This window comes from Mesocricetus auratus, unplaced genomic scaffold (genome assembly GCF_017639785.1).
Source record: "Mesocricetus auratus isolate SY011 unplaced genomic scaffold, BCM_Maur_2.0 Super-Scaffold_100010, whole genome shotgun sequence".
In the NCBI taxonomy this organism is placed as follows: Eukaryota; Metazoa; Chordata; class Mammalia; order Rodentia; family Cricetidae; genus Mesocricetus; species Mesocricetus auratus.
The window spans coordinates 3,451,915-3,723,207 of NW_024429194.1; the positions used below are offsets into that span (position 1 = coordinate 3,451,915).

Genomic DNA, 271,293 nt, shown 5'->3' on the forward strand with positions numbered 1-271,293 from the left:
TTCAGTTCAGTGATTAGTTGTGTGTTTGCCTCTGCTTCCATCAGTCACAGGATGAAGGCTCCCGGATGGTTATAGACATCAAGTTCATTATCAGGAATGGGCATTCGAGGTGGTCCCTACACTATTGCTTAGCTTGCCAATTGATGTTATACCTTTAGATCACTCGAGGTCACTCTGGTGCCTGATCTGTCTTCGATCCTATGATTCCCTCTTCCCCCTATTCTACCCCCACCCCCTCAACTTCCTGTTCCCCCATGACCAACTCCCTTCCTCTTTACCCCCTCTATTCTTCCCAGGTCCCACTCCCCCCCCACCCCTTGCCGTGTCCCCCATCCATTCAGAGGATCTTGTCTCCATCCTCTTCTCTTGGGTACTATGCATATATGCATATCTTTTAGGTTCTTTCCTGTTTCCCAGACTCTCTATCTGTGGAAGTGCAGACTGGCACTATCCTGATCCATATCTAAAATCCATATATGAGTGAGTACATACCATGTTTGTCTTTTTGCGACTGGGTTACCTCACTCAGGATGGTTTCTTCCAGTGCTATCCATTTCCCTGCGAATTTCAAGATTCCATTGCTTTTTTCTGCTGAGTAATACTCCATTGTGTAAATGTACCACATTTTCTCTATCCACTCTTCAGTTGAGGGGCATCTAGGTTGCTTCCAGGTTCTGGCTATTACAAATAATGCTGCTATGAACATAGTGGAGCAGATGCCCTTGTTGTATGAACTTGCCTCATTTGGATATATGCCTAAGAGTGGAATTGCTGGGTCTAGTGGTAGATTAATTCCCATTTTCCTGAGGAATCTCCATACTGATTTCCAAAGAGGCTGTATGAGTCGGCACTCCCACCAGCAGTGGAGGAGTGTTCCTCTCTCTCCACATCCTCTCCAGCATAAATTGTCTTCGGTGTTTTTGATTCTAGCCATTCTGACAGGAGTAAGATGGTATCTCAGAGTTGTTTTGATTTGCATTTCCCTGATGGCTAAGGATGTTGAGCACTTTCTTAAGTGTCTCTTGGCCATTTTAGCCTCCTCTACTGAGAATTCTCTATTTAGCTCTGTACCCCACCTTTCAAGTGGATCCTTTGGTGTTTTGGAGACTTGTTTCTTGAGTTCTTTGTAAATTTTGGAGATTAGCCCTCTGTCAGATGTAGGGTTAGTGAATATCTTTTCCCATTCTGTGGCCTGCCTTTTTGTCTTTTTGACTGTGTCCTTTGCCTTACAGAAGCTTTTTAGTTTCAGAAGGTCCCATTTGTTAATTGTCGATCTCAGTGCCTGTGCCACTGGTGTTATGTTTAGGAAGTGGTCTCCTGTACCAACTCGTTGAAGAGTATCTCCCACTTTCTCTTCTAAAAGTTTCAGTGTGGCTGGATGTATGTTGAGATCTTTGATCCATTTGGACTTAAGTTTTGTACAAGGCGATAAACATGGATCTATCTGCAGTCTTCTGCATACCAGTACCCAGTTATGCCAGCACCATTTGTTGAAGATGCTTTCTTTTTCCACTGTACAGTTTTAGCTTCTTTGTCAAAAATCAGGTGTTCATAGGTGTGTGGGTTAAAATTAGGGCTTTCGATTCTGTTCCATTGGTCTACCTGCCTATTTTTGTGCCAATACCAAGCTGTTTTCAGGACTATAGCTCTATAATAGAGCTTGAAGTCAGGTATGGTGATGCCTCCTGAAGTTCCTTTATTATATAGGGATGTTTTGGCTATCCTGGGCCTTTTGTTTTTCCATATAAAGTTGATTAATGTTCTTTCCAGGTCCTTGAAGAATTGTGATGGAATTTTGATAGGGATTGCATTGAATCTATAGACTGCTTCTGGCAAGATTGCCATTTTTATTATGTTGATCCTACCAATCCAAGAGCATGGGAGATCTTTCCATTTTCTGGTATCTTCTTTGATTTCTTTCTTCAAAGACACAAAGTTCTTGATATACAGGTCTTTCACTTCCTTGGTTAACATTATCCCCAGATATTTGATGCTGTTTTTGGCTATTGTAAAAGGTAATGTTTCTCTCATTTCTTTCTCAGTCACTTCATCATCTGTATATAATAGGGCCACTGATTTTTTTGAGTTTACCTTGTATCCTGCCACATTGCTGAAGGTGTTTATCAGCTCTAGGAGTAACCTTGCGGAGTTTTTTGGGTCAATTATGTAAACTATCATATCATCTGCAAATAGTGAAAGTTTGACTTCTTCTTTTCCTATTTGTATCCCCTTTATCTCCTTTTGTTGTCTTATTGCTGTAGCTAGAACTTCAAGTACAATATTGAAGAGATATGGAGAGAGTGGACAGCCTTGTCTTGTTCCTGATTTTAGAGGAATTGCTTTGAGTTTCTCTCCATTTAGTTTGATGTTAGCTGTTGGTTTACTGTATATTGCTTTTATTATATTCAGGTACGTTCCTGTTATCCCTGATCTCTCTAGAACCTTTATCATGAAGGGGTGCTGGATTTTGTCAAAGGCTTTTTCAGCATCTAGTGAGATGATCATGTGGTTTTTCTTTCTCAGATTGTTAATATGGTGGATTACATTGATAGATTTTCTAATGTTGAACCATCCCTGCATTCCTGGAATGAAGCCTACTTGATCATGGTGGATGATTTTTCTGATGTGTTCTTGAATCCGGTTTGCAAGTATTTTATTGAGTATTTTTGCATCAATGTTCATGAGGGAAATTGGTCTATAGTTCTCTTTCTTAGTTGTGTCTTTGTGTGGCTTGGGTATCAAGGTAATTGTAGCCTCGTAGAAAGAGTTTGGCAGTGAGCCTCCTGCTTCTATTGTGTGGAATACTTTGACGAGTATTGGAATGAGCTCTTCTTTGAATTTCTGGTAGAATTCTGCACTGAAGCCATCTGGGCCTGGGCTTTTTTTGTTTGGGAGACTTTTGATGACTGCTTCTATTTCATTAGGGGTTATAGGTCTGTTTAGATTATTTATCTGTTCTTGATTTAGTTTTGGCAAGTGATATCTATCCAGGAAATTGTCCATTTCCTTTAAATTTTCCAATTTTGTGGAGTACAGATTTTCAAAGTATGCCCTGATGATTCTCTTGATTTCCTCAGAGTCCGTTGTTATGTCCCCTTTTTCATCCCTGATTTTGTTAATTAGCATGTTCTCTCTCTCTGTCTTTTGGTTAGTTTGGACAGAGGTTTGTCTATTTTGTTGATTTTCTCAAAGAACCAACTCTTTGTTTCATTGATTCTTCTCAGTGTTTTCCTGGTTTCTACTTGATTGATTTCAGCCCTCAATTTGATTATTTCCTGGCGTCTGCTCCTCCTGGGTGAGTTTGCTTCTTTTTGTTCTAGAACATTCAGCTGTGCTATTAATTCTCTAGTATGACTGTTCTCCAGTTTTTTCATGTGGGTACTTAGTGCTATAAACTTTCCTCTCAGCACTGCTTTCAAAGTGTCCCATAAGTTTGTGTATGTTGTGTCTTCATTCTCATTGAAATCGAGGAAGTCTTTAATTTCTTTTTTTATTTGTTCCTTTACCCAGGGATGGTGCAATTGTGCATTGTTCAATCTCCATGAGTTTGTAGGGTTTCTGAGATTTGTGTTATTGTTGAATTCTAATGTTAATGCATGGTGGTCTGATAAGATGCAGGGGGTTATTCCAATTTTTTTGTATCTGTGGAGATTTGCTATGTTTCCTATTATGTGGTCAATTTTAGAGAAGGTTCCATGTGGTGCCGAGAAGAAGGCATATCCCTTTGTATTTGGGTGGAGTGTTCAATAGATGTCTGTTAAACCCAGTTGGGTCATAACTTCTATTAATTCTTTTGTTTCTTTGTTAAGTTTCTGTCTGGAGGTCCTGTCTAGCGGTGAGAGCGGAGTGTTGAAGTCTCCTACTATTAGTGTGTGAGATTTTATGTGCATTTTGAGGTTTAGTAATGTTTCTTTCACGAATGTAGGTGCCTTTGTATTTGGGGCGTAGATGTTTAAAATCGAGACTTCGTCTTGATGTATTTTTCCTTTGATGACTATGAAGTGCCCTTCTTCATCTCTTTTGATTGATTTTAATTTGAAGTCTAATTTGTTAGATATTAGGATTGCTACGCCCGCTTGTTTCTTGGGGCCGTTTGATTGGAAGATCTTTTCCCAGCCCTTTACTCTGAGATAACGTCTGTCTTTGGTGTTGAGATGTGTTTCTTGTATGCAGCAGAAGGAAGGCTTCTGTCTTTGTATCCATTCTGCTAGTCTGTGTCTTTTTATAGGCAAGTTGAGGCCGTTGATATTGAGGGATATTAATGGTGCACACCAATGGCTTATCAAAAAGTATATTAAAAAATGCAACAGTTCAGTTTTACTTTGCAAGTAAATGTCTATTAAAAGGCAGGGTCATCTCTACAGCAAACCAAGGCAGGCCCTTCTTAATACGGGTTGCTGTAGTGAGAAAGCCTAGCGTTGAAGGCATACGTAACCCTGGTGAGTTAGGAATATGAGTTAGACATAATTTTGGATTTAAATTATAGACTCTATTTTGTTATTCAAAGGCATAGCTAATTTTGACATTTACTTACTTTAGCTATAGAAATGCTAGGAAGAAGTTGATATATAACAAAGACAATGGATTCCAACAATCATTAGAAATGAGCCAAAGGGTACATGACCTCAGGGGCCCCTCAGTACACGGCATAGGAGGTCTGAACCTTGAAAGGCATATAGTTGAGAAAGGATAAGCGAGTTCTTCGGGAAATCGAAACGACTTGTGATGCCCTCAGCAGCCATGATGTCCTCACCTCTCTCCCTGTAGCAGGGCTATCTCAGCATCATTTCTGTTCATCCCAGTACAAGGGGGCGGGGCATCAGGGATCTCCACATAGCAGGGACCCGGGATGAACCAGGCATGGGAGGCAGAAGTATTATTTTTTTTAGGACTTATTTTTATTTTATGTGTTTGTGTTTTGCCTGAGCATATGCAAGTGTACCATGTGTGTGCAGTATCCGTGGGGGCCAAAAGAAGGTGTTGTACCCTGTGGAATTGGGGTTACAGACAATTGTTAGCTGTCACGTGGGTGCTGGGAACTGAACCCAGGCCATTGAAAGAGCAGCTGGTGCTCTTAGCCCTTGAGTCACTGTGGAAGCAGGAGCGTTTTACCTGAAGGGTTTTTTTGGTTGGGTCTAGCCGTCCACTCAGTGAGTCTAGAGAAAACACAGAGAGTTCTTAAGAGCTGTTAACACAACAGCTAGGGTTTCTGTAGATCACTGCCATTGTAAAACCATGTTACCATGCTACACGTTACACTGCTCTTATCTTTGCAACCTTCCCCTGCATATTCAAAGGGAACTGTGCCTTCTGGTTTTCTTGTTGCCCTGGACTTGAATAGGAGAACAAATTGAGAAGCACACTTCTCTGTGAGGCAAACCACTCACAGAAATAGAATTGTTCTAGTTTCTGAAAGTGTTTCTGGGGTCATTTTCACAGTATTGTAGTGACACTGACCTCTTCAAGAACAAGTCTTTCACACCAGTAAGCCTGATTTCTGCGTTAGTGAAATTGGGCTTTAAAACTACTGGATTAGGGAATGCTTGGCAGTGGCTAATGAGTCAACAGATCAAAAATTCAAATTTGCAGATGCTGCTATCTAATTAGAAGTTGGCATGATAGTGGGAAGCCGAAGCCTCTTTTGGGCTGCACCATGGAAAACTGTGCTGTAAGTCTCATCCCGAGGGACACTGAATCACCAGATTCAGTGCTAGAGTTTCTTCCTGGTTCACAGCTCTGAAGAAGCAAAGAAGAGCTCCACACCATGAACACAACCATGGGTGAGTGGGAGACTTGTAAGTACCTCCTTCTCCAAAGAGTTTGGAAGTTCAGAATTCCCCCAATGAAGCCTCTAGATAAGACTCCAAGACCCAGCAGACACCCTGACTACGGTGACATAAAATCAAACAAAAACAAAACACACGTACACACACACACATACACACACACACACACACACACACACACACACACTTCAACACATATGGCTGGACGTCTTGTGTTTCATTTAAATCTCCAGGCTTTCGCCCGATACACTAGACCTGTTCGTGGCACAAGGTGTCAATAAAAGCAGGCATTTCTTTGGACCTTAGCTCCCCGCCCCCCATCGCATGAGGAACATGCTACCATCATGTGAGGAACGAGCTCTTATGGAAGAGGCCACACAGGCTTTGCAACACCCGGCGTCTCATTTATTCAGCCGTGGAGCTGATACCTGAAAGAGCAGTGTTGTCTACTTTTAATTCTTTTCCATATAACGTTTGTTTTCATGGACTCCCTGAGGACTTCCCATCAGCTGCCCCAATCCCACTCATCTCCTTCCATGACCGCCCCTGGCCTTGTGGTCACACTGGAGCATGGCCAAACTCCCAGTGGCCTGCCCTTTCAGTAGAACTGAGTCCTCCCCCACCCCTGCCAGAAGCCATCAGCCCTGTAGAGCTACGCCTCAGCGTCTTTGTCACATGCTCTGAGTTCTCTTCGATGGCTTCCTGCCTAGGCTGTTCCCTTTTTTTCTTTTTTCTTTTGAGAGGGGAGGGGTGGGGATAGGGGTTGTGACAGACATCCTCCTTGTCCCTCTTCCTCAACTGTCCATCTGCTGTCATCAATATCACAGCTGGAGTATCTTCCTTAAGAGTGAGCAGTGGTTCTTAGCCACACTCTTGAGTCCCTTTTCTCGTAAAACTGAAACTGAGAGCCTGACATGCCCTTGTGAAGCCATTGCAGGTAACTGGAATATTTATATAAATGTGTTTTGATGCCATCCCCCAACCCCTCCGAGGTGTGTATCCCATGTGCTGAATGTGTGAATCTCTAACCCTCACTAGAAAGGACTGCTCTATATTTGAGTTAGATGAGGACCTCGGTGTACTCTGGGCTAAGTCACCAAAAAACCCAGAATCACTCCACGTGGGGAAAAAAAAATGAAGGCTTTCAATGCATTTGCCATTTTTATTTCGTGATGCGATAACATCATTCACGGCGGGCTGTGATGCAGCTGACAGCGTAATGGAGAATATCTCTTTCTGGAGGCTATTTATAACTAAACGCTAGATAGTTTAATTACAGTGGAAATTATGTACAGTTTAAGGCTTGGCTCTGAACTAGATTGTAAATACGGACCAGATTTGTAAATAAAACACCTTCTTTGTTCAAGTAAAAGAAGAAAAAAATCAATGAAAAAAAATCACAAGGAAAGAAAAACAACAAAGCAAAAGTCATCCGACAGGTCTTCCTGGAGTGAATTTTCATAATATTGTAAACTAACAAAAATACAGGTTTTCCTCCTCAAACAATGATCATTTACACAGTGAAGGTTTGCTTAGGTAATTCCGGGAATCATTCTGGACTGAACGCAGACCAGAGTGAACGGCTAGGTAGGAATTACTTCAAAGTGCCAGAAATCAGTTCTACCTTGTAACAAATTTGAGACACAAAGCGAGATTGTTAAGTATTTCTAGAGGGTCAGAGAGTCATTACTGCTTTATGGGTGAGAATAATAAAACCAGATTAGACAAGGACAAGATTCAAGTCATTTACTGAACAAAGTTGGTTATTGGCACATCTAATCTGGGGTAAATCTGACACACCGGGCCTAGACGGGTTGATAGCATTGCAGGGTAATTAACATTTATTTGTAAACGGAGAATTTGTCACCTATGGAACTTCGGTTTTGTTGAGGCTTTAATAATAAACTATGAAAGGCATGAGTTGTTGATGTGTTACATGAGATCACGGCTTATGCTGTTGGTTATGAACGTGCAGGTAGAGTTGAAGACAGATATTTTGGTGAAAATTAAAAGTGCGGCTCTTTTGTGATTTTTTGTTTTGTTTTGTTTTATCATCGCTTCATGCAGTATCAGTTCAGTGGTGCTGATTTGGATTGCTTTATTATGGGAGGATCTCTCTGCCAGTGTCTTTCATTAGCGGTCAAGGTCAGTTCTTCTGGAATTTTCCACGGACAGATGCAAGTCAGTTGGGTTAGAAGAGGGAATGCCGTATAGGCTCCGGTTTTCCTAACGGTTTACGTGACAGGGTTCCTGTGCAAGCTGAGTTACTCCTGTGGGAAGAAAGGATCCGTTAGTTCCTCATTTGGAAAACATCCCAGTAGGGACAGAAAGTACTGTGGGTGTTAAAAGGCTCATCCCAGCAGAAAGCTGTTAATGTTTGCAGCATACAATTATGTCGCCCAAGTGGCCGCAGCCCTCTCTCTATCTCTGTCTCTCCCTCCTGTCTCTCTATCTCTCTGTCTCTCTCTCCCCCTCTCTCTTTCTTTCCCCTCTCTCTCTCCCTTTCCTCTCTCTCTCTCTCTCTCTCTCTCTCTCTCTCTCTCTCTCTCTCTCTCTCTCTCTACTCTATTCTTGTTTTCATCATTCAAGAATCCCACTAAGTTGAATCTGAGTGAGCTCAGCATTCACTTTTTCTTATTTTAAAAAGAGGTGTTCCTCGTGAACATAAATGCTCCAGAAACAGAGCTGGACAACCTCTTTTCAATGTCCTTTATTTTTCTAGAAGTACACACGGAAGCAGCTACAACCACACTCGGCATTCACGACCACCTAGGGACATGCATGGGGCCACCCGAGTTCTCGCATGGCAGGTCGGTATGCACAACAAGGGTGTGCACACAGCGTCTGCTCAGGGTGCTGGCCACACGGATTGGCAAGGCATGCACTTTTCAGGAGGAAAACGGGGGTGCGGGGTGGGGGGGAGGCACAAATCTGCACTCACAGAACACAGGAAATAGAAGACATCAAAAAAGACAGTTAGTGCCCAGCCAGCCTGAAGCGTACGCAAAACACTGTCTTGGAAGAGCGCATTTCCAAGGGATGATGCTGTCGTCAAAAGCACGGAGGAGGACAGCTTAATTTCTCTATGGGTGGGAGCACAAACCCAGCCTCTCGGAAGAACTTGCTTTGTTTTTTTGTTTTTTTTGGTTTTTGTTTTTTTATTAGGCCACTCAGCAACTGAGACCAAATTTGACACTTCAAATCTGGGTTACGAGAAGGAGGCAAAGCCCCGGTTGAAAATGGACAGCAGAGAGACCAGGCAAGCAGGGACCCTGCCTTCTTCCCTTTCTCTCTAACTGGCGTGGGTGTGCAAACACAGCTCCTACGATGGGGATTTCCACAGCACAGACACTCCGGCACCCACAACCCCCCGAAGATGCCAGTGCGAGGATGGAGGAGAGGCTGGGGGAGGTGGGGGTGGAGGGGGGAGTTGAGGCCCAGGGTGGGAGGGAAGTGCCCCATGCCGCATGCCAGCGGAGGCAAGCCTAGAGAATCAGCGCCACCTCTTACCTCTGGTCAATCCTCTCCATCTTCTGGGGTGATTTCTGTCTCTTTATGGACCACTACTTTGGTCACTGACATGTCGGGGTGCTGCTCTTTGGCCTCTTTAATTGCCTGAGCCAGCGCCTATCCCCAGGAAATCACAGAAGGGCAAAACACAAAAAACAAAACAAAAAAAAGGAGGTGGGACATGGCATGAGCAGCAGCAAGGTGTAGTAGACTTACGCGCTAAATCTATACCCACAGTTAACGGTGAGGTAAGGCGACTACAGACGGGGCTCAAAATCATATATACCGGGGAAAGTTAAAACTCAGAAACCATTTTAGAGTTACATCCTCATCTAGAAAGATCAGCGCCGGGAACCTAAGGGCCGAGGTGTTCACATTTGCTTCTCTGTTTATCGTCTCTTGCACACACACACACACACACTCTACCTGGTCATGGTCGATGTCAGCATCCCCTGTGATGACTATTCGCTTCTCGATTCTCGTCTCTGAAATACCTCCTTTCACAGTCTGAAGGAGACAGGACAGCATCATTGAGTGACTCACCGGGGGTAACGGCAGAGAGTGGCGGCAGTGTGAGGTCCCCCTGTCATCCCTTCCCCCAGAACTAAACGAGCACAGTCTGCCACAGGCATTCAGCCTGTTTGCTTCCAAAAGCAGAGTTCTTTTGGGCTTAGCAGACCCCAGTTCCTATGAGAGCTACTCTGTGCCCACCCCAGGGTGAGCATCAGGGATACCAGAATGAATCCTCAATGAGAAACCAACATAGGGTGACACGTTCACGTTAGATAATGGACATTTCGAAGCTCACTTTCCAGTACAACTAGCTTGACACCTGGTAGGCAAAGTAATGAATTCCTTGTGCACCCCCAGCCTGTCAGAGGTTTTTGATGATCAGTGCCCTTCTCCAGCCGTCAAGAGTAAAGCTTGTGGGTGTTTGTTCCACTTACTTTGGTGATGTGTGTCGTGGTGGTGGTACTCGTGGTTTCGGATGTGATTGTCTGTGCGCTCATTAGCACACCAGGCTCCAGGTCCGCCCCAGGGTCAACCTAAGCAGGGACAGGAACACACACAGCACACGGGTGTGGTTGCATTTACTCTCCATAGGGCTGTTCCTCTCTTTAATGCAGTGCATTGACTGAGTAGAGACAGCCCTCCCCATATGAAGACCCAATCAACCACAGATGGGAACTACCTGCAGCCAGACTGAACGTGTCCAGAGGTTTGCTAAACATTGGAGTACAGCAAACACCACCAGCGTAGCATTTATATCATGCAAGGTAGTGTAAGTCATCTAGAGATTATTTAAACTATACCCAAGCATGTCCACATGGTATAAAGGAAATGCTATACTATTCTAACCAAGGGATTAGAGCATCCACAGATGTGGGTGTCCATGGGAAACCTGGAACCCATTTCCTCGGAAGGAAGGGGCAATTGCTTCCCGTACCCACAACCCAATTCAGGTAGAACATGGGAGCTCTAGGAGTAAACTCCACACAAAGCAGCAAGCAAGGAGGGTTAACAACCGAGAGGTTACAAATGTGAGGCCTTTTTCTTAATCCGAAACTGCACACCCAGGTTTCTGAGACTTTCCTACGTCAAGGTTGTCTAAGGCCTTGGATAAGTCGCTGTGACTCCACAATCAGTAACAAGACCACAGGACCGCACTGTCCTTGATGGCTTGGATGCTGGATCCTCACAACCTCTTGGACTGGTAACCTGGGCAGTTACCCTTGAATGCAAGAAGCCCTAGAGTGGCCAGGTCTCCGGTCTTACCTGTGAGGACTCGTAAGTGATGGTTTTTGTTTCTGTGTGAACTACGGGAACTTCCTTGGTAGAGATCTCTAGCTTCACCCCTCCTGGAGAAACACTGCCCACACTCATGGTCTCCATCTTCACAGATGACTGTGTCAGTGGGAAGCAAGGGGGGAGGGGTTACCGGGGGCGTACACACAGCGTGAGTTTCTCTCCCTTCCTGGTGTCCTTGCTAGTTTTGTCCGTGACAAAAGTTTCCGTATTGAACGAGACAGGGATCATGACATACAGTGAACTCATGTCAGTCTCCCCAAAGCACACCGTGTTGCTGACGTAGCATGTTCGAGGGGAAGGAAACATTTTAAAGGGGTATTTAAAAACAATCTGTTCCTTCTTCTCAATCTCATATGCAAATACTGACAGAGATGATCGTATACACAAGCTATTAGTAACCAAATCATCTGTTGCCACCCACCAACCTGTGGAGAATCTCAGTAAAAGGTGATAAAGATTAAAGTTCTGGGAGTTGGAGGAATGCTTTCTGGTCCTTCTGGGAAAGTAAATGGATCAGAATTAAATGTCAAGTTTTCTTTTAAAAACATTTTATCACTATCGTTGTTGCTGTTGTGTGTGTGTAGGTCAGAGGACAACTTTCAGAACTTGGCTTCCACTGAGGGTCCCAGGGATTGAACTCAGGTCACCAGGCTTGTGTGGCAAACACCGTTGGCCACCGGGCCATCTTTGTGGCCCTCAGATTTTCTAATATCTATCCACTGGCTCCCTGTGCTTTCCGTCAGTTATAGTTTCAATGACAGAAGCCACTTCCTGGAACTATACGTCGTCAGCGCTTACTATCTTTTACGTTCCTATGTGACCCACCCCCAAAGCTGGAGACGGGCCTGGAGACTCTTCACTGCTGTGCAGCGTGAAAGAGCAGAGGGGGAAACCAAAGGCCTGTGCGCGAGGAGGTGTAAGTTAGATGTAGCACCACCACCACTCTCCTCTGACTCTCAGGGGATCGCCTCTGAGAGAAACGGTAACTGCCGTTTACCTCAAAATGAGATTTTTGTTCCAAAGCCTCAGAAGGGTGGGTGGCTGCCACCTGCTGCTCCTCCTCCGTGGCTGGCTGTTCCTGCTCGGGGACAGGTGTGTCGGCCTCCTCTCCCCTCTCCTCCTTAGCTGCTTCTGTCACACAAGAGCCCTCCTTCCCTTTCGCACGGTGAGGATCTGCGGGCGTGGCCCCCGCTGCTGTGTCTGAGTCGTCCCCCGCTGTCTGGGAAGCATCTCCACTGCCTTGAACATTCATCATGCGCCTCTCCTCCACCAACACGGTTTCCTGTATCACCTTCTCAGTGCTGAGGGGCTGGGAGGGCGGGGTCGATTCCGCAGCCTCAGTTTCGACGGACTCCGTCTTTGTCTCCAGTTTCTGTGTGGGAAGAGTACAGCGTCTGAGTGACCTTCCATGAACCAAAGCAGCAAAAAAACCCCAAGGCGGTGGTGACTCACGACAATGCCCAAAGCCGGCATCAAGAGCTCATATGCACGGGAGGCTGATGGCAATAAAAATAAGCTTTCCTTGCTGCCACCACACACACACATACACACACACACACACACACACACACACACACACACACACACACACACACACACACACACACACACCGGGACCCGCACAGCTTTCTCAGAGCAATGGCAAAAGAAACAGGACGAAATAAAAGTACACGCAGAGAGAAAGAGAGGGCTTTGGTGCACATTCTCACTAACACACAGAGAGACAGGGAGGTCAGAAGCTTTGGTGCACATTCCCACTAGCCTGGAACGTGCCCTTAAGACCCCGGCGAAGGAGATGAAATGTTTCCTAAGACCAGATGCTATTAAAACCTAACGCCGTTGTTTCCTGAGTGAAGGAAGCACGTTCTCGAAGTGGAATGGAGGGCCCACAACGGACAGACGGACAGACAGACACATGCAGGGGCAATGAATGACAGTCATGGGAGGCGGGGAGGGGGACCCCACGACGGACATCCTTTGAGGTGCAGGGAGGAGGGCAATGCCACTTGGATGCAAAACACAGGCACATGCCCGGGGCACAAGCTCACAAGCAAAGCAAACGGGCACAGTCACAAAACGGCAAGGACGGGAGGGAATGGCCACCTGCACCCAGCTCTGGGTAGTAGTAGTAGTAGATGAAACCCCTCCTATGAACTCTGTGGGTTTCCGTGCAGACTCTAACAGACTGAGGATCTCCGAGCCATCCATGAGCTTCTCCCCAGAAGACTGTTTGGTCTGAGTGAACAAAGAAACGAGAAACGAGAGTCAAGTACGAGAGAGAGAGAGAGAGAGAGAGAGAGAGAGAGAGGGAGGGAGGGAGGGAGGGAGGGAGGGAGGGAGGGAGGGAGGGAGGGAGGGAGGGAGGGAGGGAGGGAGGGAGAGAGAGAGAGAGAGAGAGAGAGGAGGAGGAGGAGAGAGAGAGAGAGAGAGAGAGAGAGAGAGAGAGAGAGAGAGAGAGAGAGAGAGAGAGAGAGAGAGATTGGCAACTCGCTAGACAAAACCCGGAGGCGGAGGGGAAAGGAAGGAGGAGTCCACGCACAGAGCTTGGAAACAGAAAGGAATGGGGCATAACATAGCAAACCAGGCGGCCCCGAGCCCTCATGTGCTGAAGCAGAGTTACCAACGTTCAGGGTGGCGTCGGTTTAAGCAGGTCATTTCCCACCCCACCCCTCCAAATGCAAGCCACAGCCGCTTTGTCACGGATCTTGGGAACGGGCAGCTAGAAATAAAAGGGGGGGGAAGTGTTTTAGTGCTGCTGACTTTGGGCTGCAATACTGATTTCATCATGGGAAGAAGACGACGGAAAAAAAAAAGAAGCTGGGTTCGCTGCTCTCAACATAAAGTCAAGCGGCAAGAGAATCGGGAAAGGTTCAGGGTTAGCAGGGCGTTGTTGTTAAAAAAAAAACTGTCATGCTGGAATCTTAAGCTGTGACCGAATGAGCACCACTGGTTACCACCACTCGGGATGCGGATGACTCGGTGACGTAGTGGGCAGTAGCCACGGTCAAGGCCGGCTCCTGGGAGTACCGCCACTCCGACAGGCTCTTCCTGCGTGGGCCAAAGGGTCCCACCTTCAGCACCTCGCATTCGGGCACCTGCTGCGGTTTGCTGACCCGGGGGTGGGCAGGCGCACCCTCTCCCGGCTTTGGAGCCTTCTGGGTGTCATCTTCCTCCGGGCTCTGCCGGCGAGATTCGGCCTCCTTGATGGGCGCCAGGGATTCTGACAATCTCCGCTTCGGGGTGTGGACCTCGGGTCCTCTTCTGGATGCGTCATCAGCCAGCGATTCCAGGACCTCGTACTCCACCAGCAGGGGGCTGACCTTCTCTGCAGGGCCTCTCTCTGCCTTCTGCAGGCCTTCCAGCGGGGAGGGCTGTGCCGCCGCCTTCTCCCCCTCTTTCCCTTTCCCGGTCATGGTGACAATTCTGCCAGACACCGTGTCATAGGATTTCCCCAGCGTGTACATCCTCTGCGCGTTCTCATCCCCGAGGTGCATTTCTCTGGCCAAGTCATCGAAGCCACGCATGTCAATCATGCCAGGTTTTAGCAAGTCGGCTGGGATCTCACCAGTTTTACTGCTCACAGTTACCACCTTGTAAGTCACAATCTTTTTCGAATCACCATCAACTACCTCAGTGGGCATTTTGTCTACAATAACCCAATCCTCTGTGCCCTATATCCAAAATATAAAAGCTAAATTAGAAAAGCCGATGGTATCTTGTTTGTAAAATAAGAAGCCTTTACAAAAAAAAATTCAGGGCATAAACTGCATGGGGTAGGGCTGAAGCAAAGGGTGACTTCTATCATCTAAGAATTATGGCTGGAGTCTCCCCTCTCACCTAAAATCTGATTTCAACCCAGAAAACTTTCTGTGTGTGGGGTGGTGGTGGTGGCATTGCAATCTCATGCTTCTTTAACTAGGAACACACCTTGGCGATGAATTTTATGGGGAACCTACTTGACCGCTTGTGATCGGCAGCTTGGCTGCATTCTTATCTCAAGGCTGGGTGTTATCACTGAACTACGAAGGTTCACACGTGCAGGCACAAAAGACAGTTTTCCTTGTTTGCTGTTACACACTGCTTCACATTACTGGTATTTTCACAAGGAAGTTTGAAGGCGTTCTCCGAGTCTCTGTAAATGCCATTTTCCACGTGTGCACACTTATTTCCTTATCTAGGGAAGCCAATTCATGACTATGCATGGTATCAATGCACACTGAGTGCACCTGTATTCATGGTACTGTGATGGAGTTTCCCCTGATGAGACACTACTGATTTGGATCCCTTTAAAATAAGACTTGGAGGTCTGCGGAGTGTTGTGCTCCGCTGTTAACCAGAACTGCAGTTTGATCTCTCAGGCTTTTCTTTAGCATTAGCTCCAACAAGGCAGAAGAAAAGTAAGAAACCCTGGCCTACGGGAGAGTTAACGGATGTCCTGGGCTACCAGGTTACAGAAGGAAGGGAGACCAAACCAGGGTAGGTGGGCATTCGGTTTCACATCTTAAACTAGGGTGTTGTTTTCCACTTACAGTATCGTGAGAACTCGAATCTAGATCTACGCTTGTGCTAAGCAAAATAACCGCAGGTTGATCTACATGCTGGCATTGCACTAAAAGATACGAATTGAAAAAGAAAAATAACCTCTAGGGTCGACGGGACAGTTTTCTGGAAAATTACTTGATGAGAAGTAGTCACAGAATCAGCAGAGACGCCTTCTCGTATTTTCTTAACCACACTTGGCTAGCAAGAAAACCAAAGTAAGTTCAGAGCATTCAGAAATCAAAGTCGTTAAAGATAGTAGAGGTCTTATAGATGGAAACTGACAGTGGGGAGTTTCGGGAGATTTAGGCCCAAAGCTTCAATGGTAATTTTTATCACGTAGAAGCCACAGGCATTATGTTCTTAACCACTAGCATACTGAGAAGAGAAAAAAAAATCCCCCTTTCCCAAATCTAAGCAAATTAACACACCCACCCTAGCTTTAAACAAGAAAAACTGAAGAGGTAAATCCAGACTCTCCCTTGACGCTGAAGCGTGAAGAATGACCCCACATTTGCTTTTTTACCTGAGACTCAAGGAATGGTGAGCTTCCTTGCTGAAAAAATACAACTCTCTCAGAAATCTCTCTCTCTTCTTTGGTCTGTTTGAACAAAGGGGGTTGGAGAAGAGGGGGCAGACATTTTTTTTTCCCAGAAAGATGAGTTAGGAAGCCAGCACTGTATCATATATGTATTCACAGCCATTCACAGTTTGCCTGGAGGAATTACTCACTTGAAAGGTGATCTAGAGCCATTTCAAGTTTTAACAGTCATCTCTAAATGGGCAACGTTATCTCCTGAAATAGATGCTCACACAACTCAAGACATTTTACGTTTCCACAAATGCAAAGCACACAAGAGTGATAAGAGGGGCTTCTTGGCATTTCACTGGGCGTCTCTCATGGCCCTAATGGCGTAAGTACTAAAAGAAAATGTGAATAAAACAGCTTTAAAAGTAAACGGAAGAAACGCCCACTTCTGTTTCTTACAGGCATCCCACCGTATCCTCTTTGGTAGTGAAGGGAGTCTACACGTGGTTGGAGCATTAGCCATCCGTCCTGGTTAGCTTTAACGGTCAACGTGATACAGCTGGAGTCATTTGAGAAGGGAAAAGTTCGGTGGGTGAATTCCCCAGACCAGACTGGCTCCTCTGCAGCTCTGTATGGGGGAGGGGGCTGCCTTGATTGTTAATTGTGTGCGCGGTGCCACTCCCTAGGCAGATGGTGCTGGGGGGCTGTAAGAAAGTTGGCTAAGCATAAGCCTGCCAGTGAGTCAGCGGGCAACACTGTCTGTGGAGCCTACTTCAAGCTCCTGTTTGCCTTCCTGCCCTGACTTCCTTCAAGGATGGACTGGGAACTGGAACTTTAAGCCAAATGAACCCTTTGCTTCTCTGAGATGCTTTTGGTCAGAGTGTTTTGTTTTTGTTTTTTAACTACAGTACAGAAAGCAAACTGAGATGCCATTCACTTGAATAAACCTGGCCATTTCTGAATAGATACCTTTGTTGGCCTAGAAGCAAAAGTCAAATTTTATTTGAACTTTTTTGTTTGTTTGTTTGTTTGTTTTTGTTTTGTTTTACGAGACAGGGTTTCTCTGTATTGTTTTGGAGGCTATCGGTCCAGCCTGGCCTCGAACTCACAGAGATCCGCCTGCCTCTGCCTCCCGAGTGCTGGGATTAAAGGCGTGCGCCACCACCGCCCGGCTTATTTGAACTTTTATAATATGGCGAATAGTATTTTACAGTTAATGTCAGATGATCTGAGTGGAAAGGATAGGTCAAAACCATACTTTTCTTTAATGTACAGAACCGAGAAACGTTGATTTCATTCTCTGACGTAGGAACCAGCGCTTGAGTTTTAAAGGGTCCCTCTGTCACTTCCTTTAGTGTTAAATGGACTTCATTCAAAAGGCAATCCCGCTGCTACCACGCCTGTCTCTGCAGAGTGTACAAGCCCACACAGTAGGGATAGGAAGAATAGTTCTGAAATTAATCTAAAAGTGACGGAGCCAAATCCAACGTTTGTGGGAGAATAGAATTCTTTAAGCAAATCGTATTATTGCAAACATGACACTTCTATGACAACTCCTTAAGAGTTTAGGCCACGTTCAGAATCATGCGTCAGTAACAGAAGTAGTAACCTAGTGGGATAGGCTTAGAATTAAATTCTATACATGGTTTACCTCCCAACCTAACCAGTGCCTCCACTAAGGAAGCGACTATCCATCCACTAGTCATTTAGTAAGAATTGCATTGAGTTGGTTGTAGGGGAACATCTGGAATGCCTTTTGTGGAACCTACTGTAAAACACGACAATACTATTCCCAGATGATTTTCTCTAACGAGAGGTAAGTAACCCACTTTTGTAGGAGAGAAATGATTCCTATCCTGGAGAAGGACATTGCAAAAGGTAAAATTTACAACAACAACAAAAAACCCAAACAATTATTAAATTTAGGTTGAAAATAAACACTTTCAGTAACAACCACAGAAGCGAGGAACAAGGAAGAGAAGTTCAAAATTATAGGTGCTCTTCCAGCGCAATGGTGTTAGACCTCTAATTATAATCATCGAGATAAACGCTATCCCAAAGATAAAAGCCAGGGGAAAAGCCAGGCACTGAAACAGTGGTTTTCAGGATGTCTCCTGGCTTAAAAAACTCTAATTTTTGAAACAGGTGCCTGCTGCTGGAACTATCAACAGGTCACATTTTGAACTGTGTGCCAACAACAGAAACATCTAACATAGATGGATAGGTATAAAAATTAAACCTTATTCATCATCCACCTTTCAATCCAACCTTGCTTCTACTAAGGGAGTGATAAGCTACTGATAAATTGAAGCCTCTATACTGTGCCTCTATTATCAGTTAAGAATACAGTCAAGTGTATATGCCAGCCATTCTAGTTAGCCATTAAACATTACTTTGCAATATATTTGAGATGCGAAGTCCTATTCAGGGTTACAAAATTCATAGCACTCATTCTCTCTTGGATTATTTAAGGTCTTCTAACAATAATTGGTAGAGAATAGGTAGATTAAATGCAAATATAAAAAGCTATAAACAATGGGAATAAACTGTGGCTAGTGTCTATCTCAAAGCTACTCTTATTAGGTACATACTATACCTATTAGGCTCACTATATTATACAGTGAATATACCTGTGAATTTACTGCTCACATGCAACACAGGACAACATTGTTACCACACAGGCATTAATATTGCTTTTTGGCTGGGATTTGGACAATTTTGGTATCCAAGTAACCACTAGAGAACACGACTCTAAATGTGCCATATGCAAGGCCATTTTCGGAACCATTTGTGCTCAGTGTCACAGAGAACATGTGTCTTTCACGTGAACTGATCTGTTTGTCAATGTTAACAAAGACTTGACTTTATCCACTGATTTGAGGATGCCTGTGTTTGCTATTTATTCAAACATTGGAAACCTGAAATCACTGGCAAACAAAGTCTGACTTTATATGTAGTGAATACATCAAGTTCTCAGAATATAATCATTATTAATTCACTGCACATTTTTTAACTTTAGTATTTTCTAATTGTTCATTAATGGTAGTAGCATTTTACAGAAGTAACAATTAGTATTCAATCACTATAGGTAAAAAGATGATAAAGTTAAAAATCTGAAGTCATTAGATTTTTTCAAGATATCATTTTCTCACTGAAATTCATCTAAAAAAGATCCCAGAAACCAACTAAGTTGGGGTCATATAACTGAGGAATCTGAGTATCTTTCTAATTTGGGCACAAAATAGTATTATTTTATTTGTGATAGAAATAAAAAATGAGTTAAATATTTCTATGTAGACACAACTGGGATTCTTTTTACACTGGACAATTAAAGTGGTCATATCAAATAACAGAGTGATACCAAGCAACTGAAAAATGTCTCCCATTCAAAATAAAACCGATTGCTTATGAGTCAGTAAACCAATATGCTTTGTACATTCCTAGCTGGAGGCAAAAGAGATCGTCTGCTCCTCATAAAGCCAGAAAGAAGAGCCAGGGTCTAAATATAGAGACGGGGTTGACTTAGACAATGAGAATGTTTTCTTCACTCCTATGGCTATCTATAGGGCTCCCAGCTGGACTATAAACTTGGATGTCACTGACAACTGTCTCGCTCTAAAGAACACATGGGAATGTAGAGGTCACGCTGCCTATCCCAGCTGTCTAGTGAAGCACAGGGCTTGGACCACGTGGAAACAGTTCTCATCTTCCAGGACTCGAGTTACCTAGCTTTCCTGGGACTCCCCTGCTGCCCAGCATTCACCATTCTCCAGTTCGTTCTACCCAGACAAGGGCCTCCTGAGATTTCCTGTGTATATGACAGTGCGGATGGATTCATGGAGCTCCCGCAGAGACATGTGGGCAGCCAGCTCTGCACTTCCCCAGTCTGTGGACCTATGTGGCATTGCCCTTTAACTACAGGGGAGGGTTTCTGTCTGGCTACGCTGGAAGGGGCCTTTCTTGGCTGTCTCCATTGTTTGCACTGATGCAGAGAAGGCACGGCCGTCCAGGGAACCTTCAGGCCAGGCAAAGTACCACCTCCTCCAATCACTGATTCAACACCGTTCTCTAAGATTCAGGAGTAAAATGTCTTATCAGTCTTATGGCCTTGACATTTAAGTTCTTCACGCTTATGAACACGTCTTATTGCCCAAATTCTCTTTCAGAAAGGCTATCATGTACCATTTCCTTCAGTTCAATCAGTATGGAAGCAGGTGCTGGGGCTCTCTCTCTCTCTCTTTTTCTTTTTAAACTTTGTTTTGCGTCTTCATAACTTAAGCCAGTATCTGACATCTTTAAAGCCACAAAAACTTTGTTTCCAAAAGAGACGATAGAAGTAGAATAGCCGGGTGGTGGTGGCGCACGCCTTTAATCCCACCACGCGGGAGGCAGAGGCAGGCGGATCTCTGTGAGTTTAAGATTGAAGCCTGTCTACAAGAGCGATTTCCAGGACAGCCTCCAAAGCCACACAGAGAAACCCTGCCTCAGGGGGGAAAAGAAAGAGGTAAACTAATCCAGATTTGAAAATTACAATAAAATTTATGACATCATAACAGATTAGTGACATTAAAAATGTGTGTGTGTGTGTACATGCACATGTGTGTTTATGTGTGAGTGAGGGCATACATGTGCTACACAGTGTGTACATGGAGGTCAGAGGACAACCTGGGGTTTTAGTTCTTGTTTTCTACCATGTACGAGGCAGGGTTTCTTGTCATGCGCTGCGGCCTGTGCCAACTCAGATGATTCCCTTGCCTCTGCCTCTTACGGCAGCCGAGCCACAGCACCACATCTGGCTGCTGGGGAGTCATTAAACTCTTCTCCTTGTGATCCCACAGCAAATGCTTTCTTCGCTGAGCCCTTTCCTTAGTCTACCGGGGCCATTCTTAGCAACGCGAAGGCTGTAATGACTCAATCGCACTGAATGTTGAATTTTGCCTCCTGGTACTTAAGCAGTTTGAGCGGAGCTGGTGTTTAAAGGTGCAGGGAGGGAGGCTTGGGTAACAACAATACTTTTTATTCATTCCGCCTGAAAAAGAACGTTTTCCGAAGTAACTCAGACGGGGTATCCAAATCTTCCCTTTCCAGCTGGGATTGGGTGGCCCCAAATGTAGTGATGATGAGCCGCAGGCAGGCACTTTTGGTAAACAGCCTTCCACGGATGGTGAACAATGGGTGCAATTTGACTCTTATTTTCTCTGCAAGGACTTCGGTATTGTAAGTATGTGCTACCGTCTAAAGGCTTTGTCTCGCACAACAGTTGGAGTTTTGATGTTCTCTTCTCTCATGGCTTCTTGGGCAAATATCTCACAATAAGAAGGCTCTTGATAAGGAAGCTAATCAATACGGCGCCTGAAAGATGCAGTTTCCCAAGGAGAGAGAGAGCAGGGTGCTCTCTGGCAGGTGATCAAACGGCCACGGCACTCACAGAATGGGAGCTCCAGAGTGACAGAGCTCAGCCCTCACTGCCGCCCAAAGTCTTAGACGCAAACGCCTTACTTTAAAAGGGATGCCTGTCACCTGCTTTTCCCCATTTAAAAACAAACAAGCAACACTTAACTTAGGATTAGTTAAAAATAACCAGGCATAATAAGTTTTTTAAAAAATCCCTTAAATGAAACAAAAACCCAGTATTATATGCCCCAATATTTATCTGTCCCTGAAATGTCATTAACTTCTGACCCCCCCCCGCCGCCATTTAAACAGTGGACGATCTTATCAGGCCTCATTTTCCAATCACTAATGAAGTTTTTAAAGGGCGTTTCTCAATGCAGGAGAAGAAAGTGTGTTTACAGGCAGCACCGACCCACTATGAGATCATCAGCATCTCCCAGGTATAAACCTGACATTAAAGGTAAGACTCGGGTCAAGGTGCGCTGGAGTCTCCCTGTTCCTGCCTGGCCGTGGTCGTTCTTAGCGCCATCTGATGCTAAGACCCCGTCCTCCATCCACCTGCTCCATTGGATCTTGGGAGCAATGAACAACCTCATCCCAGGCCTGACCATGCCCCCACTTCCCAGTGCCAGACCCTGTGCGGGGAAGGGACATGCCCACCGAGCAAACACTGACCTCCTCAGGCACAAGGGGCTCAATCATGGGCGCATCCTCCTGCCTGACAGCCAGTCGCACGGGGGACGTGGAAAGTCTCTTTTCCCACTCGTTTGTTAAGGCGGTTTCCGTAGAGGTTTCCAAGAAGGTTCTTTTCAGCTCGCTGATGTTGGTCTGGTGTTTCATCAGTTCGTCCTGAGTTTTATCTAGCTCCTACGGGGCAGGGGGAGAAGATTCCGACAGTCAGTCTTTCACAGTGATTTCCTATACCCGGCCACCCCTCTTTTTATTTAAAAAATATATATCAAACACATTAGTAGTCAAAAGGAAACAGAATTCGCATCAGGGTTCAAGACACTACCACAAACACTCTAGTGAAAAATGTCGGATTTCCAGGAGAAGGGAAAGAAAAAATGATTTAGTTTTGCACAGCATACAAATTAAAAAAAAAATAAAGTCAAAGGCAGATTCTAAGGAGTGACATTTACATGTGACCAGAGGACCCAAACCACCACACACACAGGAAGAGGGGGCTCTGTGTCTGGGAGAGAACAAGGACTCAGATTTACGTCGAGGAGTCATCCCCACCCCCGTCACTAACGGTTGAGCACACAGTTCATGCATGATGGCTCAAGCCCACGGGGTTACGCCACGGGAGGGTGAACGACACAAGCAAGCATACCGTGGTGCATACCAATACCAACCTCTAACATAAGGTTACTATGTCTGACATACACATTTTCACCCTTTATGCGCTTAACCAGACTATTCTGAAAAAAGTGGAGAAGAGAGGGACAGGTAAGGACACAGTAGTCGTCAGGGGATGAGACGCCACTCCACACGCCGTCGGCTCGGTAACCGGGGAGGGAACATGCGGGGGGGGGGGGGCGGGAGGGGGGGTCGACGCCGGTGGTCTGAACATGGCAACGCAGACAATGACGTGTCACACACTGGCCTCTGCGGGGGGGATATCTCTAACTCTCCTACCTGTGCCTTGAGCTCTGCGTCTTCCTCCTGGTCCGACTGGCAGCGTCAGGAAAGAGTGGGAGAGGAAGACTTACCAAGCAATTTACTCTACGGCGGGAGACCTGTGGTCTATGCACGCTTGCTGGGTGTGAGCACTGCTGCACACTCACTGGCCGTGAGGGTTAACGGCCCTCGCACACTCAGACGCGGTGCTTTGTTAGACACAAAGTATGGCTCTCTCTCTCTCTCTCTCTCTCTCACACACACACACACACACAAAAGATGGTCTCTGTCTCTCTCTCTCTCTCTCTCTCTGCCTCTCTCTCTCTGTCTCTGTCTCTGTCTCTGTCTCTCTCTCTCTCTCCCACACACACACACACACACACACACAAAAGACGGGACATCATCATGAGAACAAAGTGGCCACAGAGTCTTATGCTCAGCGGTTCTCTGGCATTCCGAGAGGCGGATAAATGCGTGAGCTCTGAGAAGGGGCAGCAGGGACTGGGAAGCTGTCCTTACAGAACGTTAGCGAAGGTTTGGGAGTCTTGAATCTGGGGACTCAGTTCACAGTTCTCCCAGAATGGCTATCATTATGGGAAAATGACAGCCCCTCAATAGGCAAGACCTCACAGTGACCATATCTCGGCCCTCGCAACTTCCAGTTTGTAGACCACAAAACTGCAGCTCGAAGAGCTTCATATGTAGCCTCCTGCATTTAAAACCCGAGTGGCGCCTCGAATGCCTTGCGCTCACACACTTTGTCTTTGATTATCGTTATTTATTTTTATTTTTGTGTATGACTGCTCTGCCTGCATGTTGGGTCTGTGTCCTACTTGTGTGCCTGGCTGCCACCTGCAGAGGCCAGGAGGGGGCTTGGATCCTCTGGAACTATAATCTCAGGCGTCACGAGCTGCCCCGGGAGGGGGAGAGCAGCCACTGAGTCCTCTCTCCAGGCCCCACTCGGTTGGTGAGAGGAGGGCGCCCACTTCAGCCTACACAGTCCTGGGATTACAGGTATGAACCATCACACCCAGCCGAACTTTTGCACTTAGAACAAGTTGTAGAGGGAAGACTGAGATACAGGATAAGTTACCACCGTCGACAACACTACTGTTATCTCTTTTTACAATTAAACAAGGCAACTTTTTGAATTAAAAAGATTCCCATCAAGGATATCTCACAGACCATTCATTGTCCTTCCTTTTCCAGCTTTATAACGGCCCAGCCTTATTCTTGGCCTAACATCAAGCACCAGTAAGGGCAAGTGGGCCACGGCCCATGGGCCAGCATGGTAAAGAGTTTCTCTCTGAGGGGAGCCTGGGCTTCCCGGTCCTTGTGAGACCCAGAGTCAAACTAGAGGTGAGAATGAGGTCATGCTCAAGAAAGGCATCAAGCTAAGCAAAGCATCTGGTCTACCTGGAGCCCAGCATCTTATGTCTGTTGTGGTTTGGTTTTGTTGAGACAGTCTTGCTCTATTGCCTAGGCAAGTCACACACACACACACACTCACACACACTCATATGTATACATATATACATATACATACACACTCATATATGTACATATATACATATACATACACACACTCATGTATGTACGTACATATACATATGCACACTCATATATATACATACACACACACTCATATATACATATACATATACACTCATATATGTACATATATACATATGTATACATACACACTCATATATACACACATACATATACATACACATACTCATGTATATACATATACATACACACACTCATATATATACACATACACACATACGCACACACTCATATATATACATATACATACATACTCATATATGAATACACACACATATACGCATATACATATGCATATATATATATAATGTCTCAGTTTTCAATTGTTGGGACTACAGGTATGGACAGACATGTCTTAGCTGGTCTCAGATTTCCTATCAGTGTATGGGGACCAAGGGGACCAAGGTGCTTTCTCTGCAAATCCCCATGGTGCAGTAAAACTAGTGACATGAAGGGAAGGGGTGTGTTCACGCCAAGCCAGCATTGGCGACAGGCCGACTTTTACATCTGTGCCGGGCTGTGACTACTTACAGCCGCGTGCCATCTACTGAATGTACCGGCCTGTGGCTACTTATAACTATCTCTTACAATTCAAGGCAAAGGAAGCGATTAGCCCCTCCACTTAGCTACGGCTACCGAAGAAGAGAACTTGGGAAATGGTGCCACGCGCTATTGTCTTCTACTGCCAGATGTCACGGTGTGTACGCTGCAGCATTCCCAAAGGGAAGCACTCTTACAAGGTCCCGCCAGAAAATAACGTGTCTCCATCCTCACCTCAGTGGCACTGGTTTCCCCATCAGCTGCGGTGTCTGTCCGTTCGCTGTCAGTCTGCAGGGCCACGGGGGCGATCGGATCCGGGGAGGGAGCAGGGATAGAAAACAAAACCCGGTCTGGTCAAACAAGGCGCCCACTGGCCGGAACCATTCGCGTTCTTTCTCTGGGGTCTGCGGCCCCCTGCCTTCCCACGGGAGTATGGGTCTGAGCGAAGCAAAGAGGCGGCAGAGCTTGGGGGTCTTCGGCAGAGCCCCTCCCAGGTCAAGACCCGAGGCGCACACGCGGTGGGCTGCCCTGACCTGTCTGCGTTTACAGTTTAGGACCTCAGTTTGTGTCACCCCACCTCCCCTCTTCCACCGATGACCCTAAAGGCTCTCCCAAAAACACTTAACAGAAACCAAACGGAGGTTCGCTTATACGTATTTTATTCCAGCAATGCCACATTTGGAAAGGAAGGGAGTGGGTTTAGATGCATGCTAAATATCTACTGTTAACAGTCGCTGGACTTTCAGCCCCTCATTTATACCGGTGGGGGCATTTCCGCCCACTATGACCACCAGGCTTGTCTGCATTACCAGTTAATGATTCACAGGCATCTCTTTTATACAGGAGAAGAAGAAGAAGAAGAAAAAGAAAGCACCGTGATTTCCAAATAGCATTGCTAATGGGTAACAGCTCTGTTGTTCACTTTGCCCCACTCTCCAACATAAAAGAGGTATAGTCAGGGATGCATTTAGACATCTCATTGCAAAAGTAGCATTCAAATGGTGCGGATGACAGGAATAATAATAATAATAACTGAAAAAAAAACGGAGAGAGAAAGAGACATCTACTGAGAGACGGATCAAACAAAGCACAGCATTCGACAGAACTAGGATTTCTTTTCCGGGGTGGGGTAGGTGAGTGGGTGGGGATGAGAAGAGCCCATTTCAGGGTTCGCGTTTAATGCCTACATGTTTTAAAGTGTTTAGAGGGGTTTACTGCCTAAGACAAAAACTACGTGTTGATGATGGGCCACCGATACAAACTGGCTTTTCATCCATAAATGTCAATCAGTTACGGGCACATTTCCCTCAGCCAAAGCCTTGCGAGTAATACTTTGAAAGCAAGCGTCTGAACTTGCTGCAGAGTTGTTGGCTCTACGTGCCACAATGAGGATCGTGGGATGCTCACAATGGCGGCCAGGACTGGTGCTCCTCTCTCTCTTGATCTATCCCTGGCCAGGACTAAACCAAACTGTTTCTATATATTCCTTAAAAAAAAGCAGTTGTATTGCACACTTGGCAGGCGTGCCTGAGAATGGAGGGGAAATAAATTCAATAGATTTCTTTCCACGACCTGATCGCCTCAGTTTAAAAAGTGGGGCAAGGGCATCTAACTAATTCTCTTAGGAGTAAGGCATGGCTGTCATAATCTCAGGGCCTCAACAACTGACATCCAGGGGAAGGATGATTTGGATTGGTACAAAAGACAGAATACATTTAATATGCTTTAGGACTTCAAGAAAATAAGAAGGTTTGGTATCCTTCTTTTTAATGATTTATTTAACTTCATTTTACGTGCATTGGTGTGAAAGTGTCAGATCCCCTGGAAGTGGAATTATAGATGGTTGTGAGCAGTCGTGTGTGTGCTGGGAATTGAACTCGGGTCCTCTGGAAAGGGCAGTCAGGGCTCTTAACCACTGAGCCATCTCTCCAGCCTCCATGTTTGATATCTTAGTTGGTTGTGTCAAACACATCTAACGTGGTTGGGGAAATTCTCTTCCTACTTTAAGAAGTCTCTTTACAATTCTAAAGTTGACTTCATGAGCTTTCTGACATCTTGGCATTAGAGCTCAGCTGCAGGTAAGATTAAACTCGCTCAAATCACTGCTTTTCAAACCAGTACTACGTTGCACGCATTTCGTAGTTAAACCCATTTTCTTCTGGAAAATGGAGATAACAGCTGTGTCTACATGGAATTCTGTATGGAATTCTGCCACACAGAACTACAAGCCGCCAACGATAGCTGAAATGTGACACACTGTTAGCTATTACTCTGATGTTCCTAGGTGTCCATTGATGGTCGTATCTAAACTCCCTCAGAACCTGGGTGCGGGGCACCTGCCTGCAATGAGGCATGAGGACTCAAAAAAGGATCCAACTGGTCAATGTGACCAGATACTGTGTAAAAACTCATCTGTTGATTCCTTGCAATTCCTGATTTACAGCCTAATCTATCAACAAAAAAAATAGTAATTGAATAAAGCAGTTTTGCTGGCAGCTGTTGTTTATACTGTATATTACCAGTAATCTGTAATATGCACCTGGACTACAAAAACTACACAGAACCACAAAAAGGACAGCATGTCCCGAGTTATTGTATAACACTATCTTTACACAATGTGAAGACAAATCAGTTGGTGGATTCACTTTTCTTACACTTTTGAATAAATTACCCAGGAATTCATATGCAATTGCATCCTGTGTTATGGTAGGCTGAATTCATCTTAGTGTTTCGTCGAAGGTGATGTGATAGTCTGCCTCTTGTCTGGTCGTTCTGAAAGCTCATAGGAGAAACACAGCCAGGCCAACTGCTTTATCGCTTGAAGTGATTAAGTGTCTGTGTGTGCTGGGTTTCGATTTTTGAGAGAGGCAGTAACTGGTTCTCTACAACACAAGGTGAAAGCCAAACAGGTCACCGTCATCGGTGATTCTGCAAAATGAAAGTGGGCAGAGATGAACTGCATTTTAACAACTCGCCCCGTCGACCAGCCTGAGGCCTACAGAATGCGATGGCCCAAATATGAGTTCTTTAGCCTAAGCTGCAGTGGAGCGTGTGGCTTTTAACACCTGGGGTTAAGAGTCAGCACCGAACAGAGATGGCAAAATCCGCAGCCTGGCCGCAGGAGCGCTGCTATAATGGGCTAGAGGAGGCTGGAGGAGAGGGGTGACTGCAGCGGTCAGCGCTGACTGGGTGTCCGAGTCTGTGATGCTTAGGGCAGTGAGACAGGGGAAGCTTAACACGGGGTGGGGTGGGGGCTGCTGTGATTTGCTTTGCTGATGTAATGCAGACATGACCAAGTGTAATGCTAGTTCCCATGCACCGACTCCAACGAGATGGAAACCCTGGATTAGGCACAAGATCTGTGTGGTTGGCGCCGGAGGCACCGCAAAAAAACGGCAATTCAGAATTTAGAGAAGCATAAAGCAGGAGTCCCTGTTTTTGTTTTTGTTTTGTTTTTGTTTTTTCCCGGTGTGTGGGAATGGGGATTCATGTGAGCATTGGGACTTACTCCTCCGCTAATAGCAGAAGTTTCTTTAGGAAGCTACCAATGGCCCCAACTGCAGCAGGCTCTACTCCTAACTCCCTCCGATGATGTCGTCACTCTGAGAAACTTGTGTTAAAAGCCTGAGATTTAAAGTGGGTCCCTCCCCCCAAAGTCTGCTGTGGCAGAGACACTGCTGTCTCTTTATGCACACATGCCAAGAACTCCAAAGGGCTCTTAGGCAGGTACTGAATTGAAAAACCCTAGACTCCTCCGTAAGGCACTTTTGAGGTCATTCATGCTCCCCATACCCACCCCCATTGCTGCTCAGAAACAGGCATAACACCACTAATTATAGGTCCCAGCACTTGTCAGCAGCCTCACACACTAACAGGGGCAGGTCAAATTTATGACTTTCTACCTGAGCCGGAAGTGAATAGACTTTTCTTGTCTGGTCTTTTTTTTTAAGTGTTGCCTTGACTGTGTTTTTTTCTAAGGCAAGGAGTCCTGGGCTTGTCTCCTGTCACATAAAGTGCTTGCTTTGCAGGAAGAGGCAAGTTTGGGACTCCCAGGGAGAGGTGCCAGAGGGTGAGGACATGCTGTCCAGGAGCCACGGGGGGGGAGTGTCAGCTTCTATTCTTTTCCCTGGGCTCTGGCTGAAGTCCTTAAAAAGGGAAGCTACTGTGCTGTTCCCATGGCCGTGGAGCCGCCAGGAAGGAGAGCAATTAAGAAGGAAAAGCTGCTAGTTAACACCAACTCACCTAGTTAGTGGCTGGCTGGCATGAGGGAGATGGGCAGGCTGAACACTCAGGTTTCTCTCCCTCTATAAGGATACCTGTTCTAAGCGCCAGAGACACCTGGCTGTACCACACTACAAAATGTGGACAGGCATTTGGGTCTGATACTGCTGTCTGATACAAACACAAGTATGGCTAGCATAAGAGGGGGCGGCGAACCCTCAAATAGATGTTGTCCTGACCTTTTCTGGACACCACAGCACTACATATGTAGTTCATGGGACTCTTTCTGGTCCTTCTTCTGGCTATACCAATGAGTGACGTCATGCGGGTACTACAAGCTGTGGTAGGCACTCCTTCTGTCGACAATGAGGAGTTATATCTAACAGGGCCCTGGAAGCATTTTGGGTCCTTGGCGTGTTTGTGTGTGTGTGTGTGTGTAGAAACAGGGGCGATCTGGGAAAGCTACTCGAACACGATGCTATTCAACCTTTAGCACGACCACTAGGTCACTCCATCGGTGCTAGCATCTTATTTTTACGTCACAAGCTATCTACTTGTATTTACATGAGATTTAATCCGCTAGAACGGCAACTGAACAGAATCCATGACAAAGGCATGGCCTTTCCATGGTGGACGAGACATCTGAGACTGAGTTCTGGCAGAAGGCCTGGTTATCCCATGCCAGAATTCAGTGGCCAGCAGAATGACTGGGGTCTGCTATAGGCTGCCACGCCCACAGTGTTGTGCCTAACCCTGGGGCCTGGCTTGGACTCCCCCAACACAAAAAACCCTCCACATAGTGGCGGCACAGACAGTAAACGAGGCCCTGAAAGCAGGAACCTCCATGGCGGCAGCCAGCTGTAACACCGGCTCGGACTGAAGCACAGAACACGCAGCAGGGGAAAGTGTGCTCTACGCTGAGGTACACACCTCTTCCTCTGAACTGTCACTCGGGTCATTGTCTAGGGAGGCGCTCAAGGAGGCCGCCTTGGGCTCCAGGTAGCAGAGGCACAGAGCCAGAGGGAAGGAGAGAGTGAGGGCGTATGGCACGGAGAAGGAGGCAGACAGCAGGAAGAAGAAGAGGAAGAGGAAGCAGGGCAGCAGGGAGGGTGAGCGGATGGGCAGGAACCGCTGCCAGCTCTGGGGTAGGAGGTTGGTTTCAGACAGGTTGGGGAAGGAGAGGTACCCGTCCTCATCCAGGAGCGAGGGGAATGACTCGGGGAGCTGCAAGGAGAAGGAAAACAGCGTGGCTCCTTTGCCAGTCTGCTGCCTGCAACTGAAGGCCACGTCCTGGTCCCCTAGGCAAGCCTTCCCCTGGCCATCCGACTCCGACTCCGAGGCTGGTTCAGCTTTAGGCGGCACAGAACCCATAAAGGGGCTTTCATTCTCCTTGCACCTCCTGCGGAGCTCTGTGGGGGGTGCAGGGTCAAGAGGGGCCGGTGGGGGTGGCAAGGGGCGGGAGGCAGCAGCGCCATGCCTGGGTGACTGACGATGCGTGAAGGAGACAGAGAAAAGACGGGAAGCAGCAAACATGGATGCGAAAGGACAAAAAGAAAAGTGCGATTAGTCAACCTTCTCACGGGCATCAGCATTAAAAAAAACCTTAAAAACGAGAGTCTTAAAAGCCATCACCGCTGCTCGGCGGCGGGCGGCCACACCCAGGAGGACTAGGGCTCTCCCGGCAGGCCATCACACACAGGCCAAGGTGACAAAAGTCAGAGCAGAGGTCACTCATAAACCCCGCCCAAGGGCGCACAACTCTAAGGAATGGAAACCAAGACTTTCAACAGCATCTGTCCGTCCTCCTGATCTCCAGGTAACAGACCAGCCCCCACGGCTCGGCGGGGCTCAAAATAAAACGGAATGCGATTCTAAGTCTGGTTGGGTTAAAAATAATTTGCAGCCACCTTCCTTTCCTCGGTTAGCCAATTAGACCCCAAACAAACGGACGGTTTTCCCAACGGGGAAGTTTCTGCCCCCACTCCTGTCTGATACGTGTGATAAGTTACAGATGACATTGGGGGCCAGCAGCAGTGAGCATGGTAGAGAATGGAGGCTCCTCCGAGTCATCCAGTTTGGTTTGTTTATCTAGGTGGCTAAACAGGACTTGGGCTCTCACCAGTGAGTGACTTAAGTAAGTGAACCAGAAACAAAAAAATTCTTGGAACATGGTTTCTGTGTGTTCGTTTTCTGCTACATATGGTCTGCATTTAACGGAAAGATGCAATTTCTCAGCCTAGCCTACCGATTTCTCTAGATATATGCTTACTACTGAGGTCTGAATCCTTCACACAACTGACAGCATGCACACGTGCATTCCCGCCAAAGTGCTCCTATGAGCTCCTGCTTTTATGAGGTTGGAGAATGGATGCCGCTTTCTGGGACCCCGGCGGTTTCCGTGGCCAAAGCCACTAAGCAGGCTGGGGCAAAGCACAGGGGCTCCTATACCACAGCGACTTCAAGGCCATGGCACGTGGAGCTTGACACAGCCTTCTTCAGCTGCTCCCCTTGCCGTGTGTGTGTGTGTGTGTGTGTGTCTGTGAGTATCAGTGTGAGTGTGTATGTGAGCAAGTGTATGTGAGTGTAAGTGTATGTGTGAGTGTGTATGTGAGTGTGTGTCAGTGAGTGTGTGTATGAGTGTGTGTATATGTGAGTATATGTGAGTGTGTGTGAGTGTGTGCCTGTGTGTGTGTCTGTGTGTGTCAGTGTGCATGCCTGTGTGTGTGGTATGAGTGTGTGTATGTTAGTGTGTGTGTATGTGAGTGTGTGCATGTGTGTGTGTTACCTAGCAGCTTGAGAGCATGAAAATTACTCACACTGCTTGGTGGAGGTTATCCAATCCTGACTTAGAGAGAAGTGATAAATATAGCAACAAAGTGGAAGAAAATGCACAAATAAAATCACATCTGAGGTATGGGGAAATGGATGGAGACAATGCCCAGACACAAGTTTATCGGGATATGTCAGCCTTTGGAATGATTCTCGGATACTCATACTCGACATTAAACACTGCATCCTAAACAGCGATCTGTATAAACCTCACTCAGCTAAAGAACAATGCAGATGTTACAAGCGGCTCTTCCATGAAGGCTGCTCTCCCTCCCTGAAGGCCGCTCTCCCTCCCTAGGCAGTGAGACACTGCCCTGGTTATTAGTTACGACAACACGTCCCTCCCCAGGCAGCCTGGAAAACAGTCAAACAGTCTCTTAGACGTTATTCCCAGCAGTGGATGTTCATTTTGGTTCAAAAATAAGCAGCCTCTATGTAGCCTTTGAAGATGGAAAAGAATAAGATTATGGTTCCATCTCCTGTGCCGTGTATTAGAGTGCTTTTGGAAAGTCAGCTTCTAAGTGGGGAAACGAAGACAGCCAGCGCCTGTCAGCACTCAGCTACAGCCTCCCAGAGAGCTCTGCTGAAATGCCATCTTCCCGGGGACTGAGATTACTAAGGTAGCTTTCTATGTCCTTCTGTTTCCCCAGGACAGCTGCTTCTTCCTACCTGTCAAGGTCACAGGATGGCCTCTCAGAAACAAAACAAAAGGAGAAGAAAACCAGGACCTACTTTGGGAGCAAACATAAAAATCCTTTCTTTTTGCCTGTCATTCAAGTGTAGTTTCACAGTCATGAGAATCATGTGAGGGCACTGATAATCTCAGGAAAATCGGAAACAACCAGGGGTAAGAACCATCCATGTTTGCATTCCAGGCGGATTATCCCTCTCCCCCACGCCCCAGTTATAAGGTCTGACACGGGCTTAAGTGATGAGGAGAATGCAAATGCCAAATTTAGAACACAGCACATTTGGACAGCAGAAGTGATCCAAAGGCCTGGCCATCGTTTCTGACTCTGTGCCGATTGTTTTGTGAAAGGAAGAGCAGAATGGTAGGCTGGGCGATTTGAAGAATTTTCATCTTCGACAGAAAGTGTTTATTTGTTCAGTTTAGGTGTTGGACATTAAACTGAGTGTCCACACACCCTAGGCAAGTCCCTTATCACTAAGTCACATTCTCAGAAAGGTCGGCATTGCTCATCCGTTGAACTAGCTACCTGCTTAGGAGCCCCATACACTGTTTTTGTTTATTTCTTTCTTTCCCAAGAACATTTCTATGCAACCAAGCACCAGGGAATCAAACCCTTGCATTTCTGGATAACCCGGAGGGTGTAAGACGGTTCATTTCCCACCTACCCCCCTGTCCCCCCCCCCCCCCCGCCTCATGGGCCCTGTACAATTACAGGAAGTTGCTGTAATATCAGATCACTGGAAATCAATCTGAAAGTTAAAAACTAACACTTGATGATGCGGGAAGTCCTGTGATTATGTCAATAAAGCACTGCTGGCCAATAGGAATCTAGATAGGTGGGACTAGGAGTCCAGGAGGACTCTGGGAAGGAGAAACACAGAGAGTCGGAGATGTAACGCCATGGGGTAGGAAGCCCGGAAACTTCTCTGGTAAGAGACATACTTAGATTAACTATTATGGGGTAATTACTTAAGTCAGAGCTAGCCAGTAAGAAACAAGCAAGGCCAACAGCTTCATAATTAATATAGCCTCCTGTGTGTTTATTTGGGACTGATGCGGCTCTAGAACCAGGCTGGCGGGAAGGCTTCTCTCAAGGAAAAGGCTTCCCTTTACAATTTGAGGAATCTAATTCTGGGGAAGTGACATCACAAAGCGCAGCGAATGAAAAGTGCTCTTATGTCAAAACCGCTTTTCTCTCTCATTGCAGCAGGTCACTTCCTGCAGATTATAGTCAGAAGACTAAGAGACTAGACACAAACACACAGGTTACCGACACTCAGCGTACATGTCATCAGAGAAAAAAAAATGGAGACGTGTTTCCTTAGTAGCTAAGAGAAACGTACCATACTGGGTAGGGGACTGGGGCCAGAAACGGACAATAGCTTTGGTGACAATTGTATAATGCGAGTCCAATTAGGAAAAAAAAAATTACCGCGCCATCGAAAGTATTTTTTTTAAGAGATCCATCCAGAACAGCTGTTGAAAGTCTTGTAAAACACATTCCTTGTTAAAAATTTCCCCAAAAAGGTTAAGGAAACAACTTTAAGAGAATATAATAATTAATAATAATAATAATAATAATAATAATAATAATAATAATAATAATGTAGACCCCGACATGAGCATGACCAGTGTAGGGGTCGGGACACCCCCTCCACCCCTGGTCTACCTTCTCAGAACCACTGAGCCATTTAGTCAGGGCAAGGACAGTTCTAGGAGGCAGCCGGGAGCTGTACCTTTCCCTCATGCCGGAGGGCTGCGACAGGGGTGGCTTCCTCAGCCTTCTTCCTCCTGTCCTCTTCCTCAACGGGCTCCTCTTCGGCCTTCTTCTCTGGAGTCACACTGGTGATCAAGTTGGTCTGAGAGATGCCCTTGGTCGTGGCGTACTGGCCTGTGCCAACCTCTGCAGCAGACATAGAGTCCTTCATGTATATTTCATGGCTTTCATTCACTGACGCTAAAAGCAGACACAGCCGGGGGAGGAAATAAAATCCCGAACAGTCGAGTCAGAAGACAGAACAGCAATGCCACACTGTACCTTTTCTTTCTAGGAGGAAAGCACCAGTATAAAAACATCAGGCTGGTTTTGCGTAAGGCACAAGAGAGCTTCGGGGACTTTTGTCCAAGCAATGTCTCTCTGTCCGGACCAGCGCTTTACAAATGATTCACATGTCCATGTCTTAAACCCTAGGATAATGCTTAGCATTCGCGTATCTCTGGTGAGAGTGGGGAGGGGCTAAAGGAAGGGAGGATGGTTTTATCCCCAAGATCATTGGCTGGATGCTCGCACCAGATTCATATTAAGCTCAAGAATTCCCAGCAGTACTTGCAGCAGGTCCTCTGACCACGTGACTGTGTACGTACCCATGCAAGTGGCGTCTACTTAAGGAGCAATGGAATTACTTCCACTGTTTCCCAGTGTTGAAAGGTTCGTCCCTCTTACGGCACAAAACCTCAAAGCATAGTTACAAAGTATTTAACAGTTTTGGCAGAGACTATAAATTTTGGAAGGACATTCCTCTCCACTGATGTAAGGAAATGTTTTAGTTGCCACTGCATTTGAAACAGACTGCCACGAGGGATATGTACACACATTCACTCTCATCACTACTATTTGGGGAAAACAAGACAAATCGCTGCTAGCAAGCAAAACCCACGCAGAGGCAGACCATGCGAGCGCAGGGAAGTGAGGCTCAGCCCTGCATCCCAGCTCGACCCACCCAGAGGCAGACCATGCGAGCGCAGGGAAGTGAGGCTCAGCCTGCATCCCAGCTCGACCCACGCAGAGGCAGACCATGTGAGCGCAGGGAAGTGAGGCTCAGCCCTGCATCCCAGCTCGACCCACGCAGAGGCAGACCATGTGAGCGCAGGGAAGTGAGGCTCAGCCTGCATCCCAGCTCGACCCACGCAGAGGCAGACCATGTGAGCGCAGGGAAGTGAGGCTCAGCCTGCATCCCAGCTCGACCCACACAGAGGCAGACCACATTAGCTTAGGGATGTGAGGCTCAGCCTGCATCCCAGCTGTTGCCTTAGTGAAAGATGCTTCATCCAGATCAATTTTAAACTTTGCTAGTCACTCTTTTAGGGCTTAGGTATCATGAAAGCACGCTGGAATTTGTAAACATGTCTTTTCAAATACCCCACAGTTGACTGTAGACTAAGATATGACCTGAGTTACTATTTTAGGTACTTTAAAACACCAACAAAAAGAAAACAAAACAAAAAGGATTCCAAATGAAATCTTTCACTAAGATATTCTCTGCCTCTTTGTGGTGATAAAAAGCTCATGAGATACTTTTTTTTTTTTTTTGGCAGCCTGTTATACTGCTATATGCAGGCTGCCGTCTTGTCAAAAAAGCAGTGTAGTGTTCCAACATGCAGACACGGCAGCCAGCTCCGCGTCAGAAAAACGTACTGGAATGGCAGGGCAACAGAGAGCGAGACAACACATACTAACATCGTTTTTGGGAAGAAAGGAAGAGACAGCATGGTATTAGTGCATTGATTTCACAATTGTCTTCTGTTTCCTCAACAGCCATTTCCACACAAAGACCACGAGGAAAACAACACTGACAACGACTGTATCCCCCCTGCTCCATCCCCCCCCCACGGGTGCACGCCATTGAACAAAGTAGGGGGTATTCAGCGGAAAGAAAGGCATGAGATTCTATGGAGCCCTCTTCAAATATCGACTTGGAGGACACACAAATTGTTAGCAGAGAGTTTCTAAGGAGCAGAAAGAAAAGGCTTTGGCGTTAACAGGGAGATCCTCACGTCTTAAACCAACTGCAAATGGCCTTGGGTCTAGGGATGCAGAAAGACGCGGAACGGCGGCATTCTCTCTCGGCACCTACCGTGGGTCGTCCCGGCATTTCTCCGCACATTTAATCTGCAGATTCCTTGGTCCCTTACAGAGCGTGGCACACTTTTCAAATACAATCTGTGCGCATCTGCCTGTAGTGTTCAAGCTACCTCTACTGTAAATAATATGTAGCTAGCTATCATACTGTACTGTTCAGAGAATGATAAAACAGTCTTTGTGCATTCAGTATGAATGTGATTTTTTTTTGTGGTTATCTATCTGTCAGTTCTCTGTACGCCTGTCTACCATCATCTGTCTGCTGGGGACAAAGCTGAACCTGGAGTCCTGGGCCAACTCCACCCACCCTGGAGTCACTCGTATTTTCAACCCACATTCCCAGCCTGCATTTGGTTGACTGTAGAGTCAGAGCCTTCAAATACGAAGGCTGTTTGCCATCCATGCGGCCAGCCTACAAAGCCTCTAAGGATTACCCGGAATAATTACAGTGACAATTACATCAGCACCGAGAACGCTTTCCCATACATCATCTCTTTACTCTTCATAACAATCCTGTTGAAGGTGGTCTTACGTCTATTTTTTTTTAAACATGACTAAAACGGAGGGCCACGGAGCTTGGGCTATGAATGTGTTTTCCTATGTATTTAGTATGAGTGTTGCCTCCATACCAGCAATATATACGGTATGGCATCCGCAGTACGAGCATGGCCGCTTCTTAACTGGGGGATGTGGGGGGTGGGCTGAGGGGAGCTGAGACCCAGCGAGGGTCAGCAGAAAGTTACAGATGGGTGAAGAGGGCCCTAGGCAATCTAACTTTTCTCTTTCCATCTAGGCTTACCTATTAAAATTGTGTACACCTTTCAGAAACGTCTAACTCTTTACTCATCCAGGACCAGTCTTCCATGGATCAGTCAAGCCATGGCCATGTGCTGAGCTAGGTACCACAGCCCTGCCCAGAACCAGGTCTTGAGTGTCACCATTGCTGGTACACTCTGGAGGACAAAGCATAACTTCTGCTGTAGGGGATAACATTGCACACCACAGACAAAGCCACTCTTACTGACATCTTGGCACTATGCCCTTCCCTTCAGGAGTTGCTGGGGTCATCTCTGGCAGCCTGTGTTCGACTAGACAGTAGACAGGGCCATTCACCACTGAGATACTCTCTCCCACTTTTCACAAGCTGACTGATAACTTTCATTCTCTCTAATTTTTAGAGACGTCTTTAACTTATAGTTCTTTTCCAGTTAGTCCTCGAGGACCTACCTGTTAAAGATAAGATCCTCATTCCCCAAGTTCTGACGTACTCCAACACGAGCTCACAATAAAACAGACTGGACACAGATAGTGTTCTTTGGAGATGAGAGTGTTCAAAACCTGCCATTCAGCTGCTCAGACCCACATGACACCATTTCTCAGAGTACACGTGGATAACCCTGTTCACATAAAGCTCACGGTCGTTTCACATGCCCTGCTGCAGAGCTACGGAGAGCCAGTTAGCAATGCCTACCTCCATCCAAGCTGCGAGACATGGTGTAACGTTTGCTGGATGAGCGTTCGAAGTAAGGCGCCGGGCGGTCTATCAATGCGCTAGCTCTTCTCGTTTGCGCCTGAGTCCTCCCGCTGTAACGGAACTTGGAGCCCAAGGTCAGGAATTTCTTTGGAGGTGCTTCTGGCAGCAATAGTCTAAAGGCATTAAATTAAACAGCAGAAAAAATTAATTCACACGCAGGCAGTCCTTAAAGCTGCTTGTTTTGCTTTCTTCTGTTCAACAAATGTGTGATGAAATGAATCTGAATTTATAGGAAACATGATCAACACAATATACATTAGCTAGGGATGTTACACAGAGACTGAAGCAAAATAGGGTCTAGGCAGAAGAGAGAGGAATGTTCAGAGGGTATAGGAATGCTTGCCTAGCATGCCAAGGCCTTGGGTTCTATCCCCAGCACTACAAAAAAAAAAAACAACAAAGAAAGAAAGAAAAGGAAAAAAGAAATATTAAGTTGGGTACACACCTGTAGGCCTAGCATTTAGGAGACAGAGATAGAAGGGTCAGAAGTTCAAGGTCATGTTGTTAGATGTTGGCTGATGACTAGGGTTCCTTATTGGCTAGCTCTGTCTTAATTATAAACCCATTTCTACCAAGCCAAGTATTTTCATGTGGTCTTATCTTGCCAGAGAAGGGTCTGGATCTGCTACTTCTTTGTGGTGTACATGGCGACTGTTTTCTGGTGGTCTCTCTCTGTCTACCTTTCCCAGAATTCTCCTTGTCCTAGTCCCACCTATCTTCCTGCCTCATTGGCTCATCAACCAATAAGAGACTGATAAGAGAAACATATACACAGAAGGACACCCTCCCCTCAAGGTCATTTTCAACTACACAGTGAGTTGAGTTCAAGGTCAACCTGGGCTATGGGAGACCTTGTTTCCAACACCACACACATACACACACAAACACACACACACCACGGAACAGGATACTTTAAAAACTATGAAATAAATAAAATGATGAAAACACACAGTAATAAAGAAAAGGTCAAGAGTGGATAATGCAAGACAAATTAAGGAAAATTACTGAGATTTGGTCCTTCAGGATTCCTATCCAAGGAGCTCAGCGTGAGCTGGGTATGCCAGCATAGGCCTATGATCCCAGCTCTCAGGAGGTGGAGGGATGGGGATTAGGGGCCTCAGGACAGCTTGCACCACACAGTGAGGCTGTGTCTCAAAAAAAAAAAAGAGAGATGAAGAGGGGTACCACAGAATCATGAGAACCCGAGTTCAGGTCCCCAGAGCCCACTCAAGCCTGGGCGGGGTGGATCCTGTGACACAAATGTGCCTGCAGGGAGATGAGGGGAGTTCAGCCTGCTGTGGACGGCAGTGAGCAACAGGGCTCATCTTGAGCACAGTGGGCGTGAGGATGGACACCCAACTTTGTCCTCTGACCTCTGTGCGTGTGCCCGTGCCCCTCCTCCCCAACAGAGGAAGGAGAGAGGGACAAAGAGGAGAAACAGTGACCCTGTGATTACAGGAGTAGAAAGGGCCCACGATGTTTTCCTCCGTAACTGTTTACTCCCCCTAGCACCAGTGGCCCCCCAACAGTTCAAAATTTTGCTAGGTAGGAGCCTAAGTATCCTCCCCGTACCTGAAAAACGTATGGTGCTCCACACACACTTTCCAGAGGCGCTTGGCAGCGCGGTGGTTTGGCAATTTGAACCCGATGGTGCTTTCAAACTGTTCAAACTAAAGAATTAAGAACACAGGAAAAGAGCAGAGTTCAGTTTGGTGTCTTGCAAATGAAAGCCCTGCAAATAGTTTACAGACTTACGGTCTGCCATAATTCCTTTGGCTACCTACCGAGTCGACTGTCGGCATGCGGAATTCATACTGGGAATGCACTCATTTCAAAAACCATCTTTTATCTACCACCTTTAAAAAAATGCCTGACCAGTGTGGGTAGCTGTCAACAATCCGTGCGATCACCCACCTCACCAACCGTGAGACACGGGGATTGCCTCGAGATCAATTCGTCCCGATCTCATTTTAAGTTATGTCTCTGTGTTTTGTCGGTGGCATAAGGACCTGACTTCAAATCCTCAGAAATTAAACCAAAAGTAAGAAGCAGTCTATTGCGGATATAGAAATAGCATTTTTTTCTAGCACCTACCTGAAAATACATATCCTTTCTGCACACCTGATGCTTTGCTCTGAACTGCTGAGTTCCCCTGTGTTTTTTATAAGTGCCGACTGCCAACACCTCTCTGTATTATTCACATCACAGACTGGCAGGGCATATTTTCACATTTCCCAACTAGCTGGGAATCTTCAGATGGTGCTCAGCGAGTCACTTAAGCCTTCAAGGTGAAATATCTGTCCTCCCTGTGTGTCATATTTTAGTGTTATTTTCCCGGATGCACAGCCGCTTCCAGTGTCTGCAGGCGTCAAACATCCGGCCAGCAGAGGGCAGACTCACACATACAGGCTTAATCCCCAAGCGCAGGCCTACAGGGCTGTTGATTTCAACAGCAAAGGTAACTCCTGCGGCTAAGCACCAAGGTGAGCTATAAGCAGGCGTGGGGGATATGATTCCCACTGACCTCTTCCTTCCTGCTTGCTGAGGTGACTGGGGGAACCGGGAAATGCGTTAAAGGTTGCCTTGCCCAGTTTAATTTGCTTTGGCCCTTCCCACAGCGGTAGTTGGAAAAGTTGTGGTTTTCTGAAGGTCCGGGTAAGCACTGTGACTGCTGACTAAATACCATCCTTTAGTCCTGCACCTAACATCTAAGAGCAGGACGCCCCTGCCCAGGCCAGGGGCTGACGAGTCAGCCCGATCTCCGTTTAAGATGCTGGGAGGGATTTCTCTCCTCTTGTTTTCAAAATTTTTTATCATCATGCAGTTAAGTGTACATATTTCTGGAGTATACACTGTGTAATTTCAATGTGATGACTGGACCAGGGGTGTTTGGCACATTTGGCACCTCACGCGCGTGCACGTGAATCAATGCTGAGAATACTGCAAACCATCCCTACTACTACTACTACGTGTTCTGAAATGTCAGATTCATTGCCGGCTCTATTTACTGACGGAGCTCAGAGCACTGGAAGACCTTGCTCCTCCAAGCGCAGCCTCATCTGGTGGCCATCTCCATCCAACCCAGTTCCCTCCTTCCGCCCGTGGAAAGCCTCACTCCACTCTCCACCTCTAGCTGCTCATTCGTGGGAGCAGACCCGTTTTCCGCTGCCCCTAGCACAGGATGAGCGGCCCCTGGTCCGCCGAAGTCTCCCCCGCTCCGGCTAGTATCTGCAGAACTTGCATGCCGCCGGCAGTTTTTTTAACCTTTAAATATGAGTACTGGGGATACAAGTTCCTTTGCACCTGCTTCTGCCAGGACCAAAGCCTTACTCGCCGCTCTCTTTCAGATTTATAGACAAGGAACCACCCTTTTGCAGCCTCTGATAGCTCACTGCTTCCCAACCCTTACTTGTTCATAACGCATTTTCCTTGGCCCACTCTCTGCATGCCCCCTGTGTAGCCCACAGAGTTGCTAGCAGATCACCCCCCCCCAGGGACTGACGTCACATGGCACGTAGTCCCTAACGTCCACGGCTGTCTGTCTGCTTCTCCCTGTGATGCTCTTCCTGCTTCCCCTCTCCTTAACTTATCAGGGCTTCCTTTTGAACCCTTCCTTATTCTTTGGGAAATTTATGCCGTGCCAAAGACCTTCAATAGGCTGTACACAGCTGGTGATGACCTACTGTCTACTGTGCAAGAGCTAATCCTTAAAGTCTGTCTTGACCCCAGCAAGCCTACCAAGTGACTGAGCCATTCTGACACTTAAAAAAAAAGAAGACCTTTATTTCATGATGTCTGACTTTGGTTTTCCTTTCTGATTCTTAAAATTTAATGCAAAAAAGAAAACGGTAAACTTAATAATTTCAACCAAGAGAAACTGATGAGTAGGGAGTAGATCTGTGTTAAAAGAATTTCAATCCTAGTTATTTTCTGAAAAATTGACCCAAACTTTCCCTCGGGAACCTAAGCCTCTGACTCTCGGGGAAGTAAAAGGAAACTTCTACAGTCACCCCCCTTCCCTACTCTGCCCTGGAGCTTGCCAGTCCCTCCTAGAGCCTTCCTGCAAGCCTGTGCCTTCCATTCTCTTCCTACAGCCTCCCGAGCCATTTGGGTCCTCTCACATGGTCACACTGTGTAGTTGGATTTCATTATGAAACCTGCGAATGCAAAGTGCTTCCTCCTGCGTGTTATGTCCTTATTTAAACCTTCCACGGATCATGGCTGGCTGTCAGTACATGTCACCAGCTCTGCCCTCCAACTTCCCCCAAAACTGCCCATGCCACATCTGCAGGGCACTGTCTCGTGTGCAACACACTCCACATCTGCAGGGCACCATCTAGTGTGTAACACACTCCACATCTACAGGCACCATCTAGTGTGTAACACAGTATTACAGCTTCCAGCACTCACTGTTTCTCTGCTCAATGGGAAGTAAGTGGGAAATGCCTTAAGAGAAAGACAGGTAGTATTTACCTACTTCTAATGTTCAACATACTGTCTGACAAGAAGCATGATCACTCAAGTTTTCACTGCATTCCAATGAATGTATGCATTATGTGATTATCACATAATCTTTTTTTTTGTTTGTTTTTTCGAGACAGGCTTTCTCTGTGGCTTTGGAGGCTGTCCTGGAACTCGCTTGGTAGTCCAGGCTGGTCTCGAACTCAGAGAGATCCGCCTGCCTCTGCCTCCCGAGTGCTGGGATTAATCACATAATCTTTTAAGAACTATATTTAAAACACTACAATTTCACATATAATCATGTGACTTACTTATTATGTGACTATAATTATGACTTCACATTTACATTAAATATGATTCTTGTCCTAAATTTTAATTTTTAAACATTTTAAAGGTTTATTTCATATGAATGAGTGTTTTCGCCTGCATGTATGTAAGCACACTGTTTTCATGGCTGGTGCCTGAGGAAACTTCTGGAAGAGGGCTTCAGATTCCCCGGAACTGGAGTCCCAGATGTTTATGAGCCACCATTAGGTGCTGGTAATCGAATCCAGGTCCTCTACACAAGCAACAAGTGTGCTTAACCACAGAGCCATTTCTCCAGCCTTATATTTTAAGTTATAAAAATGACTTTCCACTCAGAAATCAGTGAAGAGGTAAAAAATCGTAAGAGAGATGATCCTTGCATTATACCAGAAAGTGTTCGGAGATGTAAGTGAGCAGGGATCTCTGAGGTTTGACAGCCTTTAATATACTAACCACTCCTATTAAAAATTTTAGGTATTTATTAGTTTTCTCCTAAGTGTGCGTTGAGGAGCAGGCATTTATGGCTTACTATGTACAAATCATCAAGGAAGATATAAATTCATTGTGTGTGCTGTTGCTTAAAGAGTATTAGCGATTCTTATTTTTAGTTGGTCTAATTAAAAAAAAGCTACCTAATTCACATTGAGAACTCCGCTCCAGTGTTTCTTGTACCTTCAGGCATAGTATCCTGAAGCTATTGACTTGGGGGAGCAGCCAGATTTATAGGAGGACACATGGGGAGTCAGACTGTAACAGGACACAGAGAAACAGAACTCCTCGCCACAGCCTGAAGTATACAAACATTAGTTAGGAATCTTGATTCTACATTAAAATATGATTTTAAAAGTTCTTTCAGTTAATGTATGCAGTCTGAATAACCTAAAAAGAAGGGAACATTTTGTTACTATTTACTGGAGAAAGCTATGACAAATTCTCAGAGGCATTTAGACATAATTCTCCCTGTACCACAAAGCTTGGAACTCACAAACACATAGCTTATATTTCTGCTTGCATTTGGAGCCTTTCTTCCCGAAGCCTGTGAAAATATGGGTGTACTTACCTCTCCTGGCCGGATTTTAATGTAAAAGTTGTTCCGTTTATATGAAATTTTCAGGACCTTGGGCCAAGCAAATCTGTTTATTCGAAGCCGGTCACGGTATATCAATAGACCACTTGCACAGACTCCTAACATAATTTCTACTCCTTCTGAATCCTGAAAGAAATAATGCAGCGGTATCTCACTTATTTCCATTTTCTGCACATACAAGATTTAGGTTTCCATGACAGAAGTTATAATCGACTAATTTAAATATGAAAAATACTGCTGCAATTTTTAAAACACCACTACAACATAATAGCATTTTAATGATGGTATTATTCATTGTGGAGGGCTGGTGAAGTTAAATCAATTCACCCGAGTATATGAGACTTACAGCACTCATACTGCACGCGTGCGCGCGCGCGCGCACACACACACACACACACACACACACACACACAGAGTCTTCACTATAAAACACTGAGGTGTGGAGTTGCCCAGTACCCTGACTTAAGAGGTGTCATTGTGAGGTCTGTCCCCTTTGAATGTTTTTATCCACCAAAATCTGTAATATGGACCTCTGTGGTGACTCTGAAGGGTAAAAGACCGGATGGCATCAGAGTGTATGTGAGGTGCACCGAAGGCTTCACAAGCAGGTCCCGCCCAGGAAGTGACACTCAGGACTCTGTCTGGTAGTTGGCATGGGCCTCCCAGCTTGGAGTCGCCAGAGAAGTAGAGAAGGAGTGATTGAAACACACCGCACAGGGGAACCTCCGCTCTTCTACGTGGTGGGAGGTCTCTATGTCCCTCACCATGAGCAAGAGGGCTGGATGCTCCCAGAGTGAAAATCCTTTCACTTGAAAACGTTAAAGTTCTTTTTTTTTTTTTTTGGTTTTTACGAGACAGGGTTTCTCTGTATTGTTTCGGAGGCTATCGGTCCAGCCCGGCCTGGAACTCACAGAGATCCGCCTGCCTCTGCCTCCCGAGTGCTGGGATTAAAGGCGTGTGCCACCACCGCCCGGCGAAAACGTTAAAGTTCTAAAAAGTGCAATAGTTTAAAGTCAGATAACTTTGCTTGGAAACAACACCCTGCTGGATATCAACTTATTCCATAAAGTGAGATGACTTGAAATCAGGGTTTCACATTATAACAAAACAAGGGGGGGGGGAATGCCCCTTATTGGAGGGGCTTTAATTTGAAGATGCAACTTCAGAACTTGTAACCTGACATCCCCAAAGTCACTGGTATCGAACCCCGAAAACCAGCCAGTCTGCCCCTGTGGCCAGCATAAGCAGACAGGCCAGCCGGAGGAGGCAATGCGTCAACAGCTGCTCTGTGAGTCATTCTCTTTGCCTATAAATGATTTTACGCCTTTGTCCAAAGAGGAAAGGGATATTAAAACCATTTCCATTATTACCTATGTATGCTCACATAAAGGAAACTGTGTCCTTCACACACAAAGAAGGAAGGGAAGGCCCACCCTTCCTCCTGTGCACCTACTGCGTGTGACTCCCTAAGACATCTTCATCGCCTTCCCTTCTGGCAGCCCGTGGTGCTGAGACCAAGCCTCCCCTCCTCTCCCTTCCCTGGACACCTAGCTGTGCCACACTCTGCTTTGCCCCCATTACTGGCCAGCACAGCTCATTAACTATGACAACAAAGGGTATTTCTGTATAGAGATTTCTGCCATAGCCACAGATTGGGATACTCCCAAGGACTCTGGACATTGAAGTTTCCATTGTTCTTCTTGGGGCATTTCTCTGTGGTGGCATTCACACGCCTGCTGTGCTGGCACTGGAGGCAGACCTGGGGTGTGTCAGTCTGTCCTGATGAGGGCAAAAAGTTCTGTTACCCCTTGAAATCACATTCATTCATTCATTCATGCCTTCTTGCAGCATTGAGGATTTAACCGGGGGCTTTGCTCTCCCGGTGAACTACAGACAGCTGAGATCTTTATGTAGCTCTGGTGGCCTCCAACTCTCAACCTTCCTGCCTTTGCCACCGGAGAGCTCAGGCGACAGGTCTATGTCCCCACACCTAGCCCTTCTCTCTGTTCAGAGTCACTGTTAAACTATTACTGTCCTTCAGTATTTCCATCCATAGGACATCTGATGGGAACACACATGTGTGTAAACACACGCACACGCATGCTTCACAATCTTACATCAAATAAACAGCTTTGGCAAAACCTAGTTAGGATGGATATTGACAAAGAAGTACATATAGATTTCCTAAAAGAGAACACATTATTCAGGATAGGCTCCCCAAGTACAAGACCATCATCACATATGGTTGTTTACTCTTTAGGATGCGCTCTTGAGTCCAAGATGGCAATCCAGAATGTTTAAGGGGGTCTTGAGCTCAAAGACACTTGTGCCATCCACACGAGAGACGCGCATCTCACTGATGGCCAGAAATTAGCACTAATTTAATTCAGTCAATTTCCTTCTTGAAACGATGGAGCGCGGCTTTATGAGAAAAATGAAGTCTACAACTGAATCATTTGTTATACTTAATATTCAGATAAAATCCTATAACAGGATGCATTCTGCTTCCGTAATTCATTATTCCTAATTGGCATAATTTCAGCTCATATTATTAAATAAAAAGCAGCCATCTATTTAAGTTCAGTGGGTACCGCGATGCTAAGTGGTGTGATTTTTTTTCCTGGCAGCAATGATACATCCTGAGTGGCACTTCCCCAAGGATGCGCTAATCTTTATGTCTAGGTAGAAAATGAATCACAGTGCATGACGCGTGACGTAAGGCAAAAGTCACGCCGCATTCACTCAGATTATCTTTTCATGTTCATTTCCTCACCTTTTAGACAAATGGAGAAAATATAAAAGGGATTTAAAGTAAAATCTCACTGTATGTCCTTAGTTTTATTTTGAGGTCATTTTCCAAATGTATATCTGGCATAATGAAGAAAAAAATGAGTGAAAAAGGAACCCACTGCTGTGATCACACACACACACACACACACACACACACACACACACACACACACACACCAAGGATCCTGGCATTTACTCTACTGGCGTACCCCTGGCAGGAGCCGCAGCCATGGCCATAGACATCTTAAAAGTACACGTGACTTAGTAAGTGCTTGTCCTTGGTGATGTTCATGGTGAGCCAAAGGTATCACCAATCAAACCACATAGATATCGCCCATGAAATCTAGAGGTCTACATTTTCCTGTCTAAGCTCACTGTAGGTCTGCCTTGCTCCCCAAAAGTCAACTCAAGAGTTCCCCTACTTATCAACAGGACTTAGAGAACACAGACTTCCTTCTCTTCACCACGGTGGCTGGGATGTGCGCTCGAAGTTGGCCAGCTGGGATTTCTTTATCTCTAGGCCTCAGAACTCACTTTAAGAGTCTGGCTTCCTTGGAAGCCTGCAATCACACCATCTTTTGAGCTCCAGACTGGGAAACTGGGGACATCTATCAGAAGTCAGATCTGTATTCTTATACAGGACTGATATTATCTTGTCAGTGTCAGCCAGAAGAAACAACTCACGATCTTTAAGGACCGACCTTTTGAACAAGGCTAAAGTACAAGATTCCATCTCTAGAGTCCCAACAGAGTTCACATATTTTGTTGATAAATACTTTAAGTGCTTCTCTGTATTTTAACAGTATGTTTGCTCACAGCTGTCTAAATAGTAGACTTGTAGTGAAGGACTCATCCTCTCAATGTTGTGTAGGAAATTCTAGGAAAAGCATGACATAGAGTGAAAGCTAGCCCATCCTCTACCACAATCAAAACCCTCCTGTGGCTTAATCCCAACTCCTTCCTTCCCAAGACGCACTTCAAACCCTGCATCACTCCAGCCAGTAAGGCAATCCCTGCCCTGAATGGCTACTCTTAGCTGCTGTACTTTTAAAGGCATCATATTTCAAAGCACTGATTATATATGTCAGAGAGACTGAATCTTAGAGATAGAGTTCTTTATATGTGACGTAAACTCCCTAAATGCTTAGTAGGGCTTTAAAACAGGGGCACAAACAGTAATTGACACATCACAGATATAACACAGCGTTGGACAATTGGCCAAGTTCAAACAGACAGACAGACAGAGAAGAGCAGGACTGTCCAGACAAAGAGGGAAAGAGCAAGGTATTTGGGGTACAAAGGGTACATACACATCAGCACAGGGAAGGCAGGGTAAACTAGGGCTAGGTCAGGATTAAGTTTACAGTGGAATCAACAGGCAGCAGAGACCCCATGCCTGGCTGTCTTCCACTGGGCGTAGCCAACGGCAGTAATGTAAGTCTGAGCCATGAAGGTAGGTACCTACCTCCCTACAAAGATGAGCACTACTTGTTTTAACGTGGAACGGGGTTCCGGCCACGACAGTTTGAAACACAGAAGTATTCATTCCCACTAAATGAAGCCCAAATTCCAGCTTGTGGCAATAACAGAATCAAGCCGACTAGGGTGTGAAAGTGCATACCTTGGCATGATGTAAATCTACCCCATACATGGAGAGTTTTTTGGCATTTTCCAAGAAGTGCATCTCTGCTTCCGCTGGCGTCATTCCTCTGATTAGAAGAAAGTAAGCGTTAAACTTCTCCAATCAATTAGAGTTGAAAACGGAAAAACAATTAGCCACCTTTGCTCCCCTATGGCAGTCAGCTGCTTTCCTTTACCTGGTTGGGCTGCAAAGTCTCCCCCTTCACTCCCTCCTATCGTGTAAGGAACCCATCATTGGGAAACCAGCAGACACAGGCTTGAGCACTCCCCACATCTAAACTTTCAAAGCTGAAACTTTCCAAAAACCTGCATCTTCTAAAGCACTGATACAACACACAAGGAATTCTAAAAATACTGTATAACGCCACCTGAAGGTCATGAAACTTCCGTGTTTACGAAACATGAATGAAGTTTCCTATTCAGACTCTTGTTTCATCCCAAAGACATGCTGCTGCTACATTACACAACTGCCCAATAGTCTGAAAACACAGGGCATCTGAAGCATGTCTGCTCCCAAGCATGGTGGGTAAGAGATTCCTAGCATATACATTGGGGAAAATAGTCACGAGGCAGCTTTGTAGGAACATTCACAAATGGATGCCTGTGGAGGTTCTGAGAGGGAGTTTACCCACACCATCATTTTAACCGTGTGTGGCCTCTGTCCAACTCCCTCCCCCACCCCCCAGTCTCCCTGCTATCAGAGGTCCCATGATGCTCTCACTGCAAAGAATGCACAGAGGTGGGGGGGGCTCTCTCTGAACCAACCTGTGGCTCTTGTGCAGTTCGACCACTTTATCCTCCAGCTCTTTTGTGTGGTTGGGTGCGAAGCGGAACTCGCTGATGTAGTCACTGCCACACTCATCGGGGTCGTAGTCGCCGAGCTCTGACTGCACAGTGTAGGAGCCCAGCAGGGCAAGGGTCACAAAGGAACAGGGAAGCCTCCCAGACACAATGTCATCGCGTAGCTGCAAGCAGAGGTAGTACCTTCCAGGGGCCGGAGGGACAAGGAGAGAGAGAGAGAGCTGGCGTTAGGACACACCAAAAGGAGTCGGGAGGGGCGGTACAGGGTGAGCACGTTCTAAAAACATGGTATTCATGTGCGAGACATGTGCGAGATCTCCCCCCCCCAAAGAATCAGGAATAAACAAAAACGGAAATCACTTAGTATTCATAAACAGTTTCTCCCAGGCCAGTAAAATCTTTAAAGACAACACTGCATACCCTTATAATCATAAACAGTTTCTCCCAGGCCAGTAAAATCTTTAAAGATACCGCTGCATGCTGCATACCCTTATAATGATTTCAACTATAATCAGTCTAGTTAAGGAGACACTGCCAGGCTGCAGGTAGTATTCAGGGAGCTGAGAAGAAGGACACATCAAGCGCAGAGGGAAAGGCATTTAAAGATGCACTTTCCTAGTATTGCACACTCTCGGAAACCAGCCGGGGTGAACTTGTAACATAAAAGGACGTTCTTATACAAAAACCACCAGACCCATGCAGCCTTCAGGGCGGGCCCATTCCAAAAATCTAGGTGCCAGGTCTTTTCATGTGACCAAGCCGTCCTCAGACAACCCAGTGGCTATGTTTTAGGAATTCTGTTCTCAGTGGCTGCATTTCTGTGAACAAACCATGTCTACTCTTTTTAGTGTGACAACTTCCTGGAAGTTAGCTGACACAAATTCCATAAAAATCTCCCACCTTGAAATCTGGGATTCTTGTCATTATAGGTGAAGAGTTTTAAATGGGGGTAGGGGAGATATAAAAGCATTTTCCACATAGTTCTGCGATGTCCTAAAGAAACTACATCAGTAGCCGATCTGTCTTCTGTCTGAGATTCACAGATGAAGGAAAAATAAAATAAAAATTAAATAAAGATTCACGGATAAACACGGAGGGTAAGTGCTGACACCCACGAGCTTTGACGCGCGTAGTCACCTACTCTACTTGTGAGAGAGAGGTCTGCAGGCCTCCAGGAAGCAAGTTCAGCTACCAGTAGTCTGTGTAATTCAGATACTAGGCTTCCTACACATTCCACAGGTTCTACAGACACTACACAGTAGAAAGGAACTGTGCATGCAGTTATAAGTCTAAGAACATTTAGGGTGTGTAAATCACAAAATTAGTCATAACTAATAATTTAATTCTGGACAAAAGTATCTTTAAATAGATGAAATAGAAATTTTCTCCGATTTCCTGCAAATATCAAAGAAGTCCCCTGGAACAAATTGTCAACACCTTCTGGAAGATTTTGGTAAACGTATTTTTCTATGCAGCAAGTGGAAGTCATTTCTTTTCTTTGAGAATCCTTCTAAAAGGGTGTGAGGTTTACTAAGAAAACCACGCACTCACCAGACACACAGAAAACCATGCACATACAAGACTAAGTCACTTTGGTCATAAGCTCACTACCAAACACGGCAAGGGTTGGGGCTTCCAAAGCGCAAGGTGGAAACATCTACAAAGGCGTATGAGTGGAGAAGGATGGTCCTGCGTGTGTTTGTGTTGTCCCAGCTTCTACCCCTGAATCCAAATTTGGAAATGCTAGCCCCACTCAGTTTGATGTGTTGGGAGGCAGTGTCATTGAGCGATGATCTGATCAAGATTGTAGAGCATGCATAAATGCAGTCAGTGGTTTTCAAAAGGCTACAGGGGAACTCTCTGGGGAGAGGACACGGTAATAAGCAGGCAGTCTGTATGTAACCTCTCACATCAGCACCCTTGACTTGACCTTTCAATCTCCAGAAAGCATCAAGCGAGTTTCTATCTGTAAACCAGTCTTGGGTAATCTGGGACAGGAGCAAGAAGAGATTAAGTTACATCACGTACTCTTGTAAAGGGGGACCCCTCTTCATACTCTAAGCTCAACCACTGCACTGGGACAATTGTGCCTCAGATCTTTTTCTTAATACCCTCTTTCCCAGAAAATAAATCCATCATTTCCCGAAATTTTATGGACACATGAGAGAAAGCTAAGCCTTAGATTTATTCATGCTTTCCCCTCTCTCCATCAATCTCTCTCTCTCTCTCTCTCTCTGACTGCTCAACAGCTACGAAGTATCAGGCTGGTTACGTACAGAGCACGCATATGAAGATATCTGCAATTTAAGTTTTGCATCAGGACCACTCAGTGTTGCTCTATCATTTATGGCTGAATCCCATCCAGTTTGGCTGTGGTGGGTGGGGTGGGTGGCTGTATCTCAACTCTGAATGTTTTCCCCGGGAGGGTCGGAGAGACGGTGACTGTAAGGGACCAGACGTGTGCAAGCTCTTCCCAGAGCACTCAAGAGATTATGTGAGTCTCCCAATGTGCCCGCTGTTCCCAGAGCCATCTTTCAAATACCTGGTGATGTCTTCTGATAGCTGGGCGGGGTCTGGTGGGTAAAATTTCACATTAAATGAAAAATGCCAAGCACCACCTGTGGGGTAGGACACACATCAGAACACATCCTTAGGAAACTACAATCAACGAAACGATTAATCAGTTCTTAACTCAATTTCCAACTGCCTCAACTCCATGCGTTAACACCAGACAAGTTTTGATCAATGTTAACTGAACTGTATAGATAATTTCAAGCCTTATCCCCAGTCAGGTCATTTACTGGCACTTTTCAAAAAGCAAGGGAATTCACCGTTTTGTCCCCCCTTTTCTCATGATCAAGAGACAGGGGTAAACCTGTATCAGATAACTGGAATTGGCTAGATTTACTGCTTATGGATTTCTTGATAGTTCTCATGCCAACAGCACAGACAGAACTGCCATCCTCTAGGTCCTTTCTGCTCTGTTATTGCAGGTCAAATCCTGTTACGATAAATGTCAAGGGACCAGTGCACTTCTGTTTATTTTACGGGAAAGGTTCTGTCATGGTGAATATGGCTTTCAGTAAATGGGCTGATCTGCAGACTGCTGATTCCTTTCTTGCTCAGAGACAGTCTCAATATAGTGGATGTCTGAATGCATCGAAGGAACGCCGCCCAACCCTCACCCACAACTCACTCGGGTCTTTCTTTATATCTTATCATGCTTTGCCTCTGGCATCTTCAACGTTCTCTTCAGCAGCAACAGAGTCAGGCGGACGGACGCTGGCTTCCCCATTCTCTGCACCGTCTGTACACGCCTAACCTTAAAGCATTACCCAGTGTTGTGGTTCGGACTTAAAATGGTCCCTAAGAGCTCACACTGAAGGCTTGGTCGTCACCAAAGCTGTGCTCACGCCGGACCTCTGATGTGACTGGATACTGACTGACATGAATGGACTAATCCAGCTACAGATTCATAGCTCCATGGGCGTTAGAGGAGGGACATTGTGACAAAGGCGCGTACCCCCTCAGTTCCGGCAACTTCCCAGTGTCGCTCTCTCCCTGCTGCAATTGCACAGGCCTCAGAACTGTGGGCCAGAGCAAACCATTGCTCCTTTATGGTGGCTCTCTCGTGCATCTTTCTAGTGTTAGATGCTATCCCGCCACACTGAGCCCCACATCTCAGGAACCGAGAGACTGACTATCAACATAAACTTGAACCAGAAGCACGCTCGTTTTCTTCTTTTCTGTACTTTTCTTCCTCTTCTTTTTTAAAGAAGTAATCTTCGTTTCTCTTACTTGCCTTGTTCATTTCTCTCGGCAGGGATTTTATCAACTCCTGGGCATTCCTTCTCTGCGACACGGCGTCACTTCCTCCAGTCAACAGCTACACTAAAGGTTCCTTTAGTGTCGCCTCCAGGAGCGTCAGGAAAGGGAAGTTTACCTTCCATTGCGCCGCAGGCTTGCTCTCTCATCCGTGTTGTCTGTGACCCCCTGAACGGCTCCTGCTTGCCCAGCCCCCTCCCCGTCCTCCTCCTTTGCCTCCTCTGCCTGTGAGATGACCTTTGGGGACTCCGTGGGCTCCACAAGCCACTCCCAAACACACTGGGCCAAGGGGATCGCTACCCACATTTCCTGGCTCCCTCTCTTGCACACGGGGCAACGCTTGGCTTTGTCAGTTTCTACATTTCTGTCAGCGATGCCACAGAACCACTTACATCTTCTGGGGAAGTCTCCGAACTACCGCCCACCTCACCCTTAAGATTCTATGGTCTCTCGCCAGCTATTATTTGGGGTACTTAATACCATTTTCAAGCCATTCAAGACAGGAAGGCACCACGGTCTTTAAGAATTATGAGCCATAAATATCCACCATTTCAAATACATTTCTAGTGATCTTTTTTTCCTACTGGTCCGGAAAATGCCTTTTTTTTTTTTTTTTGTCACTTTACAGAGTCTTCTTTTTTTTAATGTTCCTATTGATTCTGGTTCCATTCTTATTAAAAACAGACCTCTTTGGTGTCTGCCTATTATAGCGAGCTTGTTAACGGGAGCTGACTTTACAGCAAGCCAATGGGGGAGGTTTCACTGTTATTTCATAACTTCCATCTACTTCGAGGAAGCCTGGATTCCAATGGCAAGTCCCGCGGTGCAATTAAGACCATTTTTGTAATCATCCCCGAGTGACAGCTCAAAGCTGGGAGCTAACCAATAGGAAGCATAAGCAAAGCGTCTCAGCCCAGAAAACCTCATCCCACACGCCAGTTCGCAAGTGACCGCGAGCGTAAATGTGCTGGAAGCGTTTCGAGAAATGCCAGTTTCCGAGCTTTATCCCAGAGATTTCCATTCCTGAGACCTGGAGTATCGTCCTGACCCTCTGGTTTTTAGTAAGCACCCTTGTGGTCCCAGGATGGGAGGTGTGAGTGTGTGTGTGTGTGTGTGTGTGTGTGTGTGTGTGTGTGAGTGTGTGTGTGTGTGTGAGTGTGTGTGTGTGTGTGTGAGTGTGTGTGTGTGTGAGTGTGTGTGAGTGTGTGTGTGTGTGTGTGTGTGAGTGTGTGTGTGTGCACATGCATGTATGTGCACCATCACCATGATGGCCGCCGTTACAAAGGGTCACATTCTTTCCTGGAATCGCTACCAAGTCTTGCTGGGCGTTTTTAAACAGGTGGGAATGTCAAGGAGACAATAATACAATCTACACACCCGTTAAGGCCCCAATCAAAAAGCCAGTGAAAATGTGACATTTTAATGAGAAAGAGAAATTTAGAGAGGGGGAGAGGGGACAGGAAGGGGGTGGGAAGCATCACATAGTCTGGGAAGAGGGGCCTATGCATAAGAGCCTACAGCCCTGCCTCAGCTCGGAGGACGTCCTGGTGGGAAAAAGGAGGTGACACGGCTCCAACACACTGAGGTAAATATCCCTGTACACCCTGCTGCATTTCAAGTTATAAACGTGTGGCATATAAATGGAAAACCGTCCGATGAAAAGTTTCTCAATGCATGACAGACCTTAAAATTCTACAGCGTTCTGACACCATAAATGACTATATGTCACACTCTTCTTATGTGCCTTAAATTACCTTATCGTAAATACGCTATCCACATATGTGGCGGACTGTGAGGTTTTTGTGACCTGGCGTGGCTCTATAAAACACATGAACAGGAGCTCATTCCTAAGAACACAATCTCCAGTGTCGGAATTTACGTAAGTTTGTGACCTGTGTTGATTAGCTTGACACCCATTCTCTGAAAGGGCTTGTTCCACCATTGTGGAGGGCACTAGCCAGTAAAGACTACTTTAAAAAAGTATTAAACTTAGGAAATCTTCACTGATATGAATAAATGAAAAGCAATGTCTCATTTTAATTGCATCCAACCACTACATTTAGCAACCTGCTTAATGTTATTAGCTATTTATACTCCCGGTTTTACGATATGCTCATGGAATCATCTTGTCACTTAGGAAGCAGACACTTCTCTGTTGTCCGTCAAGTTCCATCTCTTTGACCTCCTGCCTCAGCCTCCTCAAGGCTGGGATTTACAAACACTTGCCACCAAGCCTAGCAGAAATCCCCTGTCTTCGAGGGGCTCCCAGCAACCACAGGCAACTGATTTGTCGCCCACTTTCAAAGCCATCAAACGGTTGGTTTTAGTGTGGCTTCTGCACACTGGCAGCAGTTCTAACGTGAGTCATTAAGTTTGGAACTTGACACGATTAAGTGGTAAGTGTAGCAAAACCTGACGAAACTGCATTTCACGTCTGTGTACAGGCAACGGCCAGGTCACCCGTCAGAGGCATTTTAGTTTCTGAGTCGTGATGGCAAAACCAGGTCCTGCTGAAGCAAGAGCAATGTGCTAGGTCGTGCTCCAGCTTACAATCCCTCTTTGAACCATCTCTTCTTCATGTGGGAGTCACCTGAGTGTGGGCCGACAGTTTACCCCGCACCCTGCCGTGAACACAGTCACCCGGACGCATGAAAGAATGCGAAGGAACTTACTTCGAACCTGTTTTTTAATTTCCTTAGCAGGGTCCAGCCAGTTCTGAAAGAGAAACAACAGTATGAACTTAAATCGGAGACGAGTATAAACCTAGTCTGATGATTACATACAGACAGGCCCTACGTGCGGCCAAGAGGGAATCGACATGGGAAGGCTCTTCCCAACCACCAGATGGTTGGGTCAAGCCTTGGGAGGGCACAAACACTAAATAAGGAGACACATGCGTTGACAACTAGTGCCCGATAAACTTTTTTCTCCTGGGAAAAGTCAGGTGTTTGATAATGAAGTCTGACGTTGCAGGAATCACTTCAGTAGGAGTAATTCTTGACTTGTGTGCAACAGAAATAAGTGACCCCGCATGAACTGCACTTTCATGACTGCCTTTTTAGCATCTGAAAATGGAAACAACTCCCCTCTTTGTTTTCTTGCTTAGTTGTGGGACAAAGGCCTTGAGCAGCCATAGTCAGGTGCAAACATCTAGTGATATTGACTCAAACACTGACATCCACTAACATACCAGACAGCAAACATTACCCTCACAGCCCAATTGTTCATGTCACAGCTGTAATTTCTCCACAGAAATTTGGGGGTATGAATACGTTTTCCACATAAGAATCTAAATATTTGCTTCTCACGGGATCAAGAAATAGGTTTAACTATATTGTGAGAAAAAGCCCCATTATCAAATGTTTTCTTAGCTCTAAATCTCAAGGACGAAAACTGAAACTGGTCTACTCTCTCAAAAAATATTCAAGGACACAAGGAAGTTGCCAAGGATTTTCTTCATGAAGAGAAAGGCTAATCACATTTGGGGACCCAAAGGTGTTTGAGCACGGGGCAGGGGTATCCATAGAGAATGCCATGTTTCTGGCTGGGTTTCAAGTCACTTCTCTACAGTCATAGACAATCCAGTCATAGTGGTTCATATTTCTCTGACCTCTCACCTTCTGATTCTCGGTGTCTCGATACGTGAGACCAAAATAATCCTTTTCCAGCAGGTTCAGATGCTCGCACACTTTGTCAAACAGCACTTGTCCTCGGGAGCGCTTCTGTGCAAAACAGGACAGGAAAGCAAGTCAACACACCCAGAAAACCTCTCCCAGGAGACTGAAAAGGAGCAGGGGAAAGCGTAGAGTGCTGACACTGGTCAGGAAGTGACGGACACAGTAGGGCATGTCTGTAACCCCCAGTTCAGGGCCAGTTCAGGTGCAAACAAGTAATGACATTGACTTAAACATTGATACCCACTAACATACAGGACAGCAAATGTTATCCTCACAGCCTAATTTTTATGTCATAGCTGTAATTTTGTCACAGGATTTGGGGGGTATGAATAAGTTTCCTACATGGGAATCTAAGTGTTTGGCTCTCATGGGCTCAAGAAGTTAGTTTAACTGTGTTACAAGATGTCATGATTTCTCCACCACAGTGACCTGTACCCTCAAACTGTAAGTCGAAATGAGCCTCTACTACCTTTTGCTGGAGAAAGACTGTGACCCTACTGCCAGATACTCTGTGAAATATAAACAGTCTGAGGATGGAAGTCAGCACACAGAACTCGCAATGCCACGTTCAGAATGCCCAGACTCAGCTCTCTGAATCAAACCCTAAGACTCCGAGCCTGGGAAAGACTCGGTAGCCACCAGCCCAGGTCTTAGCACTTCAAACTCTTATCACCGTCCTTACACAGGTTATTCTCCTCTAAGTTATAGCCATTAGTTTATTTTTGCAATTTTTGTCATGACTTTTGGTCTCGTACGACAGTATTCAAAAATCCTCTCGACTTCTTTGAGAAGAAATGAGCATGAATGTAACAAGACAAAGATAAGGAAACATTCAATAAGTTGTAAGATTACAGTTAGGCCATACAAACATACGGTGCACATAGACGCGGTACGTTTGAATCCTCAAGCCATCACCCGGAGAAAGGGGCCACAAAGTTAACCAACTGGGGAAAATATGCAGCAGCTGAATCCATTGGGATAACTTTGCATCAATTTTCATCAAATGCTACCAATGCCTTTAAACATAGCCTTGGAGTCTGCAGCATATTAACTACCAACAATTAAGCCAAATTACTTTCCTGTTCTACAGCATTGATACTCTACATGCAATATGTTAAGCATATTCGTCTTTGAGATTCAATGTATTAACAACGAGATAAAAGAAAATTGTTAAATTATATCCACGACAAAACGATAACCATGCAAAGACCTGTGAACCGTGCATGTGACTATGTGTTTGTAATTATCCTGAAAGGTAAACTGCTTGGTCCTTCCAAAGCATGAATGTTTGAGGAAAAGGATGAACTATGTTGGGGGAGTAAAGTGGAAATCACGGCAAGCTACATAAGCAATGGGGTGCTCCGGGGAGTATAAAAACAAACGATGTGTTACCAAATTGCAAGAAGCGGCTCAGAAAACTTGCGAGAGGAAATGCTGCCAGCTGGTTTAGACCTTTTATTTATAAACTACAGTGTTTCTGACTCATGATTGGCACACTGTGAAGTGATGGGGAAGTCATCCCCTATGATTATGTCAATAAAGCACTGTTGGCCAATAGGGAAGCAAGGTAGGTGGGACTAGGAGTCCAGGAGGACTCTGGGAAGGAGAAACAGAAAGAGTCACAATGTAGCCTGCCAGAGAAGTAAGATGTCCGGACCCCTTTCTCCCGTAAGAGAAATACTTACATGGGTTAAATACTTAAGTCAGAGATAGCCAGTAAGAAACAAGCAAGGCCAACAGCTTCATAATTAATACAGCGTCTTGTGTGTTATTTGGTGACTACAACGTAGCAGAGCCCAGGCGACTGGTGGGGAAAAACCAAAGCGGCTGACAAGGAAAAGGCTTCACTCAACAGTGAAGTTTGCACATTAACCGGTTCTTCCGATGCCTATGTCCCGCTCAGAGTACAGAACAGAGTCGCAGAGAAACAGGACTAGAAGACCAGCGTTATGCTAATTACTCCTGGCGCACTTCAGGATCAGAAAAAAACACCTGGGCTGGATCTTCCACAGGTCCCTTGCAGGTACACGAACCTGAGCGTTTTCTTTGGTAAAATGGGTATGGCATTGCCTACTTCTTTGGAATGGCTGATATAAATGAAGAATTCAAACTCGGGCGAGCAGTAGCACACATGACACATTCCATGAAATGTAGCCATTGTTACAGGGCAGTGCCTAACCATAACATGTAGAACCTGTTACGATGCATGCTTTCTTTTACAGGTGGTGCCAATATGCAGTATTATTAACATGCCTTGCTCTTTCTTTAGTTAACAGTTACTTGTTTACTATCTAATTACTATCCAATATACATTGTTTTATGTACACACAACACCCATAAACTTACATTCACAGTGACTGCCCAAATACTTCTTTGGTGAGCAATCAGCAAATCAAAATAAATACAAAAACTTATGTTCAAGGTTTAGGATGATTCTGCCTTCTATAATGCCTGACCCAACAGAAGGTGATGGTGAGCTTCGGGCTGTACCTTCCCTCCTGCAGCTGATGGCTCACTACTGGATTTAAAACATTTCCCTTGACTCACAGGGCTCTGGCACCTCCATACTCTGATGATAAAGGAGCTGCTAATGGTGAGTGTGGGAGACCTGACTTCAAACTCACTTTCCAGGCCAGGACGGGATCTTCTCTGTTTCTCTTCCTGACCTGGAGAAGCGTTCATCTTTCTAACTCAGATTTTTTTTCCTAGCAGATTATTCAACTCGTAGTTAACTGTTTCTCCTTATTGACATCCGGATGGACTTATGCATTGGCTACTTTCCATTGCCATGATAAAATACCACCATCAAAAACAACTCAAGGAAGAGTTAGTTTTGGTTTTATATCCCCAGGGGTTTAGGGGCTGGAGAGGCATAGTGGCAGGGGCAGGAAACCGAGAGATCACACCTCATCCATACACAGGAAACAGAGAGACAACTAGAGGTGAGGCTATATGTTCTCAAAGCTGCCCCCCATGATACACTTCCTCCATCAAGGCTTCACACCCTAAAATTTCCATAGCATCCTCTACAGGACCAGTAGTTGGGACCAAGTGTTCAAATACTCAAGACTACGTTGGGTGTTTCTTATTTGAACCCCAACTTGTAAACAGATGACTAAGGCGTATGAGGTGAGGAGTTTTAGAGAAGTCATGGCATGTTATAGTTCTCAAAGACATGCTTTTCATGAAGTGACTAACTATAGGGGTTTTGTCATGAGACTGGGGTGTGTGCTGCTTAACGTCAAGTCCGTGGAACTTGGAGTCACATTGGAGACACATCTGTGAGAGCATTTGCAGAGAAGTTTACAAGAGAGAGGGCCCACCATGATATTGGGTGGCACCATTCCATGTCCTAGGGTCCTGTGATGTTGGGTGACACCATTCCATGTCCTAGGGTCCTGTGATGTTGGGTGACACCATTCCACGTCCTAGGGTCCTGGATTGAATACAACATGGAAGAGAGCCGAGCACTGCCATCCCTTCCTGCTTGCTGGCTGCAGACTCAGTGTGACCTGTCGGCTTATGATCTTGCCACCGTGTCTCCCTCAGCTCAAAGTGAGTCAAAATACATCCTCCCTTTCCACACCAACCTTGTCTCATTTGAGTTTTCACAGCAGCGAGAAAACAAATGATCACGGAGGACAAGCAGTTATTTTGAGTCAGAAGAGTAAAATTAAAGACAAAACAAAACTGTATTATAGATTAATGGGTGAGTTACCTAACCAGGTAAAACAAAGTTTTAATGCTCATTAATGAGCTCATTTAATCTCATTAACGAGTTAAGTCATCGTTGACTCACTCAAGGCTTTCCTTGTCCATCTACGGCATTTCCTATGACTTTTGTCATCTGGGGAAGGAGATGTTACATTCTTAGAGAACCACCCAGTGTTCATGCCTCCCCCACCCCCGCACCGGGCAAAAATTTAAATAGAAAATTTAAACGATTTCCAGATGAAATGCGCATGGTAAGTTAAAACAGGTTCCTAACTTAGGAATTCCCAAACACGATGATCCTAATGCAACTTTAGTTTTCATGAAGAAACACTATTTCTTTTTTCTTCAAATTAAATGTATGCCCGATCCAGTTCCTTCAGAGAGTCTTTCGTCAATAGTCACTGCTACATTACAAGAGAAAAAAACGATTTACCTCTGCATTTACACTTAAAATCTTACAATATCCCTTCCTGGCAAGTTTCCTTTAAAAATGTTCTCAAGGAATGATGGATGAAATGTCTGGATGCTGCAATATGGTGGTACAACAAATGAGAATCCTCAAATGCTGGCCAAAGCCCACAGCACACTGACGTTTAAAGCTATCCTTGCAGTGTGTGTAGGAAAGTTATGGGCATTCTACACATCTCCCGAGTGCTTCTAGGCAAGGAGACATTTTCCTTCCCATAGCTAAAATGCAGACTGATGTTGCCCAGGTGCTGGAGATGAAACCTGGCGCCCCCCCCAGGTTCTGAGAACAAGGGACCGGAATGAGTGAGGCTCTTTCTCAAGAAGGGTAAACCTGAGATTAGAGAAGTGTGTCAGGTCAAACGTCGTCTTTTGCTTTAGGAGCTCGGCTGCGGTTACGCAACGGGAGTGGCTCAACCCAGGCAGAAATGAGGAGAGCAGTTTCTGTCTGTGAGCAACGGGGCGAGGCGAAGCATTAGGTGTGCCTGCCCTCAGAGAGTGTGTTTATATTCCTGCACACAATCACACTGAAAGTGCACCGCCGCCGCCGCCACCACCGCCACCATGGCCACCACCACCAAGCAAATACAGATAGAAGCCAAACAACCACACCTATAGCGGCTTAGGAACAAGCCGCTTGTTAATAATATAAAGTATCTAGAGCAACAACAATGCGGATGACGTCCAGGGAAATTAACGCTTTTGTTCCCTTTCATCTACCACGAAACCAGAAGACGCCTCCGCCTCACAGGCCCACTCGCTCTTCCCTCATGGTCTTCCTTACACAGACACCGGTTTTCATCTGGATGGTCCCCTCCCTGGTGACGGCAGTGCTCACTCTGTACATTTGTACTTCTACCGCCTGAGGATGAGAAACAGCTCACACTCTTCCTACCGCCCCGGAGACGCCTGCCACTGGCTGAATTCTGAAGGGAGAATTCCTGCCCACATCGTCTTCGATTACTCTTATGGCAAAATGCCACCTTTAAAAAAAAATGTCTCCTTCCGCGCTTCCTTTCCTAATCGCATTTTCCTCACCCGGCGCATCTGTACTTCCTTGTTTCCAAGGGTCATTTGGAACTTCATTTCTGAGGGACTGTATTACTGCTTCCCTTGGGCCCGGGCACTCATGGAGAACTCAATAAGCTCCCCCCACGCCCGGGCTTCAGACTCGTCAGACCAGCATCCCTGTTCATCCTCCTCCTCGAGCTTCCTTCTCTATACCAGGCTCTTGACAGAAGGGCACCCTAACAGTGTCTGCTGCGAGAGCGCGTTTGTTTTTCATACACAGAAAATAACAAGAGGCTGCAGTCAGAGCAGGAACAAACCATGGTGGTATGTGGACAATGGAATCCAAGAGATCCCTAAAAGGAGCTGGAGCCAGAAACCCCGGGGATGTGTCACCAGCTGCCCCGGATGCATTCACCTCACTTTATGCTTTCAGTCTCAAGTGTGCACTCAAGGCCACGTTCAATCAGCACGGCAGAAAGTCCATTACCCCCATCGCTCCTGCCACAAGCCATTCCCACAGGACCAGGACATAATGGTGTTTTCTGGCCTACGCACCAGGCACATGTGGGATACGGGCTGCATATTCACAGAGGGCTGACACGAGAGGCAGAGATTGAATTTGGAGAGGACACACAGGTCCACCTCTAGCCCCTTTCTTTAATTTTATGGACAATCGGCTCCACCCCACCCCCCCAAAAAACCCACAACAGTTCTTTCAAACATGAAGCAATCAATTAACCAATAACTATCTCACCATTTTCTTGCTCGGTGAAGTTAGCTATGACTACCTAGGGTGTCCTGTTAAAATAGAAACACGGAATTATCTCCTGGGTCCTGGTAAGTTCTTAGGAAAATAGTTAATATTTGGCTTATTCCCGTGTCTAAACCAACCACAAGTTAGAATTCACCCAACGTTACTTAAGTACCTTTAAGATAGGTATCTAAAGCTTATTTTTACATTTTACCGTAGCATATTAGACAGTCCCAGTCTAGACTCTGGTGCAGTTACCTAGCTATGTGCTCATGAAGCTACCAGATCTCTCTGGGTTTCCGCTCTCTCCATCGTATAATGGAGATGTGATTGGTACTCAGCGTGTGTGAAATAAGGAAACACACACAAAAGCATACTGCCTAAGTCATGGGAAGCAGAAGGCAGCAACTATTGGTAACCATTGCTAGGCTCCTTAAAAAAGGAAATCAACACAGTTCCTAATCCTGAAAGCAATAAAACTAAAGTGTTATTAGATATCTACTTCTTATGTAACAAATTCACACACACACACAAGAAAAAAACCCCAACATTATTCTACTTTTATGACTCACACAGTCATACCTGCTGTAGAGGTAGAACGATTAAATTCTTTGCCAAAAAAGTCAGCATTGCCATTGGGCGACACAAGTACACATTCAGTCTTTCACCAACATGCACAGAATGGTTCTGAATATGCATTGGGTTGACTGGCACATTTTTTTACCTCTTAGGCCAGAACATACGATGGGCATATATCATCACGGATGCAGCCTACTGCTCTGTCAAAACAGGAACGAAAGATGCGAATGCATTACCACCCCCACCCTGTATTTCTGACGAGGCTCAAGGCACAGACACTTCCAGCACATACATCATCCAAGCCCCCTCTTGCCATCAAGGCTCTGGGCCTACTTTCTTTCTTCCTAAGGCTGCCTTTTTCTTCCGTCCATAATTGGCTTCTGCCCTCATTTGTTGCAGCAACTGGAGCCCGTGTTTGAAATCAGACTTTTGTGTTTATAGAGTTGAGCGCTGGGGCAGATAATGGCTTTTGAGTGGGGGCAATGCTTCTTCTTGGCCAGCGAGAACGCTCGGCTTGGTTCCTCACAAAGACTTGCCCAGCGCGCACGTGAGGCGCAGGCAGCAGACTGCCAGACAATGTTTCCTGTTATTAATCTGCTACGGGTTCAGGCCGCCATGCCAATGTGTGCAGGATGAATGATGAAGAGGCAGCCGGAGAAAGAGGAACTTCCGAGAGAGACAGAACTTAGACCTGAATCACGTCTGAGGCCTCTATTTGCTCATTCTGCACAACAGGCGTGGAGGGCTTTGCTATAAGGGATAGCTTTCTGATGACCCAAACCAACCGACAAACGGACAAAAACCCACACTTACACCCAGGTGATAATTCCCAACTCATTGATTTACTTGGCCAACTAAAGAGCCACAGGGAACGGAGACTCAGAGAATGAAACATGATGTCTAAGAGTTCTAAGGAGTCTACATTTGCGACATTGCCGCCTTCTAACTCCATAAGGCACGGAGGATCAAAGAGATATGGCAATGGCATTGGCAATTGCTTTAGAATGAAATATTAAGTCAACTTGTTTCGTTTATTTCTACAGAATCTTTTGGCCTAGTAATGGGGCAAAGGCTGTGGATAAAACAGGAGGAAAAGAATATCTGGGTCACTACAGAAACTACCCCAAACAAGTACCATTACAGCACTTACCAGGTGAGTGCAAAATGTGACGTGTAAGACGAGTAATAAATACACATGAATGTGATAAACTGGACAGAGGGGCACAAATCCAAGAGCTGTGACTCAGAGCTCTCTGCGTCCCATCTGAACACAAGTTTAAAGTGAGAGACGTCTTCATTATGAGAGTGCTATTATTATTAGACTCTATTCACCTCAACATACCCCCTTGCACAGGAACTCTAGTGTTTTGAGCAATGCTGTTTGCGGGTTTTGAAATTTTCACATAAAACTACTATGTAATTAGCGTGTCTCTTCTGCATCTAACTACAGAGACATCAGAAAGGGAACAGGCGGGTGTCCACTCGGGGCACCACTAGTAAGCACACATCTGGTCTACCATGGGGGTCTCACAACAAGGTCAAAATAAGTCACATAATTAATGGGCTTAAGCTTAATAATTACACATGCAAAATGATCTTATCTGAATCTCTCAGTATACTGTTTGCTTTGGGGTTGGCTTGAGCAGTAAAGAAAAAAAATATTATTTCAGCTTCAGTGTCCTGTGAGTGTGTTAGGGGTTCGATTTGATGGAATTACTGAAATCATACCCTGTAAATTGCAGTTCGGATGTCTTGGGCCTCCTTGGGTCTTTCTACGATAGCTTCAATTGAGACTCCCAAGGTGAACTTAAGTTCAGGCTCAGGTACTTGTATGGCCCATGTCCTTGCATAGGGGGGGATGATGAGCTCTGTCAATGGGCTCTTGTCAAGTCCCCACCTCTCAGGGGAATATGTCAAAAATCATCTGGTAGTTAAACAACACCGTTCCGACACAACGCCCAGATACTGTAACTATCTGAATCCTTCTCACCGGCTTCAAGTAGTAGGAACGCACCCTGATGTCACTGTATGTCTACTATAAGGTCATGACATTTTTACAAAGATCGCCTCTGAATTGTGTCACAGTCCTTCAGGAGGACAGCTAGGAAAGCATCACTCCAAGAGCCCGGAACATGCTTTCTGATGGTTTATCAACTACAACTTGGGGCAGCAGCAGGAGGCAGGATTCATATTGGTCTCCCATCCCTGCCAAAGTAACTGGTTTTATCCATAATAAAATTCCTATGATCAATAAATCGTGTGTTTGCAAATGTGTGTGTGAGAGACAGAGAGAGACAGAGAGAGAGAGAGAGATCCTCAAATACCCCCAAGAAGCCGTATCTTGTATATTTCTTGCATATTTATTTCTCTTATAGAAAAGCACACAGGACGCTTATGACTAGGAGGCTGACTGATTCCACTCTCGGAATGGAAAGGGAATGTGTGGCTGTCATCTCAAACTGACAGGTTGTTACCAAATTCTTTTCAGCTCTAACTGGGGGAAATATCAATCAGTATTGATAGCTATTGAATCCACTCCCAGGGTAATGCCTGGAGGGCTGCAGCAAACATTTCCAATAACTAGTCATGCATACATGTGCTTCCTCCCAACAGCTGAGATGCTCTGTGCTTTGGACACTGAGTGACAGCTTTCTTGCCTGAGCATGCCAGAGAGAGGGAATTCTGTGAGCTGACCTCACTTGCAGCTTCATATTCATTTTCCATTGATTTTGTTTTCTACCTGTTTATAATCTTCTCATTATATTTTGTGCACTTATGTGAAATGAAACATTGAAAATTCTGAGGATAAGGAAGGGAACAGACCAGGCCCCGGTTAAACTGTGCCTTTGAACCCAATCACACCTCCGGCTGTGAGGGTGGGTTCGCTTGGCTCATTTTCTCCCATCATGACAAACTCTTACTACAGAGGAGAAGCTCCAGAGGCCGCGATGTTCTGGGTAAGATTTTTATCTAAAGGGATAACCAGAGAGGTTTTGGGATTTGCATTCTTGGGGCACTTATCTTAAACCACTCACATGCTTTCCAAGCTCAGGCTAATGGCATTTCCCTGAAGAATCTGGTGCCTCTTTGGTGACGGTATTTGCCGTCACCATGGCATTCCATAAGAAACAACAAGTCTCGGCATGCCTTTGAGTTTTCCAAACATCATGACAAGAACAGTCTCTCATGTTGTCGTACATCTGCCTGCCATCACTCGTTCCTGAGGAACAGTGGGATAGCAGTGGGCTTTCTTACCAGTAAATGGATTTTCTTTTGCCCTTACCAAAGAATTTCAAATGTACACACCAGTGAGACGCAGCTGTCTGTCTACATTGAAAAGACACGCCCTCAACAAAGGCATCACGCTTATTGGGAAGAATTCACCCCACCAAATGGAGCAGGTCACAAATTAATACCTATCATGGTCACTGAGGCTTAGATTTGTCGTTTATAGAGTTCTCTCTGTCCTGGGCTACTAAAGATCACAGGCAACACCAACGAAATAGGTCAGTTTCATAAGAGAAACAACACAAGGGCCATAAATTCAATGTACCTCAAAGCACTCCGCCTACCTATTAATATTTGTCTCACAAGGAACATCATTAAGTTACAGGAGGCTAACTTTATTGGCAGAAATGCTCTGTGTTTCAATAAAGGGTTACCACAACAGGAAGTCTGTGACTTCTTGTAGAAAAACAGGTAGGAAGCATAGGATGTGAAGGCTGGCCAACCCAACGAGCTGAATGGAGACAGAAGACAGTCCTGTGCCTCTCTTCTGTGTGTGTGTGTGGGGGAGGGGGATGAGACTAGATGCCTGCATGGGGACCAGAGGGGAAAGGATCTCAAAGGAGAGGCAAGGGGAAGGAGGAGGCATAAACATGGAGATTTTCTTATTTCTAATGAAGGAAAAAAAAACTTCTAGAAGAAGTATCTAAATCATGCCACTTCCCTTTCAGAACAATGATGAAACAGTAAAAATAAAAAAACATAACACCGTCAAGCACAAGTAGAGCGGCCAACGATCATTTATGTTGTTCAGCGAAACATCTGGACCAGCCATGGCTCTGAGCCACGGAATGCCACAGCTGGAGATGGTGATAAGCAAGAGACAACACAAATCCAAATTGAAGAAGAATAAGAGAGACTTGGAAACGGGTTCAAGGGAGGCCAGGAGCAACCCCAAAGCATGGCGACACTCCTCTATTCTTCTACAGACGGCAAAGCATCCCACTTCCTGGACCCCACAGAGTGGTCTTCAGTGGGGTTTTTGAAGATGAAGCAGACATGCTTATACTCAACACTGCATGAATATTGCTTGAAGGAACCTAATAAAACCAGGGTCACCACGGTAACCTTCCTAAGGAACAGCACACCCAGTCGTGTGCCAGACCATGGCTAAAAGGAGAAATGGGCTCGGTGTAGAGAGGGATCCTCCAGAAGAGTTGATTTGAACAATCGGACGAGTAGGGAGGTATGGGCACGGGAAAGGATGTTTCCACTTCCTTATTTGAAGGCCAGCATTCCCCAGGCCTAGCCACTGATGCCCCTTTTTGTCTCTTCACTCATTCGTATTTGAATTAATATAGAATATAATGGGCCCCAAAGCTTTCCAGTCTGGCCTCTTCCCAAATACCAAAGAAAACACCCAGGTGGAGTTCGTCGCTCCTTCTTAGTTGAGACGACTCACATTCAGTAGGTTTGATGCGAGTTCACTCATTCTCTTACCCCATAAGCTTCCTTCCTGTATCCCATGCCTGCAAGTTCAGATTTGGAAGTTGGAGTGGTTTTTATATGCATCTCCCAAAAAGTTCACATGATGGACACCTACATCGTAAACCCATGCATTAAGGGTCTGTGGATGGGGAGCCCCTTTGGCAGATAGCTGGGGTCAGACGAGACCAAACGTGAGTCCTTCCTGAAAGGAGGAAGAGTGGCAGGAGCCGGATCTAGTTCTGCCTTGCCGTCTGTCTGATGGCCTCGGCCACGGTAAGCGCAGCGAGAAGGCCTGTGACAGATGGTGGCTTCGCTCTCTGGTGTCTCAGCCACCAGAACCGTTAGTTAAACAAGATTCCATCTTTTAGTCCCGTGATCGCAGTACCAGCACACAGACTGGAACAGGACTTACTGTGTCCCGCCGCCGCTGTCTTATTCCTACCCCAACTGCACAAATCCAATCGATCCAGTTCGCTGACTTCCAAGACCGTTCTTTGAAATTTACTTCCCCCTCTATACTGTACGTTCCATCGCTTGCCAAGTTCACTGCACTAGAACTAACCAGCACCTGCACTTCTAGTCTCTTTTCCTTCTGATTACTATTTCATAAAAGTAACCCCAAAAAGACACAGAAAGATCCACAGACTGCATCATGTAAAACCCCTCAAAAGCACGTTCCCTACTGTGCTTGGGCAGAATTCTGCATGCCCACGTCCTCTCTGGTGTACATGCCCTCATAATCCTTGAGACTGATAGTAAAATGAATCCCAGTGTGATTAAGTGTGATCTAAGCTACCTGGCTTATGCTTTACGCACTGAAAAACAAAAATACAGGTGGCCCAGCATGGAAGCCTTGTAGCATACCTATTGGACCTTTCCTTATGGCCCGCTGGTCTTCCTAGCAGGCTCTTCTCATCCTCATCGATCCAAACTCACACCACCTTATCTGCCCAAGGGACGAAAGCTCTAAGCAGTGCTAAGTAAATATTATGTGTCCCAGATGAATTCCACAAACATGAGGGAGGAAAGGGGAGGGGGAAGTGTTGTAGTTATAATCTCAAAATAAAACCCAATATAGGACAAGAAAACGCTACTTGCCTCGATGCTGCCTCCAACACCACTGCAGGGCCTGCCGGCACTTTTTGATAAAGAATTCCTACCTGCCAAGAGTGACTGGAGACCCATTAGTCATGTTCAGCAACTTGAGCCACTTCCGAGGAGTCTTCACTCCCATGGAAGTGTGTATAGCCATCGAAGGCCTGTCAGCCCTTCAGCAACACCTAACCTAAGAGACACAGAAGAATCCGGGTGTGTCCTCAGAGCCACACCCTCCAAGTTCTCAGACAGCAAAGGATCTGTCCCAACATGAGGCAGAAGGAGCCCGGCCGTTTCCACCTCTGTTATTCCCAGAGGCTTCTATTGTACTTTCTAGTTATTTCATGAAAACCCAGCTTAGCCCACAACTCCTCATGTGACGAGGACAGAAAGAGAGTCTTAGCCTATACTTGGCATTGACGGGCAGGTGGAGGATGTCCTGCAATTTCAAAGACACTTGAAATCCCTGAATAGCGAGAAAGCCTCTCTCAGCGCAGGCAAGACAGCACATAACACGGAAATGGGAAGAAAGACTACCCCGGGCCACCTTCAGGGGTACTGAGGAAGGAAAAGCAAGGTGACCCCCTTCACGGCCCCCCTTTAACTGACTGCCCTGTGTCGTCTGAGGAGTTCGTCAGTGAAGCTGAAGGACTACGGTCCCTCGCTTGCTATAAAAGTGAATCAGCAGCCGGGCGGTGGTGGCGCACACCTCTAATCCCAGCACTCGGGAGGCAGAGGCAGGCGGATCTCTGTGAGTTCGAGGCCAGGCTGGACCGACAGCCTCCAAAACAATACAGAGAAACCCTGTCTCGTAAAAACCAAAATAAATAAATAAATGAATAAATAAATAAAATGGATCAGCACAGAGAGAGTGGGCACAGCCAGCTGGGATGGAGTTTGGCAATGGCCCCCGAACCTATTCAGACTCTTCCAGCACCTCCTGGCTTCCTACGCTGGGTCCCCTGGAGCCAAATGGTGAGGGGGGCACGACGACTTCCTGCGCTTGCATGAAACTGTCGGGGCGTTCCCAAAGTGTCCAACGAATGACTGGCTGACTTGGGGAAACACTGGTATCTGCCAACACCCTGTTACAGAAATCCTGGAAACGGAGAGTCACCCAGAATCTCCTCCCTCAAAGGTAAAACGCACCACTGTCCTGTGTCTGATACATTCTAGCGACGGAAGCCATTTTTCTTAGACAGTATGAGGGCAAGGACCACAGTTCTATTTTTAAAAGCCCCACCACATGTAAAGAGTACTTTATATTCATATTTAATATCAACCAACGTCCCGAAGGACACGCTTTAAACGCTGTGTGTGATGACGACCTTACAGAGCTGGGGACGACCTTATAGAGCTGGGGAGGTTGGGGGGGGGCACTGCAGACCTGAAGGCTCCGGGCAGCTGAAGGTCACCCATTCTCTCTGTTTCTTACCCCGACCCTGACTCTGCGTTTTACAGACGGAAGAACCGAGGGTTTTGAGGGATAAGAAGCGTACAAGCAGCAATGCCATACACCACCACAGTGGCTAATGACAGGCAGCCTTCTGAAGGTCTTGAGCTCAGGACCGCGTTCGTCAGTAGAGTGGGCTGGGGGAAAAACACTTATCCTGATCTTATCCATCATTCTCTGAAAAAAAAATCCAGCCCTCTAATCGTTAGGGTGTTTATTGTTAGTATGAGCTTCAAAGATGCGTATTAGCGAAGGCTGATTTATACCCATTTACTGCTAGTGAGAGAAAAGTTAAGAGTTTCACATCCTGTCTGAGTGAGCTCTTAGATGCCTCCCGGGACTGTGCATCAAAACAGTCACAATGGGTAAGTTCCTCTGAATCAGCCTTTTAAGAAAACCCGAGTTCGTGAAGTCCGTCTCACAATTTCAGATGGTTCTGTTTGTCCTGGAAGACCAGCTGTTGTCAGCAGGTCTGACCCAGAAACCTCAGAGAATGACGAGACCAAGACGGTCTGGCAAAGAAAACCCCTTGTTAGGGACAGGGGAGGCAGCTAAGTCAGTCAAGTGTTCCTTTTTGCAAGTGTGAGGAGTATCTGCGATCCACTTAGGAAACCAGGCCTGGCGTTGAACCCAGCAGCAAGGAAATGAGACACAGGTGGATTCCCGGAAGCTCACGGGTCATGGGGCCTGGTGTGTGTGGAGAACTGCCAGGCTAACCACCGAGAGGACCCTGTCCCAAGCATCAGGACTGGCACCTGAAGTGCCCCGTGACTTTCCTGTATGCAGCCTTGCAAACACCCTTCCCCCAACACCAACCCACCCACACCTTCCAAGTCAACCCATAAAACAACAACAAAAATCCTCAGCAGGCATGACTGGCTACCTGTTTCGTATGCGCCCGTTCCTCAGATCCAAAGGGAGGCTGTCTTTACAGTAAATACACCCTAAGCCTGAAACAGGAGCCCAGACCAGACGGCTGCTGTGGCTTATGAATCCAGTAAATACTAGGAGAGAACATGCATTACTGACATTAACAAATGGAGAGGGGTAAATCTATTAAGTTTCACTGTATTAGCATGACGCAGGGCCTTTTCCTCTACTCCCTTTTTTTTTCCATCTCCCATTGAATTATTTAATTGAGAGCAAACAACGATGGACCGAGATGTTACCATGGCAGATTTTTTTTTCCTTTGTCTCTGCCGCAAACGTTAACAAGATCACAGGAACAGCACAGCCACAAGGTACTCATAAATACACTTCGATGTCCCCCTGGAATTGGAAAACGTTTCCAGACCAATAGCCCCATAGTCCTTTTGTGATAAAAGCCAAGAGAAAAGTGTCACCTCTCTTGATCTGCCACTCAGATGCTGGACTCGAATAGCGGTGAGTGAGTCAGATTCAGGAACTAATTACACTAATTACTGCCAATGTGCTCTCCTCGCTGAGGCAGAATTGGCCAGAGTTGAACACACCAGGAGCGTGTAAATATTCTTTGTAAACATTTTACTAACCCTACAACAGATCCTTCAGTAGTATACCTACCTGGGTCTTCCCTGGGTTTGCATCTGTATTTTAGTAGATATGAACACAACACACACACACACACACACACACACACACACACACTGGACCTGGACCAAATAAAAATAAAAATTTAAAGTGAGCTATGGATTACCCGTGACTCTCCCAGAACCAAAGTACAGTTGTAGAGATCAGGGATGCCATATATATATATATATGAGATGTGCGATTTGGGGACAAGGTTAAAATACTTCTTCTCTGCTGAAGGCTGGAATAATGAAGCAGTGTGAGGCTGAAGAGGCCACTGTCACTCACTCCTGGGTGGTTTTCCATCAGTGTAAAGATTTATCCTCATCTTGTAGCTAATGCCAGTAGGCCCACTTCCTACATCTCCTGAAGCGCCAAGCGCAGGCCCATGAAAAGCAAGTCATTGATTTAAACGTTCAGAGGGAGATGAGTTACAGTTTTCAAAATCCGCAACCTGCCTTTCACGGGGAAATGCCGTAATTATGAAACGAACTGGCAACTGATTGGGGGAATCTGAAAAGAAAGTCACCCTGTGGTGAAACGTCTCTCTCAGGGAAGGGGTGGCTGAGGACACCTGGCTTAAAGACAAAGGCTGAGTGGAGCCCGTGCACCAGCCGGAGGGATTTACCCAATCTACCTCCCCACCGTCTTCCTCTTCCCGGTCAAAACAAAAGGCACCGTTTCCAGGCTTTGCCCATCATATCCCCAGAGCTCACAGAGTGGTCCACGCTGGAACCGGGTGGTCACTTTCAGAAAGGGACGTAAGAAATACGGAGACACCATTCTGTGATGTGCACCCTTGAATGGTCTCTACTTGGAAATCTGAGGTCCCGTGGCCCGAGGGGAGTCTAAGGGAACCCGGTCAGCTTCTGGTTTACTAAGAGGCCACACAGCCCACCACATCTTCCAGCCACAAGAAGGGGGCAGAGGGGAGACACAATAGAAAGCAGGGAGGATTTTCAGCAGCCTGTCTTCCTTCTCTCAAGCTATATTTATGATGCAAAGAAGGAAAAAGAAAAATTAGGAAAATTGATCTGTCTTGAAGTCAAGTGCTTGCAGAATTCAAGGACAACGAGTGACCAAAAGTTGGTTTCTTCACTTGACGTGTTATACGTGTGTCCATAGAGATGCTAAGTGTGCACGGTGCATGGTTGCAGAATTCAAAGACAAACGAGTGACCAAAAGTTGGTTTCTTCGTTTGGCGTGTTATACGTGTGTCCATAGAGACGCAAGTGTGCATGGGCGCGTGCTTGCAGGTGGGGGTCAGAAGTGGATGCCAAGGGCCTCCCTCAGTCGCTCACTTTGTTGAGGCTGCCTGGCCAGAGAGTCCTCAGGAACCCTGCCTCCTTCACACAGAGATCCAGGCGCCCGCTCGCGTGTCCACCCTTTCACATGTGTTCTGGGTAGTTGAGCTCACGCCCTCATGCTTGCGCGGCAACCCTCACCTCAGCCCCCAGATCTGTTTCTTCTTGAGAGACCAGTGGTGGTAAAGCCACGTAGAAAACTCTCCCTTTTCTTTCAAGTACTACTTCACAAATCTAAGCCGAGGGAAGCCTCTATCTTTTGGTTGGTTCCATTTCCCGGTGCAGGCTTTGCATTTGGGGGGGGTGAGGGAGTATAGAATCTTTGGATGTCAAGGGAGTGGACATGTGAGGTCGTGGTCTCCTCTCTACTTTCCAGACCATGCTTTCTCAGGTGCAATATCCACTTTTTCTGAGCCGGCTTTCCCCGGCAGAAGGCCAAGGCAAGGCCAAGGGGGTGTGCGTGCCCAGTGCTTCTTGTGGATAAGATGGTTCGCCTCTACGGTGAAGACAAACTCAATTTTGAGCCTGAAACACTGACCCAGCTGTTTCGCAGTGCCTGGAATGCAACAGACCCATGGGAAATCCTTCACACTGACGCCCTTGTAAAGTCAGCATAGCCCCTTAGCGCTTCCTGCACCCAATGCGGTGGCACATGGGCTGGATGCATTGCAGACACTATTAGAAAAATGCACAGTCAGACAAGTAGGAAAACTGCAACACTCGAGTCTTTAGAAGATGCCAGCACTCACTTGGCACGAATGCATCACTCTGTCCTGCAACAGACAGCAATTTCGAGGAGGTGCTCAGAAGAGTCTCTGAAGAAGACTGTGAAGCTGCTAGCGCAGACCAGACCTGCTGCTAGGAAGGAGCCTAGAGCATCGTGGAGGGCAGCAGCTGTCCTTGTCCTGGGGCCATGGAGCAGAGGCTCTGGTCATCATACAGGGCCTAGCTGCAGCTCACCATGTTGGGAAGACCTTCCTAAACAAAGCAGTGAGTGATGACGTGGACTCAAGCGGGGAAGGGTCTGGGGACTCGTCTTGAAGCCATGGAACAGGGACAGTAGCGAGCGGCTTCACATGGGAGCAACGGGGAATTGTGAGCAGGAAGACAGGATGAGGCTCTGGCAAGGGGAAGCAGGTGTGTTCTCTGCTACAGCCTCCCTTGAGAAGTGCTGCGGGGAATCGCGTAGAGCTGGCCTTACATCTGAAAGCTGCAGCCAAGAGTGAGCAGCCCTCTTGTGCGCACACACGGGGCCCAAGGTTACCATGTGCGGTCAAGTCATCATCTCTTGGGGACTGTGGTGGTTTGTGTCACCACTGACAGTTTCTTTCAGGACGCATGTGAGTCCTCTCAGCCACAAAGGTGGGGAAGACACCGAGGGAAGCAAATCCTAAGCAAGCAGGATAGATACGTAATACAGAAGGAACACCTGAGCGTTGGGATCGCCGGTAAAGAATGAAGTCATGCATGTGACTCCTGGGGGGCATCACAAAAGGCAACAAGCCAGACACAGTGGTGTGGCAAGCACGGAGGGATCAAGGTTTTTGGGGGTGGGGCCAGGAAAAGCAAACCCAGTGGCTGAGTGACACAATGTTAGAGAGTGAACACTGGAAAAACGAAGGCTGATGACACGGGTCAGCCAGAGCAAAGCTGTTGTAAAAGCCGAGGACAGGAGTTAGACAGCCTCCTCCCCCAGAACCGATGCAAAAGTTCTGGGTGCAGTTATGGGCATCCACAGAACTGCGGATGTACAGACAGGAAGACCCCTGGGGCGTGCAGAGCAGACAGGCTACTCAACGTGTCAATCTCCACATTCCATGAGAGGCCCTGCCTCAAAAACTAAGGTACAGAATAACTAAAGAAGACATCTGACCCCAACTTCTGCCCTGCACACATACACACATGTACACACACACATACACATATGTACACACATACTTACATGTACAAACACATACACACATGTACACACACATACACCCATACTCACCACATGTACACACATACTCATCACGTGTACACACACACTCATCACATGTACACACACATACACACATGTACACACACATACAAATGTACACACACATACTCACATGTACACACACATACTCACATGTACACACACATACTCATCACATGTACACATACTCACGTGAACATACACAGACGTGTACACATAGAGACAGGTGCATACACCCATGCATTCACGCACACACACTCATGTACACAGACACACATGCACACATACTCATGCAAGCAAACCCACATATACAAACACGTACATACACACATTAACATGATCTTATAGCTGGGGTAAATACAGGAGGAATTCTTCAGTGAACTGTCCTTAGCAGTGTGTAACGCGTTACCCATCACCGAATGACTTAAGCACTCAAGCTCTCAAAATCTACTTGGCTTTTCCAAACATAACCTATACTAGACGATGTCAACCAGAAGACTCTATTGTTCCTACTCCTCGGCCTCGATGCTCGCCTTTCCAACATTAATTTCCTTCAGAGGACTTAATAGGCCATGGCGACACTCACGACGGACTATTAAAGCTTATTACTTTTTGAAAATGAATACCAGGAGAAGAGGCTTAACTATTTCAGGAGGAAAGTCTGTCGTCTCCACCACATTTTAATGAGGACAAATGTCAATACCTTGGAAAGATCTCACGGCATCTCCGCCAGGTAAAAGACATTGCACGTTAACCATCCTCATGCACAATGTTCCTACGGTTACACAAAGGGCCATCCCATGAGGGAAGAAAGGTTAACTAATGTCATCCCATTCTCCAGGGTCTGGAAGGTGCTGGGTGGGGGCATGAGGTTAGACCATGAGACAGATGTTAGACATAACATGCCATCATCAAGAGGGGCACGTCACGGGAGAAGTAAAAATCTGCAGTCCCACAGATTGAGAATCTCTGATTTATACGTTTTCTTGAGCGAACAATATTTGTTCAGGCTGTGGAAATGTCATATATCATATTTTATATTTGCCTGTTTCTGGTAATTCAAGAAAGGAAGTAAGTGTTGGATCAAGCTCCTTCATTAGGGCAATTCTGTCATTCTCTCTAGAGCTTTGAAATGGTTCAGTCCCCCCCGGCCCCGAACTCATGGAAGTAAACAGAAAAGGTTCAGAAAGTGTTTTTTCCCCCAGAACTCATGGAAGTAAGTAGAAAAGGTTCAGATTTAGAATCATTCCTTCTAACCACATCTCAGAGGTAAAGAACATGGAATAGGAGTGAGATTCAGGCAGACAATCAAATAACCACCAACGCAGACCATTGGGAAAGTCCCTTCCTGACCATAGTTAGAAGAGGAGAGAAGCACACTTGGGACACAGCTTGACAATCTCCATGGCCCCTGCATGGCTACAGACGAGCATCTCCAGGTGGCTGCACGGGACAGTGTTGTTGCCACTCAAACGTAGACCTGTCAGGAAGGGATCTGCAGAGGCCTGAGTCTGGACAAGGCCTAACTAAACAGGGGCTAAGGCTTTCATGATGTTACCGAATCTTGCAAAAGCTACATTTGATTCATCTCAGTCTGGATTCAATTCTTTCTCTAGTGTGACTGGCCCAAAGATATGAATCTACCATGGATATGCCTGGGTTGCATTCTCAGGAACCGAGACTGACAGGATATTTAGGGGCTAAGTAAACTGGGAATTCACAAGGGGAGAGGAAGCCAGCAGGACCCTTTTAAACGATCCTTGCAACAGAAACCCGACAATACTGCCTTTCTCACGATGCTTCCGAGATGCCCCATCTGCTGTCCTAGAGCTCGCTACGCCCCAGGAGAGCTGTAAGCGTACCACAACCCATTTGTACACTACAGCCTCCTGTTAAATGTCAGAAGCCTGGACACACTGTGTCAGTCCACTTGCTGGGACCTCAGAGGAATGTAAACCAAACTACACTACCCAATGCTTCAAATATTGCACACTGATCAGCTGAGAGACAAAGATGTCTGCCCCACATACAAGTGTCCGGATGGAAACTGACAGGGCGATCATCATGTCCCGTGCCGCATGGGGAGGGAGAATTCTGTTTCCCTCAACCAATGGTAGCAAACTGGCAATGAGAAGTCATTTGTGTTCTCTGGTCGGTCATCGTGAGTATGAGATAAATCGTGTGTAACGATTCTGTTGGCATATATGGAAATCTGGAGGCATGGGAACATTCCCGAAGCATATATCAAGCTAGGCTGCCTGTATGACCTTTTCCTTTTTTTACAGATTGCAAGCACCCAAGAACGAAGTCTGAAAAATGACAGAAGCACAGGCCTCTCAAAGAGAGAACCACTGCATGCTACAGTGATGTGAGTCCGCCATTAAAGGGAAGTTTGCAAGAATACACACCGTGAGCATTGAAGCATAGGGCACGCTCTCAACACGGGTGTACAGTCACGGTGTTGCAGTGTGAGCATTGAAGCATGGAGCATGATCTCAACATGAGTATACAGTCACGGTGTTGCAGTGTGAGCATTGAAGCATAGAACATGATCTCAACACGGGTGTACAGCCACGGTGTTGCAGTGTGAGCATTGAAACATAGGGCACGCTCTCAACACGGGTGTACAGTCACGGTGTTGCAGTGTGAGCATTCAAGCATGGGGCATGATCTCAACACGGGCGTACAGTCACGGTGTTGCAGTGTGAGCATTCAAGCATGGGGCATGATCTCAACACGGGTGTACAGTCACAGTGTTGCAGTGTGAGCATTAAAACACGGGGCACTGTCTGAGTATGAGTGTACAGCCACGGTGTTACAATACGAGCATTGAAGCACGGGGCATGCTCTCACTCAACATGAGTGTTCCGTCACGATGTCAGAGACATGCTTTTTAATACTTCACTTTTCTGGATCTCTGGGTCTCTTCCCACTGCAGTACGGCTGATCAGGGGAAAATACAGCTATGATTTCCAAAGTAAAGAGGTCCACGCTAATCAACGGTCTGTGTGTGTGTGTATGTACATGCACGCGCATGCATGTGTGCACACATGTGCCTGTGCCGACCTTTGTGACAAATGATAACAAACTGGAAGCCATTTATTCACCAGTTGTCACCAGTCTGAGACAGAGAAGTCACCTTTCCTAGGTGGCTGAAAAGGCTCGTGACTAAGTTGTGACACAGCTGAGCCGTGTGCACGTCACTGAAATGATGACGGCAATCAAGTTAGCTATGGGAAGAACTTTGCTAAGTGCGCAAAGGACTTTCTGCCTGAGTCTGCCTTCTGCATTGTTCTAAAGTCCCCTGCAGCTGCCCATCTTGGGGCAACTTGTAGGGAAGCCACACGGCTTCTTCCACCAGAAGGAAGAGAGCTGTCTGAGGGAAACACGGCCTCTCTTAATCCATCTAGCTTCTTCCCTAGATCCTTTCAGTTTTAAGGCAGGGCATGAACTACCTACCCCAATGTTAACCTCTAAAACATTCTCTGTGTTCACTGAAGACGGACTCACTGTATCCCTGACCTCGACAGCAACCTCCCTAAGTCCTTGAGAACGACTCCTGGTCCCTCTGAAGGCTCATACTCAATGTATGCAAACGTAAGCAAATTCCCCAGTCCTTCTCCTGAGAAGGGTTTCAGATCACACTCTAAATTTTTCTGGGAGATGAGCTCATGTCAGAATTAATTTCCCCTAGCGCCATTATAAGACAGCTCCCATAATTCCCATTTCCTTAGGACAGGATACACTTCGAAAGTATTTTAAATCGCTTCATTTTTTAAATACATTTTTCTTTCCTTTCTTTGCGTGCGTTCCGTGCAGGAAACAGGAGCCCACACGCCCCGGGTACGAGTGTGAAGGACAGAGAACAACTGGGAGTTAGTTATTTTACCACAAGGGTTCAGGGCACTGAACTCAGATCGCTGGGCTTGGTGGCAGATGCCCACCCCCGCTAACCTATCCTCACCGGCCCTCGATAACACACCTTTAAGGCAAATATGTTCACTCAAATTCAAATGCCCAGTAAACTTCCTTAATCTCTTCTGTCTCTACGACGAAATACCCGAGACTGGGTAGTTTGCCAAGAACAGAAGTTTACTGGCTCACTGTTCTAGGCGCCTGGCGAGACTCTTCCTGCAGCGCTGTAACATGGCGGAGGATATTGCACTGCGAGACAGAGCTCTGTGCGCTGCTGGAGGTCTTGTTCACGTCTCCCTCACAGAAATATCAATGCCATGTAGGCCTTGTCCGCTATGACCTCATCTAACCCTGTCTATCTCCCCCAGAGTCCTTGCTCCGCATGCTGTTAACGGACAGGTTTCCAACAGGCAAACTTTAGAAAAACACATTCAAACCACAGGAAAAAAAATCAACACTTAAAGCTTGAGGAAGCTGCTTCAAATCACGTTCCTGCCAGATGGCAGGCTCACACACAAGCAGGATGGCCCTGGAGACACCATTAAGTCCAGGTCTACTCGACAGTTCAACGTCACCTGCACGGTCTTCCACAGAAGTGACCTGAGACTCCACAAGCAGGCCTGACAGCTCCGCACCCCTTTCAGTTCCTCCGCGTTTGTAATCACTTACACCCAAACACGGCTGTACCCAAATGATGACCAGGACTGGTGCCCCGCCAACGCATACTATTTCTTTTATAGAGCCAAAGGTTTATCTCCTTCTGGGCTGTCAACACACCAGCTCTGCCTCTCAAGAGCACGAGATTCCGGCCCGTGCAACTGTAGTCGGTAAGACCCTTCCCGACGTAAGAAGCCGTACTTCAGTGACATGATCCGGTTCTCTAAGGAGATTCAGTTCCGGGGAAACCAGAACCTTCTGTACCCCTACCCACTCTGTTTCCTGGGATGTCCATGGCACCGTCCAGCTACGCCTTCCCTCCACCCCACAGTTCAGGTCAAACACAGGAGGGAATGTCAAGCAGCAGCACCTCTCGGGGACCCAGAGAGGCACCATATGGATTTACCATCTTTTTTTTTTTCTTTTGGCCCAATCAAGCAGCAATGAATGACTCTCGAGAGCTTCACCACATCCTCTATCTTTCCCAGTAAGAGGTGGGTAGTGAACACACCCTTTCTTACCACTTGTTAGGACACTGGCAGCTACTTTGCTGGTGAACATTTTAGATCAAAAAAGCATGCTTAGTGGATGTTGCATGAAGAACAACAGATCCGAACAAACACTCCACAAAGACTCAGCTACAAATGCATCAAGAGCCTCAACGTGAGGTCATACACACTGAATCCGGTAGAGGACCAAGCGGGGACAGCTTTGGACTCACTGGCACATTAAAAAAAAAAGAAAAAACTTCCTGAAATGACACCCATAGCACAGGCATGAAGAACAACAATTAATAAGTGGGACCTCACGAAACTGAAAAGCTGTCTGGCAAAGGACACCACCATTCGAACAAAGCGACAGCCTACAGAGTGGGAGAAGATCTTCACCAATGATATACTGGTGACACAAATTTTACATCTGCAAGAGGGTTAGTATCTACACTATATAAAGAACTAAAAAAATTAAACATCAAGAAACCACATAACTCATAGGAATCCCCAAATACCAAAGGCTATTATTACCAACACCATCGGTTACTTCCCACAACTTGACAACGAGTCCCCAGTGCTGAAGATAACATTCATACATCTCACCGAACATGGAGAGGTGAAGCTGGTGCCCAACTAGAGGCATCAATCCTACTGATGATTGTTCACGGTACTAGAAGGTACTCCGAATGCTACTGAGGAAGAAAGGTAACCATCAACCCGGCTACGGGTCTTAACACAGAACTGCATACTGGTGAAACGTTACAGGGGTAACCGACCGCTTCCAACTTGGGTTTAAGGCCCATTCTATGAGATGAAACCCATGCCTGACACTGCCAAAGCGGCTCAGACCTGAGACCGGAGAGGTCTTGTGGAAAACTGAAGACTATTAATCCGTTAAAGGGACTGATAATGAAAAACCGCTGTACCAACAGATTGGTGTCTTGCTGAGCTGTCATCAGAGCTGACGGGAACCAATACTGAGGCCTGCAATTGGACAATGTGCAGGAGCACTGGATCCCAGACGGGAAGTCACCTCCGCGGAGCTCAGGAGAGGAGGTGAGAAATTCTGAGAGCACCAGGGGAGATGAGTGACTCCAACAGAACAGTGACTTCCAGACACACACGGCAGAAGGGATGCACATACGAACTCACAGAGGCTGTGGTAGCAGGGGCGGGCTCAGGCTCAACGCGGTGCCAGCACTGAGAAGGGGGAGCAGATACAGGGCCCACCCTTAGTCAGACAGTTATCTGCACCTGATACTTGCTGCCAAAGGAAAAAGATCAGTTTTCTCCAATGGAGTATCACTGGGTATAGAAAAAGACAATTCAGGGTAGGCCTCATGCCCAGAAAGAGCTGGTCAACAAAAAACAAATTCAATGGTGTTTTTGTTTTGTTTTGTTTTTTTTGGTTTTGTTTTTTGTTGTTTTGTAGTCTTTCTGTCTGCTTTGTTTGAGCTGGGCTTTTCTTTTTTTGAGTTTTCATTTTTATTTTTGTGGGTTTTCGTATTTTGTTTTGTATGTGCATGTGTGTGAGAGACAGAGAGACAGAGAGACAGAGAGACAGAGAGAGAGAGAGAGAGAGAGAGAGAGAGAGAGAGAGAGAGAGAGAGAGAGAGAGCGCATGAAATTAGGTAGGTAAGGAGGTGGATCTGAAAGGAACCGATGGAAGGGAAAACCTGATCGAAATAAAATATGATTGTGAGAATTTTTTCAATGATAAGGTTTAAAAAATGTATGCTTGTAAATCTTTCCAATTTATAATGTCATAAATGGAAGGTCAACATTGAAATGTCACTCAACATGATCACAGTGATACTTAATGTAACAATAGATTATCAAGTTAACTATCACATAAGGATCCTATACTCAAAAATCACAGGGATTATCTCTAAAGAACCCAAGTCATTGGGTATAAATTTAATGGGCAGAATGATACACGTTATCTGTCATCCCCAAGGCATTATGTCCAAACATGACATTTTATCCATGTATCATCTTCCCTAGAAAATAGCAATGACCAGGGGATGATAAAGCAACCCATTCATCCCATTATATAAATGCAATTAGAGCTATGGACGCTTCTCTTTGCACAGCAAATTTTCTCATAAAGTAGATCCTCACAGGAAAAATGTAGTTAAAAGAGCTAGTGGGACATGCCTAAGCTAAGGCTGATCATTCATAATTAATAATAAGTCTCTGTGTCTTTATTTGGGAGCTGGTTGGCGGCCCAAAGAAAATTCCAACTCCACTATCACACAAAATATAACTAGAATGACAAATAGGTTCTAAGAAAGGGATGGGAGCTGGAGAGATGGCTCAGTGGCTAACAGATCTTCCAGAGGCTCTGAGTTAGTTTCCAGCACTCATTCCTACAGCCCGTAAGTGCTCACAAACCCCAGTTCCACGGATTCTGATGACACCCTCTTCTGGTCTCTTCAGGTACTGCACTCATGTCCATATACTATCACATAGATAAACACATGTATATATGACTTTAAAAATAAAAGTATTTTTAAAGAGAATGGGGCGGATGAATGCAGAATGGGAGGACACACGGACACAACAAGGAGAAGTATAATATTTTACATGGAGACTCAGAGTCTACTACGTGTAATTTTTGTCTTCTTTTTTTTTTAAATCATTACTCAGAAAGGAAAGGACGTGATCATCTTGAGCTTTTAAGTTATCCAATTATTACTACGTATAGAATTTTACACAGGGTGTCCGGGCCATACATTATGCCAATAGAAAAGGTAAAATTGAAGTATCGCTCACAACCTGAGCATTAAAGCAAAGAGCCTTTTTAAGCCTTCAACGCCTTTGTCTCTGACATGGAAAATGCTAAGAGAGTCCATCTGCATTTGTTTTTATATATATTGTCACCATTTTGTGACACTGAGAACTTGTAGTAATCTAATCTCCCGTTAGAGAGGTAACCAACTGTGCTTTGAGTGAGGATGACTTGAGTTTCCCCGAATCCCGGGAAAGTCAGCTTGCACATTCCGCGGGCCCGCTCCCCGCTTTCAAGCACACACTTACGTCCACATCGCAGCCGTAGTCCGATCCATCCAGAAGCGTCACTTTGCACTGCATGCTTTTGGGTCTTTTCACGATCTTCAGTGGGGACCGTGAGAGTTTGCTGCTGGACGATTTCTGAGAGAGCTTATCGTCTTCAAGCTGCTGATACTCAAGTTGTTTCGCAGCCGCGATGGCGAAGTCCCGGTCCTTGTCGCTGACCTGTGAACAGCAACAATGAGCGCCTTTCATATCGGACAGGATATTGAGTTGCTCAGACACTGCACAGCTCCAGAGAGACAGACCGCGGTACCGTTTCCTAGAGGATGTGAGCCGTCTCGACTGCCATGCGAGGAGCAGACACACCGATTTGAAGATCCCTGAAGCCTGGTTACACCTAAATAACCCCATCACTCTTAAATGTACCACGAGGGGCTTTTCTCGGCTGACCCAGGACTTCATAGAGAAGAAAATTAGCCAATTCCATTAAGATCTCACGAGGCAAATAAGGAAAAGCCATTCCTGACTTCTCAGAGGCGTTGGAGAGCGGAGGTCTATAAACCACCACGGTTTTCATGGTTCACTAGATAACTTCTGCACTCCCTGACCCGTTAGACCCATACGTACACTTGCAAGATTCAAATGTTAAGGCTTAGAGAGCTGGGAGTGTTAATCTCGACGGTAACTTTACAAGAGGGAAGACACTTGATTCTGCTCTGCGTCAGTGCACGGAAGTCAGCAGAGCTGAAGTTCATCATAGTGTAATCCCCCCGGGGTCTGCTCCCTTCCTGGTAACGAGCTGGCGTGAGGACGCGTCAAATGTGCGTGAAGCTTTCATCTGCCTGATCTCTACAGTCTGTCTGTTCTGGGCCAGTCTCACAACTGCAGAGAAACCTCCTACGGAACATGAGACCCTCCCCTCACCCAGTCAGCCACCACCCCCCCCTGGCATCCCTGAACACCAGATGTTTCTCACCCACCCCTCTTCTTTTTATCTGCTCACCGAGATGGGTGGCGTGCTGTCGTGATGCGTGGCTGGACGGCACCCATGGCAACACCAGCAGTGCACAGAAAAAGAAAGACACCAATGCTCAGGGCTGACCCTTGAAATTCACACAGGATTTCTCACACAGAGGGACCACCAGCCGGGTGCTAAAAGGGCTTGGGATCTAGAGCAAAGCCGGCATTGGTGGTTTGTCATTTCAACTTTCACTAGTTCCTACCACTTTTTATTTTTAGAAGCAGAGTCATTTTTAGTGTACCTGTTTTAAGGCCTTTGATGCAGGTTTCTGCTTCCCCTGCATTTTCCTACCTTGGTGTTCATATATAAGATTGAGAATGTAGTCCCTTCTCCCACCAAAAGTATCCATGAATTGTAAGCAGTTCTTCGCAATGTGTATATATATCCAAACAAACCCAAAACCTAAAGTAGTGAATGGCTGTACTTCAACGTATGCATTCTAAATACTGATTCAGGAGGAATCCAAGTTGGTGGCTTAGGTTAAAATAACTAAGTTAAAAAATGATGGAATGGCCAACTTGAAAAGCCTAGGGAATTGAAAAAGTAAACTTCAGCAAGTTAATAAACTTGGTCCTACTATTTTGACTGTATTAAAACATCAAAATGGTCAATGCAAGAAATCTATGTCACTAATCTGGCCTTGACATAGTTTAGGGAGAAGTAAAATAATCCTGGAATTATGACCCACAATACATCTTATTAGATACTTTATAATTTGTATGACTCCAACATATTTAAACTGTTGTCTCATTACTAGAAAACTCAACTGAAGCTACTTTTAAATTTTGCTGTGAATCACCGTTTTCTATATACTACTCGAGATGAGACTGTTTGCCCGCCACTAAAAGTATCTGTATGAAAACAAACTTTCTGGCTTAGTTAAATGTCAGCTGCAAATGGTGTTTGCTTGCTTCTCTTGTGTAGATGTTAGGCAACCATCACTCAAGGATAGATCTTTCCGGAACCCATGAAATCGGTATCCACCACGCCTGGAAAAGCAGACCAAGTGTCTCAAATGAACTGCCAATTAGAGTCATGTGATGCATGGCTGTCAATCATTTTAGCAAGTCTGATGTCTTTCTTGCACAAAGAAAGTCTGTCTGAGCGTCAGAGAATGGAGCTTGCCACTAGCTAACCATAGAGGTCTGGAGGTCTGTACAGACAAACAGGAAGTGATGCAGCTGGGCAGAAACAGGATATAAGCAGGGAGAAACAGGAAACTGCTCTCTTCTCTATGGAGATGATTAGGAGGTGAGGTGTGTTGTGGCTGCTCCTTTTCTCTGACCTCTCAGCATTTCCCTCTATATCTGACTCTGGCTTTTTTTTTTTATTATCTAGACCAATTAAGAGCTCCATTTACACAAATCCTCCACTTAAGTCAATCTTCTTCATTGCTCTGATGTGTAGGTACTAAAAACTTCAGTTATAAATAAAGGTCCACAGGACCAAGGAGGCTAGGAAACTTCCCGAAGGGTCACAGAATTTAGCAAATTCAAATCCAGACACATTTTAATCACCATTCTATGACCAAATGCACTTAATTGTGTCTCTAACATCGCTTCCAGGTATGAAGCAAACATCTTTGACGAAAGACCTTCAGAATGATTCATTGTTAACATTTTGTAAAGGCGGGAAGGGTCTCCCGAAGCGGGCCAATGGTGTCATGAGACAGGATTTACTCAGGAGTCTGCCCTGTGCATCCAGGCACATTTCCCTCTGCAGATTCAGTATCGTATCCATTGTTGGCGTCACAAACATTTGACTACAGGCATGGCCCGTGTAGCACCACAGAGACCACATATATGAATGATATGGTCCCTTGAGACGTGAGAGCTGAATCAGTTAGAAGGGCTTTGGGGAAAGTTGTGCAGGGGAGCTAGGGGGCAGAAGCGGATGGTTCATTGTATATGTGTATGGAATTCTCAAGAACGAAGAGAAACTGATGTAAACATATAATTCCTATTGCTTCGCGATATAGTTGCCATTGCAAAAATCCCCCCCCAAAAAAACCAAAAAACAAAACCACTACGCAGCTCATGTGTCCGTGGTGGTCTGTATTAGCAGATACATGAAAGTACAGCTGAGACACTTACGTACAGTACGTAGTAACTAATTACAATAAATGGACATGTTACTGGATTAAGGATTTACTATAACACACTTTTAAACAACATTGCAGTGTGGTGTTCCCACTTACAGAAAAATGTTTACTGCAGAACACAGTCAGTTGCTATGACAGCTGCAGTACACACCACAGGTTTGCCAAAGTGTCTTGACTGCATGGTTTCCTTCAGCTTTTAAAGACGTTATTTTATTTTATGTGTATGAGTGCTTTGCCTGCATGTACGTATGTGCAGCCCACGTATGTGCCTGGTGCCTGCAGAGGTCAGCAAAGGGATTACCATCCCCGGAATTTAAGTTCTGGAGGGTGTGAGCAATGGTACGCATTCTGGGAACTGAACCCAGATCTCCTGCAAGAGCAGCCAGTGTTCGGAATTGCTGGGCCGTCTGTCCAGCCCCATTCACGCTATCTAGGAAAAAAAAATGGGAACGTGCAAATGCCACGTGACCACAGTAACACACCCCGCCTCATAGACAAGGGTTCAATGTCATAGTAACGTGTCGTGATGGAGTCTTTCACCCAAGCTAGCTTCATACCCATTCATTCAACATCTGCTAACATTTCTGGCTACGCAAAACCCTTCGGAACACTTAAGAGGTCAGTCATTCCTCGGTAGGCTTAGCACTCTAAAACACTAGGGTTTGAAGTTCCCAGACTATACTGATTCATCCCTGGCCATTCTTTTGATTTTTACCTACCTATTTGAACTTACTGATTTTTATTTACGTGATAAGAACGCTCAGTACGCAACCCCACTACTGCGCTCCATCTCACAGAGGGCAGAGGTAATCGCTCCCGATATCCCCTCACACTCACAAGGAACACCACCACAAACCTACGGATGTATACGTGGGGGGGGCTCCCCAAATCAATAGTCACTGGAGGTTGATGGCAATGCTTGGGTCAGAATAATGGCTGGGGAGAAACAGCCAGAGCCCTAGCGGGGCTCCCAGCTTGTGGTCTGCCCTCCAGGCAAACTCAGATCTAGGCAGTAGTTCAGCCCAGTGCAACAGCTTTAATCAAAGTCAGGAGGTACCAGCCAAGGATGAGGAATGCCCCTGACTCAAAGCCTTCAGCAGCAACACCACCGGCCTCCTTGAGTGTGAGAGGGCAGAAGCGGGTGACCTTCAGAGTGGCACTTAGGCCTGGGAGGACCCTCCCCTGGGTGACCCTCCCCAGAGACTCCCCAGGCTCACCTCCCTCTTCACCGGGGTGCTGTGTGCAGCAGCCTCAGGGAACTGCTCTAGGGCTGGAGGCTCCTCACCGCTTCCGCTTCCGCTTCCACCGGCAGGCTCTGTTCCTGGCTGTGCCCCTGGTTGTCCCTGAGGCCCTGCTGCCTCCTGGGGCTCAGCCTCCTGGTCTTGCTTGGATTCTGAGTCTGATCCCGATTCGGTCGTCATGGTTGATTGTTCTGAAAGCAGAGAGAGGGGCAAGGGGTCCTGTCAGCAGCTGTGATTATCTTCCGGGAGAACTAGCGCGGAAGGGAGGGGGAGGGAGAGAGGCACTGTGTAGAGACACGGCAAAGAGTGTGTGGTGCTCACAGAGGCTCCAAGCAGATCCGTAACACAGTAAAAAGAGGCACCTCAGCCAAGGAAACAGTCTTCATAACACTGGGCTCTAGGCAAGTCTGTAGGGTATATTCTTAATCAGTGATGGCCCATTGTGGGTGGGGCCATCCCTGGGCTTGGTGGTCCTGGGTTCTGTAAGAGAGCAGGCTAAGCAAGCCATGGGGAACAAGCCAGTGGGCAGCTCCCCTCCGTGGCCTCTGCATCGGCTCCTGCCTCCGGGTTCCTGCCCTGCTTGAGTTCCTGTCCTGACTTCCTTCAGTGATGAACGGTCATGTGGAAGTGTGAGACAAGCGGACCCTTTCTTTCCCCCACAAGTTGCTTTTGGTCATAGTGTTTCATAACAATTAAAACCCTAAGTGGGACACACACAAACTAGAAATCAGTCGACAGGGTCTCTTCATAATAAATGGCGGCCACAAGTGAAATTTCGAAATCATCACACTAATTAGGGTAGCAGATGAGGGGTGAGCGCTTGCTGAATATGTGTATCCTAACACCTGTGAAGGATGAGCTGCAAGACCAGATATTCCGCAGGCTTCTCAACTCTGCACCAAGGACTCTCCCACGCCCCGCATCTATGGGGCTCTTGTAGCAACAGCAAACGTCTTTCTTATTGGTTTTCACCCAATGCTGCTGCTATTTCCTCTCGAATTAAAATATACAAATTGCAGGGAGCCTCACACCATCAGCATATGCCCTGTGGCTGGAGGGTAGCAAGTATCCTCCTCTATCCCCCCCAATGTCTTTCCTGGCTCCCTTCTGCCCGTGAACACTAAGAGTTGTCTCTGTCTCACATCTCACACAAGAAATTCAAAGACCTTCCTGAGCAACAGGCTGCCACATCCTAAAAACACACCTAGGGACACAAAGCTACCACCTTCCAACAGCGTGCTAAACCAGACTAGCACTTTGTGCCTCGGTTTCCACATGGGCCAAACGAGAAAGGCTGAACACGCCCAAACCCAAATACTAGACTTCCTCAGTCACGTTTGCCTCTTGCCCGCAGAAATGCCCCGTGTCTTAAAAACAAAGCCCATTCTTTCCGTGTGTAGTAAGAGAGATGCTACTTGACTTTTTAAGTAATCTGCATAGGAATGGCAAATGTCCTACAGATAATATTATCTTTTACCATCCCCTTTCACAATTCTAATGACCTGATTTTTAAGAAAAACCAAGAAACATTCAGAGCCAAGGGCCTTAAGTAAAGGACACATGCATTGGTATGATATGGGGGTTACGCCACTGTGACCAGTGGACTCCACAGCGCACCTGTGGTTCTGTAATCAAGCCATTTCAAGTAAAGGGACGTGGCAAACGCCAGTCAGTACCTTGCCCACATTCTTCATGTAGGGTTCATCCTCTCAGTCACCGGCTATCTCTTCTGTTGGATAAAAGACACATCAACTTGGCATGTGCTGAGCCTCCCTCAGCCATGTAAATATCAAACCCAGAGCAAGACTGCGAGCTACTCCACCATTGCACATTAGCCTTTTAAACACATCCTGAAAGCAAATATTGCCTTTCCTTGGCCTGCTTACTCTGGAATCTGGTATGCGTGCAAAGGAATTGTGTGCGTGTGTGTTGGGAGCGCGGCAGGGGGGGGGAGGGCTGCTAGCACCGTGGAATTCAGATTCCATGATGACTTTCAGGAAGGCTGAAAGATAGTTCCAGCAGTCAATTCATCTGAAGACCAAATACAAGACAGCCAATGTGGTTTAGCAGCAATTACAACGCAGTACCCCCCAACACGCCCTTCCTTCTAGCCTCAAGGACTGCAAGATCTAAGGCAGTGGTTCTCAACCTTTCTAATATCTCCTCGTGTTGTGATGACCCCCGACCATAAAATTATTCCGTTGATACTTCATAGCTGTAATTTTGCTGTTAGGAACCGTAATGTAAATATCTTGTATGTGACCCCTGTTGGGGGGTTGGAGGGAGTCAGGACCCACAGGTTGAGAATCACCGATCTAAGAAACACCCATTCCTTTCTGTCTTCATTTAGTTCAGCTATCATTCCTCCTAGCTTGAAGATGTGAACAGGCATGATGATAGGATCCAGTCTGGACAATAAGGCGACTAGAAAATAATACACATCAGGCACCGTTACTGGGCCAACGACCTACGGCTGGATAGGTCACAGGGCTGTAATGGAGAACCTCACACTACCATCCTGTTAAATGGACACAGCAATAAACAGACCCCCCCCCGGTAACTCATCTTTATGCCCACAGAAAAGCGCGTCTGCAAAGCTTCACTCCGTGAAGCTTCTTGTTGCAGTGGACAGTGACTAACGCAGAGACCCACGGCTGGTCAAGGGGCAGCAAGTGAGAGAGAGTTCAGAACACTCAGCCCTAACGGGGACATCTCTATCACACCTCCTCCACCCAAGGCTCGGCAGTCATTGAGGAAGAGGAGGCGGGAAGACCCCCAGGAGTCAGAAGCAGATACAACAGCAGATTGTTCTCTAGACACGGGGGCAGCCACACCTATGAGCTCACAGCGGTTACAACAGCACACATGGAACCTGTGCAAACTTGAGCCAGACGGCCACAACCCACTCGTGGAGTCAGGAGGTGGACGAGGAGGCCAACACCAAGTCCCACCCATGAGTCAGGAGCTACTGGTAACTGACAGCCACTGCAGGAGGGAAATCGGGTCTTCTTTGAGGGTGCAGTCCCCGGTGGGTTGACCGTGCTCTAGGGGATGGCCCACACCTAAGTATATGGATAGCACAAGCCGGATTCAGTCATTTAGTAATTTAAATCTTGTTTTTTTTTTTTTTTTAAGGAGGATGCGATGGGGAGGGGAGGAGCGAGCAAATCTGGGAGGAGCTGGGGTGAAAAAAAAAACGATTTGACTACATTGCGTTGCGTCTTCCAAGAGTTAATGAAAAAAGTATTTTTAAAAAAACATTATTTGGTGTGTAGGTCATCTTTCAAGAGGCAAGCCTCTTGCCCTAGGCGTCCACTTTGGCTGGAAGATGACAACTAATTGCATGGTTTTCTTAGATGCGTAAGGAAGTCAGAGCTGCCCACCTGCGTCTGGCTACGCCATGAGGCAGGGATCCGGGTGTCTCCCTTAGCATGCACAGCTGCAGCCAGTGTGCTACACAAAAGGCAGAGCTGCACGGGGCCCTTCAGGTGCTAGCAAGTTTCTCTCTCACATGCCCTCTCGTCCCCTCTGAGCCACCGCCCCGTTTTAGCTGGCGATTCTACCACGGCTTTGGTGTGGCTCTTGCAGCCTACATAACTGACCATCGGCCCACGCTTGTCTGCTCAGCGGATGTCCTTGTCCGCATGCCCTTGGGTCTTGGGGTTCAGGGCACACACCGTTCACTCTGCACTCGTTCCTCTCTATTCCATTATTCCAATGGGGGACTCTATTCTGGACCTTCCTCTCTCTCCAAGTTTTCTCCACAGCCAACGGCATGCTTCCCAGGGCTGTAAATACTTCCTGTGCCCCCTCATGTCCCCCCCCCATCCCCAGCTCAGGTCTCTCTTCTGTGCTCAGAGCTGGGACCAAACCATCCACCTGCCAACATCCCCCAAAGCCTTTGTTGCTCTCTACCTAAGCTGTTTCTCCATATCCTCTCCGTCCCTTGCCTCAGAAATGGCAATGCTGTTTTCTTCCAAGTCGCAATTCCAGAAACCTGGCATTCCCCTTACCTTGTTTATCTAATAAAAATGAATGATTCCATTCCCCAAATCCACTTGGAACTGGCTCCCTGCCACCACCTGAACCCCATCCTTTCTCTACGGAGCCCCCCTTGCCCCCCAATTCTCTTCCCAGTTCCTTCGCTGCTCACCTCTGTCTAAACTTCATAAAACATACATCCAATCTATGACGCACTGGTGGGAAGCCATTAACAGCTTCCCAATGCACACAAGTAAAATCTAAATTCCTAATTACTGTGTCCTTAAAAGCTATGGCTAGGACCCAACTCCCTGCCTGGTGGCCACCGTCTGTTCCCTCCAACTCAAAATGAGCTCTCTTTCACAGTCTCTAAACCATATCAGTCTTCTTCTGCCTCAAGGTTTTGGAGACGTGGAAGACGTATTTTTCCTTGCTCTTAAATAGTCAATTTCCCATTCTTCAAGTGTTGGCAGAAAAGCCCTGCTTGGTCACACAGCTGTTTTATCTGTGTCTTTCCTGTTACCCAATACTGTAGTCATTCTCTGCTCCCGTGAGATTCTATCTATATATCTCAGAGTGATATTCATGTGTATTTATGCTCTGATAGCCTCAACAGCAAAAAATAGCCAGGAATGTGATGCTAAAATAATTATTTAAAAAAGCTAACTTCTTTTATTCTTAGGTATACATACTTAAGGGCGTAAAAAAGACTCTTCCTCATATTTCTTAACCTTTGGGGGCAAGTCTCTCACGTAATTAGAGATTCTTGTTTTATGGTTAACTAGACAGAACTCAGTTAAGTTTCTGAACTGAAGACCCTGTAAAATAGAGCTTTACACAAATACTACAAATTACATAAATACGTCCGGGAAACGGGAAAAGAGAAACATTTGGTTTTCCTGCTACCCGGTCAGAAACATGAGGCTGTAGTTGGCACTAACGCAGCCCACCAGAACATTATTGGTCTCTTCACTAGAATGCTTTTGCCAAGCAGAATGAAAACCTTTCCAAAAAATCAAACGGAGAGGCTTAGCTACTTCACCGAATCTCTATAAACAACAAACAAAACACCAGTCACTGATCCGTAAGATTAGAAAAACATAAACGACTATGAGAAAGGGGGTATCTTAAACAAAGCTCTGTTTTTTTCCTGTATCAGGTCAGTTCTTACATATAAATCATGTTCATGTTGCCACAATAATTTGGGATATCGTAAAGGCCTGTTTGTTATGTTTTATGAATATATTCAGGATTCTTTGTTGTGTTGTTATGAGTAGCTTAGCAAATGATAGCTATAACTTAATAAACAGATGTCAAATTGTTAGGGAGGACAGGCAAGATGGCTCAACAGGTAAGGGCACTTGCAAGTTCAACCTCCAAAATCTACACGGCAGAAGCAAAGTCCTTGAAATTGTCCTCTGACCTCTACATGTGTACTGTAGCATGCACACACACACATGCTCACATACACATGTACACAGCACACACACACACACACACACACACACACACTAAATGCACTAGAAAACTTAAAACAGCTAAACCATACACAGATAAAAGAGGTAGTGCACGCCTTTAATCCCAGCACTTGGAAGGCGGAGTCAGGGGGAACTCTGAGTTCAAGGCCAGCCTGGTCTACAGAGTGAGATCCCAGACAGCCAGGGCTATGACAGAAACCCTGTGTCAAAAATCAAGAAGTCTAGAATCTCATATCTCGTCTCAAGCTATAAACGTTTCTGTTTCTTTTTTTTTTTTTTAATAATCTTACGGGATAGCCATCAGCAAGTAAGTGTATTACAAGTGCCAGGTATGATGTTGCACGGATAACTTATGTGTTTTACTTTTCTGAGTTGCGCAGATGAGAAAAGAGTCTCTTCCCTGGTGAATGAAATGAGGCAGGTGCAGAGACAGAGGCCCAGGTCTTCCCACTTTCACGGTCTTCGTGTGATTCAGCTTTTCTCTTTACTTGTTTCTTCAACACAGGAGCAACTTAAAAAGGGAACCTGTACCACGGATCTCTCACATCAGTATAGTGTAAGCCTGCAGTGAGAAACGGAGACCGAAGCCACAGCGCTATAAAGCGCTCGCTGTGCAAGGAAGCGCAATAGCATCCCCGCATCCACGCACACAGTCAGTGGCAGCGGGGTGTGGATTATCCCAGTGCTGGGTGAGCAGAGACCGGCAGCTCCCCAGTGCTCACTGGCCAGCCGACCTAGCTGGTTCAGTGAGAGACCCTGTCTCAGAAACAAGGTGGAAAGTGACAGAGGAAGTTGACCTCTGATCCTTAAACACATGCACTGCAGCCGCATGTGCATATAGGTGTGTGTGTGTGTGTGTGCACATGCATGTGCATGCCCACAATGTACAAATGCAGAAACTCTTAACTACTCATCCAAACGAGGTTCGCTCTAAACGTGGCATCATCTCCAGACTGACTCAAGACGAAATGTAAGGGAAAATTTAAGGAAATATCCCAGTGATGGGGAAGTCCTGTGTATATGTCAATAAAGCACTGTTGGCCAATAGGGAAGCAAGATGGGTGGGACTAGGAGTCTAGGAGGACTCTGGGAAGGAGAAACACAGAGAGTCATCATGTAGCTGCCATAGGGGTAAGAAGTCCAGACCCTTTTCTCCAGTAAGAGAAATACTTAGATTAACAATTATGGAGTAAATACTTAAGTCAGAGCTAGCCAGTAAGAAACAAGCAAGGCCAACAGCTTCATAATTAATACAGTGTCTTGTGTATTATTTGGGGACTGCAATTGTGGCAGGGCCCAGGTGGATGGCGGGGCAGGTTGCTCCCAACATCCCAGGGCTGATGTCAATGTTGTCATCCTAGTTATGCTCCTAGTTCTTGCTTTCTCTTTAATTCTAAGACCCATCTCCAGGGCACAGAGCCAGTGTGTTGGCTAGTTTTTATGTCGGCTAGAGTCATTTGGGAAGAGGGTACCTCAGATGAGAAAAGGCCCCCATCAGCTTAGCCTGTGGGGAGGCCTGCATTTTCTGGGCCAATGATTGATGTAGGAGGGACAGGCTCTCCACGGGTGGCACCACTTGGACTGGTCGTCCAGAGTTGTATAAGTAAATAGGCCTAGGAAGCCTATTACAAGTCGGTAAACTGCATTCATGGCCTCTGCATCAGCTCCTGCCTCCAGGTTCCTGCCCTACCTGAGTCCTTGCCCTCCTTTGGTGATGAACAGTGATTTAGAAATGTAAGCATTAATGAATCCTTTTCCCATTGAAGTTACTTTCTGGAAGCAACAGAAACCCTAAGACAAGCCAGTCACACGCAAACAGAAGAAAAGCATAAAATGGGTAGAGTCCAACAGCCACCTACCTATAAGCCATTTAAATAAAAAAAAAACAACCTAGCATCGTTTTTAACCTGTGAATATCCCATACCCAACACCTTGTCTGTCATATACTACATGAATCACAGAACACCACATCTCAAAATAAGAAATGTGTATGCCACCATCAAATCTTTCTCGGGCATGTTACTGCTTCCAGGCCAACACAGGTAATGGAGTGAATGAAAAATCACTGCTGTAACTTGATGGCCTTTTATAAAATAGAACTGTCAAGGCCACGAGAGACAGCAAAGTAACAAACCTTTAAAAATGCAATGCTCTTAAGGCTGGACTCTGATGAGAATCAATATCCAATTTCACCTACATAAAAGGACATAAGTTCATATTACACACACACACACACACACACATACACACACACACACACACACACACTGAGCCCATCCTGCTGGTGGCCTGGATCAGTAAATTCGATTCCCTACCTAGATGCCAACAATATAACCAAGAAACAAACAATGTTTTGAGTAGCAACCGGAACCAATCAACTAAAGAGAGCTCTTCTTTGTTATTTCAGCAAGTTCGTGATACTACTCCTTCACCACTGTGCATAGGTATCAAAACCTGTCTTTAAATCTGAAACGTTTACTGTCGGCCTGGGTCCTCTTTCTGTCCCTCAGGCCTTGCTTTCTTGGCAGTAACTTACAGGACCTTCCCCTTACAGTAGACCTTCGTCAACACCCTCATCAGCATCAGGGCTGCGACAATGGAGACCTCTTCACCCCCCTCCTGAAAACTACAGGACCGCAGGAGGACCCTCTCATGTTTCCACTGGAAGCGAAACTTCTCATTTGCCTTTTAAAGAACTCTTCAGTGTCAGACAAATGGACCACCGGCACAGCCGAAAACAAGACGCAAACCTGAAACACGTTACAGGCACCCAAACAATCTACTCTCTATCCCACACTCCGCCCTTCTAGGCAACGCCTACCTCTGCCTCCCAGGATGGCCCTACTATGATTTTTTTCTAAGGCCCCAATTCTCTGTGTTTTCTTAGAGCCACACCTTGTGCTGTGGACACATCCTTCTCTTTGCTCAGTCTTTACACACTCCCCATTATCCTAGAAAACTCCCAAGGTTCCCAGGGCCTTTCGGGAGAAAACAAATCCTGGGGGGGGGCACCTAATCTTAGTGTCCTGTGTGTGACACTGCGGTCTTTCTTTTTCTGGTTGCTCTGTTCCCAGTTTGCTCTCCCCCCATTCTCGTTTCCAAGCCATGCAGAAATCCGTCTCACACTTAAAGCTTATCCGCTGGGATTTCAAATACAAAGACAATTTCAAAATATATGTTCCTCCACATGTGTCTTCTCTCTGGATTTCATCTAAAAAGCTGCCACCCTTCCTGCTCCACCTAGACATCTCAGGGGAATCCGAGACCAGCCATTTCTGCATCCGGAACTTTGCAGATGTGACTCTGCCAACATTCAATCCCCCAGTCTGTTCCGTTTCAGCCTCCCCCACTTCAGCAGACAGCCCCCACTGGTCCAGCGGTTCACCTCACCCAGCACTTTAATCCAGGCCACACATTGCCTATTGGGTTTTTTAACGAAACAGTGGGAGGCAGACAGGAAGGAGCCAAAGGCATGGAGTACCCATCAGGTAAAAGCAGACGGACTGTGAGATCACATGCAGGAAGGTCGCATGGTCCGTGGATGGGACATGGGGCGAGTGGGGGTGGGTGGGTGACGGTTAAGCAGGGAGGAGGGAGGTCATCAAGGTCAGTTGTGGACGGTTTGCTCTTCTCATCCCAAGACTTCATCTGTTACACCTAGAACACTGTGGCACCCATGGGGATCCCTAGGCTCAAAGGAGCCAGCTGGACTCTGTCACCATTCGGTTCAAAAGCAGACAAAAGAACAATGGGCTAGTTACTTCTCAAAACACCCAACATCCAGTAGGGCTGCTCATCAACTATCCTAAAAAATGTTAACAGCATTGAGTTGAAATGCTGCTTATTGCTAACAGCAGGGACAGCCCAGACACACATACAGATAAACACACACACACACACACACACACATGCATACATATAGACACACATTTATGACCATACTAAGTTTTAATCATGTAAGCCAGCATCTCAACTCAAATAACGCTGACCGATGTATACAGATGATTCGAGAAGCAGAAAGTCGGAATTTCTATGAAGAAGCTCGAGTCAAACACCAACGGAGGGATGATCTTACTACCATATTACATCTGCAATTCCGAGTTGTGTGCTGGACAGTTAACAAGACCAAGTAAGTAAATAAACAGATACAGCAGCCCTCTACTTCAAGAGCACTGAATCCTGGGAGGTAGAGGTGGGCGCATTGCTTAGAAGGCACAGCAATCCCTGTGTGAGGCTAGAACTCAGCCCAGGGAGGGGGCTACCAGCAGAACTGTGGAAGCAGGAACTATGCCCATGAGAAACAATACGCTCTTGATAGGAACACACTCACTCTCAGTCCCTAATTAAGATACTGATTTTAAACTTCAGATGTCACTAAAGTCAAAGTCTACTTCAGGAAGATTAAAGGGAAACCGGAGATAAAAATACCAAGGAAGCACCACGACGGGAGGTCGAGGCGGTAGAGGAGGAGAGAGCAAAGTGCTCAAGGGACTTGGGTTCCTGACCCACCTGCGCCATGAGCTCTGTGATCTCAACAGAGTTTGGCTTTACTGTCTCTCCTAGAGCTCCAAAATTCTGGGTTCAATAAGAAACACTGTGGCGGTAACAGCGTGGTGCTGAAGGAGGGTTTGTTATCTAAAGGAGGTCAGGAGACACCAACTGACCCTTCTGATTAGGTTCAAAGCACACTGCTCGCCCGGGATAGGTAATCATTAACATCCTAGCTGTTAAGAAAGCCAGCCTCATTCTCCCACCCTGGTGGGTTGAAGCTTCATTAACCACTGGAGCCCACTGAGGTTTTATTCAGTCCGCTGAAACAACACACTACTCAGACAATGGGAGAAAGTCAGAAAACACACTTGCACCTAGTAGATTTGAAAACTGACTCGTCTTCTGTATGCTGTTAGTTTTTCAAGTTAAAGAGTTTTTTTTTTAAGATGGATGGGTGAGCATAAAAATTCCCAAATATGATTTAGAATACACCTCTCCAGTATACATCTGCATATTTAAAATATACTGATGTGATAATTTATGTAAGCATAATGGGCATCTTATCTATCTAGTCTTTTTAATTACTAAATCCAACTGATGCCCGACACTAAAGTATAACATTCCCTGTCTCTAAAATACTATCATTTTCCCCTGCTTGCTTCTGCAAGTTCCCCAAATATATTTCAATGAAAAGAGACAGTTGGCTTTGCTTCTTGTGAAAGGGGGATGGGAGCCATGGGGAACTTGAACAGACCTCAGCAACCCTACTGATAGAAGACATAGGCTGTTGGGGGGAGGTGGAGGTGTAGAACTCATGGGATCACGGCCAGTCAAATGTCTCTCTAGGAACTTCGCATCTGTGAATTCCACCAAAAAGCACAAAGGTCTCCAGGCAGAGAGACTTCAGGACCTGGGTGCTCAGGGAAAGGAAGGTGAACATCCTAGAACGTGGCTTTGCTACATCAAAGGAGACTACACATGGCCCCACGGACCAGTATACCTGCTTTGGGCTGGCGGTGGATCAGTTTAAGTCTGCAGGGTGCTTCTGGATGTCGTCTGAGAATTCACAAGAAGACGGCACCGGTTTCTAATGTTCGCACCTAACCTGGCAGGGCCCTAGACTCCACGGAATGAAGAACATGGGTCTGCCCAACACCGCCACTGGGAACCTGGATGGATGCTCTGTAACGTCTCTATGAGGTCCACACAAGGATCCTTCTGGTGCTGTTAATGGCTTTAAATTTTAAAGCTGTGTACCATGCCAATGCTGCCTTGCTCTGAACTAAGAGCAAACTTCCCACATCCGGCACAGGGCACAGCTTACCTACAGTTCATTTATGCTTCTCATTTTTTAACAAAGTGTTCAGTATACAAGAGAAATAATTAAGGTGTTTCTGGCATTAGAGACTGCCAAAAAAGAAAAAAAAGAAGAAAAGAAAAAGTCTGTATTTTTAATAGTTAGCACAAATACTTGGGTTCTGTTTCCCCATAGCTATGCGTATAGTGACGCATTAGCATTCCTCAGCACTGAAAGTGAGTTCAGAATTGACAGTGACTTCATTTCCCTTACCCAAAGGCAACCCGTCAACAGCATTCTGGAGATTTTATGAGGAATACATTAAATCAAAACAGAGATTTCAGAACGTGATGAGAGATACAACGGCAAAGTCTCCAGTCTTTGTGGTGAATTAAATCCTCCGAAAGAATGGGTGAATAAGCGAAGGATAGCAGCCGTCCCATTTTCTGTCGACTGTAGATCACTCTGAAAGAGCAAAGCTATCACTATGCCCTCAATGTACACAGTATCATTTAAACACCGAGATTCGCTTCTCAACTAGTGTTTAAACAAGAATTGCCCACTCAACAAAAGATGGCCTCCTGGTTCCCAAAAAGGAAGTCTAAGGGACACTGGATCTTTAGGGAGTTGGCTCTTGGTATGGTTTCTTAAAAGTCGTTTGTGATGTTATATTGCTACTTAACAGTGGGCCGTGCCCGTGAAAAGAAAGGAGAGTTGGTCATGGGAGAGATACACACTCTTCCAAGCTTATTGTAACACCTGTGTAATGACATGTCCTTTAATACATCTAGGTCTTGTGTGCGATTCACACACGTCCACACGAGAGTGTTTAAATGTCACTGTATGATGAGAATAGTTGACAGTCAGTGTGGGGAAACTCAGCCTCAATGGGTCTTGATAGCTGGCCTAGAGCATGCGCAGGAGATATCTCGTAATAGCCTAGACTGATAGTAAGAGCATGCGTAGTAGGTGAGAGCATGCACAGTAGGTAAGAGCATGCGCAGTAGGTAAGAGCATACGCAGTAGGTATTTCCTGACAGCCTGGGTCAGCAAGAGGGTCTTGACAACAGCCCACGAGAGATGACGTGGACCTATGGACAGCGACCCACCCATATCGCCTCAGCAGAGTGGATTTCCTCCCCTGGGGCAGGGTTGGGGAGTCTTATGAGGCTTATTCTTCCTGGAATAAAACTGAGCTTGTTGTTTCCAACTTGTTCCCGATGCCTGTGTCATTGGTGTCTCGCTACTTTCCCCCACCCCTAAGGGATGCCCGTCGGGATCCTGCATCAAGTCAAAGCTAAATTTCTGCCTTCGATGTTGTGGAAATTACTCTGTGTAAGATGCGCTATATTTGGTTATGTTGCATTTGTTTAATTATGCAAAGCTGTGCTGCTATTTCCGCCTTGCCTGCGTCAGGTACCTGATTGGTCTAATAAAAAGCCGGATGTCCAATAGCTAGCCAGGAAAAGGATAGGTGGGGTCTCGCAGGCAGAGAGAGAATAAGTAGAAGGAGAAGAGAAAGAAAAGGGGAGACAGAAGCCAGGCAGCTGACAGCCAGCTCATAAAGACAGCAGGAAAGAAAGACATGCAGAAAGAAAAGATTTAAAAAAATCCCTGAGGCAAAACGTAGATAAAGAGAAACGGGTTAAGTTAAAAGAGCAAGCGAGCGACCAGCATGAGATAAGGCTAAGCGTTCATAAACTAAGACGCCTCCGTGTCATGATTTGGGAGCTGGTTGGAGACCTAAAAGAGAAAACAGCACAGTTTCCTTTCTCCTGTTCAAGTTGTACACACTGGGAAATTATGAAGTCTCTACCTGACCCATTTTTATTGGAGAACTGGACAATGGATCTATCTTATTGGATTATGTGGTCATCTAGCCAAAAGGCTGCCTGACCCCCTTCTATTTAACATAACCCAAACATTACTAAATCCAACTTGTAGTAAAATTCCATTTTATCTTATTTTCCCTACCAGTCACTTAAGTATAGCCATAAAGCTCCACCTTCTCCCTTCATAAAGAGAGGTCTCTAACTGGGGGTGACCCCTCAGGATTCTGACATAGGATGCCCTTTGAAGAACATAAGAACATAGTTGCTTCTAAAGGAAATAGAAAGGACGACACCTACTTCTAGACCCTCAACAGCCTTGGACTTCATTTTGGTGGGCCTGAGCTTCTACACTGGCAAGGCTAAATTTTACTCCAGTCACAAACTTGAGGATTAACAGGCCATAGGTCAGAGCCAGGTCTGTCCAGCTATCTATGTCCAACGCCCCCATCAAAATTCCCAGGCGTTCCCTTTAAGACGCAAGAAATGGAGACAGCGCATTTCCCTATGCTCTTGGCCAACTCTATTTGGGAAGAGCTTACCAGCACAGTGGTAAGTTTGGCACCTCAACTCGGGAACATGTTTTACTATTACCCAACATCTGACTCTGCGTCTGTGAGAAATATGGTGTGGAGGAATAAATTACAACAGATACAGTAACATCATCGCCGCCACCGCTGCCGCCACGACCACAGAGAGCACTTCCGCTCCCATGAGGCTGACACTGCTAAAGGCTAGATTTAAAGACAGGAACAGAGTTACGACTAAGAAGCCTAGCTGGTGTGCACCTTAGTGAGGGAGCCAATGTAGCCCCTTCTGTCTAAGGACCACTGGTGATTGGATGGCGCCTTACCCCATGGTGCTGAAGACAAACAGAGCAAAGATGGCGGCCTCCAATAACCTGGGCTTCTAGTTCCCTGTCCCTCCAGTTTTCAAGCCAAATAGACCCGAACGATATGAATGCATAAATGAGCAGTTCTCTGCTTCCATTATCTCACTTACACCACCTCTGCACATCCTGAGGCTTTCATCTTTGAAGTTAGCTCTTTACCAGTCAGGAACTTCGTGTACACCCCCCCCCAAAATGCTCCTCCGTAAGGACACGTGGGGATAATTAGAAACAAAAGACAGAAAGCAAATGAATCAAAGTGCCTGTCGGGAACTCAGAGAGACCAGTTGTCCACAAATGCCGTTTCATCTCCAGGCAGTAAATGCCGATGACCTGTGTGTGTAGCATGCACGATGTTAGGTCAAACCAACCAAGAACTATGAAAAAGCTACTTGTATAACGAGGAACTAAACGTACATGAAAATCCCAGACATCTGTTACTGTTTTTATTCAATTCTCAGGAAAACCATACAGCATGGTGGTGATGAACGTATTCAAATGGATGCAGCGCTTCCATTAACTTAAAGTGACCTGTCTTGGAAAGTCAAGATCCGGGTCAGGCTGACCCCAGCTCTTTGGCTGCCCTGTGGTCTGCCGAGCTGAGCCTAACGAATACAGATTACCGTTGCTCAGCCCCTTCTTCCCGCAGTCTGCTCCAATGGATCGGTCACCCCTTCAGCCTTAGCATCTCCAGGCCACTTACCGCATCCCAAAGCCAAACGAACAGGGTTTGGTCTTCCGGCCCTTCTACAGGATGGCGCCTGTGATGCCTAACAGTTAATAATTCACAATTACGTCTACCATAGTTCCTGTATAGAGAGAGGAAATGGGACATTCCTCTTGACACGTCAGACGGTTCTACACCCGGAAGGTCAAACAGACAACTGAGTCTTTCAATCTTCAAGATAAAGCTGGGGCTGCCTATTTAATTATTCTGTTTTTACTGTGTGCATCACCTCATCTTCCTGCTAGCTAGAATGGATGGAGACTATGTGGGGTGGTCTCCCAAAGATCCCCTTGGCACACAAATGAGTTGCTGGCGAATGGCACCTCATTGAGTTCTCTTTGAGGTTCCGATGAGAGGTCCCTTCCTTCGGGACTGTGTTTCATCCCTATGCCACTCATGAGGCTCCCAATTCGCACCTGAAACAGGTGGTCAGGAAGGCTCTAGGAAAGGGGTTCTCTCTCCCTGATGTGGAGGGAACTCAGCAGGCAATCCAGAGGTTTGTGATTGAGGCTACATGCCGCTATTCTGATTATAAGGGCTGGCTTCTCTCACACAATATACTGAAGGAATGATCGAACAGCTACAAGGAGTGATGTTTTCTTCACATTATTTTTCTCCAGCGGGCAACAAAGCCAATAAATAGCTCTTTCAATTTCCAAGTCCAAATCTCTCCAGATCAGTGAAGACTCAAAAGTCTTACATTTGAAGAGACAAGCGAAAGGCTGACACACAGCTCACCTCAAGAATTCTTATAGGCTGTTTTCAAAGTTTTTGTTTACTGTCTTATCACAGCAGAAACGTGTTCCCCTTTGTGTGTGGATAGTCATTTAGTTGCCACATTTTTTTCCACAGGGAAATCAGTTTAAATCCTTCGGATTGCCTGTTTGAAATGTTGACATAAAAAGAGAATTCGTCTAGGCAAAGACTTTATACGCAGCAATGGGACACTGCCTGTGTCCCTCCCATCCCGGCATGCTGAGCGGTCTGCACACAGTAGGGAAGGAGGGCTGATCCCTCCCATCCCACCATCCTGAGCAGTCTGCACACAGTGGGACCTAGTGCACTGCCTTGTCCCAGCCTGCTCTCCTGGGGGGTGTCTACACACAGTAGGGAGGGAATGTTTGCTTTCGGCAGTGTCCAGTGCAGAAGAGGACAAACTTTACAGGGCGGACGCTGATGTTCAGGGATGAACTGGGGTAAGAGAGGATACTGCTGGCTCTGGGGACCATGATGGGGGTGGGGTCACCAGTCATCTGCCAAAACAGCAGACGAGTGACCATCCCACGGTGCTGAGTCATTCTTCAGATTTCCTGTAGAACTCTACTTTTGACCTTGGAAGAAAACAAGAATGGAAAGCCACATCTTACACACACGTCATGCTCTACAAGGGCCGATTGGAGCCCGCACTGTAAGAGGCCCAACACCTGAGTATGCACTGTCTTGAGCTTCCTCTATTCTCTGTACCAGCTTCTTGGTGCCCACCCATGACTGACTGACTTCCTATCACCGGAATCCTTTGGAGTGAATGAGGTTGACAGACCACCGGCTTCCACCAGCTCCAAACTGAGAATGCCACAAGGCAGATAGAGAGCCAGAGGCTTCCCTGCTCATAACCAACGTCTCCGCAAGTGTCCTGATTTATGACTTTGTCTTTTACTAATTAAAAACTTCACGAAACTGTTGAAATACCTGGAATTCGGGTTAAACTAAATCATTGTTCATGGGTCATGACCACTCATATGTGGCTCCAGAATAGACTATTTCTTATCCCTTTCAAGGGAAGGGCTGTGTTTTTGACACTATCAAAAACAAATTAGCGAAAATTATATCTAGTGAAAATTATATCTATCACTTTGTGTGCATACATGTATACATACGCATGTGTGATGTGATATATGTGTGTATGTGTATGAGAGACAGATAGAAAGACAGGCAGACTCTGACCCTGTGCTTACCCAGTGTGTGTGTGTGTGTGTGTGTGTGTGTGTGTGTGTGTGTGTGTGTGTGTGTGTGTGTATGAGACAGACAGGCAGGCAGGCAGGCAGACAGACTCTGACTAATTCTGTGCTTACCCAGTGTGTGTGTGTGTATGTGTGTGTGTATGAGACAGACAGACAGACAGACAGACAGACAGGCAGGCAGGCAGGCAGGCAGGCAGGCAGGCAGACTCTGACTGACTCTGTGCTTACCCAGTGTGTGTGTGTGTATATGTGTGTGTGTATGAGACAGACAGACAGACAGGCAAGCAGGCAGACTCTGACTGACTCTGTGCTTACCCAGTGTGTGTGTGTGTGTGTGTGTGTGTGTGTGTGTGTGTGTGTGTGACAGACAGACAGACAGACAGGCAGACAGACTCTGACTGACTCTGTGCTTACCATCAGGACGTCCTTCCTCCACTGCCTCTTCACCTCATTTCTTAGACAAGGCCTCTCACTGAACCTGTAGCTCCCCATTTCAGCTAGGCTTCCCCGGCCAGTGAGCCTCTGAGACCCACCCATCGCTGTCCCCAAACTCTGTGGTATGAGTAGACGCTGCCATGCCCAGCTTTCACACAGAGGCACGTCCCCAGCCCCTCTACCACATCTTTAACAGACCTCCAGCTAATAATGTGTTTTTCTCCCAAGCAACTTCATATGGAAATTATTAGCATTTCTTTAGGTAACCCTGAAATAAATCCTGTTTATCATCCTTTGTTAGCTTACAAACTTGGCAGTGCCGTGCAGCAAACATGACGAAGCAGAGCTTTAAGGCTATGTATGATGCTCTGGCCATCTCCTCAGAGGCATCTCGAGCTCTATTAGAACTGTGTTATTCAGGCCTCTGTATGAAGAATTCTATTACACCCCTGTTACCATCTCAAACTAGATCCTCCATGCCCCCAGGGTCTTAAAACAAAGAATATATAAACCAACAAAACATGCAAAGCCCCTAAAACCTTATGTCCTCTGTTACAAACTGGCACGCCCCGCAAACACAACAATCTCACCTCTGTTACGGTGGCACGCCACACCTTGGGCATCACCACCACAGCCTTCCACGCCTCTACTTTCAACTGCCTCTTCCTCAAACTGGACTTCCTTGGTTGGCTGTGTACTCAATACAGCTCCCTCAGTTCTGAACCCAGCGCCCCTCCGTGTTTAAAGTTCGGTGTCCACAATGGCACGATTGAAGGGCCTTCCTGTGGCGGAGACTGTGGAAGTAAGTTAGACGTTGGGCGCACGCCACCGAGGAGTCACTGGAACCTAGTCTTTGCCCTCTCTCTATCTCTCCTGAGGACCCTGGGGCAAGCAGCTGCCCATGACGTGACATGCTTTGCCTCCAGTGGCCTACAAGCAACTCATCTAAGTGATCCCAGACCGAAAGCTAAGCCACGAACCAAAGCGAGCCTTTTCTCGGGCATGAAGGGAAGCCGCCAGAGCTACATTTCACTGAGAGTGAAGCTGAGAGGTGAAGAGATGTTGGGTCTCTGTGGACGAGGGTCCATTCAGTCCTTGACCAGAACCCCCTCTCTGGTACCAGCGTCGCGGAATGAGATCGGAGCCACGTCTTACTGACATTTCCCCACTGGGATAGATCCTTCCAGGTCTTTCTAAAATGGGTCTGAATGACAGCACAAGGGCTGCCAGGTCTGGGCCATAGGAACCGCCATGACTGACCTTCCCACAGTCTAACTTCTAAGGTTGGGGACCAAAAGGAGGAAACTTTAAGGGGGAGGTTTGCATAACGGGGCTGAATGAGACCAGACCCACAGTAAGCCCTGATAAGTCAAGAGGAGCACTCCCCTCTCCAGAGACAACTCAGGAGGAGCACTCCACTCTCCAGAGACAACTCAGGAGGAGCACTCCCCTCTCCAGAGACAACTCAGGAGGAGCACTCCCCTCTCCAGAGACAACTCAGGAGGAGCACTCCACTCTCCAGAGACAACTCAGGAGGAGCACTCCCCTCTCCAGAGACAACTCAGGAGGAGCACTCCCCTCTCCAGAGACAACTCAGGAGGAGCACTCCACTCTCCAGAGACAACTCAGGAGGAGCACTCCACTCTCCAGAGACAACTCAGGAGGAGCACTCCCCTCTCCAGAGACAACTCAGGAGGAGCACTCCCCTCTCCAGAGACAACTCAGGAGGAGCACTCCACTCTCCAGAGACAACTCAGGAGGAGCACTCCACTCTCCAGAGACAACTCAGGAGGAGCACTCCACTCTCCAGAGACAACTCAGGAGGAGCACTCCCCTCTCCAGAGACAACTCAAGAGGAGCACTTCACTCTCCAGAGACAACTCAGGAGGAGCACTCCCCTCTCCAGAGACAACTCAGGAGGAGCACTTCACTCTCCAGAGACAACTCAGGAGGAGCACTTCACTCTCCAGAGACAACTCAGGAGGAGCACTCCACTCTCCAGAGACAACTCAGGAGGAGCACTTCACTCTCCAGAGACAACTCAGGAGGAGCACTTCACTCTCCAGAGACAACTCAGGAGGAGCACTCCACTCTCCAGAGACAACTCAAGAGGAGCACTTCACTCTCCAGAGACAACTCAGGAGGAGCACTCCACTCTCCAGAGACAACTCAGGAGGAGCACTCCCCTCTCCAGAGACAACTCAGGAGGAGCACTCCCCTCTCCAGAGACAACTCAGGAGGAGCACTCCCCTCTCCAGAGACAACTCAAGAGGAGCACTTCACTCTCCAGAGACAACTCAGGAGGAGCACTTCACTCTCCAGAGACAACTCAGGAGGAGCACTTCACTCTCCAGAGACAACTCAGAAGGAGCACTCCACTCTCCAGAGACAACTCAGGAGGAGCACTCCCCTCTCCAGAGACAACTCAGGAGGAGCACTCCCCTCTCCAGAGACAACTCGGGAAGAGCACCTTTCTCTCTCCAGAGACAACTCGGGAAGAGCACTTCACTCCCCAATGTAAAGGGGAAAGGCAAACATGTCCTTATGATTCCTAAGATCATTTTAAAGACTGACCCCCCTCCTGTGTAGATTAGTGTTTGTCTGGGGACTATAGGGAGCATGTTGACAAAGAGACAGAAGCCTAGAGCAACCACAGAAGCACACCAGGACTGACCTAGATGGCATCTGACTTCAGGCGATTTGGGGTGTGCCCTGTCTTTTACAAGGATAAACAGTAAAAACCAAAGACAAACACTAAAACACCAAAGACAACCCTTAGCAATCTGCAGATTTCTTAGCATTCACTGTCAAAGACAACCCTTAGCAGATTTCGTGTCATTCACCTTTTCCTTACACAGCGGCCACACTTAACAGGCTATGTTCAAAGCTTCACTCTGTCCCTTGCCAGCTATGTGACTTGAAATGACACTATCTCTCTGAACATCGATTTCTATCCGTTGTAAAATATAGACAAAATATATCTTAAATGGATAAGTAAGTGCGTGCGTGCTGAATGGTATCTGATGTCCGCATTGTGTGCAGGAAGCCCCAGTGAATGGCTGCCACTGTTTTAGACCAGTAGAATATCTCTTGCGAGCATCTCCTGGCTAGAATTTATGCCGGTACCAATGAGGGGAAAAAATGGACATCCTGTTAAACTCAAATAATGAGTGGAACCAGGTTCTTTAAGACTAATGGAACACTACCCGCTCCTTCAGAGTTCTTTAGGCTGCAAAGGACCAATGTGCCCACGTGATCATAATTAATAGGAACCAGATTATGAGACAGGTTGAACTCTCAGCGTCCATCAGTTTTGAGCACTTGCTATTGTCAATGCCCTGCTTATAAGGCACCCCTGAAAGTCTGGGCTTGGGAGACAATTATCTTACCCAGGGAGCATCTCAGAAGGGAGATGAGGGCAAGCCAAGGCTGGATGGGGACAAGGATGCACTGATTAGCCAGGGAGGCAATGGAAGGAAATCTTCTAAGAATCAAGGCCACAACTACAAAAATCCCAACTACCAGGGCCCATTTCTTATGTATACAGCAAATATGTTGTCTTCTTCATTTAGCTTCCCAGAGACATCAGCAAACAACAAAAATCTCTGTGCTACTTCCCAAGCTGAGCCCTCTCCCTGGTGATGGGAAGAAATGCAATAATTTGCTACAGCTCCGCTTTATATTAATGTAGTCCCAATAGCTGCGGAAGTCATTTGGTCCACAGAAGTGTCCGTTCCTGATAGGGAATGCCCTGTATGTTGTGAAATGTTTCTCTTACTGGTTGATGAGTAAACGCTGATTGGCCATTACCCAGGCAGGGCTACCAGACTAAGAGAATTCTGGGAGGAAGAACACAGAGAGAAGTTGCCAGAGACACGCCATCTAGCTACGGGAAAGATGGGACGCCAGGTATTCTCCAATAAGATTAGGTGATGTAGAAATACATAGATTAGTAGTTATGGGCTAATAATTAAGACAGAGCTAGCCAGTAAGAAGCCTACGACATCAGCCAAACAGTTTACAATTAATATAAGTCTCTATGTTTATTTGGGGCTAAATGGCTGTGGGCGGGAGCAGGTGGGAAAGAAACTCCATCTACAGTGTTCCAAAGCATTGCTTTCTCCTTTCTGGACACATTCTGTGTTACTGTGTATCTGCCTTTACATAAGGCACACCTAGTAAGAATCAGAGCTGTCGACCCACACACAAAGATGGTCACAGCTAAGCAGGGAGTAAACACTAAATAAACCTGGATTAACTATGAGAACAAAGACGATTCTGAAGAATTGCAGGCTGAAACCATCTGCCTCTCGGGGAAGGTTATAAGGTCAACCTGGGTGTCAGGGTTCAACTTCAGGGTCTCATTAACAAGATGCCTGGAAATTAAGAAATTAAAACCATGATTGTGGGTTGGGGTGGAGCCCAGTAGTAGAACATGTGTTTATCAGGGACAAGGTTCCCGAGTTCCAGCCCCAGTACCACACACACACACAGAGGTACATACACATACACAGATACACACACACAGACACACACACACACATACAAACATACAGACATACACACACACACACATAGACACACACAAACACACACAGACACACACACATACACACATACACAGACACAGACATACAGACACACACACATACACAGACATACACACAGACACACACACAGACACACACACACATACAGGCATACACAGACACAGACATACAGACACACACATACACAGACACACAGACACATACACAGGCATGTGCGCACACGCACACATGCACACGTAATCAGACTCTGGTATACTGTTAATAAAACACCTCTCAAATAATCTCAGATGGCTTTGCATTTGCCTGAATGAACACATACTTCATGATTTCCTTGCAAGTTTCTGAAAGTTGAGTTGGGCTAGAGCCTGGGAAAAGAACTCGGGCTCTCACCTGACCTCAACCAGGCCCTCATGACCTTCAAGGTGAGAATTCCCGGCCATGCAGTGGAGGGTTCCATACTCACTGCAATCCCTCACACGCCCCCCCCCCCGTCTGTGTCTCACAGGTGGGGCAGTCTGAGGGGTTGCCTCTGTGGAACACGAGGGTCTAATGAACAGAAGCAAACGTGGTGGGGAGAGAGATGATGGGGTTTTTTAAATGGAACTGAAGGCATTAATCTTCCTATTTCATGGTTTAGTGCTCTGCCGCCACGCTAATTTCAAAGGAATCCTAAGAGATCAGAAAGTAAGTCGCCCGGCCATGACCCGCATGTGTTTATACCCGCACTACTGCTCCCGCAAAGCATCTCAGAGCACTTCATGTTGGTGTCTGCTGGAAAGAGCTGGCTACCATTCGCCGTTGTTGTTTTGATGAGTGAAGTTGTATTCTAATCATCTCACCCTTCATACATGCTCACACCGTTAACCCATCCTTTGGTAATACGCACAGCAGATCATCACCACGCACCATACTAAACCCGCAGCCAACCCACCGCCGATGAAACGTACCATGAGCAAAAAGTGCATCTGTGCAGGGTCTAGGCAGGTTTTCGGTGTCATTATTCACCATACAACAGTCTATGCATTTGCACTCTATCGGGTATTATAGGCAATCTATAGGTGATTCTACAGAAATCTCCACAATCTACGAATTTACACTCTATCAGGAATTGCAGGAAACCTACAGATGATTTAATGCAATCTCCACAACAATCTACACATTTTCACTCTAGCGGGTATTATAAGCCATCTATAGGTGATTTAATAGAATATGGGGGAATGTGCACAGGTTAAAAATAAGCAGCAACATTTCATGTAAGGGAGTCACGCATTGGCGGACTGTGGTGTTCTCTCCATGGACCCTGAGGGATCTGTGCATATTTCATTTTCAATTCGCCTTGTTTTTTTATTTTTTAATCACTGAATATTTTATACACTGCGATTATTTAAATGCATGCAAACAAGTAAACTCCAACCCACACTGACCACAAGTTGCCTGTACTACTAGAACACACAGAAAGTTTCTAATAGGAACTACGAAGCATTGCAATATAACACAACACAACTCAACAGATGTTTCTAATAGGGAAACCAGAGGAAGCTGTTATTGCAGCCTCACTTTTAAAGTAATGGTTAAGAGCTGACAAAGAAAAATCTCCTTTTTTTCTCATTCTAGCCAAGGCATTAATATTAACACATGGCAAATATTAACACACAGCAAATATGTGCTACTTCTTTTTAAGATCAGTTCTGAGGATCCAGGGAATATGTGTCCCTAAAGGACTTCTGGTCTACCAACAGGTCTGTGCCCAGGGGAGGACATACCTGGAAGACTCTACTTAGTAATGGGAGCTCTCTGCTTGAGTAGAGGCTCCACAGGGCCCCCTTACTTCTTCAAGGGGCCTCGTAAAACGCCATCCCTTCATCAAACCAAGCCTAATCACTGAGGAGACCCTGATCAGTGTGGAGGAGCACTACCTACACACTCGGAGCCCCACCTACACACTCGGAGCCCCAGCTCTGCTGTACAATCGCTACCTCAGCGCCCAGGCAGACCCTGTCTCCTCCTCAGCAGGGAGCAAGCAGGCTTTACCTTCCAGTTTCAGTGCCCAGACTAGTTTGTATTTTCCCACAAATGTGTAGCGAAAAAGCTAATCTAGGAGTTATTTTAAAGAATACTCCATTAACCTCAAATTGTACTTGATTAAATTATTAAATTGTGTCAACCTTTTTTTTTAACCTTTAATGCTAGATCCACTAGGCTACTCGTTTACAATAAACAATAATTTAAAATTCGCAGTTGGCCTCAATGTGCTGAAAATATTACGGTGGGGTGTGGTGGCGAGGGGAGTGTTCGGAGTGACTTTGTGCCATGTTCCTTTTTAAAGCAGAAAATCCTTTGGCTATGCAGCAAGCCAACATTCTAGAAGGACTAGGATGCTGATCACCTAATGAAAGCATGCGATGAGAGAGAATTCTTGGAACCAAAGGCCTCCACTCTCCGTTAATGTGAGGCACACAAGAGATTTCAGTCCAGAAGCCCCCTGTCCTCAGGGAACCTTTCCATGAGTTTGATCCAAATATTAGCACCTTCCTTCAGAAAAGGGGTAAAAACGCAAGTAAATCCACTTGTTTTCTCTCCAGTATCTTCTTTAAAACTCTAACAACAAAAATAGAAGTAGACAGAGAGAGTTTAAAAGAATTTTTTCTCACTCTTTCCTTTGCTAGCATCTTTCTGGTTTATGAATACCCAATTCCCTGTGATTTACAAAAAGAAAAACCCAGATTCTATCTTCTGTAAAGAAAATAAACATGGCTTGGATTAGATTTATTTAGTTTTTCCTCAATGAATCTAACAATATGGAAATGAGTTCTGGTGAGTCAGCCATGGTGGTGCTCATATTTGGGAGGAGAAGAGAGGAGGGTCGGGAGTTCAAAGCTATTCTCATAGTGGGTTCAAAAAGTCAGCCCTGACTACACGGGACCCTGTTTTAAACAAGTTTACTTAGTCAAATATCAACTGAATTCCCCTTTCACAGCCAAACTAAAGTCTCTAGGGTCTGTTTCACTTTCTTCATTTACATCCTGAAGTATCAATATCAGTAACTTTTATATGACCCCTAGCACTCAGCGCAAGTTCACATCTTTGTGTAACACTAGAAATGAATGATACAGATGGACCACAAAACCCACAAAGAACACCTTGTTTGACTGACACTTCGTGGAAGCTTAACTACACCTATGTAGTTTCAAAACAATGCCCAACTAAAGTGCCATTTGACAATAGCTGTTACTAAGACAAGGAAGCTTGGTAGCACTGGGATTTTTCTATGCATGGTCAGACTCAGCAATGCAAGAAAATAAACACTAGGTGTTCCTGCCGGGTAGATTTTCCTTCACTTAAGAGAACAGGGTGGTAAGTAAGTCTGGGACGATGACAAGAAAAAAAGTCAGGGCTTACATCCCCACTCTCAAAGACCATTGTAACAAGGGCCACTGGCAACCACCCAGTCTAGGGCTGAGAAATGCAAAGGGATGGGTATAGGACCCAGAGAGAGACCATTCTAGCTCAACCAGAAAGATAGGTCTTCTTAAGATAAATTGGCATCCGAGAAGCAAATAAGGGGTGGATGCTCTTGCTAGGCAGACACTTGCGGGGGGGTCAGTGACACAGGAAGAGGCAAAAGAGTTCCTCAGGAACCCAGGCACAGAAAGACTCAGCTGTGTGCGCTAACGTAAGTGCAGCCTTGGGGCGGCACCACCCAATTGGGATTTAAGACACAGCACGCTGGTAAACGGAGGAGAACAGTTTTAGGGATCAGACCAGGGGAACAGGAATGGAAGGGAGACTCGTGAGGAATAGGTTCCAATGTCTCAGAAGAAGAGCGCTCAGGGCCTGAATGATTGCGAGTGTGTGAAAACAGAGTAGCTTTGAGGGGCAAGGAGAACGGGGTGGCCGTCATCACCACCAGTGTTTAAAGTGGTGGACTCTACAGGCACAGGTGAAAGATGAACCCTCTAATTCCCCATTTCCACATACGTTTTCCTGCCTTGGTCCCACCCAAATGAAAAGGCTTTTAAAACCCACTGTCCAGAAAGACCCCCATGGACTGTTACGGAATAAGATACAGCATCCATCGGGGAGCCTGGCTATCCAGTGGGCGGCGCACTCTACCCTTCTGTTAGGAAACTGGTGACAGCCACGGTGCAGTCTTTCATGCAGGGTCCCATTCACTGGTCATCCTGCTCCCTATCCCACCCCCATATTATAATGACCAAAGGCCGCTTAAAAGCACCGACGCCTACTCAGCTCAAGTGAAAACTGAATCTTTTTTTTTCTTAAGCACAGTTAGAGAGATGTGGTGGTCACCACGGCGGAGAGCTGCCTGTGCTACGCAGCCCAACGGAGGAAGATCATGCATTTGAGGAACAGAAGATAGAGCCGGTTGTGTTTGTGCTGCGTCTGAAGTTCCTGGGGAAGAAGAGAGTGTGGGATGGTCCGGCGGGCAAGAAGGCAGCAGGCAGGAAAATGAATGGCTTTTCCCTCTTGTCTACATGGCTCCTCTGCGAGGCTAGGGGACAATTACTGTGCTCCCAGGCAGGGCCGGGCCTATGTCTGAACGCTGTAGACAGAGTGCTAGCAATCAGCTGCATCTGCAATTACCTGTGTGACTTAGGGCCGGCAACAGTTCCCCGAGACCTTCGGTTGATCCACCGGGATGTCAGTCATGTTCACAGAATCAGACAAGCTTTCGAGCATGTAGAGACAATGCACGGTCTTTAAAAATAGGTAGCATGTATTATTCAGGCACCAAGTATGTTATTTACTGTTTACGTCTCACGTTGCTAAGCCCAAAACACACAAAATAGATACGATAAAATAGGATGCAGCAAAACTAAAGTTTTATTTTCCCCCATTTTAAAAAACTAATTGTTTGAAATGTCACGTATTTTGATCACGTCTACCCCTAAGTCTTCCCATATCCCCCACCCTCCCAACCTTGTGCTCATTTTTAAAAGAAACAACTCCAATCTGTGTTGCCTATATGCTCCTGGGTGGGACATCTAACGGGTATGGGCTCATCTACTGGGAGCCATACCTTTCAAAGGAGACCCCTGCCAAACCCAACTACTGTTCATTACTCCTCATTTGGCAGGCAGAGACACACAGACCCCTCCCCACCTCGCTAAGGTTGCATTTTCCAGCTTTAAGTTCATATCCATTAAAAAGAGAAGTAAGCACTTCCTCAATGTCAGCAAGGAGGCACAGGCGTAATTATAAGGTTGCAAAAGAGGGAGAAAATGAGCATTTCTCCCAGCGTGTCGTGTGTATTAAATTACAACCCTTAGCGGCAACAGAGATGACATCAACCCTTACACGCGGTGGTTATTTCAGTGTGGCACACTTCTTCCAATTTCCAGCCCCATCGTAACTGGAACAGAATGCCCAAACATCTGGCGATACTCGTTCACAGTGCAAAGTCCACCGTCCCTTGACGCTACGCTAATACAAATGTGACACTGATAACAGATGATGGAGAGTGTTCTTGTGCTGCCTCTGAGCAATTTTAAACTCCAGCCAAACTCAAAGTCGCATTACACAAATGGTAGGTGCACAGGCTCCCCATCAGGACTGTTCTTGACACTCTCTTCTTCTATTTATACACAATTACTGCATTTATATCCAAAGCCACGGTTCTCCTTTTAAAAACAGAAGCCTGAAAACCTGGTCTTACTTACATGGCACACCACAATTATTGAAAGGCCTAATCCCTAATGAAAACCGAAACAATATAGTTCCAAGTGAATTTCTTATGAAAGACACTAGGACTCAAGGATGTATTCCCACATAGGAATCACTATCACTATGTTGGTAGTCTTTGTGTTTGAGTTTTTATTTAAAAAAATACTCTCAGATCATATGTCAGGGGGTGGGATTTCGTTCATGCTAGAATCTGTGAGTGCAGGCGGGGAACAGCTGCACCCACACTATTCTGATAATTCCAAATAACATGTGTGCGGTATTTATTTCCTCTGCTACCTTTAAGTTAGCATGGACTGGGTAAGCCGATGTTTTCACTGCACAATTCAGAACTACAAAAGATAAGCATGCGTTCCCCTGACCCCAGACCTCTGGGAGCCAACACTTTGAGTAATTGGCCATCAATCTATTATTACCGGCCCTAAGTAGAGTGATTTTGCAAGTATCTGAGGCCAGCAAATGCTGGACAGGACATGTTATTTTTATTCTACATGGACTTTGGCTCCCTGGTGCCCAAGGCAAACAGCTGTCAGTTACCTCGGGCCTTTTGCTAACACTCTGTGTAATTCCTGAGGGGCTTCCCACACTATAATTAGACTGCCCAGCTGCTGCCACAGACACTGCGGGGTGGCATGGAGAGGTCTCTGCTTTACAGCATTCCCTATAAAAATCCTCTATTGCGAGAATCACACTTCCCGGGATTCAGCTTGGATGGAAAATGTGAATCCTTCAGCTTTCTTGCCATGGACGGGTCTCCTGAGCAAGAGGGAGGTCCGCTTTGACATGACCTCTGTGTCAGCCACACGGGGGAAGGAATCGAGACTGAGCACATAAAAAAGGGAAGTGAGATGCAACACCAGAAACCTCCTAATATGAATGCGCAGGCAGCCTCAGGACTGGACAGGTTACAACAGAGCTCTCTTGGTTCATTTACGCAATTGTCCTTCCCAGACATCATCACCAGAAGGAACTGGAAGGACGCAGCAAGAAGGGACAGGGGCAGGCCAAAATCTCTCCCTATTTCCATGTCCTTTGGGCTCACAGTACCAGAAAGGCTTAGGATGATTTAAAGATAACTGCACGCCAAAAAGAAAAAGCAACAGGGAGAGGCAAGGTTGAACACAGAGCTAAGTCTTTCACATAAAATGAGATGGAAATATTTTTAAAACACAGCTTAGCCACGCACTGCTGTGGCCATTCAGACTGAGTAGTGTCCTAGGAAACAAATGCTCGTGGCAGATGTACCCTAGTCCTCCCGTACCACAGAGGAGGACCCACAGACCCCGCGCAACCACAGAGAAGCAGCCTCCTCCTCTGCCTCAGAAGGTTACAGCTGCCCTGACGACGAACCCTGCTACAGACTAGACAGGGATCAGTGGTGTTGGGGGTCAAGGGCCAACACCAACAAAACAAAACAAAAACCCCTGCCAGCATTATCTCGCGAACGAGATGCCTTATGGGCCAGTAACCAATACACAGTTATTTGGACAGTAAGACACTGTTACATCATCCCAAGTTCTCTGTGCTTCCGATGTGTGTGATCTGAGGGTCACGCTGAAACACGCTCTCCTTGTGTAGCAACATCTGTGTTCCTCCAGGCAGGTGACACCTGCTCACGCTGGACGCTCACTGAGCTGTTAGGTCCTTAAGCTCCAAAGAACAAGGCAGCTAAAAACCACGGTTCCATTTACTTAATGGGAAACGCCAAACCTTGACAAAGAGGAGAGGGTATTTGTGTTAACCTTCTGTGACTATGTCGAATGCCCAAGAAGATCATTCATGGAGAGAGAAAAGGTTAGTTTTGGCTTTGTTTTTGTTTTGGGGGGGTCCCCATCTATATTGAGGTATCTTTGGAGAGCCAAGCACGTTGCAGCAAAAATGAATGGTGCACAGACTCCTCCAGGAAACTGAAAGTGAGAAGGGGCTGGGGGAGCCACTGTCTTTGGGGTTACACCCACACCCCAAAAGACATAAAGAACTCAGATGAGACTGGGACTTCTACAGCAGGGGTTCTCAACCTCCCTGATGCTGTGACCTGTCAGTACAGCTCCTCATGACGCCCCCCAACCATAAAGCTATTTTCGTTGCTGCTTCACATCTGTAATTTTGCTGCTGGTGTGAATTGTAATGTAAACGTCAGACACGAGGCCCTGTGGGAGCCGTGACCCACAGGTTGAGAACCAATGTCAATGCTCTACTGCACGGGGATGGGTACCAGGCCAGCAGACCTCTGGAAGACACTCAAGAGCATGTCGGTCACAGGAAGGATGCCCTCGGGTTCTTGCTCTCACTCTCTGCTCGCCAGTTAGAGGATTTCTCAGACGGGGCACCACGTGATGAAGGAAAGGACGCCATACAAGAGCCAGGTGCTGCCATTATCATTGATCCTCTGTGAATTCTTCTCCTAAACTGACGTCTATTCTTTCTGACACCCCAAAGAGCTGTAAAAACATCTGCACTGGAAAGCCGGAAAATATTTCCCAGTTGCCTTTCAACCGAGACCGTTTCAGTGCGGGCAATGCCCAGCATTCCTTTCCCCACAGCAATGACTAGACTCGATGGTTCCAAATACTGGCTGGTAGGAACTGAGAGACCCAAGTTCGTTTAGGGATTAGCCAAAGCAACACAATAACATGGAAAAATTGTTTTGGACTTAGCAAAATAGATGCTGTTTACCCTGCTACACATTTCTATTAGCAGAGATAACTGACAATTGCTAGTTACACACAAAATACGCTTGTAGAGACAAATGAAAACCAAAGCATGGGAAGTCACCAGTTAATTATTCCAAAATGAGCTTTATAAGACGGTTGCCAAGAGCCCAAGGTCCATTTTTAATAGAAAGAGTAAAAATCAGTCTAGGGAAATGCTTCACGCCCCTCAGTGCACTCTTGAAATCTCAGGTAATACAGAACAATATTGTATCCAATTATTTACATATACAGGAAATGTTGTTTCTATTTTCCTGTATACATACACACACACGTGCACATACACATACATGTATAGACATGCAAATACACACATGTATGCATACACATACATATATGCACACATATGTACACATTCACTTGCACATATACACACAGACATGCACACACACATACATGCATACGCACATGTGCACTCACACATATATACAGGCACATACACATACATCCATGTACACACACACACACACATATAGGGGGCTGAGACCCTCGATGCCTTTCCTATATTATTAGGCAGCTATGCCTGTCGGATCTTATGAGTTTGTAAGAAAAATCCCAACAGAACAATTTAAAACATGAAATGACTGAGTTTGGCTAACAGTGTCACAGAATTCAGCCCATGGCCCTACGCTCGCTGGCTCAGATCCATGGTGTAAGGCAGAACGAGCATCACCGTAGTGGGATCATGTGACCGAGCACCGTGACAGTGGGATCATGTGGCAAGACCACCCACCTCATGCTAGGCAGAAGCAGAGAGACAGGAAAGTACCAGGGACCAGGCACAACCTTGAAAGGCCTACCCTCTGTATTTACCCACTCTAGAAATAGTGCTCCCAGCCAGCGACCAAGCACGGATTTAACAAATGAGCTGGCTGGGGGCACCGCATATTACAACCATATCAGAGTTATCAAGGCTGTGGCTTTGGCAGCTGGAGGGGTGACAACAATACTAGCAGGGATTTCTCTTTCTGTACAATAGGTCTCAGCAGCTTTAGCATCTGAATTATTTTACTCTCTAAGTACAAACGGCTCATCATGTCACTGCAGTGACATTCTATGACTTCACTTTCGTATATGTGAAGTATTAGTGTTAGGACCTGTGTACTCTGGGGTTACGCTTGAGTAAAATAGAATTACTTGAATACAAAAGCTGTGATATCACAAGCACGTCGGCCTGATGACCGAAATGCCTCCTAAGCGACTGACGGAAGGGAAGTAAGTGTACACGTCATGAACTCAGTGGGCAAAGGGTGACTGGCGTCTCAAGTGGGACAGAGCCAGACGATGGAACTTTTCATTTCAGAACTCAGAACAGTACACAATTCGGAACTTAAGAGTTCTTTGCTTCTGGAAACGCCCGTCTAACATTTTTGGGGTCACCGTTGCCTGTGGGTGACAAACTCCAGATACATAAGCACTATCATATGATGCTGGTAGAAAGTAGAGTTTGGGGGCCCTGGACAATGTTTTCTTTTTTACAAGTTGACCTTCAAAGGCTTCCCAGTGAAGTCATAAGCCAGAACACATGCGAAGGGTGTTTAGCAGAATCCCGCAGACCTGTGTGGATCTCATCCTGCAGCTCTGTGGGAGTCAGCTGCAGGAGAGGACAGCTCGGTGCCGCGCTAAAGGTGGAGCGATGCCGTTTTGTCTGATCTACCCATTTCTGCCACCACGTGTTTCTGGTCACCCCTGAAACACGGGAGGCACTCTATATGGGTGAGGAAGGACCCCAACTGAAGCTACAGAAGTCTGATTAAAGGAAGAGGTTAGGCTTCCACAGTGAGAAAAAACCGGAAGCGGCTACAAGGAAATAAAAGGGAAGAAGGGGAGGGAGGCTGGGGGTCACCGTCGACAATGCGTATTCCTGGAAGGGGCCCCACTTACGCACTTAAAACCAGCCGCGGTGATTGGATGGAAATGCCCCCTTCTTGCCCTACTGGAGTCTCAGTTTCAAGTCATAGAAGAGGCAGCGTCAAGTTTCGAAGTTCTTCCTAGAAACGCCTTAGCCACAGCTGAGCACGCATGTGTATGCAACACACAAAATAATTTTGAAGCCGATGAAAAGAGGAGGAGGTAGAGGAGGAGCAAGAGGAGAGGAGAGAGGAAGACAGGTTAGCAGAGTGGGAAGAGAAGGAACGGGAGGAGGAGGAGTGGGAGGAGGGGGAGCGGGGAGGAGCAGGAGGAAGAGGAAGAGTGGGAGGAGGGGAAGGAGGCAGTCCCAGCACTCAGAGCTCCTTGCCATGTCCTTCCGCCGGTTATCATTTCCTTCCCCATTGGTCAGTTCCCTCCTTGAGGACCTGGGTGCTGGGTTTCTGGTTTCCCTTGGACCCCAGCTCTGTGATGGGCTCCCCATCTCCTCCATGCACCTCTTCATCACTCCCTTCTCTACAGAGTACCCTACTGGCCTGCTAGAGGTTTCTGAAAAGATAAAATTAAGGGAGGGGATCCCGGTGGTCAGAGCTTCCAACAACTCCCCATGATTCTCAGGAAGGCCATGGTCTTCTGTTGGCAACAGGGCCCTCCCATGTGTGGTCTGTCTGTCTTCCTTCTTTCCTTCCTTCCTTCCTTCCTTCCTTCCTTTCCTCTCTCTCTCTTTCCTTTCTTTCTTTCTTCCTTCCCTCTCTCTCTTCCTCTCTCTTTCTTTCTTTCTTTCTTTCTTTCTTTCTTTCTTTCTTTCTTTCTTTCTTTCTTTCTTTCTTTCTTTCTTTCTTTCTTGTCTGCTATGCCACCTTTCCTCAGAGCCTCACCTGGAATACTCCGGACATGCATGGGCTCGCTATAGTATTCCTCAACTGTTCTATCCAGAATCCCAACAACGATTCCTAGTCTTTCCTCTGCTTTACCCACTCCATACTTACCAGACCTCACCTGCTACGCTGACTTTCTGCTGATTTTCTGTGCCCCATATCTGTTGTATCAGCCACAACACACTGGGGATTCTTTTCCTTGTAATCCCCTTTGTCCTTTGGCTGTTCATTTCCTAAACCAACGCCCGGAACTCAGGAAGGATAGGGCGAACATTTATAATCGGGACATCCCAAATCCAAAATGTTCCGAAATCTAAAGCTTTGTGCACCCTGGCTCATGCTACAAGAGGAAAAACTGTACAGCACATCTCACATGACGGCCTACACCAAACACACTAAGTACACCATGTATAATTACCTCCAGGTTCTGTGCAATAGAGACACGCACAGCATAAGCGAATCCAATTTCACATCTAAATAGCCCCAATTGCCAAGATATCTCATTATATATAAATGTTCCAGGTGTCTACAATGCAAAAATGCTTCTGGTCCCAAGTATTGCAAATAAGGGCCTTCCTATCTGTATTTGTTAAACGAGCAGATAAGCAAAGAACACGTATTGAATGCCACTTCCTATCAATCTTTCTATCAAATGGCTGAAACAGCCTCCTCATAGTTACCACAGGACGAGCTGTCCCTCTGCCTCCAAGATGCATTTGTGTCTCTCCTGCTGGGCATCTGGGGTTCCCCACCCCACCCCACTGCTCCGGGACACGTACTGCATGGGCCACCCTTTCACCTGAACAGATATTTGCAAAGAAGGGATACTGAAATGCAAACTGCGGGCTTCCTCTTCCGACAGACATGTCTTAAAGTCTAGTAAGAATACGCAAGAACTCATTTAAACGTGGGTAAACGCGTCTTTCGGGCAGTGTGCAGGCAATCTGCTTGCTGGGGCAAGATGCATCTCAGATTGTGTCAAGCGGCACCCCACAGTGGATTATTATGTTAAATTATAGGTTTGATAAGAGAGAAAAATTACAGGGGCAAGGAGAGAGACAAACAATGCAAGAAACAGCAGCAAACTCTCAACGGTTTTTTTGTTTTTTTGTTTGTTTGTTTGTTTGTTTTGGTGAAAGCACGGATCACGTTTCTAGGAAAAACAATAAAACAAAACCGACCCCATTTGTTTTCTGACAGAGCCTTTGGCCCTCTTCACGGGAACCTGGCAGAAAGGCCCAAATTCAGTGAGAATCCCGACACTCAGATCTGGCCTTCAGGCAAGAGGACATCTGCCAGAATCCACCTGTCCCCTACATCGGTGCTATCATTCGAGCTGGCCTACTTTGAATCTACTGCCCAGCACAGTCACACACGGCCTATTTTTTTCTCTTACAGAAAACTCCGCAAGGAAGTGTCACTTGGCTTATCTGCTACCCGGAAGCAGCAAAATCCACAAGAGCCAGAGCCAACTGTGTTTGTAGAACAGAAGTTGGTTCCCTGGAAGCTTTCCGCACTCCTCTTTCAGGAGGTGAAGGCACAGACTCCACCCCCACACTACTGAGGCGCCCCGCCCCCGGCTCTGCAGAGCCACGTGCAGCCAGGGAGGACAGGGGCTTGTGTCCTACTTTCAAGGCAATCTCCAGCTCTCCCGGCCCCTCCCTGCGTCTGAAGTAGCTGCGGCTGAGTAATCTTCCCCCACTGGTCGTCCTTATTCTACAGATTGCACCGTTCCATTTTCAAGGCAATCACACGAAGGCGAATTGGCACGGTAAGCACCCCACTCCCGCTGGTTCGCGCCACAGGGACCTAAAAGGTCCATGCGGGTTCGCAGGGGCAAAGGATTCTCAGCCCCGCAACCGTCTTGCCTTCCCGGAGCTCCATTGCTGGGCTCACTACCGTCTACACGTTCAAAGAGATGTCACACGAGGAGGAGTCAGCCCCCAGAAGAAATGCACCCCCACTCAGGGAGAGCATAATCAAGGCCAAACAAACTAGGCCACTGGATTTCCTGCTGAGTTCGGTGAGTTGGACACGTTGTTGTCTGAGGATTCATCCGCCAGAGCAATCATGCTGCCTGACTTATTTAATGGAGGGAGGAGCCAGAAACGAGGCTGCAGACGAAATGCTTGCTGGTGAACTACACTGCTCTCTCTAGTAGTACAAAAAAAAAAAAAAAAAAAAAAAAAAAACCACCACCAACAACAACAAAAAAACCGGTTTTTGTTGTTAATCTCCTTAATAATCAAACAGCAAAATTTCAAGCCAACATTTCACTAATAGCTACACAGGTCAACACTTTGAAGAGAAACAACACTCTTACTTTGCTTTGCATGAAAATGCCCCCCTCCCTCCCTGTAGAGCACATAGGTTTGAACACTTGGTCCCCAATTGGTGGAACCGTATGGGAAGGATTAGCAGGTGTGGTCTTGTTGGAGGAGGTGTGTCATTGGGGGGGAGGCTCATTCTTTCTCTGCTTCATATTGTGAATTAAGATGTGGTCTGCCATTTAAAAGAGAATTCATGACCCATTTGAGCTTCCTCTGACTCCTCACTGTCCTTGGCTTGACTGACACTTGACCTTTGAGTCACGGACAAGGCAGTCAACAGCCCTGATCAGCCACGTTCAAGAATAGTCCTGCTACCCTCAGGATCGATTTTGTAATGAAGAGAGAGAGAGCAAACCAAGGGGATTAAAAGGCGCCCTGGCTTCTCTGGGTCTCTGTGACTGCAACGCCGAGTAGGAAAGGCCTTCATGAGAGGAAACAGCAAGTCTTCACGGGCAGCACTCTGGGTTGAGCCGCCCATCCGACGGCAAACGCCACCTCTGACCGAGCACTTACTAGGGACGAAGCATTCACGCACAGGCCTCTCTAGGGATTGCCGCATGGTGACGGCAAGTCTGATCATTTTGATTTTGTATATACAAAGAAACACAACGTGAGGCTTTTAAAATTAAGCATTTTGCATAGAGTGACTGTTACAGCATTCAGGCCTCTGCACTGGCCTGCCCTTGGGGTTCTGACGGGATGCACCTTCAGCTGCAGCCGCTGAGAGCACCACCTGTGCACATTCACTGTGTTCCCTTTTTAAAGGGCCCTGCCCGCCTCCCCTCCCCCTCTGCTTCTCTGCCTGTATCTCCATCCCTCCTTCTCTCTAGACCCTCTTTCTCTCCCCACTCTCTTTTTGCCTTTCTCTTATCTCCAGCCGCTCCTGTCCCCAGAGGCCAGTCCCCCCTTCCCTCTCCCCATTCCCATTCACTTCCCTCCAATTAAAAAAAACCTCCACCCAAGCTCTGTCCAATGGCATCTTTTTCTCATGCTTCCATTTTAAATTACAACACAGTTACACTGTGATGGAACCAGGATGCGTTCATGGGTTTATTACTCGTTAGATAACACTACCAAACATGTATTTTCAAAAGGCTAGCATGGCACTTCTAGTAATCTAGGGACTGTTTTTGTTTGTTTGTTTTTGTTTTTTCTTGGGGGGGGGAACAGGAAAAAAATCCACTCGGCTAAGGAGCCTAGGGGGCTGTCAGACCAGAAGCAATACAGGAGCTCCACTACACTAATGTGACCAAATAAGACATTTTACAATTCTAGCCAGGAAAAGCCCCAGGCAAGAAAAACACCAAATTGAAATCCAACTCCTAAATGGGAGCCTGCAGAAATAACAGGGGCGGATGGTAAACCAAATACAACTGAAAAATTTTTTCCACAGAGTATTTTACTGAAAATTGAGTGGAAAAGGGATTGTGAAGTTTAATTTACTACCGAATGTATATATTTTCTTGACTACGGGTCCTTTCAAGCATCTTGTCCTTAATGTTAAGGCATTCAGTTTCCATTCTGAAAGTGTGATGAGGCCTGCAAAAAGGGAGGAAGGGAGGAAGGAAGGGAGGGAGGGAGGGAGGGAGGGAGGGAGGAAGGAAGGAAGGAAGGGAGGGAGGGAGGGAGGGAGGGAGGGAGAGAGGAAGGAGGGAGGGAGGGAGGGAGGAAAGAGGAAGGAAGGAAGGAGGGAGGGAGTTAGGGAGAGAGGAAGGAAGGAAGGGAGGGAGGGAGAGAGGAAGGAAGGAAGGGAGGGAGGAAGGAGGGAGTGAAGACCAGTGCCTGAGAGTGGGCAATAGCTCATAGGTATGACAGCTCAGAAGCAAGTCCGGCTCTCAGAAAAACTTAAGCTCTGGTGATGAGATAACAACTACAGCTCCTAAGACACATGGTCTCCTGTGGATTCCACTTTGGGTCCCAGGTACCAGTGAGAGCAACCTGAACTGAACGTAGTATGTGGCGACCTTAAGGGTCTCAGTGCGTGACTCATATTAGCGTGTGCCTTTTCTGGGTATGGATAAAAAGGGAAAGTACTAACCACAGTGCAGCACTTGGCGGCTGCCACTAATATTAGCGACTAACTACAGCATCTGCAACGAAAAGTTCTGACCACACTGAGTCCCATACACACAAGAGCTTTGTGAGGCCCGATAATGTCTTCCAGTCTCAAAAGCTCAGTGTGAGGTCCCCAGCTTAGAGCCTCAAACACTCGGGGCAAACGTTTTATCACTGAGTTATATATACCCCAGCCACGATTTTGATCAAGCAAGCCTATCTACTCAGACAGGTATCTCATCTTTGGGATCATTGCACTACTTTATCAACCACACAAAATTCACCCCAACCGCAGACATATTAAGAGCGTTGTACTGACTGGTTTTATGCCAACTTGACACAGGCTAGAGTCATCAGAGAGGAGCCTTAATTGAGAAAATCCCCTCCATGAGATGCAGCCGTGATGTACTGTCTTAGTAAGTGACCTAAGAGGTTGGACCCAGCCCATGGTGGGTGGGGCCATCCCTGGGCTGGTGGTCCTGGGCTCTATAAGAAAGCAGGCTAGAAAACCCATAAGGAGCAAGCCAGTAAGAAGCTTCCCTCCTTGGCCCCTGCGACAGCTCCTGCCTCCCCTGGGTTCCTGCTCCTCCCGCAACCTGTGTTTCCGTCATGGTGTTTCACTGCAGCAACAAAAATCCTAACTACAACAAGCATATACTTTCAATTTTTATTTAATCCTTCTCAACATTAGGCGACATAACTGTTACCGTTCCTATTTAATACATAACAAAATCAAACCTTTATTCTCCTTCATTAAACTTGAGTTTCACACAATTTCCCAGGGCAGTAAGAGTTCCAAGTGGTAGACCAGTAAATAGACCATCCATAATGAAACCCAGGCATTCTCCGTCCAAGATGAATTCTCTTTGCTCAATATTATGCTCTGTCTTAAACATCAGTACTGTTAATTTATTGTGTGCTGTCTTCCCGGAGTAAATGCTTACCCAATAGCAGCCAGTAAGTTATAGAGTCGTTGAGTCAAGGGTTGCAAAGACAGCATCGCTCAAATGAGTTCCAGATCCAGTCCCTATTAGAGGCCACTGAAGTCTCTTCGATAATGGCTGCCTAGACCCAACTCCAGTCACAACAAAGGAGAGTCAATGAATGGCTCCTAGAGTTTCCTTTTTCATGAACTCCCCCAGGCTATCCTGTTGTATTGGAAACCCACTGTGTCTTACTCTTTGTGAACCTGTCTTGTCATTTGGAGTCCCATACTAGACAAAACTCTTGTGTTCTACTGGAGAGTCAATCCTCTGGATTCCGGGATTTTTACACAGATGGTCACAAAATCCTATATTCTTTTTGAAAAATCACCTATGGACCAAAATTCGTAATATTTGGCCCATCAACAAAGCAGGAAAACAACACAAATTCCGGAAAACGGCAGAGTGCGTGCAATGCCTATTCTCACTGCACACCCATGTAGATATCTACTCAGCAGAGTTCATTTCACCCTTCAGGCAACCCCATCGCCATTTCAGAGCTGGGCAGCCTCATCACAGAGGTGCGATAAACTTCAGAGGCAACCAACCCCACCCGGGGACCCGGCAGATGTTTCTATTTGTGCCTTCTCTAACTCACCACGCTTTCTTCATTCAACAAGACAACTGTCCCCCATGGGTTACTGCTATTTACATCTCAAGAGTTCCAAATGTCTTAAGCTAAACAAACAGGACCATGCCATTTTCCAAGCCCTACACTCAGCCCAAATACAAAGTTACGGTCCTCGAAACGCTATGGTAAAAGTCAATGGTTAGCAGCCGCCGCCGGCACCTCCGCTGGAGGGATGGGAGAACCCTTAGGAAGCAGGAGCCCACTGAAAGGAAGTTATTTGGGGGGACGGCGGGCGCTCGTGATATTGGAAAAGGGTATGAGCTCTTTTCCATTTTCCAGCCTCCATGGGGTGAACAGCCTGCCTTCGCCACACATCCCTGCCACACTCTACTGCCTCGCCACAGGCCCAAAGCGCCATGCCCAGGAAACTCCGGGCTGGCATCTGAAGTCGTGAGTCGTCGTCGGGATAAACCTTCTCTCCCTATAGGCTGGTCAATTCAGGTATTCTGTAACAGTAACGCATAGGTGACGGACAAAAGTACTGGGGTGGGGGGAGTAATTCTCTGTAATTGTCCCAAACCCTGCATCTCTGCGATGCAAGTAACTCCGGGGCACCAGCACATCAAAGCAGAGGACTCTTAAGCATGGGAGTTTAGCAGAAACCTACAGCCCTGTTCCTACCAGCACCACTTCCTTAGCTAGGAGCACACGGGTCTGTGTAAACCGAAGACCTTGGACCCATGAGTGACAGTGCAGGAACCCATCTCTCTGCAGGGCTTGTGTGAGTTCTGTGCACTGGGGCTGGCATCCGTTATCAGCAAAGTGTTGAGGACAAAGGAGGGAACCCAGACAGCAACAACATAAAGCCACAGGGAAGCTTAAATCTTTTGTCTCTGAGGCCCAGGGCCCCCCTACACACACACACACACACACACACACACACACACCCTAAAGCACCCCAGATGTGATAGTTCCAGGGCAAGCTTTTAGGTCTGCTGGTCCTTGGGCATGCCCAGGGGGCAGGACAGTGAGCTCCTAGGAACTCAAGTTAGACAGAGCAGGATGAGATCAGCCCTCTAGGAAGAGAAGACCTTGAAGCCGAAGGAAGAAATTAGGAAATGTATAGTGGAAGTCTGGTTGTTCCCATTTGTTAAAACTCAATGTTCATACCCAGCAAAGAGGCATATACCAATGTCCTTAGAGGCTCTTGCTGTGCTCACTGTCTTATTGTGGGGGAAAGTCGGCAAATGATGGAAAGTGTAGGCAGGAAGATGCAGAGAGGGCAGGGCTGGAAGATGCGGCTTCAAATAGCCATCAGCATCGGGGTAATGGTGCTTCACCAGCACTGTGCAGGACCAAGGGAAAATTCTCATCACTAACGACAGCAACGTGTGCCAAACTTTGTACACACGAGAAGTCTTCCCCAGATGCACTGCTGCATAAAGAAGAGAAGGGTTGTGTAGTGCAATTTAAGGTGAAAGTACCATTACGGCTACTCTTCAAGCACCTATGATACACCATGTGTCATGTGCAGTGTTTGCATGTGTTGTCTGTCACATTTAACCCTCGCATCTTGGAGAGTAAGCGTCGTGGACATTTCATAAGTGAGTAAAGAGACTAGGAAGGGATGGGAACTGAACAATATTGTGTAGTTATGAAACAGGAAGATGGGGAGCTCACGCCAGGCATGTCTGGCTGCAACACATGCTGTGATGGATTCAGGAAGACTCATAGATTTGGGGGAGATGCTCCTTCAGGACATATGTCCAGATAATGACGAGATCGCTTTTGTTTCCAGTACTGTCAGAGCCCATCTCAAAGGCAGTGCCCGTTATTTTTAATATATGAAATGAAGACGTTTCAGTTGGAAGGATAAACAAAAAAGTAGAACTGTCTCATCCTCTGTGTATAGCTCATTTCCATCTCTAATGAGGCAATATTTAATCTCCAACTACAAAGGCCCACTCTATACATGGAGCTAACTGCCAGAATGTCAATCACTGAGGAGAAAAATTGTTACTCTCAATTTCTGAAAATTAAAATGAAAGAAAGAAATGGATAGGTTCAATAAGAAAAACCATCTGTTTCTAGCTCCCAAGTTTTCCAGTTCATCCTATGTGTACCGCCCGATAACATCTTCCTCCCTACACAACGTCTTCAACAGCCCCAATGTATGCAGCAAACACAGCGCCTGCACAATCAAGCCATACTCCCGGTCCTTAGAGCCACCTCTCCTGACCACTTTCTGGTATGAAGGGCACATTTTTACTAATCTCAAGCTTCTGGCCTCTGATCATAATCAAAGTCAGACTGACTACCAGGGTTAAAACACAAAAGTCCCCAAAACAGGAAGCGAAGGGCACTCGGCACGTTCTCCAGGCAAGACAGTGCATGCGAGAAGCACAGTCACCTGGCACACACACACACACACACACACACACACACACACACACACACACGTCAGCACTCAGCACTATAAGGTAACAGAAAACACACAGGCTGGGGCTGCGGCTGCTCTTCCAGGGAACCCGAGTTGGATCCCCAGCACCCACGTGGACGCTCACAACCATCCACCTGTGACTCCATTTCCAGAGGCTGCCACACCCGCTTCTGGCCTCCCTGACACCAGGCTCACATATGGTCCACAGAACATGCCTGCAGGCAAAACCCCCATACACTTAAAAATAAACAAACAAACGAAATGAAGGACTCTCTTTTTTTTTTTTTTTTAATGTAGGCTATGGTTCCGATCTGGAATGTCCCTGATTGATGAAACATTGGTCCCCAGGCCACGGCGGCATGATCAGAACCACGAGGAAGTAAGGCCTAACTTGAGGGAGGTGGGTTGCAGACGGGCCCTTTCGGAGATGGTGTTGGGGTCCTTCCTCCTCCTCTCTACCTCTGGCCGTGAGGTGAGCAAGCTACGCCATCAGCCCCCTGCCACGTGAGCGGCCTCTCCACAGGCCCAGTGGCCAAAAGCCAGGGAGTGAATCCTCTAAAACTGGGGGTCAAAATAAGTACCTCCTCTTTTTAAGCTGGTTGTCTCAGCCCCTGGTTACAGTAGAGAGGACGCTATCATAGTTCACCAAAGTGGCAAAACATCTTTATGGAAGTTATGACCTCACCAATCATGGCATAACGCTAAGTTGCATAGCACTCAACCATTTAAGCCATGGCGCATGGGCGCGCGCGCACACACACACACACACACACACACACACACACAAGGCATAATTTTAATTTCCCACGGGTTCAAAGAACTTTGGGACTTATTTGATAAAGAAAGCATAAGCAAAACCAAATCGCCTAGGAGCTCATAAAATCGCCACATATACAGGTTCCACATCTCATGTCTGCACGGTCATCACCTCTTACGCTTTCCGACATGGCACACCATCCGTGTGTCCCCAGAAGCACTGCATGCATTGTCCAACGCATTCTCCAGAATCTCCATAAAAGCACCTGGTATCCATTCTCCAGTTTTTTTTTTTTTAAATACACAGTCCTAGTCTACGACTGAGAGAGTCAGCGTTACCTCTGCCACACCACAGACATCGTGAAATACAACCCAAAGTCCAAGACTTTAAATGTGGGGAAAATGGCCTTAGACATGATGGATTTGGGGGCTTGAATTAGAGAAACACACTGCTTGAGAAGACAAACGATGCATACATGTATACAAATAACGTATGTATATCATACATATATAGAGAGAGACACATTATTTACATATATGTAGTATAGATGAAGAGTTTTTTTCTTTTCGTGCCACAGGCAGGAATCAAGAGCATCTCCCAGCGCTGAATCACTTAGGCTTTGCCGGTTTCCATGTTTCAGCTCTTCTGAGTGAGCGTCCGCCCCCCCCCCAGCGGTACTCCCTGGCGCCAACTAGAGTTGGCGGGAGAGGAGGCAGGGTGCTCAAGGCCCTCCCCGCAAAGACACCATTCTCCCTTTTCCCCTCAATACCTTGCAGCATGCTCTTCTGTGCATGATACAGCAAACCCGCAGGGAAGGAACCTCCGCCGTTGGAGCTATGGATCGCGAGAGCAAGGTGGGCACCAAGAGGGTGGATGGTTCTATCAAAAACAGCTGCACAAAGGACCTGGTACTTCACAGAAGCAGTGGCAACGAGGCCCTTCTTCAGAAGTAACACGTCAAAAATGGCCTTATTTCTTATTCAGCTCCATACTTACTAAATGCTTTGGCGGGGGGGGGTTAGTGCTTTTGGTTCAGGGATTAAAAACCCCAGGATGAGTCAACCATCGCCCATGGCATGTGCTCAACCCAGTGTGATTGCAGGAAAAGCAACCAGCACAGGGAAAAATGCTAGCAATGCATTTGTTTTCTAGGCATAACACAAGGCTGCCTCAGGGTGTGTGTGTGTGTGTGTGTGTGTGCGTGCGCGTGCGCGCATTTATGTGTGTGCACGTGTTCATGAGATGCACGCATGTGTGGCTTGTAAGAAGGTCTATACGAACATTGTATCAAAATGTCAGCAATCTAAAAATTAAGTTGTCAGCCTTTCTTCCATACTGCAAATTACAAAAGAATTAGGGGTTTGGAGCTAATAGAAGCTTCCAGCCCTACAGTGTGCAATTTAACCAATCAAGGCAAGGTTCTAAAACCATGGCACCAAAGACATTTCACCAGCGACCTGCATCCCCAGGGCCTAATTTAGAGTTCCTCTACCTCCACTGCTCTGAAGAGTGTCCTGGAATAGCTCTACCATTGAGTAAGAACCGCCCCGACTTCCTACAGCCTGAACAGATCAAGGTGAAAACATGGGGGTCATCTTCACAAAGACCTGTACAAAAGGCATCCGCAGCCCATTTGCGGCTCTCCCTTCCCCTTCTGAGATCACACTAAGTCCATAATCAAATAATAACCATCAGACTCAGAGGCTCTGAACCTGCATGTCTGTCTTATAACTCATCAGGCACTAACCTGGATGAAAAGGATCCTACAGGGATTAAAATATCAGATTATAAGATAATATTAGCAAGTAGAGCAAAGCTATAATGGAAACTAGTCACCCCCGAATCGTGACAAATACCACCTATGACTGAAATATCTAGTTTTTCTATTTTTCCCCCTAGTTGCCAACAGCAAGCGCATCCTGTAAAAAATACGTAACATCCTCTACTCAGAAAGTAAGAGACACTATACGCGTTTAAATACAACCCCAATAGTCTAACACAAAGATTTAAGTTGAACGTCACTAATATAAACAGGATGGACGATTGACTTTAATAAATTAAAACACTGATTAGCCGGTTCTTTCATTTTTAAATGACCCCCTCTTATATGTAAAAAATATCACAGTATTTTTCTTATGTCACCGCAATAGTCAATGGTTTTGAGACACGCTTTTTTCCCCTACATCCCTACAGTACCTTGTTGTGCAGTTCAGTGGGAGAGTCTCATTCATTCACCAGGCAAAGCTAAGGGCAGCAAGAAGCTTCGGGTGGCTCTGCCTGCCCCACCCTTTTCCCTCTGAGCCATAGTGATGTCACAGCCTCTGCCAGAGCCATGACTTCAGTGCCCCAGCCCCTGCTTCTGAGGACATAAGGCTGCTTTTAAAGCCAGGACAAAATACAGGACAGCAGAGCCTTCCGAGGGCCCTCTCTGAGAGTCTGATGCTTTCCCCACAAATCAGCAGCCCCTGGGGAATTGTACCTCTAAGGGTCTCTCTGTGGGGAGCGGAGCTGTTAAAAGATAAACTTGATTCCTGGGTTCCAGTGGGGAGGCCTGCACTCCACAATGGGGCCCGATGCTCAAAAAGGAAAAAGACTACAAGGATAAAATCAAAGATTACCATGGCGTTCTACTTAAGAAACTTCTGTATAACTGAAGTCTCCCCCAAAAGGAAACATTGCCCGGGCTACTCTTGGAGTCCATTTTCCACCGGAGCATAAAGCAGTAACTTAAAAAGGGGAACGCCCATCCCACAAGAAAACGCTACAGTGTTAACCCCTCCAAACTGGCTGGACCTAATCCAGTCCAAAAAAAATAAATAATAAGCCCTCATCTTGCATTGTTTCTGCACAAATCAATGTTGGCCTTTGTCCAAACACCCAACAAGAACTGACAGATGCTCTTTCTAACCTACCTACGTACCAGAAAATGCTTAAACATTAAATGGAAACATGTCATTGGGACACTGACCTTTGACCCTAGCTCCACAATCCTTGGCCTAAAGGGGCTTTTTGCAAACTGCAGTGGCTACTTCTCTGCTTTCTGATAAGCCACTTAGAACACGCATGCTCTGTTTTGCAGGAACTTGCCACGTGCAAGACCAGTTCATGCAGAGGCTTGTGCTTCTAATTACCTAGACCTAGCTTTTCTAAACCACCGGGAAAACCGTACTGTAAATAACTCGGTACTCAGCACTCTGGCTTATTTTGCAAGTGTTTTGGAAATTAAGGAAAAACAAAAAAAAAGAAAGGCATGCTTCTTCAATTTTGAATTTATTTCCTCTCACAATGACTTTGTTACTGCAATTAAAGTTTTAAAAGCTGATGCCTCAATGGGCATGCAATTAAAAGACTACAGGTGCTGAGTCAAGATACGGATCACCAAATCTCCTCCTAGTCCTCAGGGTGCTCTCAAGCCGGATGCCCCACTTTGATGTAAGGTACTGCATTCATGGCCTCCAGATACAGGGATTTTTGCTTCATGGAGGTTTTAAAACGCAGTGTAAGATGCAAAAAGAAATTTCTCTTCGGCACCGGATATGATGACTCCTTTACTTGGGTGGTTATGTTACCAAGAGTAACCCAGAACATCTGACCACCCCACAGACCCCCAAATGCCCCCCCCAAAAAACCACAGCCAAGGACGTCTGCAAAAGCAATTCCACAAAAGTAATGTAAAAAAAAAAAAAAAGCTGAACCATCCGCTTAAACACGTAATGGAAGCATTGCGTTATTAGCAGGACCGCCTGGCCCTCTCAGGACAGCCCAGCCTCCATGCTTAATTAATACCACATGTTCCCTTTATCATTTGATTTGTTCTGCAGGACTCTTCTCAACTTGAACCCTGGTCTGCAAAGACAGAAGGGCAAATCGCCCCCCCAAAAAAAGAAAACAAGTAGAAAACTTCACATCAGTAAATCTAAAAAGATTAAGGGGCAAGAAGGCTCCCACCCCAAGGACCACACTCACAATCTGCGAGGTAGCCACACCCACCGCATTGCAGAAGCCCAGAACTTGGCGCCGGGTGCAGGGGGGGAGGGGGCAGGGGAAGAAGTAGGGTGCGTTTAGAGGAGACCCCGAGAAAGCATGCCTCTCTGGTGCAGGAGTCAAGCGAGGCGCACCAGCCTAGCAGGGACCCCACTCTAGCGGGGCCCCCAGCCTCCCCGCCCCCACGCCTCCCTCTCCCTGGACCGCAGCCCCAGGTGAGCCGCGCCCTCCCGGGTGCACGGGTCTGCAGGCCGAGGCGCGTTCCCGCCCCGCACAGGGAGCCGTCCCAGGGGCGCGCGGCCCGCAGGTGCCCAGGCCCAGAGCCACCTGGCTGGCCGGCTGCCGGCCTGGGGACGCTGCCCACTCGGGGAAGGAGGCAAGTTACGTAAAAGCGGCCGGCCGGGCTGCAGAGCCGGGATGCTCCGAGCCGCGCCGCGCCCGCAGCCCGCACGAACGCAGCCGCAGCCGCAGCCGTGGGGCGCACGGCCCCTCCCGCGCACAGTCCCCGGCCTGGCGCCGCAGTGTCGCCCCGAGCCCTGCGCGCTCAGAACATGGCGCCCCGACCCTGAAATCGGCGCTGATGGCCGGAGAGGGGCGCGGGGCCCAGTCGCCCCCAGGGTCCAAGGCTCGGAGGGAGGCCCCCAGGCCGGAGGGCCCGAGCGCGGTGGGCGCAGCGCACTGGGGCTCCGAGCCCCGCGCGCCTCGGAAACGAGACCCCCCTCGGAGCCCCTCGGCCACCAAGGGCAGAAAAGTTACCTGTGGGCGGCGGGGAGGCTGGGCGCGCCGCGGTGTGAGGACCCGGCTGGCACTGGCGTCCTGCTTGGCGGTGCGCAGGAGACTCCGCGCGGGAGGAAGCCGCAGCTCTGGGCTCCCCCGCCCCCCTTTGCAGGAGACACGGAGGCTCCGCGGAGCTGCGGCGGGGCCCACGCCCAGACACCGAGCGACGAGGGCCAACCTCGTCCCGACTTCCCTCCCGCGCGCGGGGGAGGGGACCACCGCAGTTCTCCAGGACACCTAGCTTGAGCAGTCCTCTAGATCCTGGCTCTGGGAACTGCGACCCAGACAGCTGCCAACAGCAGTAGCCCTTGGATTTGCACTTGGATTATTGCTGGGCCTCTCTGGGTCCCCTCTTCTCCCTACACAGACACCCGCAGCGAGAGTGGATGGAGGGCTTGGGGTTTTGTTTTGTTTTTGTTGTTTCTTTTTTTCTCTTTGACCTTCCGGTGAGTTCTCTTTTGGCTTAGGGACTGCAGTAGGTGTTTTTGTGTCTTTTTTTATTCCGTTTGAAATTGGAAGTGTCTTACCCAGTTTCGGTACTCCAGAAATTTAAGTTCATAGAGAAGACCCGAGTGGATGATAACCAGGTTTTGTGCCCCGTCAGCGGCCCCCTCCTCCCTGGCATCTATAAAGCTTAGACTGAAATGGAGAGAGGCAGAGATGCACATTTGGATTTGGAGGTGAAAGAAATCGCTCTGTTCTTTCACGCTCCACGCTCCAGCCACACTGCCATATTTCTCCAAGACTTTTAAGGCCTTGCTCAAATCACCTAGTCACTGGCCTGAAGCTAAGACTCATTAAGGGAGGAAAAGAGATTCGCAAACTATTGAATTTACTAATGGGTGGGACTGACACAAGGCAAGATAAATGTCTCTGGCTCAGATGAGTGATGTGCTCTGTCAGCAGGCCTGAGGAGGTGGGGAGACTTGCCCTGGGGTGGTGTCTAGAGTGGGGGCAACTTCAGTAGGAAAGGGAGGTGGCATGGGGTACCTTGACTGGAGAGGAGGGGACCTTGTTGCCTCATATGGGAGAGGAGGTTGGAAAATTTGCCAGTACATCTGCTGCGGAGCTTAGGGGACTGTGTTTGGTAGAAGATGTTCAGCTCCGGGAATTAAACATTTGAGGAGGATAGTCTGACATGAGCCATACATGCTTGGGAAGAGAAAAAGAAAAAAAAAACATGATGGTTCCTCATGGACCACAGAGTAGATGTGCAGATTCCAGGCTGCAGAGGGGAGGAGCCCGGGGCTCTCATCCAGAGGTAATAAGGGCTCAGAGCCCCTTACGGATAACACACGAAGGTTCAAATATAGACTGTGTTTGGAGGCCGCCTGTATTAGTTTTGAGACAGGCATACATGTCCTATGTGCACACCCGAGGCTAAGTTGCATAGATCCGTGAATGGAAACGGGGTGTTGTTGGGGCATCCAAGGCCCCTTGTTTGACAGTGGACATGCACAAATTGCTTTATTTACAACACACACAAGCTCAGCACCCATCATTGGAGGCACAGATGGCTCCGTGCTTTCATTCATTTTGTTGCAGGGTTTTTGTGATTTAGAGAAACAGAAATGAGCGCAAACTGTTCGTGGTGACTCATGAATCCGAACCCCAGTGGATGAAGTTGTCGGTGGTGTGTGAATGACTCCTTTCTAGGAGAGAAGTGGAAAAACACTGAGCATTCTACTCGAAACGCTCGGGACCCCTGCCCGGCTGTCCTAACAACCCACAAGTCCCAGGATTGGAGCACGAGCTGGGGAGGCAGCTAATTTGGTAGAGTCCTTGGCTATCATCCAGGGAGCCCCAGGACTGATCCCTAAGCATTGCAAGAACAGGGTGTGGCAGCCCACGCTGGCAGTCTCAGCACTCCAGCTGGGGGTACAGCAGGAGGATCAGAAACTCAAAGTCTTCCTGGGCTACAACAGGGAATCTTAAGCCAGTTTTGCTTACATGAGACACAGCCTCACCCTTCCCAACCCTCAGACACACACACACACACACAAAATTGGAGTACAAGCTAAATCCTTGCCTGGTGGAATAGTGGATCTGGGAAGCAATCGCTCTAATTCCCCTTGGGCACAGCCAAGACTATCAGCAGTTTCCTTTGCTTGTCTAACAGACACGGAAAGAGAGGCAGGTGCCACACAGCCAACTCTCAAGCAGCACATTGCTCCCTGGGTAGTCCCCTTGCATGTGCTTAACTGAAGCCTTTCCACCCGGCCTTGTCGCTATCTTGTAGGGGCCCCTGGTAGTCACCTCTGCCTCCCCACAGTGCCTCGCGGGGGACATTGCAAGTCAGAACTTAAGTTTTTGCTAAGTGAATAATAGATGTTGAATAATGGACTACGATGCCTCTTTACATGTAGGGGTCTGTCTGTCTCCTTATGCGGAAAACAACAGGATATTTTCAAAATCCCTTCTGCTTCCATGACTTTAGGATTCTATAACATCCAGAAGACGTCACGGACTTAGGAGACAGCTCAGTGCCTGCCTTGTAAGCAATGGGGACCTGAGTTTGGTCACTCAGAACCCCGTAAAAGAGCCCACCGTGGCACCGCGTGCTTGTAATGTCCGCATTTTGAGGGTGGACGTGGGTGGATCCTTGGGCTTGCTAGATAGACAGCCTAGAGTAATGTGGAGTCCTGGGCCTATGAAAGAAAGACCCTACCTCAAAGAATCAAGGTAGACCACAGCACCTAAGGAGGAACACCCAAAGTTGACCTCTGACCTCCACAAGCTCGTACACACACACACACACACACCGTATCCCAATACCTACTGAGTAAAAGTAGTATGTAGAAAGCCTGTCTAAGTCTCACTGGGAGATAAAATATCCAGCTCTTGCACATAGAAAGGAGAGGGGGGAAACCGTACAAAATAAGGTTGAGTTGCGTGATGATAACAATCACAGCTGGGTTTGCTTGCCGGATTGCGTACATTCGGCTTCTTCAGGCTCCCCTTTCACTACTACAAATAAAGGGATGTGGGCCCCAGAGAAGCCCTCTTACTGTGCCAACGCAAAGGTCGCGAAGATTTTCCAGCAGGTTACAGAAAAGTAGTTTTGTGGTCTATTTCTAACCAAGACGCACAACACAACCGCCACGCTAAAAATCCTTTCACACTGCCCCAAAGTTAGTGGCCGTTCCACACAAGAACTTGAGTTTGTACAGACGGCATGGGACGTTACGCAAATGCAAAAAAAATCCACAAAATGTGGGGAAACATTCCAACTTCCCAGCTTAGGCCTTAGGATACCCGTTCTGCTCTCCTTCTACACATTCAAGATGTCAAGATGACTCTATGGCACTAATGCTATTCCTACGCCTCCTGTAATAGCTTTACTGCACATACCATGAATCGCCGAAGGCCAACAGCCATGCAGATTTCTGTCCACGGTATGACAAGGGGAAAGCAGCTTATGCTAGACCCAGTGTGAACAGGCAGGATCCCCATGAAGCTCTTCCCACACACAAGCACCACATAAGGCAGAACCGTTGGTACCCACGGCCCCCCACCACCTGAAGAACAGTAATTGCTCCACCAACTCGATAGCCAAGACAGGTAAACAGGATTTCCAGGTTGCCTTGACAACAACATTTGCCAGCCTCACGAACAAGATACCATTAAAAAAAATATGCGAGCCTGACTAGTGGCCAGGTCTGAAGATGTTTCAGACTTGAAGACTGAAGGAACACTGAAGTTGCACCAAGCCTTGGATGTGCTACTCCGTTAGGCATTTGCCTCGTTTGTTCTCATGTGTTCAGTCTAAGCTGCGGGGCTAGCAAAGTGTGAACAGCCTTCTCGGTAAACCAGCTGAGGCCTGTTTTATGCTCAGAGGAATGCCAGGCACCTGAATTGCATATCAAATCCTTGAAATGAGGACGCGTCTTTAGCTACAGCGTTACCGAAGACCGTAAATAAGAAACACCAGGGTGGGGGATGCCTAATCCAAAAGCAGCGAGCGTCTCCTTCTGAAATAAGAATTCACTTTAGAGTGTCTAGGTTCTCAGAACAGTGTTACGCTCATAGCTCGTTAAGGCTTCCAGCTGCTGTCTCTATCCATCACTTTAGGGGCTGAGTAGGTGCACAGCACGGGCGTAAGATGCGATTTGAGAACTACCGGTAACCACAAAGGCAAACCGAAGCGTGCAGAAAGCGTGAGTGTTTGCAAAGGAACGGGCTTTGACATGTTAGCACATCATTAAGGGAATCACTGGTGTTCAGTGGGGTCCCTTTATTTGTCCCCTCTCCCTCCCTCCCGAGACGCTCTTACAAACGCCAAGAGTCGGGCAGGTACACGTGATGTCCCGCTTTATTAAGGCATACCCTTCCAAACCTTTATTTCTGCTGGATTTTAGAACCAGGTCTCAGTACCTTTCAACAGAATGATTTCTAGCAATGCAATTGTAAGAGTCGTTCTAACACTCAGCTCTGCGTAGAGTTGAAACACTCCATAATTTTAATCTTCTGGTCGATAAAAAATGGGAACCCGTTATAAATGTTTTCTATTTGGGAGTTTTGTGTACAACATGGAAACGGAATTGTAAACTGTAAAAACAACGGGAGTCGGAAATGTGAAGTTTTCATTCGGTTTCCAAATTAGACTAAACATAGGTGAAAATGTTTGTTCTTGGGGGAATTCTCTATTCAAGGTAAACATATGAAGAATGGAAGTGGTTAACATGTAACATTACTAAATTCATCACCCCAACAGATGACTTCCATTAAGCTGTTCTGAGATGCTTAACATTGTTATTACTTTCTTCCCTCCCTGCAAAGACACAACAAATGCCAGCCAGTCTCTCCATCTCTCTCTCTCTCTCTCTCTCTCTCTCTCTCTCTCTCTCTCTCTCTCTCTCTCTCTCTCTCTCTCTCTCTCTCTCTCTCTCTCTCTCTCTCTCTCTCTCTCTCTCCCCCCCCCCCCAAGGTTGTCAGTGGTCCTAAGCAACAATCATATTTCTTTCCAGCGGCTTTCAAGAGTTGACCGAGAGGCATTCCGAAGCTGGCTCGCTGACTTGCCAGTCATGTCTAGGGTTACAATGCCCTCTTTAGGCAAGCCGGCGATGGTGGCTCAAAGTGGACGTGGTCGGCTTTGTTTTCTAAGTGTTTCCTGTTGTCCGGTCCTTGCCTTTTCAACCCTTTGTGCTTCACAACTGTTCTTGTCTAGTGTGGTCCCACCCTGAAAATATGATGTCGTCACAGCCCACAGCTTCTAGAGCCCTCTACGAATCAGTGCAGGGTGTCTGTGTCACTTGAGATCTGTCCGTGTGATAGGTCAAAGGCATCGGAAGCAGCTGTATCAGTTGCCTCGGCTCTGATCACGATGTGGACTAGGGATGCGCCCCTATAGTCAGGGACGACTCGTTTGCACGTGGTGGAGATTGGAAAGAACACTGGAGTTTCCCAAACTAGGCTGTGTGTGCAAGCTGCTTTTTAAGCTGTTTCTGAGACAGAATCAAACATATTTACATCATTTATGTCAGATTCACCTCAAGTGCTCATTAATAATGCTTGGTTTGCTTTTTTTTTTCTGGGTGGAGGCCCAGACTAAGAAAATCAGGAGACATGGGGTAACAATTTCCCAAGTGTGATTATAACCCACTTAATCTTGACAGCCATTGATCTAGGTGACCAGTTGATGTCCATCGTCCATGGGTGACATGTTTCACAGAAACATAAAAGAGCACAAAGTGTAAGAAGAAGCTTCGCACACACACACTCATACAGAAGCACAAACATGCATGTGCACACACACAAGCATACACACACACACCACACTCACACACAAACAAGCACACACACACAAGTACACACACTCACACAGAAGCACAAACATGCATGTGCACACACATAAGCATACACACACACACCACACTCACACACAAACAAGAACACACACACAAGTACACACACTCACACAGAAGCACAAACATGCATGTGCACACACACAAGCATACACACACACACCACACTCACACACAAACAAGCACACACACACAAGTACACACACTCACACAGAAGCACAAACATGCATGTGCACACACACAAGCACACACACACACCACACTCACACACACACACACACACACACACACACACACACACACGCTGAACTGGAACAGTCTCATTAAGATCCGGGGGTGAACTAGTCCCACAGTAAACACCACACCAGTCAGTTCACGTTTTTGCAGAAGACATATTGCTTGGTTCTTGTCCTTGAATGCATCAGCCTGCAACAGCAGTTCATTAGCCGTAAGTACAGCAATAAATAACAAGGGAAAGATTGCTCTGTTCCCAGTTCCAGCAATGATTGCATTAGAAGGCCATTTATTGAAGATTGCAGTAATGGTGCATCCCTGACCTTAATTTCCAAGCACACAGAATATCTTTACAAAATTGCCAAGGTGTGCCACACTGAGATGGGAAACAGAGGGAGCGTTTCTGGCAGTTTGGGTGGAGTCTGGACGTCTGACTGGTTTAAACCCAAAGGGTAGATTTACCCAAATTAATATATTTTTGGATTCATGTACCTGAGGAGGCAATTTCTCACACTAACTAGTGACCAAATTAAGAAGAGTGACCAGATGTTATAATTTTCTACAAACAGTGTAACACACACAGAATTCTCAGGGAACATTACTGATGATTTTACACCAATACACTGTAAATTTTTCTTTATGAATCTTGTATTTATACATCAATGTAGAACACTATTTTGTCTTCATGAAAGGACCCATGAGCTTTAGGAATTGAGGAGGTCTAAGTTTATATCTTTACGGATTAAGACAACATGGCAGATATCTGGGGGGGACAGCAATGTTTTTCCCTGTTCACTTAGCATCAAGAATTAGCATTCATATGTGGATTTTTAGATATGGATCAGGGGAGTGTCAGCCTACAATCCCAGTGCCTGTGAGTCTGGGAAACAAGGAGGTTCCCAAGAGAGATGCATGATATCCCAGAGCAGTGGAATGAGGCAAGATCTCCTGAGCAGATTGGGAACATGGGGGGAGGGGAGAGGGAACCAGGAAAAAGAGAGGGGGAGAAGAGCAGGGGAGAAGAAGGCATGGGGGAGCAGGAAGGTTGAGTTGAGGTAAGAACAGAGGAGAGCAGTATGAGAGATACCATAATAGATCGAGGCATTATAGGTTTGAGGAGACAGCTAGCACTAGTGAGATTTCCAGAGATCTACAAGGATAACACCAACTGGAAAACTAAGCAATAGTGGAGAGGCTACATTAATAGCCCCTCCTTGATGGTAAAGTTGATGACTACCCCATATGCCATCCTAGAACCTTCATGCAGTGACTGATGGAAGCAGAGACAGATACCCACAGCTAAACACTGAACTGAACTCCTGGAACAGAGATGTAGGAGTGATGAGCAAAGGGGTCAAGACCGTGCTGGTGAAACCCACAGAGACAGCTGACTGGACAAGGGGGAGCTCTTGAACCCCAGACTGATGGCTGAGAGGCCAACAGGGGACTGATCCAGACTCCGTGAATGTAGTGTCAGTGAGGAGGCCTCAGAAATCACTGGGGCCTTGGGTAGCAGATCAGTGTTTACCATGGCGTACGAATGAACTTTGGGAGCCCATTCCACAGGGAGGGCTGCTCTCTCAGCCTGGACACATGGGGAAGGGCCTAGGCCCTGCCCTGGATGAAATGACAGACTCTGGAGATCCCCCCAAGGAGGGCTTCACCCTCCCTGGGGAATGATGTGGGGATTGGGCTGGGGGACAGGGGGAGGGGCTGGTGGAGGGACATGGGAGGAGGGATGGAAGAGGGAGCTGGGATTGACATGTGAGGCATTCATGTTTCTAATTTAAATAAAAACATATATTGAGGAAAAAAAAGAATTAGCATTCAGCTCATCGAATAAGAGTCAGTATTGTTATGTAACCCAGGCTGTTTTGAGGGCCCTGTGCCCCGTGGCTATGGAATTCAAGGGGACACCAGACAATCAATACCTGTTGATGCTCCAAGGGACTCTGTCTAAGGGATATTCGGGCAAGGTCCCTGCATACAGTGCTATCCAATTCGGAGATGAAATTGCTCTTCATGAGTCTGTCATCCAGGAGTGTGGCTTGCCTGGATCCATACAGCATTTGTGGTGATAACTTGGATTCTGAGTCCGTAAAGATACGTGCACACATTGTTTAGTGAAAACCCTGCAAACTTTGCCTATTCTAGATTGTGATACATTTGCCACTACGGCTGTAAGGCTTTCCTCCGTGAGGTTAACGAGAGCCCCCAACTCCTCTCCCCTGAAAAGACTTCTCACATCCTCCAAAACTGGTCTGCACTGGTCTGCTGGCCCTACAAGACCCGTTTATCTCTAAGCCAGGCTCTCCCCAGTTAATGAGGGTGACTGGGTGTGATGCTGCTTTTGAAGCCAAGGCATAGACACTCAGAATGGAAAACCAGGAGGACTTTTTATACTGAGTTCTTCTGAGGCATCACAACATCAGTTCCTAAATTTGTGTGATTGTTAAATCCAACAAGCATACACATGCCATGTTACATTCTCATGACTGCCATTATGGCAGATGGGTGGAATGCTAGAAAATGTTTAGGACCCATGGGCTTCTGATTTAGATTTTTCTCGATATCATCCCTTGAGCCTTTCCTTATACTGTCTGTCTAATAAATATAGAGTGTGTTTCTAAATGGTAGCTCCACAGTAGGGCCATACGGGTCTCCTACAGCAGCTGAAGCTAATTACTGCGGGGAGAGGAGGAGTGTGTGCGGCTTAATGGAAATATCCCCCCCCCCATGTCTTGCACACCTGAAATATTTCACGAAAGCTTCAGTTAGGAGAAATTTAATGCAACACGGAATAGCGATGACCAATCTCAAGCGTCATTTAGACTGACCACAGAAACACACAGCTCTGTCTATGACTCTAAGACTGTCTCCAAAAAGGCTTAACAGAAAAGAGAAGACCGCTATGCTGAATGTGGGTGCCACCTTCGTCTGAGCCGGGGTCCCAGACTCAAGAGAAGGGACAGAGCTTATCAGAGCATTCGTCTCTATGGTTCATAGGGTACATCCATTTGTGTCATGCTCCGGTCACCACGCCATGCCTTCCCTGCCACGGTGAATTGTATCTTCAACGAACCAAAGTGAGCCCTTCCTCCCTGAAGTAGATATTGTTACGTATTTTGTCTTTCCAATAATAAAGAGAGCTGATGGGAGACTTATTTTTTTTTGATAGGGTGGCCTTTATCCTTTATGAAACAAGTCAGGTTTTTGTTTGCTTGTTTGTTTGGTTGATTGGTTGATTTGGGCTTTTCAAGACAGGGTTTCTCTGTGTATCGTCCTGGCTGTCCTGGAACTCACTCTGTAGACCAGGTTGGCCTTGAACTCACAGAGATCCGCCTGCCTCTGCCCCCTGAGTGCTGGGATAAAAGGCGCGTGCACAAGTCAGTTTTTAATTCACTCTGAGGTCTCTTGATGGTGCCTACTTTCAAATTTGCTGGCATTCACACTTGGGAAAAAACCTATACTGTTTCTGGTTGTCCATTTCATAATAATGTGTCAATAAAATGCTGGCCTTTACCACAGGTATAAAGAACCCATAGCATATGAAATGTCATGGCTAGAATTTCACAACACTTCCAACACCCCAAGGAAGATTGCGCCATTTATGGTTTTACTTCAAGTTCCTGTGGGGGCAGACGACACTGAGATTATCTTGGGAGGCAAGTGCTAGGGAGTTGGAGCATAGACATTGTGTCAAAGCGGACAAAAGTATTTGTGAGCTGGGAGATTGCAGGGCATTGAATAAATCTCCCCGATTCTTATGAACCATCTTCAGAGTGTTTCCCAAGTGGCATTTAGGCAATATTACGTAACGGTATTCAGTTCGTTCATCTCTGACGGTATTCTGGGACTCCAAGTGCAAGGTATTGTGAGCCCCGTGAAACAAAACAAAACACAAAAAAATAGATCATGTCACTCATTTGTTCCAAGTTCTTCAAAATGTCCAGAACATGCATTGTGTGCCTTTGAGCCATTATATGCTACTCTGGACCAAACTGAGCAACCATGCTCCCCTGTCTCACCCTGGCAACTTCTGCCTCCTTTCAGTTCCTGACAAGTCAGGGCTGTGATTTATGAGCTGTTCTCTCTGATAGTCCAGTGCCCTCACCTACTTCTGGTTTTCCAACAAAACAATGCGCAACAAGACACTGAGTTTGCATCAAAAGAGTCACAAAGGTCTGTGTGGCAAAGGCATTGTGTTCAGCCTGATAGAGACTTTAAGAAGAAGTAAGGCCTAATGGACACCTTCAGGTCACTGGGGTATTGTCTTCAAATGGATGTTAAGCCTTTCTCTTCTGCTCATGCCAGGCTTGCTGCAGGCCCCTTTACCGGAGGAGTAAGAGCAACAGAGTAACCGCGACCCGCCTTATACCTCATTACCTCACTGGCTTCCATATCACTCTTCATTCCCTGCCCCATTCATCATCTATTTATTATTATTATTATTATTATCATTATTATTTTAGAAGCATGCTTATTTACGTATCCATCCCCCATTCCCTCGCCCTCCCACCCTCCCATGCTACCCGCCGACCCCCACAATCCATTCCATCATCTGTTTCTTTATTCACCTATTATTTCTTATTTGTCATGTTTACTTTCTCAGGTGTGAGACTCACAAAGCTGAAGCCCTCCGATATCCAGGTGGCCCTGACACCTAAACAAATGAGGGAATGTCTGTGGCTTGACTTGTGTCCCTCAAAGGCGTATGTGTTAAAGGCTTAGTCACCAGCTTGGAAGTGGTGGAAGCTTTGATGTGGGCCTGGTGGAGAGAAGGTAGGTCACTAGGGACTTGTCTTTGAAGGCTATGTTGAGGCCCTGGCCATTTCTTTTTCTCTTGTTGCTTCCTGACCATGGTGAGTGAGCAGCTTGCTCTACTACCCCTCTCTCTCCACAACACACACACACACACAGACACAGACAAAGACACACGCATACAGACACAGGCGCTCACAAACATGCGCACATACACACAGATATACTCAGACACACACTGCACACACACACACACACAGACACGCACACATACAGACACACACACACACACAGGCACACACACACACACACTGATGTTTATTTTTTCCTCACACGTCTGAAACACTAAAGCTAGCTGACCACAAACCAGAACCTCTGAAACCTGGGGCCCAAACAAACTTTTCTTCCTTTGTTGGCTTCAGGAGTTCTGTAACAGTGAAGAGAGGCTCACTAACACATAGGTATTCAGCACATTGGTTGACTGGATGGATGGATGGATGGATGGATGGATGGATGGATGGATGGATGGATGGATGGATGAATGGGACACAGGGTTATAAAATATGGGAGTCTCTGAGGGAGTTGATGATAGGACTGGGAAATTACATAACTGAGGAGGTGTGATGCCTAGGATTGAGATGAGACACAAGAAGATTTGAAAGGAAAACGTTAAATAACAATGGGAAAGACTGATACACAATTCACATGTGTGCAGAGCGTAAGGGAGCACACGGAAAACATCTGGTTAGCTGTGAGGGATGCATATGATACACACTGGAGTCAGAGCTCATGCCGAACCCAATGTATGCTATTTGTGTTTTCCTGTAGATATAACTATGGCAAAAATGTAATTGCCACATGAGACATAGCACGAGATGAATAGTAATAAAACTAAAGTGTAAGAATACACTTAGTAGAAGTGTGAGTGCGGTCTGCTCACCTCTTTCTCTCAAGCTGACTTATTGTCCTCTACTCATCCTCCACACATTAACTAGGGGTCACCTAAACCCTACCAGTGAAGCTGAGCATAAAAGGGGACTGCTATACTCAGCTTCCAGCCAAGGGCCCCATCCTTATCCCAAAGCCAACTCAGGTGTTTCCAGCAGGACCCTTCACTGTGCAGGCAGAGATGAAAAGATGTGACGTCATGAATGTGTAGCCACCCTTTTCCTCCTCAAGTTGATCTTGGCCATGGTGTTTTATCACAGTGGCAGTAACCCCAACTAAGACAAGTATCTTCCTTTATTCTCCTCAATCCCCTTAGCATATCCAGCACCACATTTTATCCAGAATACCCCGGGTCTATCCATACCCTGGCCTAGCCCTCTGGTCTCCCATGCAGTTTCCCCTCACATGAGTGAGTTCTCTGGTCACAGAGGTGCTGCTCTCACCCAGGCCTCCAGCCCCCACATCCGCCCTCCCTGGTGCAAGGGCGACATCTTCCAATGCTGAATGCTCCCTTCCTTACTCCAGTCAGCAGAGCTGCCTATCCACTCCACTTCTTCAATGTCATGGGGTCACATCCCCTCATGGAGTAGTGCCAGTCGGGTCCCTCTGGTTTTTCCAAGGCCGCTATTGCAGTTGTTAATTTGGGGACTCCTTGATGGGTCACTGTCTCCCGTCATCAACCGCAAGCCCTCCTTAGGGACTTGGGCCACTTGTGTTCATGTCTCCAACCTGCACGCTTCCTGGTGCACGTAAGATGCTCGGAGGATGCTGTTGATGTACACTGATGGGTCCTCATCATTGGAAACAGCGCAGTACCTACAGTTGAGCACCGGTCTGCAGAGATGCTGGCCAGGGTCTGCAGGATACCCAGTGAAAGGCAATCCCTCAACAGGGGGCCCTGTCGGTTTTGTTCACATAAGTAAGGCCCACGTCAGACACTCGAAGACATAAATATTTGCCCTTATCATATTTGCCCTTATCAAATATTTGCAAACACGGTCAGGGCGCCTGCTCTAGGGCCTGGACAGGACAGGGCAGAACTGCTGAAGGTGCTGTGTCTTCAGGAGCCTGAACTCTGCCACCTTCCCTAGCTGTGTAGCCGGATCGGGGCAGTGTTGAAATTCTGCTTCCAACGGGCAGAATAACAGCCATTCTCCCGGGCCTCTGAAGTATGGTGCTGGTCCACACTTCGCATTTGCTCCCCGATACAAGTGATTGATCACGACTGGAAAGCCCAAGGCTCAAAATCCAGAGATGTTGGTACCATGGTCCTCAGCAGACTGAAGAAGCCTGAGATAGACAAATTTTTCCCCATCTGTCTATGGACCTTGAGACCGTTCTGAGCAGGAAGCTTGGAGCTCACAGACACATCTTGCTCTTCTCCTTGCCCATTTCTCCTGTCTGTAGCTGGGCTGCATGGCCTGGGCTTCCTTTACCTGCGTTCATGTTGTCTACCCCACGGACTAGACACAGTTCAAGACAGTGGAGCGGGTTAACTAAAATAACTCACACAGCAAACCTCAGGCTGTAAATGCCACACAACGCTGTACACATTAACGAGCCTTGGCCCACCTCCCTCTGTCTCAGTGCAGTAGGTCTCCCCTTCTTGTTTTAAAGCTTCCATGGACACGGACTACAGGACATTGAGCGGGAAGTTTTTGCGGAAGCCTGTATTTGGCAGCGTGAAGAGGGTGGCCTCTCGGCCTCCCTGAGGTTAATGCTGCACTGATAACTCCACTCTCCGGGGGAAATGCTGAGAAGACACAGCCAGGACTCAGGGCGGCTTGTCTGCTGTGACTACTGACTTGGTTATTTTTAGGTTGCTTGAGAAAAAGAGGCAAAATGCAGGGAAATGCGTCTGCCTGGGGACGCAGGGACCAACATGAAACCAGCTTGAGAGACAGACGGCGGTGTGTGCCTTTTCTGACCCCCTTCTCCAGCCTCGCAGCCGTGTTTTACTTCATGGTTTCATTTTATGACAAGATCTTGTGTAGCTTAGGCTAGCCTAGAATGTGCTTTGTGTTCCAGGCTGGCCCCAAACTTGTAATTCTCCTGCCTCAGTTTACCAAGTACTGGGTGCACTCCAGTAACTGACTGCCAAAAGAATGTTTAAGGTATTCATTTGCGAATTTTTCTAGAAGCCACTCATTGCAAATACACCGAATATGCAATCCATATTGAAGATGGATTCATTTTTTTGTTTTTAGAGAGAGAGAGAACCAGCATGGTTTAGCACCAGGATAAAGATATAGGATGTTAGGCATGGTCGGAGATCTTTGGCATCCATCAAAAGAGAAACCTGAAGCAGTAACAACCAACAAAACAAACCAAGACAAAAACAAAACAACCACACCTGAGTTTTAACTATAAGAAAACAACTAAATTCCTCAGAGGGTTTAATGATCTACTTCCAGAGGAAACTCAAAAGTAGTTTCAGAAGAGGTATTGAGCAGCAGGACCATCTCCCCGTGAAAATTACCACTCTTCTGCCGTAAGCACCTGGTAGGTAACAGGCTTAAGCATATAGCAGGTGACGGGCGCTCCATGAGCACTTCACAGCCTCTCTATCGTGGAAAAGTCGGACAGCCCCCTAACCTTCACCCTTACCTCACAAACAGCAAGTTAACTGAATGCTCTGAGGTGGCAAGGAGAGAAATGGGTTGACGGGCTGGCCCCTCTGAAAATGTGAGAGGAAAGAATCCTCTCCTTCCTGAAGGTGGCTCTGCTAGCTAATTGGTCACAGAAATAAAAGAAAGTGACCAACATCACCGTGTCTGCGTTTCCCACTCCTACACTCACCGGTCATGATGGAAAAACACTCAGAAAAGCAAAAGTCTCGGTACTGAACGTGTCCAGATGTTCCCCTTGTGTCATCACTCCTAAACTGTGCAGCAAGGCAGCTGCTTACACAGGAATGACATTGAACTGGCATTATAAGCACTCTAGAGATGGCTGACAATATAAGGGGGGGGAGGATGTGTGAAAATTGTGTGCCATTCAATAGATGAAGCTTCGGCCCCTGTCGCTGTGAGGCCTGTGGAGTGGCCTCAGAGCTGTCCTCCATGGTGTGCGTATTTGATTTTTCCAGCTTCTTAGTAGTTACACAACACTCAGCTGCACAGTCTGGATATTAAGGGCTGAGACTCATAGCAAGATTGACAATTAATAATAGTGTGTAGTAGCCGGGCTTTGGTGGCGCACGCCTTTAATCCCAGCACTCAGGAGGCAGAGGCAGGCGGATCTCTGTGAGTTCGAGGCCAGCCTGGTCTACAGAGTGAGTTCCAGGACAGCCTCCAAGACAATACAGAGAAACCCTGTCTCAAAAAAACCAAAAAAAAAAAAAAAAAAAAAAAAACAGTGTGTAGTGAGGCCTCAGTTTATGCTTGGCTCAGGGAGTTGCTGGCTGTGATGAAGCTTACCGACGCCTTAAAACCTGACCAGTGTCCTCTTTATTGGGATTGCCTGGGAATCAAGTTCATAGAGTTTATCGGGCTGGGCCTAACCTCTACCGGTAGACACACTGTGGCGGTTCGAATGAGAAGGAACCCCATAGGCTCATATAGTTGAATGCTATGTCCCTAGCTGGTGAAACAGTTGGGCAGGAATTAGGAGGTGTGGCCTTGCTGGAGGTGGTCTGTCACTGGGGGTAGGCGGGCCTTCTGGTTGTAAAAGCCCATGCCAGGCCCAGTCCCCCTTTCTCCCTCCAGGATGTGAGCTCTCAGTTACAGCCCCAGCACCAAGCCTGCCTGCCTGCTGCCATGTCCCTTACCATAATAATCATGGACTCACTCTCTGAAACTGCAAGCAAAACCCCCAATTAAATGTCTCCTTTTACAAATTGCATTGGTCCTGGTGTCTTTTCACAGCAATAGAAAAGTAACAAAGTCACAAATATAAGCTAGATATTACTATTAAAATATATATAGATACATTAGCTTTTGTTCACAGCCATTATCTGTAGGAGGTCATAAGAGGGCATTGGTAATTCACAAGGGAATGAGGTCTTTGACATTGGTAGGGTAATTTAATTTAATTGGACTACATTAAGTATGAGGGTTTTTGTTTGTTTGCTTAAGATTAATAGTGCTGTCTTTGCCAATACTGCTGTGTCTGAGATTAATGGAAAGATCCTAGGACCGTTCCTGCAAACCCTGCAAAAGGAATCATCTGGCCTGTGCTCTTCAGAACGTGAAGAAGCACCGCCACTGTCCCATGGAAGACTTTGTCATCTTCAAAACACATGGCCACAGTTTTATAACATTCTGCAACAAGGTTGCAGGCCAAGAAACTAGAGGAAACATTTTCTTGTATCATTAAACTTGATCTTATGGGAAGCCCTACCTACAAATGGGTGGAGAAAGCAAGAACACTCACGTTATACAAAGAGAGAAGTGTGGACTCCAGAGTGCCTTGTGTAAGTACAGGTGCTACTAGAGAGACCTTGTGTTGGGGCTCTTAGGACACAGATAATTCAGTAGCTGCTAGGCAGAAGAGCGAAGGCAGAACTCCCACCTTCAGAAAGGAGGGCACTTGCCGTGATTGAGGTCATGAGGTCTGCTCACATTTCAAGCACGTCAAGGATTTAAAAGGCTTTTTTTTTTCCATCTGGGATGCCAACCACTAAAATAGCCTTTTTAAGGGACAATGACCCCTGAGTTACAGATGACCATGTGTGAACGAACTTGTGGACGTGAAAGTTTGTAAAGACACAGCCATTTGGTGTAAGGAAACATTCCTTTCAGCTGCCATCAGTCACACAGGATTTTCTTTCTACTTCCCGAAAGACACCTATGAAGGTTTGACAAACATTTTTGAAGGTTTAATTGCCGTCTCGGATTCTTTGTACAGGATCCAATAAAATATTTTTTTCAGGTTTTGTCATGCTTCGTTTCTTTTCATCTCTCTCTCTCTCTCTCTCTCTCTCTCTCTCTCTCTCTCTCTCGACTGGGCATTGCTGTGTAGCCCTTGCTAACCTGGTACTCAGTAGGTGGCCTCAAATTCATGGTAATCCTTCTGCCTAACCCCAACTCTCTGCCAGATGCTAACATTATAAACACGTACAGTTAACCAAAGAAAATACTGTTTATATCTTACATAAGCAGTAATAAGACTACGGAAAATGACCGTTTGTCTGTCTATCTATCTATCCATCCATTCATCTCCTATCTAACAAGCCATGATTTCTCTGCCTTTCTGCATCTGTATTATGATCCCAGTTAATATAGTTAATATTTTGAGTTATGTACTCTACAGAAATAGTATGTTCCTATAATATCATGTGACTTTTGTCTTCATCCTGTTTTGAACCCTAGCTCAAATAAGGATGCCATGAAGATACGGAAACACATGAATCTCCAATGGTCTTGTCCAAAATGTCCTTTCCTAATGCAATCTCAATTTCCATGAGTTCTACTTGAATTCTTTTTGCTGGACTGGAATTTTCTGTAGCTTTGAGTGACAAAAGTTCTGAGAGCAATTTAAGGTGTTTCTATAGAAAGATGATTTAAAAAGGGGAATAGCACAAGAGGCGTTTAAAGTGACACCTAATATTAGATGGGTTTCCGAGATTGATGGCATGCATAGCAATACCCTGAAGAGTGATGGGCGGAGAACACCCATCACAGACTCCTCTACACAGCTCTAGACTCGCTTGCTCAGGAAGGAAGAGCTCGGGCCCGACTTTCAAGTTCATTTCAAAGGAGAACCTCCCTCCCAAGACACAGATGCTGCCTAAACAGTCTTGGCAGCGCTATCAACTTTATAGCTGCTTTAGTTTTACGAACTAATTCACTTTGAAGGAAGAGACAACTGACTATTGAGCTCATTTCAAAGCCTCAGGTGGAGAACAGAGTTCATCTAAGGAGGGCATTATGCTCACAGAACCCAAAAGTTGTGAAGGACTCAGCAGGCGCCGACTACACCCTTCTGTACCATCCCCAAAATCTGCATTTGTTCAGGTACATTGATCAGAAAGGAGAACACCCGCACCGTTATCGAAAGGAAATTAACTGGCAGGCATCGAGACTTGATTGGAATATGCTACACTCCATGTTTCACAAGGTGACTCTGCCAAGACTGTATGTTGGGGCGGGGCAGGGATGGGAACAAAGAGCTTACTGTTTTCTGTGGTCACGTGACAAATCGGTCACCAGAGATTTAAGCTGCTAAAAGGGCAATAACAGGCCATGTGAGCTATCCTATGAGAACTCTTTTGAGACAGGGCTTGGCTATGTATATCCTGGGGTGGCAATCCTCCTGCCCCAGCCTCCCAAATCCCAGCCAGTATTAAAGGCATTCACCATTGTGCCTGACTTCCTGATAAGAAATATTAATGTCTGGGTGTGACATGAAGTTTCAATGAAAATTTCAAACTTTTCTTTATTTGCTGAGCATCACTTAGTGCCAAATGGGAAAAAAAAATTAAAAAACTTTTAAAAAGACAAAACGAGGGCTTAAAGAGAGGACACTGGAGTTAACCTGAAGGGTTCCTAACGGTGGAGGTCAGACCATCTGGACAAAAATGTGATATGAAGATAAAATAGGATCAAAACTCAGACAACAGAGGAATGGAATATTCATGAGTTGGTTCTGCTATAAGTAAATGACTGAATAAATAAAAGAAGGAGAAGGAGCACACGCCTTTAATCCCAGAACTTGCTAAGCAGAGGTAGGTTGATCTCTGTGAGTTCAAGGCCAGCCTGGTCTATAGAGCGAGTGCCAAGACAGGCTTCAAGGCTACACAGAGAAACCCTGTCTCAAAAAACAAAACAAAAGGTTCAAGTAAAGGTAAGGTGGATGGTGTGAATTTTGTAACAACTCTTGATGCTGCTTTTGTTATTCCTTTTACATTATTTCAAAATAAAATAGAATGACATGCCTGGCACATCATTAGATCCCAGTCAGGGTTAAACAGGGCAGTGGCAGTCATACAGAAATGTGGACCCCCTGAATATGATTAGATGCTGACATAGACCTTCTCTTCTGAAGCCCCCGAGGTAACCCATCAGTGATGATTTCACCGAGCTGTCTTTCCAGCTGGATTTATCCAGACACCATTGAGCGCCTGCTGTGTGATGGAATATTGTATTAAAGTAACTAGAGCGCAGGGTAAGTGAGACTCTGCATCTAAGGCTGTATCCTGTTGCTATAGCAAAATACCGGTGACTGGATGATTTAGAAGGGCTTAGAAGTCTAAAAGCATAGTGAAAACAGCTCATGCCAGAAAAAAATAAAGTGTACAGAGACAGAAAGAACAAAACAGAGTGCTCCTTGCTTTACAACACACTTTCTGTGGCCGTTAATGTAGTCCTGAAAGAGCAAGAACTTGCCTCCAGAAGACAGGCATTAATGCCCCCTAACATCCTAATGACCTCATGAACCCATCCCTTCTCAGTAACACTACACTGAAAATCAAATTTCAAAATGAGTTTGTTGGGGGAAAGGCATGGCTGACAGGCCTCTCTGTGCTGTAGACAAGCCCAGCTAAGATGAATCTTGCTGGAGGAGAGAAACTTGGACAGCAAAGAGGGAAGGGAGGACAGCACGAGGGGATTCTGGGCGGAAGAAAGTCTCCAGGGTCCCCGAACTATGCAGTAATGTGGAGAAACCTGTAAGAGGGAGGGTGGGAAGTGTTTGAACTGGATCCCACAAAGGCCCAGGTGATTGACAAGGGTGTGTGCAGGGTTGGACTTGGGATTGCTCCCGTAGGTTATGAGCTGCCTATGAAGCAGCCCCAGTATATTTATATGGGAAGCGTCGTCTGAGTGTGCTTAGGAGAAATAACAAGATGAGTGGTTTAGGGCACTTGTTGCTATTATTTACACCACAAGTAATACCGATGTTAATATTCAAAAGCGTTTGTGACTGTGTCCTCGTTACCCAGCTGTTTATTATACAGACACTACGTGTAGGGACAGGAGGAAGCAAGGTAGAATCAGGAGCAAGCCAGGGGGAAAACATTGCAGGATGCGATGTGCCACTTATTTTCTTCCTTTTGCTGATCAGTAATTTAAAATTTTAATTGACACGTATAGCTGCATTTACTTATCAGACTCAACACACACACACACACACACACACACACACACACACACACACACACACACACTAGACAATGGATTGACCAGAATAATAACCCTTTCTATCTCTTTGAGCATTTGTTTGTCATTTCTTTGTATTGAAAAAAAATCTACAAATCGCGTCCTCATTGAGAAACATACAAGCCGTTGTAACCTGTAGTCACACTGTGTGCCGCAGGCAGAGCATTAAAACGTGTGCCCCCTCAATGCTTCTAATTGTATTCCCGGACTCACGGTCTGGCTCTCCCTAGCTCCTTCCCTTGGATGTCAGGTCTCGTGCACAGCTTTGCTTGTGTTAACCTGTGACTCACAGATGGGGTCTGTGCTGGGTCTACTGGGTTTCTAGTCAGGGTGTTGGTTAACTTTCTCAATGAAAGAGGAGGAGGAGGAGGAGGAGGAGGAGGAGGAGGAGGAGGAGGAGGAGGAGGAGGAGATTAAGAAATGTCTTTGGAAGGAGAGTGGGAAGAGCACCAGGTAAGCTAATACGAACCTATGGGGTCCGTATCAAGTCTAAGTTACCCATGTGATGCTTATTCATACTTGGAATAATCAATGGAATATTCTCCTGCTGCTCAGAGGACACTGGGATCCGGTGTAAGTTAAGCCTAGGAGCATGGATAATGTCGCCGAGAGGTAGTATGGAAAACTATCTCGGCCGAAGGCGGATTCCTCGGGACCGGCACTAGTTCAGGACTGGTCAGGGAGAAAGGGATTAAGAAACAGCCTCGTCATTCTGAAATGAGCCGAAGGGGCATTCACAGGACTTAGGATGTAAAAGTCACCTCTGAGAAATTTCAACTGAGTGGGACGGTGAGTAACTCAATGGGTTGAGGGGTGAATGTGAGTTAAACAAACTGAGGCCCCAGAACTGGTGGAGAAGGTCTGTAATCCTAGCTGTTCAGAAGGCTGAGGCAAGGACTGCAAGTCCAAGGCTATCCTGGGCTGCAGCGTGAGTCCAAATAGGCCAGCTTGGGTAGCTTGCTGAGTCCCTGTCTCTAAATTAAGCCTCGACGCCTGCCCTTGGTGACATATTTCCTCTTGCAAGGCTACAACTCCCAAACCTGCACAAACAGGGCCACCAACAAAGGATCAAGTTTCCAGATGACCAAGAACATAGAGGACATCTCGTTCAAGCACCCACAGGAGAGTGTGGGGAAAAGGGAACTCACTTGTGAATTATAAAGAATAGTCAACTTTTCAGCTTACTCCCCAAAGAAATCAAACTGTTCACTTCATGTCCCCGGACTCTTCTTCCTTCCTGTCTCCAAAGGTGGCTCCCTGCAGCCACAGCCTCCATGAGGGGCCTGTTTATCACGGGGGCTGACCAATGGGGAAGTGCTGACCAGTGGGGGTGGTACATGGACATCAGAACTCTACCCAAGAGGGCAACCACATCCATAATCAGGAACTTCTCTCCCAGAACAAGCAGCCACGAGAGTACCACGTGCCACCTACAATTGGAGTCTGTTCACCTGGAAGCACACAGATCGTTCAGAGAAACACACCCAAGCTTGTCTAGGCTTCTGTTCAGTCTTATCTCGCTTTGCTCTGCTTGGTTTTATTGGCAGGGCTGGGAACTGAACCCAGGACCTGGTCCGTGTTAAGCAAGTGCTTGACTCAGTTAAGAATCCAATTTTCCCCTCTGGAGAAGTGATTCTGGGGGACTTCCTCTCTGACTCCCTAGTCACAGCCGTGTTTTCACACTGGACAGTACAGAGGCAAGCCAGCCTCTGCCCCATCTACACAGTGCGCTGTCCGAGGAAGCAAAATCCAGTGGACTGAAGGGGGACAATCTCCAACACCTGTGCCAGCTTTGAGAAAATGCATTCCTTCAATTATCTGGGTTACTTTCATCCCTAATTAACAACTCCTCCACACTTCGGCTAATTGACTACACGCTTCTCTCTACAAAACTGAAGTAGGTAACAGAGTGATTCAGAGACTTAGAGGGTAGATGGGGAGTGCAGTTCTTCAATCACAGCTGTCCTCACACCCCAACTGTTTTATTTGTGCTTATTGTCAACTAGGAAAGATAGGGAGAGGGAGGGAAGGAAGGAGGGAAACTTTCTAAACCCTATTTTATTTTACTAGTATGCCGGCAGGCCACAAGCCCACGAAATAACGGGTAAAAACACTATGCTTGCAATGGGAGATGTTGTTCTATATATTCTATATATACTTCTTTTATTGGTTGATGAATAAAACACTGATTGGCCAGGCAGGAAGATAGGTGGGGCTAGGAGATGAGGAGAGTTCTGGGAAATAGTGTAGACAGAGAGTGGTCCTGATGTGAGCCCGGGGAGAGAGGACACACGAGGCGTTCTCCGCCAAGCCAAGACCAAGTAGAAGTACATAGATTAGTAGTTATGGGTTAATAGCTAAGACAGAGCTAGCCAGTAAGAAGCCCAAGTCACTGGCCAACAGTATTGTAACTAATGTTGTCTCTGAGTGTTCATTTGGGGCTCAAGGGCCGTGGGTCCTGCCGGGCCAGAACACTCATGCTTACATGCTTGTATTGATACTGTTTACCACTTTGTTCTTTGTATGTAATACGTTTCAGTTTGTAACATATTTTGCATAGTCATATCTAAAGTATACATCACTAGTGATTATAATTACCAAGTAATTCTGAAATTATTATTGAAACTTAGTTGTATTTATTCACATACAATGACAACTAAAGTTTCAACATACACGCTCACTTTATTCCCATAAGATAAATCTCAAGATGGTTCCCAGCCTAAAAATATTAAGCTAAGGTAACGTTTTTGTAGAGCAAATAGAATGCAAATGAAAGTCTGTGGATGGAAAGACATACGCAGAGCGTCTTTTCTGAAATATCCACCTGTGCCCGTAAAGAATACGATGGTAGATGACATATTGCCACAACATTAAAGAGGCCCATGAAAAGTAAGGTGTGCATTCTGTTTTCAAAAATTTACATATACATGATATCTGAAATTGCATGCCGTGTGACTATTTAAAGATTAAAAAGAATTAGATTTGAATTTTTAAATGTGTGACGAGTATATAGTTTCCCCAAAGTGGTGGTGCTAAGTAGCCCACAAGAGCAAAAGGGAAGAGGAGGGGAGGGCAACCCCTCCATCACCACCCAAATTTGTCCCTTCTCACTCACACTGTCCCTTCTCACTCACTCCTGCCAGCTGCCCAGGATGGTTTTAAAAAGGGGCAGGGGGCGGGGAGGGACAGGTAGGAGAAACAAACAAAGGCTTTGTTGATGCATCAGAAGATGTTTTGGAACACTAAATGCAAAGCCTGGCTGTGGCTTTCCCAGAGGGATACCCATGTTTGCCAGGGGCTCCCACAGGGCACAGGCGAGTCCCGATGAGACACAAAAACATCTGTGAGCTATGCTGATTGTTTGCCAACAGAAGGAGAGACTAACTAACAGAGTTGCAGGGCGCTCCCCAGGGCATCTCCCTAGCCGTGTATATTCAAAACATTCATGACGGGGAATGTTCTTTTGTTCTCTTATTGGTTGATGAATAAAACACTGTTTGGCCAGTAGAGGCAGGAAGATTGGCAGGGCTAGGAGACGAAGAGAATGCTGGGAAAAAGGAAGGAAGAGAGAGGCCAAGAGGAAGATGCCATGTAGAGACCTGCAAGATAGGATACACCAAGTGTTCTCCAGTAAGATGAGGCCATGTAGAAATAGATTAGTAGGTATGAGCTAATAATTAAGACAGAGCTAGCTAGTAAGAAGCCCTAGCCATCGGCCAACAGTTTTATAATTAATACAGTGCCCTTGTGTTTATGTGGGACCAGGTGGGACAGAAACCTCCATCTTCACAATCAGGTTCTCTAATGGAAGGAGCACATTCAATGTTTTGCTTTTAGACTTCATAGGTTTGGACCTCTGATTTTCCAAATTAAGAAGTTGGGATGTATAAATTGTGCTGGCCACGTGGCACCAGAATCTTTTCAAAGCCTTGGCATGAGGCTGACATGCTTCAGGACTCTTGTAAGAAACTGAGGTGGAAGCCAGGTGTGGTAGCTCACAGATCTGTCTGCCATTTGGAAGGCTGAGACAGGAATGCTATGAGTCTGGGGCCACCCGAGGCTACAGAGCAAAGCCCAGTCTCAAGCAGAATTAAACACAAATGAAATAAACAGCAGCAACAACAACCAAAGAAACTCAGATTGGACACCTGGGAAAGAAAACCCAGAATATATAGTAATTAAAAAAACCCTGTAGAAGTAGATTGGAGATGGAGTTAGGTGGGGAAGAGTGCTTGCCTAGTATGCAGGAAGCCCTGGGTTCAGTGCCCAGAGTTGTATGACCTGGTAGAATCATGATGATGTGGGATGTCCTTCTGCATGTATGTTTCTCTTATTGGTTGATGGATAAAACACTGTTTGGCCAGTAGAGGCAGGGAAAATAAGTGGGACTAGGAGACAAGGAGAATTCTGGGAAATGCAGGCAGACAGAGCCAGCCAGAAGGAGATACCATGTAGCAGAGGAAGGAGTAACAGGTCTGGACGCTTCTCTGACAAAATAAGACCACGTGGAAATACTTTGGTTAATGGAAATGGGTTAGTAATTAAGAGAGAGTTAGGCAGTAAGAATCCCCAGCCATAGGCCAACAGTTTTATAATTGGTATAACATCCTTGTGTTTCTTTGGGCCCAAGAAGGGCGGCAGGACCTGGTGGGACAGGAAACTCCAGCAACACCAGGAAGATTAAAAACTCAGCTACATAGTATAACTAGGGCCAGGCTAGAATAGATGAGACGTCCAAACAAAACTAAACAACACACGGCAGAGTCAGAGAATCCTGTGAAGCATGATTTGGTACGGTTTATGGAGCCTCCTGGGGGCAGATGTGCTAAGTCCAAGTTTATAAAAATACATCTCGAATACAGTCTGTAGTTGTGACCATGCAGAATTCCTTCCAAACAGGACAACACAGCATTCTGGAAGGATTTGCACACCTGGAAAACACACAGTCAGGTCCTTCTGATATGAGGGCAATCTACAGAGACCAATGGAAAGAAACAGTGACTGCTGCCTCTGGTAAACAGGGTGTTTTCCGTCAGCTGTTTGCAGCCTAAGGCTGATGAGCTTACTTTTGGCAAGTGTCAGCACACACCATATAGAGCTAATCAAATTCTCCATACCAGTCGCTCACCTTTTAATTTGGAATTACTCTCACTGCTGTGCGCATGACAAAAACAGTAATTATGAGTTCTGCAGGGTTCACAAACAATTAGATTAAAGTGTTGCTGAGGCATAATATATAAAGTGTGCCCCCCTAATTGGAGGCATCCCTTGTGAATGCGTAGCCACGTGGACAGGCAGAGGGACTAGAGGGAAGAAAAGAGGGATAGATACAGCCTTGGCATCCTTGGTGGTAAGTGGCCTTACAACAAACTTCAACACCTTATGGAAATTCCAGATGCAGGAATGTCTCTTCTATAGAGGTGAAAGCACCTATCTGCATTTCCTAAGACTGGGCAGCTTCCTGTGGTTAGAATTCAGTATCTGTAAGTGGGGAGGAGGGTGCACGGGTGACATCTCTAATTTCGATTCATGACAGATTTCTCCAACAATGCTCGTCACAAGTACGACTAAATTGTATTTGCATAGAAGACGTCAACTTACTGTGCATTGTGACTAATTTTTAAGTTAGCACACAAAATAATTAGTTCCATTATGGGTTTTCCATACCTGGATAATACGAACTCTCTGGAGCTAGGGTAAGGAAGGGAGCCCAGAAGTGGGCAGAAGGCATGGGGGAGGTCAAGCAGGAAGAGAAAGAAATATATACACAGTTCATGAAAGTCACCTCTGCAAACTCTTGGGTTTCGTCATCTGTCTGGCAAAGCTCGTAACCAATTGCTGTTTTCACTGTTAACCATAAATAATGCAAGGTTTCCAAAGCACACAACTGTGAATCTTGAAGTGGAACATAACTTTATTAGTTATAATTGTTCTTTAAAAAAAGTGTCTTACAAGACAGCTCAGGGTAACCTCTGATTCACTATGTAGCTCAGGCTAACCCAAAACATCTAGTCCTCCTGCCTCAGTCTCCTGAGTAGTGGGATTACAGGCATGTACCACCACTTCTGTCTAGTTATGATAGTGTGTGTGTGTATGTGTGTGTGTGCACATTGGGTATGTAAGTGGGTGTACAATCTACCACATATGTGCACAGGCTAGTAGAATGTTGGGGTCTGTATAATATTTTGGAAATATATTCCACCCTGCCATGAGTTCTGAGAGCTCAGAATTTCTATTGTCTTTTAGACACTGGCTGGTAGCCATTGAATGGCCTAGCCTCGGTGGGGAATGGTTCCTATTTTAAATAACAATAGACTTGGGCCAGGGCGAGTCTACACCCACCCTGAGAGCTAGTGGGACACATCACCATTTCCATGCCCTTTGAATCCAATAGCAACACTTGTAAAAATGTACCAAGAAACCGAAAGCTTTGCCTTCATCTAGCTTTTCCCACAACTAAGAGGGTATGCTCTACACACAGGCGTTATAACAGCTCTCCATTGTTCAGTGGCATTTCTCATTTCCTAGAATATGGCATCTGGAATAAGATAATCATCATTTTTTTTTCTAGACAGTGAAGACATTTCTTCTCAGTGCTTCGGAGACTTCTAAATTGTATAGTCTTATAATAAATAGATTAGGTACATGAAGAAAAAAAATGCTTTTAAATTCTTAAAATCCGGCCTGCCAGTTCTTATGTTTGGAACTTCTGTTATATAGGTTTTATTTCTCTCCCGTTGCCTGGCAACAAGATGTGGCCAGTGATGTCAGAGGTTAAGGAGCAAACCAATGGCATGGAAAGTAACTCTATCAGCATTTCCCATCAAACTTCGTAATCTTGAAAATAAAATTGGTTTCATTGTATTAAATGCCTGTATTTTTTTTCTTATCCAATGCCAAGTATTTAGAGACACTTTTTTTCCTTTCTGGATAAGACATGGGGAATTATAATTATGCACATTGCTTTGTAACAGGCTCCTCTATTACACCAGACTACTTTGAAGGTTAAAGGGAACAGCCGGTGGCATTATGAAGCCTTGGAAATAAGGGACGTAGTTGTGGACATTTTTGGAAATATTCTAAGCATTAGAAACAATCATTGGCTCACCATTGCCCTCACCCGGGAGCATCATGTTAAATTCCATTTTTGATGTGTGCGTGTCTGCTTATTAGCAAAGGTAACATAAAATAATCTAGAGCCTTCCGTCTCTATTTCAAGATGGGAAAAGCAGTGATCACAATTTGAATATCATCCCCAGTTCATGTCTCTTAATCTCTTCTATAACAAACTCCCAAGGATTCATTGCTCATTTTGGTATGATGCATTGTACTGGTTATTTTCCAGTTTGGATAACACACTGAATTTTAGAGACGATTTGTTCTAAAGATATTCCATAAGCCATGGCCCAAATGTTTAGCTTTTCCAAACTAACTTCAATAAAAATAAGACACCTTGAGTTAGAATTACATTTCTTACTGGTTTGGAAGAGATCTCTGACGGTTGGTCCTCCATCTTTAGGTGGAGCCATGATGGCTGCCAGCCACTTCAAGGATGTGTCCCCAAATTTTATCATTGAAAAGTAGCTGTGCCCTTCCTCCTTCCTCAAATGCTCTGGAAATACTGACCCTCAATTCCCAGCTGTTTAGTCCTAAACTAAGACCACATGTGGAGTAATTCTTACCAATGATAAATAATTCCTAGTCACAAGAAAGGATCTTCATGGATAGGAATCACTCAAAGAGCCCCATCTATCCCTCTCAAACTTCATCATCTTCCTCTTATACAGACCAGTGTCCTTGGGGTCGCTGGTCCTTTCTGAAATGCTAGTCAGTCAGACTCCTGAAGAGATAAGCAGACACCGTGATGCCAGCTGTCTACTTACTGTTGCTGTAAGTTACTGCATCAGAGGATGTCTCCGGTGCCCAGGGTGCCTTGAAAGTTAGAGTTCACCTAAGCCTCGTAACATCAGGTGGCATGTGAAAAGTGAAAAGTAATAGAAGTTCTCTAAGGAGAAACAAAAGTAGTTGGGACAGTAGTTCTCTAAGAAGTTGGGAGATATATCAGGGAAGGACAGGGAAATCACATTCAGTGACAGCAAGCAATGTTTGTGACTACAGGGTCACCTCCAAGGAAAGGCACAAAAATGCATGCCTAGAACTTCTTGCATTAAATAGCAGGGTGACATTTAAGATCCTGACACATGAATGACATGACACCCGAGAATGTCATGTGTGTCATCCATATGTATGATGGAGCTGTATTGAAAACATTGCAAAACTACTACTGGATTACCACGCTGGGAAGAAAGGTTCATCCCCCCCATCCTCATAACTTCTAGTTTGAAAAGATTTTTAAATGATTCCACAAAAAGGTCTGCATTCATTTAAAAGGTATCAGAAATACTTCATAGTTATATATAAAGGAAAGTGGAATGTACTACAAATGTAGGAATACTTAAATGTTATACTCTGTGAGACTTTATCAGTGTATAGCTTTGCTTTTGAAAGTCATAGTCAGCAGAGAGAGAAGGACAGAGAAGTGCACACATACACACACACACACACACACACACACACACAGAGAGAGAGAGAGAGAGAGAGAGAGAGAGAGAGAGAGAGAGAGAGAGAGAGAGAGAGAAAACAACCAAGTAGTTGGGTCCCTATGTGTCCAAGTCCGTTGTCCTATGCACCTCGGGGTGAAGCATGCCAAGCAATGCCACTTCTAAGACATTAAGAACCCTTGTGAAGCAGATGGGAAGATTAACGGTCTCACTACAAGAAGTTCCTGAATTGCCTGGGTTTCTGCTGCTCCTCTATAAAACTGTTTACCAGTCACTGCTGACCTCAGGCACTGTTGGAATTCACTATTCCAAGGACTAAACGAAGACCAACGCCTCCTAAGACATCCAGGCACGCAGGGACGAGGCTCTCCATCCTGAAATAGCTGAGCTGGGTTTAAAGGCAGCCCTGCCCTTTGATGCTTACAGAATTAGGATCCGTGCATCAATGAAACTGGATTGCCAGTTGTTTCTGCAACTGCATACAAAGTAAACTTAAATTCCGCTGCTGCTAGCCTTGTGTTTAACTCTTGGCAGAGAACAAGATGAGTCACAACTTGTGAGCTGCAAAAGCAAAGCCCAAATAGACAACACTCTTGTCTTTGGAGACAGTTCAAACGTCCCTCTTAAGAACTCCTAAACTGTAAGTTGCTGTCACAACTCAGAGCTGTCTCCAGACTGTTTGGACATGTTTCCCCCAGAGCAGAGAATTCCTAGCCAAATGGGTCAGACAGGGAACAAAAGAGGACAAAAAAACAAAGCAAAGCAAAAAACAAAGAAACATACAACAACAAAGAATGCGAAATGACAATGTGCCTAAGTTCCATGCCCTTCATCCCCAGATTTCCCTACTAAATTCTGACAAGCACAAGGATGGTCACCAGAGCAAAGCCATAACGAACAAACATCCTAAGACTGTTACGCATTAGGAATAATTTCCATTTCCCTTGTAGAATCCATGTGTTAATTCGCTTAATTGTTTATCACCTTCAGACTCCAGTTACAATCACAATCCCTAACCGGCCATCACTTCATGCAGGTACGCATTCATCTTAGCAACAGAAGGGAAAACACTTACCTCCGAAGCCTAGGAGAGACTTTGAGCACAGGTAGAGACAGATGAAGGAAGGCATGCTGTACTGCAGTGCAGCAATGTCAGCGGTGGCATCCACACACAGCTCCCACTCCTCCGAGAATACTCTTGGTGAAGCACAGAAAACTCTGGGCAGTAAAAGCGATGTTCTTTACTGTGCTTTCTAAATTCTTCCCTTGAATGCAGCCCTCAAAAAGCAAGCCAGGAGCCAGAAACAGTAACTGCATAGCATTTTGGGATGTCCTTGGGATTCTGCTTCTATTACTTTCCCGGGTTCCCAGAGTAGCGGATCTGCATGACTGTGCAGTGTTCTCCAAAATGCTGTGGAAGGAGACTCTAGGAGGGAGAGAGAAAACCTGAAGCATCTGGGTCTCCCCGTGACCCTGACTTCTAGGCATCAAGACGGAATCTGCTGTTTGGCATTAGTTTTTCAGTTTTCTTCGGTCTACTTTCAAAATCCTTCTATTTCTCAATTGTCATACTAATACACACATCAAAAGATCTATAGGCAGGCTGTTAAGCTAACAGAATAATATTACATCCATGCTTGCCCTTTATTTTTATCTTTGACTTCCAATTTGTTTCCTCCTATATTCACCAAGTAGGTCTGAGTATACGTAGCTGGGTTTGTTCCAAAGTGTAATACTAGTAGAAATACACCACTCACACCAAACATCCGAGTCTCTCCACTAAGCAGATTGTGCAAAATCCTAATACAATCAACCCGCTGAGGGGTGACTCCTGTGGGAGGGGGCAGAGCCCTCTCAATAAGGAAGAAGAAACATTTCAGTGATCTAGAATCTAGAATGCTCTGTAGAAGGATGCAAAATATTATCATTCTATTTTTAACTGAGTCAGAAAATATCTCAGAACACCCAAGCGATATGGTCCATGGTTCAAAAAAAAAAAAAAAAAAAAAAAAAAGAAAACAAAAACCAGTAAGAAAAACTCAACTCAGCTACAAAACAGTAAAAAGCAGGAACAGACATTTCATGACAGTGGAATGACATGCCCACATGTGTGACAAGAGGTGATCAGTATCATCCATCGTTAGAGGAATGTAAGTTCAAACGTCAACAAGGGGACAATTGCATCAAATGATAGAAATTAAAACTCCACTTTACATACATCAACTAACAAACACTAAAGAACTGTCACAGTTCCAAGCCTTGGGAAAAGACCTAGCATTGACCTAATTAAGGCAGCAAAATGAAGCTGAACATTGAGATACTCTGTTGCCCAGCAATTCTACTTGACCCAAGACAATGTCTCAGATCTGTGCCTCAGGAACCACAGTTACAACAGCGCTAAAACAGCTCCCTCCTCATAGTACCGTCCTCAATCAAAACACCCGCCAAAAGTCGAGGCTGTAAGAAAAAAATGTCTGTCTCATGGACATATTAAACATATAAGAGCAAACACATTTACTGCACATACTACAATACAGGTAAAATTTCACACCAGAAAGTATCCAAGGGTTAAAACCAACAGGATGCCTGTCTTAAAAGTTTAAAACAGTGAAACTTAAAATTCCATTTTCAGAATAGCTATGGATGTCACTACAATGTCAAAACAAACTATAGGTTAGACAAATAGGTTGGACTAAGGATTCTGACACGTGGAAACAGAGAATGGGATGAGAGATTGACCAAATGTAAGGAGAAGGTTATTGTCAAAATTCTAGGTTTTGTTTTGGGAAGTGTTTTCAGTGCCTGCTACATTATTTAAATTGTCTAATCAGCAATGAAATAAAGCATAAAGATGAGACTGTTGCATTGGCCAAAGATCATTGGGACTTCAACGTTGTATATCTGAGGCCCTAAAAACAACCTAAGAAGCATTAGAAAAAAAATAAATCAGTAAAAAAAACTGGCAGACATCATACAATGATGCTGCTGTTGTCAGTTCCAGTCTGCAGACCCCAAGCCCCAGGCTGCCTACAGGGCAGGGCCAGACTCCCTTTCTCAACACAACACCAAAGAGCATCACACACTATTCCATCTGCCTGACAGTGAGGCACAGTTAGAACTGTTGACAAGTCTAAACAGATACTGCTGGGCATTAGAGAGACCAGGCTAGACAGGAATCCTTATGGCACAGTTAGAACTGTTGACAAGTCGAAACAGATACTTCTGGGCATTAGAGATACCAGGCTAGACCGGAATCCTTGAACCAACTCACACCAACAGCACTCAAGAGGACATTGCAGGCACTTGGTCTCAGCTTCTTCTGCATGTGAGGGCTAGATAATGTTGATAAAATGATGACATAGTGACTAACACTTTTAGTTGCTCATACACCAAAGACGTACCACGAGTGTTGAGTGTGACCTTCACTAGAAGGACCCACAGGGCACGAGTCATTCTTATTTCAATCGAAAGATGAGGTGACTGAAGTGAAGGAGGTTAAGAAATTTCCCCACAATCACACAGCTACAATGAAAGGTGGGAGAGTTTTCACCCCGTCTTTCCTCTTGCTCCATTGCTCACAATCTTAACATCTCACATGTATAGATATGCAACCCACACGTGGGTAGACACGTGTATAGGCGTGCACAAGCACTCACATGTACAGACACACAAATGTGCACATATTGGCACTATTACACGCAGGTTCTGATTTGTACAGACATGCACATATGAGTATAGACTCCTGAGTGTAGATGCATGTATGTGCTGGTACATATCCGCACATATTTGCAAGGACCCATGAAGTAGTTATTTTACCACTGAGTAACTGAGATGGCCAACTTAAATGAGGAAAGTTTTGTTTGTTTATGTGTGGGTGTCTATCCACACACACATGTATGTAGACACTTTGCATACCACTCATATACACAGGTGTAGGTACGTTCATAAGCGCACACACAAACACACGTATGGAAACGTTCTGATGATGGAAACGGGAGAGCAGATTGGACGTTAGGAGGGCTTGCTGCACAAACATGTATAGAAACGTTCTGATGATGGAAACGGGAGAGCAGATTGGATGTTAGGAGGACTTGCTGCACAAACACACGCATGGAAATGTTCTGATGATAGAAACGGGAGAGCAGATTGGACGTTAGGAGGGCTTGTTGCACAAACGCACGTATGGAAACGTTCTGATGATGGAAACGGGAGAGCAGATTGGATGTTAAGAGGACTTGCTGCTCTTTCAGATGCAGTTTGGATCCCCACTGTAGGTGGCTCTCATAGCTACCTGCAACTCTGTTTCTAGGGGATCTGACATCCTCTCCTGGTCTCCATGGGCACCCACACACATACATGCGTACAAATACAGGCATAGGCACATAAAGAATAAAACAAATCATAAGAGACACACACACACACACACACACGTTCATGGGCAAGCATGGTCTATATAATTCTGTAAGTATTCATACATGTGTATGTACAGATGCATACACATGTAACTGTACAACTAGACATATGTCAATGTACATAGATGCACGTAGTCTGCACAAATATATAGGGAGATGTGTTCATATACATGGAGGTGTAGGTCACACACACAAACATACACACTCACACACACACACACAAACACACTCTTTTTCTGTTTTTTTTCCCAGTGTTACTCAAGAGATTCAGTAACTGCTGTTTAAGACTGTCTACCCTATCTTCCTCTACCACATTTTCCAGAGTTAGACTTGTGAAAAGCAAAACCAGTGTGGTTCCATGGAAAATTCATCCCCGCAACTTCCATCTGAGGGCTCCTGTTCAATACTACTGTCTGTCTGTAGGCACAGGTGTTAGCATGGCTTGTCCTTTCAGGCCAGGGGCCACAGGAGCCTCAGGTCATAACCCAATGCCAATTCTCAGGTGAATGAATGCTAAATCCATAAGAGGCTATACAAGATAAACTTCGAAGAAACTAAACAGCCAGCATTTGCAACAATGTGTTTATATTTTGGGGAAAAGGTATATGAAATGCTATTAGTACCTTTTATTTATAAGAATTTGTTTAGCCTGGCGGTGGTGGCACACACCTTTAATCCCAGCACTCGGGAGGCAGAGGCAGGCGGATCTCTGTGAGTTCGAGGCTGGGCTGGTCCGACAGACTCCAAAACAATACAGAGAAACCCTGTCTCGTAAAACCAAAAAAAAAAAAAAAAAGAATTTGTTTATATTCCTATATGGTGGACAAAGAGTGGATTAAAATTAAAATGAATAGTGTCAATTTTCATAATAAAAATAATTACTTATTATAGTAGTATGATATTATTATTATTATTACTTACATACAAAACTATTTTACATTTGGCTTCTGTTACCTCTCTCTCTCTCTCTCTCTCTCTCTCTCTCTCTCTCTCTCTCTCTCTCTCTCTCTTTTGTTTTATGAGACAGGGTTTCTCTGTATTGTTTTAGAGGCTGACGGTCCAGCCCGGCCTGAACTCACAGAGATCTGCCTGCCTCTGCCTCCCGAGTGCTGGGATTAAAGGCGTGCACCACCACGGCCTAGCCACCTCTCTTTTTTAAAGCTTAATTCTGGTGGCTTTACCCTCATGGTATCTAAGTCCTAAGTTTCCAATGGACTTAAAAACAGTGTTACAATTTTTATCTTAAATGTCCCTCAGAAGTTCATAGGTTGAAAGACAGCCCTGCTGATGGTTTTGTTGGGACATGGTGGGCCCTTTGGTAGGTAGAGCCAGTTTGGTCACTGGAGGTGTAGCCGCGGGGGTAATGGGTCCCAGGCTGTCCCGCATCTCTTTGCTTTCCTGCGTGAGGTGGGATGTTTCCTCCACCGTGGTGCCCTTCTCCAGGGCCCCAGAGGTCAATCAATCATGCACCGAAGCCTCTAAAACCAGCAGCCAGACAGCCTTTCCAACTTAGCTGACAGTCTCCTATCCTCTGTCCCATTGATGGAAAGTCAAGGAGGAAAAGGGACAGAAGAGAAAAAGAGGGCGCAAACACGATTCCCTCTCAACAGTCACGCTGACGTAACTAGGAGATGGGTAAGAGTCAGACATGGAATGTAGAAAAATGCCAGCGACCGAAAGGAGCCTCCTCAAATGTGGAATACACACACACACATGTACACAAAGAGCACACACACACAACACACATAGCACACACACAACACACATACAACACACACACAGAACATACATACATACACCACACATACATATACACACAGCACACACACACAACATACATATACACCAGCACGCATATACACACACAGCACATACATATACACCACACATACACACATAGCACACACAGAAAGAGAGCACATACACACAGCACACACACAACACAACACATACACAGAACATATATATACACACCACACATACATATACACACAGCACACATGCATATACACATAGCACACATACACATACAACACACACACAAAAACATACATATGCACACCATACATACACACACATATACACACACAACATACATATGCACACCACACATACACACACACAGAGCACACATAGCACATCTATACACACACAGTACACACACAACACACATATACACACACAACATACATATGCACACCACACATACACACACACAGAGCACACATAGCACATCTATACACACACAGTACACACACAACACACATATACACACACAACATACATATGCACATCACACATACACACACACACAGCACACATAGCACACACATAACACACATATATACACACAACATACATATGCACACCACACATACACACAGCACACATGCATATACACATAGCACACATACACACACAACACACACACAAAAACATACATATGCACACCATACATACACACAGCACACACAACATACATATTTACACCACACATGCACACATGGCACATCTACACACACACAGCACACACACAACACACATATACACACACAACATACATATGCACACCACACATACACACACACACAGCACACATATACACACACAGCACACATAGCACATCTACACACACACAGCACACACTTACAGGAAACGTCAGCAGCTGCTGGACTAGCGGCAAGGCTGGGAGTTCCACACATGTCTTCACCTCACATGGAGGACGGGGAAAGATCCTGGTGGACTACTCAAAGCTTGGCAGCTGCCTCAAGGCTGGTTAGAAAGCTGTGATTTAAATATACATTGCCACAGAGAACCCAACTACTACATCTGGAGTCTACAATTTAATTTCTCTCAGCATTGAACAGATGCTTGCTTTTATAATGCTAAACAGTACATGTTTAAAGATATTTTAAAACCAGTGTTTCCCAAATACTGTAGATGAAACTTGGCTTTTTTTTTTTTTGCACAACACAAATGGTTTTAGCACAGGATGGCACTCCTACGAAAGTCCAGTGTAACCAGCTATCAGACCCCTACTTCTGAGTGGGAGAAGTTGAGGGCGGAGTGTGGAGTCTGTGAGACTTGTCTGTCTGAGCTGCACACAGAACCCGAGTAATGACGCTCGCCTTAAATGTCTACATTCCCCTAGAAGTTTAGTGCCTCATAGGATTTAGAAGTACACATCATAAAATGTCACTGTAAGGGAAGACTCTCTCCCAGAGAGCTACCATGGCACTCAGCAGCAGCCAGTACAAAGCAGGGGTCTCCACAGGGGCAAGAAAGGGTGGTGGGGAGGAGCTTCTTATCCACGCATAGCTGCCACTGCAGACGATGGTGGCGGGATCCTCAGAGCAGCAAGGAGGCTGGCGGGTGCCCTGAGGGAATGCAAAGATCCAGGCGGCGACACAGCCCCCCTCGGACTGTGTAGGGAAAGTTGCCGGATACAGACTGGAAAAACCGGAAGAGATTCTAAAAACCCTCAAGCCACAAACAGAGGGGTGACCCAGGCAAATAAGCATTGTACACTGTTTTTAGCATACTAGCCTAACTCCCAGGGAAGGTGGCTTCGACCTATGGGCCACAGAATCAGTGTCGAACACTGTGTGACAGTCCCAACCAGTGTGTGTTAGCTCCCCCCTCCCAAGACCCCCACAATCGAAAACGCTGCGGAGATCCTCACTGCTGAAACGCTGTATGATTTCTCCATCAATTTAATCACAGCTTTTTTTTGTTTGTTTGTTTTTTGGTTAGGGGTTAGGGTGGGAAACCTTCTCACTGTGGGAAAACAAAAAGCCTGAAGATGCTGAGAGGCTGAGTGTGGCTAAGCCGTGATTTTGCACACGGTCTACCTAATGGGGGGGATTCCTCCCACCCACCCACCGACACAATCCCAGACTTCTGCCCCCACACTGCCATTCTCTGGGGTCACGGGTAAATCGTGAGGCAGCCACGCGGTTCTAAACCAATGGGCTTTGCTCCATCTCTGCTTTTCAGATCATGATGTGGGCACAAGTAGAGAGGATTACCTCCACAAAAAAAATGTGGCAGAAGCAATTCTTCGTTTTGTCATTTTTTTTTCACCCTTCCCATTCCCCAGATATGTCAGCATGTGTGCAATCAGGATATGAAACCAACACAGAGTCTACTGCCTTGGTGATCCCACCAAAGCCGTCACTAGTCATAAAACAGAACAGAAACATACGTCATGCTACCCTTTGCCAGACAAGAAATACCTTTGAAACTTGTAGGCTGAGCATTTTAAGAGACTTAGCTCCAAAGAACAATTATCACTACATAGCATGTTTCTAATCTTCATGCACAGACTCTTTACCTATAATTCCAATGGACACGAAGGCACAGGAGAAACTGGCCAATAACCAAACCGGATTTCCTATATATACGTCAGAAGGATCTGTTAGGCAGACCCGAGATTCTTTAAATAGATAGGCCATATTGGGTCAGAGTTTTAAAAATGGAGTAATCGAATCCCCACGGCAGTCACCAGGCTGTGATGCATTTCACTGCTTTGTTAGCAAACGATCTAATTTTTAAATTAACTTTCATTTGAATGCTTCATAAAGTTAGTCTCCAACTCTTCTTTTTCTTCATTCACAAAGAGGAACGGGGCAGGTCTTCCAGTGTTGTAAGGGTTAGAACGTATTAACAAAGCTCACTTCAGGATTCTTTCTAGAACACAATGAGGCACTAGGAAAAGGCTAAAGGAACAGACCAGAGACCCCTGGCAGACGTTAGGTATTCTAAGTGTTCTGTCAGCTGGTGTTTGATACAAAGAGAAAGATTTTACCAGAGCAATTAGTAAACATCTGAAAACAGCTTAGAACCGTCCATGGTGAGACATCCCAACGTATCAAATTATTCCGTCTGACTCGAAGTGAAAATCTGCAGTAAATTAAAACCAAAGGCAAAGTGCTTCAAAGAGGAGACTGACTTGAATAAGAACGAACTCTGTGCTAAGTGCCCAGCGAGACGATGACTCAGAAAATTGGATTGCAGGACTGTGCCGCACTCACTGTTATCAGTCAATGGCTGCCTTGTTTCCAGGAGCCAGCAATGCCCCTCCAAAATTAATAGAAAGATCTTTTATATCCCTCCAATGATTGTCTGATGCTGCTCAAAAGAGAGAATTCAGAAACTGAAATCCAAAACAAAAAGGGAAATAAGCCTAGATGCTTTGGACATGTTTTTACCTTTTGTTTTTTATTTTGGAGCGTCTGATTGGCTGGACTGGAGTCTGTGGTTGTGACGAGGGCATTGAGGTCTAGCTGTTGCAGAAACTTTCACCAATGTGTGAAGTTTGCACACGTCAGTGAGACTTATCTATCTTTGACACAAGGTGTGCAAAGGCAGATCTGTTTAAAAAGGAAACCGAGTCTCTTGCACTTTATTCTAAATGAACTCACTTCTTAGACCCCCACAAAGGGAATCTCGAAACTATGTCATGTGACTTACTCTCCCTTGGGGCCATCTTCCGCCGCACTGCCCTGTTGTGGGGAAGTTGGACACTCCTGCTTGCAATGACTTTGGCTAAAAGTAGGAGACACCATCAGAAATGAAAAGCATAGACGTGAAGCCCGTGACATCCCCCCCAATAAGACAGATTGGCATATTGGTTATTTCAAGCTGAAATCACTGATGACCCTTGGCTTCAGGAAGCATCATCTGGGCTGTCTTATGCACAGCAAATTGTAAAGATTCCCCCCTCGACAACGATGACCTTTAATCTACCCATGGCTGAAAAAATAGCCCTGATCATCAAAACTTGGCTATAAAGGGCTGCAACAATCCTGGACACGCCAACGGTGAGATAGATACCCTGTAAATTTCACAACCTCCAACATCCCTCCTATTTGTCTCCGTTAGGGTTTGGACAAGGCGTTGAACACCTGGTCCCCAACTGGTAGCTCCGTTTTGAGAGATTGTAGAGATTGTAGGACGTGGGGTCTCACTGGAAGAAGCCGTTCTCTCAGGGGTGGTGGGTCTTGATGTTCCTGTTGAATCGCGTCCTCTCTCTGCTTCTTGTTCCAGGGCACGAATATGAAGAGGTAGGAAGTGCCAGGCACACACACCCTAGCTGCCATGCAGTCATGACACTGTTGCCTTCTCTGCCATGATGGACTGTGTCTGTGTAAACTGAGAGCCAATATAACCGTTTCCCCCTTAAATTGCTTTCTCCAGGTATTTCATCATAGCAATGAGAAATGTAATTAATGTAGCTCTCAGTGGCATCCTGGAAACTTACTACCCTAGCCTAGAGATCCATCTGTTGTGTCGTTTCTTCACAAATATTTATTGTGTTTTGCCCAGAAAACATAAACGCATCATGGTTTATTGCTCTGAGGAAGACCTATGTGTGTGCATGAGAAATATAAAAATTTTATGCGTTTCTTTCTTTCCCTTTGTTAGTCAACATTAGATTGTGGATGTGGCCCAGAAGTCCAAATAAGAATTAAGGGAGGGAGCTGGACCTGGTGGCACACACCTGTAGTCCCGGTGCTCGGAAGGCTGCGACAGGGGGGTCACGGCGACTTTGAGCTCAGCCTGGGTTATAGATGAGAGTTCCAGGCCACCTTCACAGGGATGGTGAGTCACTGCCTCGAACAAACACCCGAGGACCTCACTTCGCCCTACAACCGTTAAAGGGCTTCCTCCGTTCTCTGGTGCACAGTTTCTGTCGGGTCCACACCCCTCTAAAAAGACAGCTGTGGTAAGATGGCCACTTTCTTGCCTCCTCAGCTCTCCATAGGCCCTGCTCACACTGTATTTCACGTGCTTCCTTATTCAGGCCTTTGGGGGGGTGGTAACAGCTTCTCCTAGTGTTTGCCTCCCCTGGCGCTTGAACTGCCCCCACTGATGTCATTATTATTATTTTTACACCCTTCTACGTGGCTCCCTTACATTCTCAGCCGCTCAGAGATGAGTGAGTTACTGCCCCTCCTATCACTAGCTTGCAGTGGGCCCAGAAATCCAAGCAACTGAAAGAAAACGTTGGTCCTTACACAAACCGGTGAGAGCAAAGTTACAGATATTTGGCACCATCCGATTGCATGTAAATTTTTATGTGTGCATGTTTATGCGTTCGTGTGTGTGTGTGTGTGTATACCTGTGTGTGCACCCACATGGAGGTCAGAGGTGGACACTCTCCCACCAGTACTTTTTTGAGACTGGGTCTCTCGCTGACCCCAACACCTTCCAATTCAGCTGGTCTGGCTGGCCAATGAGTCCCAGTGTCCCGTCTCTGCCCCCCCCCCCCCCGGGGATTACAAGTGTTTACAACCATATCCCACTTTTTCACACGGGTTCTGGGGATCCAACGGCTATTCATGGATGTCTAAGCAAGCACTCCATCAACAGAGCCATCTCCATGTCCCCTTACGTATGTTTTTTAAAGGGATTTGTTTTTCAAGGCTGCACTGGGCGGGGAGATGCAGGCTCAGTCTCCATGTTTTGAGCGAGTAGTCTAGAAGAGTTTAAAGAACTAATGAATTTTATTATGTTGCGATCGTGTGTGTGTGTGTGTGTGTGTGTGTGTGTGTGTGTGTGTGTGGTGTTATTTGAAGTAAATGGGATTTCATGTATGGTAATTTAAGCTCTTCCTAAAGATAATTGTTTGGCAGCTTGGTTATTCAGCCTGCTCCATGAAGCCTGACAGCAGGGGCACATTTACAGGCAGGTGTTGGAAACACAGACTCCCGTCTTTGAATCCTTGGTGTGGCAGGTAATTAGAGCTATCAGGTTTCAATCTGTTCGGGAAAACTCACAGCTCATTAGCTGTGTATGTGTGGAGCTAGGTAGTCAGGCTTCACTCTGTTAAAGTACCCTGAGAAATCGGAGTAAAGTTATGTGTCTTGGTTTACAGCATTTACAAAAACCCCTAAGACACATGCGAATGTGCATCCTTAACGTGGGAAATAGAAGTCATCAAGGTAAGATGGGACAGGGTGGGGGTCAGTCAAGTGATTGTGGGATTGTGAGTCCTGAAATAAGGGAGGGGGGAGATAATCCATGGGAAAGCGTGTGCCGGTGTGGACCGGAAGCAGCCAAAAACCCTCTCCTCCTTCCTGCTTCTGTCCCTACAGCAGCATTCATACGAATTTCCAAATAGCATAAAAAGAACTAGCAAACGTTACTTTCTTAAAAAAAAGACTTACTTATTTTCATGTGTACATGCATGTGTCTGCATAAGCTCACATGCACCGTGCACACATGACAGTGACTGCAGAGGACAGAAGGCATCGGAGCTCCAGGTACTGGAGATGGCTCTGAGTTACCGTGTAGGTGCTGGAAACTTAAGGCGGGTCCCCCGTGAGAACGGCAAGTGCTCTTAACTACTGGGCCCGCTTCTCCTGCCCAAATTCTAGGGGGAGCTGACTGCTTCTTAATGTGACCTATTTCAATCCTTTAATGAAGTGGCATCATTCTGTATGATGGGAAAATGAAGAGTTGAGGTGAGACTACAGACAGACTTGGCTGTCACAATGCTTCCCTCATTACAGGATGTAAACCTGTTAGAAGTAAGGACTTAAGTCCCTCAGGCAACACCCAAACTCCGTTTAACAGGAGTGCAGCTTGGTTCACACAAAAGTACACTAACGGGGCATGGTGATGGAAAGCCCCATTCAGTAGCACAGACAAGGACGACACCAGAGAATGAAGCAGGTATCAGGTGCCGTTGCACAACCACGGAGCTTGGAAACACAAATTTTAATAACAATTCCCGTGTTGGCAGGAGTTTCAAGAATTAATCTAAACTCCTGTAAGTGAGCACAGTAAACTTGGAGAACAACCATATGGTAGGTTATAAGGATATTAAGGTCAATCACGTTCCAAGACCTAAAAATCCCCAATATTAGAATCAGTGTACTCAAGATGAAAAGAGGTTTAGTGAACAAAAACATCTCTTTAAATGCTTTAAATAATGCAAAAAATCCCATTTTCCAAACTACAAATGAGGAAACTAAGAGCAGCGTTTTAAATAATGCCTTCAATATTTAAGCATGAAATGCACACACTATGTAGATACCGTAAAACTGCAAGTGTACATCCACGCTCACGTATGTGCACATACTGAGTCACAAAGCAGGGACACAATAGTGGATCCATTTCTCTACTCAGTAAATGCCCATTCAGTGCCCTCTACTCCTGTCTCTGAGGTTTAAGTTCTGATCTCACAAGCATGCTTTCAATGAGAGAAATAAGATACAACAAAGTCACACATACTGCCCTAGGTGAGAGAGCATTAATTGTGAGCAAACTCCAAGAATCTGTGTCTCCAAGAACTAAGGATCCCCTCTCCAATATGGAAGCAATAGGTTCCTGTTTCTCTATGTTTGGTACACTGAAAAAAAAAGATACCTAAGTAAAATATTGAGGCCTACAAGTCAGAATTCCTTTTAATTTCAAAAGAGAAAGAAAGTAATAGGCATTACAATTTGTCCCAAGATGTATTTCTAGGAACCTGAGTATTTACAAATTCTTAGTTTAATTAAAAAAAATAGTTAACTGTAGTACAGATGGAAAAATGGTTGTTATTTGGGAAGTGGATGTTTTAAGTCTATGCTACATTGTACAGAGCAGTATATAGGCACACTGCATTCCCATAAATATGCAAGCAATTATTAGGCAGATGTCACTAGAGATTTATAACAGATGAGATCATAAAACACTGTAACAGCCAAACAAAAAAATTCTCTTCTTTTCATTGAGGAGAATTCAAAGTCAATTCTATCGAGTTGGCTAATCACACAGCATGCTCTTAGAAATGCTAACGGTTTACAGGAAACCACGAAAGTGTTCAGCAAACCCGTGGCAGCCTTCTTTCTACCCCTGTCAACATCTCCTGCCAAAATGTGTTAGTGAAATTACTTGAGCCTCTTCAATAAGATGGAGAGGGTTGACAATTATAAAGTCACTTCCTGACTCAAGGTGGTCATGACTGGTGAGTCCAAAATGTACCACCAGAGCAGATCACTTTATCATGTGACTGTGGCACTTGCAAAGGTATGGGCGCCTCCGTCAGGTACATTTAATTACATTAACATGATCAGGTCTGTGACATTTCTCCCACTCAAACTCATGCGAAGGAAATGTACAAATGCATGAGCGGCCTTGCTATAATGTGCTTGCACTCAGACAGACAGACAGACAGACAGACAGACAGATCACCCCCGTGCTTCTGCGGTCGTTCTCTATATTCTACCATTTGCCAATACTGTGTTCTATGATTTTTTAAAAAAAATGAAGCATATCACTTTTCAGAATTCTGTCCGGGGCCGGAGGGGCTATTGCTGTGCTTAATGAGGACTCCTGCCAGGAGAGCGACTTCCTGATGACTCAAGGACATTAATCAAATTCTCGGCTGGTAACACTGTAATCTACCCAAAACCAGAGGTTCTTTGATTATTTCAGCTATTGTTTTTTTTTCTAGAACTTTCTTTGTCCATTGGTATTCAAAGGAGTAAAGGGAGCTTTGTGCTCTTTAGAAATTAATTTCAAGTAAAAGAGTCAGCTTTTAAGTTATAGTTGATATAAGCAACACTCCGTTTGCTTTCTACTGGAAAGAAAGGAAGAAGGAGAAAACGGAGAAAGAGGCAAGAAGACGCAAACCACTCCATCCTTGCCCATCTGCCTCTGGTGACGTCCATTCTCTTCCCAGGCACCTTCCTCTTGGGCTTTCAAATCTTGGGCAACAGTGGATCGGTACAGTACGGGTACTCCTAGGGCCCAAGTTTGCATAACGGAGGAAAAAACCTACCATAGACATGCGCTCGAAGTTCTGAGTTATCCCTGGCTCTTTAGAGTGAAGAATGACCTGAAATTAGGAGGAAGAGCCCTTTATTCCATCACTTAAAACCCAAGTCCAATGCTGGAAATATAGCTCAGCTCCAGAGTCAGGTGAGTGACTAGCACATGTCAAGCTCTGAGTTCCACGTGTTGCACTAAATGTATGTAAGACACCCTAACCCAGGTTACTGTACACCTGTGAGAATAGTTTTAATACCAAGCTCTGGGGAGGACACAGAACGCCAGAGCACTGGAGAGTGCGAACTAGGAGAACTACTTTGGAAGCTTGGCAGGTCCTTATGAGGTTCGTACCATATGATGGAGCCGCCCTACATCCCTAGACCTTGACCCTAGAGATGTAGATACTTACCTTTACACACACACACACACACACACACACACACACACACACACACACACACATCTCTGAACATTCATGATCATGGCAAGAACTCATAATTGCCCAAAGCTGGAAATAGCCTTTACCAACGGGGTGGGTAAACACACTGTGGTATGTGCATTTAATAAAACAGTGATTGAGACTTGTAACAGTTTGCACGGGAAAATCCGCACGAAGCCAGCCTCATAAAGTCACACGTAGCATCATGCAAATGACTCTGCTCCTGCAATTCTGTATAAAATATAAAGCCATAGCAATGGACAACAGATCAGTAGCCTCCTTGGGCTGGAGCTAGTGGCTGTGTGTAATTACAGAGGCACCGTGTGGGGAGGTGTGGCTAGTGAGGGGGGTGTTTCATGTCCTCGGTGCTACTCTATTGTGCCAAAAATCTGTACCAAAGATGAAACATTCTGATTGATAATTTGTAAAAGACAAAAATAGAGAAAAATATTTACAAAGAGAGATGAAATGAGTGTGAGATTCATGAGCTCTCCAGTGTGGAGGCACCTCATCCCTGCATCCTCTGTCTTTCACATTCTCTCTGCTTCTTTCAATTAAAAAAAATATTAACGGGCCCACACGCTCGTAATGTCTCTCTTTTCCCCCCAAGTTTATAAAGTCCGTTTGGGCTCTTAAAAACTGCCATAAGCTGGGTGACTGGGAAATGATGGGAGTTTATTTCCCAGGGTCTCTCAGGCTCTGAGGATTCCGAGCTGAAGGTGTCTGTTAGACTTGGTGCCTGGTGAGGACCCGTTTATGGCTCATGGTTGTGGCGTTACGTGTGTATCTCACATGGTGGCGGGAGAAGTGAGTAACGTCCCTTCATTGTCCATCGTGGGGACCTCGCATTGTCCCATCTCTCCTAAGGTCCCCTGCCCGGCTCCATTGCCGAGGGGGCTGGGACTCCAGCACAGGAATGTGGAGGATTCTCAGGGTAGACGTAGCCCTCAGACTACAGCAAAGATGAGAAATAGCACTACACAGACACAGTCAATGGGACTGGGGGGGCATGTCATTTTTCTTCTGTAAAAAAATTTAATTCAGCTGTCTCTCTACTCTGACCCCCAAGTAAAGGGTAAAATAAGAAATGTCAGGAGGAAGGGAAAAATGAAATAAACACTCAAATTATTTTAATCCATCTTTTTTCCCCCAGAAAGGAAGAACGCCGCATAAAGACGTATGATGTAATCCTTTGTAACTATCCTGCATTCCAGAAAAATGAGACGGCCAAACCATTGCCAAGACATCATTGTCTGAGGAACATCTTCAATTTGTCCACTCTGAAAGAATATTAAGCTAAGTAAGGGTTTTATTTATGCAAAAATATTTTAAATAATGGAAAATGTCCTCAGTTGTCTTACCTTTAAAACCAGAAAAGCAATGAGCTAATGGACAATAATTCAGCTGAAAGGTTATGCTACAAATAAAAATCTTATTAGAAAAATCATCCAATTTAGTTTTTGTTTTCTTTCAAACAAAACAACACCGTCCATTAGGGTACCCCATCTTCCTTGCTGCCAAACCTAAAAGTCACATTTTATTTGACAATTAGATTTTGTTACAACAGTTAGTATGGAAACTAAGTACAGTGTATTTCAGGACCAAAAGCAGTATGGTGCCGAATCTGCAAAGTATGCACACTCTAGTGCAGAGTTGCAAAAGAAAAGGATTGGGGAATAAGTGCAATTATAACGCCGGGAAATAAAGAGGATGGACAATCACCGAGTCCTTAGATGAAGCAGTGAACTGCTGAGTATATGTGGCAATGGCAGGAACGGTCCTCAGGCAGCCAGGGGTCCAGGTGAGCTGCCCGAGACCCTAGCAGCATCCCTCCTGAGCTACACAGTACATGCAGGGGTGTGGTAAGAGAGGAGGGGAGGAGCCATTTACCACCAGCCCCACGTAGACAGCCAACTGGGAGCCTGCCTTTCCACGGCAGAGATGGAAAGGGTAAAGCCGGGCGGTGAGAACTCAAGTCAGAGAGACAAGTGGAACCGCTTATATCCAGTAGGTCCTCAGGCCACAGAGGGTGGTCAAACACAGCTTTGCATCACTGCAGGGGACTCTGGGTACCCGCAGAGACTTCTGGGAACGCGCCGTGCTATCTCTGGCTTTGTCTACTGCCTGCTTCCAAATCGATTGCCATTAAAAAAAAAAAAACACTCTGTGCCTCTTGGCCATGTCCTTTTGGCGTCACTCCACCGGTTTACGTCACTGTGCAAACGCGGCACCGTGTGAGTACCAAACAGGCTAATGTTTGATACCTTACATGGCTGCACTTGGGAATCATTCTTTAGAAGAACACTCACTAAGTCCCAGTCTCCGGGGACAGAGACTTAATCAGATAAGGACTTTAGTCACCACCTGAAGTGAGAGGATCAGAGCAGGTGACAAACCGGGTGCCTTTTCTTTGGCCGTTGGACTGTTTTGCTGACTGACTTATTTTTTATTTTTATTTTTTAAATTTAAATTTGAATTAGAAACAAGGTTGCTTCACATGTCAATCCCAGGTCCTTCTCCCTTTCCCTCCCCTCCATCCCCTCCCTCCCAATACTCCCCCCCAATACTCCCTCCTTTTCCCAGGGAGGGTGACTGACTTCTTAATTGCATGTAGGGCCCAAAGCTAGGATAAGGAACTCTAATTCTGTGTGACTCGGTATGAGCAGGAAGATGGGAAAAGCTCTTTTCTCTCTTAGAGCCTTGCACTGAAATAAAATGCACAAAAAGGTATATAACATGGGGCTTTATTTATTTATTTTTATAAAGTCTTATTTTTCAGCTATACCAGCCTACATTTGATAGCCGATTCTACATCTTTTAGCTTCAGGATAGACAACAGCAATATTCTGCTTCACGGAGGTGCGCCTACTTTTTATTTTCAGCTGGGCTTTCACCAAGCTGTCCAGCCTGGCTTATAACACGATCTGAATCCCACATGGGCCTTGAGCCTGCATTATTGCTGCCTGGGCCTCCCAGGCTGCTGAGTCACAGGCCCCGGGCCGCCAGGCCCAGCTCACCAGACTGAATAGAGGGCAGCCGTAAGAACCAGCTCTTTAAATGGCTTGCTGTCTTCATACAGAGCTTAAGCAGGCTCTCCCAGCATTGAAGCCCTGATGTAGTCTAACAGTGAAAACTAACTAAGGCCAAGCAATTAATCAAATCAGAAAAACACATTCCTGCTGCCCTTATTTCTTCCAGAATTGAATAATCAAGAAACAAGTCGGGGTGATGAGAGGTCATCAAGACAAAACTATCATATTATAATTGGAAAGGTCTAGGAATTAACGAGAAAATTATCTTCCTTGTAAGGATTAATTAAAATCTTGTTAGAAGATTGTAAGGTGGTGCCTTATGAGCACCTATTAAGTGTGTGGAATTAAGGAATTCATGTCAGGCACCTCTCTTGCCCCTAAGCTCTCAGGAATGACTCCTGTGTTGCCTTCTTCAATGCTGAAACTGAGCTACAGTTCCCAACAATGGGCAATATCCCCTGGGCACACAGCAATGGCTTCCTCTGTAAAGGGGGCAGCCTAACTGTCGAAGACCAAACACCTTCAGCTGGGAGCAACTCTCAGTTCCCAAGAGACCCCCTGAGCTAAAGTAGGGACTTGGAGAACGCACATTAACAACGTTATACAGGCTGAACTGTATCCCTTTTAAAGACGTACATGTAGCCTAAAGGGGGCCATGGGTTCTCACTGGAAACTCCATTGATTTCCAACAATAAACTCCCCTCAGAAGGCCAAGCCAGCTCCTAAATAGGTTTCCACCTTCCTATGTCTCTGGCCATCTTCTTAAGCATGCAGAGGGTTCTCCCCCTCCTGTCCACCTTGAGAGACACCAGAAGGTCCATTCACGGGCTTTATCTGTTAAGAATCCCCTCCCCTTAGAAGGAGGAAGAAGGATGTCTGTTGTTCATCCTATATCTCTCCTGTCCACTTTCACAACCATGACATGAAAGTTTACAAAGAATAGCAAGAGAACCCTCCCTAGGGTCCCACACTCTGCCTTCCCCATCAGTAAGAGCTCGGCACATGTTCTATAAACAAAGAGAAACTGGAGGGGGTTTTGTAGGGTTGGGTTCTGTTTCCTAGTTCCTGGACATGTGTTTGCTTTCCTTAACCTTGTATCGAAACATTTTCTAAGTCAGGGCTACCTAACCATGACCTTGAGGGACACGACCTCTGGATGGCCAAAGGGAAGGCTGTAAAACCTCCAGAAATTACATACACCCAGCCCTCCCTATCCACAATTCCACATCTAAGGGTTCAACCAACTGTGGATTTAACATATCCAGAGAATCTTGGGTCTGTTATTGAACATGCATAGACATATTCTCTCTTTTCTACTCCCTAAACAATACAGCATTGCAAACTCTTACATGCTACGTGACATTTTTGTGACTCAGTATGAAAAGGTAGATGGGAAACTATGTTCTTGTTAGGTCTTGCACTGAAATAAAATACACAAACAGAAATAACATATATATATATATATATATATATATATATATATATATATATATATATGATCCCTTCTCTGTAGTCTGCACTTCAGTAGGAACTCATAAGAACCGGAACTTTTCACCCTCACACAGAGCTAAAGTCGCATGTAGATGTTTTTAAACATATGAGATGAGGTGACTGGGATATGAGCAAACACCATTTTATCTGAAGGATCTGAGCACCGGCAGATGTGGGGAATCTAAGAGTTTCCTGGAACGTATTGGCCATGGATATTGAGGAAATATATTTTTTTCCACTGGTAAACTTTTTTTTGTTTTTTGTTTGTTTGTTTGTTTTACCAGACAGGGTTTCTCTGTATTGTTTTGGAGGCTGTCGGTCCAGCCTGGCCTCGAACTCACACAGATCCGCCTGCCTCTGCCTCCCGAGTGCTGGGATTAAAGGCGTGTGCCACCACCGCCTGGCTCCACTGGTAAACTTTTATACTTTCTAATTTGTGATTCTCTCACTCTGGGAAAATTTTACAGTTCTTTTTAAGCCTTAAAGATACTATAATCCTAAAGCAATTTATAATTCATAGCTCTAATTGTATTTTTGATGGTTATTTTCTCTCTTTCTGTCTCTCTTCCTTTCTTCTTAATACAGGGTCTCACTGTGTAGCTCTGGCTGTCTTATGTAGACCAGGCTGGCATTGAACTCACAGAGATCCACCTGCCCCTGCCTCCCAAGTGCTGGGATAAAAGGTGTCCATCACTCTGGCCAGCAGACAGTAATTTAATTTTTTATGAATATATTTTTAATGACATTACTTTTCCCATCCCTTTCCTGACTCCAGCCTCTCCCGTGTACTCCTGCTCTGAAGTAAGTAGCATCTTTTCCTCTGACGATTATTATACACATGTATGTGTGCGCATGCGCACAAATACATACATACAACCTGCCGAGTCTGCTTCTAACTCTGTCTCTGTACAAACAACACTTCAGGAGATGAGTCAGCAGTGGCGTGAGACGCCTAAGACAATCCCCTTCATCTCGGCATTCCAAGAGCTCATCTCTCTGTTCTGATCGTCCCAGTCCTTCCAAGTAGTTCATCAACGGGGGGCTACGTGTGCAACTATATGAGTCTACGGGTGGGCGGGGGAGGGGATTCTCATCGTAACACAGACGCCCCTTAAGGCCAGAATAACGCATGTGTCCACTTAGACTCTTAGGCTGGGAAAGTTGCACAGCAGAAAGCACCCAGCCCAGTAGGTCACAGGCTGCAGCACGCACAGAGTGACCTGTAAGCATTGAGTTTATAGAACATGCACCGAGCATTGAGTACCACTGCCACCTCTGCAAACCGATATCCCAGTGGGCGTGGGAAGGGCCCCGTGAATGCATTTCTAACGAGCTCTAGGTGATGTGTGCTCTGTGGAGGACCTTTTTTGGGAGATGTGGATCTAATCTTGTCCTGTACATTACCAACCAGCCAGTGGAGACCTTCAAGAGTGGGATGGGACCTACTCAAAACAGCACAGCCAAGTATCAGACCAGGGGGTGGGTCTCGTGATATCCTCACTAGCGTGGCTCTCTAAAGCAGGCCAGTTCTGGATCTTGAAATGACAGATGATAGCATCAGACATTAAAATGTGCCTCAAACAGAGAGATTTGAACTCGTTGACAATACCAACTTCGCACTGCTCCTCTGGGAGTGTGTACAGAAAGGAGCCCTTTAGCCCATTAAAGGGCCCGTGGGAAGCCAGCCTCTCTCTCTTTCTGTCTCCCTCTCTCTCCTCCTGCCTGCTTCCCACCTAAAGATGAATTATTTGTGTTAATTTGATTGCCATGGCTAAAGTGTCCTTTCAAAATAAAAGCATCTTGCCCTCCTTCTGATGATGCAGTAAGGAACCATTTCCATAGGTCACTTGCATGCAGATTCAGTAATTAAGTATTTTTTCCCCAAAAGCCTTTTGAATGCGCTTTTAAAATGACCTTTAAGGAACACACCTTGATATCTCTTTTCCAAGACCTGGACACTACTAAACAAGATCATTAGAATGCTCCACAGGATTTGGCTTAGACCAAATCCTTTCCCATCCATGCCAACATCCCCAGGCCGGGTTGCCAGGGGCCCAGCTTCAGTCCGCTCTTTGTTCCTTACCGTCCTGTGATGCCATCAGGTTCGCAGGGTCCCCGTCTGCTTGTTTTGCACCCCGGTGCTTCACTGACCTTTACCCTGGACCTGACTCACGACCTCAGCGCTTTCTGACTCAGACCCTCACACTCTTGTCCCGTGCTAGGACTCAGACTCAGTCCCTCCCTCAGGTGTGGTCCCGTGGGCATTCCTTGAAGATCACCTGTCGGGCCCCCAAGGCTCCCGCCTACAGAGGGGACACTGGAGACACCGTGTTCCTCCGCGTATGCTGTGTCAAGCCATTGCCAAGGGTTTGTAGCCTTTCCCGGTCTTTGTTTCCACTCTTTGTTACAGTTTGTTGCAATAATTAGCAACTAAAGTCGGTTTTCTACATGTATCCAGAGTTTGGGGAAGTCATGCAAACCCTACAGGTCAACCTCACTCTGGAGGAAGGACAGGGGACTGACGGAAGAATCCACAGAACCCAGGAGAGGTGGCCCTGATCCCGTCACAAGCATCACTCTCTTCCTAACCTTTTCCTCTAGCTGAGTGGGACCACACTCTGTGGCTCTGGATGCTGGGCACCCAAGGCAGAGAAGCCGCATGCCCTCGTCAGTACCACACTTTCGCTGAGGGTCACTTCTGTGCTTGGTCCCCCACAACGATGCCATGGGAGTTCAGGAGCTCTTGGGCATCGCGGCTAGCACTAAGGAGCTGAACTTGGAACCAGGGCCTCATCTTGAGCGGATCAGCGGTTCTCAGGGTGAAGGCCCGGAATCCCTTGGATCAAAGTCCCTCCCTGAAGCTACTGAGTCAAAAAACACTTATCTAGGGAAACAAGTTAAGGTCCCTTTCTATTTTCTGACTGCATTCCAACACGAAGCTTTATTAGCTTAATATTAACAAACTAATATACTGTAGGACTTTGTAGCAGGAGTTCTTGCTCCACAGGCGTGAAGACCTGAGTTCAGATCCTGGGACCCCTGGATCTGTGCCTGGAATCCCAGAGCTGTGGGGGCTGGGAGGGGCAGAAAGGAGAGGAGGACTGTGGCTTGCGGCCAACAAGTTAACTCCAGGCTCAGGACGAGACACTGTCTCAAAGGAATAAAGTGGGAAGTGATGGAGCAGGAGCAGGACGCTGGTGTCTTCCTCCAGCCTCCGTGTGAAGTCACAGGTCCATGTGCCGGCATGCGTGCATCACACACACACACACACACACACACACACACACACACACACACACACACACACACCATAATAAATCAAACGCCCAAACACACGAGAGCATAATTGTCATACAGTTGTCTTCTGTTAAGATAGGTGAAAAACATGACAAAGCCGTTATGAGCACATACTGCAGAGGACCCAAGTTCACTTTCCAGCATGCAAAGCAGGTGGCTTCACAACCACCTGTAACCCCAGCTCCAGGGGACCAGACATCCTCCTCTGGCCTCTTTGTGCACCCAAGGTGGTTCACGTGTACACACTGTAGTTGAAAGCACTCGAGAGCCATCTACAAAGAGCATTTAAACCAGCAATGAGTCACGTGTCCGGCAGTCGTCCCACGATACCAGGCCACCCAGGGACCTTGGCACGGAAACCATCTCCGTATCTGTTCTCCAGAGATCACTCAGAAGCAGAAACCATCTAGTGCCAGATTTCTCAGAAGGTATCTCCTCGTTAACTGCTAGTATTTACACTGTCTCCTGGGAACTCACTGCCTGTCTATGTTACTTTTCCCCTGCTGGGAAGAGACGCCACGACCAAGGAAGCTTACAGATGAAAGCATTTGAGGGGCTCGAGTCTGTATCCCTCATGGTGGGGAAGGTGACAGCAGGCAGGACTCACGGACCTGGAGCAATCACTGAGATCCACAAGCCTTCGACAGAGGGGGATTAGGGAAGGAGGGTGGGAGGAAGGGAGAAGAAGTGAGTGAGTGAGTGAGTGAGGGAGGGAGAGAGAGAGAGACAGAGAGAGAACATTAACTGGGAATTGAGGAACTTTTGAAGCCTCACCCTCCCCTCCAGTGATACCCTCTCTCTAAGAAGACCAGGCCTCCTAATCCTTCTCAAACAGTCCCACCAACTAAAGACCACGGATCCAGATACACGAATCTTTAGGAGTCATCTTTTGTTCTGACCTCTCACTGAACAAGCCACACAAGCACTGGAAACTCCCCTCTGTGAGAGGAAAATAGAAAGGAATAGAATCTATTTTCAAAATTGAAGAAGTTACCATGTCAACTGCAGGATAATTCCATTTCATTACTAAGTGAGCAAATCTGAATCATAAAGCTGGATGTAACATAGAAGCTTTCCAAATATAATTTGGTGATGTTATTAAATTTTTAATTAAACTGTCCATCAAAGCTCAATCCCCAGTTTACAACAACAACAAAACAAATCAGATGGTAACGATAAGTCAACTGTTGAGCCATTTCAGAACTGTTTAATAAAAGACACTTCTCCTGTTTTATCACCAGAAAAAAAACATCTAAATCCATTCACCACAGGCAAAGGCAACAATTATAACCTAAAAGCAAATTTAGACAAATAAATGGCAAAATTACCACCTTTTAAAAAGTAAATGAAATAAAAATTCGCAGAGAAACTGGAGAATGATTAAGAACTTTCCTGAGGGCCAGTGAGATGGCTGGGTGGCTGAGGGACTTGCCACCAAACTTGGGACCACACAATGGAGGGAACTGACTCCATGACCCCCCCACGTTCACACAAAATAAGTATATGCAGCAAGGCTTTTAAAAAATAACTCCTCTATAACCACAATGTACTGAATTCCCAGAGCCATAAAAGCACTTCACAAAATAGCAATGTCTTTTTTTTTCTTTTCTTTTTTTTTCGAGACAGGGTTTCTCTGTGGCTTTGGAGGCTGTCCTGGAACTCGCTCTTGTAGACCAGGCTGGTCTTGAACTCACAGAGACGCTCCTGCCTCTGCCTCCCTCGTGCTGGGACTAAAGGTGTGTGCCACCACCACCCAATGTCTTTTGTTTTACAATTTTTTTATATCACATTTAAATTTTTCCCTTTTAAAATTAATATTTATCTAAATTAAAAACAATCTTATTTTACTGGCTAATCCCAGTTCCCTTTCCCTCCCGTCTTCCCGTTGCTCCTATCAAACACCCATCCCACTCCCAAGGGAGGGCGAGGCCTTCCATAGGGGAATCACCAAAGTCTGTCATATCATTTGCAGCAGGGTCTAGGCCCTCCACCGTGTGTCTAGGCTGAGACAGTATCCCTCAATGTGGAGTGGGCTCCCAAAGTCCATTCCCGAACTAGGAATAAATACTGATCCACTCACAGACGCCCCATAGACTTCCCTGGCTTCCTCACTGACACCCACATTCAGGGGGGTCTGGATCAGTCCCATGCTGGCCTCTCAGCCATCAGTCTGGGGTCCATGAGCTCCCCCTTGTTCAGGTCAGCTGTTTCTGTGGGTTTCACCGGCCTGGTCTTGACCCCTTTGCTCATCACTCCTCCCTCTCTACAACTGGATTCCAGGAGTTCAGCTCAGTGTTTAGCTAGGGGTGTCTGCCTCTGCTTCCATCAGCTACTGGATGAAGGCTCTAGGATGGCATTTAAGGTAGTCATCAATGAAGGAGCACTTTCATCTAATTTTTGCCCCTTTGAAAATTCACAATGTTTTCTTAACCTGAAGTCGACACTAGATGGCGCTCGTAGCACAAGATTTGGATCAATTAAAAACAAAAGAAAACAAAAAGCAAAATATCCTTAAACTCTACAGTTCTGCTATAATCAGACAAACAAACTTTCCAGTCCCTGAGAGGATTAGAATGAATATTCCTACCACATTTACTACAGAGAGTCACTCTAGGTCCCCATGCAAAGATTGTGTGATTTGGGGAGCAGGCACTGACCAGGTTAAAGCTTTAGTGGATGTCCCCCGACCTCCCGCCCAAAAAAAGCAGCTTAACAAGGTTAACTCTCTCCCACATATAAAACGACTTGAGTTCAGAAAATTTACGACACTTGGGTTGGAGGAGCTACGTGACTGGAAAAAATAAACAAAAACAAACAACAACACTTTCGGAACCTCACTCAAATCTCTCTCTCTTCATGATGTGGAAATCAGGGATCCATTACTCAGACCTTTATAGGTCGTATGAGGAAGGAGAGGCTGCTGAAGTCACATCATACAGGGCCCGCATCAAAAAACTCGGCTCTAACCACACTCGGGTGCCTTCGGTGGGCTCCGGCTAGAGAACCCTAACAATCAGAGGACCACCACCTCTTCAGGACAGACGGGCGCAGGCCATCGCCCTGCAAGGCTTCCACGCCGGCCCCCTGAGAGTTCTCAGACTGTCTTTCCACCCCACCAAGCTGCTGGGATTGCAAAGCCGGGGAGAGCAGTCAATCTTGCTCAGTTCCCAGAGCTTCTGCTGACACCCGCTGGACCTGACTGTTGACCAGGGCAATAAAACATTGCGGGGTCATTCCCCTGTCTGTAGATTTCTTCTGAATCCTGGGCCATGCAAGACGTTCTGCTGACAGCTGAACTGTGTGGCATGCTAACCTTTGAACAGGCGTGAGTCATTGACCTCGCATGACTTCTTCCCTGAAGTCCAAGGAGCAGGTGGGAGCCTGGGCAGATAAGCAAGAAGGAAGGCAGCGAGAGCTATCCCAGAAATCCCGTTCTCTGCCTGACCAGAGATTTATTCCTGCTACAGACAGTCAACCACCATGCTTGTCTCACAGTTTGCAGATCTACAACCTGAGCTATTTTTCCCTTTGTAAACTGTCGCTGAATCCGAGAATCCAAGCCTTAACTCTGCTTCCATAAATGATTTATAAAAGCACGCGCACAGGAATAAGCAAGAGTGGCGCTTTGGAGTATCTCATCGTCTTTGATAACAGAGATAACAAACCCCTGTTCATGTGCAGAGGCCAGAGGGGGACATCCAGTTCCTGGTCTCTCCTTCCCTACCTCCTCCTCTTGAAATAGGGCTGTTCCCTGACCTTGGAATTTGCTGTCTTCTTCACCTAGGTTAGCAAGCCTCGACTATCTTCCTGCTGCCCCAACCCCTCACCTCAGGGCTTGAGGTAGAGGCAAGCATAGCCACACAGGCTTTGAAAGTTGAGTCCTGTGAGTCTGGAGGTGGGACCACACACCTTTAACCCCAGCACCCTGGAGGAGCAGGGGCAGGTGAATCACTGAGTTGGAGGCCAGCCTGGTCCACAGAGTGAGTTCAGGACAGCCAGGGCTACATAGAGAAACCCTGTCTGGAAGAAAAAACCAACAAAAAAAAAAAAAAAAAGAAGAAGAAGAAAAGAAAGAAAAAGGAAAAAAGGTCCTATGAATCCCATGAACATGAACTCATGGTTTCACATTTCTTCAGCCAGTGCTCTTTCCCGCTGACCTGTGTTCCCAGCCACAAAGGTGATTTAAAATAAGCAAATAAATAAATAATAAGTAGCAAGACATCTCCTATGAGGGGCCTGCAGCTTTGAGCTGTCAAGAGACTTACTGGCTAAAATAAAGAGGAAATGAATTAGGTAAATTATTTAAAGTAGTCATTTTCAGCAGCTCCAACACCTAGGGGGGCTTTCACGTAAAACTGGCCATTTGTAAGATGGGTGTACCCTCACACCAGTTCTCAAATTGACGGCAAGGCAATTTGACCTGCGATGCGATGGGACTTTCCCATTAGGTCTTTAAATGGAGTGTGAGGGCGCTAACAGCACGTATAGGAAACCCATTCTTCCACAGTTTCCCCTTAAGGCAGACCCCTTGCATGCCTCCTGCCAGTACCCAAGCTGATGTCAATATGGGAATAACAGGCCCTTACAGGGAAAGCTATAGGTGGTCCTGGTACCATACAAAAAGGGTGAAGCTAATTCATCACTGATGCAAACATTGACAGTCTTTTGCCCTCTGTCTTTATCCCTTGGACAAAGGCTTTGGAGACGGATGGTCAAGTGACGAGCCGTTTTTAAATGTAGGGATGTAGGACTGATAGGAAAATGGCTGATAAGGAAAGCTACACACACAGGCTCAACCGGGTTTTAAAGTCCTGTGGCTAATCAGCCCACTCTCTCTCTGGAGGGAGGAAGAACTTGGTGAATCAATTGTTTCTCATTTTGCTGATGCTCACTATTGGTCCCGAGTGCAATTACTTTCTAATGTTTAACTACTTCCTTATCGTTCAGCACGGCCTTACAGGCATAATTTAGAACTTTGCTTTGTAATCCAGGATGCTGGGGATTTCCCCCCCCTTTCTACTAAACCTCTGAGAGAGACACGTAATCTCTTGTCCATTAGCGCTGTTGTTAACTGAGCAATAATTAAAGAGGACCCAGGCAGAGAAAACAAAGGACCAATACACCCACCGAAGAAATCACAGGCGGATGGGGAGCCTTGGGTAAATGAGCAAAGGCAGTGTCTTTCAGAACAACACGGTAGAAAGGACTGGAAGCCCTTCCATTCTGGGCAGCTCTGAGTCACAGAAGGCCAGGGACACGGGGTGAGTGGGAACAGCGGACACAGGGACACGGGGGCACGGGGACACCTCGGGGACACAGGAGTCAGTGCAAGAAGGCTAGACTTGCGTGGAGAGTCTGAAGACCCCAGCCTGGGACTGAATGGTGTTTTCAGGCCTGGGAATCATTTGCAGGAATCAAAGCCCCAGGGAATAGTCATTTCACAGGAGTGCACAGTCCAGAGATGACACTGATGACGCCTTAGTCCACATCCGCCCTGTGCCTCTCCTCATACCACACAGATGTGAGCAGTCTCGAAAGCTCCCCATGGCAGATAAGAGTGTTTCAGGGGGGGGGGGGGGGAAAGTAAAAATTAACATTTCCTGGAGAAGCCAAGTTCCGAACGCTGGAGGCTCAGTGCTTAGCTCAAGGAACATCCCACTCCCAAGGTGTCCAAGCACACATACAAACACGTACATACAACACACAGCCACTCATGCACACGTATCCACATACATGCGTGCACATATGCAGACCACGCCATGTGACCGCCACTCCCGTCTTCACTCTGCGGGCGCCAGTGCGTTGTTCTTTGGTTTGCCCTGAGTACACTAATATTAAGGTTACCCTTTCATGTTCCTTACACCGGGGTCATGTATTCAAGAATGCCCTTGCTAACCCATTGTTTAGAACCCCAAAACTCCCTGGTATTTGATTTTTTTTTAAATTGAATTTATAAACTTAAAGTAATCAATAAACACTTATAGGATGAGTGAAAGGTTTATTTATTTACTTATTTATTTAATTTTGGGGGGTAGTGGTGTGTGTGTATGTGTATGTGTGTATATGTGTATGTATGTGTGTGCATGTGTGTGCGCTTGTGTCTGTATGTGTGTGTCTGTATGTGTGTATGAATGTGTCTGTGTGTCTGTGTTGCTGGTATTGAACCCAAGGCCTTTCATGCTAGGCAAATGTTCTATCAATGAGCTACATCTCCAGCTCAGAAGTTTTAATATTAGGAGACTTAAAAGGTACTAATTACTGCCTTTAGAGTTAGGATGTTTAATTAAGCCTTTTTTCCCTTGTGTGTGTGCAGGTGCATTTCTGCATGCATACATTTGTGCATGTGAATATGTATGGCATATATGCATGCTTGTCTGTGTGTGTGCATGCGAAAATGTGTGCGTCTGCGTGTGTTGCTAAAGGCAGGAAGCAAGGGCTTGCACATGCAGAGTGTGTCCTCTGCCACCGAGCTATTGTCCCAGCACTTCATGAAACCCCAAGGGGACTCTGAGAACCGCACCTTCTTACTCTAAGAAAACTCCGTTTTACTAAAATCCTCTTCTATTAAAATCGAAATTGTCTAACTGTTTCATTCCTTCTTATTCCTCCATGCCCCAAATCCATGAGCATTTTCCCTCTCTAGCTAATGTCACGGAAGATTACGTGTAAGTGTAAGGACCCTGATATCCTTCCCAGGTCCCCTTATCGGAAAGGACTCCTAATTCTTCAGTTGCTGGAAGAGCTACCAGCAAGTGGCCCTCAGCTATCAAGCTCCCTTCAGAAATGTTCCCTACTGAAGACAGACAGCTCTAGGTCATACCCTCTCCAGGGGCAGGCAACCTCTGACATCACCACTTAATACGGGTATAGAAACACCGAGGGCTTCCTTCATTAGAAGTAACCGAGATGCAACCCCTTCAGACTGACCGAGGTTGGAACCAAAATGTAGCCTGGCTCTCCCTCGCTCACACCCGCTTTGCTCTCCGATGTTTCCAGATACACTGGATAACAAGCACCGTAGTCCTCAGTGTCCACGTCGAGGCCTACTTCTCATGAAACACCTGTGACAGCCTGCCAGATGGCAGTGACACAGAAGTCACTGCAGAGGCAGCCGCAGTTCTGAATTTCAGAAACCAGCATGGGGTGAGCAAGGCAAATTACTCCATCCCACACCAGATGCAAAGATGGGTGAGAAAGACCCGGTCCAGGTGCGGCAAGCGTCTAGGGCGGGCGTTGGATCTGGGAAGAGCTGCGGAAGGGACATCAACGTTCTCAAAGATGTAAATTTGAAAAAGAAAAAAAGTCTGACGGAGTCTTAACCCAGGAGGGGTGGAGAAAGGAGGCTTACCAGACAGGCCCCTGGCAGGAGCTGGCTCTAACAAAAGGCAGAAGCTGTTAGGTAAAGAGAAGCAGAAGAAGGGAGACAGAGAACATCAGAGATCCGTGACACTCCCTAGGATGGTCAAGGCCAGACAGATGAGCGGGCATGTAGGAGAGACAGGACAGAAAGGGACAGGGACCCAACGACAGATGAACCGGGTAGGCAGAATGGGATTGCAGAAGAAGGAGAGGGGGGGCATCCAAAAGAGCCTGAAACTTCTCCCACTCCGGGATACAGGATCAGTGACTTTTCCACAGAGAATACTTTCTGCTTTCCGAGCCTCCACCCGAATTATTTGGGGAAAACCAAAGCAGCGCTGACATTTGGACACAGTGACAGCTTCTATCCCTTCTCAGGGCAGATAATTTCTCCTGTCCCCAAAAGTCTTGTTTTATTCTGCAGAAAAGAACCCTGCGCACTTTTATCCCAGACGTCATCGGTCGAGTGGTTAACATGGACCAGCAAACAAGTGAGTACGACAGATAAACACATTATTGCTACTGGAATAAGGGGAATGTACAGATCTCGGTCTTTTCACCGTGATGCTTACCCTCCCCATTTGCCTGTTGCACTGGTGCCTGTGCACTTGCTTGGAGATGACCATTATCGTCATCTGAGGTGGGAACGTTCATGCATCCCTGTGCGTGACTTCAATGTTTGAGCTTCCTTCACCTAGTCTAGCCTTTCTGCCTACAGATTGCCCACAGATAAAACGGCACAGATAGTAGACATAAAATTATGACACACAAGCATTAAAGGAACTCTTACTGACCTGAATTACTGACTATGTACCATGAACTTAGGCAACAGGGCGGATATCGATTCTGATGACGGGACACAATCGCGGGTGCCTTGATAATCCTGGTATCATGCATTTTCTCTCCTCTCCTCTTCTCCCCTCCCCTCCCCTCTCCTCTCCTTCCCTCCCCTTCCCCTCTCCCTCCCCTTCCTCTCTCTCGCTCCTCTCTTCTTCTTCTTCTTCTTCTTCTTCTTCTTCTTCTTCTTCTTCTTCTTCTTCTTCTTCTTCTTCTTCTTCTTCTTCTCTCGCTCCCTCTCCCCCCCTCTCTCTCTGTCTCCCCTTTTCTCCTTTCTGTGTCTCTCTCTTCCTCCCCCACCACACAGTAATACAAGACTAAAAGTCAATGTTAACAATGTTGCTTTAGTAGTGGCTTCCATTCTAACTTAAAAGAAAATTCTTTATTGGGCTTGTGAGACGGTTGGCAAACTGCTTTCCACTGAGTCACCAGGACCTTGTTGAATCCCCAGAGCCCATTAAAAAAAAGCCAGGCAGAGAGCCGGAGAGATGGCTCAGCAGTTAAGTGCACAGCCTTCTCTTCTAGAGGACCCCAGATAAAGTCCCAGCTCCCACCTGATGGCCTACAGCCAGTTGTTAACTCCAATTTAGGGATAAGATGGCCTCTTCTGGTCTCTGAGGGTGCTAGGCATGCATGTGATATATAGACATACATTCAGAGAAAACAGCCATATACATAAAACAGAAATTAAGATGATGATGGTGATAGAGCCTGACAGTTATAAGGCACACGAGGACGTTGGCTGGATCTCCAGAATCCATGTAAAAGGCCAGCCAGGATGGTGCTGGGAAGGTAGGGACAAGAGGGTCCCTGGGATTTGATGACCAGCCAACTTAGCCTACTTGGTGAGCAGCAGGGACTGTGAGAGACCCCGTCTCAAAAGAATGATGTAGATATTATCTGAAGAATAATACCCCCTGTTGACCCCTGGATTCCACATGCAGATGCATGCATGTAGGCATGAGTGCACATGTGGGCACACACACACACACATGCACACACTCATGCACACACTCATGCACGCACATGCATGCACACACACAATGAGGACACACACATTCACACACACTTCTTTTTTAAAATTTAGCATTCAGTTTATTAGTGACACTTGCTGTGAGACACCCACACAGGTCCTATGCTTTCCTTGGTTGCTGTGGTACTATGCTAGAAAAATCTAAAATGCAAAAGCAGTGAATAGCCATGGGGCTGCTTTAAATGGGAGAGGATTATGGTCTGGATGCGACTCTATGGAGTCAGACGGGAGATGTACTGAAGGTGAAGTCAAGACTGTAGGGAGCGATCAACCCAGAAGAGACGGCAACTATCACAAACCCAGAGCAGGGGTGCACTGGCAGGGCCGGTGCTCGGGCCAAGCCCTCCCTGGCCGGACTCAGCACAGTCCTGCATTCATTGATGGAGATTCTTGGAAGGAACATGAGGAGCAATCGACCAAGATAACATTCCACTTATCATGTCTCTCTGATTTTGAGAGGGGCCTTATTATCCTGCCTAATAAAGCAGAAAATTAGCCATTAGAGAAGGGCTCATGATTAGATTTAGAAGCCTTAACACTCAATAACAAGAGTCAAAAATTCAAATGGAATCTGTAGGGGCAAGATTTTATTAGAACCCAGAAAAAGATTAGATCCTGCTTGCTTTTTTTTTGCTCCTCACCTATGTGTGGTTGCACCAAAATACGGATATACTGTCAGACACAAAGATGTTTGTTCATCTGGAGACAGAAGCGACTGTAGGGCATGTCACCTCCTAACAGGCTTTATATTGTCTCCTGTTATCCATGCTCTACCACGAAGGCATGGACACTTTTGACTCTTGGAAAACTTTTAGCTAAATGCTAGATACAAGTCAGGATGAAATGTGCATGGGATTAGTGTCCCATAGGATGCACCTGGAGTCTCCTTTTTGTCAGTGCAAAGGGGTCAAGACTATACGAGGCTGGTTAACGCCAGGCATGTAGGGCTAAACACTACTTAACACTGAAATCCAACAGCCCCGGTGGTTACAGCCAAGCTCTTCAATTTGCTTCTCCACAGCCTTCTGCAAGCTGATCTCTGTAACTCGACTGTGTTCCCCAGTAGATCAGGGTAACGACAGCTCCAGTAACCAGGTTGAATGAACTTAAGACTCACGATGTCAAGTCTACAGCCTGGGTCTTAGGAACCAGTGGGAAGGTAACCGTGAATGTGCTCCTGTCCCTCTGACAAGTCCATCTGCTGTTTCTTAAAGAGCAGGCAGGGCCCCTTACTGCCCAAGGGGTGCACACCCTTCTCTGCATGGTGGAGGAATGGGCAAGAAACCCAGACAACCTCAAAATCCAAAGATACCCCATAGAAGTACAGAAAGGCTGGGCAATGAAGAATAACGCACTCGGTGATAGAGCCGGGGGGGGGGGGGGATAACACGGAAAGAGCATGGCCGGTCCTTTGCAGTCTTAGCATCTGAGATCTCTGAGGGCTTCCTGCCCCATCACATTTGGAAACCATTATCTTCAGAAAGCACTCAAGGTTCCAGCTAGATGTCCCACAGACACGGCTCTTCATTGGTTCAAAGGAAGTAGGATCTGGTTACTGATTATTACTGGAAGGGAAGAGACCTCTGCCCAGCTGGTTATCATTGCCTATGAGGAAAGGGGAGACCAAAAGGCCCCATAGGGAGATACAGGGTGAACCTCAAAAATTTCTGGATGCTGGGGGGAATGATCATCACGTAACCTAACAGATTTGGTGATCATTGAGTCAAATCAGCTCCTCACGGCTCAGCAGATGAAACCTAATGACATATACTCCTAAGGATATGTGTTTCATGAGCAACTGTATCATCTAAGATAAGGATTCTCCAATTACTTATGTCAGGGTAGAAAGCCTTACAAATGCCAGATCGCACGCTAACCTTCAGCTAATTTTAGACATTGCAAACACAACAGATTGCCACTACAAATGCCTTTGCTCCCAGCAAGTATCACCCTGCACCTCATCTGGCTCAGGCTGTGACGTGGCAGTTGGAAGTGCATTGAGAGGGAGGCTGGGAGGAGGGAAGGTCTCATGATCAGCACAATGAACTTTCTGTGGCATTCAGTCCCAAACAGATTGATTTTGCAATTAGCTGTTCTGTATCTTTTAATTAAAGTGGAGAAGATACTGGACTAGTCTCTCCTCCAGTATCATCCCAACCAAAGGCTTCCATTATCCTTGGGAAATGTGTTTAAAATATATATGTTTATACCTATATGCATAGATATCCACATACACACATTATATATATACATGTGTTTCCCATTTTCCTCCCTGGCCCTACACATAGGACACCAGTTAGGTTTGCACTTCATTCCTGCTCAGGTTTGGAAGGGACAAAGTCACACTGACATTCAACACTCTTTTGCTCCTGTGGAGTTTGGATTCCATCTCCTACATCTCCTGTGGGATAATTGAGACTGAGCGATACAGTCATGTATATATCATGTTTAATCTAAACACACCAGCAAGGTGCCATTCCCAAAATGGCACAATCCATCACAAACAGAAATCATTTGAATTCATATCTGCCATAAATTACAAATACACTTTAAAGATCTGAGGCATATGACTTAGGGTCATGACTCAGTAAAAACCTTAGAAAATAACAGAACTGAACTTGGAAGACAATGGGACTTCTCAAAATGCTCTGTTGTGAGATCCTATGAAGGAGAGCATAAACCCAGAGGGAACCAAGGGAGAAAAAAAAAACCACCAAAAACATTTGGGTATTATCTTTGGTCAATGAGAATGATTGATTTCTGTTTACTTGGGACTCTCTCTCTCTCTCTCTCTCTCTCTCTCTCTCTCTCTCTCTCTCTCTCTCTCTCTCTCTCTCTCTCTCTCTCTCTCTCTCCCCCTCAGGAGGTTTAATTCTGACCCCAAGCACATGACCTCCATACACACAGATAGCAGATGCTAAAGAAAATTTTACCACCGAGGAATTTCACTTAATTATTCTTCCACAAAGAATGAAATCGAGTGCTTAAATATTAACCTCAGGACTCACCGCATTATCCGCGTCCCCGCAACCAGCGATAACATTTATTTTCCAGATGATGGGCCGTCCATGTTCCACGTTCCCGGAGTCAGGGAGACCGGAAGATGAGCAAGAAGGAAAAGAGAGCAGGATTAGAGATGGCTCGAGAACTGTTGCTAACCCACTACCCCAGGAAGTGTGACAAACTGCCTTTCTAGGGTCCCTTCCCACCTGGACACCTCTCGTTGAGAAGAAAGTGTCGGTGGAAACAGGGTAGATAATTCAGGAGAGATCCAAAGGGAACATCCGTTACTTTTTAATTTAACAGGTGCAAATAGAATGACCACAAGGCGTGTTTGAATGTGCAGTAGATGTTTCCAGAAAGATAATAGGGAAGAATTATGTGAACATATAGGGACATAAAAGTAATTAAAGCAAGCCTGGACCAGAAATGGGGTGGCGGGGTTGCTGCAAAGCAGACTTAGACCACATCCACGCCCTAACTGGAAACCTAGTGAAATTTATCTAAAAGGATTTTAATTGCACATCTCAAACAATATAAATTATATGTCAGTTTATATGTGCTACAGGCCAGGCCATGGTGTAGATTTAAACCTTTCAAAGACAAGAGCAAGGGGATAAAACATCATTATTATCTTCTGGATCCTGGTAAGTATACTTACTAATATCTGTTAGTAAAAAGGAAAAAAAGAAATTTGACATGTCATTAAGTCTGGACACAAAATGCATAGAATTTAGCTGGCTTTAATCTGATAAACTGTACGATCACTGCTCTAGCAGGACAGGGAGTCACAGCCCATGAAATCACATGGACATTTTCAAGAGGGCAGAAAGCCCTAGAGCAAGCCTTTTGTGCCAATCAGTTTTTATCCACAGGTTTCAAGGTGAAAGATCGCTTGCCAAGGTCATGTTGGAGGAATTGTTTTTTGGGGGAGCGCTTTGGCCTTAGAGAGGTGACTACAAACCATCTTCTTAAACAGGTGCTGCCAGTTATAAGGAAAAGGAAGTTTTTTTACGCCAACTGTTTGTGTCAGGGCCTGTGCATAGTGGTTTTTTTGATGGCACACGCTACTGAGGACAATTTCTATCGAGGCCAATCAGGCTGAACATGACCAGCCCAAGAGCCCCGATTTGGCTTTGGGGACTCAGGCCTCTCTCCCCTCCAAGGGTCCTAAGAGTAGAAATCTCATGTCACCCATGAGGTTAAGGCCATTTGAAATTACCAGTTTCTGGGACAAAGCCCCGGGTGAATCTATCTGAGGTCACGCCTGCAACCTCTCCCACCTGTGCCCTAGGAGGTCCAGGCACCAAAGTGGAGAATAAATGGGCTGTCCTCAGCACACCTTGTCCCCAACTGGCTGTGACGGCAGTTCTGGGTTTAACACCAATGTGGTTTGCACACCTCCAACAGGCAAAGGAAGTCTGGGAGGGACAGGAGTCAATAGCAGCCGTAGCAGACTCTCTCCTCCTCAGCCTAGGTGGACTCTGCCACACAGCCCAGGGGCTTGCAGAGCACGGTCAAACGTGGGAAGCAACGCGAGTGTCTGTCAGAGGGTGAATGGGCGAACAAAATACCACACTCACTTTATAAAGGAAGTGGATCATGAAACCATAAATATACTTCATTACGTAAAATAAACCAGACCCCAAAGGCTAACACGATATCCTCAGTTAACGTAAGCCCTCTCCAGTAGTCAGACTTGGAGTGTCAGAATTTAAAATAGTGATTACTAGGCACTGGGAGAGGAGGGGGTTTGAGTAAGAGTATAGGGATTTAGTCTTGCAAGATGAGGAGTCTAGGGTGTGTGTTGAGCAAGCCACACGAATGTACATGACATTCCTGAACTGCACCTTAAAGACGACTGAGGGTAAATCTTGGGTCACATGTATTTTCCCAAAAATAGAAAAAAGAAAAGGAAAAGGAAACTCCTGTTACAATGATTTCGGAATTGCGTGGCCACCCCACAGAGGCTCAGTCTTCACTGTAAAGTGTTAAAAGACGTGATTTGTAATAGAACCCAAAGCAGCCTAGTTTTAATTAAAAAAAAAAAAAACCTCCGCTTTTACAACCAGCAGATGGTAGGGTGAGAGGAGCTACATAGTATGCACTGGAAGAAATCATGACAAAAATGTCTGCAAAGTCCACAGTCGGACCTGCTGTCAGCCCTCAGCCCAGAGCTCTCTCAGAACACAGGGAAGCTGCTGTCTTTGCTGCGGTGGCCCTGGGGGCATCTGAGCCCTCTCCAAATGCTGACTGCCTTGCAGATTATTGCCAGTCCACAGGAGGGCTTCTACACATCTTTTGTGTAGTATTAAAGATCAGTCAGTATCCTGGCTTGTGGGTTTTTTTTAAATCCACTTTTTTTTTATCCACTTTTATTGTTTAGGGAATGAACAGTGGACTTTTTTTCCTTCTTCTTATAGAGCTCAAACTTTACTGTATGGACCCAAGAAGTCACACAAAGGACATTGGAGATCCTCTCCTATAAATACACTGAGTGTTTTTATTTGAAATGGGGAGCTGGGAAGCAGTGGTGCACTCAGGAGGCTGAGGCAGGAGGATCATGAGTTCAAGGTGAGCCTGGGCTACAAAGTCAGAGGACTCTTTAAAAAAAAAAAAGATACAAACGCTGCAGCCAGGAAAGGAAATCTCTTGGTGCACGGCTCTTCTGGCAGCTGCCACACAAGAGATAAGCTCAAGTCTCTGCTTTAGACTCCCTGACTTCCTCTCCCAGCAGGCTGACCTCCGTGAAAAGAGGTGACGTCCCCAGGGAAGGACTCAGAGTGAGAGAAGGGGCCCAGGAGTCCTTCTAGAAACCAGGCGACCCTGAGCAAGCCACTGCCCATGACAGACTTCCTTGCACAGAAAAGGAGGAAAACATAATTCTGACTTTTTCGTAGAAAAGGGTCCACAGAAGACCTCCAACAGGACACAGGGCAGCCGAACACAGGGCGGACTTTGGAATGCCCTGTTGTCACTGGCCTCTGAGCTGTTCTTTCCCTTCAGGCGAGTTCCAGCAGGACAGAGTATCCTGTGGTTTCTACCCGGCCTGAGTGTGCCCCAGTACATTGTGGGCTCAGTGTGGAAGCTGAACCTCTAGAGTGAGGGTTTAAAGCAGAATTGTCAGCAGAGAGTCTTGTCAGGCTCTGGTGTCCAGAGGTCTCTGGGGCTTGTGGCTAGGATTAAGGGAGGTCTTAGGGTGGCACTCCCATGATTGTGTCCTAGTAGCTTTGGAAGAGAAAAGGGATCAGGGTCCGCAACACACACACACACACACACACACACACACACACACACACACACACACACACACACACGGCATGTTCCGGGTTTCTTCTCACGTGGTGCGCTGTGCTACGGCAGGACACTAAGGGTCCTGTTTGACTTGGAGATGCCTTGCTAAGATATGGGCTCCTGGAGGCCCAGAATGGGGGTGGGGCGGGCGCTGGGGGAGATGACTCAGACTGTAAAGCACTCGCTGTGTAAGCCATGAGGACCTGAGTTCAAGACCCCAATGCCCACTTTTCTAGAACTGGAGCCAGCCCCTATCTTCTTCAACAAGTCTAGGCCCTGGTGAGAGACCTTTACTCAATAAACAAGGTAGATCTGTGAGTTTGAGGCCGGGCTGGACGACAGCCTCCAAAACAATACAGAGAAACCCTGTCTCGTAAAACCAATAAATAAATAAATAAAAATAAAAATAAACAAGGTAGACTGCTCCTGTGGAACAATCGCTGGCCTCCAAACACCCATGTGCACACACACACACCCAAGTACAACACCCATGTGCACACACACCCAAGTACAACACCCATGTGCATACACACACCCAAGTACAACACCCATGTGCATACACACACCCAAGTACAACACACATGTGCACACACACACCCAAGTACAACACACACACATGCATACACACACCCAAGTACAACACCCATGTGCATACACACACCCAAGTAGATCACCCATGTGCATACACACACCCAAGTACATCACACACCCATGTGCACACACACCCAAGTACATCACACACACATGTGCACACACACACCCAAGTACATCACACACACGTGCACACACACCCAAGTACATCACACACACATGTGCATACACACACCCAAGTACATCACACACACATGTGCACACACACACCCAAGTACATCACACACACATGTGCACACACACACCCAAGTATATCACACACACATGTGCACACACATACCCAAGTACATCACACACACATGTGCACACACACACCCATGTACATCACACACACATGTGCACACACACACCCAAGTACATCACACACACATGTGCACACACACACCCAAGTACATCACACACGCATGTGCATGCACACACCCAAGTACATCCATGTTCTCCAGCCCCCACCCTCACCCGCAGAGGTCTTTGAAAGTACAGAACTGTGGGCTAGATGAACACTTTAAAAACAGTTATTTAGCTTCTGGTATTTTATTGTGGGAAATGTAAAAATAATGCATGGGTATTTTCTACCAGAGTCAAATAAGACAAAACTTCATTTAAAAAAATTGTAAAGAAGCTGCTTGGCAGAAATTCACGTTCCTTCAGGGTCAGCATTTCTTGAAGTCAAAATATGTGCTCAAGGTCGCTCCGGGTGCTCAAAATTTCACTCTGCTATACCGGCTACAGCACTTTACACAAGTGGGTGATCACGTGATGAGGGTGTGAGGCTGAGCCCCGCCCACTCAGAGCGAAGCAGCCGCCCTTAGAATTGGGGATGAAACGCGGTGGGGCCCTGGGGTCTTTGGCGTGGGATACCCCAAAGGCTGGGTCTTTGGCGTGGGATACCCCAAAGGCTACAAACTCTTTTTCAAAAGCAAAACTTTTAGCCTGTTACACTTTTGGGACCCAGACCCTTTCACAACAGCGACATAAAACAGAAACAAATCCATACAAACTGCACTTTCTGCTGTTCCCGTGTGTCACCCTTGTGAACCAGGGTTTTGTTTTCGATTATGATTACATATTTCTCTCTCTCCCCCTTTCCTCCCTCTAAATCCTCCCATAAACCCTTTCCCCACTCTGCTTCAAACTTGTGGCCTCTCTAATTGTATTTATTAATATTCATTCGTTGTTAGCACATGCATTTAAGTATATGTCCCTAGATATAACCTATTCAGTCTGTACGATGTCACCCGTATACATGTTTTCAGGGATGGCCATTTGTCACTGGTTGACAACTTTTTAATCTAAGTCCATGGGTAACATAGGAGTGCCTAAGGTAGGCTCCAGTGTCTTGGATACCCTCCCCCTCAAAAAAACCTTTTCGGGAAGCCATGATGCTAAAACTATTTCCCCAGTGATACTTAGACATTATTTCCTTTTTTAACTTTTATTCATTCTCTCATGAATATCGTGGCAATTTATAGAAGCCATAAAGGCACATCTACCTTAACTTCCATTCTTAATGCAGAAATAGACTCGAGACTCTCTACAGTCAAGCTAGACATCAAGCCCATGTACAAGGCCGCTCTTTTAAATAAAAAAAATTAAGTTTTTAATTTATGTGAATGGGTGTTTTGTCTCCATGCGTGTCTGTGTACCATGGGCTTCCCTGTTGTCCAGAGGCCAGAAGAGGCCGTCGGATCCTCTGAGACTGAAGTTACAGTTGGTTGTGATCCACCATGTGGATGCTGGGAGTTGAGCCCCGGTGTCCTTTGGAAGGGCGGCCCATGCTCTTGACCACTGAGCCATCTCTCCAGCCTCTACAGTGCTACTCTTTGTGCAGATTTATTTTTAGAATGGAAAACACAGTCAGCCTTGGAAAACATTTACGTGAAGATGGAACGATTCTAAGTCGTCCCCAGTGTAGTTAATGAATAATAGCGTGCATAAAGAAACACTCTCTTTGCAACCTTTGTTGACCTACAGTTACACCCCTTCCTCGGTATATCAGAAGGGGTGTGGATTATCATCTGTTGAGGTACCCTGATATCACTCAGATGGGCAAATCGTTACTCCCCTGGAATGCATCCCAAGGACTCCCAGAACAACTTCTGCTCCAAGATTAGATAGCAGGACTGAAGCTCCTCTAACTCTACCTCTGGCTAACCCATGGGAAATGCATCTCGATGAGCTTCCTTCTCTCTCTTTCCAGTGCAGTCAGAATCAAGGTCAAGCCCCTGCTTGGGGGCACCCTCCACAGAGCTACGCGTGCAAAGGACAGGGTTTCAGACATTGCTGCTGCTCACACCACCTCTGTGCTCACCCTCCTGGTTCTTGTCTGCTCTCCCCCTCAGAAGCTGTTGCAAACTCAATCTGTTCTCAAGGCCCTTGTGTTGAAGAAAGAAAGAAAAATATATTCTGTTTCGGCTCCACGAGGAAGCCAGGGGCAAGAAACCACAGTGCACAGCGACGGCAAAATGTTTGACTTGGAACCTCGGTGCCATAAGGATTAAAAATAGCTCTTTTAATATCCAGTCTGCAGGAACAAATCACACCTGAAACTGTGATTATGATTTTAATAACAAATTGAGAGTTGTGTGTTAGCAAAGAGAAATGGCTAGCTACATCATGGTCAGCGGTACTTGAAGAGAGAATACTGACTTAGCCTGGGATAAGGCTAATTGTCAAAATGTTCCCTAACCTTCGTTCTCCAGAGATGCCTGCTGGAAACTCAACTCAACTGAAAGGACAGGGCATAGTCTAAGCAAAGAAATGGAGAACTGGTGGGAACCAGTTATCTTACATGACAGGGTGTAACAGGTTCAATGTTAAGTGTCACCCCAAAGGCCTGTGTGGTCCAGGCTTGGGTCTTAGGATGGGGAAATTGAGAAATGATGACGCGATTGAAAGGCAGGGTCTTGTGGGATGTCTTCAGGTCACTGAGCGTGTGCCCTCAAAGAGAACGGTTGGACCCCAACACCCACTCACACCGTTTTGTTTCTTGGCCATGCATCCAACACTTCGCACTAGCGCACACCTCCGCCACAATGGCCCACCTCACCTCAGTGCAAAGAGCGATGGGTCTGCTTAGCCATGTACAGAAATTCCCAAGATTTTGGATTCAAAGAGACCTTTTCTCTTTGTAAGTTAATTATCTCGGGTATTAAAAGCGTGACTTTGTAGAGTTCCTTTGTTGGACTATATGCTTATCTTTATTAATACAATGTCTAATTGGTTTTCGGTGTTATTATAAAAATTTAATAATGTTATGACATTAAATTGTTATTTTGTGATAATCTGTCTTTACCTACTAGGTCTCCCTGTAATATAATGGATACCATTCCATTTTTATTCACACATATATCCCCATATCATGTGTAACTACCTTGCTTATAAGATATGAATAATAAATATCAAGTTAAAGGACATATTACAACCTGCACTTGATTTCAGTCCCAATATTTTGTTTTTGTTTTCTTTTATACAAATGGAGAGGAAGAATTCTGGATTTACTAATTCCTTCTGTAAGTATAATTAATTCAGGTTGCTTTCTACATATTGCTTAGACCAGCATAACTAAGACAATGGTCATTTTATTTAAGAAAAAAGAGAAGGTAATAAATCCCATATAAGGAGTGTGCCATGGAAAGTAGGATAGCCCAACTATGGTAGAGTGTCCAAGACTCGGGTAATGGTAGTGGAAGATGGAGGAAGCGTCAAGGAGGGGTTGGTGTGAAGCTACTCTCATCAAAGTTCTACCTTAGGCTGTCCACCTGGAGAGGAACATTTAACTTCCCATCATAAGGTCTCGCAACTGATACCAATAGTTTCAAAATTAGTTCATAACAAAAGCTGTACTAGCCCAAAAACCTGGCCATGATTTTCAACATTTCTTCTTAAGGGAAGGAATTCAAAATTGTGTACAACTACTGACAAGCACACTTTTGGAAAAAGTGAGTCATCTATACATGGGAAATGCCTATATTCAGAAAGTAGGTCTCTGTCTTTTATCACCCTAGGCTTTTCGCCCCAAAGACTAAAGAAACCAGGGTCAGAAACATGAGACATTTCCATGTTCTTGAAGATAAAATTTGCAACATCCATTAGACTAAGTACTGCTTGGCCATGGTTTGTCTTCTGCTTTGAAACATTCAAAAGAGGGATGTCACTGCAGGGGCAGGAGCAGTTTTAAGAAGACAATGGGCTAGAGACAGGAGTGACTGTGTCAGCAATATCTCCAGCCTGTGTCACAAGGTCACACGCCACTGGAACCAACTTTCTCCGCCACATGAATGTGGTGGGAAAATAAAAACCTTCAAAACGTTTTAAAATCACTGGCCTTATCTTCCCCAAATTCCTGATGCTGACTTTCTTACATCACATGCAAACAGATACTTTAATAGGTCAATGCCAAAAACCAAATTCCTGAATCCAGTGAGTGTCTTTGTGAACAGGGACAAATCAACAAAGCATGGTTAAGAACTACACCATCAGTCTCCACAAAGCAATCTCAAATGCACAACTCAGCCTGTCTGTCTATCTATCATTCTATCTATCTACCATCTATTTATCTATCTATGTATCTATGTATCTATCTATATCTGTGTTTGGAACCGTGTGTTTAGTACTGGTAGAATGTAGAATGCTCATATTCATAGGCAGCCTATGGTGTCAAAGATGTAATAAAATAGATTGTTTAGTACAGGTAGGTGTGGGAAACAATAAATACAAACGTTTAAAATATGACTGGTCAACTCAGCTACTAAATTGTCTTGAGTAATACTAAATTATTTGTGGGCTCCAATTTCATTCTAAGGTACCATGCAAAATCAAGTTGCTAGAATGCCTTGTCCTTATGAAATATTTGTTGTGTGTTCTATGTAATAAAAAAAGTTAGCCCCAACAATACCTGGCTCTTGGTTATTAGGGAAGACTTTGAAGCTGGGGGTCAGAGCTAGGCTAATCTTTAGGGAAAGAGATGTTTAATTAACCCATGAGTTTTCTGAGAGCCCAAAGTGTAGTGAGATATACACCCCACCCATGCCAGTAGCACTGACCACGCCCATTTGGGTGTGGTCACAGGTGAGGACCTGATGGAAGAGAGGACTATATCTGGGGGCAGACAGAGAGCAGTCTTTTTTGCTGGTCGGGTTACAAGGACAGCCTAGGAGTTCCCTTGGAGCTGGAACCTGCGGCGGCCACCCGCCTCTTGGGTAGGTGTAATCTCTCCGAATCAGCTTCATTTAACCTGTACTGAGTCTAGCCAATCTTTGTTCCCACTAGATACCAAAGTGATGTGGTCTACCGAATGCCTGCTTCATTCACTGACCTTGCTCTCCTCAGATGCAGCCTAGCCTCGTCTAACGGGAGGGGGTGGGGGAAGTGTTCTCTTCCATGTTATATATTCCCTGCCTCTGTCAACTCTTCTCCTCCTTATATCTCCATACATGCCTTGACAAGATCATACTTTTGGTGAGAGAGATAGCCTCTGTCAACTCTTCTCCTCCTTATATCTCCATACATGCCTTGACAAGATCGTACTTTTGGTGAGAGAGATAATTTTGTAGGTCACACACTCTTTCCTACATCCACTCTCCTCCAGGCACCAAGGCAAGGGAACATCTATACAGAGCCTGGCACTTCAGGCCAGCTGTTCCCCGAAGCCTTACATAAGGGGCTCACAGCAGGTACGTGCCACTTGCTACCTCCCAGCAGGACCAAGAGGGCTTTTATCTCCCTCTGTGCTAACTGTCAGATGCAACACACACTCCTTCTCTTATGCCAAATGGAGGCCGGCTCAAAGCAATTTAAAGGAACTGCCATTTATTTGTCATTGTAATTTATTCTAGACTATTCCTCCCATTACGCTTTGGAAAAGAAAATGCTACCCTGGATCTCCATGGAAGCCTCCAAACCCAGGAAGAGAGGTAGAGAAGAGACATTTCCAGGAGACCCTCAGATAGCAAGCAGCAGCAGTTGGGTTCGTCCCGAGGAAAAATATATTTGAGTTGTCAGCTGGGTCCGAGGAGCGACTACCTGGAGAACCCAAACCTACGATTGCCATGGCTCTTAAAGAGTTCTTCAGTAGAATTTGTATAGCAAAAGCTGTGCAAAGCGGTGCTGTGCTTCCGTTGTGTCCAAATTGTGTTCCAGCCGCTCTGGGCTGTAGAAAGCAGCCAGGCTCAAGCTCCTGTCAGGGTTAGAAAACTCAGGTCTTGCATCTGTGGCCTGGCTTGAGGACTACAGGCTGGAAAGCTTAAGCAGCTGTGACTCCCCATAAAGGAGCACAAACTGTTATCCAGGGAAATTAAGCGCTGATGAGCCTGCAGTCTGGAAAGCAATGTTGGGTTTATCATTCCTGAAGCACACCTAGTTATCTCTCTAACTGTACACCACAGAGACCAAGCATTGTGCGGGGTGACCTGCAGGGGGCAGCATTCACATATTAAAGTAGAAAAGATAACACAAAGTATCACTTAGCTAGGAGCTGGGGGGCAACTGGTTTACCTCCCGTACACTTCGTGGCATTACCTCACCACCCCATTACCTAATCCGTTTCAATCTTTGATCTGTTGTCTTTTCTTTTTTCCCCCTCCAAAGGGAAGCAAGCAACTAAGAATAGCACCAATTATTCATCCTTTATAAATACAATCTGGAAGATGTTGTGACATGATAATATTCCCCGAGACTCACACGTTCTGTGAGATAAAATCATCTCGGTCACCTGACCATTTAAAAATAACATCTGGAGCCTGTGAGAGGCCTCAGCATACAGGCACTTGTCACCAAGACTGAGGACTTCAGTTTGAACCTTAGGACCCACGTAGTGAAAGCTGTCCTCTGACCTCAACAGGCGTTGGTGGAGCACATCTTTAATCCCAGCACTCGGGAGGCAGAGGCAGCCGGATCTCTGAGTTCGAGGCCAGCCTGGTCTACAGACAGGACAGCTGGGACTACACAGAGAAACAAAAATAGGTCTAGCTCTATGCACTCAAAAAAATTAAAGTACAGAAATTTAACTTAATTATCTGGCTATTACATACGCAAGTTCAGGGAGAATAAATTCACCGATCAAAGTTGCTGTAGCACAGAGAGTTAATGCTTGAGGTTTCCACTCTTCCAAATGGGACGGTCTAGGTATGTGGGGGATGAGTGAATGAATAAAATAGCCAGCTGCTTTTGACTTGCGGCAGTGTATTTGCAAGAATTATTATCAGATGTATCTGCCCAGGCCTAAAGTTTTTTTTTTCCCTTACATATGGCTAAAAGTAAGTAAACATAGTTACAATGGAAAGGGTGAAACACAAACATTGAAGGTGAAAGCCAATTCCTAAAAGCGAATTGTCATAGTGAATTAAATGCCAATGGCATATCTCACATGGCGGACGGGAGAGCCGCTGGCGTGGTAGCTTAGTGTGTGCTAAGTCATTTTATGGGTACTCCTGTGGTGTGTGTGTGCAGCAACATCTCTGCAGGTAGGTGGTACCAAGTTCCCTGTGCAGAAGAAAGGGAAACTCAGAGGACTTGGGAAACGTGTCCCAGACAGGCAGTGAGAACCTGCAGTGGGGTACACCGGCAGCTAATGTGACCCCGATGTGTGTTACACGCGCTAATGAAGTCCACATTGCTGACTTTGATATTGCATCACCGTATTGGTTCTGCCTCTTCCGGTCTGTAGACTAGACATAACTTAGGATGTGTGCCTTGATACTGAGGCCAAAGTGTTACGGAGCCAGTGGGAACTCCAGTTTGAGTTTTTATCCCCTTTTCAGGGCTAATGATGGCGTTTGATCTTCTCCTAAAAAGCTGGGCAGGGTCAGGAGCCACTGCTCCAGCCCAGTGCTCTGGGCTGCCGAGCTCTGACGCCCTCAGTCTGGATGCATTAAGATCATTGGCAGCTTAGGATGTTTTTAACTCACAGCCATTCATCTGGATATGACCCCGTAGTAATCGCCCGAATGCTTGCACGTTCTCACTGTGTGTATGGCACGATCTTCGCAGTGCACACTTAACAGAGTGGACTAAAATTCAGAGAAACAACTACCGCATTACAAAGAACGTGTATTTTATTCTGTGGGAGCAGTTGCTTTTATATTAAAACCACCACAGCCCAAACAGACTCCTAGTCTCATTATTTAACGGCAGAATTCAGTGGCGTTTAGTAGAGAAGTGGATGGTTTTATTTTTCCTTTTGTCGTTCTGGGTTTTGTTTGTTTGAGCTTGTTTTTCATTTAAAGGTGAGTTGTGTGTCATGGGTTCAGGCTTTACCTGAGCTCAGAGTCAATCTCATAAATGTTTTCTGTTGTCGCTTTGTGAAGGGTTGTGGAGAGAGCTGTAACGGCATACTACTGGACCGGGATCAACTAGCAATCAGAACGCTGGGAGTGTCTCACTTCATCGCCCGTGAAACGCATCCACAAGTGAGATGTCATTTCGCTGTTGCGTCCGCGGTGTGAAGTGGGAAATTCAGCTGTTTCCATTTCCCAGTGAGGAAACTGAGTCAAAGAGGCTCAGTAACCTTACAGAGAGAGGACTGTCTGGTGTGAGTCGCACATGTGTGACCACGTGTCTGCGTGGAGTGGGTGGGCAGCATCATTTCCGTTTTGCTGTGGTGACGCCCACTTTTTACAAACACCCCACGTCCGGTGCAGATACGGCAGCTTTACTCACTCAGAGCCATACGATTGCTTAGGACAGGTTTAAGCGCACAACTCTAACATTATAGCAAGACTTCCAATCCCTTAATATTTAAAGCCTCAATACCGAACAGTGTCATTTCCCCCCACATTATTCCTCGTGAGCAATGAATGGTTGTCTTGGTCACTGTTCTGTTGTGGTGCAGAGACACCATGACCAAGGCAGCTCTTATAACAGAAAGCATTTAACTGGGGGCTGGCTTACTGTTTCAGAGGTTTAGTCCATTATCATCGTGGCAGGGAGCATGGGGGCAGGCAGACAGGGTACCTGAAAAAGGAGCTGAAAGCCACACCCTGATCTACAAGCAGAGAGAGGGAGGAGGGAAGGGGGAAGAGAGAGCAGAGGGGAGACGGGGGTGGGGTGGGGGAGAGGAGAAACTGTGCATGGCATGGGTTTATGAAACCTCAAAGCCCAGCTCCCAGTGACACACTTACTCCAACAAGACCGCACCTCCTAATCCTTCTAAAGTTTTCAAAATATTCAATTTCCTGGTGACCAGGCCTTCAAATATATGAGCCTTTGCTGGTGGGGGGGGTCATTCTCATTTGAACCATCACAGCTAACAGGTATTTGATGACTATAGAGTTATTCACTCACGTTTGAAGGTTTCTGTATTTAAGACTGTGTGCAAGCATTTTATTTTGGTCGCTGGGATATTGAAACCAGCAATCTTTTTATAATAATTTTCCCCACTTCTTCAGACATTTAATGAGCACATGAGAAATGGCTTCATCTTTTCACTCTTAAAAAAGGGAGGGGCATGCAATCACAAGAAATCCCTCATTTTCCAGGAATTGGAATAAAGAGTTTCATCTAGACCTGAAGCATTTTAACATCCATATATGCCAGCGATCACAAGCGTGACGCTACTTTGTAAGTCACAGGTGTCAGATGAAAATTTTCCTAAGAAGGACTAGATATGAGACAAACCATTAGCTCCCCCCCCAGCTAAGAATCTCCTCCCATAATTCTGGGTGCATCCCACACTTCATGGGTGTCGTGCCAACATTTCCCATTTTTGTTTCAGCCCAATCCCTCTCATCTTGGCTGCCCGTTTCTATTCTGCCTTTGAACGCGCCGTGGAGCTCACATGACTACACTCTTATCTCCACAAAGAAGAATGCTAACAGTTCTTCCAGCGTCTGGAGCTTAAATTATCCATGCAATTAGACAAACGAAGTAGAGGATAGTTTTTGAAGTTTCTAAACAATGCCCATGCCTATCAGGGTTTACTCATGGTTGGCTCCTTCTTCATTCTGACTCAGCATGGGTAGGGGACATCTTTTGTTATCCATCGCCTCTTCTAAAACATCTCTAGACAGCCACTAACTCTGTGGAAGCTCATGAGGAACCCCTAGGGCGGGCACCACTTGGTGGGAAGCAAGGGGAAGAACATACGGAGTCTCAGCTCTCTGTCGTATAGTGCATCAAGGAACAAATGCATGTTAAGTGCCATAGCAGAGGAAAGATGGGGGACGGAGGCATTCCGGGTAGGTGTGAAGCTTCCCAAGGGCGACGGCGGCGCTTTGAGTTTGGTTCAGAAAACCGATGGGTGCTCAGAATGCGTAAGATACGATGAAGGAGAGAGGGTAAGAACATTGCCCAGAAATTAAGCGAAGCACGCATCTGCTTTGGTGAGAGTTGTCATGGACCTCCTGTTGGAGCCATGGGGACAGTATGAGCGTGTTGCCACAGAAGAATAAATGCAGGGTGCTGAGGACAAGGCTATAAAACTAGGAGGAGCTTTGGAGAAGGGACTAATGTAGTCAAAAACAGCACTGCCAGAAAGCGGTGTGACCCAGACTAATGTCACTGAGGTCTAAGCAAGAGTCACAGGGTGGACATAGACCCAGCAGCATTGTGATAGGAAGGACTTGAGATGATGTTTCTGGGGTGTGTTTATTGGGAACAGTGCGTGGAAGATGAAGACCGGGTGTCTGTCTGGGTAGACTCGGGACCTGGAGACGTGGGGTCAGGAAGGATGAGATGTAGGACATCCAGGTGAAATGTTCACGTGGAAGCTACAAGAGCAAGCAAGCGGGCGTAGATTTCTAATGGAGGCCAAATCATTACAATCCGGGTCTGGCAGCACTTCACCCAGCTAGAAACCTCTTCCCACTCCGGAAGCCAGTGACCCATTTCTGGGGAGCTAACCCAAAGGTCAAGGCTGGAACCAGATGTTACACCACACATGTGTGTTGCTGACTTCTCCCAAAGCCTCTTTCTATACTCTTTACAGACGGTGTGACTCAGAGGTCTCAGATGCAAAGAACGAACCCAAGGCAGGATTGGGGAGTCCAAATTCTGAATCATTCCGGTCTTTTAAATAAAGGCAGGCGTATTGACGTATCTACCACTTCAGATATAAAGGGAGTAGTCTCTGCCTTTCTCCCTCCCCCTCCCCCTCCCCTTCCCTCTCCCTCCCCCTCCTCCCTCTCCATCCCCATTGTAGAACTCTCAGTGTTTAGGACTGGGACACATGCATCCCTTCGCCTGTGTCCTACCTGACTGAAATCTCCCAATGGTCCCCAGCCACACTCAGCACCATTTTCCTGGCTGGGCACTGCTTTCCACCTGGCTAACTGTTCACTCCCTCATGAGGCAGCATTCTAAGACAAGCCTCCTTCAGCTCCGTGTCTCCAATTCTTTCCCCGGGATACCGTCCCTTGCATTAGCTGTAGGCTGTGACACATTTAGCTTGCCGGAACACATCCTGGGCATACGTCAATCCTGCTTTTTATGTAACACCATCAAAGCACTAAATTCTCCCGAATAAAATGCCTTCGTGCTACACAACCAGCATTAGGCCAAAGCAAACGCTTTTCTTCTCCTTGGCCATGAGCGTGACCCGTTGAGACGACGCGTCCTAAAACTCTTCCTTTTTGCTTAATGTTGAAGATTAGGTTCAACGCCTTTCAAGATCTGCAGTCTTGTGAGCATGCAGCGTTCCTGTAGACATATGTCATCCATTTATCTGTCTATGTTTAAGCTGAAGGACCACAGTTGGCCATATTCACAGGGCAGAGTGCGGTTATTTCAGTGCATGTCTAGAATAAATAATTAGATAAGGCAGAGTAACAGACATGTTCATCACCTCAAAGATTAACCATCACTCTGTTGTGTTGGGAGCATTCATGGCTCTATTTGGAACACATGACCCCTTCTTTTTAACTGTGATCACCTTGCTCTGTTGCAGAACTCTAGAAAGTAAGCCCCCCCATAGAACTGCACCTGCTGACCAGTCCTCCTTCCCTGCCCCGCCCACCCCACTATGTTCTTAGTTCTGTGAGATCAATTGTTTTACTTCCGCATCTGGATTGGATGCCGTATTTGTAGAAGTCGCACCTTTCCAGTGGTGGTTGGTTCTCACTACCTTGGTGAAAGTCCTTTGTTTTCATTTGCTAGGACTCACACTTCCCTTCTAAAGTGTCCCGGAGAGCTCTAAAGTCGTAAATTAATTATTACAGTCAGAGTTGTGGGGGGGGGGGGGATTATTCTCCTCATGGATGAGGAAGTGGCTGTCTGGACTAGACTGTGACTCATCCTACTTTCTGGATCTTTTTTAATGAACCATTCACAGCTAGCCTGCCCTCACTTTAGAAGTCCTACACAAATCACACCCCGTCTTGGCGGTCGATATAGAGCCCAACTTTAACACAGGCTGAAGGATGTGTTGCTTGCCTGTATAGTCCTCCAGGAGACCTTCTCCTCCTTAAGACACACGCCACTAGACCTATCCTTCCTGGTGTCTCCCTTGGCTGTTGCAGGAAACTTCCTCATCTATCCATACCTTGGCATCCAAATCATGTCTCTGTGTGTATCCACATACAGTATAAGCTTCCTGTGGGCCACTGTGTTCAACCTTCTCCAAACTTAGTGTCCATTAAGGAATACAATGCACCTGAAAGTAGTGACACACCCATTTCTAGAGGCCTTCAACCAGGGACCGTTATGGACAGCCTTAAGCATACATGTCTTATTTTCCACATTACTCGATACCCTGCATGCCTTCTCGTTTGAAGCAATTTCACCAATCTCAGGTTTTACAAAATAGGTGACTAAATAGTGCACGTTGGTCCTCAAAACAACTACTAACAATAGTTTTAAATAATTTCAATAGTGATTCATCCTAGAAATTATATGTCTTTCCAGATCAGTGTTTTCCATGATAAGCATCAGTTTGTGGGTGCTTGTTAGACACCTACTTGTGCAAAAGAGCCATGCCCTAACAGTGCACATCCTAGTGAAAGGGAGAGACACCCACGGTGTGCACATCCTATTGAAAGGGATAGCGCCACTGTCTGGACCGAGAGGTCAAGGTTTAAGTACAGTTTCTCTGCTCCCTCTAAGGGAACAAGTTCGTCTAGGAAAGCCATTAAAAAATCCCCCGATGGTTACAGAGTGGTCTTCACTTAGGTCTGTACTATGAAAAATCCAATTAGGAAACGCTTATTGCCGGTTCTGTAAGGAAGTTTGAGACCTAAACCCCCAGGGTCATCTCAGAACCAGCCCAGGCTGGAATGTTTCCTATTCCAAATCTTGTTCACCCAGCTCCCAGCCTTCCGTGCTCAGCGGTTGCAGCTTGGCCTGTGCAAATCTTAACTGTCTCTTCAGCCACTGTCACAAGAAACGCAGTGCAGGGGGCCCCCACGCAGCCAGACCTGCTCTGCTAGATTACAGAGTCTGTTTCTATTCAAATGGAATTTAGATTTAAACCGCAATCAGATCAGGGATTTACAGTGCTTTCTACTTTTCATTTATTTCGTGGATTTCAGCCCTCTTCTGGCCCAGTTTTAATCCAATGCACTTCACAGAGAATTACGTGGGTGGTCGACCAGCCTAGTGTAGGTGAGGCAAGGGGTATCCTTACCCGAAGTCGTCTTAGTAGAGAGCCCAAGGAGGGCCAACTGCTCTGCTCCTCTGGGTTGGAGGCCTCCCCCCACCCCCACACCCGCCTTGCTCCCAGGAGGATTTTTCAGTTGGAGCCCAGGCTTTCTTAGGAGAGGCTCGCTCGAGGCAAATGAAAGCCCTGGAGGTTTCCCTTCTGCAGAAGGAAAAGCGAAAGCCGCCAGAGGAGGCTCTAGCCAAAGTGCGCCGTGTGGCTGCAGCTCCCAAAACCGCAGAGGTGGTCACTGAGGGGTACAGACCCGGTTCTCAACTTCAAGTGTTACTTGGGTAACCCGGAACCGGACCCCACCACCCAGACTTTTACTTATGCTCACAGATCCCAGCTTCAGGAGTGCCTGGTCATCCCAGGGTAGCTTTGCTTAGCCACCCTCTTGCGGTGGAGCGCGCTCGGCTCTAGCCCGCGCATCCCTAGCTCTCCCGCTTGCTTCCGAGTGGGGCGCGCCCTAGGGAGTTCCGAGCCTTCAACTTCTGCTTTCCCGATGACTAGACGCCCTCAAATCCCCAGCCGAGAACCTGACAACCCGGCCCTGTGAAGATGAAACATCTGGCGAGGGGCGCTCCCCTGCATTAAAAAAAAAAACAACAGCCCAATCCGCCCGGAGAACGCCTGGGTCCCTCATCACGCATTCTCCAACCAAAAGATTTTCTAGAGCAAGGAGAGGAGCCAGAAGCCCCGAGTTGCTGAGATACCTCTGAGCGCAGATGGCTTCCAAGGGCTGAGGGGCCCTGTGGCGCTGTGGGGCAGAGGGAAGAGGGCTTCTGCCTCTCTGCCTCCCAGAGAATCCAAGACACCTACGGGTGCGCGTACACACACATACACACACACACACACACACACACACACACACGAAAGCAAAACCCTCTCATTCTGCTTCGCGCGCCCTCCACGCAGTCAGCCGGGAACCCGGAGGTCAAACCACTGACCACCCGCACCGGGCTGAAGTGCCGAGACTGAGACGAAGGTTCTGGTCTCAGAGTCAAGGCTTGTACCTTCTTAGGAGGCGTCCCAATTCCGCCCAAGACCGGCGACACCTAGGTCCCAAGATTACGTGTTTGGGTAAAGGGTTTGAGCAGCATGGAGGAGGGGTTAGGGAGAGCACTGGAAAGCGAGTCCTCGCGCAGAGAACTAGCCAGCCTCTGGCTCACAGCCCAGGCGGCGGGGGCCTGAGAGTTGGACCCCCAGGCGCTCCAACTCCTGCAAGGGCGGGAGGCAGAGTGGCAGCAGCCACCACTCCGCGCGTTGGCACTAGCACGGAATCTCCGAATCGGCTGGCTAGGCATCCAGTGCCGAGGGGTGGAGGCGAGAGGGTGGAGGAGGAGTTGCCAGAGCAGAGAGGGATGACGTCCTCCAGAGCCTCTGGCTCCGGGGGACAGAGATTCGCGAGCTCTCTGGGTCCAGCGCTCTGGATCGGGGGAAGGCGATCACCGGGGAGCCGCGCCCCACTCTCCAACGCGGCGAACATGGGGCTAAGTCAGGCTAGCCCAAGCTAGAGTGCAAGCCCTCAGGCTACCTCCTAAACACCTTTCTGCCGGTCTCTTCACTCGGGGTGTCCACTCAGGAGAACCTGTGCTTTCCAGGAGGGCGCCCGCAGGTAGCCTCCAGCCCCGCCAGCCTTGCCTCTTCCTCGCTGCTCAGCGATCGACCTCAGCCAAGGGCAGGCGCCTCTCCCCGGCCACTACAGGGCGAGCCGGCGCTCTGCATTGGACCCTACTGCGGGGAAGGAGGGGGACACTGGGGTGGAAAGGCTCTCGCTCACCTGGATAGCAGAAGCCTTCCTCTCCGTCTTCTTTCCGATCCCGTTCCCAGCCCCCAGGCACAACCTTCCACGGAAAAAACAAAGTAGAGCAAGGGCGCAGGGATGGAGCGCTGCTTCCTAGTCCCTGCACAGCGGCTGTTCCCTTTGGCTTTTTCCGGGTCTGGGCTCGGACTCAGCGGCGGGAAAGGGCTCCCGGAGGCTGCAAGGGGCCGCCAGACCCAGGCTTCTCCAGCAGAGGTGGCGGCAGCACCTCCAACTTGCCACCTGCAGCGCGCATTGGGCGCCTGTGACAGCCGGCGCCTCTCAGCCCGATCCGGCCCGCCCTCCGGGCGCGCTAGTTGGCTGCGCCCATCGCCTAGGCGGACCCCATGCTTGGCCCCGCCCTATACCGGTCTCGGAACAGGGTGCGCTCGCAGCAAAAGTCTTCTGCCAGGCCTCCCTGGGCTTGCTCGCCAGCAGCCTCTGCGAGCATGGAGGAATCCTTCCTGTCCAGACCTAGACACACAAGTGCAACACAGAATTCTGTGTGGGTAAAGGTTGGAGGGACGAAAAGAGGCTGTGGGTAACGCCCCTGAATGTACTCAAGTGTTAGAGCAGGCCAAGTGCTTCCTGTTGGTTACATTTTTGCCATTTCTGGAAAAGAATTAGCGATTGCAGCAGAGAGTCAAGGGATGTAGGCCAGAAATTGACTTGGGGAATGTCTTGGGTAAGTTTCACCCCCCCCCCACCCCACCCCAAGCAGTATAGTATTGCTGCTTTTCCTCCTCCAGACCGGACCCCAGGAGTCCCAGCACCCTCAAAACCACTCCCCCCATGTGTTCTGAAGGCAACTATGTCAGCCTCTTGCTTTTGAGATTCGATCATGCAAACACCTGACCCATGCCATGCACTCATACAGCTTGTACTTTGGATGGCTCCTTAGGCCTTCGATGGTAAGCAAAGTGTATATTATCTGTGCTTTTGATTCTGCATCTACCCTGGAGACATAACTCCCAGGGAGCCTACACAATCTGCCTAGGCTATTCAAGTGCATCCCTAGTGTACTCCGCCTCTTAGCAGCTCCCGGAGCAGAGCCTTTCAAAAAAAAAAAAAAAAAAAAAAAAAAAAAAAACATGGCCAGTACAAGTCTGAAGAGCCATCCAATCAACCAGAAATGTCTGACTCTTGGGTGTCTCTATGCTAATGTGCTACACTGCCAAGTGCCTATTAGTTTAGAAACATTTCAAAATTAACTGTCCAAATAGCACATTTAATGGTCCATTAGGGAAATGTCTACACCTAAATGTAGAGTGCGTCACTGCTAAATGTAACAGCAGTGTGCACCCATGTTTTGTGAAGTTCGATGCAGAGCCGAGTGGAGGTAAAGACTATAAAGGAAGTTAGTCATTAGGTCCTTACAAGGGGGGTGCCCTAGGGGCCGTTCCAAGGTGACTTCCTGTCAAATGTTGGTTAAGTAATTTGTGCTATTTTGTAGCAATGATTCCCTGAATTTACAGTAAACACTTTGTTTCACGAGTTGAGGTGGGACAAGCCCACCTTGGGGATTGAGAACACCCCCTTGATCTCCACAGAGAGTGTTTGTTGTCACCACTTTCAGGAAGGACAAAACGGTCCCCACCCTTCTTCAGGCTCCAAAAATCTGAGGTAGCCCAGGCAGGCAGCAAAGGATTCACCTCGAGATGCTTCCGCACTCTGGGCTGAGTGTTCCCCTAGAGAGCTGCACTTTGACCGGAACTGGGAAAAACAATGAACAGAATGAAGGTGTGGCTTGCACTAGCTGGAGCCAGCGTTTACTTAATCACCAGGGCGATACCTGATCCAGCGGAGGCAGAAGCAGGCTCTGTATGGTTATAACACCAGGCCCCTGGTACACTGACACCCTGGGGGGCTTGCTAGGACTCAACACGGGTGGGGGTGGGGGAGTGGAGGGGTGGAGGGGTGGAGGGGTGGAGGGGTGGAGTTTTGCCAAGGGCTGTGGAACTATCCTGAAAGTTCTTGCTTAGGGAAACTTTTTCTTTCTTTCTTTCTTTCTTTCTTTCTTTCTTTCTTTCTTTCTTTCTTTCTTTCTAACAACATGTAAATGAGAAAGCCTGATGTAGACTAGAAACAAATCAGAAGGAAAAAAAATCAAAGTATCTGTTGATAGTGGGAGAAATTAGCAGATGCTAGGCTGCTCAGTGGTCCCAGCTGGTGGAGTTGCAGACTAGGGAAATTGCAGGACCTGACCTTAGAGGCATCAGTCCATGATGCTGCGGAGGGCACTAGGGAGACTAGGAATGGAACTCCAGGAGCCAGCAGCCATGTTCTTAAATATGGGGTGCAACAGGTTCGGTATGTGACCTATATAGGGGTGCATGTAGGACGTATCTAAAGCTTCACTTTTCCTCTTTATGAAGAGAAGATACAGGTACCACAGGGTGGAGCTGGAATTGGGATTAATTAAAATAATTCATCTGAGACACTCCGAGGTGTAGTAACTTTAATGGGAAGTGTTTAAAGGGCTCAAAGGTTGCCTGTGACTTGTGCCGTTGTTGCCAGCCACCAGTTTTTTATCTAGAGCCCATCCTGCCTATGTACTCTTTATGACTGAGAATTTCACTACTCTTGAATGGCCAGCTAGTTGACGACCGTGTGTGTGTGTGTGTGTGTGTGTGTGTGTGTGTGTGTGTGTACAGCTTTTGTACTGGTTGGCTCTTTTTTAATCTGTGCTGGCTATTCTAATGGGTAAATGTCACTTGAGAGAGCCTTCCACGTGAGTTTTTTTTTTAAGGCTACTTATATTACTTCTGCCTCTCCTCTTTCTCCGCCTTTCACCATCTCTTACCTTCCCTACTGTCTCTGACCTTAAAACATGAACACAGCATTGAGTCCCACCCAATCAGCAATTTACCTTTGTTTAACCCTTGTTACGGTGAAGCCTATGCCCTTGCACATGTCCTCATCAGGCCATTACACTTCTCACACACCTTGGGTTTCCTTCCATTTAAAAGTCACTAAGCTAGGCTTGCGGGGCTGAGGCAGGAGGGTCTTGAGTTTGAAGCCAGTCTGGGATATGTAGAGACACCCTGCTTAAAATGAACAGAAATGAGAGCACACACCAAAAAAAATCCTTTTCAAAATCTTTTTGTATGGCACTGCTTATTTACAACTTTGAAGGAAGTTCTAGTTAACCCTTTCATGATCTCTTTTTCTGTAAAAAAAAGATAGAATTACACTAAAAAGCAAATAAAGTCTCATTTTATAGTTCATAATTTTCATAGTTTGTAATTTCAAATGTAGAAAGCAGGGAACCAAATATCTTTCTCTCTGGGTTTTATCAATTGCTATTACTTTGAATTTTACATATCTTTAAATAGATGACTTTCAGATATGTGGATGCTCATGGTTAATATTCTTTTTCTAACCCACTAAAGAACAAGCGCAAACTTAAGGCTCCAGTGCCCTCAGATTCTCCAGGGCACACACCCCCTCCCCAAACATGACACAATCTCACATAAATACCCACTAACATCGTGATAATGTCGCCAACCAACCATCTGTAGAGTCCATTCAGATTTTGCCGATTTTCTTTCACGTTTTTGTCTTTTCTGGTCCAGAACCAAGTACAGAACCATGCGTTCTATTTGTTTGACGTGTTTCTTTACTCTCCCTCTGTCTGCAACTTTTGTTGAGTCTTTCTTCATCGTTCCTGATTTCCATGCCCAAGGCTGTTTCTCAACTTAGATCATTTCGGTGTTTCTCCATCTTTCACCAGGTGCATTCCTGAATAAAATACCAGCGAGATGAATGACCCTGGGCTTTCGAGTGTAACCATTCAAGTCACAGGCTGTTTGACTATCCCGCTGTTGGGTGTGGTAAGGTGACCACCTAGAATGGTGAACACTGGGGTAATCTATTAGAAAGGCATTGTTTCTTCCTTTGCAATCTAGGCATCCTATGGTATACATTCTGAGCATGCAAACACTCCGCTGTTCTTGAGTTCTACTGGGACTCACATCCATGTCTGGGATCACCACGCTTCTTACCAAGGATTGTGCAACTTCCTGTCTGCATCTCTTTTTTGCATTTGTTACTTTTTTGTGGAGAGCTGCGACGTGCCGCACCTTAAAGATGGTGCCACTTCCGCCTACCACCCTCCCCGGTGAGCGCTCGGGGAGTAAACAACTCCATATTTGGTCAAGGCTCGGGTCCACGGCTTGCTTCCGTGTATGTGGACCTATCTGCTGTCGCCAAGTGGCGTGCTGGGGTTGGTTATGCCTAGGCCATATAAGCTGTGGGCTGGCTTTCCCTGGGGAGAAGAAGACTGTTTCAAGGTTCCTGAGTAAACCGCTTGGAAAAGAGTTCCCGAGTCGCGTCGCGTCTTCCTTGCTGGTCGAGGCGGTCACGACACTTTTTAGTCTTTTACAACCCCCCCACCTTTTTATTGATTTACTCTCAGGTTTGCTAATTCCTATTCCATTTAATGGGCGGTATTTTGCCACCTCAATGTGTGTTTTAATGCCCAGGTTAACTCTGGTTTTGAGGTGGGGCGTCCTTTAAGCCGGGTCTCAGTGGTCTCTGAGCACTCACTCACTGTCAGGTACCACAAGATATGCCACCTTGAGCTTTGGTTGTCTCGGTCCTTGGAAGAGCTCTCTCGTTTCCAACAACAATGGTTCCTTTTTTTTTTTTTTTTTGCAAGAAAATGTCGCTCAGAAATGAGGCTTGGCTTCAACTATTCCTTCCTTCCAACTGGTTTATTAGATGCAAACTCCAGGTCTTCTCAGAGGATGAAGCAGGGAAATAAACGGCACCTATTCACACACAATGATACACAAAAACCTCTGTTCTTACATATGTCTTTGCATTTCTACTAGTGGTATCCTTACTATCCATGTATAAATTAATGCCTATATTGATATCACACATTTGCACCGATAGCTCCAATCGTAAGTGAATGCATCGGTGCTCTCTCTAGCCTCCTCCTTTCTCTCTGTAAATGCCTCCTCTGCAGAGCGATCCCTGACTCTCCTTTCCCTCAGCACTCGGACTTACAGCTGCCACACATGTCCTTTCAGAAATCATGCCACTACAAACTCCAACCCACTCTTGCCTCGCTGGGATTTCTTTCCCACCTGCATCTCTCTACTCCATATTCTAAGCCCATGTCCTACCCCTAACTTTTTTAGATACTGGCCACCCCTTTGGGGGATGGTTTTCTTGTACCTGAAGTTCTAGCCAAAATCCTTTGTTGAATTTGTTGACCATAGAGGTATTCATCTATAGCAAATTATGTCAGCTCTGCTTTCAAATAGGCCCGGCAGTCAACCCTTTCTTACCACTTCTGCGGGACTCGCCTCTGTTTGGCATCGTGCTTGGAGGCTGTGTCAGCCCATCAGTCTAAAGAACAATCGAAGAGGAGAACTATGGCTGAGGGGTGGGGGAGGCAGAGGGCGCGGAGTTCAGTTGGTAACATGCTTGCTTTGAACCCGAGTTTGATTCCTAGATCTCATGTAAAAAGAGCTGGGCATGGTGGCACACACTTGTAACCCCAGCACTGGGGTGGCAAAGACAGGGGAATTCCTGGGGGGCTTCCATGACCAGCCCACCTAGTCTATATGGTGAGTTCCAGGCCAATGAAAGAGAGACCCTGTTTCAAAAATTAAAAAAGTGGAAAGTGCCCGTGGGCCAACACCTGAGGTTATTCTCTGACCCCCCCAATGTGCACACATGGGCACAGACAAGGCACCTGCACACGTGTGCACCACCACCCCAACACAGAGAGATTTGTCACTCATTTGCTCAGTCACGTCCGCTTCTTCCCAAGCAGGTAGGCTGGCACAGCTCTTCAGCGGCACCTTGCAGTCTAGCGCCGCATGCTGTCTTTATCTGTTGCAACGTCTACCTCTATGCAAAGACTTTCAATAAAAGAGTGATTTATTTTTTTAATCCCATTTTGTCTCCTACTGGATCTGCAATGCTTGCAGCAGAGCCTGGTGGACAATAGACACCCTGGAAAAACGGCTAAAGAATGGCTGACATTAGAGAGATATAAACGTCAGGAGTGACTGTAGACATAGCTACGTGCTAGGTGGTTTCCAGTACACTTGAGACATTATATCCAAATAGTATTCATGTGAAAGTTGTCACCCAAAGGATCCCACGTACATTAGAGGCAGTAGTAGTTTGTAATTGTAGCAGCAGATGTTGTAGTAGTTGTAGTAGTAGTTATAGTAATGGTAGTGGTAGTAGTGGTAGTTCTAATAGTAGTTGTAGTAGTAGTAGTTGTTGTTGTAGTTGTAGTATTTGTAGTATAACCCTAACTACTACAACAACAACTACTACTGTAGTTTGTACTCTTCCCCAAACATAAAGACAGAGAATAGTAGGTGATGTATTTGATAAATATGAAATGAAGTAGAAAATCTGACACCAGGAAGCTGTTAGTACTAACCAGTCACTTATCAAACCAAAGAATAAATTATATACCACTAGATGTAGAGACAAAAAGTTCTGGAAATATTTCCCAGCATAATCTATTAGAGAGTTTTTGGTTTTTTAAAATTTTGAAAACAGCAGTTTCTTATAGCTCTGCAAATACATTAAAGAGTCTCAAGAGGCTTTATGTCCAGTACTTTCTCTGGGAAGGCAACCACTCGGCCCACAAGAGAATAAAGTTCTTTTTCTGTATTATTAAAGCTCCACGGATGACCTGGCCCTTCAGTAGCCAAAAGCCCTTGGAAAATGTTTCACAAGTGAAACGGGACCTCATAGACACAGGGCAAATTTGCAGCATTGACTCATCATCGGGCTTTTAATATACCTTATTCTGCATCGTGTAGAAGGTTCTGAGTGCACATCTGAGAACTGATTAGCAAGCATCACTGTGGCCAGGCTGGAAGTTCTTTACTGGCTGTCCTCAGCGACCACACAAAATACACAGTGGTTTCACTTAGAGATGCAACATTCATTATTTCAATTTCCTGTAAGTCCCCACAAATATATATATATATATATATATATACATATATGTAAATATATATATGTTTTGACAAAATTTGGGAATTCAAAAGAGAGCTACATCTCGCATAGAATTTTAGCTTTTCTGACTTTTGAAGACTTTTAGCTAACCCTGATAGGATGATGGGGTAGTTGAGATGTTATCATGCAAACTTCAGAGTGATATTTGGTGTCTGGGAAAAGCGCCATCTGGTCCATGCATTAAGCATTTGCTGAAAGGAAGACCTTTGCATGTTTTCTAGAAGGAGCCACCGCTGCTCAGTCAACGGTTGCAGGGCTCGTCCCTGGTATCCTGTGTCTTCCCAGGCATAACTAGGGAGGGGACCTGGCTGCACGGGCGTTCATCTCATCTCCCGATGCTGCTGCTGTTCCGAGGCTGAATGCTTCCCAAAACTAAGCAAAAACGCAAACAAAGTTACAGCTCAGAAAACGCCTCCTAAGTTCTTTTGCTAGCTGCGTGTGGTTTCAGCTCAGCCTCTCTCTTGATCTCCTTATATAAATAGAAGACGACGGCATTATGTACCCCGGGGAATAAGCAGGACTACGGGAAATAGTTTGGTGGAAACAGTTTAAAAAACAAAACAAAACAGGCATCTCATCTCCCTCTTCATCAAGTTAGCTGTACTGGATAATTTGAGATACTTCTGGTAAGATATTCTCCCCCCACGCACCCCCTCCAACCTCTCCCAATCTGTCTTCTCCCTCTCCGTTTTCAAACTTAAAATTAATAAATCCTCAGTGATTCCTCCAACCTCTACAACCTTTTTTTTAATTACAGTCTGAAATAGCTCTAGAGAGGTTTTCTTGTTTTGTTATCCTCTGAGTTAAAAATTTAAAAATCAAGCTTAGTTTCTGGTCCCAGAAACTTGCAGAGTAAGCCCCGCCCTTTGGGGGAAAAAAGAAAAAAAACCTCTCACACGGCAGCTGCTGATCAATATGTCTTTCCATAACTGCAGATCGTGAAGTCACTACAGAGATTTACGCTTGACATTGCCTTGTTCTTTGCTCCATGAGCTCCTGTCTGTGAGCAGAGAGCCCCCCAGGAGGGAGAGAATGTCCTGCCCCGGTTATTTTCTGTTCTGGGGAAACACATGCAAACTCAGCAGTAAGTTGGAGTTAATTATCTTGGAAGTGAAAACCTTTGCCAAGAAATAAGTTATCAAGATACAAGATAAGGCTGGTTGGAAGTGGGCAGGTGTGGACATCCATATCAGCTTAAACAGTGCTGCTGGCCTGGGCCACAAATTCCAGCCTTGCTTCCTCTCCCTTAAAGTCCAAACGGCACGCTTGAAGACCCCTGGGGATTGTGTCTGGTTAGTGGCATCTCTTCTCACTCGTTTATATTTGATTATTTATTTTTATATTTTTGTGATGGGAGATTCCCAATGACCTTTCAGAGGACTGAAAGTGAGGGTCAGAAGCTCCTCCGTGTGTGCTCTCTCAGCTCATGCCTCTTCTATTTTTGTGGGGCAAAGGGCGACGTTTAATTGTGATTCTTGGGGGTTAAAGGAAAAGACCACTGTTGGCCACAAACACATGAAGTTTGGGAAGGTTTCCCTTCCAGGAGAAGATGTTGCCGACAGGGCGTGACTGTTGTGTCCTAGGCAAATCATTAGATGGGATGCAGCCCTCACCAGCCCTAGTAATTCTGGGAACTTCAAAGTCAGGTATCCATTTTTCAGGTCCCACCAAATTGTAACAGCAGCTGATTTTTGTTTTTTTGCTTATCTGTTCTCAGTTGCTGAGTATGTTCAGGAACTCCTTCCTGGAAGTTGCCCTGAGTTTATTGTCAGCATTAGACATCCTCCAGCTAGGTTATATCCAGGGAATGCAGATCAGTTGACCCAGAAAGGTCTTTTGGGTTAAGTAGACATTTCTAGATCTGAAATGAACTTACAGAGGATAAAGCGGATGAGTGCATCCCACGAGATGGTGCTGGATATTTCAACATGAATGAGGGACCAGTGTGAAGAGTGGCAATATCTTACAACCATGACAAGCAAGGCCTCGCCGGTCATTGTCTTGGCATAGCCTTCCTGTTATGAGCTGGTCCCGTCTGAGGTGGTGTAGCTGTTTATAGCTGATAGGACCGCCGGCAGGACTGGGTTAATGTCCATTTGATGGGCTAGCCTAGTGCCAGAATGGACTCCATAGAGGTTTGTACCCAGGGAATCACACTGGTGTCCTGGAACACTTGGGAGTTCTTTGAAACTTAGAGAAACTGTATTACAAAGTTTTCTGAGTAGAAACTATGAGTGACATTTTGAAGGGACAGGCTTGCCCGGAGAATTGCTCAGTCAGCCCTCACATTCCAAGGAGCCCTGATAGCATGTGTACACGTCCCATGTCAACGACCCATAAGAAGGACAAGGCTTACTTGCCAAACACGGTCCTGACTTCAGAATCTCCAAGAAAGGACATTTCTTCCAAGGATCCAGGTTCCAACCTTGCTGTTTATATGCACGTGACAAAGATTCCTCGAGTTCAGCATTCCCTGGGACTTTGGAGTTTTGTTCTGATCTGACTCTAGGTCACACCTGCCTGAGCAACCTCTTCCCACAGTGGAAGCTTTCAGACCCTTTCTTCTCTGGGCTGGGCTACCAGAGGCTCCCCATCCTGGTCACACCCAGAATGACCCCTGGCTGATTTCTCCACATTCCAGCCCCGGGCTGACGTTTTCTGTCTCAGGACTGTCCCGTGGCTGTCCACCGAGTTGAGATAAATGTTAAGAATTCCAAGTGGAGCCACCTGCATGCCCAGCAGCTCAACTTCCCTCACCCGGCTTGGCCCCTAGAGAGGATTGGTACCTAGGTCCAAGTATGCAAAGATCTCCTTCCATCTTCAGGGCTTCTCATAGGCTGTTGACTTAAGCCTCTCCCCAGCCCTACCATTTTTTTGTCTTTAAATTGGCATACAAAGTAATAAGCTTCATCTCACACATACTTTTTAATTTTTTATTTATTATTAAGTATACAGTGTTCTGCCGGGACGTCAGAAGAGGGCACCAGATCTCATTACAGATGGTTGTGAGCCACCGTGTGGTTGCTGGGAATTGAACTCAGGGTCTCTGGAAGAGCAGCTCCTTACCTCTGAGCCATCTCTCCAGCCCAACTTTTTAGTCTTTTCAAAAAGTGTATGGACGTCTTTCCCGCTTGTACGTCTGTGTGTCATGTGCATGCAAGGTCCAGAGAGGCCTGAAGAGGGCGCTGGATCCCTAGGACCTGAGTCATAAAGGGTTATGAGTTGCCTTGTGGGTGCTGGGAACCGAACTTGGGTCCTCTGGAAGAGGAGCCATCCTTAACCACTGGAGCATTACTCAGGCCCCCAAACAAAGTTGGGTTTTGCTGACCTTGTCCATTTCTCCTTTTCCTGCTTAACCTGTCACGTGTATTATTTCATTTCTTTCATCCTCTTAGACCCCCTCCCCCTTCTCACTGTCTCCTTTCTAGCTTCACTGTTTGTACTCACACCTACGTAAACTATACATCCGTAAAAATAGAGCATTTTAATCTCAGCACTTGGGAGGTGGAGGCAGGTCAATGTCTGTAGGTCTGAGGCCAGCCTGGTCTACATACTGAGTTCTAGGATGTCTAGGGCTACACCACGGTGATACCTGTCTCAAAAATGAATAAGTAAATAAAAATAAAGCCTAGGGTCTACATTTGAGAAAGGAGAGGGCTCTATCTGTCTTCATAAGCCTGGATTTCCTCACTAGAGCAATTTCCAGATTCCACCAGTTTCCCTACAGTTTTCCCATCAATTTTCTCCATTTCTCTATGGTCGAATAAAGTCCTACTGGACATATGTACATCAGCTTCATATCCATTCATCTGTTGGTGTGCGTTTAGGCCAGCTCTGCTGTAGAACACAATACTTGTTTGACTCTGTAAAGGTGCTGCATTTGCTTATGTAGCAGGGCAATTGTTTAACTATGTAAAGATGTGCTGCATTTGTTTATGTTGCAGAGTGATTATTTAACTATGTAAAGATGAGCTTCATTTGCTTATGTAGCAGGGTAATTGTTTAACTATGTAAAGATGAGCTGCATTTGCTTACATGGCAGGGTAATTATTTAACTATGTAAGGTTGCCTTTAATTGGGTAAAGGTGTGTTGCTTTCTTTCTTTTTAGTGCTGCATTCATCTAACTAGGTAAGGATGTGCTGCTGTTTCACCTTGCTCGCCTAAGGTACCTGACTGACAAATACTAGAAAGCTTTGCGGCCAATAATTAGAAGAGGAGGGATTGGCAGGGCAGCAGATGAAGACGTGCCTCCTCAGAGAGGGTTTGCCTACCCTCTGTCACTCCTAGTGCAAATCAGTTTCCACAGGAACCCTGCGTGACTCCCCCGAGGTTCAGTATTGACTGATCTGTGACATTCCAGACAAGAATGCAAGGTCCTCAGTGTCAGAGGCTGCGTTGGTTCTCTTTTTCTACTTACAAGAGGTAGACAGCTCTGTGTCTAGAAGGAAGGTCTCATTTGGGGCTAAGCTCAACAACCACAGAGCCAGAAGGCCTTGCTAGTTCTGACCTAGGCTAAGTGACTTAACCGTCAATGTCCCTGTCAGCAGAGGGATCCTGGGGAGCACCTAGGCTACCGGGACACTTATGTTAGGGCTTTTCCTTGTCACCCAGTGGGGACAAGACAGATTTCTTACACAGATAGAAACCATGAGGCTTTGCTTAAGTCGGTCTGTCAAGCAATCCGGAAAATTCCAGACGTGTAGTAAACAGCACCAAGCCACTGTTTCTGGAGACATTCTTTGAATAAATATTTTTGATAGAAAGAATGAATTTATGTTGCTTTGTTCGAAGATTTCCTTCTCATTTTGGATAAGTCTTTGTCCATTGTTTTCTTTAGTTAGCATACTAATAATGGGCTCTATTATGGCTTCTTGATACACACAGATATTATGTGGCTCAGCTTATATTCACCCCCCCCCAGTTACCCTCCATTGTCCCTCCTCCTCGTCAGCTAGTCATTTTCCCTCCACTTCTACTTGGAGTAGATTTACCTACCCCTGTAAATCTACGATCTTCCTGGATTTAAACGATCTGATCCAGAGAATATGAAACTCTTCTAGTTAGCACAAGTTGTTACAACTTTCCTTTCACCAAGTGGGATAAGACCGGGGGGAGGGGGTGCGGAGAGATGCTCAATGGTCGAGGTCCACTTGCTGCTCTTGCACGGGACCCTAGTTTAGTTCTTAGCTGCGTCGAGCAGCTCACAACTGCCTGTGTAACTCCAGTTCCAGGGACCTGCACCCTCTCTAGGCCTCCACGGACTCCTGCATGCGTGTGGGGCATGTACACTCACACAGGCTCACACGTATGCACGCAGACAGAAAATAAATGAATCTTAAAGGTTATAAGACAACATCAAGGGTGCTGGTCACCGGCAGTGATGCCAACTCAGGTCGATTTTTATGACCGTTTTGGACAATTGCTTTAGCTTCCAGACAGTCACGACGAAAAGTAATGGTTCCCACAGCATTCCAAACTCGATGCTTCTTTTTGATGAAAAAGAAAAATAGAAGCAAGGCCTGGGGAACCCCACTAGTGACCCGAGAGAAGCAATACTCTATTCTTTTTATCCCCAAGTAGTTTTTTTTCAAAATCTAAATGCATTTATTAGGAATGTTGCTATAGATAGTCAGTGGAAGGGTTGACGGTATATTTATTGAGGTCAATAAAAACCTAAAGATGCATTTTAGTGCTCCATATTTTTGGTCTCTTTTTTAAAAATTATTTCTTGGATTTGTTTATTTTACTTGTTTGTTAGTGATATGCGTGTGGCAGTCAGAAGACAACTTTATAGGCTTGGTTCTCCCCTTCCACCTTTACTTGAGTCCTTAAGCTCAGGTCCCCATGTTTCACGGCAAGTGTTTTCACCCCATGAGCCGTCTTGCTGGCCTCTGTGTATGCTTTAGTGGACAAACCCGACGCTTGCTTTGAGAGAACACTGTATTCTACTCCAGCCTTGTTGTCTGTCTAGTGGCAATACCTCTTTTTAAGGATTCGTTTCCATTTTACGTGTGTGAGTGTTTTGCCTTGTATATGTGTGTGGGCACCATTTGTGCCTGGGGCCCACAGAGGCCAGGATGGATTATCAGACTTCCTGAAACTGGAGTTCCAGTTGGTTATGAACCTGTGGGTGCCGGGAACCAAATCCAGGTCCTCTGCAGAAGGCGTGAGTGTGCTTACCTGATGAGCACACTCACACCCCGGCCCCACAGTGCCTCCTTCTGAGTGTTGTTTGTATTGCTGGTGGTTCCACAATGGACTTGTCTGTCACCAGCACAACATGTTTATCATTTTACAGTTCACACATTTTGGAAAAGTGTGGTGGCTTTTATTCCATGTGGTACATCATGTTGTCATGACTTATCTGCTGACACATCAGCAGTCACAAATTGGACAAAATTATCTACTTAAGAATTGGGCCAAAGATTGAGGGCTCTTGCGGTGCCCTTATGCTATCTTCTGGACATTTCTTTCTTTCTTCCCTTCCTTACTGGAGGTAATCCTATGTGCCTATAGCCTTCACACTGAACATTTAAGAAAGATAACCTCTACTTTATAACACCAAGCTTCTAATTCTCTCAGGGCATAAGTCGCTTGCCTGCATTGTTGGGGTTTGAAAAGGCTTTTGCATATAAAATTATACCTTAATTTAGTGAATCAAGCCCCTACCTATTTTAGTAAAAATACTGAAACATAATTAATGTCCTGAGTTGCTGGCTGGATTGTCCTTGGCAGGCTAAATTTAGATGTATAGAACTGCTTTATATGAAAGCCATTTTGTTTGCAAAGCCCCATTCCATATTTAAAATAAGCCTGTCAGTCTTTTTGAAACTTCCTACTTCCCATCTCCAAGTGGCCCCACTGTTAATTTTTTTCTTTTAAATCCAACAATCTTGTACTTGTATAATTTTGTAAAAACAGAATTTTGTTCTACCTTGTTTGATAACCTGGTCATTTTAAATTTAGTAGGTGTTATGGAAATCTTGACTGTTTAAGAAGCATAATTTTCACTTTTTAAATAATTCATAGCGCCAGGCCTGTGGCAGGGATCTTTAATCAGACTTACTGGGGAGACTGAGATAGTTCTCAATTCAAGGCCTGTTTGGGTTATAGATGCAATACATGGCTGGCCTGGGCAGTTTTAAAAGAGAGCTTGGTATAACACCTGTTTAGAAGGCAGAGACCATAAACTCAGTCCCCAGAACCCTACACAGAAGAACTAATACCAAAGGCATAAAACCACCCCATAACCACCCGTAACCCCACAGCCTGGATACTTGGATCTTCCAGATCATATTTCCCAAGGGTTCAACTTCTGAAATGCTGACTCTCGGAGCTGGTATTAGAGAGGTTAGTCCAGAATTCAACAGAGTGGTTGCTGTCCCGTCTAGGTGGTGAGATCTAACAGTGTCAGGCTTTGCAGGGAACTCACCGGTTAGTCCAATGTACACAAGTCTATCATTTGCCACTTTATTAGTTTTAACAGCTGCACCGACAGTGATTAAAATAATCTTTGTGTTCAAAGTACAGAGAACTAGATCCATTTTATTGCCCAAGTATGGATTCCTGCTCGCTTAGATGAGGCCTCACAGAAGCAGTTTGGGTTTTCTGCACAGTCTTTGTGAGTGAAATAGCATACCTATTTTTTGCTAGCAGTATTATATACATACATACATACATGCATACATACATACATGCGTAGCATAAACATTTCCTGCTTAGCCATGTTAAGACTCCAGCTAAGCCTGACAAGTTCATTTGTAATATTAAGCCATTAAGCCACCAGGGCGAATATCAAGGTAAACTACAGGGAGGGTCCCTTTGCTTCAGATGCCCTTGGTCAGAAGTTAACTGATAAGATCGTAAAAGTAACCAGAGGCATTTGTAACTTTGGGATGCTAGAAATACCATAATCCGTAAAACACTTCCCAGGATTGCCTGGAATGGCTATTTAGAACAATATTGGTTTTTTTTTTTCAGTTATTGCTCAGAAGCACGGGGCCTGGCTTCTGGGGTTAAGGATGTGGATTGGTACCAAACACTAGCCTTTGAAGAACTTGGCCCTTTGTAGCAGACACTTCATTCCTCCCTCAGTGTCCCAAAGTTCCCAGGTAGTTGGTATCTGTGTACATCCATATGCTACCAGATTAATGCCACTCTGGGCACAAACGGTTGCCGACGAGGAGTTGTGTTTATTCTTAGGATACCAGTCATGCTACTTCTGCCTTTGCAAGACACACAATGAGGCAATATAGACCAGATCCAAGCACTTGCTTCGGGACACTCTCCACAAGAGTGAGTAGTCGGCACGACACACCACCACCACACTCACCTCTTTTCCACCCTTTGAGAGCACAGACAGGTGTGGCAAGAGTCACCAGGTATGAGGCGGTGATGGGGGACGTCCTTCTGCATATATGTTTCTCTTATTGGTTGATGACTAAAATGCCATTTGGCCGATAGAGGCAGGAGACGAGGAGGATTCTGGGAAAGGTAGGCAGAGAAGGGTCAGAAGGAGTCTCTGTGTAGCCACCATGAAGATAGGACACACTGGGTGCTCTCCAGTAAGCCAAGACCATGTGGAAATACATAGATTTATAGAAATGGGTTAATAATTAGGACAGAGCTAACCAATAAGAAACCCTAGCCATCGGCCAACAGTTTTATAATTAATATAAGTCTTTGTGTGTTTATTTGAGGTTTAAGGGTGGCAGGACTTGGCGTGACAAGAAAACTTCCAGCAAAAAGATGGGACATTTCAGGTTCATAATGTCCAAATGAACCAGGAGGGAAACTCAGTAATATGGGAATTGGTTTCCATTTCCATTTTTCATCTGAATTCTCTCTGGCAAGTCAGTCATTATTGCAGTGTCTTAGCACTGAAGGAGTTGTTCAGATAACGAATAGACAGCTACCCCTTTGTTGCTGTCCCATAGTTTTACTTTTGTGTGTGAGAGGAATTTACCAGAAGCGTGTTGTAGCCAGACATGGGGATGCAGGAATTCGTACCATGTTTCCCATCTCCACATGTCCCCACCCTGGTCATAGATGGCTTCTTTCTGGAGAGTTCATGGGGGTGTAAATTCCACTGGAGCAACTATATCTTAGGACAGTGACAGGAGCTCTCAGACCACTTGTCTTGACAATCCTCTAGAATCCCCTATGGTCAGAGTTCTTATGTACTTCCCCATGCATACACTGAAATTCTAATCTTCCAGGAGATGGTGGGTCATTGGAGCACAGCCTTCAGCCTCATGGCTAGTGTGAATACCTCATCCAGGAAGCCTGCTGGAACTTGTTTTTGTTTTTGTTTTGTTATGTTTTCATCTGCAGTGCCATCCCTGAAAGGGTCCTCACAGAATACCAACTCTCTGGTGCCTTGTACTTCCAGACACTACAGTCTACAGATGAATACTGTCATCCAATATGTATCAGGTCATCCAATATTTATCAGTCATCCAGTTTGTGGTAGCGTGCTACAGAGCCACACTCTTAAAAATTAGTGGGAACCTCAGAGAGTTTCTGATTCAGTGGGTTATATCAATATTTATCAAATTGGAGAGTAAAAGCGAGGACTTAAAAAAAGAACGCCACCGTTGCATGCCATGCGGCCTCTGGGAGAACCTCTATACTCTCACTCATAAAAGTACACAGGATTCAGAAAGATAGCACGGGCTGAGTTGTATTCAGAAAGCAGTTTGAACTTTGGCCCAATGTTTAACATTGTCATCAAAATAAGGAGAAAAAAACACTCTCTTGGACATGGATATGCAAGGGGACACTTGGGAGGAGGGACACCAGGGGCGTCTCGGGATAATGCCATCAGAGATGCGTGCTACTGGAGGATGTGGGGAGAAGCCACAGAGAACTGGAAGGGGTCTCTGGTAATGACAGCACAGATCAAAGGGAAGCTGTTGGCTCCTTGGCTCCGGAGCTAGAGAGCTAGCAGCCGGGGAGCCGGTGGCTTTATTTGCTCACAGGCGAGGCCTCAAAGCCAGGAGTAGTGAGGTCTGCTGTAGTGGGTAAGTCGTCCAGCCGAGTGGGACGCACAGAGTTTGCAAGTCAGACTGTCCTGACCTCTCCCACTTACTAGTTGTATGAATCTGCCCCAGCTCCTTCATCTTCTTAGTATCTCTGTTTTCCCCTGTCAGGGAATGATGCCCTAATATCTTTTCTGATGGTGGTTGTGAGGGTCATGATGATGGTTACTACCAATGTCAGCAGCTTGACGGAAGACAGGGGGATAGGAGTGAGATGGGAAGTCATGTAATGGTGATGCCGATAGCGTCCCCGCTATGTTCTGTCCTCTATCACAGCTTCAGAGGCCCAGCGGACAGGTATGATGCCCTCAGTTTGGCTCTGGACCCCCGAGAGCACCCCTATTGTTTTTCGGGTATCCCCCAAGATGCTTGAACTGACATTGGACCAGATGATAAACCTCAGAGCACGTCCATGTTTGACCATCCCAAGACCAGCACTCCAAGGGTTAAGAAAACGTGTCCTTTGTAACCAGACTTTGCTTCCCTGATTGATATGCAAGAACACAGTACTGGTCTGGCACATCCTCTCACCGAGAGTTCAGTGCAAGCATGCATCGCCTCCCGTGAAAATAGGACGAGGCAAATTCCCCCCACCCCTGGCATTTTCCACCAGGGACCGTTCCAGGCTTTGTGTTCTCCGCTGGCGTTATTGCGTGTCTAGGCTGGGTTTGTAATGGTTCCGATGAGTCAGTCGTGGCTGTGACTAGGCATCTTCTTGCTATTTATTAAGGCTGGTGTGACTTCCTGTCTCCTAGCCACCATCTCTCCCTCTCTTTGAGCCCCCCTGCAGCTCTCTAATGTGCCAGCACTGACAGGGTTCACTCGGGCACTGTGGTTCCCGCCTCCCAGTCATTAGCAAAGGTGTAAAACACCGGTGGGGGAGATGAGACATTTGGGGGAGATTTTAATAACGTAAGAGTACATTAGAGATGTGAAAATGACACAAGATAAAGAGGAAAAAACACACCTTGGTAATGGGATTTCTTTGGGCTCGGCGACCATGGTTATTATTCTGGGCAGTGATGGACTGGTGCACTTTTCTTTTAAGAAAAGGTATTTTAAGTATTCTGTTGACTGTGAGATATTGGTCAGGGCACCCATTACTGCATTTCGCTCTGTTCAGTGTTTCGCAGCAAGGCACCTGACTTCTAGGTACTCTGGGAAAGATGGGTGAGAGATCAGAAGTTCACCCCGTCTTCTCCTTTAATTTAATATATGTTTTATATCTCCTCAGTTTTGTGCGCACATGTGTGTATGCACGTGAGCGCCACAGCCTGCGTGTGAGGAGTAGAGGGCAGCTTTGTGGGAGCTGATTATCCCTCTGCCATGCAGGTGTTGTGAATGGCACTCAGTTCTTCAGGCTCTGGAGCATGTGCCTGTAGCTGATGAGCCAACTCACTGGCCCACTTACGGTGAACTCGCTGAACAGCTGAGTTACCTTATTCTTTCACAAGTCAAACTATTTGTGGGGTTTGTGGAGCGTCCAGTTTCACAAGAACTGGTCAAATGACAGCAGACGCACAGACTGCTTGGCTTTCCTTTAAAGATTAGCCCATGTTTCCACCATCCTGCTTCTTGAAGGGCGAGTTCCCACCATCCTGCTTCTCACAGGGTGCCTAAAAGCTCTGATCCATCAATAACTAGCAGCTTCAAAGCCTGGGCACGTCAGCTAAGCGTTGTGAACCCCAGTAAAATTATACCAATAAGGAACTGCACACCTACTCTATATGACGCCAATTTAGTCACTACGTCGTAATATATTCAAGTGTCCAAGCAGCGTTATTATATCGGGTGAGGTTGTACAATTATATTATGTGTACATTATAGAAACAATAAAGCTATAAAAGAAAATAAGCTAGAGACACATAACAAACTGAATGGGGGGGATCACCAGCATGAGAGGAAGGAGCAGTGCGAGGAGGGATGGAGACATGGCTCCGAGAAGCTTCAGAGACCATGGCATAGCCAGTGAGAGCTGAAACGGGGCAATCTGTGTCGGGTCAAGCTAAAACGTGGCGGGAGAAATAATTCACACAGTTGGAAACCAAGAGAGAAAATTCCAGGCCAGAAAGCAACACAAGGCAAACAATGGAGATCATACGGTGATAGCAAGGTCCTGAAACTGGAAAGAAATGAGCAACCCAAGGGGGAGAGAATGTATCAGAAAATGGACAGACAGACCAGGGTGTGTTATCCCAGAGAGTGTAGGTAGCATCTTCAAGTCAACTAGTGGCACGTGAGACTGACAGGAAAATGACCTAAAGTGAGGAAGAGCAGTTGTTGATGCTGAAGAATGTTTTGAGGGCTCTGAGGGATGATACTGTGTTGAAGGAAGCCATGCTCTTCTAGAGCCCGAGTCCTGAATTGAACGGGCAAATATGACCTGGGTTCTCAGTAGAAATAATGATCAGAAAAGGGCAGAAAGTCCCTCACCAGTCAGGCAAGAGAGGGTCATATGGCTCGCATAGTGGTTAGGCACCTGGACTGTCGCCAGTGTCATTGTTCAGGAGAATGATCTCGGTGGAGAACACTGTATTCGGACCTGGCTAAGGCTCTGAACTCGGTTTACTACTAACTGAAGCTGAGTGACCACACAGTGAGTGTTCTAACCACTCATTCCCGTTTTCCCACCTTCCCTGTGGGGAAAATAGTGTCAATAGTTATGGCGAGGAGAGTCTGGACAATGTTCTCCAGTCCTATGCAGGAGACTTTCCACGGGGAGTTCAGGAAGGTTTTGTTGTTGTGGTCCTCTTTGCTTTTTAGCTAGTGAACATTTTTGAAAACAAACAATTGGTTCAGATACTCTTTGGAAACAAATTTTAAAGAGATATCCATGTAACAACTTCCTGCTGATCTAGTTTTTCTGTTACATTTATTTATTCACCATAACTTCATGACTTTAAAAGCAAGCATGTAACTCCATGGAGGCTTCTTTGTTTGAGACCGGCTCCTTCTCCTCAGGCTGATACTCTGTGGCTAGCTGTGATCTCTACACTTAGGGTTCGTGACCTTCACCAGGATGTCTTCAGACATAGATGGCTGGGATCCACACAGAGCTCCAAGAAGATTCTAGGAGCTGCCTGTGTGGTCCATCTAGGGGTCAGCATTTGAGAACCTCAGCAGTAGGAAAGAGACCCAGGTTTTTCTTCCCAAAGAAGAGTTTGGATTTTTGTCTTTGTAACTGGTGTCGTCATTCCATCCTCCGAGGAGACACCCTGCTGGTTTTCTTGGCATCAAGACTGGGAAGGCAGGTGTCCGTTTTGTTACTTTGATCTCGGTTTTGCAGCTGTTTCTTAAGGGGTTGAAAGCAGAGAAAGACAGAATGGTTTGCAGACCCCATTTCCTTCCACCTGTGTGAGATATAAGAAAGCTGATTCCACCCATCAAGTGTCACGTTGAGGTTTTTCTCTGGTCTTGTAAGAAGAAAGTTGAGAGCACTCGGCTCCTTTCTGTTTGTCTGGGTGATTAGACAATTCTCAGTAATGAAGTTAATTACCATGATTTTTAGTGCTGGCTGTAACTCATGTGATGGGAACAAATATAAAATTTGTTCTGGTGTTGAGATTCATTTACAAACCCAAGTTTATGACTTAGTTGTATTAAACTTTTAAAATTGCCTCACGTGTGTACGTGTGTGTGTGTGTGTGTTTACATGTACACATGAATGCAGGTGCCTATAGATGTGTATGTGTGCTTGTGTATGTTTGTGTGTGTGTGTGTGTATGTGTTTGCATGTACACATGAATGCAGGTGCCCATAGAGGTAAGAGGCACAGGACTTCATACCTGGAGTTACCAGTGAGTTGTGAGTACCGATTGTTGGTGCTGGAAACTGCACTTGAGTCCTTTGCAGGAGCAGTGTGCATGCTGAGTCTCTGCAGCATATCTCCATCCCCCTTTATAATTACTTTCAGATGTTTGTTTTTTCACTTTTAACTGATGCATAAAATTGGACAGATTTATTGGATGCCACATAACAGTCTGGGACAGTACACATAGTGTAATACTCAAATCTGTGTAGGCCTATCAATCTCAAATGTCAACCATTATCCTACAGCAAAAACATTCAAAGTTAAACATCTTAAGGAATGGTTAAAAAAAACATACGGTGTTTGTTTGGTGTCAGAATTACTCAAAATGTGTAGCTCAGTAGTGTCTACTGAATCCACACTGGCATGGAGAGAAACTCCAGACTTACTCATCTTACCAGAGTGGAACTCTGTTCCCATTCATCCGCAGTATCTCCTTCCCCCACATTCCCTTGGCAACTGCCTTTCCACTTGCTCCTCTGAAGGTTTCTCTAGGCGCCTTCTACAAATGGAATCGTACAGCACCTGCCCTTTAATGACTGGCTGACACTGTGGCACGTGTCCAGGATTTCCTCTCTTTTAAGTCTAGACAGCATTTGACTGTATGCTGATATTGGATTTTATTTGTCCTTTCAGCAATTGCTCAGTGATGCCCTATCTCAGAACCCCACAAGAATGACTTCAATGACAATAAAGATGGTGGTGATGTCATAAACAATGGTATACACATAGTGATACCCCATCTCAGAACCCCACAAGAATGACTACAATGACAATAAAGATGATGGTGATGTCATAAACAATGGTATACACATATCCCTTGGAGAAGTTGCTTTCATTTATAAAACACACCAGAAGGAATTAAAACAGCTCCATAATATTGTAGTTCTTTGAAGAAGTTGTTTCTTTTTTTCCCCTGTTTTTCATGGAACTAGCATCTCTTTTCCATAGTGACTGCCACCTTTTTATTTTTAAGAAGAGTGCAAAAACACTCGAGTCTGTCTCTCCTTGCCAGTGCTTGTCATCTTTTGTCCATTGGGGGATTTCTCTGCGTGTGACACAGCAGCCACTCCACTGGGCATGAGGTGAACTTTCACTGTGGCTTTGATGTATGCTTATGTAATGATTAGTGACTTTAAACAGCTCTCACTTAAAATGCTTGCTAGTTATTTGCACGTCATATGTTTTCTTTATTAAACCCACATCCTTCGCTATTTTACTGGCATGTACTGAACTTCAGATAAAGCTTTATCTAGTCTTTACGTTAACCACTCACCCCCTTATTAGACATGTAATTCACAAATACTTTCTCCTGTTTTTATGAGTGGCCATTTTACGCTGATGACTGTAATTGTTGCTGTTGTTTGTTTGCTTATTTTGTGTTTCCTAAGACAGGGTCTTGCTTGCAATCCTCCAGCCTCTGCCTCCTGAATGCTGGTAGGTATGTATCACTACGTCATGCTACATATATGTCTTTTCACATGTGCAAGTCTTAAAGTTTGATAGTCTCTTTTCCCATTTTTTTTGCCTTGCTTTTAGTATTTTATCTGTGCTGATTAGCCTTTCCTGTTGTTGTGTTACCTTTTTTAAAACTGAAAATAATGTTTTTCATGTAATATTCTCTGACCATGGTTTCCTCTGCCTCATTTTCCCCCAGGTCCCCACTTTCACTGTAATAAAAACACCCAGAAAAAAGCAACTTAAGAGAAAAAGGGCTAGTTTTAGTTCACTGTTTGAGGGTGCAGTCCATCATGATGGAAAGTTACGTCAGCACGAGCTTGAGGGAGTCTAGCCAGTCACGATGCTTCCATCGATGGGGGTAGAGAGGGATTAATGCTATTGTTCAACTGTCTTTACCCTTTTTATTCTAGGTAGGACCCAGCCCATGGGCTGGCAGAAGCTCCCCACGGTTACAGTGTGTCTTCTCACCTCAACTACCCTAATCTAGACAATCAATGCTAACCTGTACGGAATCCAAGCCCCCATTGTCTAGTTCAATGCCAGGAAGCTTCCCACCAACTTTTCCTCTAAGTGCTACACAGCCTTAGTTTTCAAGGATTAGCTCTTCAAGTACTTTGAGCTAGTCTCTGCTACAATGTTCCAACTACATTCTTTTGCATTCGGATATCCAGTTTGCTCCATATGATTTGTTGAAAAGACTGCCTTTCCTATCGGGCACTTTTGACACCCTGGTTGAAAATCGTTTGAACGCATGTGTGCGTGCTCACAAGTGGCGAGTCCTTATGGTTGATATCCATGGTGTCAGGGTTGAGATCCCAGTAGTCACAGAGATGATGTGGTGACTTGTGCTGGTGCTGCCTCGTCTATTTTTTTTAAATTCCCATTTATTCACAGAGAAATTAAGATGGAACTGTCCCGAAAATTCCTTGGATGTCGTTAGCTTTCATGATGATTTACATGCTTTGAAAAGGGTTACATGTTACAGCATCAACCTTAGCAGGCAAGATGAGACATGAAACAAAAGCGACATGAAGGTTGTGGGGGCAGCCAACCGCTTGAGACTTCACACCTGGGGCTGCAAATCTGCTTAGTACCCCGTGGCTTGGGAGCTCATAGGCCCCTTTATCGTAATAAATGAACACGCTGCCAAACTGTGTTCTAAATATTATACACACAGATTAGTGCCGCCCTCGGTCTTGGCTGGAGAAGTCTCTCCCTTCAGTGATCAGCAGTTCCTGGTATAATACCTAGTTTAAGTGCCTCTTGAGTGCTCAACCCTAAATGGGACATCTCTGTCACCCGCTCCCCCAACCAAGGCCTGTGGGATGTTTCACAAGAGTGGGCAATAAGAATGTGAGAGTCTGAGTGGGGGGGGCTGTGTGTTATGAAGTCTTCTGTACGTAGCATGGTTCTGCCCCCATGAACCCACTTCCGCCGTGGTTCCTGCAGCACACCTCTTTAAGGTCAATCAGCACACCAATAAATAGTACTGATGGGGGAAGTCCTGTGTAAATGCCAATAAAGCACTGTTGGCTAATAGGGAAGCAAGATAGGTGGGACTAGGAGTTGAGGAGAATTCTTGGAAAGAGAGAGACACAGGCAGACACAATGTCGCCCATCAGAGAAGTAAGAGGTCCAGACCCTGTTCTCCGGTAAGAAAAAAAAATCCTAGATGAACAATTATGGGTTAAATACTAAGTCAGAGCCAGCCCGTAAGAAACAAACAAATGGCCAACAGCTTCGTAATTAATACAGCGTCCTGTGTGTTATTTGGGGACTGCAACTGTGGCAGGGCCCAGGTGGTCGGCGGGGAAGGCTACACTCTACATAGCATTAGTTAGACTCAGGGGATTTCCCGAAGGAAAAGGCAGGGGGAGCCCATGAAGGAGGAAGATGGGAGGTCATAGTGATTATGATCAAGATGCATTGTTTACATGTATGAACTTGTCAAGGAGCAAATAGAAGACAGTCTGTTAAACGTAAGTAAAAAATGATGGAATAGAAACTTAAAAAAAAGAAAAATAATCAAGCCATAAAGTAATTAAGAGTAAATATTAAACAAACAAGCAATTAGATAGCCAAGACCTAGGAGGAAATGTATGTAACCACCGGAAAGAAAGTATCTCTTTGTGGACTCAGTTACTGGGAAGAAAAAGGGAAACTCATGGCGATTGTTTGGGATGGCGTTTTGCTTATATGCGTTAATTGATGCCTTGTTTTTCAAATTACATGTGGTTTGTGTGTCACAACTAGAAAAGTATTTCCTCTCGATTTAAATTTTTTTTTTTTGCTTATTGCATGTGCATGTCTCTCTCTGTTTCTGTCTATCTCTCTGTCTCGGTCTCCCTCCATGTGTTTGTCTATGTGCGTGTACTTGCAGAGGCCAGAAGAAGGCATCACACCCCCTAGTGGTGGAGTAGCAGGCATTTGTGAGTCACCTGATGTAGGTGTTGGAAATGGAACTCCGGTCCTCTGCAAGCGCAGCCCACGCTCTCAACAGCAGAGTGGTGCTGGGCTCTAGCCGCCTGCCTAGCAATTTTGTCTGATACTGCAGCATCAGGGCCAACCTCTTTTCTTACGTCCGTTTGCACTGACTGTTAAAAAGTGTCACGTTTTTCTGTTTCTCGTCTGGTCTGATGGCACCTGGCTGGACAGTTATGAGGGACACTGAGAAGACTCTGGATTCTGTTTCTTCTTCTACAGAGCAGCTTTTGTTCCAGCTGTTGCGAGCTTCCTGTTGACTCCCCAGTGAAGGACAGTGCTGGGGAACTCTGCTTGGTTCTTTTACATTCTAGCAGGGTCTTTCTGTCTTGTCCATTTCCCCCTGAGGTAGCTTAAATGTTTACCAAAATATAACCATGTTTGTATACATAGGTTTTTGTTTTCCCTTTGGAAGGCTCCTTTCTTTCCAGGATTTTCTCCAGGATTCTTTGTGAGCCTAGAACTCTGTCCCCTGAGGTCGTCAGTAGGAAGCCACGCCCATCTCTGCTGCTCATGGACACCAGGACAGATGGGATCAAGGAGAATCACACACTTGCATCAGAGGAGATTCCTCCAAGGTTTGGTTTTCCTACTTTGAGCCATTTCAAAATTTCTAAACAGCTCGATGCATTTTTTAAACTTGTTTATTTTTCTAATTGTGGTCTTGAAGACAAGTCTTTTCTAGCCACGTCACCATTAGCAGAGGCAGAGTTCTTGAATCTGTGAAACAACTGATCTCACTAATCCTTTGCTCTCATAAGAATAGCCCATCTTAGTTCATCTTCATGCTACAATGGGTGAGAATCCCCGCAGATGTTTCCTTAGCTTACTGACCCTCTACAAAGACACAGGTAGGTCATGTCTACTCTGTACTCTTCCATTAGTGCCCGCATACCACGCTCACTTTATACACGGTATCTTCCCCACGATGCGAGCTCATTGCTCTATTTCACGAGTGTGTAGGGGCAGAGTGGGAGGGGAGTGGTTACATCTAAGACACATAAGCTCGTCCAAGGGTTGAATCACCGTTTCTGTTTGAGGGAGGATCAACCTCACTGAAAAGCTTAAGCCTCCTCTGGTTTTTATCCCCCAACTCTCTGAGCATTTCCAACAGTTTCTAAGATGAGGTGGGAGAAATAAAGATACTTCTTTTAAAGCAGCTGTTTGAAGAGAAAAAAAAAACAAACAACTCTCGGTATAATAAGAATTAAGAAGCAAGCCTGCATTGTATAGTGCCTCTGATACACACCTTGCAGCAGAACCCTCGGGTCCTGTTTAGAGAACTGAAGGTAGCTTTAAGGATATTTTAAGATGTATTGTATGCCTAAGCTGTCAGTAATTGGCAAATAGACGTTAGGGATGCAAGCTGAAAGAGTTCATCCAGAGGTGCCCCCCCCAAAGCAACACTGGGCTTTCAAACGTGGTATCGAGCCTCAAATATCAGTTATTTAAGCAAGAGTTGCATGTAAAGGAGTAAAGGAGCTCCATTGATCCTTGGTTTTTGGGGGTGCCAGAAGACGGGAGGTCCATGGGAAAAAACGTGGGGAGTAACCCAGCCACTTTGCCATTGTACCCTGTTGCTTAATACCCATGTTGAAGGGTTTAACAATATTTCATGCTAGAATCAGTCAGGGTTCTGGAGGGATGGGATCAACAGAATCAATGCATGAAGGGGACTGGTTTTTATTGGCTTGAGGAATACGGTTTGGTTGGTCCAACAACGGCTGCCTTCACACTGGAAAGGCGGGGTGGCTCAACCCTCTTAGTCTAGCAGTGGGGGCACCAAATGATTCCTGCACAACTTCCTATCTTCAGTGCACATCTGAAGGCTGAAGAATATGGGTTCTTGTGTCCAGAGGGAATGGCAGCAGCAGTGACAGCAGCAGCAGCGTAGACGAGCTTGTCAACGCGACATGAAGGCAACGGGAAGAAGACGGATAGACGAGCAAAGAGAGGGGCCATATCCAGGCTTCCCCCCTCTGTGCCACTGGAAGACACAGTCCCCTTTTAGCCTGGGTCCCCCCACTTCAGACGACCCGATTGTGGACATTCTACACAGATGTGCTCAGCTGGTCATCTTTTACTTGATCCAGTCAAGTTGACAACCAAGATCACGACCTCAGTGACTAAATGCAACCCAAGTAGAAGATGTCTGTAGAATGCCAGTGATTGCCACTGGGGTGACTGTGATAATTCCTCGACCCAGTGATTCTGACCCCAGGAATTTGAGTCAGTCGACCTAGAGTTGGACCTTGGAGTTTTCAAAAGACCCCGTAGAAGGTTCTGGCAACACCTAGGCACCCCTAGGAAAGGATCACCCACAAGAAACCATAGCAAACAACTGCTCCAAATAAGGTCATCATCAAGAAACCACTGAAACCAATCTCGGAAAATTTCAGGACATACAAGATAGATGTAGTCAGCTTAATGCTATCATTGGATGAAATTGGGCCAATCTAAGAGCATAGTTTTGCAGGTTATTCTCGGTGTTATTTTCTAAAGAGTTACATAAGGCACATTAAAAATTCTTCCGGTGTCAGGAGCTAACATGCCAACATGTATCTGAGCATCTTCAGGCCAGGAACCGGGAAGGGAGTCTGAGCCACACTCGGGATTTAACATGCACAGAATGGCCTCCTGCCTCTGGAGGCCAATCTAGTGTCTGCTAGAAATCATGTTACCATTGTCACCGCCTCAGTCCTGCTTATTGAGAGAGCTCTTACCCTGATTGTGGAAGCTAAAATTGGCTCCTCAAAAGCTGGCTCACAGGCAGAGGAGAGCACTGGAGGCAGAAAGGAACCCAATCAAAATGAATAAGACAGACACCTACCCTTAACCCATTTCCCATATACCTACTACCTGTATGGTCAGCTCTGCCTTCACCTGTGTGTGTGTGTGTGTGTGTGTGCGTGTGTGTGTGTGTGTGTGTGTGTGAGAGAGAGAGAGAGAGAGAGACCCTTCTCTTGTCATCTCTTTCTCTTCAATGTATTAAAAGAGGCTTGTACATGCTGGAGTAGACAGGCATTATACCACTGACCCATGTTCCCAGCTCCTAGATTCATACTTCTCCCAGAACATTTTTATATAAAAATTCTGTGTGGGGGTGGCACCTGAGGACTGGTTTTCTGAGGATAATCGAACACAAATCAGCAAACAGAAGGAATACAATGGCCCTGGAGAGACAGAAATACCATCTCTTGGAAAATCTTAAATTCCTATTGTTGTTGCAGATTGCTATAACAAATTTATCAACAGAAATGACTCTGCCTACAATGACTTTCCCCAGTAGCACCAAAGGCTCGTGTGCTCTGCTGATTCAATCTTTAGACATTGGTGAGGGAGTTTTCAGTGTTGAGCAAGGGGGGGAGATTTTTCTATAAGTTTTTGTTTGTTTTTTTTTCTTTTTTTCTTTTTCGAGACAGGGTTTCTCTGTATTGTTTTAGAGGCTGTCTTGGAACTCGCCCTGTAGACCAGGCTAGCCTCAAACTCACAGAGATCCACCTGCCTCTACCTCCCGAGTGCCGGGATTAAAGGCATGCTCCAACACTGCCTGGTAGGGGGGGATGTTCTAAAGCTAAGGTTATTGAATGTTCTGGAAACCCAAGTCACTCCCTGAAACTTTTTAAGTGTGGAACAAGATAGTAGGAACTTTCATAATTTTGAGGAAGCTCCACCCTGTAACATTTTCTCAGCAGGCAACTCTCCCATTTAAAGGTTTCCAGTCGTGAGTGTGTCAGGTGAACTCACTCTCAGGAGGACGTCACACGCTGAGAGGTTTAAGCAGTGGTGGATTCTAATCGCACCATGGTTGTTTCCCTGTATTGCATAGAAAACCCTAAAAAGCAGACAACGGATGTGACGAAGTATGACCCGTGACACGATGCAATCAAACGGCGCCAACAGTGTCAGGATGATGTCCATTTTAAATCAACACCTGCCACACACAGGGAAAACAAAAAACCAAAACAAAAGCCAGCTTTCTGTGGTGGATGTTGGTCGGTGAAGCAGGAATACCCGGTGTTGTTTTCATGCTGGCTATCACGATGCTTGCATTTGAATACCTCCCAAAGGCCAGCAAGTTTAAGAATTGGTGCCTTGGGTGGTGTTCTTGTGAGGTCATAGTGGTGGGACCCTTAAGAAGAGGCGAGGCCTGAGGAGCGGTTTGGTGGTGCACCGTTGCACATCGAAGGCTGAGGCCGGAAGATCAGGGGTTTGAGGTTCTTAGTGACCTAGTGGGACTTTGTTTTAAAGGTAAAGAACAGGAGGTGGGCTCTGGCTTAGCGTCTGTAGGAGCGGTCCTGAAAACGGTCCGGGTCTTAGACCTTCGTCGTCATCTTTCATTCTTATTACCGAGATGTGTGGTTTTGGTCTACCAAGATCTCCCATCCCTCCATCACAAACTGTTACCTCCCCATGGGTCCAAAGCAGCAGGGCCAGCCGATCATGAACTGAAACCTTCATAACTGTGAAGCAAAACCAGCCCCTTCTTCTCTTATAAATGAGTGCCTTCGCGGTCTGTCACAGCGGCGGTAGGCACATGACACAGCCGTTGCTGGAGCCACCTTTCCAAGGCTGCGGCCCATTCACACCGGTCCTCACGTTGTGGTGACCCCCCCAACCATAAAATTAGTTTATTGCTACTTTGTGACTGTTACTTTTGCTACAGTTACGAATCCCAGTGTAGATATCTGTGTTTCCAGAGGGTCTGCTTTGAATCATTCTGGGTTCGCAGGCATGAAATTTCTGGATCTTGTGATAGTTAACTTTTCTTAGGATTCAACACATCGTTATTGTTGTTTTTCTTTACTGCTGCTCTTGTCATTGTTTTGAGATAAGACCTTGCTACAGAGAGCAAGAGGGGTGGCCTGCAACGTAGGTCTCTCCCGTCTCTGCCTTTGGAGCTGTGTGATTGCAAGGGTATCTCACTGTACCCAGCCCTCGCCATGCTGCTTTTGAGGGAGGACTTTCACACATGTAAAGATTATCTTTGCATCATACTAGTTTCGTTCCTGTCACATGTTGCTCTGAATGATATAAATAGGTACCGCATTACTCATGAGCTGTGTTTTAGCTTGGCGTCAATACTGGAGGTTGACCCGTTTAATCACATCTTGAAGGAAGGACTCCGAACATAAAGCCCTAAATATGCTGGAGAAAACATGAGTGCACTGCAGCCAGATAAGAAGAACCGAGACATCTGGAGATCATTATCGCCAATCACGAAATCAGAAATTGTCACCGTATAAATAAATGCTGCTGCACGGACTTCTCCTTAGTTACAAACAAGCCATCTAAGAGGAGAACAAGAAGGTACCATTTCTGTTCCGTTGTGTTTCTGCTGAGTCAGGAAGAGTTAGCATTGACCCCACCCCTCCCCAGGAGGATCCTTCGTGGCACTCTCAACTTGTGCTGTTCCAACTCAGCTTTGGTAGAAGTCTTTCTACCTTGGTCCCCATTGGGATGCGGCCGGCCTGCATCTCACTGGAACCCTGGGAGCCAGAGTCAGCAGTGATTCAGGCTCTCTCTTACATTAACCAATGAGAAGAAAGAGGAGGTCCTGAGAGGGGAACTGTCTGTACATTCTTAACAAGGATACGGGGTGTCTTTCAAGGGTGTAAGTCTATTGACAGCAACAACTACAAAATCTGCTCATTTATTATGCAAAAGGAGGAGCTAGGCACAGCAGCCAGTGCTTGTAATGTTCACACACATGGGGGACTAAAGCCGGAGAATCATAGCTCGGGGTTTGAGACTAGCCTGGGCTACATATGGAGGGAGATCTTGTGTGTGTGTGTGTGTGTGTGTGTGTATGTGTGTGTGACTGGTAGACTGGTTTTGTTTCCATTAGAAGTTCCTTTTAGGTTTGTGCAAACTTTTGTTAAAATTTTGGGTATTTTATTCAGTCAAAAAGAAAGAAGTGGAAAATTATATGTCTTCCAGTTTATGTTGAAAAAAATTTCACACCCCTCCATTTTCATAATTGAAGCCAATATTCTCCATGTGATATTGTGGCCTTTGACCCTAGACAAGGACCTGTAGAATTGGTATTTTTCAATAGCAGAAAAATGACCAAATGGGATGTTTTGGTTAACATCATTTGTAATGCAGTAAACAAGCAGCCTTTTGCTTTCCTGCACAAAGAGAAGGGCAGAGACATTTGAGTTGCGGAATGGGCATAGATTCTGTTGTAAGCAGGAAGCTGGTCTAAAAGAGCAAAACTTAGAGCCTGTTGAGGAGTCTGAAGCCTAGCTCCTTTCCCAAAGAGAATATGCACATAGAGACACAGAACAGTTTATTCAGGGTCTTATTGTCTGACATTTCTAGTATAGAAACAAACTGAGTTCTTAATAAGTGGAGAATAAGGTTATTGGCAAAGAGTGGTTAGAAAACGGCTTATGTCTTCACACAGTGATTGTAGTTTGCTAAGATACTCGAAAGAGTGGTTGCTCCTATTTTGTTCACGAAGTGATAGTTCCCCTTAGGTATCACCTAGGAAAAGTTAACTATTTTAATTGTGGCTACTAAGTGGGATCGAAATCTGGAGAATGAAGCGGTATGACATTATCCTTGCTTCCCCAGCTTATCGTGCATTAAAAATTGTAGATTTAATCCTTGTAGATCTTAAGTGCTACCTGTAGGAAGCATGGTTTTGTATTTAAGTGGGAGTGTGTGCAGAATAATCTGTTTAAAAGTGTTAGCCAATAAGAGGGAAATACAAGTGTCCACTTGAACCCAGTCTGTTAATGTTTTGAACATAGGTTATTGGTCCAGTCCTAGATTATTGGTCTTTTAAGTTGCTTGTTGACCAAATCAAACTCCAAAAGTTCACTCATTGGGAGCTCTTTACTAAACACTAGGTCAGATGCGAACTCATTCAGAGAACAAAGGAGACACCACGTCCACCTCCAGAGAGTTTAGTGTTCATAGATAATAAGCAATGGCTGTAGTGCATAATTCACACCCATTGCCAGGTGCCTTGACGGAGAGAGAATGCAGCATTTGATGAAAGTTGCAAACAACTTGGCCATGGGTACGGAGATCGGAGGAGGCAGATTAAAGAATGGCTAGTAAGAGAAGGCTCACAGTGTTGTTTGGGGAATGGAATTGTCTAGGGAGAAATCTACGTACCCGTTGCGCTGAACACGCCCGAGGTACATAGATCTCTCCCTACAGAACTGTCCCTGGGTATATGCATTTTTAAGAATTAAGCTACTGGATCAAGTTTCAGCCCCTGAATGAAGTGGTAGAGGGAGAGAGTGTTCTCTGACATGATGTCTTCCCCTGCTGCCTACAGCTTCCTGCTCTACCCACTGTCTAACAAAACATTTCATCCTTCCCTTAAAAGTTACTAGAGTCAGGCCAAAAGAGCGAATTACCTAATGGTTTCTCTAAACGTCACATTGTTTCTGTCTTGAGTCCATCCCCTGTTCAGATCCAATTCTCATCGGCAAATAGGTGAAGTGAACGTCTTGGACTCTCCAGACTAATTTTTCCTCCCTATGTCTGATGAAAAGAGTTTTGTTGTTGCTGTTTTTGCACAGTGGCTTAATATACATAAAATACAGTGTGGAATTTTAATCAATTCTGAGTGTGTAATTGAGTGGTGTTCAATACAGTATCTTTGTTGTGAGGCCCCTCAGGTGTCCTTTCATCTTTTCTCTGGTTAAGCATTGACTCTCTGCATTTCTCCCTCTCCTTGCTGGTGTGTGTGTGTGTGTGTGTGTGTGTGTGTGTGTGTGTGTGTGTGTAGATGTGAAAGTGCTGGTGTATATTCACATATGTGAGCCAGAAGTCCGTTTTCTGGCGCCATTCCTCAGCTGTTCACCTCTTCTTTGTTTGAGACAGGGTCTCACTGGCTAGGAACTCAATGGTTTGGCTGGTCTGGATGGCCAGTGAGCCCCAGAGATCCACCTTTTGTGCGGATTACAGATTCACACCCAAAGTGGATAATTTTTATGCAGGTTCTGTGAATTCATTTTAGGTCCTCCAGCATGGCAAGGATTTCACCGACTGAATTATCTCCTCAGCCCATTCTTTCTAGAACTAACAGTATATTTCCCAAAGAGCTCATGGTAGCTGTGGTTGGTTCACAACGGAGGAGCCAACAGAGGAGCTTTTGGCAAATTATGGCTGCTGGAGGAAGAGTAGGGGGGTTGGTTTTTTTTTGTCTTTTTTTTTTCAGTGATGTGATCCATATTAGGCTGCTTATGCTGCAGCAAATGGGCCTATACTCACATGTAGACGAATAGAACTAAATAGACTAAGTGGACTGTAGAAGAATAAGACTATGTTGTTGGTGGGAGGAAGCTGTGTGTAAGGGCAGTGTGGGAAGAGTCGGAGGAATGGGGACATGAAGATGAGAATGATCAAAATAAACTTCACCCATGTTTGTAACTAATCAAAACAACAGCAACAACAGAAAGGAATGTACCTATTCTTGGTACTGCATGTACATGGAGTATACATGTACTATCTGTCTAGTTGTGCCCATTTACTTCACTTAGCATAATGCCCGCAAATTTCTTCCCATGATGTAGTATGCATCCTTCACTTTTACAACCAAATGCTACTCTATCATGTGTATATTGTATGTTTGTTTAGACGTTTATTCCTCAGTGGACATTTGGACCAATGCAAATACCATTGTTATGCATATGGGTGTACCCAGTGTGGTTTTGGTTTCAAGGAGAGAAAAACTTGAACTGTTTTCTTTTTCTCATGAAAAAAGTATTTTTAGCTATGTGTGCAGTGTGGTGGAGTATGTTCACATGAGTGCAGGAACTCATGGAGGCCAGGAGAGGGCATCATGTTTCCTGGAGCTGGAGTTACAGGCAAGTGAGCCATCCAATGTGAGTGCTGGGAACACAGCTCAGGTGCCTGAATGAAAACAAGTGTTCTTCACGGAGCCATCTCTCCAGGCTGTTCTTGAATTACTTTTACATGAAGAGTGGGTCAGCAGGATGGACACAGTTGTGGGAATGGATTCAGGAAGCTATGTGAAAGCTTGAGCAGACCCCAAAGACTGACCGCTCCCCTGGCTGTAGAGAAGGGTCCATCCTCCTGCCTGTAGAGGAGGGTGCATCCCCTTGCCTGTAGAGGAGGGAGAGCTCCCCTGCCTGTAGAGGGACCACTCCCCTGCCTGTAGAGGGTCAGCTCCCCTGCCTGGAAAGGGACCACTCCCCTGCCTGTAGAGGGACAGCTCCCTTGTCTGTAGGAGCAGAGGATGGAACTCAAACCTTCAGCATCCACAGATCTCTTTAATACCCCTTGATAGGTAACCATGGGAGTCTAAGAGTTAGAATCACATGAATGGCACGTGGTGATGTAGGCTCTAGTAATTGAACCCATCTTTAGTCTTCAAACAAGCTCACACACACATGGAGATTTTTTCTTCATTCTGAGAGAGAAGGGGAAAGGAAAGGAAGGCCAGTAGCTCCGCAGAGGAATGCATGAGTGAGAAAATAGGGCCCTTCTTTTCTTATGCATGTGCGAACCTCGGAAAAGAATGGTAAGTGCTCTCCTAAGCTTCCCCCTCACAAAGTGACGCGGGCTTAAAAGGGTGGCATGTAAGTGGAGTCTTTTGTCTCTGTCAAATGCAATTTAGAGAAATGACTTCAAAAGACCCAAATTCAGAGTGTGTTACAGTCCCAGCTGTAGACCCCTTGAAGATTTTCATAACCTAAGATTTCTCCTAGATAATTACTCAGTGTTTGAATGGCTATGAAGTCTAAACCTTACTTGTTCAATCACCAAGAACGGTGGATGCCCAACAGAGTCCTCTTTCTCTGTGTCCCCAGATTGCTTAATATCTCTCCAGGTTATATTAAAAGAGGTGTCCATGCTCATTTACTAAATCCCTGCGTGGCAGAGTCAAAAGATCTCCCCAAATGGAAAAGGGAACTATGCTTTAAAACAAAATTGTCCTGTTGTTGAAAGTGCCTTAAGTAGATGCCAAGGATGTCATAGTAATAAGTTTGCATATTAGTCCTGAAATTACAGGAAACTTAGGTTTGTCACCCACCTTGAACAACAAATAAGAGGCAATGAACAATTTTTTTTTAATTTTTCACTGTTTTGGTTTATGTGTATCCTATGAAATTTTAGGGACGTACTTATGTTAAAATGCATGTTTACCTGAAATTCAAATTCAACTAGGTGTCTTGTACTTTTACTTGCTAAGTATAGCAGCCCTACTAAGTTATGTGTGCAAACATGGTGTTTGTTCAGTTTCAAAATATTAAGCTCTCAAGAGAAGATTCATTTTCCAAGAGGATCTCACAAACATATATATTTATTCAAATGATGCACTGCAGACTGAGATCCTGCTTGGCGAGATTCTTGCATGTATTTGAACGTGAAGCCCCTCTTCCTTAACAACTGAAAATCACAGTGCAGGGGATAAAAATAAGTATGTCATCAGCGACAGACATTATCCAGAGAAAGTGCAATTCCAATCAGGCAGCAGATTAAGGAGAATCACGGTGTGTTTTCCGTCCCTTTATGTTTGGGGAAATCTACATTTGTGTACTATCTGTAAATATGTCTGTGGAAGACAGATGTTCCTGCCTTATTAGCCGAGAGTTACACGGTGAACTAGAGAAAGAAGGGTAAAGTAATTTTTGAGCAGAGGAGATGGTTTTGTTGGGAATGAAAGATGCGGCCAGGGGAACAGTGGAAGTACCAACAGTATTTTTACAAATCTGGGATTTAAAGACTCCCGCAACCAGCAGAGCACGTGCCTCCCAAGTAATCTGCCATTGCAGAAATAGCTCATTTGGTCAGGCCCACAAGCTAGTGTCTATCAGACCCCTTCATTTGTTGACAAGCCAAACTCATAAAAACATGAAGAGTCCTATCAGGCTGACGATGGGCTTGTGGCCACAAACTCTCCATTAGTGATTGGTGATGGGCCAGGATTGCAACAGACAATGTGAAATTTCTTGAGCCAAAGAACATGATTAAGCCAAAAAGGGACACAACTCTGCCCAGAGCTGTATAACTGGAAAACTGTAGTTTCCAAGCCCAGCAAGGAGGAAGGGCCCTTTTCTCCAAAGTGTTAATTTAGCTGTCTCATTGGTGACTCCACAAGCGTCTATTTGAAGAAGACAAGCTCGTTTTCCCGTTTAAGTGACAAGTCAGACTAGAGACTTGTCATCTGTGGGGGATGGCGACTCTCAGCTGTTACAGCCTCGGTGGGCTGGGCTTCCCATTTGAGAATAATATAACGAAAGGATAATGCAATGAACTCCTTTTGGGAGGTCTTCAGAGGCATTCTGTCTTCCTTTCTGGAAAGGTGAGGAGTGGAGATGACTTCTCTTGTTCTTCTTAAAGTCTCGAAACAAAGATTTTCCTGGGAGTCCCCAGCTTCCCTTTGAAGAGGAAATGCCCTCAACTCATGGAGGTATCGCTCTGCTATCATCCTTGGCCTCTCCGTCATTTCCCAGGCTCCCATTCAGTCTCCTCACTTCCTCATAGTCTCCTTCCCAAGGTTTTCTTAGAACTTTTCTCTCCACGTCTCCATTTCCTCTCATCAGGACCTTGCATCTCATTGGGAAATTTTCCATCTGCCTTCTTGATGTTCTCCTCGATGGCTCCTCCCACTCTTGGGTCTAAGACTCAGCTGTTAACCTTGCATTCTAAAACGCAGATCGTATCATTGAGTGCATTCAGTCCTTACTGGGCTCAAGTCCCTTTCCCTTACCTGAGAGCCCTTTCTTTAAAAACATTTATTTATCTTTTGAGAACATTATAGTCTTTTAGTTGTTAGCTTGGTCAACGATGGATCAGGACACAAGCCTTCTAAAAAACAGTTGCCATATGTGTCCAATGAACCATGACTGTTCAATTACAGTTTTTGTTTGTGTGTTGGCCTTTTGAAACAGGGACTCTTTATGTATCCTTGGCTGTCCCGGAACTCACTATGTAGAGCATGCTGAGCTGACCTCAGCAATTCTCCTGCTTCTGTCTCCCGAGTGCTGGGATTAAAGGCATGCGCCACCAACACCTGCCCCATTACATTTTTTTTTTCTTAAATGATGACTTAGCAAAGAGAAACGCAGGAGGGTCGAACCTTACATGGCTGTTAATTCTCAGTCCCAGGGTAAACATGCCAGCAGATACTCAGGCCCACCCCAGTATCCAGTTCACACTTCTTGTGAGCAAGGACGGCCAAACCGGGAGCAAGAAGCTGAGTTGGCGAGGAGACATGGTTGGCTCTGTCTAGGGCTTGCCCACGATCGGTTACTCACCACTGCTGGGACAAACAGATATGGCAGTACCTTCTCAAGCCAATCCAAAGGAAATGGAGGAAGCCAGGATTCCAAAGGAGGGGGTGTGTGTGTGCGTGGGAGGGAGCTGGAGAGATGAGGCTGCCAGTGCGTTAGATAGTGGTGACGTTCAGACATTGGTGGCATAGGAGCTATTAATAATGCCAAATGAGGCTGACTATCTCTGGGGTAGCCCATTATGCTGGAGAATCCTGTGTTCTGCCCCTAGACGGTCGCCAGAACATATTTTATCTTTACTTTATTGCCATCAATGCTTTACCTAGAGCAGATCCAGAGTTCACCTATTTTTTGAAAACAAAAACAAGACCTTAAATTGCTTTCCCTGCAAATAATTCTTGAAATTATTTTAAAACATGGTCTAATGGACAAGTAAATGGCTCACCTTTTAGTATTAGCTCCCTGCTCTTTGACGTGCAGAATGGCCTCTAATAGGGCCCCTGAAATTCCCATGATAACAGGGGAAAAGCTGCCGTGTGTCTTTACGAGCTTCGCCAGGGCCCCGAGCTGCGTAATATCCTTTATGCAGCATTTTTAATGCTAAATTAACTGCTTCATGAGCTGCAGCTGGATCTCTAAAACACAGGCAGGGAGACCCTGTTGCTTTGGATAGGCTATTATTCCCTAAGGGACCAGAGACGCACTCACTCAACACGCTGGGTCCCAATGCAGGCAGGGGGAGAGCTGTCTGGCCAATGTTGTGCCTGGCTCAGGGTAAGTCTACCAAGGAAAGAGATGATGGGATGGCGGTCGAGCGTCACAGGACATCTGCCAGGTACTCCAGCGTCTTAGTCTACCACCGGAACCATCCTGCAGAGACACACCCCCCCTCCACTGACCTCCGTGTTCTCCTATGCAGTGACACCTGCCCAGCCTCTGCACGGCGCTCCCGTCTGCATAGCCCGGTGAAGATGTCATTCGCCTCCTGCAATTCGATAGAATGGAGAGTGCCAAATCCTTGTGGGGATGACTCTGAGTGGTATTTTCCAAAATGATCTCAAGCACTGGGTTTAAGGAGCAGGCTTCCAGGACCTCCACGGTCTTGCCTTGCCTGGCTGGCCCGTATCCACATGTCTGCTCAAGTGTGCGTTTGTGGACAGGTATGGCTGTGTGCCGCCCGTATGTGTAGACAGATGTACACGATGCCGGCGTCCCAGGAACGCTGAGGTCGAGAGAGAACAACACTGGGAGTTCGGCAGGTATCGCTCCCTCTACTAACTAGAGATGCTACCTCCCCGCTTCTGTAACTATTTAGATAATTTAAATGATGGCATTTTATTTTTAATCAGGGCTCTGAGGCCTAAAGGAAGAAAGAGGAAGGGAGGGCAGATGACCGGGAAGGGGGCAGCAGACAGTGGGAAAAGGACGGAGGGAAGCAAACAGGAGGGGGTAACGGGAAGGGTTTCCATGTTCGCCTGTGGGTGTGCGTGTTTTGCGTTAAGGTGGAGTCTTCACCCCAGTGGCTGGCATCCATATATAGCAAAAGAGTCTGGGATGGTATGGTGGAGGTTCCACCTAAGGACCCCCTCACTCATCTCCCTCCAAACCCTGCTGCATCTCAGAAAGCCCACCAAATGATGGCCCCTCCCCCAAGATGCTCAGGACCACTCCCACAGGGTATTTAAATTGCCCCCCTCCACAGAAACCAGACTCGTGTTTTTTTTTTTCAGTCTCCCTTTCCCGTCTCCTCTGGGGGCGGTTCTGGTCTGGAAGGCCATCTGGGAGCGTTGTATCCATTAAACGTAGGCTTTTTCTAATTCGGTTTGGTTTGGTCTGATTTGGTTTGCTGTATCAGCGGAGAGGCTTATCCGAGTGTAGAAACTTCTCATTTCTGTTTTTCCAAGATGAGGTCTTACCATAGAACACAGACTGGTCTTGAACTTCAATCCTCCTGTCTCTGCCTCCACGATGCCTGGATTCACATCCAAAGGCAGGATGATTGAGGCACAGATTTGAAGAACCGGTCTCCCGTGTGAGGCATGAATCCCTTTTCAGCAGACCTTCCGGGCTCCCTCAGAAGCATTTCTGCAAATCTCTGGGGAGGGGAGGGGCTTTCAACCTTATACCCAAGCAGCTCTTATTCCAAGTTCTGTCTGCCTCATCTGGGAAGCTAGACAAGATGTAAGTTGTTGGGAGAGATCTTATGTGTCCACAACACTGACCACGCCCGTCTGGGCGTGGTCACAGGTGCGTGATGGGGGAGAGATAAAAGGAAAAGCATAGGGGACACTCTCTTTCTCTTGGGGCTGAGATCCGAGAGCTCTGACCCGGGATTCTCGGCTTCTCATGTAAGTGACTTCCCTCTCTCAAATAAAGTATCGTATGATGCCGCTCTTCCTGGTATCCTTGGTGTGGTTCATTCACCATCTTCAGTATGCAATGGAAGAACTCGAGACGTCAGTTCCTGCGCCTCTGAAAGGTGATGTTTACACACGCATCTGGCAATAAAGCCTTTATGAAGATTTAATCGTAAAAAAAAGTGTTTGAGGCTATAAGGGATAAGATAAAGGGGAAGAGTGACAGGGGTGGCATTTACTGAAAGATTTGCATCAGTGAGTCTCATAGTCTAACAACTCAGGGATTTCTCTCAGCAGGTAGGCGGTGGGCTGCTGGGCGCCTCTGGAGCCAGCTCTACCCAGAGGGGCTTACGTGGTGATCCGGGCATCGGAAACTGAAGTTCTGTCTTGGTTGGCTGCCTAGGAAGACATCCTGTTCTTCGACACCTTGGGACACGGCTCCTGGGAACCTCAGGGGACTGAGGGGCTCCCTTGCAAGAGACGGGTTTCTCTGCTCTTAGTGCAGGATCTCCCACTGAGCCCCGGAAGGCCTGGAATGGCTGGAAAAGAGTGGGTTTAGTTGGCAATGGCCTGATTGTGGTGCTGGAGAAGCTGTCAGTTCTGGTCTTTGAAAAGCGTCACGCCTGGACTGTGATTGCCAAGATGGAGACTTTTTCAGAGTAAAAACAGGTGGAGTGATTTTTCTTTCGGTCTCAATATGACTGAAGGTCTCCCTCTTTTGAGGGGTCTCTAGCTGGGAGGTGAGGGTCTTAGGTTACGAGAGTGTATCTACCTCTGTTCTTCATGTGGCTTTTCACGTGGCTGCTGAGGATGGAAAAACGCTCTGTGTAGCAAACACTTGACTGACTGAGCTGTTAACCTGTCTCCCAGTTTCTTACATTTTCTTGTTATCCCTGAGTCTGTGAGGATTTACTTATTTATTTAATTTGTTTGTTTTATTGTCCTCAATGGAAGGTAGCATGCTCCATGTCAGCCATACTGCTCACTCCAGACTTTCACACCAACAGGAATCATCTCTTGTTCTTACTTTCATCTGGTTTCCAGTCCCTTTCCAATCCATGGCTTCATGGGAGGATCCAGGAAGTGTCCCTGGTTGATGGAATAGGCCAGTGTGTCATCTGCCCCAACAGCACAATTCATGACAAGCAGGCCCGAGGGCAGAGCAACATCAGAGTGCCTCCTGACTCCATTGCTAGCCCAGAAAGCATGGGCTAGCATTGTGTTCTGCCTAGTTCTTCTAGCCAGAAAACACAAGGCTCTTTCTTGCAAACAATTACTTTCCTCTTGTTTCTATGTAAGGATGAAAGATCTTAGAGGGAATAAACACCCATTATCCATAACAGTTCTGAGCACGTGAGAGCCTGCCTACACTAAACACAGTTCTCTGGGTGGCACTGATTGTGAGCTCGGCTTTGGTCTAAGAGACGTCATCGGCGGCATTCATGTACTTGTAATAATTTACAGACTAAAACGTGTTCAGAGTTTAGTTAGGTGTGGTGGTGCACATGTGTAATTCAAGTCCTAAGCCAATGTGAGATTCACAATAAGCCTGTCTCAATACCCTCTGCCCTCAACAGAAACTACAACGGAGGAAACCTGCAGTTTCTTTGCTTCCCAGCCTAGTACAGTCCCATGGAGTTGTGCACAGTTTAGTTCTTTAAGAGGCCGGTTGACAAAGGAATTGACAATCAGCCAGAGACAATGACTGTCTATGATCAGCCTTTGAGAAGAGTTAAATTTTTGAATTTTCTTTATGGTTGAAATTTAGAGTTAGTCGTTTTCTTTAAAAGTTAAATGTTTTATGCTTCTTTCTTTGGGTTGAGTATACTTTGTGGTTACTTCCTCACCACACAGAACAGAACCATAAAAAATCACAATAAATATTTCATAATTCTCTATAACCCATTGCCAGTGCTTGGAAATGTTTGCCTCCTGTCTAACTCTCATTGTGAGGTTCCTTGGGAAAGAGTCAAAGGGAGACATCTTCTCTCTGCATCTCTCCAATGTCCTCCAACTCCAGAGCATGAAGAGGACAAATTATTCTGAGCCAAGAGAAGAATGGGCATTACAGTGATGTATGTTTATCTCTTCCCTTACCCTCTGCCCCTCCATAGCTTCAGATCTTGCTAAAATTGTGTACTCAGAATTGCTTAGACCATCTAGACTGAACTTTTTAATGAAGAAGGTGAGACCCAGAATTAGGGGTGTAGCATTAAAGTCATATTCTTGATCTGTTTAGAAAAGCTTTCTGAATTAAGATAGGAAGGATTGTTGACTGGAATATATGCAAAACACTAGACAGAACCACAATTAAGATGTAATCATAGATGGCCTATAAAGCAATTAATTCTGATGCAAAGTTTTCTCCTGTCCATTTCATTGATGGCTTTCATAGCTTTATGCATTTGGAAAATAAATATGCACACTCACACCACACACCCCCACTGCATTTATTTGTAGTTCTTTCAGTTGATATCTATAGTCACTTGTCTGTCAGTATTTGTCTGTCTGTCATCTGTCTATCTATCTATCTATCTATCTAACATCTATCTGTCTATTCATCCATCTATCCATTTTTCTATTAATCATCTGTACATCTATCATCTAATATTACAAGATGAAAGATGGCTAATAAAAACTTTAAATTTTCCAAGGATATTTGCAGTTGCACAATATCATTGCAGAAGGTATGTTTAAGCATGTGAGTTTCTCTGGATTTATCTGTTAATTAAAAAATGAAATTTCTCTAAAATCAAGGAAATTTATGCCATTACCTATATTCATCAAAGATATTTTCTTGGTTTCTTGTTTTGTCTTGACAATATTGCCATGTCATTCTCTTCATTTTTGTACAATTTGTCAACAAAATGATACTACTTCATTTTTTAGATTAATTTATATATAAAAAAGTAAAGTCACAAAATTATAGGATTGATCTTTTTCTTAGTAGGGATCTAACTAATTTTCTTCCTAAATTTTGTAATTTGTGTGACAGTGTCAAATGTTTAAATACAAGAGCCTTTTTAAAAGAATTCTTATAAACCCATCCCGGTGTGATGGTGCACACCTGTATTCCAGCAGTTGGAAGGTAGAGTCAAGAAGACCCCAAAACCAAAGACGATGACAGCACAGCAACAACAACAAAACCCAGATGCTTTCTCCTAAGATGTCCATTAAATATTAACACAGATGTAGACAGCAAAATTGTCCGTGTAATTTGATAGATCAAGCTCCAAATCATCAATAATGCTGCCACGTGGCTGCAAACCCCGAGCTTCTAAGTGCAGAATTAAACCCGACTCTCCCCTCTCTCTCGTAGGCATAGGAACAGGGAGAGCCTCTCATGCCCCTGCCTGGCAGCAGCACACACTTCCACTTCCCAAGGCATCTCGAGGAGAAGTGAGGTAGAGCGAGCTATGTCAATGACCCCAGGTGGTTGTCTAAATTTTTGTGGAATATGTATGTGTGTGTGTGTGTGTGTGCGCGCGCGCGCGCAGTCCTGTGTATGATACGTGTGTGGATGGCGTCTGTGTGTGCACACATCTGTTTCCATGAGTTCAGGCCTACGCATGCCGCAGCATCAGTGTGGAGGTCTGAGGGATAGGCAAGCGTGGGTGTCAGTCCTCACCCTCAACCACGTTTTTTTGAGTCAGGGTCCCGCTGACTTTGTGCTAAGCATGCAGCAGACTAGCTGGCCCACGAGTGTGCAGGTTCTGTCCTGTGTCTGCCTCTCATCCCACTGAAGGATGGTCGTCATCACAGACACGTCGTGCCACGAGCCATCTGACGTGAGCTCTGTGGATTTGAACTTGCTTTTTTCATGCTTGCATAGCCTTGCTCTTACCCCCTGTGTCTCCTCCCAGATCTCATGTCTGCACCATTGGGATGTGACTCTGTTTTGGCAGCACAGAGAGACCATTCTCAGAGAACAGATACTGCTCTGCTTTCAGGTTTTCTAACCACTTTTACTAGGGCAATATGTCATTTTTAACTAAGCACTTCTTTGTCGTGTTCCCTTGTTGCATAGGGGCTTCCTGATATTTTGCTTTCATTACTCCATTGATTCAGCGAGACATAGTTTTGTCATTATTTAATACCAGTGAGGAGCAATGATATTATCTCATCTGGGTTGTCCAAGCAATTGTCACTACCTGAAAGTAAATAGGAGGGAAATTTGCATAGTAATAAGGGCATATAGGCAAAAAATAATTGCAATCTATCACCACAAATGGATCAGTTATTAACACAGAATGAGGGACTAGGAATCATTATCCCTGGTATTGAAAGGCAAATAAATTGTTGCTGGCCTATTAGAAAGTACAATATTTATGATTAAAATTCTCCCAGCAGTTCTGAGTATGGGCAATTTCAGAGTACATTTAGGAAAACATTGCCGAAAGTAGTGCTTAGCTGTTTCACTGTTGCTTCTGAGTTAAATACAACTCGAATGGGAACATTTCTACAAACAAAGGGAGGACGAAGAGAGAGCAGCTAGGTGTAGCTGTTAATTAAAAAATGATTTAAAACCTTTTCTCACAAAAAAAACCTTTTCTCACGTTGACACCAAGATTCTGTCTCATTTTTTCCTCTTTCACCTTTAAGTTCCCCTGAAGTTCAGGTGCACATAAACACCTTGGAATCATCACTTACAGACAGAAGTCCACAAAGGACTAAGGATCCTCCTAGCTCTCAAAGGCAGGAGTCTGAGTCTAGCTGCTCAACGATCGCTTTCATCATCAGGACCAGCCTCCTGCCTGCGTTCTAAATTCCTGCTGTCCCTCAGTGTCCTTGGCACCTTCTTGTGGTGGAACCTTAAGAGGTGCTTGGGAGAGAAGGGTGTCTCCTCCACGAAGGGACTCAAGTCATGCTCACAAGAGTGAGTTGTGTCTACGGACGGCCATACCACCCTGAAGGTGCCCGATCTCGCCAGACCTCGGAAGCTAAGCAGGGTCGGGCCTGGTTAGTACAAGAGTGAGCTTGTGATCGCTCAAGGTTGGTTATCTCAAGAGTCATTTGTTTTAGGAGTGGGCCCCCTTCTTCTTGCTTCCTTTTCTCCTCATATGGAACTTCCCGAGAAAAACCCAGTTCCAGATAGAGTTCATTATCTTCACTCTGGGTGGAGCCAAGGGGCCGTGTCTAACCAATGAAGTGTGACATGGCACAGGGCATCGCGGCAGGGCTTAGGCAGTCGGGCTGGGTGGATCGCCTCCGTTTACTCTGTTGGCTGGCTAAGTGCTGATGGTGCAGGAAGGAGGGACAACCCAGGTCTTTGTTTTGAGGGGCTATGGGGTAGAACCTGGACTTGCACAAGTGCTAGGCAACTATTCAGTCACTGAGACACATAGCCAACCGAGGAGATGGTTTTTAAGCAAAAGTGGGGGTCTGGGGATAGACGAGGCGACTTTAACTTCCAGAAGTGAAAGAGGCTAAAGGTGTGACAAACACCCACGGCTCACAGCGGTGACACCTTTGTGAGGTGTCTGTCCCGAGGGATTAGGAGACCACTAGACAGAGGAAATCTGGCTTTACTCCTAGAGTACAGCAAGCCACACCCGCTCACACAGGACTGCGAAGAGAGGGAGGAGTAAATCACTCATGAGCGTAAGACATTGCTTTCTGAGGACTGTTACCTTCACAACCAACCATTCCACCCAAAGCCGAGTCCTGGCTTGGTTCTCGTGGGCCAGTGTGTAGGACCGCTTCACCCCAGCTTTGTTGGGGCAGCCGATCCCACTGAGACCTCAAACAAGCAGATCACTGCCGTGGACTAGCTTTATGAATGAAACTCAGTCGACTTTGACCACAGGAGTCAGGTATTTCAGCTTTTACACACTTTATGACAGCTGGCAGTGGGCGCCTGTGCGCACTAAGTAGTCAGTGACAGCCACTGGGCCCCTCTGTGTAGGTCTCCCCTCCACATTACAAAGAGACAAGACAGACTATTCTCAATGACACGGTGAAAGAAGCCTTATGGTGCTACGTTGGTCTCAGTTCCTTCTCAAGTGAGGAAAATCGTGTCTCTCTGAGGTTCAGATGTAAAATGCTCACTTTGGCTTTATATAAAAAATTGTAGACGTCTATTTATTTATTTATTTAGTTGGTTATTTTTATTTATTTATTTTTTTGGTTTTACGAGACAGGGTTTCTCTGTATTGTTTTGGAGTCTGTCAGTCCAGCCCAGACTCAAACTCACAGAGATCTGCCTGCCTCTGCCTCCCGAGTGCTGGGATTAAAGGCGTGTGCCACCACCGCCTGGCTTGTAGACAACTACTTAAAAAAAAAAAGCGCCACATCATCCGAGAAGCCCTTCACCTTAGAATTCCTTGGGAAGAGAGATGAAAATAGGTGGCTATGCCCTCACACCTGGACTTAGAGATGAGCCTATATTAGGTGTGGCTGAATCTGAGACAACAGGCGACTTGTCCATATTCCCTAAAAATATCCATACATCATACAGCTTTGGTGGCTTTGGGCCTCCTCCCAATGTCACACTTGGGTGCCATCTCTCTCCTTCATGAATCATTTTGCTGCTCTGCTAGGCAATTAGGGAGTGAAGCTCCTCGGTGTCATATTGATCTTTCCTGTTCAGATGTGCAATTAGCTGTGAACATTTCACTACAATCAAGGTTTCCTTAAGGTCCCTGTGACCCTCTACTCATCAACTTCCAAGACCTCCCAAGGCTAAGAGTTAATTAATGCTGCCGTCAGCTGTGAACCCATAAGACACGGAACCCAGAGTCTTGGCAGGAAGATGTTATTTGGTGACCATATTCATTTTCATACCAAATAAGCATGATCAGAAGCACCTGCATGAGGCCTGCAAACAACTGCTTGATAAAAACCAGATTCAGTGGTATTTAGATGCAGCTCTGCAGCTCATCCTCTGTGAAGGACGGGCATTGGTTACTGGAAATAGAGTCATATCGTTCGACTATGGGGTACAGTGGGGTATCATGGGGGTTACATCTCTAGACACTAACAAAACCAGGCTTTGTCCCACCTCTACTTCTGAAATTTCAAAACAGGGGTAAAGTAACTCACAGAGGCGTTAAAACCCCTGTAGATAGCCGGGCGGTGGTGGCGCACGCCTTTAATCCCAGCACTAGGGAGGCAGAGGCAGGCAAATCTTTGTGCGTTCGAGGCCAGGCTGGACCGATAGCCTCCGAAACAATACAGAGAAACCCTGTCTCGTAAAAACCAAAAAAAAAAAAAAAAACCCTGTAGATAAAGGCAAGCTATAGAGTGTCCTTTGAATCTAAAGACCAAAGACTCAAAAGGGCCTCTCCACACCTTGGGCAGGTACAGACATCGTGTACATTGAGCCAGAGTGGATTTCAGCCATGACGAGTTTGCAGTTCTCTCTATCCATGTGTCCTCTCTCCTCACCACTTGGCCAGAGCAAGCTCTGCAGCTGTCCAACCTGTTTCAAGTGGTCTTTCATGGCTTTCTCTCTTTTTCTTTTTTAAATTTTTACTCTTGCTGTTAAGCTCTATTAAACTTAGCGTCCTTCCCATTGAATGAGGGAGCATCATCACCCAAGACAAACTTAAGTCCAAGCCACAGGAGCTTTGCAGGAGCATAAAAGGCAAATGCGTAGGGTGTGTCCTAGGGCGCTGCTGCGATGGGTGCTAACTCTGCATGGCTGTCTGCTGTGATGATGGATGCTCACTCTGTATGGATTTCTGCACACTCTGAAGAAAAAGGGAGGTGGACACTAAATATCACATCTGTGTGGAAGCTTTAGCTTTACGGCAGAGACCAGTAGGACGCTGTAGATGGAAGACATATGTGATCTTTCTTGATTGACGATCAATGCATCTACAGGGTGTGAGAGGCTGAGTCAGAAAAGAAACAGTCTGGTGTTTGGAGCCTGAAGCTCAGAGGCCTGACGCTCCCTGTGCCCCTTCTTGCTTTCTAGCTCTGCTCCTGTCATCTGTAGGTTAGAGAGGGAGCTTGCTAAAGCTTTTATTTTCTTTTATGTCTTTTGTCCTTCCACCCATTTTGTTCATGTCTAGGGTATTTTTTTTTCTATGTAGATTTCTGTCTGTCTTCTACATCCATTTTACATGATTTTTAGCTCTGTGTGCTTGTGATTTGTTATGGAGGACCAAGCAGCATCCAGGACCTATCTGCCTTTAGAGCCGGGCATTTATGTCAAATGTGGGTTTTACCGCTTAGTGGCCATGTGTTCTTGGATGTGTTACTGAACTTTTCTGAGTTATTTTCTTACCCGAAGAGTATGGATAATAATAGCTGCCTTACAGGCTTTTTGTGTGAATTAAAATAAACAATGCATGCAAAAATGCCTAGCAACAGTCCTAGCATAGCAAGTATTTGAGAGACAATAGTTACTTTGGGATTTTCTTGTAGTTACTATCATTGTGATTTCCCCCCTTGCTATGACAATGCTAGCAGGCTTGTTGAATCATGTTGAGTCTGGCTAGCCTTATCTCTCTCTGCCACCATTCAAATACTGTGGTCTTGGGCTCAACCACATTAGAGTCCTTAGAACCACATCTACAGCTTTACTTTCTATGGCGAAGTTAGCTTTGGTCAACTGAAACATTTAATGGAGAACTCCAGAAATAACAGTTCTTAGTTTTAAACGGTGCGCAGTTCTGAGAGGCATAAGGATTTCTTTTACCACTATGCTCTGATCTAAAGGGGTGTAAATTGTTCCTTGGCCAGCAGAGCCACATGTGGTCCAGGGAGCCTGCCAGGTAGCCCCAATGTTGCCACAGTCCCTAGACTACTGACCTTGCTCCTCAGGCCGTTGCAAGAATACAGGTTAGTGTGGTACAGAACGTCATCTTTGAGAAAGTTCGCATTTGGATAACTTTCATTCTAGCATATTTAAAAATTGTCCTATTGTATTGATTTTGCTGATTGGCTTAACCGCACATGATTTGCTTACTAAGCTTTATCGAGGGTGTATGTATGTACAGAATAAACACAACACATAGAAGATCCACTACCATCTGCTGTCTACTGGGAGACGTGGGACATAACCCGCATGGTTCAGGGGAGACTACCATGCTTTGTCCTCTCTGTCAGCTTTCTGCCACCGTGGCACCCCTGAAATGAACAGCGTAGCTCATGATTTTGAAGATCTTTATCCTACGGTCTCTTGGCTCAACTGCTTTTGTTCTATGGATGACACAGCACATAGCACATCACATGTGACAAAGGGCCTGCTTGTCTCATCATGGCCAAGAAGAAGGAGAGGGAGAAGAAGAAAGAGGGCATGACTGGGGGTAAGGAGAGAAGAGGAGGAAGAAGAAGAGGAAGAGGGAGAAGAGAAGAGGGGGCTAGGGAGAGGGAAGGATGAGGAGAAGCCAATATCTTTCTATCTCCTTTAGGAACACGCCTTTAATACTTCACTTTTTCCTCATCAGTCCTGTCTCTTAAAGGCTCTACCATCTTCCAGACACACAAATATTTGTGGAAACATTTCCAGTATACGGATATATTTTTGTATTTCCCTACTTCTACTATTTCTTATACGGCCACCGGTACTGTAGACAAAGCACCTCTTAATGAGTTGTTGTTTTAAAATCAGGTCACTGATATCCTGTTAAAACCCTCTATGGAAGCTAAATAAAGGTGATACTTCTCACCTAGTACTGCAAAGGTGTTGCCTTCTATCTCATGGACCTGGATTCTTTGTGGTTTAGTCATTTGCCCATATCAGACAGTCAACCCTCTGTATTAACACCTCTGAAACAATATCCATCATGAAGGGTTGCTTTCCATACGTTTCTGAATGCCTACATCTTCCCCTTGTTGGGTAATTAGTACAAATGCTAATGTTTCAAGGTGAAGCTAACCGTGTTGCTAAACAATGGATTAAACAGTATGAAACCACATGGCCTTAGCCTAGCTCAGGCTTATGCCATAATCTCTTCAACACTCCGACTGCATCACTACAGCTTGCTAGATATTGACTCCACTTCATATTGATCTCACATAGGTTGAGAATCTAAAATTCTTATATCGGGGTGTTGCTCCAAGAGGGCAGGCATGCGGAATTTCTCCACTGTCCCCCGACATCTAGTAGGCCCCTTTTCAGGTCTCTGTCAGATGCTTTCAGGACAAGGAAATGTGTAATGCCGGGACAGATGCACCATGTTCCAGGGGGCTAGTAAAGTCGTTCCATTCCTTGTGGTAACTCGAGTCTCTTCCTACCCTCATGCTTCAAGTGTGGATCTCCACCAGGGACAACAAACAGATGGGGTGAGAGCAACTCATGAGTGGCCCTGTCAGCCTCAGATCTGTGCTGAGGGTTCTGAGGCCATGTTTGGATTCTGCCCCAAGGCGAGGCACGAATTTGGTTGTGTGGAGGAAGTTTTATTGGCAGTGGTTGGGTCAGTCTCAACACCCTCCTCTAATCACAAGTTTGTGGTGCTGTCCTGTTCCCCAAAAAGCAGCCTCACCTTCACACACAGGCACCTGAAAGGCCCCTCCTACACACCCAGCGTGTCCCAGGCAATGCATTGGGGTGCGGATAGTATTTTTGTGCACGTTGGTTTTTTAGTTTATCTAGAGTATGGAATATTCTAAGCAAATCTCCAGATACTTAAAAAAAACTGATTAAAATTTACTCAGACATTTAATGCAAGACTGATTTATATTATTAAGATGGGCCAGATAGGACATTGGGAAATTTTTGTTAAATTAGTAAGCTTCTTTAGGCAACCATGGTTGTTTAATAGCTTCTAATAAACTACCCTTAGGCTGCCTAAAATTAAAACTTTCAGGCACAGACGTGGGGAAATTGTACCCCCCCCCACACACACTTCCTGTAACTCAGTTGTTTTCAATCTGTGTTCATTATGGGAAAATGAAGCAAGGGATGTGATTATACTAAAACAGGGATTCCATGTTTGCATCTCTTTAAATCATGAGTTGAATAAGCACCCAATGAAAATTATCCTCTACCATGCCTCAGAGACAGACCCCACTAGCATTTTCTTTCTTCGTAATTTTAATGGCTGAATCAATTAGGTTCAGGAAAGAAGCCAGCCACAAGCACTCTGGAAACATCCGTATTTGGATGCGATGCCATATCTAAAATGACTTGTCCACTTTAGTCTTCCGGGCTCCTGTCCATATTCCATCTAAATTCCCACTCAGTAGGACCAGGAAGACAGCTGCCAAGCCTACCTTGGTCCTTCATTTGTCTCATGTCCCTTGGAATCAGAGCACTTCTGTACAAGCTCATGTCCTTTGGAATCAGAGCACTTCTGTACAAGCTCATGTCCCTTGGAATCAGAGCACTGTTTACCCAGCCATGCTGTATACACTCTGTTCTTTCTTCACTGGTCACTACCGCCATGTCCAGTAGACACCGCTACACTGAGTCTAACATCTAACGTTGCCCAAGCATCCAATGTGATCTGTTTTAGCGAAACATAACTTCTGTCTCAAATTAACTCGTGTATTAAACTTAAGTTGTCTATCTGGCTAGCCAACAGTACGTCTTCCCCAAGTAAGAGTGCTCTCCCAAGTCTGTGCGATATTGTTGGACTATCTGTTTAATTTCTCTATTAGGTATCTTGTGATAGGGATCAAATCTAGACATAAATTTATTTGTATTTCATATGTACCTTGTACACATTAGCTTAAAGGTAATTTAAAATGATATATCATGTAATTTTCAACATGAAAGACTCATGTTTTGGCTCTTAATTTTTGTAGTGCTAGAGATTGAACAAGCATCTTCATAGGCTAGCTATGCTGTACCACAGGATTGTATCTCTAGGAAATCCTTGTTTTTAACTTTGAGACAAGGGTTTTGAATTTTCTCTGTCACCTGGGTCCATGATCCCTCTGACTCAGCCCCTCAGGTAGTGGGAGCTACAATCCATGTCACCAAGGCTACCTTGGAATTTTCTACCGTTCCCCTCCATGACAATACTTAGAAAGTTTTGACTTTGGGGACACTGATGATTTTTAATCTTTTTGGAAAGAAATGTTTAACCTGGTCTGTCCAATTGCATCTCTTCTATTTTGCAATTTAATGCTAGTGACTTTTTTTTTTTAAATGTTGTATTTGTGTTGGGTTTTAAATGGGCTGGTGCGTGTGTGCGCATGTGTGAGTGTAAGCACACACACTTCAATTTTAGGTGTATGTTCCTTGATGCGAGGGGAAATAATTTCCTTTCAATCTTTAAAACATCAGGCTGTAGACTGTTACACAGACAGAGCTGTCATAGTTAAATCACCAAAGAAGAATTCAAGAAGAGAGAAAGAAAGGGAGGAGGGGGGGAAGAGACAAAGGGGGCCACAGCTGTTCTGAAACCTCCTAGCCTACTAGAGTGCTTTTAAAAATAATCCAGAAAAACAGATGCAGAGTACAGACTTCCTTCCTGTGGAGGGATGCTCAGTCTTGCAAACATGCCCTAGAGTTGCTGATCAGGTTTCCTCTCCTCCCATTCTTGCCTCCTCTGTATGCATTTAACACATTCAGTCCTCTTTCCAAATGCAGATTTGTAAGGAAACCACGTCAAACCTAAGGAAGGCAGTCTTTGTTTAAAACAGTACATAAGCATATAACCTAGAGCTAGTGGATCCTTCCATGGGTGCCTAATACACCACACCGAGGTCAGCCACATGATCGCTGACCTTGGAATTTCTCGTTAGACTTCAAATCCGTTAATGCAGGCAGGACATTTATGTCTGTCATTGATAAAGTTTTGGATGCAAACATGTGCGTGTATGTTTTGTTTTTTTTTAAAGGGGAAAACTTCATTTAAGTAGAGACCTGTTTTTAAATAGAATCAACTAGCCCCTTGTACCCTTAGTTATGATGGAACTTGGGGGAATGAAACGCATGTAAGGTCAGAAATCCCCAAGATGGTCAAAGTAGATGTGTCATGAGGGCGGTTCTCAGGGCCAAGTAAAGGTTCTCCAGAGTCCAGAAGAGTGTGTGTGTGTATGTGTGTGTGTGTGTGAGAGAGAGAGAGTTTGTGTATATGTGCACATGTGTGTGTGCGTGTGTGCACGTGTGTGTATGTGTGTGTTTGTATGTGTGCATGTGTATGTGTGTGTGTGCACTGTGTATTTGTGTGTGTGTGTGTGTGTGTGTGTGTGTGTGTGTGTGTGTGTGTGTGCTGGCTTAGAAACAAGAAGTACACACATGCTTCCAGGTAGGTTCATGTGTTTTTCTGTTCCTAGAAGACCCTGGGGAATGTGGTTTCAGGGTCAATGAGTTAATTCAGTCCAGCAGTTACTGAATGTTCAGCATGATGTTTGGAAGTGAAGACCAAATGTGGTCCTTTGTTGTTTTCCAGGACAATGCTACTACACATATACTGAAGGTAGTGTCCCATTCCACTGGCCCATTACCCTGCAATGATAAAGGCACTACCTTGTCAGTGCAGAGATTTTGTTAAATGCATGGAAATCCATAGAGGGAGCAAACAGCACGTTTTCTTACCACCAAAGCGGGTCTGTTGCTCCTGTTTCGGCACTTGTTCTTCCTGTGCTTTTTCAAGTTAACTGCGTCATCTGACAGCTTCCTGATTATTCTCCTTCCTCTCTCATCTGTCCCCTGTCCCCCATCGATCCCTCCTCTCTACAAGTCCCTTTCTCACACTCACATATTTTGTTTTGCTCAGTGACTGACTCCCTGAGTTTATCCAGAGCTACCCATATGACCGAGGGTGTGGAACTATCCACTGAAGTCTTGTAGATTTAACAATGGGTACGCCAACAACTGAAGACAATGACACCTCTTTCCTCAGCATCCATAAGTAGCCAACCATTCCTAAGAGAGGGCCAGTCCC

General features: G+C 46.0%; 1 protein-coding gene across 21 annotated transcripts; it reads right to left on the reverse strand.

Moving 5' to 3' along the window:
* Positions 1 to 6,934: 6,934 nt before the first annotated feature.
* On the reverse strand, positions 6,935 to 218,608 carry Epb41l3 (erythrocyte membrane protein band 4.1 like 3). Of its 21 annotated transcripts, none has more exons than XM_040752870.1 (24): positions 218,115 to 218,608; positions 88,035 to 88,249; positions 83,720 to 83,917; positions 56,965 to 57,069; positions 56,020 to 56,062; positions 52,065 to 52,140; positions 49,487 to 49,705; positions 48,702 to 48,789; positions 44,264 to 44,416; positions 40,009 to 40,106; positions 38,374 to 38,549; positions 34,780 to 35,000; positions 30,454 to 31,008; positions 25,537 to 25,590; positions 23,209 to 23,244; positions 22,926 to 22,991; positions 22,243 to 22,434; positions 13,209 to 13,340; positions 12,103 to 12,477; positions 11,073 to 11,201; positions 10,244 to 10,342; positions 9,723 to 9,803; positions 9,297 to 9,413; positions 6,935 to 8,056 (listed from the first exon to the last, which is right to left on the reverse strand). In XM_040752870.1, exons 2-23 carry the CDS (start codon positions 88,236 to 88,238, stop codon positions 9,303 to 9,305), a joined length of 3,411 nt encoding a protein of 1,136 aa, XP_040608804.1. In that variant the 5' UTR covers positions 88,239 to 88,249; positions 218,115 to 218,608; the 3' UTR covers positions 6,935 to 8,056; positions 9,297 to 9,302. The 21 variants fall into 21 exon arrangements, with proteins under 21 accessions (XP_040608804.1, XP_040608799.1, XP_040608798.1 ...); XM_040752865.1 differs by lacking the exon at positions 218,115 to 218,608 and adding an exon at positions 164,234 to 164,508 and having other exon boundaries at positions 34,780 to 34,946; XM_040752864.1 differs by lacking the exon at positions 218,115 to 218,608 and adding an exon at positions 164,234 to 164,506.
* Positions 218,609 to 271,293: the final 52,685 nt, after the last annotated feature.

What these genes read in the sequence shown, in the direction of transcription:
- Epb41l3 (XM_040752864.1), bottom strand. Translation starts at nt 164,288, where the DNA reads ATGCCTTCCTTCATCTGTCTCTACCTGTGCTCAAAGTCTCTCCTAGGC. An exon ending in GTCTCTCCTAGGCTTCGGAG is followed by an intron (nt 88,250 to 164,233) that starts GTAAGTGTTTTC and finishes CTCTGCTTTCAG; the next exon opens with AACAATCAACCATGACGACC. An exon ending in GTCTCGCAGCTTGGATGGAG is followed by an intron (nt 35,001 to 38,373) that starts GTAGGCATTGCT and finishes GTCTGCTTTTAG; the next exon opens with CGTCAGTGAATGAAAGCCAT.